Source organism: Caloenas nicobarica, chromosome 4 (genome assembly GCF_036013445.1).
Source record: "Caloenas nicobarica isolate bCalNic1 chromosome 4, bCalNic1.hap1, whole genome shotgun sequence".
NCBI lineage: Eukaryota > Metazoa > Chordata > Aves > Columbiformes > Columbidae > Caloenas > Caloenas nicobarica.
This window is the reverse complement of record NC_088248.1, coordinates 44865378-45153735: the sequence shown is the minus strand read 5'-3', so window position 1 is coordinate 45153735 and position 288358 is coordinate 44865378. Positions and strand designations below refer to the sequence as shown.

The 288358-nt window shown below is 44.3% G+C and overlaps 3 protein-coding genes across 8 annotated transcripts; 2 read left to right on the top strand and 1 right to left on the bottom strand.

Moving 5' to 3' along the window:
- The first annotated feature begins 9131 nt into the window (after window positions 1-9131).
- Window positions 9132-52253, top strand: IRF2 (interferon regulatory factor 2). Of its 4 annotated transcripts, none has more exons than XM_065633936.1 (11): window positions 9132-9384; window positions 15685-15743; window positions 27200-27329; window positions 28278-28385; window positions 33648-33747; window positions 34359-34535; window positions 36835-36881; window positions 40604-40715; window positions 44182-44346; window positions 49441-49487; window positions 50936-52253. In XM_065633936.1, exons 4-11 carry the CDS (start codon window positions 28299-28301, stop codon window positions 51245-51247), a joined length of 1047 nt encoding a protein of 348 aa, XP_065490008.1. In that variant the 5' UTR covers window positions 9132-9384; window positions 15685-15743; window positions 27200-27329; window positions 28278-28298; the 3' UTR covers window positions 51248-52253. The 4 variants fall into 4 exon arrangements, with proteins under 4 accessions (XP_065490008.1, XP_065490010.1, XP_065490011.1 ...); XM_065633937.1 differs by lacking the exon at window positions 9132-9384 and adding an exon at window positions 14073-14118; XM_065633938.1 differs by lacking the exon at window positions 15685-15743.
- Window positions 52254-88286: 36033 nt separating this feature from the next.
- Window positions 88287-119882, top strand: ENPP6 (ectonucleotide pyrophosphatase/phosphodiesterase 6). Its single transcript, XM_065634058.1, has 8 exons — window positions 88287-88542; window positions 98449-98628; window positions 103968-104079; window positions 108930-109071; window positions 110071-110250; window positions 112465-112602; window positions 116094-116217; window positions 116968-119882. The coding sequence occupies exons 1-8, from the start codon at window positions 88287-88289 to the stop codon at window positions 117189-117191; spliced, it is 1356 nt and encodes a 451-aa protein (XP_065490130.1). The 3' UTR covers window positions 117192-119882.
- Window positions 119883-131991: 12109 nt separating this feature from the next.
- STOX2 (storkhead box 2) lies at window positions 131992-276500 on the bottom strand. 3 transcript variants are annotated; one of them, XM_065634086.1, is made up of 4 exons: window positions 276131-276500; window positions 151661-151813; window positions 142163-144428; window positions 131992-137612 (listed from the first exon to the last, which is right to left on the bottom strand). In XM_065634086.1, exons 1-4 carry the CDS (start codon window positions 276498-276500, stop codon window positions 137417-137419), a joined length of 2985 nt encoding a protein of 994 aa, XP_065490158.1. In that variant the 3' UTR covers window positions 131992-137416. The 3 variants fall into 3 exon arrangements, with proteins under 3 accessions (XP_065490158.1, XP_065490159.1, XP_065490160.1); XM_065634087.1 differs by lacking the exon at window positions 276131-276500 and adding an exon at window positions 205728-206871; XM_065634088.1 differs by lacking the exon at window positions 276131-276500 and adding an exon at window positions 171052-171078.
- Between the last annotated feature and the right edge of the window lie 11858 nt (window positions 276501-288358).

Below are 288358 nucleotides of genomic sequence, written 5' to 3'. Positions count from 1 at the left end.
TCTGCCTGGGCCCAGCAGCTCTCTGTCCTCACCTCTGCTTTTGACATCTGCATACTAAACATTTCCTGCAGGGCTACCTGCTGTGTATCAGCCATAACATGCATACCTGTGGAGTACTCCTTTCTTCTTTCATTAGAAGGTGGATTTGCCACCCCACATGTAATTATTTAAAACAAGGTGCAAATAGTAACCACAAGCATCTGCGTTGTGTTTTTCAAAATAGTCCCACTAATTTAATGTACTACTGAAGCCCAGCTGGGTTCATGGGTCCAGCTGCTGTGCTGTCTTACAGAGCTAAGGAAGCAAGCCTTCTCCTAGCTTTAAATCACCTAAATAGCTGCTTCTGATTGTTGTTTTTTATTTCTTTGAGATACTGAAAACTCAAGTACAAATAAATTGCCCTACTGGAGAACCACTGTACAGAGCAATATTATTTCTTGTAGTACCATACAAGAGCAGGGTTCCTGAGAAAGCAAGACACATTTATACCAGGCACTGTAAAACTGAGTGATGAGACAGCTGTTATCTCCAGGAGCATATCATCCACATGTACAGAAAAGACAAAATCAGTGAGAAATAAGAGTAACGGGGAAACCTCATGGCAGGCAGGTAAGGCAACTTAAATTTCCTGAGTCTGAGCTGGCACTGACTCCACTAGCCTACATTCAGAGACCGTCTCTCTGAAGATCAAGGCTGACTGATCTCTGGGTTATTTTTTAATTTGAGTATTTCAGCTCAGCCTATTTATAACTCCCCTGCACGGCAATGTTATTTATCTGTCTGCCTCTCCCTGATCTGTGCTTGGGAAGTTAGCAGGTAGAGTGTGCGGAGAGTCTTGCTTCTGCATTGCATGTCACTAATTAAAGAGGCCATTCAAAACAAAGCTCCTACTCATATTCTCTATTAATAGCCAAGAGCTTTCCTCCTCCCTCCCCTCCCACGAACTCTTTCTTTTAAAGTGATAAGCAACCCTGCCCAGGGTTTTGAGATCCCTTGCACTCAAATACCATCTTGTCTCCTTTGCAGCTGCGTTACAGCAGCATTCCCCAAGGTGGTTTCCTCATAAATATGCCTCATCAATACCCCGGTAGCAATGGCAAATTCTAGGAACAGATGACTTAAAATTTATGTCGCCTTTTACTATGCCATGAAAGGTTTCTTGACACCGTCTTTCTGACACTGATTATCCTCTTGCCTCTGAAAGAGTGTCTCCTCCGTTACATGGGCTTAGCAAACCTGAGAGCAGGGCAACGGTCAGAGTGACAGAAATGACTTGTCAAAGGAGAAGTGCAGCGAGATGGGCTGAAGGAGAGATGAGTCACGGGTGAGCTGTGCTCCAGAAACAGCTCAGCAGGGCCAGCTGCTGCCTTTCAGAAAATGAACTTGCTGGACTCGACCGGCTAGCACCAAAGGTGCAAGAGAGGAGCTCAGCTTCAGATACTTCTGTGCATTCAGAAGACATTGCATCTGCTCTTGCTCTGGGAGGACGGGCAGCTGGGTGTGCAGAGGCCATGGGGAAGCTCTCCAGAGATAGGGGTTGCCAGGCCAAACACACTCAGGCAGTCAGCAGATGGGACTCATTATCCAAAAGTTACTCTTCTGTTAATAATTAAACACTGATTAGGAAAAGCAAAAGAGGCAAAGCTTTAAAGAGGGCACTGATTGGGAAAAGGATCTGTAATTTGCAGTGACCGTTTTAACTTAAGGTAGAAGAGTCTGAAATCAAACATTCACAATTGGGTCCTTCTTTCCTTCTTCTCTTCTTCCCCCTCTTCCCCCCTGCCAGGAGTCACATTGCTCTGTCACCAAAGAGGAAAGGCTTGAGCTATATTTAAGTAGCCTCCCAGACACATAGGGTCAGAGGCTGCTGTGGGGACAGACAGGCTGGGGGCACACAGAGCACTGCTTGTTTTGCCAGCAGGAGACCTTCTGAGCAGGAACCCTCCCTTCTTGGCACCTCTCTGCCACCCTTGAAGGGGTGGGTGAGGTGTCCACATCCCAGCACCTCCTGCCTCTTCTCCTGAGCTGGGCAATGGTCCCTGCTGCTCAGCCACTGCCCAGCACAAGGACATGGTGGCTTGAACCATGGGAGGCAGAGATGGGAGGTGGGATGCTGGTCCACCCACATAGCTGCATCTGCCAGGTGATGCCCAGGGCAGCCTGGGGAAAGTCCCATGAGTGGGTTGGCTCCATCTGTTCTCCCATCCTCCAGCTCTGGAGGGGAGGAAAACACACGTAGTATGGGGTGGGACCTTTCTCCCCACCAAAGCCAGGGACCTTAGTAGGGTACACAGAGAGTGTTGTTTGTTTCAGATAGCGATTGATAAGGGAATATGCTTGGTGAGCGTTTCTGTGACAAGGGTCCCTGGAATGACTTCTTTATATATGAAAATCCACTACAAACAGAAAGTGAAAAGAGAAAAAAGTACCTCTTCTCTCAACAAAGAGAATTGACCTGATTTTAATAAAAAATACATTTTGAATTAATAAATCAAAGCCTGTGTTTACGCATGATATGAAGCAAAGCTCTTAATTTCTCATTATTATCCAGAAGAAAAAGTACCTGCTCTCACTTATCTTTTTATTCTACCTGGGTTTCACGGGGAAAATTGCCATAAAAGCTTCCACTTCAGCGAAACACTCTATTAAAGCACGACTAAGCAGGATCATTTTCAGGTAGGATCTGCTGAAGCAGCCTGGCTCCCATCCAGGTTTTCTCTGCCAAGCTCCACTCCAGCCCTGAAATGTCAAGATGCTGTATATGTTTTTAAAGGACTGCTTTCCTCCCTAGAATTTGCTGCAAGGGCCAAGAGACGTGAGTAACTAAAAACGTCTCACAATGCTGGTGTTGAGCAAATTCCTTGTTCCTTCTCTTCCCTCCTGCTAAAGAAAATGAACTGCGTAAACAGCTGAGCTGGCAGAGCGATGGGGCTGAAGTACTGCAGCCAAATAAAAGCAGTGTCAAGTAAAATGAATAGGCAATCTAGCCCTCAGCATTTTTCTATGTTGTATATATGGCTCAGATGACAGGCTCTCCCCACTTACCCATCCTCCTGGAGCACCTGGGTGCAGCCAGACCAATACCATCGGAAGGTATAAAGATTCCTTAGTAGAAAAGATGTCTATTGTGGGTTATTGCATTGTCTCTTTCTGACCTAATTCCCTAAGGGCTGGATAAAGTAGCACCTTAATGAGCACGCTTGCCTTTACTGAAAGAATACAAGGCTTTGAGTTTGATGGAAAAGTTTTATTTTGCCTGCTTGAGAAGACATTGTTCAGAGTTCTGGTCTGAGTAAATACATTTTTCCATCCCAGAACAGTTTTCTGTAATTATTGCTTTAATTATTACCAATAAAACCAAAGCAACACTTTCACCATCCAAATTCTTAGGAGTCAAAAGATAAGCACAGCTGGAATATGAGATGGCTGAGAAGTACTCACTAATTTAGACACCCTGTTCAGCCTCTCAAGGGCAGGTCTCCCCACTGGTGTAACCCAATCGAAAACAAATTACCCCAGGGCTGGATTTGCTCTTAAATATATTAAGGAAATTATTCCCTTTTTTTTTTTTTTTCTTCCTGTGAATAGCATTGGGTGGTGCTGCTGGCATACAGTATTGCCACTGTTGATGGGTTCCTGCTGGGGCTGGCCACGAGGCTCTCAGGCCGTGCTTCTGTCCCCTGAGACGACACGGCCAAGCCCCACCAGGCACACACAGGAGACCATATCCCATGGGAGCAGCCTCAGCAATCTATATGCCATCCTGCATCTGTTAGAGTGGGAAAGAAAAAGAGGAAAGACCACAAAAACATTGAGTTAAGGAACCTGGGGAAAATGAAGGAAGCAAGAGTGAGCCAGGAGGTTCTCCCCATCCACGGTCCTGCATGCACATGCATCTTCAGGTGTGTGAAGGCTCCCTCTGAACTCGAGAGGAATTGCTCGTGTCCATACATTTAAGCAGATACTCAAGTATTTGCTCAATTGGGACTTAAGTGAGTTAGTTTTCCCCACCCCAGATGTTGAGTAAGGAAGGTGAGACCCAGATGTATCTCCAGGGCTCCACCTGCAACCACTTGCAGATGCTTCCCGATGGCCACTGCTCTGCCCGTCCCCCTCCCCATGCCAAGGCAGGGGTCACAGCAGAAGCAACAAAGCAGAAACACTCTTTAGTTTCTATTAATTATTACACGAGCATAAATACATTTAGAACACTGCAGAAACACGGAAGACCAGACAGTCCTTTTGTTTACAACAGTAAAAACCAAAAGTAAAACAAACAAACAAAAACTCTCCAATGAATAAAACTGATTTCAGAGGAGAAATGAACTACAAAATGTTAAAGCATTAGCCAACATTTTTTCCATTATACCTTGGGGTGATTATTTGTGTTAGAGTAATATGCAAATGCTTTAAATTCTTAACTATACTCAGAAATATTTTTAATAACTCCTATCCAAAAATATCAGTACTACAGATTACATCAGCATCAGAACGTTTTTCACAGAACAAATTAAAATTGAAATATATTTCACTGTGCATCATAAATAAAAATGAGTGTAGGCACTCAGGAAGACACGAGTAGTAATATTGAAGTAAGAATTACAGGACTCTTGCAACTGATTTATTTTCTTTATGAGCACTGAGCTGTAATGCAAATTACCAATATGGTTTCTGCTGGAAAGCTTTCATACTTTAACGTACTAGAAAAAAACACATGTCAGCTGTGGGTGAGTACATAAGCTTGGGGCCCAACTCCATGAGAAAATTCAACTGCTCCAGTTCTACAGATAAAAAGTCACGATGCCTATGACAGTGGTTTTAAGAACCAAAATGATGGTATAGTCAGCTCAACAAAAAGACAGCGGCAAGTCCCACAACAACAAAAAAAGAAAATGTCATAAATACTAGTAAACTTTTCAAAAATATGATTAAACTTTAAAATAGGATGTGTGGCTCATTTACCTTTTGGAACTTAAAGAATCCCCAGTTTCAAGTTTTTCCCTCACATAAATGAAGCCTATGCCAGAACAGTGACTCATTTGTGAAGGAAAGGCGGGACACTAAGGGAAACAACCAATTCCAGTAGCTGGATCCCTAAGGAAGGTGATTAAAAGTGTATGTTGCAAACTTTGGCAATTCTGCAGAGAAAAAGCTGTGGATATTTGATGTTTCTCAGTTAAATTATCTGATTTTAAAGCTTCCAGGTCTTAACTAAAACAGTGAAGTCATGAGAGGTAAAAGTCTCTTTTTGGAGGGAATGAGTCACTGCTGAAAGTTTAGAAAACAAAAGCTGCCCATTCCCATTACCTTTCATCATCAAAAAAAAAAGAATCACAACAGAAGATTTAACTTCTAGTATATCCTGTGAACTTGTGGTCCTAGAAGAGGCAGAGGGAAATGCCTTCATTAAGGCCTTGAATGAGCCCCATGGAGCTCCTTGAACATTGTGCTCCCTCACAATCAGCTGAAAGTGGTGGAAAGAAATGGCAAGAGCGAGTCGTAAATTCGGCTCAAAGTTTGGCTAGTGTTTCTCACGGAAGACAACAGTGTTTTATTTGACCAAAACAAATAAATATAATTCATGGTGTTGCCACTTTGCGAATAAACAGCTCTCGGAGTGTGATATTAAATTATTAATATGATGGTAAGCATTTTTTCCCCATAATATCTGCTGATACATAAACTACAGTCTTTTCACAGCTGGCTCACTCTGTAAACAATTAAAACGCGTAACAGAAACGACAACAGCCACAGAACATTGCAAAAGCCACCTCGAGACACTCTTCCCTTTGCTAGGAGTCAGGGAGGGAGCAGCACTGAGCACCTCCCCTGTCCCGAGCCATTTGCAGGCATTTCCATTGCCAGTCAGGCCTTTTTCAAGGTTTAGGACAAGGTTTAGGACAAGGGCATCCTCCCAACTGCTTCTAAGCCCTATAAACTTGTGGCTTAGGGGGCTGCTTGATGTGGAGTTGGTGTCTTTGCATTTAATAGCACCTCTTTTTTTTTTTTTTTCTTCTATGAATGTGTTGGGATGCTTTTTTTGGATCCCCTGTGGTGAACTTTTGGCACCTCAAAGCAGGATGTCCCACCGTTTAATTACCTGCTCCACCTCCTTCTGTTTGCTTTAAATCTGCCACCTGCTAGTTTCACTTGATGCTCTCTAGATCTCATATTAGAAAAGAACGCAAATAGTCCACCCCTAGTCTTCTGTACACATGATTGTGTATTCTCTCTCGTCTGACCATTTTCTGTTGGTTATCACTTCTCCAGCCTAAGAACCCCTTGTCACTCAGATCCTTGAATCACTCTAATATTGAGGTTGCTCCATATTTTTAGTTATATTTGCTGCTCTTCTCTGGATATTTGCCATTTCTGTTACACATGGGCCAGAGCCACCAGAAGCAGGCACGCCGCAGCCCTCCCCATTATCTCAGTTGAGTTCTGTCCTGGCATGTCCCAACCGCTTTGTGACAGTTTCTGAGCGTCAAACCGATCCTTCCACAGAGTTATTATGACTATAAGATCTTACTTCTGAGTGGGAACAAGTTGGTTAGAAATTTCTTGCTTTCAATCACTTTACTGCTCTCTAATCAAAGCTGGCATAGTAACCTCCTCCACCCTGGTCAGAGTCAGTAATACCATCTTAATACTATTGTTTCCCTAGTTAGACCTTAAGTCTATAAAAACTCAGCTTTAGCTGCTGGAGTTAGATGATTTCACAGCTTCTTTTGGCCTGGAGTTTATAGCCCCTTTCCCTCCAGCCACAGCCCAGTCTGACCCCCCCTGTACAAGCTGTGTCCTGTCACTAGCGTGTCTCACACATCTGTTCAGTCAGCATGCCAGTTCAAAGCCAAGGCATCCCAGGTCCATCATCCTCGTTCCTCTGTGGCTTCATGGAAATGAGTCCCTCTCATCTTCTCTCTTCTGGAAGGACCTGCCATGTGAATCTGGCCTTCTTGCAGCTCCTCGACAGCTGCTCTGGGGACCTGTGTCCCTCCCCATTGGTGTGGACCTTGCCATCCTGCCGTGAGTGGTTCTAGAGAAGTTTTGGAGCAGATGCTTGATTTTACTGTCCTGCCTGTCACCCTGCATCTTGCTTCCAAAACCCCTCCCTTGCCCTCTCCCATTTCACTGGTGTATGCGTGGACCACAGGCACCCGTTAGGCCCCAGTGTTTTCCGGCATGCAGTGGATTCCTGACATTCATGGGTCCCTTCCAATCTAGATTATTTTGTGTTTATGTTTTCCTCTGTGCAAGGAGGGCACTTTCCAAACCAGGAAGACTTGTCACCCACAAAGGCAGACTTCCCACCCCATCACTACTAGCCTGGTGTCCTGGGCATGGCCAGGGCTGCCGCCACAGAGGGTCCTGGCAACCACCTACCTCTCTATTTGCCATCCCGCTGGAGACAAGACCACTCCATAACCACCCACCTCTGCCCCCTCCTGTGCAAACCCCCGTGTCCTGGCATTCCTCCCACCGCTGATGGCCGCGCATACTGTAGCTGCACATGTAGGTATACCATTTGCTTACCTGAATATATGTATGTACACACATATAGATATGTGTGCACGTGAGAGATGTGTACACCTCTCTCTCCAGATACAACATTTTGTAAAGAGTTTGTTTCTTATCTCCCCCAGCCCGCCAGTGCTTGGGGCCTTTCCTTCATCATCTTTGGTTAAGGCCAGGAATGATGTACTGCAATCTCTCCTTGGTCAATTTTATATGCTGTAGTTTGCATCAGGATTATCTAAATTCTGCAGAATACCCTTGGTCGCTGCATAGACTCCATGACCAACGGCAGCTTGCAAAATTTGTTGAAATCCAAGAGCTCTCTCTTGAAGTAACGCTGCTTGAGACTCGCCGGATTCAAATGGCCAGGTCTAAAATTGTCCTCATTGCAAGACTGTGGCATAGTCTGTTTCCAAAGGTAACGTCAGTCCCAGCCTGTGTGTGTACCAGACCTAGACCATGACTCCCACCTCAGCAGAGGGGGAAGAGACACGAGGACTGATGCCATCAGTGCTGGAGGAGCCAAGCTGCAGGGATTCCCTCAGGGTCACAGGGAAAGCCTACTTGGAGCCATGGTCTTGTGCCTCCCGGGATAACGCTCCCTCACCCCCTGCAGCCCCCCGGGGCTGGTGGCTCCAGCTCTCGGGCCAGCTCTGCGTGGGGATGACCCCTCCATACCGCCCCCCCCCCCCCCGCCCCGTATTTGGGGCTGGCTAGGGGTGGGAGTTACAGAATCACAGAATGTTAGGGATTGGAAGGGACCTCAAAAGATCACCCAGTCCAATCCCCCTGCCAGAGCAGGAACACCTACATAAGGTTACACAGGAAGGCGTCCAGGCGGGTTTTGAATGTCTCCAGAGAAGGAGACTCCACAACCTCCCTGGGCAGCCTGTTCCAGTGTCTGTCACCCTCACTGAGAAGAAGTTTCTTCTCAAATTTAAATGGAACCTCCTGTGTTCCAGTTTATACCCATTGCCCCTTGTCTTATCACTGGTTATCACAGAGAAGAGCCTGTCTCCATCCTCGTGACACTCACCCTTTACATATTTATAAACATTAATGAGGTCACCCCTCAGTCTTCTCCAAGCTAAAGAGCCCCAGCTCCCTCAGCCTTTCCTCATAAGGGAGATGCTCCACTCCCTTAAGCATCTTTGTGGCCCTGCGCTGGACTCTCTCCAGCAGTTCCCTGTCCTTCTTGAACTGAGGGGCCCAGAACTGGACACAATATTCCAGATGCGGTCTCACCGGGGCAGAGCAGAGGGGGAGGAGAACCTCTCTCGACCTACTAACCACCCCCCTTAGTTATCTTAGTCACAAGTCAATCTATGAATGAATGTAAGATGTCCACACGCCAGTCAGACCTTGAATTAAAAACATATGAAGATGCTCTAGGAACCGATGGTCCTACAGCTGCCCCCGGGGAAGCTTTAACCCTGAAATCACCCACCGTGGAAACGCTCGGTGGGTTCCCCGGGACGGCCGGGGCGCGGGGGTTCGGCAGGAAGGGGCCGAGCGGCGTGCGCGGCCGCCGCGGCCGGGGCGGGGGCAGCGCCGTGCCGCTCCCTGCCGTGCCGCGGCGGTGCCGGGCGCAGCGCTTCCGCGCCCGCTGCCGCAGCCCTGCCCCCGCCGCCTGCGCGGCCGGCCCGGCCCGGCGGAGAGGCGGGGGGATTTCCAAGCGCCGGCGGCCTCGCCGCTTCCTCTCCTTGTTTTGCTTTCGATCTGGACCTTTCTCCGCCCGGGCGGAGGCAGTTAACTTTTAGTTTTGCTCCCGCGATTATTCAGAGCCTGTTTTCATTTCCATTTCGCGTCCCCTGGCAACGGCGGTAACCTTGAGGAATTATATAAGGGCCGCGAAAACGGGCCGGCAAGGTAATTTTAATTTTTTTTTTTTCTATTTTAAAAAAATTACAAATTTTATTTTTTTTTCCGCATTGCTGGTGTTTTCGCGTGCGGGGCGGCGGGGCTGCCGGGAAGATGCGCGTCGGTTTAAAAACAAAAGGTCGGGCTGCAGCGGCCGGGGCCGAGCGCGGTTCCGCCGCGGCGCGTGGGAAGGGGCGCGGGGCGGCGGGGACAGGAAGCGGCGGGGCTGCGGTGTGTGTGGCGGTACCCGTTCGCCCCCCGGTGCGGGAGCTCCGGCGCGCAGACAAAGGCGGGGGCGTTGGATCTGGAGGGCCAGGGCGCGGCGCGGGCCGGGCCGGGGGGCACTTGTTGCGGGCTCGGAGGCTGCCGGTAGCCCCGGTAGGGCAGCGGGGAGCGGGGCCCGCGGGCGGCCGGAGGGGCTGCGGGCGGGGGTCGGGGCGGGGGGGGGGGGGCGCTGCCCCCGCGGGTGCCTGGAGCCGCGCGGGCGGGGCCTCGCGGGGCGGCCTCGGGGCCCCGCCCCCTCCGCCCCGCCCCGGCCTCGCGCACGGCCCGTTACACAAGCGGCGGGGCGGGGGAAGGCCCTCGATGGCGGCCGAGGCGCCCCGGGGGCTGTGGGGGAAGCCGTGCTGCTGTGAGGGGACGGCAGCGGAGGGGCTGGCGCGGCCAGACGGAGCGGAGCGCCAGGGGCGGTTGGGCCGCCGCGGGCGGGCTGTGCGGGAGCGGCGGAAGGAGGAAGTTGTGCGGAGTGGCGCACGGGGCAGGCGCCGTGCGCGGGGTGTCTGCTCGCTCCTGTGCAGCAGGCCTTTCCGCCTCTGCGCCTTAAAGTAAACACACCTCCACAAGGCAAGCATTTCTGCTTTTTATTCCCCCTGCTGTATGGTCTCAATGAATCCAGCGTTAGCAAGTGCATCATTAGAACACTTAGCAGCCTTGAACTGTGCTCTCCATTCTGGTTTTGGTGGTTTTGGTTTGGTTTTTTTTTTTTTGGTTGTTGTTTTGGTTTGGTTTTTTTGTTTGTTTGCTTTTTGTGGGTGTTTTTGGTTTTTTGGTTTTTTTGGGTTTTTTTTTCGGGAATAGCCTCTTTTCTTGTAGGTACGGGCAGTGCTGCCATGGCGGTTTGCAGAGTGCTGTCCTGCTCCACACCAGCAAGCAGAGGGCCAAGCCCTGGATGTCTTCTCCCTGGAGGAAATTTATGAACGGGGGTTTTGTTTGTGCATAGTGCCGAGGGTCAAATTCCAAGCGTCTCACAACGTCTGAGGTCGAAGTTGCGAGTGCTTGAAGAATCGGATCTCTCAGCTCAGGTTCCTAGAGTAATTTAGGTCTTTACATTCCCATTTTGATTAATGTGAGCACCTGAACAGCAGCATGTTTGAGGCTTATTTATTTAGATACAGAGCTCAGATAAAGGAATTTCAGAGTGCGAAACTTTTCTCCTGGTTAGTGTATGGTTATAATTTATAGTCCAGCTTACCGTGCTGGTAAGATCTTGTACATAGCAGTCTCTTGAGTGTAGGAGCAGTTGTAAACTAGACCTTCAGTTTCCTGAGATGAAATACGGCATGTTTAAATTTATAGTTATTTAGGTCTTAATGGGTTTGCATATAATAACCTTTGCAGAATGCCTGCATTAGTACTATAAAAAGAGATTTGAGTGGAGCAGCAACGTTTAAATCCACCTCAATACAGAAACAGTGACATAATTATAAAAGTAGCAGAATTGATCTGTGAGGCAGATGGTTTCCATCTGAATTGCAATCTGTCCATGCCACCAGACCCTTCAGAGACATCAGTGTCCTTCTCTGGCCCCTGTTGGTAATGTCCCACCGGAGAATTACTTCACGTCCTCCCTGTGTGCAGTGGTTCCTTTTCACTGGTAAATGATGGCGGAAGGTCTGAGAGCACCGACTCCTTTGACACAGCATCACTTTATCACGGTCATGTGCCATGTTGCAGTTCTTCAGCTTGGTACAGGGGTGGCAAGGTGTCGGTCTGCTGACCCTGGTGGTGTCCTCCTGAGGCTGGAGGTCCCAGCTGGTCGGCAGAGGTAGGTATAGAGCGGTCAGACATTATGTTTGACACGTATCTTTGTGGTGCCACCTGGTTACTTGCTGACTACAGAAGTGGCAGGTGAGCCTCGAGCAGAGCTGTTCATCACAGGCCATGTTACATGGGAAGGAGTAGCTTAGAGGTTTGAGAAGTAACATTCAGGCTGTTAGGAATGGGGGTTAAAGACCCTGGTCTCTGTTGCATGGAAATCTTTGATATGTGGCAGCAAGAGGAGTCAGAAAGAGGCAGAGTCTTAATGCACAGTTGAGTAAATTACGAAGAAAAAAAGGAGTTAAGATTCAAGAGGAAACGGAAATATTTGTTTGAATAGGAAGAGTCTACATTAGAATAATGCACATTATTTAGATAAAATTGCAGCCAGGCTATGTACGCCTTAAATTAAAACATATTTATGTAGACTATGTATATATTAATATAACTTTAGTAAAGAAACAGTGGGGAAAAACTGACAGGTGAAGAATGTAAAGTTTGCCATGACACATCCTCTCTTGAAGAGGAGCATCATCCCCATGGCATTAAAACTGGTATTATAACATCTCTGTGATATAACACTTGGAGCATCAGAAACTTTGTGGAAGCTCAGAGATTGTAGAGACAGACTACAGATGGCATAGAGAGAACCAAGTGACTGGCATGTACATGAAACAGGATACTTTCTGTTAAAGAGAAAATAAGTGGTTTTGGAAGTAACGTGGAATCTTGTGAACTGATGTTCTAGGCCTGTATAGGAGGAGTAGAGGTTAGGGCTATATGACTAGATGCCCAAACAAGATGTTGACAACGACTGTCAGATATTAAGAGAGAGTAAAAAAGCTACAAGAGTAGGAAATGCGATGATAGTGAGAAGCTTCAGTTGCCCCTACATAGATTGTCATACTCCAACATGAAATTTGCCCAGGTACTACCTTTTAGATGCTAAAAAATCCTGCTTCTTAGGTGTCGCTTGTAAGGGTACTCTGGGTAGCAGCTCTGGGAAAGATCCTGGCCAGCAAGAATTAAGTTCAGAATTTTACGTTAAAAATGCTGTCCAGCTATGATGTGACTGTGATTATAATGTACTTAGACTCAGTGCTGCTTCAGGAGCAGTAAAGCCAAGGGTTGTTGTGACAGTGTTTAATTTTCAAAAGTTAATCTTCATAAAGCAAGGAAAATAAATAAAATGGTGAAAGGCAGCCAAAAGTGTGAAATACTTGCAGATGGCATGTAATTCTTCAAAGACACTATAGTAAAGGCTCAGGGCAATTGCATGGCATCTGTCAAATACCAAAAAAGTTGAGCAGGCTGAGAAGCAAAGTAAAGGAGCTCAGCAGAAGTAAAAAGACATCTTTCAAAAGTTAAAGCTTTGTCTTTAAGTGGGAAAGGTGGAAAAAACCATAAAATCTATGTTAAAAACAATAAGGTAGGCCAAAAAGAGTCATGGAACAAGTTGCTGAAGGCATGAAAATGATTAGTAAATCCTGTTTGAAATGCATCAAAAGCAGGAAGCCTGCTGATAAGTGATCCATGGGTAGAAGGAGTGCCCAAGGAAGATAAAGTCATAGCAGAAGAGTGAAGCAAATTCTTTGAGCCTTGCTTCACTGATGAAGAGTTTAAGGAGACTGCCCTGCAGGAGGCTTTTTCTTTCTTTTAGGGAGTGAACACATTGGAGGATTTCCCTTAAACTGAAGTGTCTGTAAGAGAGGGTATCACAATCCTGTTGAGGAGAAGGATGAAGTAGATGGCAGGAGGTGATACTTGTTGAAGAATTTTGAAGGAATTTAAAATGTGAAATTGCTGATACATTACTTGTTATGTAGCTCTGCCTTGGTGCTTCAGGAACAGAAGGTGACAAATGAGCTGTCAGTTTTTTGAGGTTTCTGGGGAGACTGAGAACTCCAGTGTAGTCATTTTTGTTTAGTTGTTTGCAAGGAAGTAGTGAATGTGATTGATGAACGTGGGGTATAAATGTGATATGTTGACAAAGACTAGGCCTGACTTTTGTTGAGGAGGAGTTATGTGTCATGAGTCTTCCGAAGTCTTCTGGAGCTCTCTCTAAAGGCATTTCTGAGCTGTTGTTGAGGTCTGGTTGATACAGTCCTTCCTAGAACAGGGCCAATTTCAAAGTGGAATCAGGTTGCTCGGGGTCATATGGTCATGGTCAGTTTGCTCAATGAAAGGAGGTTGCCAGTTGTCCTTCCCAGAGTCTGCCCAAGGTCTGTGCTGTTCAGCAGATGAAGGGATAGGTCGTGATGTGACAAGTTTGCTGGTAGTATTAGCTTGTTTGGAGCAGTAAAATACCAAAGGCCGAACTGCAAAGATTGCAGAAGGATCTCATATTTGAAGTCTGAATGCAAGTGTAATTTAAGTGTAATGCATATGGAAGGGAATGTGATCTTAACTTTCTATACACAAAGATGAAGTTTGAACTGACTTTTTACTCAGGAAAATATCATATAACACAGGTAATCATAAGCTCTGTGCCCAGAATTGGCTAAGAAAGGAGAGGGTAGGTTTGGAATTATTAGGAGTAAAAAAAGAAAACACTGTCATGCCACTATAAACCCATGTTGCTCCCCTCTCCTGAATAGTGTTAACAGGTTTTTTTCCTTCATCTCAAAAAGGATGTAGTGAAAGCTGATAAGCTACAGAGAAGGGCATCAAAGACATTCAAGGATATGAAAGAGCTTTTGTGAAAAAGTAAGTAGCTTGGAAAAGAAGTGACTAAAGAGATTGTGGTGATGTTCTTTAAAGTCATTAGTGTCATGAAGAAAGTGAATAGGTAACAGGACAGACAAACGTGACCCAAATAAAACAGTTGGGAGGCAGCTTCAAAGCAACAGGAGTTGTTTGTCCTGCAATATATACATTGTGGTGTGCGGGACCACTTCAGGTATGTCAGGAGTTTGTGTGAGTTCACAAGTGATTAGGCAGCCTCTTGGAGAGGAATTTGCTGTGCAACTAAGCCATCAGAAGAGTTCAGTATCAAATTTTGGGCACTGGGTGCCCACGAAGAATTACTGCAGATTCTGATAAAGAATTATCGCTGAAAATTGCAAAAGGAAACCTGCTCTGTTGAGAAGCATACGCTACAGTCCATTTGCAGATAACATAGAGAAGCTATGAAACTTCCAGCAGAAAAGTGTTTCTATGATGATCCTGTGCTTGTTAACCTGGCACACGTTGCAGTCAGGTTAAGTGCATCCTGTACACATTTAACGTTGCATAGGAGTGGTACCCCAGCAAAATTCCTCTGATGTCTGCAGGATTAGAACCTCAATTTGTATTTTGTGGGTCTTATGTTGAAAGTCACGGTCCATTTGTAGGTAAAGAAGTAAAACTAATCACGTATTACTCTTTTTGTGGGACTCTCACTTATCTCTGTGACTTGTTCATAAAGATTGCCCTTTTGAAACATGATTCTTCAAAGGCCTACAATGACTGTGATATTGAGGGCATAAACCATAAGGTAGTGTTTACAAAAGTTTTATTATAGTTTATGCTGCAATAAACCATGATTAGTGTAAAACATTTTCTGGTTTGTCCTTTGAGATCACAAGTGTAAAAACCAGACAAAAAATAAGCAAGCGAAAAGATTCTGGGTACAGTGAATGAGAGGAACAGATTTATTAAGTTGCATATTCCTCATGTGTAAATGACTTTGTGGAAAAAATCATTAAGTGTAATTAAATAATTTCCCCTTCTTTTTTTCAGAAGTTTTGCTGGAACTGTATGAAGGTTCTTCCTTGTATTGATTATGTGTGAACTCTTGTGTAAAGATTAAAATAGGTTAAAATATCCAGTAAGAGAAACTGGAATCAACAGTTTACAGTTAGTGGAAGGGAATGCATGTTAGCAGTTAAGAGTTTAATGTTTGCATATATATAAATGCACACCTACATATCTACATATATATTAAAATATAGAAATAGATGCTTTGTATGTAGCATAAATAATACATTGTACAGCACATATTTCTTATTGATAGACTACAAAACAGTTTTAAAACTTGCTCTTCCAGTTAGTGCTGGATATGTTTCCAATTTCTTGGAAGTTGATGAAAAATTACTGTTTTTTTCAATGAGCTAGGGAGCAAATAAAGAAGTGGTAAGCAGTAGAGTAATGTTTGGTTTCTTAATGTGTAATATACTGGAAGCCTGGCTCTGTGTGTGTTGGAAATCTTCTGACCCCTTTGTTTGCTCAGGGGCAGATTGCAACAAATGTACAGCAGTCTTCAGTACAAAGCAGACTTTTATCTTGTTGCAGCTTGGACACAGGAATCCGGGAGAAAATCCAGCTGCACGTGGCATGTTGTTTCACCAAAGGTACAGAACTAAATTCTAACTTTAAATTATTTTAACGTTCAGTTGTTGCTTTACAAGTTGCTGTCTTTCAAAATGAGTTTGGAAGTAATAATTTCCATATTTTTGCCCTTTAAAGAGTAGATCAGATTATGGTTTGATAGTTTCTCAGCTGAGCTTTACAGGATTGACTTGTAGCTCCCAGCATATCTGGTGTTAGGAATGGAGTTAAGGTGCGGCAAAAGCAGAAGTGTTTATATTTGTCCTTTCGTTCGAACTATGTGTGACAGTGGATCTTGTCTATTTAACTTTTGCTGTAAAATTATTTTAAGTACTTGTTCATTTAAAGACTTACACGCTTAAGGTTGATAACAGTACAAAAGAGGGAACTACTGCTTACGGTTTGTTTTAAGAAACTCTGAAAGTGTGGTTAAGTTCTGCTTTTTGATGTGTATGGAGGGATATATGTGACTTGAGGGGCTTCATGAGCACACAGAAGACAAAATCTGCACTGTAATATTCCTATTGGACATTGCTTGACAGCATTACAAGCAAACCTTTTACAGCTTTATGTAAGCAAGATGATGCCTTAATTCTTCAATTAGTTCAAGTAGCAGTTAAATTTAGGTCTTTATGGACATTTCATGCATATATATACATATAACATGCATTTGCTGTGTGATACAGGCTTTTGTGCATTTGGTGCACTAGCTGCTCTTTTAAGGCATTCCATTGAATTGTGTAACTGTGCTTTATATGCAACTGAGAGATGAATCCAGTGGAAAATACTAAACTACTGAATTTAATCGGATGTGGCATGTTAATTTGTAAAATCAAAATTAAACCCCTCCTACCCCCAAACACATTCCAAAATTGTGACAGCATCTTATAAAGTTTATCAAAAATAAAAATAATTCCACATTACCAAAAAAGGCAGGGTAGAAGACTAAGGTTTTTAACTTACTGAAAGCTTTCCTGCAGGATCTGAAATCCCAACAGTGTTACATGAAAAAGATGAAAGCAAAACTTGAGGATAAAATTGAAACCAAATATAAACAAAAGTGAAACCGACTCCATTGGTTTTTCATTTCCCAGTTGGCAAAAATGAAAGAATGAACGCAGAGCAAAGAAGCATGAGAGCTGAACTTGGAAAATTATTACAGTTTTATTAGTTATTTCATCTTTTGGTAAATTTGACTTGGCGTGACAGCACCCTTTTAGCAGACTACGCAGTAGGGGGTAGGAGTTGCTCTCCCTGGTTTATCCGAGTACCACTTTTCACACCCAGTGGTCTGGGTGACAGCCTTGGAGGATGGGAAGCAGCATATTCTTCAGTCGCGGAAGTAACCTTTTGAAATGTTGTGGCAAATTCATACAGAAAGTACAGTGGAGGTGATGACATCCAGTATGATGAAAGTGAGTCATTCAGCTGGTAGTTGTGCTCGAACTTTATTCGCGTTGAGATGTGAATTGCCAATAGAATCAGACATAATGTATGTGGTGGGCTTTTTTTTGTTTTCTGCTCTCCCACCTTTGGGGTGGTCCACTTAGATCGTGGTCAGATCAACAGTAACCAGAAGATGTTATTATCTCCCATGTCAGCTTTGCTAATGACATGAAATGAATGCAAATATTTTCACTCCATTTCCATGAATCAGTCAGCAGCTAGAAGGTCCTTCTTGACCTTGAGAACTAGCTGGTGAATTAGGGAGAAGATGGCCAAACATTGGATGGCTGTGGAAGCTTGAATGAATATCCTTCTCATACGCAGAGACACGTACTCCTGGGCTCTGTGGGCCAAAATGTTGGGTGTTGGGGAGAAGCCTGGACAATCGCTGCCCTGCTAGAGCTGTACTAGGGTATAATGGAAGACTTTACTTCCAGAGGTCTAATTCTCTCACATTTGCAAACATTGCATTCAAGCATATCAGAACTTAATTCTTTGAATGTCAGAACTGTTCTGGAAATTTGAGATTAACGAGAGAAGCTGATGAAGACTAGCTTTGTTTTGTTTAATAATATTTATCTGGCTTAGATGAGAAATGAAGATGAGTGCAGTGGTCTCACTCTAGCTCAGTAGTATTTTAGGAAACTTCCAAGATAGAAATAGCTGCAGATCAGAAATTGAGGCTGTCTCATTGCTGTTGGTCTGTGATCAACATAAAAACTTTAAGAGCACATTTTGTAACCAATCCTATTAACCATTCATATCTCAACAAGCAAATGAGTTAAATTCCTGTGTGTCCTGTGGCTGTGGAAAGAGCATTTTTATAAAAAGGAGAATTACATCATACCGTTAACAACAAGTGTCAGTATTAAGCATTTAATACTTAGCGCTCTTCAAGTGCAAGCCTTTCAAGTGTATGTACAAAAGAAAGACATTTCTCTGTTAAATTTTCCAGTGCCAAGCAATATCTCCGTAATAACTGATTCAATTTATTTTTTTGTGCTCAACACATCTGCTTCTTTCATGGTGCTATTTTTGTAACTGTAAATAAGTGCATGTGACAGACATGTTTCCAGCTCACAGTGGGGGTGATTCAGATGATCCCAGCCCCCAAGTCTGTGCCTGCTGTCATCTGTCTGTAAAGCAAGCAGGAGAGTGTTTTCAACAAATCTGAAGTAGCATATACTTTTCTTTAAGACCATCTTTTGAAAGTAAAGGAGGAACTACTTTCTTCAAGGACCGGTTTTGGTGCTCACTGTGAGGTTAAGCAGAGACAGTTTGTGTCTGCTCTCGGTTCTGGATGCTGTGCTAGTGATTAGAAGTTTGGGTAGCAGCAGTGTAGGTGTGGGTTAGCTATTAACTTCAGTGGCAGAAACTGCCCTTGCCCAGACAATAAAACGAAAGCTTTAAGCAAATATTAAATCACACTTCAGTGCAGTGTGCAAATAGTTTTTGCTGTGTGTTGCAGAACAGTACGTTATACAAACAAAGGTAGCTGTGAGAAACAAACCCAATCCGAGCAAGGTGGATTACATCAGATGCAGGTCATGGCCGGTGAATGTGAAAACTCTTCCTTGAACACATTTCTCTGTATTAGCTATCTGGAATAATTTTTCTGCCTCTCTGAGTGTCTCTGAAGTGTCATTGTCTTCTCTGCAATCTTACCTGAGCCTCACAAGCCACCAGTGTGGGAACACTGAGATTAAGGACTTCTGTGTTATGATGGCTGCTTTTCTTATGTATAGCACCCCATAAACCACCGACCCTGTACTTAGGCAGAAGAATGCTAGACAGGACACAGAGATGAAGTCTGCCCAGGCTTTAAAAAGTATTTTTACAAGTTAAGGTCCTGATCTTGCAGATACTTGTATGTGTGATTTTTCCACTGCTTTCGGAGGGACCTATGTAGGAAACACATTGTGCTCGTTAAAAGTTTTAGGGATGTCTCCTGTAAACTTAGTCAGAGAGCATGTAAGAATGCGTTGATCTACCAGAGCCATGGAGAGACAAGAAATGCTGTTGAGTTGCATCAGTATGGTAAAAGAAGTGATTCTTGATAATTGGTTGAGCCTTAATAGCGTTCTAGTTTTCACCAGGCTGGAAAATTTTTTATGAGTTAGGTGTCAAATGCTGAGTTTTCCTGACAGCTTTCAAGAACGGTTGGGGTTTGGCTTCCGTGGATACCGACGGGCACAGCTAAGCAGCAGCAACTATTACACGTGTATTCAGGAGCGGAGTTGTGTGTAGACACTTAATTCCAAAATAAAATTGATTTTTGGGGGGATGACTGCTCTTCAATGCAAGGAATGAATTATTCCCTCACAACCATGCCAGCAATTTTCTTTTTGTAAACAAGCTCTTCCCAAACTTATCTGAGTGCAGTACAGCTGAACTACTGAAAAGTTACCACCCTGTCTCTCCTAGGCAACATTTTTTGGGAAAAGTAGGTATCCCAGATACTGAAGACAAGTTTTGAGCAACCATCAGGCTTAAAGCTCAAGAAGGAAATAAATCAGGTAGATGTTATGGCTGCTTTTGAGACTCCTGGAGGAGGTGACAGCGGAAGAGTTTTCTCTAATCACATGCTGTTGGCCGTCACTTGCATTGTCATCCTGATGCCACCAGAATCTGGCATCTCCATCTTCACTTCAGGCAAGACCTGGGAAACAAATGACAGAAGCCCCCAGGAAACAAAGTATTCCTTTAAAGCTGAAAGTAAAGCAATAATTTTGTATTGTCACCAGACTTACGAAGATGATCTTTAAGAATCTATTTGTTAGAAGCCTCAGCCAAGTTCCCAGCTGATGTAAGTCACCGCGATGCCAGAAAAGTGAATGGGCTCAGCCACAGACATCGTATTGTTCAAGTGTCATGATAGTGTTCAACACAGGAGACAGCGCAAGGGGAATTTTATTGTAGGTATTGAGAGGCTGAAGCATTGCATAATTCCAGCCAAGTCCAGAAGCAAATAACCAGCCCTCTGGTTCTGTTGTATTAAAATAAGATGGCTTTTCTTCAGTGCACTTCTAGTCTTCAGATCTGAGGGCTACTTTTGATAATGCCTGAGATCACTGCGAAATAACAACTCACATCTTTGCTGCTGAGGGAGAATAAGCTTTGCATGGAAACCAAAGGAAAGAGTCTATTTTGATGTGTAATGTCTGAATCCCAGCCAGGGCATGTTAACACCCTTTGGGTGGAACAGAAATGTTATAGGGCTGATGAAACACACTCTATATACAGTATGAGTTCCCATTGTATGTTTTCCTGGGCATGTTTATCAGGCAGTCTGTAATGCTTATTTCAATACTCCTTTTTTTTTTTTTCCAGGCAGTGTTGGGTTGATAGGAGTGGTTTTTGCCCTCTGTCCCTTGAGGATGCATGGGCTTTTCTTTGGGCTTTTCTTCTACCTTTGTGTGTCTTTCTTGGGTACAGCAGCATAAGAGGGGGGCATGCTGAATACTTCCCTCCTCCTCCATCTGCCTTGCACCTCCCTACAGCCCAAGGTGGGCACAGCCTGGTCCCTACCAAGCAGAGGCTTAGGAAGTTGGGTAGTTGTTGCTAGCTTGAATTCATGACTTAGCAGCCTGGGTTCTCGGGTATTTCACCACCCCACAGAGCTTTCCCCTTACCAACCATGGTCATGTTGTAGCCCTGCCACATTTGGTTTGGGAGTCTAGGGAAACAAGTGAAGTATTGCTCATTGGTTGCCTGTACAGGTTCTTCCTAATGGTCAGGCCATGCCTTATACCAGTCTGCCCAGGACCTGTGCCCTCCCACCTTGCCTGCTCTCCAGTTCTTGGCTTTCTTGATGGAGTTTCCTCCTTCCTGCAGGCACCTGAGCAAATAAGATACCACCTTTCCTGCCTGTGGTGAATTATTTTTCTTGGTGATCGGCAGGAAGGATGTAGCATGCTCTCAGCATCTTTGCTGCTGCCACCAAAGTGTTAGGAAAGAGGGGGAAAAATACTGCCATAGCTGTAGTGTGGGTCTGGAGTACAGCCAGCACAGGAGCTGGGTCTGTGAAGCAGTCAGACATCGGGTATGCTTTAAGGGAGCACAAGGCAAGGGGTGCTTAGTGATAAGCAAATCTACCAGTGAGTTGTGATCTTTCCCCCATCCCTCCCTGTTCAACAGGGGATCACAGACAGAGTATTCCTAGGAAATGAAAGAGGCACTGTAAATACATGCAGTTGAAAGACCAGAGAGGGTAAGTTTTGCTGTCTAGCTATTCATGAATCCAGAAAGTCTTTCGTAGGGTTTTATGTGTCATCTTGCTTCATATCTCTGTTTTCCAATGCCAAGAGCTTCAGGATTTGAAGCCTTAACCCTTCCACCTCTGAGAATGGCAAGGCCCACTTTTCCTTGTTTACTAATGCTACTTTAATTACGTGTTTTGCTGTTGGTTCCAAAAAAGATACAGATGTTTGCATAATTTGGGGTTATGAGAAAGGAGGCATGTTAATTCTGCTTCCACAGCATCGATGGCAAGATTCTCCTCCTCGTGGCAGATGGGAAATGCACAGGGCAGAGGTCTCCCTGTGGGCTGTGGGCAGGAGGATTTCAGGTGTCCAAAATTGGAGCAGCTGGGTAAAGTGCAGTTCAGTTGTCTGTGTTTCAGTGTCAATCTCACATTTCTGACATATTTCAAAGCAGGTGAGACTAGCAGGTTTTCCTAGCCAGGAAAAGTCTCTATCCCTCTGACTAGCTTGACTTCCAAGCAGGCCTTTGCTCAGAGTCCATATGGTTAAACATGTACAGGCATCCGCAGTGGAACAGTTGAAAAAGGTGGTCCTATATGCAAAATCCTATATGAAGGCAGAGTCCAAGCTGTGACCAAGGGACAGAATTTTGCTCCAAGTACTGTTCCTTAAAATAAGATCATGTTTCCGCGTATCCTGGAACAGCCTTGGCATAGGGACAAATACAGAACCCAGTTCTCTGAATCCTAAAATTAGCATATGGCCTCATTTCAGCATATCTGTTTGGTCACACAGGGTGATTGATGGTTTTCTGAACTGCATCAGCATTAGCAAACAAAGGGAATACTTGAGAAGTTTATCAGCAAAGCACAAGTACAAGATAACTTTAGAAAGAAAAAAATACAGTCAGTTCTGTATTTGCAGAGAAGAGAGAAATAGATACCATTCAATATTCTGCGCAAGTGCTCTGGGGTACAGATGTTTTTTTCACAGCTCTGGGGAAAGGTTATGACTTGCTTCACAAATGCACCTCAAAGTATCTTGTCCCACCTTACCTTCTCACAACCATTAATGACATTTCCATATACTGGCAAATCTTTTAGCTGGATGCTTTGTGATTTGGAATGAGGAATTACTTTTTCAGATTATTTTTTCTACTTCCATAGAAATATATTTTAAAAAAAAAATCTGTAGGCCTGGAGCAGCATGTGTTTTGGGGATAACCTTTGTGCCTTTTCAGTTATCCAGATGCTGTCAGAGGGAGGGAAACTGAAGGGAAGAGAACATCTCGTACTGCTCAGATTTAATGCCTGACAGGCTGTTGCTTTCACTTTCTGTCTACAGTTGCTGTAATTCTAGTGAAGATCTCTTTGTTCTCAAAGGTTGCACTTTCTGTATGGCAGGAGTATTATCTTCCGTTGGGGAAAAACCAAAGTCAAACTTACTAGAACGTTTTGGCAGAGAGTGGGGAGGACTATAAGGTGTTTATTGCACATTATGGAGTGAAAAAATATATATGTATATGTAGATTTTAACCCAACCATCACTTACATCTTTTCTCATGTGTCTTTAAAGTTGAGTAGCTCTTGAAAATAACTCATATTTTGCTAATACATCTTTAAAAATAAACAAATGCTCTGAGTTTCCTTCTGAAGAGTCTTGCATAAAGAATCTTAGAAAAATACATCTTGTGAAGTAGGTTAGAGCTGAAATTCAGTATGGTTTGTTGCGTCTTAAGAATGCTGTGGTGGCAGCTACTTGCTCAGTGCCCTTTGTGGGATGACTCGTAAAAACATTGCCATACCCCTGCTCCCCTCCCTTCTGCTGTGGTGACTCCCTTCTTTCAGCCGAGTCTCTCTCAGCAAGTTGGCTTGTGCACTTCATCCCAGGCTGCCGGTATGATTTCTCTACAGAAAGCTCATTTTCCAGAGCACCGTGTGGCAGCCAGAGCAGTGTTATCGATTGATCTCCTCCGGGTCTCCATGTCCCTCGCTGGGTTGTGCTGACCCAGCTCCAGCAGACCCTGCACGCTCTGCCCTCTGCAGCAATCTTCCTCCCAGTCATGTCTGCAGCACTAGGACAGTTTATGGCTTGTCAGGGGTAGCCTCCACCATGTTTTTGCAGCATCTAGTTGCAAAAATAGTCTGGACTAACTGCAGGACTAGCAGGAATAGTGCAATAAATAAAGCTTCAAAGAAGGTAAAAATAATCCATCCATGAATTGTGGCATCAGCGCATCTGTGGGCCATGCTTCTTGCATGGGGCTTGGATCCTCGCAGGCTCCTGGTGACCTGCCCCTCCAGGCAAATGCCACTGAGTTGGGGTTAGTGTCTTGCATGCTCGGTGCTTGTTTGGGAATAATTTTATGGTGTCTGAATGTCTGTCCATAAAGGCAACTGCTCCTGACTGTGGCCCCCTTTAAGAAGGAAGCGGGTGATAAAAATTGAGTGAGAAAAGGGAGCTACCAGCCTTAATACATTTGTAGGAGATATGGTTAAAAATTGTGGTTCTTGAAGAGTGGCTGTCCTGTTAAGGATGGCAAGCGTTCATGAAATGAGTTCCGGGCAGGCAGCCCTGCTTCCATGTCTAAATGAGCTCCTCTTTTCTTGTAGGGTAGAAAAATGCTTTCCTAGGTCCCATCTGCATTAGCAATTGCTTGTGTTTCTTGGCAATTATTTTTCCCTTCCCCCATCATGGGACAGTGATAAACCAGAAGAAAAAATAAACAGGAATTATTTTCAATGTAATGCCAGAAAGTGTGACTCCAACATGGGTCTCTGGGAAGTGTTAAGCATTTTCCTGTGCTCTCCCCAAAGAGATGCTGGAGGTCACAGAGTCTAAGTTGTGAAGCTGTGGTTTCAAAGTACAGGGGCTTCATTAGCAGTTTTGGATTAAGGTGTTCCTCCCTGTTCTCCCCAGCTGCTCCTTCCTGCTCCCATGTTGGAGCACCCTCCTCTCTTGGTTGCACTGTCACATGTGTCTTTGAGCAGGATGAGAGCCATGATCTGTGTTCAAACAGACAAAAAAAGCCTTACAGAAAGAAGTGTTGCTTGGAAGCCTGCTTAAGTTCCCAGGTCTTGGTCACAAAGCTGCTGATGCGAAGAGCAGTGTTAGCGTGAGACAAAATTGAGATGGGACTGAAGGCTATGAGGAGAATGGAGTGAGAGGTGCTCCTTTGCTGCTGGTGGAGCTGGAGCTGCTCTTTCCCCCTGCAGCTCCAGCTGGCTCTGCTCCTCCCTCCTGCCAGCCCGGCCATCTCTGGCCATGATCTCTCTGAGGCAGGGGAAGATGGTGCCAGCTGACCCAAGGCAGGCATTAAGCTATTTTTCTCCCAGTTAACCTGAGTGCAAAGGTTCAGGCTGGCAAATGTAGCCAGGCTTCTGAAGGGGTTTGCTTCAGCCAGCAGTTGGGTATTCACAGCTCAGGAGGTGATGGTGAAGCTGATCGGAACCGGATGCCTTGACAGCTCTGAAAAATACTGGTAGGAGTTCACTTGTCCTAATACAAAAAATACAGTCACCTGCACGTAGCTTCTGCTCTGTAGGTGTAAGTCTGCAGGGGAAGTGCAACGTTGCCATTGACCAAGAGTAGGAGATAGGTGCTCTCGGTTTTACAGCCTGCTTCAGGTTATAATTGTTGACGTTTCGTTCTCTTACAAGGATCGACTGTTTCTGCTTTTTCCTGTTTCTACTTTTTCCTTTCTGCTGGGTAAACACTGGAGCGAAGGAACTTGGCATCCCTGGTGTTTTGTATGGCTCATCTTCGTTTCTGGCTTTGTAGGTTTGCTTTATAATTAATGTATTCTGGTGAAGGATGAAGCTGTCTTGGTGTTAGATGATGACCCCTGAAACTTTACATGCCTTTGCTGCCTATTTTGGAGAATTTCAGAGATCTTTACAAACTTGCATGACTCTTGATGGTGGTTGTCCTGCTGCTCACTGATGGATGGACTTCAGGTTCTTCCCCCTGGAGCCATTGAAATAAGACTCCCAAGTGCACCCGTTAACCCCGCTTAGTGACAGAGAGGCTTCTTTTAAGGCACTGCAGAAATTGATGTTTCTTTCTGTAAAATAAATCATGCATTTAACAGCTCTGGAGGGGAGATGTGGCACCTTCGTTTCCCACAGTCAGTTACTTGGTAGAGTTGACTTGGTATTTTCATCATAAGGATATTGTTGAATTGCAACTGCCAAAAAACCCACTACATTTTAGCACCATTGTGGTCAGTGCTGTCCCGAGGCAGAAAGATCTGGGGGTGTCTTCTGAAGACATCTGGCTTTGTTTTCTGCAGCACGTGCTCTTAGAGGAGCAGGAGATGTGTTTTGATGAGCAGAAGCATGCTGTGCTTGCTCCTCTGTGAAAGACATTCCTTCAGAAAATGCTCACCGTTCCCTCCAGCTGGACATCGTTGCAGGTTATTTTTAGCTGGGTTTGGTTTTACTTTCAGATAAACAGATCTTGGGAGCCACTCCTCCCTTCTCACAAGCCAAACCTCTTTTCTAACTAAGTTGGATTATTTTCTTTGGTGTGAGTGATGCTTGTGAAGATGTGTGCTGCCAGCTGCAAGTGCCAGTCCCAGAGGAGTCCCAGGGTGCTGAAAAGGAGATGAGGACTGCAGCATCTGTCGGGGAGCAGCTGCGGAAGCCCCTGGGGATGTGGAAGGGAAGAGGGAAGAGACAACTGGCTCCACCGTGCAGTTCTGGGCAAGACCGCCTTCCTTGTAGTAGTGATGTTGGCAGCTTTCTCATCTCCTGAAATGCATTGCTTTTGCACAAAGGCAGCTTCTGTTTCTCTCTGTTGCCTGTCCCAAGTGGGATTCGTTGCTGCTGCCTTCAAGATGACTTTTCTGCCTTCTGTCTAATTTGTTCATCCAGATGGGCTTGATATTTGTCTGAAGGGCTCATTACCCAGAAGACGAGTCTTACTGCTGAATGGGAGCACTCATATATTGAATGCTGAAGATGATGCACAGTGTTTCCTGGAATTGTCTCAAGCTGCATGCATACTTAAAAATATCTTACAAAGAAATGCATCTAAGATGATTGTTGCATCTACTTGTTTTTTCCTGGACAGCTGAATACAAATTTGCTTACTTATTTAGAAAATTGCCATTTGCATTTTTCAGCTTTGACCCAATGTGTAGTAGGGGAAGGTGGTACAGACCTCCCGTGCACAGTCTGCAATGTGGATGGGAATTGCCGGTGCCAAGCGGAGCGGGCTGCAGTGGCACAGCCGGCTGCTTGCCACCATCCTGGGGCCGAAAGGGCTGCACTCGTGTTGCGCTTGCCCAGAAAACAGCTTCCCTCTTGCACAGAGAGGGGATTTGCACAAGGGCCTGGCTGCTGTTGAGTCCTGGAGTTGGCTGTTCTTTCATATCTGATGTGAACCTGAAGGGGAGCTGAGCAGTTGCAACTGTTTTCTGAGCTATTTTAGAAATTCGTAGTCAGTGGACAAAGGCTGCAGCTGAACCGTGAGTGACCAGCTCCACACAGTAATAAATAAAATGCCAATATGTTTGCTAAGAGATTGGTGTGAGCATGGCTGCTGGTAAATTCTCTGAACACATCAAAGAGCCTTATTGTTGTACTCAGGTTTTAATTCCTTATTAGTTTCAGGAAATACATGTCCTCAGAGCAATGAGAGGAAACTTTGAACGTTTTTCTTCCTCTTATGCTGGGTGTGGGCTTGGTACTGCCTAATTGTTAGACTGTCTGATGCCTGTAGTCCCATAGGAAGCAAGAACAAACCCATTTACATTTGTGTCATTGTTGTGTGCTTTCAAATACATGGCCTACTCATTTTTTTCCTTTTTTTTTTTTTTTAATTTTAAGATCAAAGGTGACAAGAATAGCAGAGCAGAGAAGTTAAGAATGATGCAGAGAACACAGATGTGAAGAACAAAGGAGAGAGGAAGGAGCTGAGCCTGGTGCAGAGGGGGAAAGGAGAAGCAGCAGCCTAAATGCAAGTACTTGACCATGGCAATAATGGGTTGCAGGCTGCTTAACAGGAGTTTAATGTGGTGCTTTAATCTGCATCTAGTTCCGGCTGGCACTTTCAGAGCGATGCCTGAGATAGGTTAATGTTTTTAAAATTTTCTGCCTCAGGTTCAAGACTTTGGACTCTTATGTCAATAATTTACAGTTCTAAACAGGGAAGTGGCATCAGGTCACGTGTGTGTGTGAGAGAGAGAAAAAGAAGTCAGTTGGAGTCTTAACTGAATAATATAATGTGGTGTGGTGCAGCTGAGGAAGCTGTAAAGCACTCACTTCCTAGCTAAGCAGCGTCAAAATGTAAAATAGCAGCTAAAAAATCAGTGACTGCATTGATCAGAGAAAGCTGGAGGGAGGGCTTCAAATTACTCAGCCAGAACCAAAGTGATCTGATAAATCACTGTGATGTAAAATGTATTTTTCGTCATTTTAGTCAAGTTTATGGGACAGAAACAGCCATTTGAAAACAGTCTCCTTAGCAAGTGCATAATTTTAACTAGTACAGTGATGCCTCCTGCATGTGAATTTTTTGGTTAATCTTTTTTTTCTTTGCAAAAAAAAGTCTTCTGCAAATGCAGGTATGTGGGCCAAAAAAAGGAAAAAGGTCTCTTCAGGAGTGTAATTGTTTTTCTTTGCGGTCTCTGGTATCCTGCCTGTATCAGCAGACAGGCTTTTGCCAATGTGATGAGTCTTCTTCAGGTGAAAGTTTTCCTAATCCAGATGTACAGAAGAGTGTTTTATGCCATAGAGAAGGCTTTATCCTCTCAGTTGCTCTTAGGGCAGGCTCCTGCACAGATCCAAAGTCGCTTTTATATTTATAAGTGTTCAATGCTTGCAAAGTCTGTCCTGTGCAGCGATGGGGAAGCTGCCTGGAAGTTCTGCCTGGACAAAAAGTAACCTTGTCCCTTGTTCCTTGCAGCTCCTTCCCGGGTGGGTGAAAATGCCTGTTGAAAGGATGCGGATGCGCCCCTGGCTGGAAGAGCAAATCAACTCAAACACGATACCGGGGCTGAAATGGCTAAATAAGGTAAGGGAGGTGCACACACGTGCGTGTGTACGTGTGCTGAAGAGGGACTTTAAAGCAGTGCCTGCGGTTTGGATAGGTAAATCAGCTCATTCCTGGTTTTCAAATGGGTGACATGGGGAGGAAGGGCAAAGCTGAATGCTTCCTGCTGAACCTGTTCCTCCGGCCTCGCCTGCCAGATCTGAGGCGCCCTGCTTTGGCCTGGTGGCTTTGTGGCTCCTTTGAAAGCATTTTCCAACTCTTTGTTGTTGGAGTGAGTGTTTTTGGATACTCTGCTAGGTTGTTTTTTTTTTTTTTTTTAAAGCTGGGAACAGATTGCTTACCAAGTAGCATCAGAGGGATGTGAACAAAATGCTTTCCTGAGGTGGAAGACTATACTCTGTGTTAGACTCTGGGTTGAAGCAACGGTCTCCTGTTTCAGACTTATGTGACTTCTCTGATACTTTTCAACCTGGGAGAAAAAGGAGTAACTTTTCCCCTGACAGACCCAAACCTAATATTCCTGGTCCTAAACTCTGACTGAGACCAGTAGACATTTTGAGAGCACAAGCATGGCCTCTAACATGTCAGTGGCCAGTTTGATTTTTTTTTTTTTTTTTTAATTGGCTCAGTAAAACTGAGGAGTGTATTTGAGACTTTGAACAGTACTAAAACCTGGAAATATTGCATGCATTATATGGTATGCAGGAGAGTAATTCGCCACATTGAAAATCATGAAGCAGTTTTGGCTACAGCGGCTATTTTATTATAAAAATGGGCAGAAATGCACAAAATCAGGTGCAGAAACATAGGAGCTGCCACTCTGGTTAAGACATTAACCCATTTAGTCTGGTATCTTCCCTATAGTAGTAGTTGTGGTGCAGAAATGCACAAAATCAGGTGCAGAAACATAGGAGCTGCCACTCTGGTTAAGACATTAACCCATTTAGTCTGGTATCTTCCCTATAGTAGTAGTTGTGGTGCTCAGGTATTCATTTTTAGAGCTGAAGAATGGCAATTAAGATTACTACTTTTTGTTTCAGCTTTCAGAGCTAGAAATGCTCATGACTATAGAATTACCAGAGGCCCTTTAAATTTCAGCTACAAATTTTGTTATCAGGAACTTCCTGCATCAGTGACTCCCACATGCTGTGGCCGGGTAAATAAATATTGCTTTATCCATTCCCTGATTAGCTGCCCTGTGAATTTGAGTGGGTCCCTGTTCTTGCGTAGTGGGGTCACAGCTGAAGAGGAGGAAGAGACCAGTTTTTACTGTCGTCTTTGTAATTGAATCCCATGTTTGGGTCGCTACGGATTCTTCTCCTTGAGCATCTCTACTTCGGTGTCACGTCTCTCCTGCTGACAGTCCATCTCTGCTGCCCGGTGTTGAGCATTCCTGTCCAATCCTGAAATAACTTTTCTGCGCTTAGTAGGGCACAGTATTTCAGATTCAAGCATTTTACTCTTAAATATAATGTAATCTGTAGGTTTTGTTCACGTAAACTTCTTCGGTACATCCCAGCAACATACCTACCTCCTTGCTCTGTAGTGTGAAAATGCTGCCGGTGTGCTAAGGGCTTCATTCTTCCGAGTTCAGCCCACCAGCCCATAAAGGCAGTTTGCAAGGCATGTCACCTTGTTTAATGTTTGCAGCCCCCTGATCGTGTTGTTACAGCAGTTTTTGCCTTGTGCTTCTGGCATGAACTGTTTGCATGCAAGAGTCGGAAGGAGACTTTGTCCTTAGTTTGCATATTCTATATTGACTAAGACTTGCCTTACAAATAAAGTATTTTGAAATTGATTTTTATTTTTGGAAACAAAGCCCTGGCTCCTACCAGAAGGAGGATACCAGGCTAAGTGGCCTGCCTCAAGGTTTATTAAACTGTGACTACTCAATTTCTACCCTCTGATTTGGCATAATTCTGAGTTGCCTTTATTGTGCTCAACAGGCCTGTTGCACTTCTGAGCATTTCCGTTTAAAAATGTTTCAACATTCATTCCAACAATGAATCATTAAACCAAAAATATTTCTATTTTTACTGTAAATCCTGACCATAAACAAAACCATGCATGGAATCAATGATACAGTGCCATGTATATCATAGTCCATTCTGTACCCACAGGATCAACTCGGGAGGCTGTAGGATTTTGGGATTAGTATGTTTTAATCAGAGTTTGACAAAGGATAGTTCACGGTACAGAAAAGAATGTGGGTCAGATTAGCAAGAGAATGGCACTTGTCTGTGTGCACAGCTTTTAAGGAAATAAGATTTAAATACTAAGGAAACAAATGCCATTCTGGGTTTGTCATTGGCTGTCTGTTCTTGGGGATTTTTTCAGGTTGAGAAGGGAATTATACCTCTCTTGGTTAAAAACAACAAATCAGGTACAGCTGATTTACCTAATTCCTTCCCCTACTGTCAGGTGATCACATTATAGCTCCTGCTTTGTGTTCCTTTACAGAATAGACCCTTGCTCTATAGGGCTTAAAAAATAAACACTTGTGTACCTCCCTGGTAAAAATGTTATCCTGCTGAATGGCATGAGGGAGAAAAGAAATTTATTTTCCTTCCTAGAGAGACAAAACCGGGAGCTGTGATGGAAATTATATAGTTCAGTAGAGGGCAGAGGTGGTATGAGGAGGGGGTTAATGAGAGGTCAGTGTCCCTCGTGGATCTGGAAAAGGAGATTAGAGTGGAAACATTCAGAGTAGCTGTAACAGCAGTTGAGAGGCAACCTGTTGCTTTGATGGATGCTTGGAATATTACCCTCCAGACGGATGCCGCTATTTAAAAATTGTCCTGTGACTTTCTAGCTAGTATGTGATCTCATGCTCATTCACCTGCTTGGAGCATTTTGCAATGCTAGGATTGGAAGTGTTTAATACTATTTTCTTGCCTATTTCTAAGAATGAGACACCTTTTCCCTTCCGATGTCCCCACTGGAGTTTGGTAGCAATTCCTGTTACGTGGCAAAAGTTTTGTGGGTTGTGCTTTTGACTTTAGGTGGGGCTATTTTTTTAATAGAAACACAAGACTCCTACACAAATGTCCAGTGATGTGGTGCTGCACCAGAGAGCACATGGTTTTCCAAGTCTAAGAGGAAGCACTCATGAGCCTTTTCCTATTAAGGTCATTATTAGGAAGCATCGACTGAAGAAGGATATAGGTAAATGTTTGATAATGTTTGAAATAAAAAATTAGTATTTAAATAGAAAACATCTAGGTAAGCTAGAGCAGGACACACAAGCACATGGTATTGCTACAATGAGCAGCCTTGCGGGATTTGAGAGATTAGATCTTTGATAGTTGATGAGAAAATCTGTAGTTTCTATATAGGTATGTAAAATTATATATGTATTATAAAGTTTTAATACATGTGGATTCTATGATTTTGTTATTTATATTGTAATTTGCTGTAAGTCCATGTGCTTCCAGACATTTGGGGTTGGGAAGAACTTTCTGTAATGAGCAGAAACACTGTAATGAACACTTAGACTGCTGTTGAGAGTGTCCTTGCACCTTGCTTTGAAGCTGTATGACGATGACAGGATGCTATATCTGGAGTCGTTTGGTCAGCTAGTTCTTATAGAACATTTTGAATTATCATGTGGAATATGAAATCCATGGTATAACCTCTGTAGCGTTGTGTAGCATTGTTCAAACTTCTGCCCACCACGAAGCATGAGAAGACTTTTCAATCCAGCCAGTTCTTAAAGGTCCTGTTGATAGAAATTGTTTTCTATGGAAGTATGATTTTTTTTTCCCATGCTTATTATAGTATATGGGAGAATAAAGGCAAGGAAGTTTATTCTAGCTCTGAATCCAGTAGTGCTGTGAAGCACAGGATAGTGGGGTTGGGACTTTCCTTAGATCACCTCTACTCAGGGAAAGAGGACAGCATTTCTGTAGGATGATTTAACTATATAGAGGGGGAAGAGTAAGGAGTCAAAAGGCACATTAGAGAAGTGATGGGAATAGATTAAGAGGAAGAATGAGAGTGTGAGGGCTTGAAGGGGACTGAGGAACGTGTTAAATCTGTGCTTTGACCAAATTAAAGAAAAGGTGAAGCCAAGCAAGAAGAGAAGAATGCAATTCCAAACAAGTGAATGTAAATGAGAGAAACGATTGAAGAGTTGAAGGACGATACAAAACGCAGGCTCAAAAAAGAAAAGATCACATGGAAAGGAAGGGAAATAAACCTAACCTTGACATTAGTGAAATATTAACCACCAGACAGACAAGGAACAAAACTGGCTGTTGGAGGAAGGGGAAAGGGCAAGGGATTCATCTCACCCAACCACAGTTATCTGCAATGCAGTTTTTTAAATGAGAGCTGCTTGTCTGGAGTTCTTTGTAGTCAATGGAGAAAAAAAGGCTCTTTTAGGATGCACTTCAGTTAACGTAGCTCAGGTGGCCACCTCAGGAGAGGGTGCGTTTTGCCCTGGAAGTGCTTTTCTCTTCACAGACTACGAAATGGATCTAAACCTGTAGTGGCACTGTTTATAGTGCAAGATGGCTGTATGTGAAGCCAGATAAGATGTATTCCCCCCCAACAGGGGAAAAAAAACCAAGTGGCATGGAATAAACTACTTCACAGTTTCACCCCATAAAGCATGCCCTGGTTTAACTACATGTTATGTGTTAAAAAATAACTTTTAAAAAGCGCCTTCCTTTGGATTGCTTTAAATACGCTTCTCTTTGGCCTGAAGTTTTTAAACTAAAGTGTGTTCGACTGTCTTCAATCCCACCCTGTTACATGGATGTCCTGTGGTTTTTATCCCCACTGGAGAGATGTCTACAGTTGATACATTCATATGTCCTGTTTGCTTGGCATATAAGTTTCAGAGATCCCTTTCCTTTACCGTACTAGTTATTTTTCTGGTTGAATTCTAAATTCATTGAATTTACTCTGTTCCTGTGATTGTTTAGTTTCATATCTAATTTCTCTAATCGTAAAAATGTCTGTGCTGCCAAAACTGGCCTTTGTTTTAATGCTTAGAAATGTGTAGCACTGCATGTTTTATCCATGTGTCAGCTTGGGAAGCTGCCAGGCTTCTCGTCCGTGAAGGGGCATCTGAGTATTTCGTATGCTTAGGGCCGTATTCTGCTTTTGGCGATGCCCATGAATGGTTTCCTATTGAGTTCAGTGACAGCAGCATTGGTTTAGAAGAAAGCAAAACTCTTGCAGATGCTGGAACTGTGTTTTTAAATAAGTGACTTAATGTCATCAGAAGATTCTTCAAATCAATCAGTGTTGGCATTTCCTGTTTGTTTTCCCTTCCAGGAGAAGAAGATTTTTCAGATTCCCTGGATGCATGCTGCAAGACATGGGTGGGATGTTGAAAAAGATGCTCCCTTATTTAGAAACTGGGCAATTCATACAGGTATTGGAACTCTCTTTCTGCAGGACAGATTTTCACATTGTTTTCCCTTTTAAAGTTATGTTTTCCTTCTTTCTTGTCTTTGCTTTTACTAACACAGAGACTGAATTTAAGTTTCTAGATTTGTGGGAAGCTAAGTGCTTTTTTCAAGGTCTGTGATACTCTCCAGCTTCATTGAAGCGCCACAACTCATTTGCATTGAGGAACACAGTAAAACTTAATTGATTTAAATGTTAACAAGATTGGGTTCAAAATTGTCGGGAGTAGAGCATGCTCAGCACTTTGTAGACTTGGGCCCTTAGGCTTTTTATGCCTTTGTATGGATTTGAGCCAGACATAATAAAGGTAAGTGCTGTGCAAGCTTTTCCACATGGTTGTGGAGTCACAGCTGAGCTGCAATGCCCTGGGTCTTTCTTGAGCAGAAACTGCTCATCATGTGTTCTAGGACACATGGGAATGAGATCACAACACTCTGTCTTGCAACCTCAGCTATTGTTTGAATGCTTGTCATGGGAACCAAAGGCTGATAGCTTGAAGTTAGCCTACGCTGTTATTAATTCACCTTAAGTTTTCAGTTACACATCATATGTGCCTAACTTTCTTTTCTTGCTTAGGAAAATACCAGTCAGGAGTAGATAAACCAGATCCAAAGACATGGAAGGCAAACTTCCGTTGTGCTATGAACTCTCTGCCTGACATAGAAGAAGTGAAGGACAAAAGTATAAAGAAAGGAAACAATGCCTTCAGGGTGTATCGGATGCTGCCATTGTCTGAAAGACCTTCCAAAAAAGGTAGAGGGGAGAACTTGTCAATGTGAAAATGGTGTTGGGGGCATTGTTATTGAGGCCTGCAAAATGTGCCAGTTCTATTTCTCTTGATGTGAAGCTGGATGTTTCTATCCAGATGTTCCCCAGAACACAAGAACATCTATCTATGTGAAAAATGGGCTACATTCAGTGAAGACTACAAGCTGCTTGGAGAGAGGATCACCAAGATGAGATATCCCTAAGCTGGTGATCCATGTGAATTGTGTTAGATCTGTTAAAGCTGATGGAGTTGTGTTCAGATCCTCATCCCAGGTGCCTTGCTTGTTTAAGTTCTGAGTATGCAAGTAACTCCTGCCAAATGGCCAAAATTTGGTATAGGACAGTGATACAGCATAAATAGCTAAAGACTTGCGGAGTGATGAGCACCCGTGACTTGAATCAGGAAAAAATATTTCCCAAAGGAGGTGTTAATGAGAGTGCTGAGTTAAATACCGTGGAGGAGAGCATGTATACATTTATTTGTGGCACCACCTCTAAAAATCACAATCCCCTTGAGGTATGCTCGTGACCGAAGCCAGCATAAATCCATATCTGCTTATTCCCTACCTGTCACAAGAGAACTGGGTCTCCTTCAGTCAAAGATGATGATGAGGGATATTAGAGATCAGTGCATTTAATTCAGTAGGGCTCATTCAGAATACAGCAGCAGACACTTTACTATCGTTTTTCAAGCAAGAGTAGAAGTAAACTGGCACTCTATTGAGCTGAGTGGTAGCAGTATGCTCTCTGCTTAGAAGATCATGCTGTGAAACCACTTCATTAGTTACTAGCTACATTAGGCCGTCAAAACCCAGTCCCCACAGCATGATAGTGGTGAAATGGGAAGCTTTTTAAATCCCCAGATTTAGGGATTAGGTCTCCCACATGGCAGGAGAGGACATAACCACCAGGTCGGTCTCATGAGTATTTGGTTTCTTATGGAGCAGAAACATTGGCTTCTTTATGGCTTCATTACTGGTTTATGGAGTAGAACAATGGCATCCTTAGTCCTCTGGTATCCTCTGGTATCTAGGATTTTTGGATGAAAAGATAACCTGCAATCCGAATGCACAGTGTTCCTCTAAAATCCAATTTAGTTCACCTGTAGCTCAGTTTGCTATTTTCTTCAGTTGAGAAGTGAAAGGCACATCTTCAGTTTAAGGTCCGTGTGATTCAAAATTATGAACTCTGGCATTTTTGGGACAGAACCATACTGTGAAAAGGAGATCAATCTGCAAAAACTACGACTAGAGCTTTGAAACTGTTTCTGATCTCTTGTCTGTGGTGTATTTTGTACCTTCAGGTGTGTTTTCCTGAAACGTAACCTGTTCCATTGTGGTAGATTCCTCTTGTAGATGTAAGAACTAGAAAAGTTTGTAATGCAAGCTGGGATTCTGGACATGGCGGCTGTAGCAGGAGAGGATTCTGCAGCAAGTCCAGTTACTATAAAACCCTGACATATTTTGGGCCCTGTATATATTCTCACATGCCCTTTCTGTGTGGCACGTGGCTAAATTTATGTATGCGAGCAAAAGAATTTGGCTGCAAACAGTTCTAATGCTCAGTGCTGTCTTGCAGTAGAGATGGAAGAAATTCCTGGGACACATCTGTGCAAACAGTGGGGTAGAGCTGAGCTTGCACCGGCAAGTCTGAGCTTCTACATCATGGTCTCATCAGGTCAGAGCAGTGCAGCAACACTGGGGAATGCCAAGGCACATGAGATTTTGTGAGGATCATGTGCTGACTACGTAAACTGCTTTTGCATGAATTATAATACATATTCCGTCCCCCCCCAAGTTGTGACTATTTACAAAAATATTTATTGAAGTTTATTGTTATCTCACATGTTGAATCAACGAACATTCTCCCTTTTCCTGTAGCTACAGTAAAAGTGTAACAAATGTGATGAGACCTATTTTTTTTTTTTATTTGAGTATTTTCTCCCCCTTCCTTCTTTTTTTAATAAACTTTGTTGCTTAGTTTGTCACTCTTCCATATTTTTCACCTTGATTTTTTTTGACTGCAATTGTTTTCCTCAGTCCCATCACCATTCTTTTCTTGTTGCCCTTTAAAAATAAAACACAAAGTGAAAGTGTTCAAGGTGATTTTTTGACTGCCCATGCTTTAAGGGGGGTTTAAAATCGAGCAAAATGTGTTCTCCCTTTCCTAGGAGGTGTTGCCATTTTGAGGCGTGGTTTGGGTCTATTTCTTACTGAATATAGAAAGTGTGAAGGATAACTCATGGCACACAGGACTTTAAGAAATCTTCCTTCTGTTGTTACAGGAAAAAAAACGAAGTCTGAGAAGGATGACAAGTTCAAACAAATTAAGGTAAGAAGTGGCTGTTTAATAGTGCAAGAGCTTGTGAAAACAATCTGTTGCAATTTTTTTAATAGCCTCAATAATATGTTGCGGTGGGTATTTGCAAGTCTCTCACGCTTGTGGTTTGGTTAAGTAGTTACAGTTACATTGGATGTTTGGGGTTTTTTTTTTAAATATGAAGGCTGTTAGAGCCATGACTGACGTCATCAGTTGACACAGCCCTTGTGTTGCAACGCCTGGAGGTTGGAAAACTGGCAGCCTTGGCAATACATTTGCCATTTGTCTGTGTAAGTAGAAATACAGTAATTACGGAAGGAATGCTTCTGAACAATAGAGCTACCTTTTGGAACAATTAATTTCTGTGTGTAAGGCATTGGAAATACGTTTTCGTTTAGGCAAGGGGGGGAAGTTTTGTCAGAGCTACATTCTGCTTGTGTTTCGTAATTCAGCTGCCTGAAATTTCTGCCTATTCAGAGCATGGACCCAAACTGCTTTTCCCTACCAAGCATGATGTTCCCTGGCTTCCACACCTCTGCCGAGCACCTCTTTGAAGTGGTCAGTACTGCATACCTGCAGGGTTTGGTGCCCTGCTGCTTGCTTGTGGTGGGCTGTGCCACTCACTTCTGGGCACAGGTCCTGCACCCGCTCGCCAGGAGATGCTCTAGGCCAAGTGAACCCAGAGGCCTGGGAAAACTCCTCCATTGAGATCAGGTTTGGAAGGCAGATGCTCTCCCAGCAGTTGTGACTTGAGGAGTTACATGTCAATACTGTGATTTTTAAATTGTCTTAAAGGAACCACATTTTAACCATCCTATCTAGATCACACAGACACGTGTGCTCATTGTAACGTGGCTCTGATGGTAGCCTGTGTTCAGAGGGAGCCAGTAAACTTTTGTCAGAGCGGAGCAGCATGTGACACCTGCCAAAGCTGGCAGCAGCACATTGCCATTCCCCTCCTTCATAATCTTTCTTTTAGTCAGAATATTAAATGTCCGAACAGCTGTAGAGGCGCTTGAACAATCTCGTCCACTCCATTGAGATTAATCTCCCAAGCAGTCATTTCTGAGGGAGTCCCAGTGATGCCTGGGAGTAGGTGCTGGTGGAGTGATGCTCCCAGCTTTTGGGAGCACTTTCCTCCAGCTCAGTTGCCCTGAGCTGCACAAGCGTTAGGCAGTACGGGAGCAGTGAGCTGAGCTGGCGCTGCCTCCAGCACCTAACAGCTCCCTGTCACAACTACTACGAGCACATGCTCGCCAGCCACCAACTGTGGTATGGCCACTTAGTTCTTGCAGGCTTTGAGCTAGGGCCAGGTAGTATTCCTGTCTGTTTCCCCTGACAAATGTGTACACAAGTTGGCTTTCTGATATACCTGGATTTTTAAAAAGATGCTCCTTCCATGCTCAGCTAATGCTAGACTGACTATTGAATGTTGAAGGCAATGATAGCAAAGAAAGATGGTGGATGAATTAATGCAAATGTGCATTTTCGAACGTTGAAAGCTGCTTAAAATTGCTGTGCTCAGTGATGTGGATCCCTGAGATCCCAGTTGTGTGTTTTGCATTGAATGCCTTGCAGTTACCCTGAAAACGTCTCTGTAGTGGAAGTGAGTGGGAGGCTGCTCCATGATCTCCCTGTTGAATCCAGTGGGGTAACATCAGCAGAGGGAGAGCTGAGGAGCCAAGTACAGATCTGCAAAGGGACTTCAGCGGAGCAGTGTCTCATATTGAGCTCCCCCCTGTTGCCACTGCCAGACCCTTTGGGTACCCAAGGTGGCTGTTGGTGGGGGTGAAGAGCCCTGTCACACCTTGCTGAGCTTCAGCAGGGTGCTCAGGGCACTCCCCACTTGTCCTAGTGGATGTGAGAGACCTGGCCCTTAATACATCCCTGCTCTGCATTAGGCAAGGGAGGCTGCGAGCAGGTTTCTCACCGTGCAGGTAGTGCTCCTACCACTGGGCTTTTGGGCAAACGGGGTCTCTCCATTAAAAAATTAATTCTCAGCAATGAGAAGAAGCCCTAAGTGCCTGAGTAGCCCAGATAGAAACAGGCTCTTTCCTTTGAAACAAATGACTGAATTTCCTGCCTGAGGCTTAATTTCTACCTTATTCTAGATACATCCTTTCAGCTACATATGCAGCTCCCCTTTGAGACACTTTTGAAATATGCCACCTTTCCCTGTGCATTTAGCTTAGGCTAGAGGTCCAGACGCTGCAAATTTAGGTGATATAACACAAACTGTTCCAGGGTCCGAGTCCCTTTATAGATCTAGCACCATCAGCCAAGTTCCAAGATGCATATTTGTTTCTGCAGCTCCAAAGGTGCTACTGAATAAACTTCTCAGTAACAAAGCCTCAGTAAAGCTGAGCAAGATGCTGCGTGCTGAGCGTTCCAATGGGGGCTGCTGTGTTTGCTGGGGCATTGCACAACACCAGGGGCTCGGGGCTCCAGTGTGCAGCCCTAACCTGTCTCTGCAGTCACGATCCTCAATGGATCAATAGCAGCTAATTTTATCTTTCCTGGCTCTCCAGGTCTTTGACCTGCGGGTTGACACAACCGATGCAGCTCATCAAAGGCCTGGTTGCCCTTAACACTGACTTTGCACCCTTCTGATGTGCAGAGGGGCCTTGGGACAGGGTGCGTGCTTGCCTTGCTTGATGGCTGGGAAGGTGCAGATTTGTGTCGAAGTGACAGATCTTTTTGAGTGGATCACAATCACAGCACGTGGCGTCTAGGAAAGACCTGTCACGCAGTCCCCAGTTTTGTGTCCCATGGCAACAGTTAATACGGTTAGTACTGTGAAGGGCTGGTTGCACAAGTCTTGAAGCTTACATTTGCCATGCCCTTGCCAAAATGTGTTAGAGCAGTAAAAATGGACATGGCATGGCGTCAGGTGCAGCTGGCAGCTCTGCACCTCTCTGTGGGTGTCTCTGGGTCAGCAGCGAGGCAGAACTTCCCTTGCAGGGCTGGCATGGCCAGCACAGAGTAAGAACAGAAGACTTTAGAGTTTGTAGCTAAGAACCGCCTAAGGGAGCAAATACCAGGGAGAAGGTTGGACCTATAGTTAATCCTTGAAATGTGCTTATAGCATTTTAAAGAAATCCTAAGTTTATGGAATTAAACTTTTTGGTGTCTGTTCTGCAGGGAGTTTTTTAGATTCCCGCTCAAGTGTATCAGACCTAGAGAGATGTGTCTTGTGGAAAGCTCAGTCTGTGTAGAACAGGTGGTGTTTATGATGTGATCTAGAAGACTGTATTTAGTGTAAACACTTTAGTTTGCTTTCAGGCTTGCTGCAGTGAAAAATTAAGTCTAGAATTTAGTAATTGCTATACAGAAGCTAAGGCTTCCTTTCAGAAAGCACTAAGAGATACAGCATGTTTGAAAGGGAATGAGGGTGAATATTAAATAGAGTATGATTTTAAAGCAGTGTTTCTTCCTTGTTTGTTCCAAATGTTAATCTGTTGTAGTAAATAGCACACTAATTTCTTGTTCTCTGAAGGCTCACTCTGAATCTGAAAATTAAAAATAACTTTTGTTTCAAAGCAGAAGATTTAGAAATGGAGTAACCTCTGGCTTCTTCTCAGAGAACCAACATGTTCAGTCTAAGACCGTCTAGCAGGGAGTATATGGCAGGCAGAAGCAATATGATTTATTACCATCTCAGAACAAAGAGATGAACTGAGTCCAGGCTTCTAAAATAGATCAAGTCTGACCCAAATGTACTGTTTTCATTCTAGCAAGAGCCAGTTGAATCATCTTTTGGGATTAATGGGCTAAATGATGTCACTTCTGACTATTTCCTGTCCTCCAGTATAAAAAATGAAGTTGACAGTACAGTGAACTTTGTAGGTAAGTACTCTTATGCTTTTCTTATATGCTAAGCACACACGTGACTTCAAAACTGCTTTTGACACTGCCAAACTCAGCTTTCCATCAGCGCTTTGCACTTTGGAGAACACCGTGGTTACAATTGGGTCAACACCTTTTTCTGTAGCCCAAGCCATGTGAGGTGCTGGTTGCAGGTCAGCCCCACCACCTTGCAGAGACAGCGAGCAGGACTGTGGTGGTTCCCCCGAGGGCAAAACAGAGGTGCTCAGGTGGCTTTTCCTGACAGGAACTTACTCCACAAGGTAGCCCTCATCTATGAGGAGACTGTAGCCAGTGTCACATGGGAGTTGAACTGCAACTGGATGGTGGTTTCCCATGGCTCAAAGCAGGGGTTTGTATAGGCTGCCATTTTATTTGGGAGTTTAAACCTGCAGATGAAATGGAGGAACTTGGTTCAGTAGCAGAGTTAGTTCTTAACATCATCGAGCTAAAAACAAGGATCAGCGAAGACTGCATTTAGAAACTGGTACATTAGAAATTAACTGTCATCTCAGCATGTGAATAATTGGTTGTCGGTAGAATAATTGGGCTGATTTTTGACAGCTCTTTTTTGGCTGAGGTTGTTGCTGCAGTGAAAACTCCTGGAAATGTGACCTATATACCATTTTCTCTAGAATTCCACTTGTATGTATGTCAAAAAAAGCGTTTGAAAAATGTGTTAAGTCTTCTGGTTGGAGAGATGGCAGAAATTATGTGCAATGACTTTTTTTATACCCATGTCTTAGGTTGCAGGACTTTGCATAGTCATTCCACTCAAGTATTTTTGTGGCTGAGGAGTTTGTGAGTAGTTTTCCTCTCTTTATGGCAGATCATTTAATCAGCTGTTGCTTTGTAAGAGCGTTAGAACATGATTGTTGCTCCTATGATCACAGAGGGTTTTGTAACTTGAAGGAATAGCACTGTAGTGCTATTAATGTTAGTGCTTCCTATTTACTGACTGACCCATAAACAAATCTGCAACATGCCAAGGCCAATATGCAGTCACAGGGAAGAAGCTTTGTACACTTTTGCTTTATTTTACAGCCTTAAAGTCAAACAGAGATCAATTAAGAGCAGTCTTTGGAATGTATGTGGTGTTCCCCAAAATGCACTAACATCAGAGAGTCATTTTGCTGCAGACATCTCAGTTTTATACAGTACAGTGTATCCTGAGCTCCTGTTTGGTTTTATAGTGAGATGAACACAGGTTGCACCTTAGAAGATCTTGGTAATTTACACGACAGGACCCATAGTGGCAACCTCGGCATCTAAGAATGGTCAGAGGTCTGTCGTGGAAACCAAGCAAGAGGTTCAGAGGAACAGAACTGAATTTGTACCTTAAGGGCTTTTGTTTTTCTCTGGACTCACAGAATCCATTTTCAGGGTAGGACAGCAAGGCTTGAGTGGGTAACTGTCATCCAGTGTTTAATTAATGGCTTGTGAAGTGTGCTGCTTATTCAGACTGGAGAGAGAAGTCCTTATTTAGGACTGCAAGCAGGATTTTAATGTAAACAGGGGGAAAAGGGTAAAATGAATCTGTTCTGCAGAAAGCAGGAAAGTCAGCTGGAGGGGAGGAAGGACAAACAGCACCTGCGGTGTTTCTGACATACATACAGCTCACAGGAAAGTGATGGCGTATTGCCCAAGTGAGCAGTAATTTTTGCTGTGCAAGTTATCTTTTGGGATGGGTAAGAATTTGTCAGGTATTGAGGGAAGAGATAAAACAGTGCAGATGGCCTGCTCATACCCTGACAGCATTGCACAATATTGGTTTCTCCCAGATAAAATTAACTCTGTGTGTGTGCGCTTTTCCTCCATGCCCCACTCAATAAAAAAATGCGTTGTTGCAGAAACAAGAAATGTGGAAATACAGTGGAAACTAAATATCTGGAAAAAAATTATAATAATTGTAGTGATTCAACTTCTAAAAAACAGACTATCCAGTATTTATGTAATTTTCTTTATGCTGGGATTGTCTCATAAAATACACATCCAGGTTTGGGGGATTTTCCAGTGAATACCTGGCATTTCACAAAGCAAAATGAAGGCAGGAATGGATCGTGTGTATATACATGTGCATTCATGTATATTTATCTTTATTCACCCAGGAACAGATGCTATCTTTTGCCTTTTTAAAAATTAATAATTAGAGTACTTAGGTCACTTAACAGAAGAATTTCAAGATCTACTCTTTCATTGCCTATATTTTTTTCCCGTCATGGTTCTAGAAAAAAATATGCTGTCTGAATTTCTAAAAACACAGCACCATGTTTGTACAGAATTTGTATGAAGATAGTTCCTTTTGAAGCTTTATGTTCCAATGAAAGAATATCTATAGTCCTTCCTTTTCTCTCAGACAGCTGTGGATTCAGGTTAGCCATCCTCTGAGACAGCTCCATCCCTGTGCGCACTTCTGATCCAGCTAGTGGCTTTCAGCTCCATGCTGGATTAATGCGGTTGTCATGTGTTCATACTGCTGGGATCAATAGGGGAGTTGTACAACACAGAGGGAATTGTCTGAAGCAGCTCCAGAGAAGTGAGATTCTGGCTTTCACCGTAGTTCTGCTTTGCTCAATAACTACTTGGTGCCTCTATTTATTCTCCTGTTTCAAGAGAATGTTGTGTAGCACACTTAATGTCTGCATACCATTTCAGGACGCTTGCAAAGCATCCATGGTGCCTTCACTTTGTAGAAATAAATTATGTTCCTGTGTTGTTAAATATCATGTGCCTGGGGGAATAGGAAGACCCTCCGTTAATAACTAATCAGACTGTCACTTTCAGTCATAGACCGTGGGGATTACAGACTACAGGTACAACCGTGCTTTTCTACACACCATCACTGGTGTTCCAAGGATCAGTGAGAATAAGCATCTAATTGGAGGAGAATTTTTTTGCAGATTCATGTCATGTATGAATCAGAGTTCCACTGTGTTCTACATGACCATGTGGCCAGCTTTTTTCAGGCCAGTTCTGGTCTTCTAATGCCTAATTTACATGAGAGCATCCAGAGGCCATGGGATGTTGGCAGCTTGCTGGGTTAAGATGCTTTCCCAAATTAGGAGAGATTGCTGTGGTCCATATGTCCTGGTGAGACTTGTTTCTGGGTGGAGAAGGAGTGTGGTTATGGTCTTCTCTGGGAAGGCCTCCGGACAGCTGGTATGTCAATGGGGGCTCAAGGATGTTATGTATGAGCACCAGGAGTTAGGCATTTTCAGTCATCACAAGCGTGGAAAAAGTGTCTTTGAAGGTGATGGAAACTAAATAAATCGCACAGGTTTCCTTTAGAAGTCCCATGGAAAGTAGGTGGTGGGCATGGAAGAAAGTGCTGAGATAATATTGAAGACTCACTCAAATACCAAGCAAGCTCCAAGGACAGTCTCTTAGAGATCCAGTGGGGTCAGTCGAGGCGTTATGAGTAATCCCTTTTTTATTTCTGACTCCCAAGTTGTAGGACAGCCGCACCTTGATGGCAGCAGCGAGGAGCAGGTGATAGTTGCCAATCCTCCTGATGTGTGCCAGGTAGTAGAGGTGACAACAGAAAGCGACGAACAGCCCCTCAGCATGAGCCAGCTGTACCCCCTACAGATCTCCCCTGTCTCGTCCTATGCAGGTAAGCATCCTGGCATTGCTTTACGCTCTTTTTTTGGAAATGTTTGGAAGACACTGGGGGAAAGGAGGCTCTTCCAGAGTAGCTGGCAATGGTTCAGAAGTGGCTGTTTGACTGTCTTCTGCATTTTTAATGAAACTCAAACACTCACAGTCTTATTCATTTCACCTTGGGAAACAACTCTGCAGATCTGAGGGTGAAAATGCAAGCTGCAGATTTTAGGCTGTGACTAGTGGAAAAAGAACCTTTTCAGATGTAATGCAAAAAGGTCTTTTTATGTTTTATTAGAGGGGTATTTTCAGTGGTAAAAATAATGTGCTGCAGATACAGCGTGTTCCCCTTGCCCCTGACTTACTAAAGATTAAAGGTCTTCTCTGCTGTATGTTTTCTCAGCGCCGAGCACAGTGGGCACAGAGTGCTGAGGGCTGCACTGGTGGTATATAATGCAGACATGAAGTTGAAGGCCCTGGGGGAGTGGATCTGTCTTGTTACAAGTAGTCTGCAGACTAGAACAGCCACGTAGGGACTGATAACAAGTGGTTCTGCAAGCAGCAGAGCTGTAGATGTCTGGCTTCCAACGTCTGCCTCCCATCTGGGTTCTCAGATATCTAAAAAGGGATGAGATAACAAGCTTTTTCCTGAGTCAGGGTGCTAATGGTTTCTCTTTTTTGTCTGGCCCCTCATTATTTGTAAAACTGGTAGAAAGTTAAGAGTCTTTGGCACTCATTTATCTCTTATTAAAGTCTGACAGTGTGTTCAGAGGGCATTAGGGGAGAACAGATGCAAATGCACACATGAGCATGCTGTATAGAGTCACTGCAATCATATAAGCCTTGTTTCCGTAGGAAACAGGGCAAAGCCACCTTTGAAAGCAGAAAAAGTTTCAAATCCAACCTGTCCTTCCTTTTTTAGCATGTTGCTAACGTGCAAACTTCAGGAGACTGGGTAGAAACACAAAAGTCATCTTTTTAGGCAAACTTCAGTATTAATTGTTCCCCACGCAATTTATTATTTTACACATGGCCTGGCCTTTGCCTCATTAGGCTGAAATTACTTCCAGACACATTCTTATAAAACATGTATTTAGTAATTCATATCTTTGGATCCCGATGAATAGTATTATGTTCTTTTGAGTAGATAAACCATTATACTTCCCAATGTATTTAGTTTGTGAGGGCCAAAGCATTTAGAAAGGTTTTGCAAAGCGTAAGGCAGGGCGGTGAGAGTGCTTTAACTTACCAGCAGCTGGGGGATGGGGCCTTTGAAACATTTGTCCTCTTTCCAAATGCTTCTTGCAAAACTTTTCCTGTCTATGTGAACATGACAGTGCTGCTTTCTTTTAACCTCAGCTACAGGATCTAAGTTCTTGGAATGCAAACAGAAGTCAGTGTCTTGGTCTGGAAGTCATGGTGGTTGCTTGGGCTTGGACAATAGGGGAGGGGTGGTCTGGTGACGGGAGCACCATCACATGAGCAAGTCTTGAGCTACCTCTCCCAAAGTCAGTGCAACAAGGCTGCATAAGGAAAATGAGGCATGACTGAAGTACTTCTGCTGTCCCCTTGTGTTGTCTGAGTATTCTGGTGGCCTTCAGCTGTCCTAACCTATATCAGGACCTGCTAGCCCATAACTTGGATAACACAGAGGTGATTTCATGCTGCTGAAGTGCTTTTGAGTGCATCTCAAGGCAGCTCTTGGTGATCCTGGTTACTCTAGGTAGAGACCAATAAGAAGTGGAATACTGCAAGGGTCTGTCCTAGGACGTGTCCTTTTTATGAGCAGAAGAGGTGTTGGAGTACACACTTGGGAAGTTTGCAGATGACACCAAATAGGGGACACCAGTCGATATGCTTGAGGGCAGGGCCACTATCCAGAGAGACCAGGAGATACTGCAGGAACAGGCCAGCAGAGACCTTACCGAATTCAGCAAGGGCAGATGCCAGGTCTTGTGCCTGGAAGAGCCTTTTGCAATGAGAGGCTGGGACTGATGGGATAAGGAGCAGCTCTGCAGAAAGGCAGATGGGCAGTGAGCTGAACGTGAGACAGCAGAGCACCCTGGCCACAGAGAAGGCCACCAGCTTTCAGGAGCGTGGCCAGTAGATCGGGGGAAGTGATTATCCCCCTCTGCTCAGCACTGGTTACACTACTTCTGGAGTATTGTGTCCAGTCTTGAGCCCCCCAGTCCAAGACAGATACAAACAAATGGGAGCAAATGCAGGGAAGGGCTACCAGGATGACCAAGGGCTGGAGCACTCTGCGGAGATAATGAGGGACAGGGGCTTGTTCAGCCTGGAGAAGAAATGGTTTTGAGGACCTTGTAACAGGCTGCCCTTTCCTTCAGGGATGCTATTGAGAAGGCAGAGCCAGGCCCTTCACAGCAGTGCATGGTGGGGGGATGAGAAAGAGCAGGCATAAATTGAAACAAGAGAACTTGGTCTAGCTGGATATAAGAAAAAAATGGCACCTTTTTCACAAGGACAGTCAGGCAGTGGAGCAGGATGCCCAGAAAGGTTGGGCTGCCTCCATCCTCTGAGGTTTTCAAGACCTGACTGGACTAGATAAGGCCCTGAGCAACCTGATCCAGCCCTGTAGCTGGCCCTGCTTTGAGCAAGAGGTTGGGCTACAGACCTCCTGAGGTCACTTCCAGCCTGAATTGTTCTATGAACCTCTTTTTTTTTTTAAAGCGTGTGTTTGCCTTTGAGGCAGGAGTGAAGACAGAGCTCTGTGTTTTGTTAAACCCTGAAACTTGTAGGACACTCTTGTGACTATTTCTGGCTTTGTCTTCTTCCACACAAACCCACACGGGAGAACCACAGGAGCCCTGGCCCTGTGCTCATGGCTGTGCTGGGTAGAGCTGCCTGCTCTGTCAGGTGCTACCGCAGAATGGCAGGAAGGAGTATGACCATAACAGCTGTGCAGGAACAGTTACTTTAGCTCCTGTGAAACAACAACAACAACAAAAAGTAGCCTGAGGTATCAGCTGTCCTACATAAATCTGTTTTATTTCAAAAACACCTCTAGTTCCTTTCTGAGGTTACTCAGGCAAATGATATGACTGGCCTTGGTGAGTTTTCTCATATTTCCACTGACGTCTATGAAATCCATTTTTTTTAGTACCGAGGCTGTTGTCAGCCTCCTCTTGTGTTTGACAATGATTCAAATAACCTTCTTGATTGAAATAACCTCTCTAACTTTCCATGCCCGAGTGGCTAGCTTCCCTGGCTTTGCTAACTATAGTGCTATCTCTTGCTCAGCATTTTGTTATGTATAAACACCAAGGATGAATTCCTTTTCGGCTGCATCACTCTTTTTTTGTTGCCACATGTTTCTTCATGTCAAGGAATATCTGTTTCTTGTCTCTGTGTGGATTCCTCCTATTGATTCTGTGTCCAGAGATATTTCTCCTTTGCACAGATTAATTTCTGCCTCTCCTCCCCACAGTGTGGCTTAATTAGCCAGCTTAATCACATTGGTACATCCCTCTTTATGTGGGCCAGGGAGTGAGAAGCCCTGGAGAGTGTTAACTTCATAGGGCTTCACAGTTAGCTTTAATGTTTTGGACTGCTCCTCTGCTTACTGCACGCTACGGCGGAGACTCTGGGCACAGGGGAGGTGCTGGCTTTGGAAGTAGTGGTCTGGAGTAGCTGAGCTGCCTGCTTCCTTGCTTTGGAAGGACTTGGGGTGCAGTTTAGCTCCTGGTGTCTGAAAGAGCAATTCAGATCGTATTTTTACAGCCCTCTGCCTAAACTTAGCCTCAAGAGAAGGGCAAGGTGCCGCCAGTCCCTCTGGAGACATGCAGGGGCACGATCCATGAGGCACAGCCCGTGCACCCTCAGCACTCATGTCCAGTGCAGAGCATGAGGCTGCTTTCTGGGAAGGCAGGATCATGGTTTATGGTTGCAAGGGTGCAGGGCCTGTGCAAAGGAGTCTGCATGGGCTAAAATGCATGGCACAGAGCAGAAGGTGGAAGTTGGGACTTGAGAGCTCCCTTGCCTGCTACAAGTAACTCATCACATCGTTCCTTCAGCCCTGTAACTTTTGGGCTCCTGTTGGCTCAGGGCATGGATGAACCCTATCTACTTGGCCCTGGTCTGGGGGTTGGAGAAAGACCTCTACCTAATGCCATTGGTAGCCTGATGGATGCGTAAAGTTACCCTCCCAGGAAACAGGAAGGCACAGCCTGGTCCTGAAAAGAGGAGTTTGTGCCACGTCTCAGATGTATCTGAAGTGCACGGCACTCTGAACCAGCCTGTGGGCCAGGAGCCTGACCCTCAGATGCTGAGAGACCCGCATTCAGACACGTGGGCTTGAAAACACAGTCAAAATTCCTGGATTTCGGGTCCTTCTGCAAGCAAGGGTTGCAGCTAAAGGAGAATGGCAATCCTGCTGGAGCTGCACTCCTGTGTTTGCACTCTGGTTGAAGTGACGAGGGTGAGGAAGGCTGCACATGGCGGGGAGAAAGCAGCATTTCTGTGTGCTCGAGTGGTGGATGAAGGGTTGAGAAATAGGCTGGGGCGGAGAGGGCGGGACTGGGCACGGGTGGCAAAAGCAAAATGAGAACAAAGTATAACAGCAGTAATAAAGCACCAGAAGTGACAGCAAGCCCTTGAGGCGGCAGGCTGAGATAACAGTTCATGAAACAAAAACACACTTATCTCCTCTGGGGTGGAGTTGTTGCTGGTTTTGCAGGGAGATAAAAACAAGGATTTGGACGGAACTTTGCTGTTTGCCAGGCCTGGAACTGCCAAGAGAGGGAGAGGCAAAGGGGGCATCCCCCACTTGCAGGAGGCTCTTCCCTCTGCCCAGAAAACACAAATCTTACTTCTTCCCTCTCCGTTGCTGTCTTTTCCAGGGTATAGCCGTGTTAACTGTGGTAACCACATCAATTTATCCCAGTTGTTCAATGCAGCTGTGCTTTCTAGCCTTTGGATTGCTATTGCTGCGGCAGGGGCTCCATGCTGCTCCATTGTTTTCCAGTTGTTTGACTTGACTCTCTTTGCTTCCACTTGTTGGAAGTGTATCCAACCTCTTGAGCTGGATTTTTTGCTACTGTAGATAGAATAGCGTGAGTTTCATTTTTGTTTCTCTTTTGTTTGACAGAAAGTGAAACAACCGACAGCGTTCCAAGCGATGAAGAAAATGCAGAGGTAAGCGTTTTCTGGATTATTAGCACTTTGGAGCAGGGTCTCAAGAGCAATGTCGTGGGGTATTCTTCCCCCTTCTGTGTTTGCAACTCTGTCTACCAGTGGAGTATTCATTTTAATAATAGCTGGGGGAGAAAAACAAACCAGGATGGTTCAAGCTAGGCAGATGTTTGGGTGGATTTTAGCAGAATGGATATCTCTACAAGTTCTTTGTTCCTCATCTGTCCAAACTATAAGGAGATTCATTTGCATGAGAAAATACTCTGGAGAGCCATCAGCGGTGCCAGCTAGTTTGATTTGGAGCAAACCCATGGATTTACGTGAATATAAGTGTGTTTCTGTGTATGTGTGCACTTTATATTGACATTGCTGGATAGTGAATATTTTATCTTGGTTGAAAGCATGCTTGTTTTGTTTTCCTTAAATGGCACCTGAACTCATACAATCGGAGGAAATGCTTACATGTATGATAGAAATGCAACTTGAATGTTTGAGGCATGTGAGGTAGCCAGTTGGGTATTGCTGGAAGGAAGGAATCCCTGGAGGAAGAAGGAAGGAATCCCTGGAGGAAATAGCCACTCCGTTAGTGTTTCCTGAGCTGCACCTATGCAAAACCAGCACTCGCCTTTTCTTTTGGGGCAGCCATCAAGTGGCCAGACCTACCAATCTCCACGAGTACTTAAAAGCCAGGGGAAGCTCACTCAGGGCACTTACATGCCCTATGCTCCAGCTGCATTTTTGCTAGAAGGCCTTTGCAAATCTCTCTCCTGCTGTGCCCCCCAGAAAGCCCTTTGAGTCCTCCTTCTAGGAGAGCTGCAGGTTGTGCAGCTGTATAATGGCACAGCTGACCTGCTTGATTTATTCTCTCATGCCCTGGTTAAGGTGGAGCCCCTGTGTAGACTGCCAGTAATGATTCCCCAAAACTCTCTTTCCAGCATGTGTGATGGGGAAGGGAGTGGATGCTCATCTTCCCTTGGTGAACCTACTCCCTGTGATGAGGGACACACCATCAAGTGACAGTGAATTTCCTGGCAGCCTCACCTCTGTTGACAGCTTGGGCAGTGCTGTTTGAGAGGTGTTGGGTCTCTGCACCTGCCTGTTGGCAAGAGGATGCTCTCTCTTGGTAATGGAGAGACTTCCATTTGAAGCTCTGGGTATTTGGTCCTCTGTGTCCATTTTTGTCTCCGGCTTACTGGGCATAAGGCCTTTATTTTCCATCGAAAGAGTGGGTAGAGCCTCTCGTGTGCAGGAGAGCCACCAAGATTTATACATGTGACTTCAGATAGGGCGAAGTGGCTGAGAACAAAGACGTTCAAAGCCAGCAGCTAGAGGCTCAGGCTTTTAGAGATGGAGGAACTCCTGTGCAGTTCGTGGATGTTTCTGTTGCATCTTGTTGCTCGGAGCACTTTGCAAAGTTGCTTTCGCTCATATAGTCTTTCCTCCTTTTTTAGGGACGACTTCATTGGCAGAAGAAAAACATTGAAGGCAAACAGTATCTCAGCAATCTGGGAATGAGGAACACTTCTCATATGCTTCCCAGCATGGCAACTTTTGTAGCCAACAAGCCTGACCTCCAAGTCACCATCAAAGAGGAAAGCTGCCCACTGCCTTACAACAGCTCCTGGCCCCCTTTCCCAGACATCCCCCTGTCACAAGTAGTGTCCACAGCCTCCACGAGCAGCAGCCGGCCAGACCGCGAGACACGGGCCAGCGTCATCAAGAAAACGTCAGACATCACCCAGTCGAGAGTCAAGAGCTGCTAAGCCTTTGATGGTGTGGTTTTTTTAGCTTTGTTTTGTTTGGTTTTGTATTTTACGTTTCTCTAGGAGAGGTTCATCCCTTGACGCACACGAGACAAATCTAAGGTGAAGCTTTGGCAATATAAAACATTGCTGTGTCCGACTCCAGTGCCGGAGTGTTTTTAACTCAGGACTCCAGCTGTCAGTATGTACACCTGAACCCAGGCGGATTTCCAAGGTTGCAACCTAGGAAAACAAGAACTTTGGCCCCCTCGCAGGTTCCAGTGTTTCATAAGAGGACCAACTGACCACAAGGGAAGTGATGCTGCTGCGCTTCTTGCTGTCAAGGCTGTGATGGAACTGAAAGCCTCAGAATGGAAGAGAAAATGTGAACTAGCTGGAATATTTTTAAATAAAGAAAAATCTATTGTGAATATTGTACATAGTGCAGTACTAGCAACGTTGCAGTCTGCTTCTGCACCTTATTAAGAAAGCACTTACGAAAGGCCTTTTATTACCTTGCTCTACTTAATGGCACATTGAAGGTCCCTCCCCACCTGTATTCTTTTCCAAGGCTATTCTTGCTAAAGTGTCTTTAAAGAATAGAGGAAAGGAAAGGAAGTTAAAACTTCCCATGTGGATTTCATACGTTGTAAGACTGCTTTTCTCATGTTTGTTTCTAATCTGCTATGCTTGAATGCCGCGTGGTACAATAGGAAAAAAAAAAAGAAACCTATTACAGAGATATTATGCAAATTCCCAGATTTAAAAAAGAAGAAAAATACTCTAATTCTAACCAGAGCAAGCTTTTTTATTTTTTATACAGGGGAATATTTTATTCAAAGTAAAATTCTAAAGTGAATATAATTTTTTTTAATCTTTTCTACAGCAAATTTATAATTTTAAGATTCAGTCCTTGGTTATCAGCAGTTATTACATCCTTGTGGCACATTTTTTTTTAATTTTGTAAAGGTGAAATAGCTTTTATGAGCTCATGTAGCAATCAGATTATCCTGTGGATTGATAATAAATATGGTATATAGTTAAATTTTTAATAATCCTCTTGTTTGTCTCTCTTCCTTGATCTTTCAGAAGACTCAGATGGCATGGGTTTGATAGGTGAATGTAACCTCTCGGAGTGAGCAATTAGCATGAGCAGCCTTTGCAATTTCTGGAGTACCTGTCTAAGAGGATGGGAAGTCCTGTGCTTGAGACAGCTTGAGGTGGAAAGAGGAACTAGGGCTTAAAGGTGGCATACTTGAGTTTGGCCTCGTGCAGAAGTTGGGAGTTGTGGCACCTGTTTTGCTGGTATTATGTGGTTGGGCTTTGAGAAGTCACGTCATGGAAGGGATCTTGTGAAAGTCCATCCGCCACCCAACACAGGCTCAACTGTGCTTGCCCCATTCCTGGTAGATCGCTGTTTAGCTTGCAGTTTCCTTGTCAGAAAAATCTCTTTTTGCAGAGTTTCAAGCAATAAGTCCTTATTAGTGGAATGAATCAGAAGTCAAAAAAAACATTCCCCGAGGCTTTCAACATCTACCACATGGTGGCAAGCCGTGATTCCTCTGGGTCTCTGAGGGAAGCTGCTGAGTATCTAAATAAGGGTCTAGAGCATCTTGCAGGGTGGCATGGTGATGGTGGAAAAGAGCCGCGCCATTGACTGAAGTGCTGTACACTTTGGGCTGTCACTGGCATCGGCAGAAGTTGAGAGCACTTACCCCCTTGCAGTTTTTCAAGCTGTTGGAAGTCGAATGGATTGATTCAGGTAAGTAAAATATGTGGACACAGAGTGTCCTTCAGGTATGATTACCAGTTTGATACTAACCTGACAGATGGCAGAGCCGAGCGCCGTGTATATTGGACTGATGAGCAGTAACGGGTACAAAAATGGCTGTGTTGCAGGGAAATGTGCTAGCGGGCTGTTGAAAAGGACAAGCAAACACTAGGGCTTTACTGTGTTCTTAACCTGATGTCATAATTCCAGTTTTCATCACAAGTCCATGTGAAACTTGCACCTTTGTCTTACCAACCCACTGCCCAGGGGCCTGGGAAGACAAGGTTAGAGCTTTGGTTAGGGCTGGGAGGATGAAGCCCAGAGCAGTATTTGAACTCAGGTTGAAAACTTGTAATCGTTAAACTCATCGTATGTAAACTCTGGTCTCTGTCTCTTTGTGCACTTACCCTTCCAGTGGCCCTCTGGGTGCAGAGGCCACAAGGTTTGGTCGTCTTCGGGGAGGTTGTGTCTGTGCACGCGTGTGTGCACGGGGGTGTTACAGTGAGTCTCCAGCACTCAGAGCCTTTGACCAGCAGAGTTATGAGGCTCATGACAGGTTTGGGTTTTTTTTCTTAGTTCTGGGGCTCACTTGGGATTATTTTTATGTTTTCTTAACATGGTCTGCTTTGGTTTTGGAAGTTGTTCCATACTTCCCAGCTAAAGTATGGAAGTTGGTCTGTAGCATCTCCCAGCCCCTTTTAAGATAATGGGCTCTCGTTTGTTAGGGAGGGACCTCACAGGGTCACAGAAGAGCTGGGACTAGAAGGGACCCCTGGGGCACATTGGGTCAAATCCTCTGAAAGCAGGATCTTAGAGTAGGTCATCCAGGGCCCTGTCAAACCAAGTCTTGAATATTGCCAGCAAGGAAATTCTCTTCTGGGCTTCATGAATCTCCCCTTTTCCGGTCTATCTTTGTGTTCCAGGTTCCCTGGCTTGTGGCAGGCTGTCAACGTAGAGTTGTGGTTGGGGTTGGGAGCTGCAGGTGGAGAGTGACTGGAAAGGGGCTGTCTGGGGAGACGTGGGGCTGGGAGAAGAGTCGTCTCCTGATGTATTTTTATGGTGGGGAAGGAGGAGTTCGGTTAGGTAGAAGAGGAAGCCCAGAGCTGCAGTTTTGCTGGGGTTGGGAAGGGGCTGCCAAACTCAATGGAGGGCTGATACTGGATCCTTCTTCTTGGGAACGCTTGTTTTGGGAAAGGAAGGGCTGCAGCACTGAGGCTGAGCCTAAGGTGAAGGTCAGGGCTGAAGGAAAGAGGAAGTCTGGTCATGTGTGGCTGGAAAACTTCACACAATGTAAACTAAGCAGTGGCAGTCCTCTCCTCCGAGGAGTATTTAGTCTGTGCACAGAAAGAGGCTCTTGTCTCTGACTCAGCCTGGGCTTAGCTTTAAGACTTAAGGCTGAGAGAAAGCCCAGAGGTAGGGTTGTGTCAGGGCTGGAAAACATCTTCCAAAGTAAACAGAGCTGAGTGAAGGCTTTTTCTTTTCCGAAAGCGGGGCTGCTGTTTACCTCTGCCGTGGCCTGCTCTCTCCTCACTGTTCAGATTGATGGTGTTAATTGCTGACACGTCTCTGCAGGTCTCCAGGCAAGCAGCCATGTCCTGTGCGCTGTGTGCTGTGAGAGGCAGTGGGCTTTCCTCGTTCATAGCAGCGGTTTGAGCTCCCTGCCCCTCACGCACAGCGTTGAGGAAGCATCTTGGAGGCCTTTACCTTCCTGCAAAACCCCGTTTTATGTCTGGCCTTGTGCAAGTGCTCACTGACCTCAGTCCTGTGTGTCCATCTGAGAGAGGGAACACATTTTCCCTTCATGGCAAAACATTTCGGCTTTCTCAGTCACCGAGGCTCACTCAGGTGCTTACGTGGAGCCTGACCTCCAACAGGACTGCCAAAGAGGAGTGAGAACTGAGCTGCTTTTTTCTGTGCGTCCTGCATGATTTTGGGTGAGAGCCTGCCTTAGCAAGCCTTGCTGGTCTCTGGGGTAAGGAGCTGGTTGCCCAAGGGCTGCCTGATTGTTTCTACGTATGTAAATGTTTGTCTGCAAAGCAAACCTTGACTTTCCAGGAGGTTTCGCTACTCTTAGCATCAGCCATCTGAAACTTAAGAGCAGTCGACAGGGAAAGGCAGGTACCTCCTGTTTAGCCTATGTGTTAACCTTTATGTAGCTTAAAGCAAGTTATGTGGTCGCACCTCACCTCTGGTTGTTGCACTTGAGAGTCGGTGCCAGCAAGCCGATGGCCGATGCCAGCGTGCTGATGGCTGGGTAACTCAGCACATGTTCCGCTTGGTCCTGCGAGGAGGGCAGCTGAGCTGCAAAACCACTAACCCCTACCCTGCACCGGTAGCTGCTCAATAGGAGACACACACACACACCTCCGGGAATGGTGTGCATACTTGGTAAATTCCCCTCTTCCCATGGCTTATATGTTTGAAGCTCTTCCAAGTGGTATCCAAGCAGGGGAGTTACTGTACGTATCCATAACACTGCTCCATCAAAGAGAACATCCACCGTGCAAAGGCGGTGACGCCTCTGCGACTTGCTCAGACCAAAAGCAGTTGGCCAACTGCGAGGTGATGTAAATGCAAAGGAGGATTTCTTTGGGCTGGGACATCAGACGTTTATTCTGAAATGCAGTGTTCGATTCTGTGTGTTATCCATGCTTGCAAAATTACAGAGAGTCATAAAACACCACCCAGCCTTTAATAGCGCAATCCCCAATTTGGTTCTGGAACACTGGAAACCAGATGACCATCCATTAACTCCAAGGGTAATATCGATTTAATCTCATCGTGCCATTTTGTGATGTGGTCAGCAGGTGAGCCTGCAGAAACCTCCCGAGTGGGGCCGGGTGGGAGGTGAGGGGCAGGCCCTCCCCACCAGCACCCACAGTGCTTGCAGCTGGGACACGGCCTGTGCCGCGCTGGCAGCTCTGCCGGGTTTGGCAGTTCTCTCTGGGGGAGCTCAACTAGCGAGGAGCCGTGATACCAAGGTCTCCGGCAAAGTCTGTTCCCCTCAGAAGGGCTATCCACAGGGTTCAGGTAGGAGAAAAGTCTTCTGGGGAGTAGCAGAACTGGAGAAGACCAATTTGCTTGGAATCTGGGTTGTCTTTAGAGGTGTTTCGTGGGATGGGGGATATTTTTGAACTTCTCCTGTTGATGAAGGTGCTCATATAGCCTCTGTCCCACCCACCACCTGGTGTCATTAGGAACTTTCTGGTGAAGGGTTAAATTACACAGCAGCCCCTTCTCTGCGAGGACTCAACGAGAGTTGTTTCTTCTATCCAGGCATCCGTTTTCTCAAACTTATAGGAACTTTTAATCTGTGGGACACACCCCTTCTTTCAGAGCTGATTGACAGTAACTGCAGAGTTGCAGAACAGTTCAGGTCGCAAGGGACCTCTGGAGGTCACCTTGCACAATCCCAGCTCCAAAACTCCAAAGGTAGGTCAGGGTGCTCACAGCCTTGTTTGGTCAAATTTTAAGCATCCTCATGGCTGGAGACTGCTGCATCTCTGGGCCCTTGCTCGGCGGTTTCAAAGTACGAAGGTTGTGGGTAGACACAGTCTGACTGGGTCCACCATGACAGCACACATCTCAGATATTTGGGAAATTAGGGGTTTAGTCCATGGAGCTCCCGTGGTATTTGCCAGGGACTTGGCTGCATGAGATACTGCAGCTGTGCAGATAGCTGCTTAAAAGGCTGACAAAAAGCAAGGAGCATCAGTATTTAACAGAAAGGAGATTATAGAGCACAGGGTCCTCTGGTATTTGCCAGTTCACCACAAGGGGAATCACCATTCTTTACTGTGGGCGCCTTTGCCCTTTGGTTATCACGAACATCCATTGCCTGGGCTTGTGTTTCTTGGGTTTTTCAAAACCAGCTGGAGTCAGCCTACCCTCACTCAGAGAAGGCACCAAGGTGTAAATATTTCTGTAGCACCTGAGGAAAAAAAAAGAGGTCAAGTACAGGGTCTTGGGGGTTTAAAAGGTGCAAGTCTGACACATGCCATGAGGGTGATTTTACACGTTCTTCTGCACCCATCCCAAACATGACTTTATTGAGCAGATGGTATGTCAAGGTACATGACATCTCCATAGGGGGAGTGTACACCTGTGTGTCAGAGATGAATTTTCAGACTAAGCAGTTGAGGGAAGCTGGGTTAGATTGGTTTGGAGGGGGTTTGTTCCTGTGCCTAGGAAAGCTAAGCCTAGGCATGTCCATTTCTCACCCAGTTTTGCAGCAGAGTTAATAAATGAAAGTAAACGATTTTTTTCTTGGGTTTGGAAGGGGCCAAGAGCACTGCTGGAGGACTCATGTGAAGCCAGGATCATCCTGTTAACTCAACTGAAATAATGGAAAAAATAAGGGAGTACGTGAAAAAATGAAAGAATGCCCCAAACATAAATTTATCCAGATGTGCTTATGAGTCACATAATGTTACAACCCAGGTTCCCGCTGGGGTCCAGGGCTGCCACTCCTGGCGTCCTCCCAGAGCCTGGCAAGATGCTCGCACACAAGGATATTCCAGTCCCATTCACAATAAAGAGAGGTGAGTCAGCTCAAAATTCCCCAGGACCAGGCTCTTGTTATTTTTCCCCCAGCGGGCAGCGATAGCGTCGGTCCATGGTTGTGTGTAACTCCTGGCTGTCCCACTCCCTCCCTCTCCCGCATGCATCTGCATCGGGGCAAGCGACAGAGCTCGGTTTGCATCCTGATGCACCCTTGTTGGAAGAACCTGGAAGGCAGTAGTTGTATGTAACCTGCACGCAAAATACATTCACTCTAGACTTGGAAAAATGGAAAAAAGACCCATCTACGGGAAGTGTGAAAACTGTCCGTGCCTGTCCACGCTTTGGGTTTCCTAAGGGCTCTGTGGAGTCACCGGATTTGCTGCAAGGCTTCTGCCTGGGCCAGCAGAACCCGGTTTTGCCTTCAGATTGTCTCCCTTTCGCCCAAAATGCATCTCTTTCCTTTCTCTCCCACCCTGCTGGCAGCCGGGGCTTCCCCCAAAGAGAGAGAACTGGTGTTCCCACACACACTTTGCTCTGGCCTCTTGCTCCTTGTTGCTGGCTCAGCCTGGCAGGGGAGCCGGGAGGTGACAGTGGCACAGGGCTGTGCGGTGGTGGCCTTGGGAGGGTCTGCACAAGGGCAGGAGCCGGGACCCCGAGCCGCATCCTCAGATGCCCAGAGGGAAGCGGTCCCTGCCCCTGCAGCCCTCACGGCAGCATCCCGCCTGGTCATGCAGGCAGCAGGCCCGGTTAGCTTCATCCCCGCTGCCTCACGCTTGTTGTTTTTGCTCTCGCGTCTGTTAATTACTTGTGCTGATTGGGTTTCACGAGGAGGGGCCGGTGGCTGGGAGGTGCTGGCGTGCGTGCAGGCGTCCATCTGGCCAGGGCGGCTGCGCTGCCTCCTTGCTGATGCTGCGGCAGAAGCAACAGCCCGATGACCTTTTCGGCGGGTGCTCGGAGGAGGGTTTCCTCCTCTGCGGTAAGAGCAGCAGGTGCAGGACTTTTCTGTCAACAATAATGAAAACAGTGTTGGGGAGGAAGGAAACCACGGGGGCCAGCAGTGGCTGCTGCTGCTTTGTCCTGGACCCTGGGCTTCCTGAGGAGGGGAACGTGGTTGCAGTGAGGCTTGGTCTGCATGAAGTTCAGCTACTGGATATTACAGCTCCTTAAATGAGCCTTTCTATGTGTGTGACAGCTTTTGAATAAATTGGCTAAGGAAGAGTGAGCCCTGTCTGAGTTCCGTGTGTTATTTTTTGGTGAGAAGCTGGTGATAGGTAGCTGCTTTGGGCCGGTTCTGCTCTCAGTTACACGCCTGTAGACTAAATAATTCATCAGCAGCTAAAAGGTGTGCTGTCGCGCTGCCCGCAGCTGCAGCTCCCAGCACTGCCCGGCCGCCTCGATGGGTTTGTGTTCAGAGCTAATTTCGGACTAGTGTCAGAGAGTGAAACATCAGTGGGGATGGCTCCGTGTTTTATACAGGTAGGGATGGTGAGGAGTGATCACAGCTACTGTTTTTATTTTAATTTTGTAAGGACTACTGCTTTCAGCCCCTACTGCTGTAGCTCCTCTGCAGAGGATACCTGATAGCACTGCCTTCATTCCCTCCGCTCCTTTGATGTACATTTTCTCAGCTGAATTATACCCCTCATCCTGCCCTTTAAACTTAGTACCTTTCCATGTGTTTTTCCAGACTGTTTCTTAGGAGCAGGTGAACTTGTAAGACATTCAAACCCGGGCAGGAAGCTGGGGATTTGTCAGGGTGTTGCGTTATTAACCCCTTGCAGTTTCTGCTGTGAAACCCGGGGGAGCAGCAGGAAACCGGGTGGGTGCTGAGGACATTTGCTTTAGCACTTACATTTTGCATGTGCCCATTTAAAGATGTTATCTGTCACGATGTTGTTAAGTTTCAGTTTTCAGTAGTATTTTTACTCTCAGGCAAATTTGGTTTTGTTTTGTGTGGGTTTGGTTTTTTGTTGTTTTTTTTTTTTTTTTTCCTCTTTTCAAAGAACTAAAAAAAAAAAATAAAGTCAACCAACCCACTGTAACATTTCAAAAGCCACTTTTATTTCCTGTCCTATGTGACAAACAGCCAGAATACCTTTCTGAATGCAGATCTCTTAGGGGCAGGAAAACATGGACACATAAAAGGGCTTGTTTCTGGGGAAGCTGATGGATGTTAAAACCTGTTTAGTGCCTGTGGTCGTGGGGTCAGTCTCCTGTGCTGAGCTGCCCTCGTGGCAGCTTTACCCAGCCTTAGAAACAAATGCAGACAGGAGCCACCATCCAAGCTTGCAGGAGGTAGCGATGTTCAGGTTCGGCTGCCCGCGTGTCTGCAGGGCTGCTGCAGCACCGGCCCCGTCTTCTCCTGCATTCGTTTTTGTTTTCTATTTCCCTTCTCCACTTGCTTTCTTTGGCCGGGTTTTAACCGTTTCACACGTGCACGGTGTGACTCCAGCAGCTGGAGCCTGCTTCACACCCCTTTCGGTCTGGTCCTCTGCTATGCCTTCCTGGTCGCCCTCCCCTGTGTGTCCTCCCATCAGTTTGCATGGCCCCACCAACCCCTGCCACCCCAGCTCCCCATTTTCTCCAGTTAGTAAATGAAATGGCTTCACTGGTGCCTTCACCTTCTCATAAATAGCCTCCAGCAGTGCTGTGGGTGTCTGTAGGCTACACAGTGACTTCGTCCCGTCGCTCTGTCCAAGCCTAGGTGCTTTCACGGGATGCTGCACCTGCCCCCGGGGTGCTGTGGCCTTCCAGTACCTAAAGAGGGCCTACAAGAAAGCTGGAGAGGGACTTTTTACAAGGCATATGTTAATAGGACAAGGGGTAATGGCTTTAAACTGAAACAGGGTAGATTTAGATTAGATATAAGGAAGAAATTATTCACCACGAGGGTGGTGAGGCACAGGAACAGGCTGCCCAGAGAAGCCGTGGATGCCCCATCCCTGGCAGCGTTCAAGGCCAGGCTGGATGGGTCTTTGAGCAACCTGGTCTAGTGCAAGGTGTCCCTGCCCATGGCAGGACGTTGTGACTAGATGATCTCAAAGTTCATTTCCAGCCCAAAGCATTCTATGATTCTATGATAATACTGTTCAAGATGCTTTTCCCTAAAAGCTGTTTCCCTGAAGGTTTTCACTGCCTGGGCACATGCAGCATGACTCATCCTTGTATTTACACTTTTGGAGCTTCCTTTTGCATTTGCTATACTTTGCTGGAGAAAATGAGATTATTCCTGTTTTGCTGGAAGGCTTTACAGTGCCATGGCATGGCACATTTTGGGAGAATATTGCTCTGTCTCCACTGACTGCTGTTTGGAAACACGAGTTTCTTGGTCCTACAGAGAGACTTTTTGAGCATTTTTATTTGGCTGGTGGAGGAAAATTTAAAGGGAAAGTGTAAATGATGGGCATAAGCAAAGCTGATACAAGACCTCTTCATGAGCATTTCAGAGGGCTCTTCTAAAATGAGTCAAATGTCAGTGCAATCTTCCTGAAAAAAATAATCCATTTAGGATCAGTTACCTAGAGATCAACAACCCACTTTGCCATGCCCGGCCCCCTCTGCTCTCCTGGGGAGGCCGCCCGGGCACCCACACACCCCATGCCAGGCCGAGTGCATCCTCCCTTGGGGACTGGGATGCAGCTGAGCATCCCAGCCGCCTCCCACCGCGGCTGGGGAGCGGCAGTGCGGTGCTCCCCGCTGGGACAGCGACTGGGGGCTGACGATGCTGCAACAGCAAATCTTCCTTTGCGTGGCCCCTGTGGTCACCTCTGCCGAAGCTACCATCAACTAGACCCTGTTCATTTTATGGTTTTACACAGTTTCAGGTTCCAGATGGGATGGAAGAGAAGCGAAACCAAAGCAGCAGGAGAGACAGCAAGGGATTGCATTTGTGGCAAGTCCACATTTATTCACAGAAATCTGGTTAACTAGGTTCTAAAGAGTTTTACTTAAATCTGTTGACTTTCCATCTGAATAAGGTCTTTACAAGCAGACAGATGATACTAAATCAAGTTCGCTGTGGGAACGAGTTACCCCATCCCACAGATCCGCTCTGACTGTCTGCAGAAAATGCTAATTTGAGGGAACATAGCCCTGATGAAAGGGAAAAAATGGGAATTAGCTAAAAAAGCATCCGTCCCAGCGGGTCAGAGGGATGATATTTTTATTTAGGTGCTTTAATTAACTGAACACAATCTCCACGTGTAAACAGCTCCTTGCTGTTCCAAGAGATGGAGGGCATTCAGGCACAGGACAGCCGTATCCGTGGCTGCTTCATTAGGATCATTACCCGCCTCGCTCTCTGCGCATGTAAACACTGCAGACTTGCCAAGCTAAAACCACGTCCCAGCTGGGTCACTTCAGGTAAAGCCAACAGGATGTGCAACGACTTCCCTTCCCTCGGCAGCAGCACAAACAGCCCCAGATCCCTGCTGGGAGCAGGTACCTGGGGCCAGAAGCACGCTGTCCATCAGCGGCGGGGCTGGCACCCTCTAAACAAGACTCTTCTTCTTTTTTTTGCCCATGCAATGTAGTACCAGGCTGCTTGATTGCCTTACAAAGGAAAGCCCGGGCTCAGGACAGGGGTGCAGCTGCCTGGTTTATTTTCGTCATCCTTTGGATGTTTCTTCATGTGCTGGCTTCAGGGAGGTTGTTATGAAGATAGGTTTTTAGTTTTAAAGAGCGGTGTGAGGAAAAGCAAGCTGCCGGCCATGAGCCGGGTGCCTCCAGTGGAAAGCAGCCGTCGGGGATGGGGTTGGGCTTTGAAGCCCAGAAGTGGACCTGGACACTGTTGGAGATCAAGAACGGAGGAAAGTGGAGTTGAGGGCTTCTAGAGAAGTGCTACCATGGGGTCAGGGGAAGGACATCCCGCCCAGCACCTCCTCTGCTTTTTTGGATGGCTTTGGTTGGTCTGGAGAAGATCATGGCTTGTCCCATAGAGCTACAACAGCTCTTATAACCCTAAAGACTGAGCTAAGCAACCCCCCTCAAGCTCCTCTTTAGCACGGAGCACTATTCTTCAGGACCGATATCAACAGCAGCTGAGATGCTGCTGCCCGGGGTATCTCTGCATCGAGGGTGGAGGGCCTGCATGGCCGTACCTGATGTCCAGATGGCTGAGGCTGGTGGGAACCGCTGTAGCTCACAAGCCAGTTGCGTTTTTCCCAGACACCTCGCCCTGGGGCAAACCAGCTGTGCTTGGCCAAAGCCTGGGTCTCCTTTCTGAATGCAACGTCTTGGCTTGAAAAGATCAAGGGCTCTTTCTCAGAAGGGTAAATCATGCTCTTGGGTAAAAATCTGTGCCCAATTTATGCCCAGAATTTTATCTGCATGATGATTTTTTTTTCTATATTGGCTGAGGCCAGTTCTTATGGATTATTGGCAGAATCCAAGCTGGTGAAGACCCTACTCTTAGGAGTGTCCTCGGTCCTTCAGCTTAGTCTGAAGGTCATTTACATGTCCCTTATTCTAGCAGCAGCACCTTTCACAAAGCTAAGAGCCATTTGTTTGGTCAGTCCTGTCCTTCATCTGTCAGTCTGCATGTTTCCTTATGCCTTACAAATACTAGTAGGTGTTTTTGCTGCAGCGCTGCCCTGGAAACTGACACTAGGTACTTTCTCCACCAGGAACCCCACACTGTACATCACTGCTGCTTTCCAGGATCCAGGGCAGAGCCTGACCCTCTTGTTTCCAGGCTGTTTACTTTCATGCTTAAAAATAAAATGGTATAAATAATTTATAAACCTCAAAAAAAAATTACAGATCATTCGTCTCTGGCCCCATTTCTATTTAAAATCCTGCTAAACTGTCTCCTGCAAATACAGGAGACTTTACTATCACATGGGCAGCACTGCCTGAGAGCATTGGGCTCAGCTCCTTTTTTGTAGCGACTGGGCAGCAGGTTTTAGGGAGGTCCGACTGCATCTTCCACAGGGGCTGCCTTCTCACTCCACTTTTGTGTCTCTCTAGTAGGTGTTTCTGCACTGCTTGGAGCAAAACTCATTTTCTTGGTGCTTCCTCTGATGGAATAAATACGTGCTCAGCGCTGTGGCATTGTTCTTCGGGTCTGGGCTGTTTCCAGCTGATTAATTATTGCAGCCGCACGGTAGTTTTTACCACAGGAGGACAGGGATGGGCGTCAGATCACTGGCCCGAATGGACCAGTATCCTGTCTCCAGCCATGACTTGGAACAGGTATTTTGGAGAAGATTATTTGAGCCAGGGCAAGTTGAGAGTGATTTTTTTCCTTGGTAAATCCTCCCTTGCAGCATTTACTAATCAGCAGTTGGGAGAATTTATGAGCTGGAGGTTGCATCTAAATGACTGTATTTAATAGTTCTGGTGGAAATGCTTTGCACAAATCTGTCTAATTCATTTTTGACCCTGTTCATGCTTTTAGCCACTCGAATATCCCCTGGCAATGAGTTTCTCCAACCAGCCACATGTGTGAAAAAGCACTGCTCTTCAGCTGCTTCTGAGCAATTGCCTGATAACCATAAAACAAGCATTCCGATTTAATCAGAAACACAGGCTGTGAAAGTGAAAACATGTCATATGTGCTCAGACTTCCCAGAACTGGACTGGAGCAGTATAACCGTACTGAGGGACTAAAACCAGCAGCTAGCTCGTCACTGCTGCACTAAGCGCATGGGGATGTGTAGGACAGGTGCATTGAAGAGGTGCTGCCGATGCTGGGAGACCACTGGCCTGAGCGATGCTTTCAAGCATCAGCAGCTGAGCATGAGCAAGTGCATCACAGGTCCCTGCTGCTGCAGAAAGTGCTCTGGGGCCGCCAGCCGTCCTGCTGCCTGCCTGACCTCAGGGGCACGGCACCCCCAAAAAGGCGGTACATGCAAATGTCTTGCACATCCATACTTCCAACCATGCAAAGAAAAAAAAAAACCTGTTGTGTGCAATGAACTAACCTGTTTTTGAGAGTCTTCTAAAAGCTCTTCCTTCACGCTGTTGTCTGGTTTTCACTGAAGAGCGTTACTTTCTTTCAAAGAGGAAGCAGGTGCTTAGAAAGGACTTGTTTTTTGCAGCAGGGGGAAATGGCAGGACACTTGCCTTAGCTCAGCCTCACTTTGCCTGGTTCCGAAAGCCCTGGTCTTGGCACAGAGCATCCCTCCAAATGTGGGGTGAGCGGCTGCAGCCGGCCCAACCGAGCCGGGGTGCGCACACGCTCATGCCTGCGCACACCTGCGCCCGCACACGCAGGCACAGGCTGTCCCCGCAGCGTGAAGGGCAGCGAGCTGTCTTCACTTTTTCTGCCTGATAAAAAGCAGAGATAAAAGGCAAGTTTCTAAGGTGACAAAACAGAGCTGAAAACAAGCGTTGCTGTCAGTCAGGGGCCATATACGGTACTCTGTACCTTTGGGAGTCTTGCAAACTTCAGCTACAAAGCCTAAAGACGAAAGGGCAGGGGTAGGAGGGAAAGGTGATACTCACTGTTTCTCCTTCCTTCTCTTGGTCTGCAGACTTCTTCTGTCCTTTCTTTCCAACTTGGATGAAAGCGCCTGCCAGGCTGAGAAGTTTTCGAGCAGGATTTACTAGCCGGAGAAGTAGCTGGCACAGCTGCTTCTCCAGAAACCAAGCTGAAACCAAGATTTTTTTTTTTTTTTTTTCTCCTAATTCACAGGCTTTTCAAAGAAATAAACACAGGTAATTAGTTTTAACCAGAGATTTTTATCTTGTTGCTTCACCAATACTTTGACTGTTCTGTAGCAGTTGTGGACGAAATGCTGTTTCACTACGCAGGACTCAGAACCCTGGGGAGAGTTCCCTCTGGCCACCCTCACTTTTCTCCTCTGACAGCGGTTTGCACGAGCACTGAGCCCGGGTGTCTTTCCCGCACACAGCCACGGTGTCTGTGCCCAGACGGATGCTCTGTGCGGCCCAGGGGACCAGCAACGAAACAGAGCACGCTACAGATGGATGGATTTCCTAGTTGTCCAGTGACAGGTGACCCTTGGGGCAAGGCCAGCGCAGAGTTGAGGAGTAGGAGTCGGGTCCCTCTTGACACCCCACATGAGAGCACGTGTCCCCTGTGCAAAGCTGAGCCAGGGGAGAGCCAAGCTTTATGTTATGCTGGGGATGGCATCTCCATACCCTGAGCTATTCCCTTATTTCTGCTTTGCCATGCCATGAAGCCAGAGTTTGTGAGCGTATGCTGACACCTGAATTGATTCATTTTTTTCTAGCAGCACTGAGGCAATTTCCAAATGCATCAGAACACAATATGTTCTGCATGTATCAGATGCCATTCCCACCTTACTGGGACAGTGCTAAGACGGGAGTTTGGCACACAGCAGTATCTAATCCATGTTAAACATACAACAACCTGTTTTTAAGCTGGGCTTACTCATCTTAGGGAGAAGCGTGCACTTTCTTCATGCTTCAGGAGTGGGTAACTGCACCCTGTGAGGGTTTCTCACTTTCCTTAAGCCCCATGCAATGAATAGTCATGCAAGTTCTTGGGCATCTTCCTTGTTCATGCCGGTACAGCTCACTCCATGCGTGGGCAGGAGATGCTCTAGGATGCCGAAATAGGCATCTGGTTTGGTCTGCAAAACCTGTGTATTACTTACGCGTTCAGCAAAAAGCAATCAACCGGCAACATTTCAGTGTGTAATCAGCGAAGACTTTTCTCTTTAAAATCGCCACTGTATTGTGCTAGCTGTTTGTGGCAGCTGCTTCTGTTCCCCCCAGATGTCTGGTATTGCTCAGTGTAGGGGCTGCCTGGGCATGCACAGTGTGGGGGGCAGTGGGCTCGGGCCCCCCCCAGCAGAGCTTGTACGGGCCCTGCAAAACGGAAGGGAGAAAAGAAAAGAAACAAGAAGTTCGTTTTGGAATTGTATCATCCCAAAACTGAGAGAAGAAGCGAAATTTAAATGAAAAGGACTGGTTTTAGTAAATTGGCGTGAACTTGCTAACCTTGCAGTGAGCAGTTCCCGTGCTGCAGTCTATGGAGGAATGGCTGGATTCAGCTCAAGTTTCAGCTGCTTATTTCCAGTCACTAATCTGTATTAAATATCAGCTGGTGTTATATGAAACATTCCCTATGTATCTTACAACGAGCAGGGAAATCTCAGACTACCTCTGGAGTGAAGTTTAGCCAAAGAAAACCACGCAAGCCTCCGTTTATGAGTTATTGGTAAAGCATTACATGAAAGAACGTGCAGCTTTGTACATCCGTTGTGCTTAGTATGACAAATCACGTATTTACCTTAGCCTAAAAATGAATAGCACTTTGACTATTTTTCCATGTCTGCATTAGAGGTCAGAAAAGGAAATGATACCAAAAGAGAAAGAAAGAGGAAAAAAGAATAAATGCCAAACTTATGGCTGTGAAATCACACTTTGCATCTGAAATTTCTCTCAAAAATATCTGACACGATAGAAACATGCGCCTGATTTTCAGATTAGTAGTTCATATGATTTTCACTTACGAAGGCCGACAGCAGCACAGTGGGAACTGGCACCCAGCAGGGCTTTCAGAAGTGGGTGGGTGGTAAGACCAAATGGCAAGTGAGGAAGCTTTTGGCATCAATGGTATGCAAATGAGGCCTGAAATCCTTATTAAGCTCTAGGAGGAGAACCTGCTAGCAGGTACCTGTGGCCTCACAGGTGTTGCTGGGCACTCACTAACTCTGCTCTGGCGGGAAAAGGACCCCGACATTTCCTCTGGTTTCATCACTGCATCTCGCAGGTATGGCCAAAACCAGTTTTGATCAAAAGAGGAAACTGTTTGCAGATTGGAAACGGGAAAAAATCGGATAAACCCAAGTGTTGTTCTGTAGTGTACACGACTAATCCATAAAAGGCTGCACTGAGTTACAATTTCTTTAGGCAAATAAATGAAAACTATGACATGCTCCCCCACAACTTCCATAAGGTAAAACTTTGATGTGATCCAGAGGTCAGCAAGCAGTGTCTCCTCTCAAACACGGGACGAGGCGTTTCTTGAGACATCGGTGAAAAGTGTTGTACTGGGCATTTGATAAGCTTCCCATCCTCAGGATGATATTTGCATCTGTTGCTCTGGGAATAAAAGAACATTTCATATTCCTTAGACAAAACTAGGCTAAGATGGAATTACAGCTGGGAGCAGATTAATAAACTCTGAGTAAAACATATTATAGGACTGTAGCAATTCTCTGTAAAAACCAAGCATGCTAAAACTCTGGAAAAATCAGACTTGCAGGTACATTTAAATGGAAATGTGAGCACATGAATGCAGTGAGACACGGGCAGCCAAGCGTGGCAGGGATAGTGGTGTCTCTGTGAGATCGATGGCAGTCCAGCCCCACTATTTCAGGGCAGCATCTCATGGGATACCCCTCTTCATCTGGTCTGTGTTCAGATGATGGCGCTGGGGCCTTGTTCTTCCACAATTTTCCCCTGTTTAAATGAAAGTACATCTGGAAATTGGTACTAGTTTATTTTGATCAGAACCAGATATTATCCTGGAGCTCTTCCATCTTAGCTAGTATAGACACTAGAGTATGTCCATCCAAATCCTCTAATTTCCGATTAGTTCTCTATCAAGCAAGGTCAACTATAGCAACTTTATACAGGAACTAAAACCAGTTAAATCTTTCCTTCATTTACGTGATCCAATGTAAAAAAAGAAACTGAAAACCAGAGCAAAGCTTTAAAATTATCTACCCACTACCGAAAGTGGTATCAAGCCACAGTACCAGCAGCAATCCCACCTACTTCATATCTAAAAAGCATGGACCACCATCCATTCCCCCAGCTCCAGCTCTGCCTGCTGACTGAGGAATAACCTCTCTCTCCCACACAGGGATTTCTTTAGACCCAAGCTTGTAAATAAACCTACTTTGAGGTTGGAGTTTCGTGTCATTTTTAGGTCAGACTGAAAAATGCTTCTAGCGCAATAAAACAAAAAAAGAAAACCACCCATCCTCCTTTCATTTCAGCTGAAGTTTAAAAGCAATCTCATCCAAGTTGTTCTTCTAAAAAAATGACTTCTCACTCCTTCCCTTGAGGGGTTCGATGGGGTTTTTACACCTCCTTCTGACCTGCAGGCATTTTCCCCCTGTCTATACGTAGTGCCTGCTGTCCCCGGGGCTGGTACACAGCATCGCTGGCTGACTGTCGGGCTTCGCTTCAGCTCACTTCTTAGAAAGTACAAACCACACTGAAAATCTTGCTGAAAAGGCACTGCGTGCCTTAGAAAGCAAAAATCCTGCTCCTGGGCAGGGCCTGAAAGTCTGCGTGTTAGCAGTGGGCTGTGGCAGCTTGGAGGTGATGGAGCTGCCCTGCAGCCCGGGGTGGGTAGTGGGTGGATGAGGGGTGGCAGGGCACCCCGATCCCTCCCCTCTGGCCTCCCATAGCTACACCTTAAGCAATCCCTAAGTAACTACCATGCGGTTTAATCAAATACTGTGTTACGCAGCTGAGCCAGTTTAGGTTTCTAGGTGTGAGCCCAAGCTCCCCATCCCCTGCCACGTGCGTCTGAGCCCGGCTGTGGTGGGTGCCCAGGCAGGAGCATTGCCCTGCAGAACGTGAACTGAGCTACTGTTTCTAACTAGCCACTGCAGATATTTTGAAAGGTGCTAGTGAAGGCTTTCCACCCCCTGCCCAACAGAATGGTTTTACCATTTCTAAGATTTCAGGCTGCGATGTTTGGCCTTTGCAGAAAAGCGAGTTACCATCCCCATAGTCCAAGGACTTCTCACAGTAACCTGGTAGGCTGTGCTTTTTACAGGTGGCTCTTTTTACAGGTCACTCTTACAGTGCTTGATCTCAAGGGAAACTAAACTTCAAGTACTTGTTTTCGCCGTATGAGTGTGAGACTACCCAATGACCCGTTGACATATACCAAAACAAGTATATAGTCGGAAAAAATGCAGATCGAATCGGCTCCTGGCTATCAGACGGTTTAATGAGCTCAACTCACAGACACAGCCCATTCTCTCTACCTTCTGTATTCACCGGCACATAAAGGTTTGCAGATGGTTTATGAGACACTATGGTCCGTGCCCTGACAGGTGCAAGATGTTCAGGTTGTTTATAGAGACCAGGAGAGAATAAGTTCAGCCCTGGACCCTTCCCCACCTACACGCGAAGCTATATCTGGAATCAAGCATCTGATGTTTGCACTGAACCTCATCAACTCACTTCCACTTGCAGAGCTGAAGACAGGAGGAAACAAAAGCAGAAGGCTGCAAGGTCTGAATGCAACAGCAGATGTTCACGTGAGACTTCTTCCAACACCCTGCTCTGGCATATAGCTTCAAACTTTTCACCGTTACTCTGATCAATAGCTCTTTTCAATATGATCTTACTGGGGAGAAAAGGCACTTCATGAGGACACCTACAGCTGTGCATTCAGGACAGATACACCGAAGTCTCTGTAACCTCAACATGACAGAAAAACCTTTTGCCCTGCCAACGCATCACACCAGCCCTTCTTGGGCTTGTCATCACTCGGCAACTTTTGGTGTTCAGACATGCTGCTGACAGCTTTGCGCGAGCTGCTTAAACAGGAGAATCTGTGCTCTGGATAATGCCAGTGAATCATAATGAAACTTTTCTGGGAACAGATTTTCACCAAGGTTAGCCAACAGAGCTGTGAAGTGACCTACCTCAGAGAAAAATAGCACATATCACACAGCAAAGGGTGAACGGTCTTGGCTGAGTGAGGGAAAGGCTTAAGAATCAACATTGCCTTCTGAGGGAAGAGATAACTAACATTTGGCCTTTCATTTGCTGTCAAATAAATTAGACGTAATGGTAAATAGTATTTACAGAGACTTCTGCCTGGCCCTGCAACAGGTATGAAACCCAAAACTATCAGAAAAGCAAAATCTGGAGCTTCTGCTTGGTGTGTGTTGAAAGGACTGTTCCAACCTGCTGTCTCAGACGGGTCAGCCTTGCCCTGCCACAAAGCGAGACAAAAGCTGGCTCTGCATTGTGAAAGTCAGCGTGGTTGAGGAGCTTCGTCTCCAGCTGAGACGATGACCTAGCTGACTGAGGTAAGAGCAGCGACCTCTGAAGGCTTGTGTTTCTGCCTCCCAGAAAAGGTGCTTCAGAGATCAGGAGCCTGATAACAGGCTGCGCTGCTCTGGGTGTGAATAAGGTCCCTCACCTTGCAATGGGAGATGTGACTAGCAGAGGGCCTGGGGAGAATTATCTCTCTTGGATTAAAGGAAATTCCAGGAATTAATGGTGAATGGTAAGATCAGCTGGCTTGATTTTTGTGAACACTATATTACTAACATCTGGGAAGAGCAAAATTTGATTGAAGACCCATCAAAAGAGCAGCTTGCTCAGGATGTTGTAAGTGGTACAGCTTCTCTTGGGAGTCTGAAAACAAAATAAAGATCAGATGTGACACATTTGGAGCCCAGCTGAGTCCAGAGCAACTGAAATATCCACCTGGGTTTTTTGAGCCACAGAGATCAGTGATTGATTTCAGGGCACTTCTTGGCTGATGCCATGAAGAAGTGTTACAATTAAGAGACTGCAGAGCACAATGCCACTATCCAAGTAAGTAGTCAAGGTGCAGAAATCATATATGACACAAAAGGTAATGAACTAAGGTCTAAAGTTTTGCCTCGATGGGTTGTTAACTCAAAACGAGTGCAAGCCCTGGATTCTGGGAAGAGAAGTCAAGTGGAGTGAAGAGGAGAAGGTCTAAAAGCTCACCCATGGAAATTGTATGTACATGTTTTAAGTTAAAAGCGTAAGAAGAAGGGTGCAGTCACTAGAGGCACAAAGATCAATGCATTAATCTTGATGTGATTTGACTGGCGAGGCCTGAAACTTCAGATGTCCTGTTTCTGTGTCATAGTGGATATCACTACGAACCATGAACATTTTGTTCACTTTGGCACTGAACAGATGGCAAGAAACTAGAAGAGATTCAAACAACAGTAGACATGATTTAAAAGACACTGGAAGAACTGGCTTGAGACAGAAGAAAGCAAATGTAAAACTAGGGAAGGGAAAGGTGCTAGAGCTATTTAGAGAGAATAAAACCACCAAGAGAGGGGAAATATTTAGTTTTACAGAACAGAATATAAACAAAATGAACCTACCATGAGTAATCAAAGGCTCTGGAAAATTAATACTAGCTGGTCTTGCTGCACTGATTTAAGTTACCGGTCCTTTGTTTTGCACCTTTGCTGCATCTGGGGCAGCAGCAAGGCAGGGAGTGCAGCCCCCGCTCCGCTGGCAGCCCACTGCGTGGCGGATTTAAATCCTCACAGCTTCCAGGCTAAAAGTGCATACCAAAGCGTGAGCCCGGGTGGCCAGTGCAGGTCTGCTACCATTGCTCTTGCCCCAGAGTCCCCAGCAGCACAGGGATGAAAAAGCAACAGGGGTGGCAACTTCCACAGTTATCTCAGCATGAATTTTTTGTGTATATGAGTAACCCCCAGCAGCAGCTTCTTTGCTGGGGACCTCAATAAATCTGTATGGAGGTGACGTAACATGAACAAGCACCTTGCTCCAGTGGATGTCCCACACCAGAAACCCGCTTTTCGGAACAGGCAGCTCCAGTATGTGCTGTATCCAACTTCCAGCCGCCTGGCCAGCAGCTCCCAGGCATCACTTCCCTGACTGGATATTACCTGCAGCATGCTGACAGACCATGTGAGCCCCAGGGACTTCGTCTGATCTCTCCAGCTCCTTCACAAGCCCTGCACACAACAAGAGATGACACACAGGAATGGTGGGCTGCCCACTCCTCCTGGCATTGCTGGGTGCTCATCACCTTCATGACTTGCATGTGTGCAGACAGCTAGCACCAGCTGAGCATCCTTGCAGCCCCACTCCCTCCCTTTCTAACACTCGTTCCCATTTCCAAAGCAGACATAAAGTAGCAGGTACCCACACTAAGCCCATGCAAAATATTTTACCGCGTTCACATCGGAGCTCTTCTGTGATGCATGGCTTGCTTGTGCCTGGTGGCAGTCTGTGGGATCTTCACACCTGCAAGCGAGCAGAGATAGAGACGCTGGGGCCCTGGTGTGACGCCTGCCTGTGCACCCCCACACCCACGCACTCGTGCACCAGCGCATCCAGGCACCTGCACGCCCGTGCACACACGTACCCGTGCAACAAGAAAGCTGCAGCAGCTCCTGCCAGCGCAGTGGCAATGCTGTTTGCTGCCTCCCCTTTAGTGGCCATGGCAACTGTCATTGTATAATTAAGTGTTGCCAGGATCCGGGCCAGGATCTCCTTTGTAAAGGAGAAAAGAAAAAATCCGCCAAAACCAAACCCAAAAACAAACCAGGGAAAGGCATGATGTCAAGCCATTGAAATCCAAGAACTCCTCCCACCTGGCATCACACGCAGTTTTCAACACTGGACCCCTGTGATCCAGCCTTGTCATGGCTGACCCTGGTCCCAGCCACCCAAGAGTCAGCGCTCGGAGCGGCGCGTGTCCTTGTTTGTGCTGCCGCTTTCTTTCTCCCCTGTGGTAAACAAGAACAAACTGTGTCCACTGCTCATCTAGTTGTTCTTTAAGGAAGCAGCTTGGACAATGAAATATATCGCTGAGTGGCTGAGCTGACAGAACAGGCTACTTATTGCAGGATGCCAGGCTGAAGTGGCTTAAATAATTGTTATTTTGAGCCAAAATCGTTTACATTTGCTTTGCTGAAAATCCCTTCACTGAAAGACAGAGGTATTTTTATTCCAGACCTTGCAGGTCTCTCTGGGTTTGTCTCCACAAAGAGCAAATTCACCGAGGAAGCAGGAGGGCTGGAAGCAGGGATGTCTGAGCCCTTTCTGTGCCAGCCAGCTCAGTCCCAGGAGCCGCATCCCCGCCACGGTGAGCCCCTGTCGGGCCAGGGGTGTCCCAGGCAAGTGCACTGGAAATACGCTGCGCCTTGCAGAGCCACAGCTCGGCTGGGTTTCGGATCTCTGCCTGCCTCTTGGTGCACGGCAAGGCGCGAGGAAAGGCAGCAACTGGGCATGGAAGCTAATGCATTCATTTTTCAAAAACCCGAAAGTGGGAATGCAGGGACAGAGATGTGGGAGCAGGAGCTCACTGCTAACCTTTAATCTTTAATCCTCAGTTTCTGCGAGGGCATCTGGGCTCTGCAGCGTGGAGCCCTTGCCAGACTGGCCTGCCACAGTAGGAATTGGGGAGAACGAGGCGGAAATGGGGAAGGAGGGTTGTTTTCTAAACAAGGGAAGGGGAAATTGCCTCTGTCCCCAGCCAGAGTGGAAATAAGAGGAAACGCTATTTTCTCCCAGGCAGTTTCTGTTGTCTTCGCAGGGCGTTTGGTCAACATAAGCCATGGTTACCAGTGTTTGTGAGCTAAATGCTCTGGGGCAACAGCGCTGCAAGGAGAAAACATGCTAATGGAGCTTTAAGCTAATTGCAAAAAGCACCTTGGTCAGTCCTGTTTCCCTGCCACAGGTTTCACTTCACCATGAAACCAAAAGCCCCTGCTCTGCCCCATCATTTGAGCTCAGGACAGCCCACAGCTCATAGCTTCTTGGAGGTAACAGTTGTGGCTATTTTCTCTTTTAGTAGCAATAAAACCCCCGCAGCTGTCAGTCTTCCCTGGCAGGGTCCACCAGCATGGCCTCAGCTTGCCCAAAAAGCTGCAGCCACAAGTGAGGAGGGGGGGATGCTGCTGCTAATGGTCCCTGTGAGACATTAACCCCCTTCCAGCGTGTTCTGGGACAAGGGCAGGAACTTTGGGTGGGAGGTCTCACCCAGTAAAACATTGATCCTTTCAGCTTGTGTGAAACCATGTCTATTATAAAAGAGATTTTGTGCAAAGATGCCCGCCCCTACCCTTCCTTTGTCCCCTTGCCATTGCAGTGTAGCAACTCCCCTCTCTCCAGGGGGAAACACTGCCAGGGCAGCCCAGGGCTCACCCGGGCAGCTCCTCCCCGGCTTTGCATGAACCCGCTTGCAGTCCAGAGCAGAAGCACTCGTGTGTTTGGGCTGACATCTAGTGTCGGAATGGACGAGGCCAGGGAAACCAGCTGGCTCATTTCTCCACACGCGTTGGTGGTGACCTGCAAGGAAGAAGGAAGGTGGCATTTCTTTGGCTTAGTGCTTCTAATTTGGTTAGAGACCTGACCCATAAGCTCATGAGGAGCTTTATTCCATTAACTACCAAATATAATAATAATAATAATATTAATATTATTAATAATAATAGTAATAATGAGACATTAAAAAATATAAGTGAACGAGTAGTATTAGGCCTGGAAAACACAAAACCAGCTCGAGTTACTTAGGTATGCTGTTGTCTCCTCATTTTGAAGCATCAAAAGGCTAGCAACTGCTCTTGAGCAGGCAGAGGTTGTTTTAGGGAGGAAGACACTTGATGGCGCACTCTTGAATGGTAGGATGTGATCTCAAGGTACTTACCCCATCAAAAGTATTCACGATATTGAGCTTCAGGAAACCACATGCTGCTGCCTTGATGTGTCATTATTTGCTTGCCAGCTGCACCTCATGTGGGCTCATCCTTTTCATCCTCCTCTAACCATTGCAAGCTCTTCCCACAGAAGCCAGCGCACAAGTTCAAGTTGGTTCACCATCATATTGTCTCACTCCTGAGACACTTTCCTTGGAGACCTTCAGCGGTGGTCAGAAGCCATTCATGGACTCAGCCCCTCAATGGATGCGTGGGGTGTGAGAGGGATGGGCATTGCTCAGCTGGCACAAGGAGAAGGAGAGCAGCTGCTCGTAGGGATACTCAATACCTCTCAAAATTGTATATCCAAGGATGAACTGGAAAAAACATGCAGCTCAACTGGAAGTATTTCCTGAAAGATGCTTTGGGTGCTCAAGTTCACTCAAAAGCTCAAGTTCACCAGGGCTGGAGGAATGACTCCAGGAAGAGATATTAACAGAGGATAATTAAGCGCAGAAAGAAGCTCAGATAGTTCCTGAATTGTTGCAGGCTGGGAAAGTATCTGGGAGAGGTATCATCAAGTCCTTGTCCCATTTTGATACTTCCCTGTAGGCATCTGGTCTTGGTCTTTACCTGAAGGAGGGTGCTGGGCTATAGATGACACTTTGGTTGGGCCCAGAAGGGCTGCACTGGTATCACCCTGAGTTACCATTTACTGGTATTTTTTTTTTTTTAACTTAGGTCTGCTCTAACCCTTCCACATGGCACAGGCAGGAACAAGTACTTTTGCAAAACAAAAGCAGTTTGGGCTCTCTCCTAAATATACCCTTCCCTTTCAATTTTGAGCTCAGGAAATTCCCTGCTACTGTTTAACCTTTAAGTACCTGAGCTTTCCTTTCAGATTCCCCATGAAATATGTGTTTCAGACAACCAGGGAATTCATGCTTAAGCTCGGGTGGTGCAGGGCACCTTGTCCAACCAGAAACTATTTGCTTTGTAGACGCACTTGAACTCCAGAAAGCACACGGAGATACTTTATATAACTTCGAACCATTTAAGGACAAAGTATTCCCTCATAGTTATAGTATATTTTACTTCATGCAGTGTTCAGATATATACATATCTACATTTATGGCCACTGTTTATATTTGGTACAGTCCCTCCCTTTTTTTTCATGACCACACTAATAGTATTATTCTTTGCTGCCATCACATGACATGCAATCCCCTTTCCCAGCATAAAGCCAAATAGCAGACAGTTGATCTTGGCATGTAGAAATGACCACTGCACAGAAACCTCTGAAGAGGAATGAGCCAGACACCAGCCACTGCAGTCACCAAAAGCATCACTGGTGACAGACCTCTGCCCACCTCAGCCCCGGTGCTAAGGGGTGCCTTCCTATGACAGTGAATCTCCTGGCGAGAAAAGGATCTGACATAGCACAAACAGTAGACATCAAGGGTAATATCCAGGTTTTGTGGTTTCATTACCCTCTTTCATTATACCAAGGCCATCTTAGCTTTTGAAGAATCAGAGCCTTCTTCCAAAAGTCTTCTTCCTGGGGCAGCTGCTGCTGGACGTGCCCGCTGGGGCAAACACTGCGCCTGCCATGGCAAACCATGGCAGAAGGGGTTGTTCTGAGAGCAAACCTCAACTATAAAACCTGATGCTTTGGCTCAAAAGAAGACAAAACCCACTTCTCTGTTACAATGTATGCTTTTAGAGTGATTGCTATAAAACATTACTGGTTTTTCATAAAACCATATAATACTTTTGTTTTGAGGAAAAGAATAGTAACAGCTGCACAATGGCCATATAAAATACAACTTTGGGTGAGTAATCACAACTTTCTGCTTATGTGTGATCCAGAATGAAACTTGGTTCAGAAACTGCCACTTCTCTTTTTCAGAAGAGTTTTTCTGAGATCTTCTGATCAGTATCCTGTGGACGAAGTTGCTTGGCCCAGTGGTTCAGCTGCTGGCAGATGCTGACTTGGGTCCCAGGGTGCTTTCAACTCTTGCTGTTGGCTGGTGGCAGTGATGCTTTTGTGGGAGGGACCTCCCGCACAGATCGTTTCTAAGGAAACTGTCCCATGCTGGGGTATGGGCAGCATTTCCCTTCCAGTTTCCCATCTTCAGCTTCAAATATGCTCAAAGCTTTGTAACTAGGAAAGTGTTTAATGGCTCGTGCAACGTATCTTTAATTACTATTCATCCAGCTGCAGCAATGAGGAACGATGCATACAGATGCAGACAGATGCACAGACACAGATTTCTTGTTAGCAGTGAGAGCAGAGCCAGGCAGAGCTGAGCAGAGCTGAGCCAGGCTGAGCTGATTTTTATTAACATTTCTCAATTTATAGGTTTACAGATACGGGGCTGGACCAAGAGGTTAGACAGGGTGTTTTTTCAAAAAATGTTATCCCAAACACACCACACTCATGTTGTGGCTGTTTTCAGTCACATTCCCATCCATATCTTGTGGGCAGTATTCCAGCCCACTCATTCACATGCCCAGGCCCAGCATTCACACATCATACATATGGGGGCGGTTTTCCAACCTGAGATATCATTCTCACTGGCCTGGGCTATCACTCCTTACACTCATAAAAAACATACTTCTGTATAACCTGTCCAAGGCTACTTAGCTGGAACCGCACATCCTGCCATTCCCACATCCAGCGTCTTCCTGGCAGATGCTCATGTCATACATTTTAAAATAACACACTTGTAATTCGTCTTTAGGAAGTATTGGTCCGATTTTTCACTTGCAGGTTACTCCTGTGGCATGTTCCACTATGGCAGCAGTGCTGTTGCTTGTGAGGACTGAATGAGCGGGGAGCAGTGCCCAACCCTAACCCCTGTGCAATACTAATTCCCGAGTGAGAACAGAAATTGGAAATCACCTTCCCAGCCTGCCATGAAGGCAGAGCCGTGAACAATGCTGGAGATGCTGGGCATGAGAGTCCACCTGGAGAAAGGTGCAGCAAGGGGCAGCGGGAGCCGCTGGCACATCGGATGGGAAGAGGTGGCATCAGGAAGACCCGAGCTGGTGTCACCCACATGGACACTGACCCTTTCCCCCAGGGAAAGGAGCAGATAACTCCAGTGCTGTGCACAGACCATGGAGAGCTGAGGGGCGTGAGCGATCCTTCCACAGCAGTGCACGGTCTCCTGGATTTGGGCCTCGCACCCAGGTGTGGGGACCATGGTACATCTCCTGTCCATCTGGGGTGGCGGTGGAGGCAGTAACATTGGACGCTGTTTCGGATGCCCCATTAAACCGTCTTGTAAATTCCTTCCTGCAGTACTGAAAATATTCCTGTTTGCCCCGAGACTCTGCTGCCTCTGAGTGGGTGCAGCTGTTTCCAGCAATGTAGAGGAAACTGCAGCTGCGCAGGAGCATAACAAAATAAGCCAAAGTCCAAACAAGTGGAGCAAACAATCTCTTAACCTTATTTCTTGGGGGGAGGAAAGAAAATACCAATTTTCAAATGTTTCTTGCACCTGCTAAATGCGTTAGCAGCAGTGTCATATCTTGAACAGCCAGTAGTGATGAAAGAAAAATAGCTGCTTTGTGGTAATCTGGTATGCTTGTGACAGCCATTCAGGGGATGATTTACTGCTCTGTGCTGAAAGCTGGACAGCCACAGTCAGTGCTCACATGGCATGAGGTTGCCCTCCATCCTTTCCAAACTTCCTTGAAAGACCTAAGTACTTTGCCACCTATTTTCTCTTTTAAAAAACTATCAGAGCCGGGTTTTGCACAAATCGGCTATGCCAAGGAAAATAAGACCTTACTGGGAACCGGAGGCAGTGGGCCATTGGCCCTGGAGCTTATTACAAGGTGTCCAGTTCCAGAAGCTGACAGCACCATAGGAAATTTCGGAGGTTTCTTTTTTCTGCTGTGCAGTGGATTAGCACATCAGCGTAATGTCAGGAGGGAAAACATAGAAAATATGACCCACATGCTATTAAAACAGATTAAGCAGAGAGCTTTTCTGGCGTCGGGCTGCCCCAAGGGACTGGTGCCTTCCACATTGGGGCCACCAGCTGCCTCTGCTCTGCACACGTGGCCTCGGCCACGCTTTTCCACTCCACTTCATGGGGAACAGCTGGGGACGTGCCAAATGGGATGCAGTCCAGAGCCCAGTACCGCAGCCCTGGTCAGCCCTGGCCCGGGGCAAACAAGAAGCCATTTTTTCAAATGGGTTTAGACTTATGGTATCATCAGAGGAGACAGCAGTGGCCTCTAGCACTTGCAAGCGCAGCCCATGCTTCCCTGGAAACAAGGTGAAAATTAAATTGGTGAAGCATGAACTTCTCCGCAAAGTGAAGCCCCTAGCTGTGAAGCCTGGGATCAGACCTTGGTTTTGGTCAGTCAGGCAGCAGGGGTTCTGTATTCAGTGCAGGGCGACCACCACTCTGCCGTGCCTTTCCATGGCGGCTGCTGAGAATGAATGGCACGTCATTTTGTCCAGATGCACGGTTGTTTTGGTGCTAAAAGAGGAATGATGAAAGAGGAAAGCTTTTACTGGTTAGCCTGAGCATGGAAAGGGCACATTTCCACCTCTCACTCTCAGTGGTCAGCATGCCACCTTCTGGCCCGCCACCACTCTTCCCTGCTCTGCGTCTGCCTGAAGTCCCTCAGTGTAGCTATAGGGGACAGTATGAGAAAACAAGGCCCTAAAGTGATTTGCATTCATGACGATGTTTCTTGTCCCCTGAAAGGGTGATTGATCAGGCAGCTGAGGTTGGAGGAATCCCAGAAGAAAAATACCTCCTGAGGGAAGGGTCTTGAAACCAGAAAGAAATCAAAGAACTGTGAGTTCTGGGACCCACTGGCAAGATGGTTACCCGAGAAGGAACAAGCCTTCCCACTGTTTATTTCTCTTCATTTCAGGCAATCAGAGCTTTGTTTAGCTTATTCCCAAAGAGAACCAGCGAGCCATCCAAAACTACCTACCTCCTTAACTCCTCCGAGTCATTCTGGCTAAAGGGAACAACTCCAGAGCAGCACACGGCACTGGCTGACCATTCATGTGAAAGGAGCGACAGTGTACAAGTACAGTCCGACTTTACACGTGCTCTCCCTTGGCTTGCTTGCCAGCATACAGATGGGCCGAGCTGGGGTGGAGGAAAAGCTGTCCCAACAGAAGACGTGCAAACAGCAGCACAGGCAGGATCGTCTCCGCTGGAGGCAGAGAGGTCGCTCTGCAGGCAGGAGATGGCCCCAGCAGTCCAGAGACATCCCCAGAGCAAGGGGAAAAGGAGGACACAGGCTGTCCAGGTGTCCAGCTTCTCCCAGGAGCTTGAAGTGGAGGAGGGAGATCCAGGTATTTCTAGGAAAGGTGGGGTCAATTGCAAACATACTGATTTGAGGATGTCCATAAAAAGAGAAGAGCACTTTTATGTTAGCTAAAGCCAGAGCATTGAAGAGAAGACTCCACGCTGAGGACAGATTTCAGGGAAAATAAAGGTATGATTTCACTCAAGTGTACAATAAGCTGCTTGATCAGAGAGGAGCAGGATGTCAAATGATGCATTGTTGCCAATGCTGGAACTGGAAGATGTGATTATAAATCTGGAACATGGCAGAAGAGCAGTAATCTAAGGCCAGTAAGCTGGGGCAACACAGAAAGGAGATGTGGACATGACACAGTGAATTCAGAGCAGACTACAGTCACTGTGCCATGTTGGCATCCCACTGAAGTCTGCTTTGGGTTGTATTAGGTCAGAGACAAGGGCACCAGGAATCAAGGCAATTTATCTCAGACACAGCCCTTTAAAGTACTTAGATGGGAAAAATCAGATCAGGTCCCCCCAGGGCTGAGAACTGTCCTAGTTGCTGTTCTTAAATAAGTGATTCCTACAGTCACTGAGACAAGCTCGAGCCACAAGCGATATGTTAGGATTTCTTCACCTGAGCACTCAGCTAGTGAAAGTAATGCTGACTCTGATGTAGAGATATGACCTTGCCCTTCTATAGGAAAGGACCTCGCCGATGGTGTTTGGGCAGAGATGGGTACTTATCTGTAAGAAAACCTGACGCAGATCTGGCTTTGTTTGAGAAGTTGTAGCTTGCTGGTGGAGAAACACCCAAAGCTGGGAAACAGATATCACGTAAATATTACTCTACAAAGAGCATAGGTTGGATTGTAAAACAACTATCTCTTCTATGTGGGATCAAATTCTCCAGAGGTGACTCAGTAGTCAGTGAGATGAGAACCAGATGCTCATCTTTGCTGCACCAGCCTTTAATCTGTGTCATCCAGGTGAGGGCTTTAACCTCCAGCATAGCCTTACTGACAAATGAGTTATGGTAACTGAAAGCCAAGACCAATGACATAAAAAATATGAAAGCCAGAATGAACAAAGTGCAGCGGCATGTGACAAAAGCAACACCAACTCGGAAACTCTCTGCAATACAGGGCACAGTCGCTGTAGGCAGCCTGGCAGAGACCAGCCTTCGAGGCCTAATTAGAAATATTCTCAGGTTAGCTTGAATAACTGCTGTCAGAATAAAGGTGTTTTTCTTCGTTAGGTCACACTGCGAGCCCAACTCCCACAGTCCTTAAGCACTGATGTCAGAAGTTAAAGATGAACTCTATATAAACTCCTGGCTATAAAGGGTGCCAAATGCAAAATATGTGGGAGTTTAAAAATTACATTTTATGCTAGCCCTGGAGAGTTTACTTTGTACCTATACTAGGTTCAAGGCAATGTTGGAAGTCTCTTTTGTGCTCCATGTAGAAGTGTATCGGAAAGATCAAACGTAGAATATTATTTTATTCTTGAAAAGTACACATATAGACACTGATTCACCAGTTATTTAGCTTCTCAAATTACCCCTTATTTAAAGGAAAAATCTGAAATCTGAATACTTTGCTGAAATAGGTGCACATTTGGCTAGCACTAGATGACGGCAAGGTCGTGTAAGATTGTTAGACTTCAGGCTCATACTTGCATCATTTAAGGCTGCTGCTCAAATGAGGAAATAAATTGGCAGAAACAGCTATGCAAGGCGCTGGTGGACGTGCAGAATACCCTGTTGCTCTCCTGGAGGAGCCACTGGCGTATGAATGGAGGTGTTGAGCTCAATGTCCTCAGAAACATGTTAGTGTCACAGCACAGCAGGAATAGTAACACCTACTTTATTTTGCTGATTATGCTTTTATATTTTACACAAAATAAATTAAGTAATCTTGATCAACTTGCTTAGCTTGCCAAGTTTCCATCACCACCTGAACAGCCACATGTTGACCCTTGTTTCTAGTGTAGCAGTACAATCCTTCACCACTGTCCCTCACCATACAGGGAAACAACCAGACAGCAGAGATGAAGCAGAGAACACAGTATCCAGTTACTTCGGGCTATCTGATTTTGCCATCTAACAAACTTGACTAGGTGATTTCAACAGAGAAATGCATTGCGCAAGGTTTCCTCAGTGAGGTAAAAACTCCTGCATTACAGGACAGTAGCATCCAGACAAGCACAGTCTTGGGCTAATTAAGTAATAATGTTGCAGGCACATGGGTTCAAAATGTTGGGAAGGTACTGGAGGTGGAGATGGGTTGATATCTAAGCAAAACTCAAATCTTTTGGAAGGAGAGAAGACTGGTTTCAGTCTGAGATGGTGATATGCTCTCCCTGAGCTGGATGGTCCTGTGCTGAGGCCAGCACACCATGGGTGAGGGAGGAGGTGGTCTCCTGCAGGAAGCAACCATGAGATGCCATCGCCTGGTGCGGGCTTCCCAGCCTTTCCTGACCTGAGCTCCTACACATCTCCCAGTGGCAGATGCTCACTGCGTAGCAAGTTTAAGCCCACAGGTGATCAGCTTGTCCTTCTTAATTGCCTTCATGACCACTAGGAAGTAATTCATACACCTCCGTGGCTCTGCGGGGTTCAGGTTAAAACTGTGACTAGCTGTATGAAACATGCTTTTCCATATAGGGGCATCTTTTGGGGTTTTCCTCCGTGTGATGCTTCCTCCTGTCAGCCCTGCAGATGTACAGCCTCTGCTCCTGGGCAGCAGCAGCAGCTGGCAGGTTTAGGGCATCACTGACCATGTCATTCCCTGCTGCCATCCCTCCAGCCCTTTTCTTCTCTCATCTGCTATGAATGTCCACTGCAGCAGTTCAGCTAACTTGTGTGCTTCTGAAGGGGGGAAAATGAGCTGCAATTATTGCCCAAGAAAAAACAGTAAGAGAAGATGCCCTTGGAGGTCTAGGTGCTGGTCATATAACAGCTGGCTTAAGAGAGGTACTAAGCAAAACACTTACTCTTGCTGAATAAATACTCCTGTTCTTCATCCTCCATAAGAACGCAAAATGCTAGGATGGCTGGAGGCAGTGCTTCTTTGTGTTTCCCAGCCCTGGGTGCATGTTTTCCCTGAGAATTTGTCCCGCACGTGCTTTTAACAGTCAAGGTCTTCAGGGACAAGGCGTTGCACACCTGAATGGTGCTTTAATGTAAAGAGCCATCTCCTTTATTCAGTGGGAACACTGGGAAGAAAGGGATGGTGGAAAGCATTCACGGGGAATGGCAGTGCTGGCAAAGATGCACCAAGACCACAGGGCTCCTTGCAAGAAAACTGGGAGCCACTGAGGGGACTCTACTGGTTCATTAAGTTTCCTCATCTCCACTCTATTTTTCTCAAATAGAAGAGTTATTAATATGACTTGCGACATTTGCAGTGAAGGAGGGAGTAAGAGATCTGGAGGTCTGCTCTCCAAACATCACAATTGCCTGGACTGAGACATTTCAAAGAACATTTCACCAGCCCCTGGCTGTCCATCAGGGCCACTACTGTCCCACTTGGATGTACTCATTACCCAGCATGTGGACGCTTCCAGCAAGGCAAGTCTCATACCAGCCAGGTAGGCTAGAGGAAAACTGTGCCTCAAGAAGCTGTGAAATATCACTGCTTTTCTCCAGGGAAGCTGGAGCTTCTAGCTTTGAAATGCCCTGTAACTAACAAGTATGTGACGCCAGACATCTGCACATGACTGACAGCAAGAACTACCTGTTTCCTATCTCTTGAGTTCCTCATGACTGAACTGCTGCACACCAACAGACCTCAGAAATAACTGACTTTATGCTAAATACCATCCAGGAAGATCTAATGGAGCAGCACATGCTTTGCTTAATGCACCACTCCATGCAGAAGCATTGGCGAGAATGTACAGTACAGGAGCAAAGACTCTGATGTTAAACTTCTGCAGCTGGTGACTTCTATCAAGGTAAGACCTTCAGTCAGCTCAGAAGGCAGATACCTGCACTGCCAGAGGTTTTCCGTGGAGGCCAGCAGAGGGGCTGGTACCACCTGTAGTTTTTTTCAGCTTGGATTTGGAGGGGAGAGGAGAAAGAAGGACCATAGTCCAGCAGAGTTCTGACCTTAAAACGTCAGACTGGCACAAATTCTCTTCCTCTTCTTCAAAGAAACACAAGCAACTTATTGTTCTCCTCAAGGCTTTCGAGTCTGGAGGTGACCATGTTTTCTTCTCTCATGTGAGAAAAGAAACAACCAAAAAAGTAAGTCAGGCTGTGTTGGCCAAAGCATTCAACTGCTGTTGTGGGGAAGGAGAACAGGAAATGAAGAAGAATTACAAGCTGACAATGAGTTGTGTTTTGCCTTCTTGTCTTTCTTCCAGAAGAGAAATTACAAGTTTCCCCTTCAGATTCTCTAATTCACGGGGGAAAAGGGAGACCATGTTTTACTTTTAGCAGGTTTTGTTCTTGCGTGTGCTCCTGGACCTAATGGCATAGACAGAGCAGTGCTGCTGGGGAGGCTGGTACATCTGGCAAGCCAGACCGAACCATCGGTGTGAGCCCAGAGAATTGTCATTCATTTTTCTTAGTGTACTTGTTATTTCTGAAGGGGAAAAAAAAAGAAAAAGAAAATGAAAAAGAAAAGGAAAAAGGAAAGAGAAAAAGGAAAAAGGAAAAAAGAAAAAGAAAAAGAAAAAGGGAAAGAGAAAGAAAGAAAAAGAGAAAGAGAAAGAGAAAGAGAAAGAGAAAGAAAACGAAAAAGAAAACTAAAAAGAAAACTAAAAAGAAAAAGAAAGAGAAAAGAGAGATTTAAGGATAGTGGAGGCAGTTTTCTAAAAATGGAAACAGGCTTTTTGCCAAGAGGATTTTCTCATCAATATAAGTCCTTGAGGATCTTGTCTCAAACAAAGTTTGGATCAGTGGGGTATCTACTCATGCACAAACTGTGCTTAGGGATTTTTATTCCTTTATGCATGTCTCTTCCTAAATCTGCTAACTAGTGCTAACACCAGCTCAGGCTCTGATAGCTTTTGTAAGAGCATTTGTATCAAAATATTGTTGTGCTGCAGTCTCCAAGGCCATCTGGGGCTTTGTGCAGACAGGGTGCTTACAAATGAATGTGAACCAAAGCAAATCAACATTGCTTGGCAGGGATGAAATGTATTGCTAGGGTCTGTCTCTGCCAAGCTAGACTGTTTGGCTCCAGTCCAACTCTTCAGGGGGATTGTCTGTCAAAACACAATTTGGTATTGTGCAGTGTCATGGTTACATGGCTCACTACTCCTTTAACCCCTCTCAGGCCTTACACTGTTGTTATTTGTTGAGTGGAAAGCTGTGAATCTCCAACTCTTAAAGCAGACCTCGGGCTCTGATACCTTGCACCAATTGTCCCTCCTGCCACTGTGTTGGTTCATGTAGAACTTTCCCTTAGACACTGTCAACCAGTAGATTGCAACCCTCCTGAAAGGAAGACGTTATTTCTTAACACCATGAAATAATAAGGAGACATATCTTTGTATCATCTCATGATGAAAGCCTGGCTTCTTGGCCTAACCACCTCAAAAACCTGTTCATCCTTTCAAGGTGTGAGTCCAGTTTGGACACTTGATTGTCTCCCCTTGGTAATCCCATTCCTCTGTGAATGGCAGCTGCTGCTTCTGCTGAGACCTGCTGGTGAGCGCAGAGGCCACCCATTAGAGCACAAGCCAAGACATCAGTGTGAATATCCTCATGGGTGTGCCAGGACGTGTATAATCATATTGCCCTCCCCATTTCTTGACATGTTTCTGAGTTCATTCAACATAAATACAGACATAGTAAATCAGAACAGTGCCTTGGCCAAGACATGTCCCTACAGGTAGCTCAAAGTCTGCTACATATGTTTTTCCTGCAGTGGAAATCCTCAGTGAGCACCGGTAGAAGCGCTGTCTCTGAGCACAGGTTCTGCAGGGCCACCTCCTGTCCTGGGCATCCGCGAGGGGCAGCAGGAGGAGGACATGCATATTCCCTTCGGCAGGTGGGTGAAGAGGCAGATCCTCAGCTGAGACCCCATGGAGCCTGGAGACGGCTGAGAACAGCGGTGTCTCTCCGTAGGTAGGACACGCAGCACGTGCCGTCCTGCAGGCAGGCAGCTGGCTGCACCGCTGCCCAGGCTGTCACGTCGCCCGCCAGCCCGGCGTGCAGCTGCAGCCTCGGCCCCGGCGGGCAGGGCAGCGGCAGCCTTGCACAGGCTGGGACGCCGGCGAAACGCAGCCAGCTGCCCGGGTCATGCAGCCTTCCTTGCAGCTTTCCTCTGCAAAAACACAGGCAGAATTGACATTGTCAAGATGATAATAGCTAGCAACGCAAGGCTCCAAGGAGTAAATGCTTTGTGAAAAGGAATAAACCCCTGAAGGGGCTGGTTTGGTGACTATCTTGCTCTAAAGATCCCTGGGCTGGAGCTTAGAGAAATGCCCTTAGTCCTTGGCTTAGGCTTACTTCTGATGTAAGGGTGCATCCCATGCGCTGGGCTCTGAGATAGGGGATGGAAAAAGGGGCACATAAAAAAAAAAAGAAAACGAGTGGCTGGGCAAGTCATAGAGAGGGAGAGGTCCATAAGGAGCACACTTAGTCCACTGGCAGGGAGGCAGTGTGAGGAATTTGACTGGGAAAGTGAACACCAGCATAGCCAGTGGAAGCACCTGAGCAGCCCTGCACCCCTTCCCCTGGCAGGATGTCTTTCTTGAGCTGGAAGCCCCATGAGAGAAAGGCAGGGACAGCACCTCTCTGGTCGTGTCTGGGAGCCGTGATCTGCAACTGCAAACAGCTGCTCTTGCTCACGGGTGCTGGCAGCCAGTACAAAGCCATGCAAAAGGCAGGTCAGGGCATGAGGGGGGTTGCACAGGTGTAAAAAAGCTTTTGGGGCAAGGGAGGCTTGAAGGCTGTCTTGCTGAGCTTGCGTCAGCCGTGTGTTTGGTAAGAGCTGACTAGACACACTGGACGCGGAATTGGGAGCTGTGTGGGGAGCAAACAGAGGTTCGGACATTCCCATTGGGGTGACAGACAGCTATTGCAGCCTTCCCCAGATGTAAACACCTGCAAGGGGCTGTTCCCACGATAAGGGAGACATGGGCTGGGAACACCCCTCCCTGGGGCTATATTCTCTTCCTCACACCAAGAAAGTCAACATTTACCCTTTCCCCATCCCAACTCTGTCCAGCAGATAGTTCCTCCTCACTTGCAGTGTTTCAGAATGAATGAAGCGCTATGAACTTCTTTTACCTGGGAAAAAACAAACACAATTCAAGTAAAGTGAGTTAATATGCAAATACAGTGTACAACAGGTGCTGGCATTGCATTAGAGGTATAGTTGGTCTCCTGTGGCTGGCAGGAGAGGAACCTGGTGGTTACTTGTGACTAAAATGTGAACAATTTTTCATTTTTAGTATGAAATGTAGCATCAGCCATCTCCTACTAATAATGACAATAATATCAACAGCCAGAAAATAAATGTATCATTTGTCCTCTCTAATGCTGAAAACTAGATTGTTCATCTAGTGCATCAGGAGCTGGGTTAGTCCCAGAGCAGCACAGAGTGGAGACGACAGGGTCCCTTCTGGGGACCTGAGTCCAGGCAGAGGTGAACTCACAGGTACAGCTGCGCCATCGAACCACTCCTGTACCCCACCTCCCGAGCTGGGGAACATACTTTGCCTTAATCTCAATCAACGTTTCTATCACAAGCCGCTGCCAGGAAGATAAGAAGAAAGTGCACGTTTGTGTGATTGGAGATGTAGCGCTCTGTTTTAAAGAAAGCGGCCTCTCTCCGTGCCAGCCCGGTGGGAGCGGGCGGGCTCCCCTGGCTGCGGGCGGCGGCGCGATCGCGGCCGGTCCCTGCGGCCCCTCCACCGGGGAGGGTCCTGACAGGCTCCGCGTTTTCCCCGTCGCTGCGAAGTCTTTTTGTTTGTTTTGTTGGTTTGGTTTGGTTTTTTTCCCCTGTAGCTGGGAAGTACCGAGCTCTTCACTCGAAGTTAATCATCTGCTCACAATTAACCTGTGACCTCCCACACCCGCGGGGCCGCGCTGTAGCTTTAAGGCGGGCGGTGGAAGCGGGAGGGGGGACACAGCAGTGCCAGGTCCGGCCCCGAAGCTGCTGCAGATCCCTCGCTCCTGCCTGGCTATGGGGAGTCGCAGCCTCCTGACCACCCTCCTGGCCGCTGCCCTCGCCTCCCTCCTGCCGCCCCCCGCCGCCCCCTCGGCCCACCGCAAGCTCCTGGTGTTCCTGCTCGATGGCTTTCGCTTCGACTACATCGATGACAGCGAGCTGGAGGGTCTGCCGGGCTTTCGGGACATTGTTAACATGGGGGTGAAGGTGGATTACATGACCCCAGACTTCCCCAGCCTTTCCTACCCAAATTACTACACGCTGATGACGGGTGAGTACCTTGCGTTTGCTGTGATGCTCCTTGGAGCTGCCAGGTCCCCGTGACTTTTTCCTCCCAAGACAGTGTAAAAAAACCCCAAACAAACAAAAAAAACCCCCACAAACCCCACACGTTGTGCTTTTTGCTGGTAGTTTAAAAGCACTGAGGCATTACAACTCAGTATTGCTTGTCTGAAAACTGCTCTGAACTTGGAAACACTGCTTGGAGCCGATTTTTGAAGTTCTCCTTTGCTTTTGGGCAGTGCTGTTGGGTCCCTACCTGCTGCCCCTGCAGCAGCACAGCTGTCCCGGGTTCTCCGGTGGGAGAACTGATGGGAGGCTGCTGCATACAGAACATAAAAATGAGTGGGAAATGCATGGAAAATGAATACAAAGCCTGCTCACAGACTTTCTAGTTAGTAAAAATGTGTGTAAACTGAGGGTAGCTAAGAGAGTAACTTATTCTCAACCAGCACATCTGAGTTCAGTGTTAAATTTGGGTTTAAGCTGAACAGACTTTCTGCTTTTACAGATCCCCATGTTAATGTTGCCCCAAGTCCTTATATATGTAAAATAATCTGAAATAGCCAAATAGACATTAAGGATTTTTGCTTTTCCTCCCTTACACTTTCCTTACACTTTATGAGGACAGTCATAATTTTCATGATGCTGATTTCCTTTTAATCTAAACAGAGCAAAACATGATTACAGTGACACTAGGACGGTGCACAGAGTACAGCTGAGCCCTTCACATCAGAGAAAGACACCCTGGAAACAACACTTAAGCTTAAAAAAACCCGAACAAACAACACAGACAAAACCAGAAAAGTTTTTCTGGAGTTTCTGGTTGGTTTTGTTCTGGGTTTTGTTGTGTGGGGGTTTTGTTTGTTTTTTCTCCAGAGTTATTTAACAAACAGGACCTCCCAGCTAGCAAGGAGTGAGAAAATAATCTGTCCTCTCCAAGACATGTGGTATCTTCTGCTATACTTGTAACAATACAATGCCCAGCAGTCCATATACTGCTTGCTGGGAAAGCAAATAGATGCCATTGTAAGACAAAAATCTGACATCAGTTGTGCCCAGCTTGTTTTGAAACCACTTAACCCCTTCCTCCCTACCTTGGGAGAGGGACACCTTTCTTTTGCTCACAGATCATAGAATTGTAGAGTACAAAACCATCACAGGTTTTTTCATGACCTGATGCAAATGGATGAAGGTGGAGCAAATGTCACAACTGGAAATAGAGATGTCACTCCACTGCGGACCTTGTTCTTCAAGTGTATGTAGGCAAACTGGCTTAACAATTCATATGAAAAAGCCTTCAGGTGAAGTTGTTAGAACAGGGAAAGCAAGTGCTTTCTCTCATTACCACATTTAATCACCACTCCTATTACGTATGTAGAGTGTAGAGTGAAGTCTATCATCAGCCTTCTGAAGAGTTTTGAAAACATCCAATTTTGTACTCTCAAAGAAGTTTTGTTTTGGATTATGAAACACCGCTACTAGACTTATCACATTTTTAGGGTACCAGAGTTGCTACATCCCAGCTTGAACCAAAGAGATGATCTATGAGACCAAACTCAACTCTTCTTGAAAATATCCTGGTCTTCATGACGAGGATCTCAATGCAAATACAACTTAATTGCAAATAACAATTCACCTTCATAACACGAGTCACAGCAGTGATAAATAGGTCAGGAGCCAACCAGGGATGAAGCGAAGAATATGCCTAAAAGAGGATCCAAGACTGTACTTGAGCACTGGGGGTGTTAGTGAACCCCATGGCTGTGTCCTGGCATGACAGCAGGGTAAATCCCATGGCTTCATGGTTCTCACCCCCAATACCATGGTGCAGTCTCCACAGAAGGAGATGTCATGTTTTAGGTGATGGTGAAGTTAGGACTGTGGGGCACGTGGCAGACATACCGTTACCTGTGTTTGGTCTGTACACGTTCAATTAGAAAAGCTGGGTCAGATTTTGGAGAAAATGCAGCATGGCAAGGTGACATGAGCATCATGCTGTAGTGACCTGCTTAGGGCTGGCAAGTTACCACCTCACCATCACCGCTCCATGGGCACAGGAAAGCTTACATGACATCTCACCAGTTATGCATCTCCTCTATGGGGAGGGACAAGACCGTTTACTGGTTTTGCTTCTGTTTGCAACTGGGATGTGCAGGACTTAAATGTTGCCACAGTTTCTTATGGAAAATCAGGAATTACAAGGACAAGCTAATCTTCATGTCTGGTCCTACACTGCTGCTTCATGCGCTGTTAAGAAACTCATGGTTTAACCTCCAAATTGCCATCTTTTAGCATGTGTGAACGCCGTTTCATAGGATATTGGCTTTTTTCAGCTAAATCAGGTTAAGAAATTTTGGCCCCCACCTATACATTTCCACCCCTGGCTTGTTCATTATATCCCACGGCTTTTCCAGATAAACACTCCTGTCCCTTCTTTCTCGGCTCATTCACAAGGCCCCACCTCCATCCAGGAGGGTACATGGCTGCCAGGACAGTGTGTGCATGAAAGAACTGTAGTCGGGATGTATTTCTCTCTTGCCTCTATCCATTCCCGTGAGCAAGGCTGCTTCTTTCTCTCTACTGCACTTTACCCCACATCCACGCAACCTGCATAACTCCAGAGAGTTGTAGTTGTTACAGAGATAAGTCGGAGGAGGACAGTGAACTCTGTTCCTCAGACACCATCACTGTTGAGACAGGTCAGTCCCCTCAAACATGAACTCGCCTCCTCCTCCTGTCCAGACCTGCAGATGGAGGTTATGGAGGTCAGCAGCATCTGCCCCACCACGTCTCGGTGCAGATGCCAAACTGCACTTACCAGCCCCGCCAGAAGGCAGCTTTCCCCTGCAATGGGCAACCAGCAAGCAATAGCATGCAGCACAGCTGCCCGATTATCTGCAGGATACTCTAGTCATTATATTTTACTTTACTGATGATTTCAAGAGGGCAGACTCGCTGAATTTAATATTCATGAGAAACAGCAAGCTTACTGAGATTTTCAAAGCTATAACCAAATAGATGCAACCATAATTGATGACTCTATCTAAAAACAACCGACTAATGTGTGCTAATGTGAAGCATACCCTGTTTTGCTGAGACCAGGTGCCGGGCAAAGCACAGACACAGTGGGAGGAATAGGGCCCAACTTAGGTAAACAAAATGGATCAATTTTGGAAGGGAAGCAGAGAGGAGGTGACTCACCTGTGGTCACACAGCGCTGCAGGGCAATGGCAGAGCTCTCCATGGGTCCCCCTCCTACTTAAATCTGCCGCTGCTGTTAACCTCTGAGAAGATATTTGCTGGAGCTTCCTCGGATGACACAGAAAACCCTAGCCCAAAGCCTGGGGCCTGCCTAGAGGTCTTTTCCCTACCTCAACATCTACAGCCATTATGAGAAGTAAAACCAGAGCATAGAAACGAGATGAATGCTAATGGTTTCCCTTCTTCATATAAAGTCACCCAGTGATTCAGAGCTTAGGGAGAAGCTTCAATCTTCCCGCACGCCATGGCATAGCATCGTGACCTGCTATTTGCTTGAGGAGTGCCAAACAACAGCCAAGTCACTGCTGGAACAAAGGATCTCACTGACGTGCAACTGAAGAAGTTGTTTTGTTACAAAAATCTGGTGGTGTGCAAGGTAGCCCAGGGATGTACTGGCTTAAAATCACACTCTTTGAGAAGCAATTTTCTCTAACAATGTAATTCATGTTATATTTCTCGGTTTTGGCTTCCGCAGTGGCATAAAGACTGGTTCTTGGGTGGTTGGGTTGTTTTTTGAGCTACCAGGCTGAAAACCTACCTGGTGTCCTGGCTCTCCGTGCTCCAGGTAGGATGTTGTAGTTGTTGACCTGAAAGGTGTAGCATGACATGATGAACTAGGTAGAGTGAGCTGTTGCTGCTGACGTGTGTTTGAGAGAGCTTTGCAAGGCTTGACATGGGCTTGGCGAGGGGTAGAAGAAGGAGTCCAAATACATGTATCCCAAAAGGCTCACTTAATCACACCGTGTGCTCTTTGTTTTGCAAAGAGAGGAATTAAGACCACAAGCCACCTCGGGTTTTTATCCTGTGGGGAGCTTTTAATGTTTCCTGTTCTTTGCCTCGGCCTGGCTCTGCAGGGAGCTCTCACGCCAAGCTAAATGGAAAGTCTGAGGTCTCCCTGCAAGCACTGCGAGCACGAGTTATTGCTTCAGAGCTCTTCGTGCCATATCTCTTTGGAAAAAAAAGCTGCTCGTGCTGAGGAGTTTGAATCTCCCTTGCTGCCAACCCACAGGTGTTGGGGGGCTGCTGGGGGACCTCCTGCTCCCCTGACCCCTGAGCTCAAGGTGTGCAGGGGCCCCTCACATTTCCAGCCCCAGCCAGCATAAACACAGGTGGATGGTATCACATCTGAGTTGGAAAATCAGGGAGAATTTGTCTTCCAAGATCCTAACGACAAATGAGGTCTTTTCTGGCAGGTCCTCCACGAGGACACGCCAGCACCCAGGCAGCTGTACAGCCCCATGTCCAAGAGCCGTATTTGTCTTGGCCTCCACGGGAAGCAGAGGGAGTCCCTGATCGCAGAGGTGGGTGAGTGGGAGAGGAGCCAGCGAGAGGCCTCTGTGTCCCCCTTTGGACAGGACCCGATCTTAAATACTTGGCAGAGGGGCGTCCTGGCTTACAGCACAGCATCTCCACTCTCCATCCACACAGTACCTGAAGGAAGCCCTGTCTGGTGATGGTTCTAGCAGATGCCTCATTTCTGCTGCCCAATTAACAGTATCCAGACTCCTGCCTGGTCCAGGATGGGATGCTGACAACTTCTGTTTATCAGTTAAGCAAGTTTTTAACTAACATCAACTTTACCTGCATATTGTCTGAGGCATAAAAAATGGAGGGGTAGGAGTACAGCAGGGCAATTGATTATCACTACAAATGAACTGAAACTGTCTTAGTTTTCCAAGCTAAGAAAAAAAAAACAGAAGGACACAAAAAACATGATAAGCAACAAGGCAATTGGGTTTTTTATTTTTGCTCCTCTTTTAACCATCATAGATGTCAGCAGCAGCAAAGATTTTAAAAAAAAATGGTTGTGACATACACTTTTAAAATCAATAGTCTCTTCTTTTTCTTGGACTAAGTAGCTTTCCATTTCTAAAATTGCATGTGGGGAAGAAAAAGAGCATGAAGAGGTCTGTGGTAATCCTACTAACTGGCAGGGAAGGCATACTATCCTAGCAAGGACAGGCTGGAGAAGAGAGTGGGAACCAGGAGGAGTTTTCTTTTTCACATTCTTTATCTCACTTTGTCAGCACCTGCAGAAAGGCTGGAATGCCAAGTGCCAAGATCTTCCTCTTTCACACATACATAAAATGTTGTTAAAAAAAAAAAAAAAATCTGTTTGCTTTTTACCAGTTTGAAAAAATGGAAACACTTTCAAAATGGAGAACAGAAAATTTTCTATAACATAAGTTCATATGCTACAAACTGAAGCACGTTTTTTTCCTTCTTAATAGCCACAGCCTCACAGCTCACCACTTGTATACCTGCTACCAGCTATTAGCAGCAGTAAGTGGATGCTCACCTATCAAGGTATTTCTTTGCTCAGAGCTGTCGTCACAGCTGGTGAACATAAAACTGCCAAAGGCTTGTACCCTCTCTAAGGGTGCAGGCAGCAGCTTGGCCCATCATTTTTGCTTGGAGCTGTGCTGCCCTCGAGCTGTAGCCATCTGTGGGTCATCAGGGGTCCCAGCCTGGTCCCTCAGCCCACTGCTGCCACTCAGTTCAGGAGACTGGCTGGCAGCTCAGAGCATCTGCTCCCCAGAGACACAGGACTTGCCTTCCTGCACAAGCAAGCATCTGCAACTCCTAAGCTGGATGCTTTGCAAGCAATTTTCATGCAACCCAGCCCTGGCTCCATTAGGAAAGCATTGATTTAAGAGTTTCACATTCTTATTAAGTGAATCCCCTTCAGGAAAAAAAAATTGCTGTGCATAGCAGAGATTTTTCTGTGTCTTTTGATGTGATCCTACTTGGAGTGCAAAGTCTTGCCTAACGGAGGCTAAGGTGTTTCTGCCTTGGGTCTGTCTGGTGTTGGAGGTCATAAAAAATTGCAAAGACTTTGCCAGCAAGCTCTTCTGGGAACATACGTTGCCTGTGCACGTCTTGCAGGTACCATTTTTGCCTGGAGGGTGCAGATGACAGGGCTGCTTTGCCCAGACCAGAGCTCCCCTCCCTGACTTCTCATGAGCCCTGGTCTTCTCCAGGCCGCTTAAGTTTTAACACACAGGGTTTGTTTTTTCCCTGAGGTCTTTCTCGTCAAAGCAGGGCAGATGACACCCAGCAGGGGAAGAGCAGAGCAAGGCATATATTGAAATGGGCAGAGCTGACCCCCATCAGGATGTTCTTCTCACAGCAGGCTGGGCTCAGTCCTTGGGAACTGCAACACCACGCACCTGCTCCAGAACAAAAACATAGTGCTGGGGACTTTAAAGTCCTGCTCTCTTCATTCTCCCAGCAAGCGCAGAGCATTTCCCAGAGCAAGTCATCCAGCAGGTCTCCAGGGGGTTTTTCCAGCTTATACAGTCCCATGGCAGCCTGTGCTTGCATCATGCCCTCATGGCCCTTCCTGGGGAGTGGGGACATCATGGTGTGAATGGCCTCACTGTCACAGCAAAGGCACGCATATAACGTTACATACGATGTGCAGGTAAATATGTGTACTTACGTTCATCATCAGGTGGATACCACATGGGTACAGATTATGGTATCTTTGCTGCATTGGCTAGTATAGACACTGCGGGTTCTCTGATAAATCTGATTTGCTCAGTGCAGAGATGATTTACCTCTGTTTTGTTGCCCAATGCACCAGATGTGGCATTGCACAGCTGCCACACGCTGCCTCTCTTATAAAAAGATCATTGAGTGTCTCACAAGAGCATTTTCTCCTGTAGATTTAGACACACGCGGTCCCAGTATGATATATCATGCCTACTGGTGATCCTGCACACTGTCCCTGCAATCAGTGAAAGGCCTCCAAAGGAAGAGGTCATTCCGGTAGCAAACGCTACAGGAGTACACATTCTGGTTTCCAGATCTCACATATGGTCAATGTAGGGTCCACAGCACTCAGCGCTACTGTGCTGTTGTTGTGGGTGGCCAAGTGGCTGCATGTCTTGTTGTGGTGTGTTTTGTGGGTTTTGGCTGCTCGGTTGGTTGATATTTTTTTAATTTTTATTTTGTCTTTGTTTTGCATAGATTCATTTGAATGCTGACAAAAGTGCCTGGAGACACAGGAATGTGCTTTAGACAAAGCCAATGCTGTAAGAAATGTAGTGTACAAGTAAGCTGTAGCACGCAGACTTGCAAATGCTTTTGCTGGCTCTCTTCCAGAAGGATACAGCAGTTATCATATTCCTGGGAACTATACCCTCTTTGTTTTCCTCTACTGCTTGAGGAAGGGGTGCTTTTTACCACAATTGCAGTGAGTTTAAACAATGACATCTGTATGCTGAAATTGCTTTTTGCCGTTTCTACTTTTGAAACTGTTAAGATAAAGTTTGATTACAGAGGAAAGCTGCAGAATGGAAGCAATAAAAGTTCAGTGTGTTATGGTAACTGTCTGACACCAAAGGTCATTTTCTCATGATGGAGAAAATAAGTTACAACAGGGAATGTAAAAAACTGGCATTCTACAGGTGACTGAAAAGAAATTTGGGAAGTGACCTTAATTCTGTGTATGAGTGTCTTTTAGGGGGCAGAAATGCCAGCTATTGCAGGGTTTTTTAATCTAGTGAGCAAGGCACAGAATAGCCATGGTTGAAGATTAACAAAGGTCAAAAATAAAAATAGAGACAAGGCATACTTTTTGAACAGTATTTACTGATAATAGATATTGGGATGAGCAACCCAAGGAAGAGATTGAGTAGTTGGTTATTGATGTCTTCTAAGGAGGTCCGGGGTCTTTCTGGGACACAGGCTTCAGGCAAGCAGACGTGAATGGCTCCAGGTAGCATTAAATGGTCATGTCTTTCGGTCTGTTTGCTCATCCGATCTTCCCATCTGGTCCTGTGAACCAGGGATATCTGCAATGAAAATTGATGCCTTACAGTCTTCTAGGCCTCTTTTCCAACATAAAAAAAAAGAGGGTGATGGAGTCCATAGAAGAATGAACTTGTCTGATGTGGAGATGAGAAGAATATTGTCATCTGTTTCAGTGCACACAGTTAACTAAACTTCCCAACAATGGTACAAAGAACAATCTCCATTCTGTTCCTTACAGAGGTGGGCAAACTGATAGCAGACCTTAAATCCTATAGGGACCTCACATCAGCAGCAGCTGGAGCTCATTGTTTCTATATGAAGACTATACTATACATCGTACAATATGTAACCTAACAGCTTCAGCATTGAGGATTCTTACCAGCTCTTTTAAGACTTACAGCAAAGAAAGCACGTGACATTCTAAAGAGGACAGATTACTGTCCATCCAATCCAGCAGTTCTCCTGTATTAAACCTGTTTGGTTTAATATGGTAACTGGTGATTGCCACAAATTGACACTGCTTTTCTCCACTGAGGAGGAGGAAATGTTTTTCATAATTTAAATACTTTGTAGTAGGGAAAGAGAGTTCAAAATCCATTTCAAGGTCACATGTGCTTGAAGTATACAGAGTCCTCTGCTCAAAATGACACCTTTTCAAAACAAGGATACCAAAGTTATTTCAGTTCTGCTCAGTCTCGCAATAATCTAAGCCTGTTATCTGAATCCTTGCAATGTTGTGACTCACCAGCTAATGATGAAAGTGTCTCACACATGCATCAGTCATTGCTTTTTAAGATGTGGAAATTGTGAACTTCCAGTACAACTTAATCTTCAACATTTCTTTTCCCATTTTTGTTAATTAACTCTTAAAATACAGTAACTTCTGACAGTTATAGGAAGTGGAAAACATCTGTCAGCTATTATATATTACTTTCTTGTAATATAAAGTTGTTCAAGGACCCCAAGGTGCAATAAGAGGGTGAAAAATGTCTGATGAAATGATTGATTGCTGTCCTCACAACCAAGAGCAAAGCTTGTTCATTAATTAAAAAAAAAAAAAGAGCTAATGGTAACAGAAAATACAAGTGGTATGTAAAGGTTTTAGCCTAGTTTTTGCTTGTTTACAGAAAACCAATGTGCCCTATTGATAAAGGAGAGGGAAAATCCAAGTGTCCCAAACTTTGTTCTGTGTTTCCAGATTATGCTCTTATCCCTCATCATTCACAGGCAGCTTCCTGCAGCCTTCTAGGTCTGTGTGCTGGCGGGTACCTTAAAATAGCCTCAGGTTTGGCAGATGTTGCGTGCGTAGGAGCCAGGCATCAGCCAAACATGTGGCACCCGCACGGGCTGCCACTGCCGTGGTCTGTGTGTGCGGACTGGGTACGGCACGCTGAGCAGGCCACGGGGTGTGGGATTTGTTTCTTCTGGCCTCAGCTGTCTACGAGTTGACTGTCTGGAGATAAGCTACTGGTGTGATCTTTCTGTACAATTAATAGAGAGCAATATGCACCTCCAGAGGATAACTCCTCCCAGATACCTTAGATGCCTGTCTTAGGATGGCATGAATTGCTTTCTAGAGGTGCCTCCTCTTCTCCATTGACTGTGACAGCAACATGGGTGGATGACCTAAGCTTCAGCAGCTGACTTTTAAGTGGTGAACTGGGGGATATAAGCTGCTTACCTGGTGGACCTCAATAAAAGGTGACAGAGTCAAGATCGTATGAGCAGTTGCAAGGTAAGAGGTCCCCGAGTTCAAATCTGAGCTTGATGGCTGATTTGCTGGGTGATGCAGTGGTAGCAGCAGTGGTGCTGGTGGCATCCTTCTGCTGGAGAACACCAATCTGATTGTGCTTTTTTTTTTTCTCTACCCCTGAAGGTCGCCACTGCGAGGTCCATCAGATGACTGGAAACTACATGTGGGACCAAAAGACAAATTTATCTTTTGATATTGGTGTGAATAAAGAAAGCCTGCTGCCTCTCTGGTGGAACGGATCGGAGCCTTTGTGGGTCACAATGACGAAAGAAAAAAAGAACGTTTTCATGTACTACTGGCCAGGTTAGTATGTCAAGAATTGCTACCATCTTAATGGTGTGTCTTTATATCTAAGCACTCCATATTCTGTAGGATGGATTTTTAATACAGTGAAATAAAGGGAAGAACTATGAGTGCTTTACTAGCCATGCGTAGAAATGAATTATCTTTCTCTAGGCCATGACAATTTGCTTATGCTTAGAAAGTAATAGACAGAAGTGTCACCGGAGGCAACTTTCCACCAAATGTTACCTTCAGGGGGCACTGACTTGCAGAGCATCCCCTCCTCCACCAGATGCTCGTTACTCTTGCCCACCTGTAGCTTCCACTGTGCTGGATGCTTGCTCCATGAATGGTTCATGGGGCAACTCTGTAGACCACGTCACTGATCAAAGTTAAACAGTAGCCACGCTCCCCCAAAGCTTGTTTGGTTTTAACCTGGAAATTAGTAGCTGAGAGCTGAAGATGATCTACCCTGTAGGGACAGCAAAATCCAGCTGGAAGCAAAGCATCCTTTGGTGAGCTGGAGTGAGCACTCTGCCCTCCATCATCATTAACTCAGCTGAGGTCCCAGTTCTGAGTCTGAGCTTCTCATTTAGAGGGACTTGGCCTTTCTATTCCTCATTTGTTGGGTATTGGACCACTGAAATCACTAGGGAGGTATAATAACGAGAGTTTTTCAAGAAATAGGAGTACACCCTTAGGCTGTCCATTTAGGGACCCACATGGAAATAAATGTTCCAGCTACGCAGCCAGACCAAATCCTTTGCAAGGCACCCAGCTTCTCAGCTTCTTCAGCTTTTAACTCTGCTAACTAAGCAGGATGCAAATAACCTTGTGTGTGGGACTGGAGGCCAGAGGACCACACCTTAGAAGAGCTGTGCTGGATGCAGCCAATACCAGCTTGTCTTCTGCATCCCAACGCACATGTGCCTGGTCACAGCCTTTCCATGCCATGTAGCTAATGGCATCCCAGAAAAGGAGGCCACAGCTTTCAGGAAAAGGAAGAAAGAGCGAACCAAGACAAAACACTTAAGCACATGGTTATTTTAAGGGTGGTCATGGTCTCAAAGGACACATTGGTCATACAGGGTCAGGAAGCAGGGTGAAACAGAACTATTGACCTAAAACACAAGGCAGTTGTGTAGGACTCCAGGTGTAACTGGAGTAAACAGAAGTCACCCCAAATGCAATAGTGTTAATTACATTTTCCCTACATGATTTTTTGAACTGTTTTCTAGTTCCATAGTAACGACGTAACGCTTTCTAAAAAGTCTAGATCTATTATTTTAAAGCTTTAATTCTTAACAAGGCATTTGACTGGGGAGTGATGCCAAGCAAAATTAAAGAAATTAATAACCAACGTGGCTAGAGGTCCCACAGACATTTGCACTGCATATGATTTGCTATTAGTGTTTAAACTTTCCAGCCTGAGGATATACTGCTGCTTAGCAATGACTCTTGCAAATCTGATAAAGATCCGAACAGGAAAAGTTTGGGAAACTCTTAATAGGAACAGCAACACATTGCCACTTTATTCTGGAAGATGCTATTTTCTCTACAGCCAGTGGTGAAGACAAGCAAGACTGATCAAATGTAGCAGAAACACATCATGAATACCAGTGAGCTAATTCCCAGAGTTAACTTGCACCACTGCCATTTCCTCCTCAAAGCCCGTTTCAAACTTTGCAAAGTCTGAAGCCAAAATCTGCTGCTTCGTCTTCTTCCCTATGTTCCTTTCTCATGTGTATTTGGTGCTTAAAGGAAGAAAATCCAGACCCCAGCAAACAGGGACACAGGGCAGGAGGGCTCTTGGATGTGAACACCCATCCATCACAGCTCTGTCTGTGAGCCCGACATAAACACGGCAAAGACAACTCATGGTCAGAATTCATCTGAGCTCTCCTGCCTCTAGAAGTGGAAGAGCCAAAATACCACCGTGCCGGGGGTCCCAACCACCACCTCTGCCAAAACATAAGTGCTTGGCTTGTAGGGACATTTTTCTTCTTTCCTCTTGGTGTTTATTAGGCAGTTTCTGCTCTCTGAGGCATTCCTGGGGAAAAAAGTCATGAAATCCTCCGACTGTTTGATTGCTAAGTAAAACGCAGGAGCTGATGCTGTACATGGGGTAAACTGCACAGCCTCATGCCCAGGTTGCCTGTCTGAAGCACTGCTGCTCCAGTGGATGGAGAAGCCCCAGAGGAGGGCAAGAGCATCCCAGTGGTACCACCAAAGCCAAAGCTTTGTAGTGCTCCTCACAGTCAGCCTGGTGGCTGATGTCACCCCAAATTTCTTCATTTTCTGGCAGCCTATGAAACAGCTTCAGCTGAGGAGCAGTGACATCTTTTCTAAACACTGAAATGAGAGAAAGGGGGCGAAAAAAGACTCTAAACCCAACTTTTTGCCATTTAAACACAACATTTACCAGACTGTGGAGCTAGTCTGGAAAGTTTTCAAAAGCTTGTGTTATGACAGGAAGTATCCGACTGTTAAATCAATGTTTAGAAATGAAATTTAAAGCTGGCAGGGGTTCAAGTCTCCATGTCAGATAGATAAAGAGGAACCTATATATCACTGTGAAAGAAGTCCTTATTCCTGCTCCAGTGGTTCAGGTATCTAACATTACAACTTAGTAAATATGGCTCATCTATTTGTAGTTTAACCAATAAAAACTTAACATTCTCTGAATCTTTTAAAATTTCTTTTCCCATAATATTTAAATGAGAAAACTTATGATCCATCCTGGCCTCTATCAAAATGAAATTTAAATATGAAAGGGTCTTCATGGCCAGTATTTTGGAATTCTAACAAGCCTTACTGTCAAAAATGCAATTTTAAGTTCCGTTCATCACAGAGGCTGAAAAACCAAACCAAAACAAAAACCCCCCACGAAGCTCTTGGTATCTAAGCAGCCTGAATTTTCACTGTTATTGCCACTGAACTGCATACTTGAAGACCCATATTTAGTGGCCAAAATGATTTCTAATTGTTGCTGCCTTTGTAGTCTTTTATGTCATGCTCATCACTTGACAATCTAGAAATAGCAAAGATATCTGAGCAACTAAAATATACCAGATCCCCAAGAGGTTAATGCTTCCAGTTAAAATTATCTTGTGAGTAATTCTGAGGAACATTATCTGCGAAAATTATAATCTGATGTTAGTATCTGAAGAGGAAAAAAGAGGCTAAACCACCATATTAGTCATTGGCTATGAGCAATCATCCACCCGAACTAAAATACTAAGTGTTTCCAAATGCATCGTTAACTTCTTGCCTGGATTCGGATCCAAACTTTTCTCAGATGCAAGTGTCAGAGGAGAAATTTGCTCTGAAGTTCCAGTTCAGTCCTGAAGTACCAGCAAAGCCTCCAGAGGATTACTGCATCACCTCTACATCTGAGGGAGCTGAAACCCCATGTCTCGCTGCTGGTGGCAGCCAGGACATCACATAAAAGCCTGAAGATGCACACCCTCAGGGCAGGGGCAAGGGCTCCTGCTTCCTGGAGATGGCTTCAGGTCATTCATTAAATGCTTGGGGGTTTTTTGATTATTTGGTTAGGGAGGAGCTGGGACACAATGTAATTTCTTGAAGGTGCTGGATACAGACGTATAGAAATTTTACTGTGTCCCACAGTAAAATATGTATGGAGTCAGTTCTTGTCAAGTAATCTGCAGGCTTTTCATCCAGGTTGCAGATTACTTGCATGGTGGAGAGAGAAACACCAATGTATCTCCGTGCAGAATGGGAAGGATTAAGTCAGATGAGTTTGGGGCAACAGGGGAAGAACGAGAAGTGAGCACCATCACATACTTGAACGATTCTTATTAAAACAAATATTAGATAGAGGTTTGAAATGATTTAAATATGTTTTCACAGAAAATTACTTGACTATATGTTCTGTTTATCATTGCAAATAATAAATTCTTACAAATAATGGATTATGATAGATGAGGTCCCTCAAAACACACAAAGAATGTGGAAACCTACTGTGGACCACTGGGTGAAAAGACTGAATCTGTCATGTGTGCTGGGGCTCTTCAACTTTTGGAAAGGGTAAACTCCATCTGACTTTACCGGCTTTGTGAAACTCAGTGAAGATTTTTTTTAAATTTCCTGAGCTCAAACATTTAAGTTTTTCTAACCTTTTGTGGTACTCCTGAGAAGTCACTATCAGAAGTCTTGTAGCCAGCTTAGCCTGCAAGAGTCGTGTTTTTCCCCATGCCCCAGGATTGCACCGCAGTGGTGTGAGTTCTTGCAGGCTGAGATGCAAGACACCGACAAATTGTCTTTACTGAGCGTCCCAGTAAGCAAACCTCTGTCAATCATCTCTGAAAGTAGCTCTGCTCGCTCTAGTGCCCTCTCTGTACTTACACCTCCCATGCAACCTTCCTCCCTGCCGAGCAAGGAGCCAAATTCCAACAGTCCTTAATGCCTATTTCTTTCATCCCAAATGAGAAGCAAAGGGACCCAAATGTAGGCAGATTCAGGCTACTGTTTAGAGTTGCCTTTTTGACCTGACTATTGCTGTACACAGAGGCCATTCTGCAAAATATTTCTTTTTCTTGTGCCCCAGGAATACATCCGAAAATGCCTGTGATGGAAAGACTCTGGGGCTCTCGAAAGCTAATTTGCATGAATCCAGTGTTTCTGAAAGCACACTTCTTTTAAATATTAATGTTATTCTCAGCATAGTGGCTGGAGAGCAACAGGGCAAAAAAACCCCACAAAAACATGTTTTTGTGTGTTCAGGGCCATGTTCTCCTGTAGGATTTGTTGCCATAAATTTCTGGGCCACAAAACAGACTGTATTTTGCAAGGACAGCTGCAAGTTAGCAAGAGAGTTAATTGGTTTATGCTGTTTTAATAAGACCTCCTGGGAAACAGATTTAATAGTGGAGTGTCAGTATCACATAATAAAATACAGTTTATAGAGGATATTACGACGTAAGATACAGTGTGTCTAACTGGAAAGTATTTGCTGAACTTTCAGGGAACAATATCTAAATCTATTTTGTTGGAAGCCTGGAAATGAGGCGTTGTGGCTGCAGCAGTTAGCACGAAAACAAGCTAGTGATTTAGGTGGAAACCATCTGCCATGGGGGAATCAAGAGTTTTATCGTGGGAAGGTCACACAGAGACCTTCCTTTTAGAGAGGGAAATAAAGGGATCCAGTGTACAGTTTGCTACAAGCACTGGTCAAACGGACCTCTCTCCCCTTTCCCTTCCCAGCCACAAGGTTTCCTGCAGGGAAGGTGTGAGGTAAGTAATGTCACAGGGAATTTACAAACCTGAACTTGGACCCCACCGTGTGGGGTCTGTGATCAAGGTGAAACTGCAAAGCTTACCAGATTTTTCACTCGTAGGTTGCGAGGTCGAAATCCTTGGAGTCAGACCAAGTTATTGCCGTGAGTACTTCAGCGTCCCAACAGACAAGAACTTTGCGGATGCCATCAGCGATGCTCTCGAGTCTTTGCGGTAAGTCACTGGCCTTCTGCGGCGTGGGGATTCCTCTCTCAAGTATTTGGGCTTACTGCCAGATTCCCTGTAGGGAGATTTTCAGGATTGGCTCCAAGGAAGACGGAGGCTGAGACTGGTTTATAATACTGTCATAGAAACATAACTGTTACAAAAATAGGCCCTGACATTAAGATTGGAGGGAAAGATGTGCTCCTCTTTTCACCTGTAGGTTACAACACAGCAGAGACATCCTGACTTACTGTTTTTATTTTGCTGTTTCAAACAACTTCAAGGTCAGTCTGTGAGTATTGCTTCACTGCAAGAGGAGACTTTCGAATGCTTGGATTTAGACAGAGCTCCTGGGAATTTGGAAATTCAGAAATTCAGTTCCAGGCACTTGTTTACAAGACCAATGCTTTGTCGCCTTCTGCATTTTAGAACATCTCAGGCACAATGGTTTTGGGGCAGGAATTCATTTTGTGCAAATATGAGAAAGAGGAGAGGAGAGGAGAAGGTGTTCAGCTGGAAGGGACCTGCAATGGTCATCTAGTCCAACTGCTGGGAATGATGGGAATGTATCTCTCATCCAGCTCCTAGGAAAAACATATGCCCCATGCCCAGCTTTCCAGGTCCACCATCTGTCATCCAGATGTTAACAAGGGATAATTCCATGTACCTTGTAGAATCAGGGAAGATTGCACAGCCACGTATGGAGCCAATGCCTTACTTAACTATAACTAAGATTCCTCTTTCAAAACCTTGCTGGTTCCGTAAGTTATCCAATCCTAGGATGCACTTCTAATTTGCTACTTGCAAGCTGCCTGTATGGGAACGTAGCAGAAGATTTGGTGAGGAGGTTAGTTAAATGTAAACATGCTCAAGTGACTCGAACCTGTCTGTAGAAAAAGGACACACATCACACTAATTGTTTTACTGACCTTGTGTGCTTGATGAGTAGAACCTCTGTGTTAGATAACATAGGCCTGTGAGAAACTCTAGGCACCTTACCACTATGTCTGAGATTCCTGTTTTGTTGTGAGAAAGAGCGGGAGGCTGCATCTGCCTGAAGCCTTGAAATAGAGGCGAGCTCAGCAGGCCCAGCGATCTTCTTACCAGGGCTGAACTGCTGCAGCGCCTGCGTCCCCGCTTGTGTTACCTCTGCATGGCAGCTTAGGTGTGACTTCGGAGATCCCCCACTAGAGAGGTAACTAAAATAAAACTTGCTCTTTGCGATGCATTCGTGGCCTCTGGCTCTTCTTGCGACGTGCCTGCGTACATGTACACACTGCCATAGTAATTTGAATTTGAAGAGTTTCATATTCAAATGCTGAGTGTTGTTTGTCCTCGAAATGAAGGCTCCAAAATGACGAGAGCACTGCTGGAGATGTTGCTCCCAGTTGCACACTGGGTCCTGCTGCACAGATGCTCACAAATCACAGTGTAATTTACAGCACAGGGCTTAGAGAAAAGCTGTCTCTGAACATGTGAGACATTTGATCCTGAAATTATTTAGTTTATATTTTAAGAAAGCTACATGTGACATGAGGAGGTCATACATGCCATAGGAGGCTTTCTGGAGCTTCTACAGCACTTTCAATTCAGTGAATAAAGAGGGGAATGGAAAACTGAATACAGGCACCAGCTCTGACTTCTAGTAGAACTCAGAATTACCATGGAAAGCTTTTTGATAGGGCATCATTTGAGGATGGGTCAGGATATGCTTGAAGCTCCCTGTCTGGTTTCTATGAAGCAAGGTGCATAAGGCTGCTCAGGACAGGTTGCAGCTTTGTAATTGTGAACATCACTAAAAGTGAGGCACGACCTGCTAAAAGCCCCAGCCCTTCAAGCTGCTCTTTTGGGTAGCTGGAGCCCACTGAAAACGTTTCCAATAGCCGATTCACCCTGAGCCTCAAGGCTGCTTACTGCTGCCTTCAGTGGAAAAGAAGAAAAGGGCAGGGACACAAGAGTGTTGGTGGGGCAGTTCGTAAGAGGTAAAAGCTGGCGATTCCAAGAAAAGGGCACATCTCTGCCACCATGATATCTGCAGTAAACACGAGCTACAGCCTTCTGCAGAGCCCAAATCCTACAGATCGTGGTGGAGCCGTGGGAGGACCAGTGTCTGGTGTCCATTTACACACCGTCCCCTCTTGAATTTCTTCCTGGGTTCTTTTCCTTTTAACTAAGTGCCCTGTCTGCAGCAAGGCAGAGAAGAGGAAAAAGGAATGATAGTTGATAAACATTAATAATAAATGGTGGGTGTAAATACTTCTGGGACTTACAGTAAGAAAGGAGGGTAGAGAATGAAGAAAGAAAACAGCATTTTTCCTTATGCTTTCTCTCAGTAGTTTTTCCCATCATTCATCCTCTTCATTTGGTCCTTTAAAATTCAGCAAACACATTTCAGTGCTGCTGGGCCAGCCCATAGGAAGGAAAGCCTCTGAAATGCCTTCATTTTAGGTGTATTCGTTTAGTAGGAGTTAGCATCTCTGGGTAGAAGAGTCTTCAGCTGCGTTTTATTGTCATCTACATCTTTTGCAAGAGCGTCAGACTCTTGATGCTGCTCAAAGGCTGGCAAATCCAGCCTGTCTTCCTTTCCACACCCCAACTAATTGAAAAAGCCCATTAGGCTGAGGCTGGCACTAGCTTTATGTGGGAAAACAGCCAGTGGCAAGGGCAGTCTGTTGCCTGGAGCAGTGCCTTGCTCAGCTGCCCTAATGGCAGGTATTAGTAGTTAATGAACTGCGCTTATGCTCCCATCATTAGCAAACCTTACCGGGACTTCAGGGTAGAGAGAGTAAGCCCTTTATTGTGGTGTGGTGCCTAGGGGTTAACTTGAGTTTAGGTGCTGGAAAGTCCTGACCCATCTTCACCAGGGTGGAAGGGAATTTTATCTATGCCCTCTGCAAGGGCAGGAATACAAATCAGGGAGCCACAGAGCTCCTCTTGCAACCGAAGGAAACCATCCTTCAGGAATATTCTCCAGTCTCTTCAAACAGGTGGTTTGAGACCATTGTTTAGAGCAAAATTTTTAAAAACTGAGTTAAGCACGTGGTTTTGACAAGTAACACTAAAACCTCCCGTATGTCTTTTCCATAACTATAATTTAAGGGCCATTGTGATCTCCCTGCCTTGCTGGACAGGTGCCATGAAGTTTGCATGGTACTTGCAAAGTGTGTTGGTAAAATATGAAACTCTTTTTGGTATTGCTTTCTTCAGCAAGCTTTCCTTAGCCATTTCTTTTGAAAGTTACTGGTGACGGGAGAAGATGAGATTAACACACAGAAAGACAGATTACTTTTCCTGTGCAAGCCATGATCAGAGATGCCAAGTTTTCTTAGGAAAACAGGCAAAAAATGGAAACAAAATGAAACTCAGTCTTATAAGCTCTGGATGTGCTGTACCCTATCCTGCAAACTCCTAAGCATGCCTCATAGTAGGAGCTTGTCCCATTAAAGTCGTGTGCAAAGTTGAACATTTATCCTTACAGCACTGAGCCCTCACTGAGAAATCTCACCACTTGTTTTACGCAATAAATCTCTTTCTTAGCTTCTATCTTGATCAAAATGTTCATTTAGTTACAGGTGAGAAGGCACAAAGGAGTTCAAGTAGCAAATTAATACAGGCACTGCAGCAGAAGAAAACTGCTTCAATAGATTCAGTGAGTGTATATGCTATATAGAAATCACAGGGTTAAATTTTAGAAATTAATTTGTGCCTAATACAGATGGGAAGTAATGCTTAAAATGAAATTAGGGGGAGGGAAGGGCTGCTTCATTTGAATGATTTTATAATAATTAAGAGAGAGAAAGTACACTCTTCTGCAGGACCAGCAGTGGAGAAATTCCCACCATGGCAGAGATCTTCAGCTTCATACAGGACTGCTCCTCTGAGGCCTTCAGCAAACTTACAAATGCAAATGACAGACCCTAATTCATTTATTTGGTCCCTCACCTCTGATTTTTTTCTCTTCTCTCTCACTCGTTACACGAGATTACTTGAGGGCCTTTAATCAGAGAAGCTGGACCTGTCAGGACATCACACAAGGTCTTTTTGTAGGGATCTTGATCTGGATGAGGGCATGTATTATGGATGGCACAGCCCATCATATATTAAGTACAGTAGAAAAAGACTGGATTTGAACTCCCTGAGCATAGATTTGTGATTTTATCCACACGGCTACCCTCAGGGAGCTTTACGGTGTACTGTAAAGTGGTGAAGAAAATGTAATTAAGCACTGATGTATGCGCAGTCCCAACTAATTAGGCTGAGGGCATTCAGTGCAGAAACCTGTGATCAGCTAGACTCGTGCAACCCTGAGATTACGTTAGTTTCCCTTTGGTCATATTCCTGAATAAAAGCTCCATCTGAAATCTCACCCCTATTTATACCACTCAGGATTTTGCAAGGCCATGGAAGAGCCTGTCCTGAGTTGACCTTGGTTGTTCGGAAGACCTCACACAGGAGAAAGTCAGAAGTGCCAAACTTTAATTAAAGCACATTTGACTGGTAATTCCCACAATCCTTTTAAGAAGGGCATTCAGCACAGAAATCAGTATTTCTTCCGGGTCTTTGTCATTAAAGGAAAAGCTGCCCTCATAAGTTGAAGAGGTAATAGAGGGCTGCCAGGCCAGCCTGTGCTTGCACGTGACGGTCTCTACCTGGCGTCTCCGATGGGAATCTCAAGCAAACTCAGGAGACTCTGGGCATGAATAACAAGCCCAGCCATGCAACAGTGGGTAGGAAAGCACAGGCTGGAAGCAGAAAACGGGGGTTTGCGGTTCTGTGTGCTGATGAGGACAGTAACGCTGGCAGCCAGGAGGTCCCCGTGTGCGTCAGCTTCTCACTCCTTCCCCTCCCTCCACCTCCAGCAATGGCAGCGCTGACATGGGCGCCGTGTACTACGAGCGCATCGATGTGGAAGGCCACCACTATGGGCCTTCGTCCCAGCAGCGGAAAAGCGCTTTGAAGGAGGTGGACAACGCCTTGAGCAACATGATCGCACTCATCAAGGTGAGTGGCATCCAAAACCCAGCTCCTGGGTGCGTTTGGAAAACAGTTTTAAAACTGCTCTTTGTGGCACTGCCGAAAGCCTATTTAATGCCTGTTAATTGGATGTGTTGGCTGTAAACTTTTATTTCCTGAGAAACAGAGGCTACCAGGATCACGTGGACGTCAAGGCACCATTCCCCTGATTTTTATTTTCGTCTATGACATTATAATTCTCCTAGTGGATTATTATACTGATAGCCCTGGGAAGCCATAAACCAATACACTTGTTGCCCTCTTTATAACTTGTGTTGCCAGCTGGGATTTATAGTAGGCGAACAAATCAAAACCACACGCTTCCTAAGGTTTGTGGAATCAAACAATTTACTTTTATAATGGTTTTTATGGCACCATTCAGTACTCTGTACTTTAAACTTTGTTTTAAAAAATGTTATCTAAATGATTTTGCAGTGAGTAAAGGAGGATACCAAGCTTCTGGGTAAATGTCCATTCTATGAATATTTCTGACAATGATAAATGCACATTAGAGTTTTTCGTGTGTTTCAAATTTCACTAAATTATAAAAGCTCTAATAGTCATTGATTTTGTTTAGATCAAGAAGAGGGAAATACCCCTGCCACAGGTGGTATCATGTCAAAGTTTCTCCTCCGCAGTTGTTTTGACATACAGATGAAGAACATGGGATAAAATCCTGTCTAAGACCAACTGGGACTACTGTTTTGTGGGGCTAGGATGTAGTGTCTGGTTATTTAGCAGGGGGGTGGATTTATTTTGGCAAATTTCTCTTTGGTGTTGACCTCTTCAACTCTTCCAGGGCAGTAAGTGGACGTCCACCATTACGGGCGGTGGCAAAGCACACTGCAGGGCATTTGTGGTCGTGCCCATTCCAGCCAACTTCTGCTAAGTCACTGGAGGTCTAATGGGGTTTAATATTTGTCAGTGGGCACAGACGGTGTGAAATGCTTACCCAGCTGTAGCCACTGTCACATACTCTCTTCACAGAGCAAGGGCCTTCAACATGACATCAACGTCCTCCTCTTCTCCGATCACGGGATGACAGACATCTCTTGGACGGATAAAGTGATTGAGCTGAAAAACTATATCAATATGAGTGACACCATACAAATGAAAGACCGAGGTCCTGTGGTGAGCCTCTGGCCAGCTCCAGAGAAGCACACGGAGGTAAGTACATCTTATTTGTATTTATCTGGTTGTGTGTTTCTGTGGGGTTTTTATGACGATTGCTCATAATATTCAAATTCCCCTTTCAGAGATGTTTGTAAAAATCAGCCTGAGGCTCTTACCAGGATCCTGTGACACTCTTGTGATTCTGGTTTCTGAAGGAAAGTCACATCAGGCAAATTAAAAAGCATGATCTTTCACCATTGTTTGGCAGAAATATGTGCTTTCAAACCCCACCACTATGTGCTTCTGATAAAGAGCTAAAATATTTTAGCTCAAAATCCATGTTTAGGATTTTATATATGTATTAGTCAATTTATTGACACTCTAGTTGGGATTTTCAAATTATCTGGTGGAAGTCAGGCATTCAGTTCCAGTAACCCCCCACAGAGTTTGAGGAATTAACTCCAATAGACTAAAAGTACAAAAAAATACATTTCTTAGGGTATTCTTCTTTGAAGAATTTTGATGAATAAGCATGTTGGATTGAATAAACCTTGAAAGCCCAAGGCTAGAGCTGCAGGATTTTGAGTGACAAATTAAAACAATGCAGAAAAAAAAAATGGAAACAACTTAAAAAGGATTAAAATGCATAATTTGTAACTAATAGACTAGTACATTATAATTTAACCAGAAACCAATGCTTGAGAAGTCATTATTGCTGTCCTCAGAATACGGCTGAGTGAATGTACAAAGTGGGCTATCCATGCTCCAGATGAATAATCTTTTATTTTCTATATTGGTTTTAGCCAGTTCCAGTATATTGTAACTTGTGCAATTTTTTTGAAGAGAGGCATGCACAAGTCTATCATTCAAGGTTCCTGCTGGGGATCATGGCATTCATATATGCACTCCTCAGCCTTAACTCAGAGATCCCTATTTTTGCAGGCCAGACCTTCAAACAAGGACAAGTTGCAACTTTACATAGACATGGGGTTTCATCCAACAAAGCTCTTAAGCACATGCGTCTCTCTCATTAAACAGCTTAATATCCCTGAGGAGAATAAAATACAACGCCTCACACCATGGTTTTGTTTTCTTCCTTCATTTCTTTTTAGGAGTTCTTACTAGAGTGCTGCTTTTTTAAGTGAAATAAAGTCGATTTTCTGTTTCCCGATAGCCAGATTCTTCTATTCGTAATACAATTTAAAGAGCTACGTTTATGAATTAGATTGTATCATAGCATCGTGGCATCACATGTAGGAGTTGCCCCATTTTGAAGCACCAGAAGTACTCGTGAAACACCCGGGCCACTCTCTAGTCCAGGTCACGGTGGGAGGGTCGGGCTGAGTCCTGCATCACACTGTGGTGTCCTCCTTACAGCAACTGCATAGCAGTGCACGTCTCTTACACACGGATACACACATCATGCGTGCAAGGAAGACTTGGCTAAAACACTACTGAAGGACCTTTTGTTCTTGTTGCATTCTTTACTGTGTATTCCTGAAGATTATTTATATTTAAGCAAAAGAGTGATATAAGCTCTGGGGACTCCAATAACTGCCTTCTCTATGACATGTGAACATCATTTTTAGGCATTTAAAATATTTTTCTGAATAATTTGTGGTTTAACCACATTTGTGTGATTATATTCCAGATGGTATGATTAATATTAATAAACCACTTGTACAGCATTATGCAGCCTCAGAGCCACAGGCATTGGCTGATTAATCATCTCACAACATCCTTGTGAAGCAGATAACTAAGCACTGTCAATCCCTTTCGCAGGATTTGACTGGTTAAGTGTAAGAAACAGAGGTGAGGTGACATTACTTGTTCATTCCAGAGCACAAAGAGGGAAATGGTGGCAGAGGCCAAAGGCAATATCTTTTTTCCGCATCTGTACCCAGTCTACTTGGTGCCTTTGAGCATCCTTCATCACTTAGAGCTTACAGTCTCCTGTGATGATTTGCATTCTGCTGGTCTGTCTCCATAGGCTGATATACTCCTCACCTGCACACATTTTTGAGTGTGTGTGTTATAAATATGTGTGATACATTAATTCATGCATTCCTATGTGTTTATGATCAAGTTTTCAGAATCTCCTAAACCATATAAACAGATTTTGCACAGTCATCATCTTTGGACGGGCAAAGCCCAGTTTGAATGTGCTGGGGATTAGCTGTTTCACAAATTCAGGTGTTTCCATGAACCCATAGGTGTGCATATGCTCTTTGCACCCGTATGGTGTTCTAACATTTGTTTTCTTTGCAGATATATCAAAAATTGAAAGCTGTGGAACACATGCATGTTTATAACACACAGGAAATTCCAGACAGGTTTTTCTACAAAAAAGGAAAATTCGTGTCCCCTCTGACTCTTGTGGCTGAGGAAGGATGGTTCATAGTAGAGGTAAGTAGAGAAGCAAAATACTTAGACATGAATGTGAAAAGGTACAATATATCAAAACAATAAGAACAATGTACAGTTCTATGCTGGGCATTGAGTTAAAGTTTTACATCATTTACTTGGGCTGACTACAATACTAATGTCAAATATTGCTGTGTGCTTAAAAGAGCTTAGAGGCACAGTGGCTGTGTTGAAGAGGCAGCCAAAGTTAAATAGTCAAGATGATTCTTTTTTCTCTGTTGTCATAAAGCAGGAGGAGTTTTTATGTTTCCCATTCCAGTTCTGTTGCTTTACTCCTCTTCGCCCTGCCCATGTACCTTCATCTCAGACACAAAAAGAGTGTTTCCATTTCAAGACCTCACTGTCCCTCCATTCGGCAGTACTTTGTGGCAAATCTTCCTCTGCCTAGCTTCCGACCCATCAGACTCTGTCCTAAAAATGCCCTGTTTCTCTCAAGTCCTCCAGTCTCCAAAGGATCAGACTGGGGGTTTGCTCCTCAGAGATACCCAGTGCACACGCTGCAAGTCTGAGAGCTTGATAAGCAGAGAATCAATTAGACTTGCACACGAAGAGATTTTTACATACCAACTCATTTTGTTACTAAATAATAAGAAGAATTTTTATTATTATTATTTTATTACTGTTATTATTTTGTACTTGTATGGCTACTGAGCATCTCCACATTACAGATATTAGCTGCACCCCACCTCAGCTTGGAGGGTGAGGCAACTTACATATCTTATAAGTGAGTAAATCAAGAAGTACTGAGTTATTTGCCCAAGGCCATACATTAACTCAGTAATTTGGCAATGGAATCAAGGAGTCCTGCTTTTTTATAGTGTCCCAGGACTGTCATTAGATCACATTGCCTTGCAGATTATTGTAACTCAGCTGAGCATCTTCTTTCATGACCTTCAGAGATACTAGGCTTTGCTCAAGATGATCCACACCAACACATTTCTCACTAGCCAACCTGACTTGAGGATAATAATTTCTACAGCTGAATAAAAATGCATCTCTACAAAAACACAATTGCTTTTGAGCACAGATGGGTGAGCACCAAGTTTCTGGTTAAAAAAAAAAATAAAAAGCCAGAGTTAAGATTCAGACTCATAAAGTAGGCATCTGAAACATTTGTGCTGAAATGATTTTTAAAATTACAACTAAACTCCTTTGTACAGCAGTTCAACACAGAACATTTTTACATATTCTGTACAAAAAAAGGCACTTTAAAAAAATCATTGAAACTCTGACAAACCTTAATAACAGTGCAGCAAACACTGCTGCTATGGTAATTATTTCTGTCTCTCTGCCCATTCCTTCCCATTGTTTCTGATTTTCCAGAATGTCCTCTCATTAATGCTGTCAGATTTTCCTTCTCCTTGGTACATTTTCATTATCTGTGAATGGGATGTGAAAATGAAAGTTTCCTGTCATGTTTTTAAAGCAATAATTGAGCCTTCTATTATATTTCCTGCCCAAATCACTGAGGATGCTCAGCTCTTCCCTGACATGCTCATGGAGTGTTTTAACTCTCTGTTGGCTAGTGGATAGATATAAGCTATTTGAAAAAAGGGAGGGGTTTTTTTATTTTATTTTTTTTTTTCCTAAGAGAGAAAGTGGATGTATCTGGAAAGTTGTTGTCGGGGTTATTTTTGTTGGTGATGGTTTTGGTTTTGTTTCTGTTGGGGTTTTTTTGTGGTTTCGTTTTTGCTTGTTTGTTTGTTTGTTTTTCCCAGCAAGGAGCATAGGGACAAAAGCCCATGTACATTTTGGTTAAAGCAGGATGAGGAGAGATTTCATGCACCTCCATCTGTATTGAAGCTGGTCTTGTTCCGATGAGTGAGTGGTCCCCATGCTTTGAGCAGAATTTCCCCCAGCTGCTCTGCTGTATGCAACGATGGTGTTAGCCCTCAGGGCTGCGTGCTCACCCTGTACTCATCCTAGTGTACTTTCCCAGCTTTTAGGGGACAGTTGCTGTGCTGCTTCTAACCATGCACATACAGGAAAAAGTCCATCAGCAGCAGTCCCAGACATGCCTGCCTCAGTCATCGCTGAGTAGCTGTGCCAGCCCAAGCTCAGGCTGAGCATGAAAAATTAACATCTCAGTTGTGAAAGAAAGCAATAGGCTTTTCTGAACCAACTAGCAGCAAAAATAATGGCAATGGCTGTGCCTTTCCCTGCACATCTAGCCGCGAGTAGGTATCTCCTGGTGTCTGGGCAGGTGACGGAAAGACACGTACCTCCTGCATTTAGTGCTGCTGGAGAAGCAGCTGAGCCCACGACACCTGACAGGACACGGGAGAGGTTTCGCTTTGGCAAAGTTAGACATGACTTGGCTTGTCTGGAGCTGATGCTAACAAGTGCTGTACAGGTTGGTTAATGGCGAGCAGCCCAGCGACAACCAGTCCCTGGGAACCACGGGAAGCAGAGCCAGAGCATAAGGAGGGGCTGTAGTAAGAAGAGGGGAAGGAGTCTGTTTTCTCCTTGGCTTGCTCTGAGCACTGTCAGTGAAATAGGTGGAGACAAGGAAAGAGATTTAATTTGTCATCTAAAATGGTTTAATTTTCTGGCACATCTGCTGACTATTACATATAAAGAAATGCAAGGGATACTCCAGGGATTCCCCTGGAAAGCAGTGGCAAGAGCCACACTTCATAGCCATAATCATTGCCGTCCTCGGTTCTCCTGCGCACAGTCGGTTTTCTTGGACAGAGGAGGAGAACAAAACTAGACAAAATAAATGGTTGTAAAAAGAAAAGGATCCTTGGTCAATCTGCTTCACCATCTGCAGGGGCTGCAGCACCAGTTGCCCAGGGTGGGAATGCAAGAGACTTTATTGGAGCATCTTCTGTGCTCCTGTGACAGCGTGTGAAGTCCAGACCTGACACTTTAAGGAACCGTAGCTCTTTCCCTTTAACCACTGGAGGAATGAATGCCAGAGCTCTAACAAACTGTCAGCTGATCTTCTTTGTCTAAGCGAAATTCCTGCCATATTTTGGGGATATCTGAAGTGTTGCGTTTGCTGTGATCCCTAACAAGCATGGGACAAGAGAAACTCACGGAGAGGGCTGGCCCAGCATTTTGAGCAGACCTGAGGGACTGCTGCTCTCGGGGATGGAGATAATAAATGGCGCTATTGCAGGTAGTCTGATACGAGCTGTTAATATGGAACTGGAGAAAGTAAGGACGAAATTTAAAAGTATGACCTATTGCAATATGGGCAAGGAAAACCAAGAATTATCATGACAAATTGTTAAAGCATGGATCCATGGAGCAGGGAGAGGGGGACTGTCTTTGGTCCAAGCCTGTGTGCCCTGGAAGGACCCTCATTGCCTTAATACTAAAACAAGCAGGGAGAAGAAATAATAATAGTTAGAAATTATGTAGTAGAGGTGATACTTGTACTGCACACGGTGGTACAGTGTTGCACACCATAGTGCCCCGTGGCACCCCACGCACAGCACTAACCACACTCTGCTGTTGTCACCCAGAGCAGGGACAAGCTGCCCTTCTGGGAGAATGGGACGGGGAGGAAGGAGGCCTGGCAGAACGGCTGGCACGGCTACGACAACGAGCTCATGGACATGAGAGCCTTCTTCCTCGCCTATGGGCCAGGTATGATGCCACCATCCCTGGTGTCCCTCTCCCCTCGCAGCCCCACAGCACCTGCCCCATCCTCCCAGCAGCCCTGGCATGTCAGGACCCCGACGTGGCACTCTGCGATGCCCAAAAATTACAAATAGATGGCAGGATTTGCTCACTACAGCTGGATGCTGGGAAGGTTTCTAGCTCGATATCTGTTTCATAGCTGGAGAAACAGGGCAGAGAGACGTGAAGGGATCTGGTTAGCCCCTCTCTGACATCCAAGCACAGTAACTCTGTCCCTTTGCCCTCTTTTCCAAGACTGGCCTACGTTTTTAATTCTGTTTAAAGCACATGAATTCTCCTTTTGTTGGTGGATCTGGACTCGCTAGCACAGAGCACTTCCTTTGGGGAGGTTGCAGTGTACTTTGCCCACCCATCTGATGGGCAAAACCCTTGATTTCAACTTCATCAGTGGAAAACCCTGCTGAGCACCAGCCTGCGACTGCAGACAGGAGTGAAAGCAAAGCACAATGTGCAATACAATTATTTCAGGCTATTAAATCTACGGAGCATGCACAGTAAAGTAGCTCCTGTACTTAATAACTTAATTAATTTTTCTTTTTTAGTTTTTAGAATAAAATTGGAGTAGAAGCAAAAATAATGAGTTAAAACCTTTAAAATGTTTTTTGCTGAGCTGTTTTCCCCCACAGCGCCCCATGTTTCAGGAGCTGAGCCCAAAGCCATACGACAGTGACTCCTCTTTGCCTGTTCTCCCTGCAGATTTCCGATCCAACTTCCGAGCGCCTCCCATCAGATCCGTGGATGTTTACAACATCATGTGCAGCCTGGCAGGAATACAGCCGCTGCCCAACAATGGCTCCTGGTCCAGGGTGGAGTGCATGCTCCGAAACACAGCCCCCTTGGCACCGCTCCCCCTCCGTGGCAGCTGTGCCCTGGCGCTGGCCCTGCTCGCCCTGTTCGCCAAGCAGATCTCCTTACTGTGACCCCCAAACAATGTCGGTCAGTGTCACCAGCAACTCCATCCTTCTCTTTTTTTTTTTTTTTCCGAGTTCTTCATTTGGATAATAACTTCATTAATAATGTGCTGCCCCCCCACTCTTCCATCGTGCTCCACCAGGCGTGAATCTGACCCATCCTGCTTTCACAGCAGTTATAACATGAGGCCAGGTTTTCTGCTGCTCTAAACACAGCCAGGGAGTTGGTGTTGCTACTCTGGATTCACAGCACCAGTAACGAAAGCAGAACCCTGGCTGGCTATCCGCAACATTTTCTGGTGGGTTCACATTAAGATCTCTGAGCATCAAACACATCTTACCCCAGCATCTTTAATGGAGAGGCTAACCCTGGCTCCCAGTGCTGAGAAGCTCGTGGGTGGAGATGTACATTTGGAGATGTTGTACATTTGTGTTCTTTCTGTTTTACTCCTCCATCTCCAGCAGAGCCCCACCTTCTCCTCACAGTGCCAGCCAAGCCTGGTCCATACCAACACATGCTTCAAAGAGCCAAGCTCTTTGCCAAGTGATCATAGTGCCAAGAGAGGTGGGTCGACAGGAGAGCACTGAGAGCATCCTGCTTCTCCCAGCCTTGCCTTCTTCATTTTTCCCGAAGTGAACCCTGGCCCTGCACACCTCCAGGGCTAGGCTTTCCTCAGGGACAGCTGTGGAGGGAAGGGCTGGGAAACGGCAGAGCAATACAAATCCTCCACTTCAAAAACAGGAGGAAACTGAAAAGGCATCTGGACACACAGGGGTCAGGAGAAAGTAGGATGAGGAAGTCTGGCATTTAACAGCCTCTCTGCTTTTTCTGTTGAAGATAACATCACCTGCTCAGATTTTGGGGTTTTTTGTACTCCGTTGCGTTTCTGAAGGCTTCTCAACACTTGCTGCTTTTCTACCAGCTCCTGTTCTCTCCACCTCTGCCCAGTGAGCAGCACATTCCCCTTTATTCTGCAGCAGGGAGAGGAGTCATGCTGATGGGTCTCCCACCCTCTCAGTTAATCCTAGCTGATATTTCCACCATGGGCTATCAAGCCCAAACAAAGTTGTAACACTAAAGTTAAATAGCAGGAGAGGCTGGGGCTGTTGTTGGAGGTAATGCCTCTGAAGGTTTACTCAAATGGATAATGTATTCCTGAAAACATCAACATGGAAGATATATTAAACCCTTGAAAAACCTGATTTTGCCCTACTCATTCACTCCAGTGCAGCCACAGATCCACCTTGAGGTGATGTTCAACACAGGGCTGGTGGCAAAGCCAGCACCATAGTCTGTTAGACTCAATTCACTTAATTGTTAAATCGTCTAGTTGTCACAGTCCTTGGTGTTACACACTGGGCTGGATGGATGCCATGATGGGTCGTTAGGGAGGCGTTATTTTTACATCATTAAATTTCTGCTGTGAACTAAGCTCATCTAGAACAGGGCTGGAAGGGTCTGATCCCGCAAAGTGTCCTTTCCTCTTCAGGAGGCTGTGGCATTTGCCATGCCCTCAGGAGTGCTCAGCACTTGTTCTGATATACCTCTGAACCAGGAGCCCTCCATTACAAACTGCCTTTGGAGGGATTTAGGTCCTGCCCCATGCAAAGTAAACCTCTAGGACTTATTGTTCCTATGGATCCAGAGCCAAACATGATCCAGGTATGTGTGGTACAGTGAGTTTAAGGGTGAATGATTACGCCGTGGGAAAAAACAAACAAACAAACAACAAACCAAACACCAAATTAAACTTGACAAAAGACTTCTGTAATAGCGGTAAAGATTTATGTAATGTGTTTTTAAAGCTCAAGTGAACCATCAAATCAATTGGGGGAAAAAAGGGAGAAAATCAATCTTTGTTATTAGACTGTTCAGTATAAAAGGCAATTTAGTGCTTTTGAAGCATTTGCAGTAGCTGTAAAACAAGCACCTATTGTTCAGAGTTCCCTGTTGATCTTTAATGGACGAGGCTCAATGAATTCACTGGAGCACATTTTTAAAGTGAAAAAATCATCAGTATACAGGATAACCAAATGTCTAAATTACCAAGTTTTGTTTGAAAATCGACAGAATATATACAGTCAGTGCCTGCTAATCCCTTCACAGCCTGCCATTTTAACTCTTACAGTGAGCAGAACCCTATGTCCTTTTACGGTAGAAAAGATCTTTAAAGTATAATGGCATATTCAGATTCTCAATAATACAAGCAGAAATTGAAAATAATAAATTGCATCCATTGAGTTGTTCCAGAGATGGGCCATGACACACAAAACCAACACTGATCCATGGGAGTACTTTGTGTATCTCATTCTTGTCAGTGTCCACATGCAAATACTACAGAATAAACCTTTTAATTGCAATATGATTTGTTTGACCTTAATACCAGCAATGTGTTTACAGCAATACACCTCAAAACATACTTGAACTGTAAAAGGGAAATTTGATAGTAAACCTGCAAGAAGCTCTTTAGCTTCAGGAGAACTACAGCTGATTATTTTTTAAGAAGTGCACCTTTCTTCCTCAGAAATGTTGTACCTCTGAATCAGTTCACATTCTCATTCAAAAATCAAGTGTCTTGGCTCTAGCTTATTTTTCTGTATACTATGCAATGGAAGTGGGTGTATTTTAAAACCTATTTCTGAGTGACGTTTTTGTACAATGACTGATTGTGAATGAGTGAATAATTCTAAGAATGCTGTTAGAAAAAAAATATGCATCTTTTTGTAAATACTGTGAGATTTTTGAAAAAAATCCACCTCTGTAAAACCTTGCCTTTCTTGTTTGATTGCTGCATCAAAGTGTGGTAAACAGTGTTTGAAGCTTGTGCTGATTAATCATCAGAAAGATGAATGATAACATTGTTTAGAAAGGCAGAGTTGTCAGCATGTAAATTAGGGACATTAAATACATCACACGAGATACTGTAGCTTGTACACGCAGTCCTTTTTTCCAGGGGTATTTCAATATTTAACCTTTTGAACATCCATCCAGGGACATGTAATTCACACTAGCAAATGGACAAAAGGTTTTGCTCTTCTAAGAAGAGAGGTGAGCCTTGGATGGTCTCTTCAGACCCACTTCTCCAAGCCCACCTTGTTACCATCCCATCAGCTGCTTGCACAGAAGTCAGGTTCATCATCACTGATACCAGGGTACGGTTGGTTTGGGCTTTCCGGAGCCCTCAGGGTACACCCCGCTTCCCTGCACAGGGCAGTGCAAATGGCAACGAGACCTCAAAAAAACAGCACCAAGAGCCTCAAGGACAAGAGGCCCTACTCCTGCTTTAAGCTCCGCGAACCAACGATGTTCATGGAACAGGCTGATTTAACAGGTGTCTCCAAACCTGCTCTGGGGAATTTATCTTGTTTTCCTTACATTAACCAACCATAAGGGCAGGGAGAGGATGATGGAGAAGAAGTAAAGCCTGGGAGAGCAGCACAGGTATACTCATGGGTCTTTTAATTCACAGCAAGTCCCTTTGGCCTGGCAGCACCACCAAGGTCTGCCCAGAGATGCTTTCCCCATATCCCATGAACGTGGGTCCTGCAAACCAGGGGGTGCTGAGGGGCTGTCCACACGGGGACAGTGTGGGAGTCAGGCTCAGTCAGCCCATAACGGTGGCAATTTTCCACCTATATAAGCTGGACAATTTTCATCAGTGAGCTTGGTGGCCACGTAAGTGACACAATTGGCCAGGGCTTGGCAGATGAGCCCTCCAGCATCCTTTGGGATGCAGCCCCACGGAGACACTTTCCCACCAGCCTAAACACCAGCCAAGGCCCTCCACAAGTACCAAGCCTTCCCAACCAAGGGATGAATTAAGAGAATTCAAGGTGCTGGCCACCTTGCCTGTCTTCTAACTGCTCAGTAGAAGTTAAAACATCTGTCAGACATTAAACTCCGCACGCTGGTGGCAGATGCAGACCAAATGAGCTCTGGGCCCTGGGAAGTGGAAAAGCTCCGTGTAACTTTCCTCCCCTGGGGCCGTGGCACAGAGGGCAGGTGACTGCAAATCCAATGGGATCTTTTGAAGAAAACATGACCTAATGAAGGGAGAAGTTTGAAACCCTCCGTTTTAGCATAATGAGTATTTAATAGCCATTTTGAAAGACAACTTTCACCTATGCAGAAAAATGGGGGTTTTTTGTGTAGGTACTGAAACACATTTATGTTAAAGGAAGATTATTGCGGAGTGCTCAAAAAATAAGAAGGTTTCAGAATTACAGTTGACTGGACGCTGTAATTCTCAAGCTTTGTACAGATGTTTATAGCTGTATAGGTTATTCTGATAAAATTTGAATTATATGGAAGTTACCACAGACGTGCAAATTGATATTATCCCAAATCTAGCAGCTCCGTACGAATTACATGGTTTCTGCTCTACCAGCCAAATTTCATCAGAAATCCCGGTGGGCTGCCAGCAGACCTGCCCTGGTCTCCCCCCCTAACCCTGCCCGGCCTCTGTTCGACGCCCCCAGCCCCGGTACGAGGCGAGTGCCCCGAAGCCACCGCACCACAAAGCCGCCTTTTCCCACAGCTTCTACCACTTTCCTGGCTGGCTGGGAAGTGTCACCCACTGGGTGCACAGATAAGGTCCCGCTGTGGGGTGGAAGCCATCAATCAGCAGCAGCGCCGAAATAAATAACAGTATTTTTCGGGGGTGTGTTTGGGGGGGTAAAACGCTCTGCAGGACCTGGAAGTGGAGATCTACCCAGATCTTTTAGGGGCCTCGTTTGCCCTTTTTTCGGTGTCGCCGGGCAGCCAGGCGGTGGCCGAGGGGCGCCAGGAGCCGCTGTTTTTGGGGGGCTGTCTGCCCGGCCCGGCAGCGCCCCCTGCCGGCGCCATACGGCACAGGCAGCCGCCGGGTCCGGGCTCCCCCGCCGCCCCCCACAACCCCTCCGCCTCCTGGTAAAGGAGGGGGAAAATCCCACAGCCTTCCTGCAAAAAGATGGGGCGATTTAAGGGCGGGGCGGGGAACTGGGGTGGAAGAAATCAGGAAATTTTAGTCAGGAGGGTTGTGGTAAATAGAGTAAGAACTGGGACTTTTCTTCCATTTTGTGTTTCTCGTTGCAGTTGTTTCTCATTCTACCCGTTAATTCTCTCCCTGTTACCCTCTGCTCTATGGCTGATTCCCCCTCACAAACCTGCTGCCTCCATGCGGTTTCCCGAGTGAGCCTCCTGCCTGCTTCTGCCCGAGGATGAGCAGCCTCTGAGAGATGCGGGTGTTTACGTGGCCCTTAATGATCCTTGACAAGAATCAGCTGGATGTACTTCCAAATACAGAGGACTTGGGCTGCATGTAGAGCTGCTTTTGTTGTTACTAAAGCCTGACCCCACAAGTGGGAAACGAAATATGTCTGCGAAAGAGGGGAGCAGAAAGCGGCAGGGACGGGGGAGGCAGCTCCTTGCTGTTACCCGTTCTCACTCGCAGCTTCACCCCGGGTTAAATGCGGCACCCTCTGGTTAGGCAGTCCCAGCAGTGCTGCTCAGGAGGACTCTGAGCCTTCATCAGCTCAGGGAGACTGATTAAAGCAATAAAAGATGGCGAGGAAACAGGGAGCAGAGTTAAGGAGAGTGGGTTGAGGAGGGGGAGATGCGGTGCCCACCTCCTGTGCCAGCATGGACTGGTGCTTAGCTGAGCTCTGGGGAGCTCATTTCATTCTTCCCTTGGCCACGGCAAACAAGGCTTTTCAATATCAGGATTGTAGCAGCCTTTGGGAGCGAGGGGCACTAGTGTGTGCACAGGAGCTGCCCCTGTGTCCCACACCCAGGGGTCGCAGGCAGCCGGCCCCCAAACCTCAGCATCCTCCGCCCAGACCGCGTGGGCATCTCCTGCATGCTGAATTTTCTGTGACTGTGGGACCGGGCACTGATGGCTCTTGAGCAACCTTCTGTTGTTCTCAAGTAATTAATAATATGTTAAAACGTTACTCAGCACTTACAAATATCGCTTGGTGAATATTAATTAAGCCTCAAAACTGGCTGGAGACACGGGCATTGCTACCTTGCTGGATAGAAAAGGGAGGCTGAGGCAGCACTGGCTGTTGCAAAGGCTGCAGAGTGCAGGCAGGTTTGGGGGGATCAGCCACAACCCCCGCCAAACACCCAGCCCACCTGCTGCTCGCACCACGCTGCCTCCATGGAAGGGCTCTCGGCCACTGCATCGCGCGTAGATGTGTATAACCCAGCCACGTGTCCATCACAGACCGTTTTATCCTTTCTTCAATAGTCCAGTGTGCTGCTCATCCTACCGTGCTAAAACAACCGGTGCATTGCCAATCACTCTTTTGTAATCCCCTATTCAGGTTAGCTTTGCCCCTGCAGGCCACGGCCATACAAAGTGACTCAGGAGGCGCCCGAGTCTGATTTCTGAGCAAAGCCTCCCACTCTCTCTCTACGTGACCCCTGGGCAGAAGGAGGCCCTGTCAAATTCAAAATCAAATTTTTAAAAGTGCTTATTTGCCTGTCCATCCATCCATCCATCCATCCATCCATCCATCCACCTACCTGTAAATCTCTCCCTTGACACTTCTTCCATGCCTTCCCCATATTGGTGGGGCTTTGGGGTGCAAGACTTTTTTTCTGTGTTTGCCAGAGGAGGTAGCACTGCGGTTTTCAGCTTGCAGCTCACTGATTGTCACCGAGGCTCCTGGGGCAGGAGAGGGGTAACCACGGCCGGCCGTGTCCCACAGCCCTCATGTCTCAGCTGAGAAACTGCTGTAAGAGCGACGGAAAACACCCTTGTCCAGCCACGGAGGGCTGCCCCAAGCAAGAATTTAATAAGGAAATCACTTTGGGGTTAAAAAAAAGGTTTCAAAGCAGCCTTCCCATAGCAGCTGTGAAGGAGGACAGAACCAAACAAAACTCTAATGTGTTTTAGGAGCTGGATCACACGGCTTGCTTGCCTACACTGCCACAGGGGCTGCACTGGATGACCTGGAAGGGAAGGTCCTCTTCTGCCCTAATCTCGGATGTTTCCTTATAAGAGCAGTTTTGACAAGGACGAATAACTTAAAAAAAATTCTCTAAACAGATTAAAATAGGGAGAGCCCTGAGCTTTCTCTTCGCATTTCATACAGCCTCTTCCTGCAAGAGTAAATGAGATGAACAATCCAAGTCCCGCTGACAAGAAGATATTTAATAGTCATGATGTGGGAGCTTTCCAGCAAAAGGTCTGTTTTATGCAGAAATAGCTGGATGAAGCCTGTAAAGGCCCAGCAATTAATCACACATTTGAAGAAATACAGCAGTCACAGAGGCTGAATTTTAAATGCTCGTTGCTCCAGTTTGGACAGTGACAAATTAAGGCCCATACAAAAGCAGGTGTGGCTCTTGAGGAAACCCTCTGAGGGCAATTAAAAATGGGAAACCAGCTGGTAAGTGTGCAGATGTGACAGCTAGAGCAGCTTAAGAAATTAATACAAAGGAGGAGGATGGAGGAATTAATGGTGTAGGAGCTGAGGCGAATGAAACAGGACCTGCTCTGTGCAGCGGGTTGCTCTGTGGCCGGTGAAGCGCCTCATCGTGTGGGGCGGAAAAAGCTGTGGCAGCCACGTGTACGCGCTGCCCTGCAGACCTGCCCAGACGGGCTCCCAAGGAAGCCCCCACCGAAGGACCCACCGCCCGCAGGAGCTGCTGCCTCAGGTGTCCCACCCTCAGCTCCGAAGCCGATGGCGTGAGCACCTCCGAAAATGCCCACCGTGCCCCGTGATGGGAAAGGCAAGGGGCTGAGATTGAGGGTGGATTTTTCCCGAATCAGCTCCAAGAAGGGCCAGGTCTGCTCCAATCCAAGAGGCAATCTCTAGCCAGGTTTCACACGCACTGCTTCATCGTTCCCAATCAGGTCACGGTCTCCAGCATTCACTGTTCTGAGTCAGTGAAGAAAATGGTAATTTTTTTTCTATTGAAAACACATAAAAGAATTCAGATACAGGTCAAATTATGAAGGATTCATGATTTGCTGTTAGGGTTACCATTTAGGAAGTGTTAGCAGATTTATAAATAGTGCCACGAAAACAAAATATGAATCCCTCTCAGCTGGAGCTTGTCATCCCATTTGGAAAAGGATGCCGCAATTTCTCCGTGCTGTTCCTCCCACATTTACCCCTACCCTGCCTCTCCTCACACATCCAGCAGGTGTGAGGTGTCACTGGCATAGCAGCATTTTGTAGAAATTACCTTCCAACAAAGTGCAGGCTGGGGGACTTGTCCCATTTTTCTCGTCAGAGTCTGTTCTTCTGAAGTTATTTGTTGATGTAAGGATTTTTTATCAGAAAAAGCTGCCAACACAGATTGCTACAGATGACTTGTTCGTCTTTTCTTTCTCCTTGTCCATAGGAAAGTTTTGCTTCCACTAATATTTAGGTTTGGTATACAATAATCCTTCTGGGAAGCTGAGCACGACAGCATTGCATTCGAAGCTGCTGATAGCATGGAATGGTGGACGAGGTCTTTACCACTTTCAACCTCTAAACAAAAAGAAAAAAACTGTAGCAATGAGCTACTCAGCCTCCCGCCTGTGTCTGTGAAGCTGAGTGTTTAAGCCACTTCTTTCCTGAAAAAATAATCTTATTTTCATTGGTCCTATTTCCAGCACGGTGTTGATGAAGCATGGGAAATTTTCTGTGCAAAAGGAGTTCTCTTTCTGCGTTCACCCCCCCACTGGCCTCGCTGTTTGTCACCAGCGTGGGCAGTGACAGCCCTAACAGTGCCATCCCAGCCAGCATGCCAAATAATAAAGCAGGTGGGCGGCTTCACCATGGGAAATAGCCTTCCAGATCAGAGTGTCTTTACGCTTGGGCACAGGTAGTCATTGCAGCACGGAGACCCTGTTTGGCCTGACAACTTTCCTACAAAAACCCCCACAACCTAAGACTGAATAATTTATCTTATAAGGAGCTCGGCATCCAGGGCCTCGGCCAGCAAGGGCCCCAGCCAGCTGGTAACAAACCCGGCCCCAAAAAGCAGCTCTTGCCAAAAACCCTGTGAGGGTGGGAAGAAGGAGGCAACCAGAGCAAGACACGAATGCAGCCCGAGGCTGGACTGAGCACAGGAACAGCAGCCGCGGGGCAGAGACCGTCTCGGCCAGCGCTCTTCTCCTGTTTGAAGGGACAGAAACGGGCTAATCTGGAGCTGGCAAAGAGATGTAAGATGAATCTTATATAGCCATCTGAAACAATTCTGCACCGCTCCAGTTCCTTGTGACCACCACGGCTAGAAACGGAGACGGCGCTGAGTGACATTAAAAAGGTTTCAGGTACCAGTGTGGTAAATAGAGCCAGAGGCAACACTTTCCTGCCTCCAAAAAGGGGCACGAGGAGAAGCAATTGCTCATTGCTTTTCCATCTCCCTCCCTGTTGTGTCTAGAGACTGCTGCCACGTGCAAACATCTGGGATGCATCACGGGCCTTCTCCTGCTGGAGAGAGGAGATGGGGTTTTGGACACAAACTAAGCTCGGAGACACTCTGCAGCCTTTGCGCGGGAACAAACGGCAAGTTTTTGCACGTACAGCATAAACGGAGGGACGGAACAGAGGTTTTATTGCAAGATCTGTGTGGAAGCCTTGAGGGTGACCAAAACCTTCACGAGTAGAATCCTCCCACGCGCACAGGAGGGAGAAGGCTGACAGGCTGGGATAAGCAATTATGGCTTGCGTTTTAGGGGGCTGCCTGAGCGGAGGGGAATACCGCCACGAGCGCCGAGTACCCTGCTGGTTTTGCAAGCTGTGCCCAGTTCCCACCTCGAAGGTGAAGGATGGCAACTTGTTCTTTAGGCCAGGAGCTGACCAGGAGTAAGGAGGGCCATTGCAATTGGGCGGCAGAGAGGAGGACGCTCGTGGCAGTGCTGCCAGGCAGGCCCTGCTGGGATTCCTCTCCATCCCTTCCCGCAGGGTTTTTTCCAGGATCCCACTCCACCTGCAAATGGGGCACCCCGGGGGACCAGCCCCGGCTCTCGGCAGCTGTGCTGGGTGCCGGTGCCTGGCTGGGCACCGCTCAGGGACACCACAGCCCTGCGGCACAGCCACAGATACGTGCCAGAATATTCCAGTATCAACGGCCCTACATTTTAGGTCTGTACAAACCATGAAGGCAGGCATGTGTAGTTCCCTGCCTCAGCTGGCTTTTAGGACACCAGGATCTTTTGACATCCATGCAACTCGAATATTTTTTTCCTCTGTCTTCGGCTGATATTTTTCTTCTCCAACTCCACGTCCCAAAAGGGACTCCCCTGCTACTGAAGTACACTCTCATATTCCTCTGCCCTCCTTGAGTTTTCCTCTTTGTCTTAGTGAAATCTCTTGAGTTTTTAAGCCCTGATACTCCGATTCCCTCGTTCTCCTTCTGGGGAAATGCATACACCCTCTTTCTCCTTCTCTCCAATTGCACAGGCCTCAATCTGGAAAAAATCTGGCCAGAAACTGATGGCCTGCTGACCTATCTGGTCATGGAGACCCACGCCAGGGTTGCACCACTGTCCGTGCAATCCATGGCACAGGCAGCAGTTGTGAGACACAGAAGTCACACGCTACATGTCTGTATAGTCCAAAGATTATTTTTGTATTTTTTTACCAAAAAATAAATGACAACGGTCTTCCTTTTTAGCCTGACATGTGGAACTAATTCAGTCGCCTTGCTCTCTCATGAGACTGAAGCTGGTGGTCTTGACTGGCTGGACCTGGTGATTAGTTTGCCCTGCTGCTAATCCAGTGTCAAAAAGGCAGCTTCCTCCTCAGCAACATCCCAAGTGGTGCATTTTTAGGAAGACAAACAGTTCTGAAATCTGCAATGGTCTAAATATTTTAAGGCAATAGTCTTTTATTAGTTTCTGGTTCAAGGAAAATCCATTTGTCTCCAGGCAAATGTTTTAAATGCAGTAAAAGAGCTTTTCAAAACTGTTGGTCCCTCTGTAAGGCTTTATTTTTCTGGGTTTGTTTTGTTTTTTACTTCTATAATCAAAAATAAGAGGGTTTCTCCTTTTTTTTTTTTTTCCTCTCTCTCTTCTGTACAAGCTGTGATTTGGTGAAACAGTTACCTGCCGTATAAGAGTGAAGCACGAGAAATACTGTCTCTACATACTGGGTTATAGGTAATAATAAAACCATAACAGGCAAAGGATCTACTTTTAAGGAGGAACAATAAATATATTGGCTGCCTTAGGTCTGACGACTCTTGAGTTTCTTCATGGTGAATGAAAAAATACATCTCTGGGGTCTGCTGGCGACTACTTACAAATAAAACACTAAGGCTGGAAGAGAAAAATGGAGCTGAAGGATGGCACAGCAAGAATGGTCCTGAGGAGCTTTCTGGGATTCCTCTGCTACTGTGTGGGCTGCCCATGTCCTGCCCCTCCATGGGACAAGGCAGGTGGCCTGAACTCTGATCAGGGTCCCCGTGTGGGCTTTGCACCTCTGTTCCTTGGGCTGGGCACCGGGGTGGCCTCATGCATTTGCACCGTGATGGACAAAGCGGCCCCTGCCCCTCTCATCCTCCTGGCGCCTCCACTGACTGATGCTTCTGCCCAGACCTTGGCTGAGGGCAAGACCTCTGCCTCAACCCAATTTTTGCTGGGAAGTTCCAGAAAAGCTGCCTCAGCATAACTTTAGAAGGAAAGAAAAAATATCTACTGCATTGTCTAGGTTCAAAAAAGGGGGAAGAAAAAAAAAAAAAGTGGTTACTGTTTTACTGAGAAGTGCTGCCAGGGCCATGCCTTCGATGAGGGTTACAGCTGGCTCTGTTACAAGCATCTGAAAATCATCAGCAGCCTGTGTCCAGCACAAGTATGTTAAACTGCAGCAGTTGGATGCTAAATAGGACTTTTTGGCAGGTTCACTTTGGGCCCGAGCCAGAGGCAAGCACTAAACTGGACAGAGACAAGCCTCTCCCCCACAGCCCCCCCATGCTGGGGTGAGCGGGAGCAAGGGGCTGGGGCCCCACAGCTCACCAGTGGGGGAGCCGACACCAGGGGTTTGGGTCAGGGCGATTGGAGTGGGCTGGGGAACCAGCTCCAGCATTCACCTGCCATAGCCACCACAGCAAATGCCCTTCCCTGCTGTCCTCGTCCCTGCCCATGACACTGAGGCACACCCAGCCCTGAGGTTTGCACTTCTGAGTCCTCAAGTTTGCAAACTTGTCAGCTGCTCCTGCCGGTCGCTGCCCAGCGGCAGATGTGTAGCGGTGTGCACATGGTGCGGACCACAGCTACGTGGGCTCCAGGTACGTGGGACGGGATATGGTTTGCATCTGAACCCCTTCAGTGTGCAAGCTGCCCTGCAAAATCACCTGCCTAGGTCCTTATTTCCCAAAAACCTGGCTAATAGGACCCAGAAGGATGTTCAGGGATGGGGCTGAGCTGGGTCTGGGAGGAGGGAGGTACTGCCTGTCCACGTTTTGGTGGGCGCAGTGACACAGCAGGCAGGCATGAGTGGGGACATCCCCAAAGCTAAGCTTGGTCTAGGGAGACCAATGGCCCCAGCTTCCACCTACAGGCTGCTCTGAATTGTCCCCTCCAGAAAGTTTGCTCTCCTTCCTAACCACAGTGGTACCCAAGGAGCTTCAATGACTGAAGTTGGACTTTGAGAATGCCCCTGGATAGGTAGTAGCATACGAACAAAGTGTAATCAAGTTAAAAGCTGTCACTCACCAGGGCTTGTTATCTGTACAGCTTCCAGGCCAGAGCTGGCTCAAAAGCCACCCCCGGCGGTGCAGGGCGAGCACATCCAAGGCTCCTGCACCCATGGGTGCGGGCAGACCCAGAGGAGCAGCAGTCCCCACGCTACTTTTGCAGCTCCCTGACAGACCGACCCTCTTTAGCACTTACTAGACAACCAGTCCAATTTTACCAGCGACAAGCAGAGGGACAAAAGGAGAGACGCAAAGAACTCAAAGCAAAAGGCTCCAAGTTTCCCTAAGAAAGACAGAAAGAGGGTACATAACTATTTTAGTGTACGCACAGACATGTACACACTGGTAGATTTATTTACTGTGTTTGCTTACTTTCAAATAGCTGGGAGCATAAGGTTAGGTTCTCTGTGCTTAGACACTATAGGATTGGGACGACATTTTGAGAGGGGAGGCTGAGAAAAGGGGCAGAGGACATCTCATGTCAAGTAATGTGTGGAAAAAAAGCCCAACCTGAAGGAGAAAAAATGTCAAAAAGGAGCAGAAGAAGAGGGAGTTCTGAGCAATGGTAAAAAGATAAAATGCAAAAATTCGTTACAGAAAATAAATTGGAGGAAAAAAACAGACCTCGAAAGAAACAGCTGAGGGGCTGATGGAAAAAGGCAAAGTCTGGAGAGGACAACTTTCAAAAATGTTACCTTACAGATGTAAGATATCTGTAGATACAGAGGGACGGAAATTTGCTGTTTTGACTCGGTGCTCTCAGCAGAAAGGCATGATCCAAGACCGAGAGAATAAACAGTTTGTCAGCCAGGCAGCGGCCCTAGACATTTTAAGTATGTTGTAGGCCATGTTTTATCAAAAAGATGTCACTTGCTTAAGATCTTCAACGTACCTGTCAGCAGAATAAGTATAAAGAGAATTCAAGCCAAGTTTCTAAGCAAGTTTTAACGTGCAAGGTGTGATGGGCTTGGACATGAGCAATTTCTTTCTAGGTAACGACCCGCCTCACCTATCGCCTAAAATATGAGCCCACCATCAGGACCGAAACAGAAACAAAGCTCTCTGTGAGGGAGAGACAGCACTTGTAAGTCCCAGCAATACTGAAAAGGCCTTGAAAGTCCCATTCAGACCGCCACCCAAAATTGGCCCTGCCTGTGCAAGGGCACTAGGTCAGTGCCAGCATAACTCCCTAACCAAACTTCGGCTTTTTTTCTCCCTCTAACTCAAAATTCACAATTTCAAGTAGATGAAGTACAAAGGGAGGAAAGGGATGAAGGGGAACCAGCAAAGACTACAAATAGCGTATTAGCGTCACTAGCAGGTGACAAGCCAAGGCGCTCATGACAGCACCTGCTGCCAGGAGGTGCTGCTCTGCTTTTTATCTTGCAAATACTCGCAGACAGCCTTGGCAAACAGCAGCTCTCAAGGCAAAACTCTGGCAAAGCTCTTGGAGACTAAACCTCCTCAAAACCTTCTTCCAGGTGGTGGTAGAGGGCAGGAAAATGGCACTTGCATGTTACATTGTCCACTTGGGCCTTTCTAATCAGCAGCTGTCACAGTGTGGAAAACAGACTGAATAATTTTTTGAATAATGTGAAAAAAACCCCCTCCCTGCTAGAGCCATTTCTCTTGGCTGTGTGCTCTAGGTCCTCCTTCGTCTCATGAGGATGGAGAGGAGAGGAGAGGAGAGGAGAGGAGAGGAGAGGAGAGGAGAGGAGAGGAGAGGAGAGGAGAGGAGAGGGGGGACCTGCCACTTGTGGCCCTTGGCATCGGGAAGCACTAAGGGACTTGGCGCTCCCTGGAGCTGGGGTGCATCTCGGCGGGGCACCCACACACTCGGTGGGGACCACGCTCCCTCTGCACCCATAGCATCTATGGCCGACCCACTCTGGGGTGTTTCAAAATCAGTGGATTTTCTCCCGTGTGCTGTCTCACTAGAACAGCTCACAGACCTTTTATGATGCATACATGAGTTTGGCGAGCTGTAACGACCCTTGGCTTTCCGAGCTCCCCGGTTTGCCGAGCAAGGTTTCCTAAGCGAGGGAGGGAAACGGCATGTTAAATGCAAATGTCAAGCACTTTCTCTAAAAACCACCGATGGGTGCAAAGAATCCACTTAAAACATATAACCAAATGTTATTTAATATCTTAAAAAGTAACACAATCCAAAATGGATATTTCACACAACACTACATAAACAACATGAACACAATATTACCATATGGAGGGACTTTCAAATATAGACTTACAAAAATCCCTGTCCTTTTTTTTTTTTTCCTTTAAATTATTATACTAAGCATGACAAGTAATCATCATTTACAATATGGTACACTGACACAATAAAAACCATGTTACAAATGTGCTGTTATAAATCAGTAACGTTAGGGAAGACATTTCATGAACTGTAATTATTTCATATGAAATACTATACAATATAAACAGAACATCCATCTTGGATGACCTTTACAGCAACCAGAGACCAAGTAATTTTTTAATTTTTTTTTTTTTTCAGTGCAAACACATTTATACAAGGCAGTCTTGGCTGCAAAACTCCCTTCTAACATACAGTAAGTCCCACTTGCATTTAGTAACTCATTTAAACCTAATGCAACAGCCACATTCAGTCACTCACAGAAAATTACCTGCAGAATTATGATCCCTTTAAACTTAAGTCTCCTCCACATACAAAAGTAACATTTGTGCCAATTACTCCAAGGGCCCTTTCAGACTTTTGGGTGGGTGTCCTTTGGGTGGCTCTAAGGGCTGTAGGACAGGAGGGCCCTGCAAATCGCCCTTGTGAGGCGGGGAACGCGGGGCGGCTACCGCAGCATCGCCGGGCTGCCCGTCCCGAGCCAGCTGCGTGCCGCCGGCCTCCTGCTCCGGATTTAGGGTCTGGGGGCCGGGGGGGAGGAACACGGAAATCCTCAGCTCAGAACTGAGCTTCAATGGAGTTAACGACCCGTTCCCATCTCCGTCAGATCCGCCGGAGATCCGGGGAGTTCTGCCGGGTTTATACCCGACACCGACGTTTAGCGCGCTGCGATAAACGGAGCGTGATGGTCTCGTTTTCTTCTAGCACCAGCTCGGCTTTCGGTGGGGCCACTGCATGCTTCTCATGCAGTAACGATGCACTTTACTTATGCTGGGGGGAACATTTCAGATATATTTTTCTTTTAAAAAGAATTTAGTAAAAAATAGAACTTTTCTCTCTAATACTGTACAGTTTTCTTCAGACGAGCAAAGAGAATCGTAAACTGTGGGTGCGACACCAGATTCGGAGTGCTATTTGCTTCCTCAGCACAGCAATTTGAACAATTGTGTTGGGTAAAGCTCTGCAAAATGTATTTGAAAAACAAATTTTTAATTAAAATAACGGTTCCTAAAACCACTGCTGGCAGTACTCATATGACTGAAAAATTGGTTGGTTTTGGCACCGCTGATCCTAGAGACTCTGCAGGACCACGAAGTAGTTTCTCTTTTACTTAAACTGAATGCATCAAAAGAATAACATCAGAGTATAAACATGGAACACTTTGGTTAACTATCAAACTTATTCCAATGACTTTATGAAAGAAACCGGTTAATAAATTAGCCTGCAGACTCTCAGCCTTTGTTTTTTCCGATGTGCCTGGACACAAAGCGGGTCTGTGGACTCTGCCCACCCGAGAGGCTCCCCGGGCCCCGCTGGTACCAAGCGCTTCAAGGCCCTCGAGCCAAAAGGCGCGATTTAAGTGCAAAGTGTTATCTGTGTTTATGATGGCCTCTGAATGCTGGGTTTGCTTGTTCTCTCTTCTAAAAACCACAACGGCTGGCGAGCACTTAGGCCATGGTTTTCATTAAAATATTTGTTTTCCAATACATTTTACTTTTTAAAGTTGAGTGAACATTGTTTCGCGTATTACGGACGTTTTACAGTGGTGCAAGGAGTAAAATGGCTAATGACTTCTTCTAATTTTTAACTGAAATACTTAAACCGGCAAAATTAGCTCAACTGATGATTGTATATTAACTTCCATCAGGATAATGGTACTAGGTTTGCTGAAACAGGTGTTCATACATCAGGATTTGTATATAAATGTGATCTGCTTAGGTTCAACTGCCACTTTCTTCCTTTGGTTTTGGAAAAATCTTTCTTTCTTTCTTTCTTTCTTCTCTCTTGAAAGGTGGCTTGTTGCAGCTGGCGACTTTTCAAAAGCCAGCTTCATTTTTCTTGGAAACTCGCCCACGTTCTTTGAACAATAGGCACATACCTGGAGTAGGGACCCTAATACCGCTCCCAGCGAAGTCAATTAAAGGCTGTTGGTAATTTCTATAGGAGCAAGCATTTCAGATGCACACAATCTAGAGAACAGAGTGCGTATCATTACAGGAAGAGCTGATTTAACACCCTTGCCAGTTCAGAGAAACTATGACCTGGTACGTTGACGAAGGCAGAATAGGGCCCAAAGTATATGAAGGCTGCCAAGAAAATACCCAGAGTGTCTTCTGTTAAACTCCAAACTGTCAATCACATTTCACAGACTGTACAGATTCCTAATTTGCTAAATTACAAAGACATTTTCAAGTTCTACCAGGCAGAAATTTTAGCAGTAACTGGGGAGAGGATGGAAGGTTTCAGTCTCCCTTGCACTTTCATCCCTATTATGCAGCCTTGTCAAGGTCTTCAAGTGACTCATCTGAAAGCCAGATTTTTAATATTGTAGAAGGACATTGTGGCAATGGAAACATGATGACTTCATACGCAAGCATTGACACACAAGAGAACGCCATGACCTAATGCTTCAAAGTTTTTAACCTTGCTTTGTACAATACACTTTTCATGTTGCTGCATTTCATCAAATTCATGGAGGTAGTTATATGTGTAAAAAAAATTACCATAAAAGTAACATGTTGTATTATAATAATACATATTAAGTGTGCAAAATGCCGACAGATTTGTGTTGACCCTTTACAGTTGAACACAACACAGATTCAACCTAATCTAACTCTGTAAACCTTTAAATTGATACATTAGAAGAATGATAGATAAGCAACCACGTAATACAAGGCTATGATTTCATCAAAGGATTAGGGTGACATAAAGCACTCAAGCTCCACTCTCGTGGTTTTGTTACCAGAACCTCAAGATGGAATTTCCTCATATTCCATTTTTGATTTTAGAAGGAAAAAAAAAAAAAAAAAAGAATTAAAGATTAGAACGTTTCTATTTGAAACTTCTGTTTACATTCCATATTCCAAGAGTCACATTAACATTGGTACAATGCCATGTCAACATTAATATGACATTTACGTTGTCTGCTGGTCTCTGGGAACTTTAGGAAATAACATACTATACAGTTTATAGGTACGTACTATCGTATTCTGTTGGAATTATGTCTTCTGTACAACCAGCTGCCTGCATAAATTCCAATTAGTTTATGACAAACAAATATTTCCCCCAAAGGTGAAATTTGTTCTTGCTGTTCACATTTTAATACTACTGTTAGTACTTCAGATCATGACTGTAATTTTTTTTATCGTTTCGACATTTTTATTTACCGAGTTGATACACACTACCGATGTCAGAGCTCATCTCAGAAACAAAATCACAGTCAGCCACTGCATAGTATATGACAATTCCCCGCAAAAACTCTGACTCTACAGTTCGCATGGAATAAATATGGCTGGAGTTACATACTGAATAATAAGATGCGTCATGCAAAGCATTATATGGTAATTAGAGCACATCTTGGAAGGTATGATAAGGCAGAAGGCTGAAGGCCAAGTGACTTTGATAACCAACCAAAAGCACAATAATTTCCTTTATGTGCACTGAAAGGTCTTATTGCTCCTATGAAATGGAAATTATACACCAAAGCCAAGGAAAACAGACCTGTGCATTGACTGGGTGTTCTCGACAGAACTGGAAACCGACTGTGTCCATAGTTAGAAAGCTGTTTTAGAAGTAAATGAACTATATCCAACTGTGTAACATAAGGCTGCATCTTCATTAAAGACTTCTGATGGCAACAGAGAACACGAGTGAAGCTCAAATGACTTTGTGTACAGAGTAATACACGTCACCAGCACCGGATGAAAACACTGGTTTTTAATAGGTACAGTTGGGTTTCATACCTGTGTACCACAAGAGCTAGACAATGTAAACGTCCCTTTCCTATGCAACAATTTGGGCAGTTGAACATGTTAGTATCTTTGTTATTATTCCATCAAATTGTCTGCTCTGATGAAAAACAGAGTTAAATTTGAAATCAGTTTGTTGCACTACTAGGTTGCATGAGTAACAGAGCAGAATGTGACCCTACACCTAAAAATTACTCTTGGAGTTTAACTATCCCTAGAAGTTACTCTGCAGTAATTAGCATGGTACTAATTTGGAGTAACAGTTTAGGAGAGAGAAATTAGGATATACCATACCTACAGAATTCAGATTTCTACTGCCAACCATGTGGACACATTTAATTTCTAGAAACCAGACATGTCCATAAAATGCTAAATTGCAAATAACATCCACTGAATAAAAAGGCCAGAAGTTTATAGTTCTCTAAATTTTGTTCTCTGATAATCACTACAATGTACGCTATTTTTAATAGCCTAATTTAGGCACTCTATTTAATAAGCTACATAAAATAGATTTTCGTCCTTCCACTAGAAAGAAATCAATTCTTCAGGCCATACTTGTCATTTATATCATAAAGAATATTTTTGTTCCACGAAATTAGTTACTCTGATTCCTACATTAATGGCAAGTTGCAATACCAGAAGTGACACAAGAATTGGATTATCTTTTTTAAATACTTGATTTATACTGAAGACATTTGTTACATTTTGTGTCACTCCACGTTGTGGCTCCATGACAATTATAAGTTTCCCTTCCCTCCCTCTACGCAAAGGCCCAACTCCTCATTTGTGACTATGGAAGGTCAAGTAGCAAGTCTCAGTAAGTAAGCATCTCTCAATACTTTTGAAACACAAAAGGAGAAGCCACCTCCATTCCAACCCTCCATACTTAAAACAAAACAAACCCCAAACCTCTTTTTACTTGCTTTAAACAGGTACTTGCAAAATTGTGTCACAAAAATGCACAGTGAAAATGACTGATTAGTATTAATAATTCACAGACAGAGCTGAGGTCATCACTTGTCATGTTTGGCATCGTTTTTCCTCATGGTGATCCTGGCTGGTTACTTTCAGCAGTGGCTCAGTTTTTGAAGTAAAAAACGATCAACTCTGCAGCAGAGTTTAGCCTCTGACCGGGGGCATCACACATCTGTGGCATTTTTTTAAATGAAGTTGGCAACTGCATGGACATTGAAAATGCAGATTACACTTACAGTGTCTAGACTTTCATATATGTGCTCAGTTACAATTAAGTGAAGCAAAAAGTGTACATATTATCCCTACTGCTATTCTGTTGCTACAGAGCTGCAAATGTGAAAAGCAATACCTTGAAATAAAGATTTGTTGCCCCTAGTCTACATAGCAGCACAGTTTAAGTAAACACTAAAACTGTGGTTGAGATGCTTTTGTTTTTCCCCAAAGATGTAAACATCAGTCCCAGTGTCGTAAACTTTACTGTATATGATGAGACAGGAGATCTGAGGCAGGACGACTCTCAGACGCTAGTGACAGAAGCTTGCAGGCAGTTAGCAGGTTTCTGCAGTTTCTCAGCTTCGCTTGTCGGCGGGTCTGCAGCGGCTCGGAAGTTGAACGTTGGGCCTGCGCCACCGTGCGCGGGGCTCAGAGCGGGGTTCTGACGTCTGTTGCTTTCAACAATACTCGAAGTGTTGGATGCCAGGCTCTCACGAGTACTAGAACGGAAAAGAAATATATATACGCACTCATATATGACATGCCTATATATCTATTGACCAGACAGGAAAGGAGAATCGAGTGTTTTATAATAGGCTTCCTGTGTTTGTATGTAACGTCACATCAATGAACCACCTCATTCTGACAGCACACATATGCTGCTCCAAAGCGGGTTCCAGAGGTCCTGAGCAGTCACCGCACTGTAACGCAGGTACGGCACTAAGCAGAGCCGAAGCTTCACGCAAACTGTAAGGTGAACCAGTATCAAGCATCTGGATTTTTCACCCAAAGAAACAGCCTCCATCTCGCACATGGAACACACTAATTTTCTTGCCTGACTGGTGCGCTTTTGCACAAAGTAACTCCATCAAATCAGCTCTGTGACAAGGCAGAGCTACGAGAGTGACCATGTAACACAGCTTCCTCTGTTGTCTCCTCTTCTACCTATCTTCTTGTCCGCAAAATACTAACCGAAAATGCTACTTTACATCAAATCCACAATGCTTCTGAACACAACATTTCAATTTTGCTTTGCAGCTGAGACAATTGCAACTTATAAGATGCTGAGAAATCTTACCTGCCTGGTCTGCCATCATGCCCAAAACACAAACTAGTGCTGCTCCTTCATTCATCAAATGAACAATGTTCCTTTAGTTCTAACACGCCATTTATCCACGGGAGTGACAGGACACTTAGCACTTTTAAACACTATGCCTTTTAATGATTTATCTAATCATGAACACAGAGGAGCCTGTATTTTAGTCTACAGCTTTTAAAAAACTCAGCCAAGGCATGCTATGGCTAGTTTTACCACTACTGCTCTTTTCGTTCTCTTTCCGCTCTGAATCATTTTTGTATTCCTGTGCAGAGAGAGATTTGGTTTTCAAATAGCCATGTACTCTTTGGTTACGTATCCTTCACCTACATCCCTGCTTTGCAAAATGACATCACCACTCACTGTGGAGATGTTTACAGAATACATTTAGAGGACTGAATGGAACAAAGATGGTAAGGACAGAGTCTCATGCTCAGTTTAAAGTCAACCTAAATTTACCTGCTACTGAAAGGGGCAGCTCTTGCCTGCCTTGCGTGGACCTGACCCTGCCACATGTTCTTGCTGCTTCCCTGATGCTGAGCCGTGCAGCCAGCCGGATCAGGGACCACGCTCAGTTAAATACTAGCCATAAAACAAACAAACAAACACACAAAAAGCGCTAGGGGGAAGAGAAGGAATGGACAGCTTTGGATGTGGCAGGGGAGAAATGTGTCAGTGCATGGCATAAGGGAAGGAAGCAACACCTTGTTCAGTTGTAGGGCAGGTTTAAATCATCTTGAACTGACTGAATCTGGAAAATCAAGGATGCTTTTAGGAAAACTCCTGTAGATCTTTCAAATTGATCAAAATTGTACTGATCATCTTCTGCCAATTATTGCCTTATTGTCAGTAGTCCCAAACAGTTATGATGGGTGACTCACATAGTAAGTGATCTCTGTGAGCTGCAATGATGTATGGTGCACTTCTGTTGCTAATTTTTTGATTCTTCTCCCTCTACTTTTGAATGAAAATAGATGCAACCTTTGTTTTTCAGAGATCATTCAACATTGTATCATTCTTTATGGGACTACCAATTCCAGATCTTCAAGCATTTTCAATTCCGATATTATTATACAAACTGACCATTACAACACGTATACACAAAGACTGCAGTGAGAATTTTGCATGCAGAGTAATGCCAAGATTAGCTCTCTCTTTAGGTGACAAAAGAGCAGCAGTATTATATAAGCTCTAAAAGTAAAGGAAACAAATAATATTGACAGCTAATATTTATAATATAGAACTTGTATAAAAGCACTGAACACTGTGAGGCTGTTTTCCCAATGGTGATGCATTCACGAATTTTGCACACAAAATACTTTTGAAGTCAAGCAACCATTGCAAACCTCTTTTTAACTACATCCTGTTTGGTTTGTTGTTTTTTGTTGTTTTTGGGTTTTTTTAATGCCCTTTTTTTTTTCAATTTGTCACACTTAAAAAATATACTTGTTCTTTCACAGTGCAGAACTGGTCATTTTGATTCCCCAAGCAACACTGCACACTTCAGTTCAAATGAAAAGATACCACCACACCTCAGGAAGTCAAGAGTTAGAACATCGGTGGAGGCTGAAGAGGACAGCTGAGGAACATCACTACATGCACGTCCTGTTCTTACACTCTTCCCTTGGCATTTGCTAATGGACACTGTCAGACCGACGTGAATCTTACCAGATGGATGCTGGATAGGGTTTTTTTTTGTATTTTCCTGTAAAAGGGCTGTGGAGTGCATTTTTTGTTAAAAGGTAGGAAAGTAATAACAACATAGTAATTATAAACAAAGAGCTGAATTTGCCCTCAGCTCAATTTATTTTTATAGACCTATACTGAGGAGTGACCAAAACCCAGCAAAATAATCTAATTTAATCGCCTTGCTGCAAAGCTCATAAAAAAGCCTTTGAAATCTAGAATATATACTGGTTTTACAAAACCCTACAGAATGTTGCTTTAAAAAAAAAACAAAACCAAAAACCAGCACTTAACTTTGTGCGGTCTTGCCAAAAAAAGGACATTTGTTAATAAGTAAACAGTAAAATGTAAAAAAAGGGATGTGTGGAACACAATCATTATTAAAGGCTGCTTATCCGCTTCCGTTTTGATCTAAACAAAGTGGTATAGCAGCACTAAATCCAGTATGCTTGCCATGTGCTGTTCTCTTGCTAAGTTCAACATCAACAGAAATTTTAGCTTTTGTGTAAATAATTAGGGAAGGAAATGTCTGCCTTTGCAGCAACCAGAGATTCAAACTTGATACTCAGCTAGCATACAGCTAGCAAAATAGTAGTCTAAGAACCGATTTTTATCCAGTTGACATCCTGTCCTGGAGGTGAGATGCACTCTGCGGAGTCAGACAGGCTGGGTAAGAAGCAAACCACGATACACTCCACCACAAAAACTGACTGCAAGTATAGCATTTCAACTAAAAGAAGATATTACATTTAAAAATGAGCAGTGCATACATAGCCTCATACAACAGTTGTATGTGAGAAAGATACCAAGCATCTGCAGAACAATCCATAACAGGAACAAATTAAAAACCTTGAGTTTATTTTTTTAAGCTGGACTCAGTGTAAATGGTATCATTTACTCAAATTACTTTTCAAATTTTTTGCTCAGAAAAATTATCCATATGCTAAAAGCCTGCTCTAGTTTGATGATTACTGCATGTTGCAGCAGGCCAAATAATTGCTGCCTTGTCATTAACATCAAGAGAGAGTAGCCAAGGAACCCAAAGGAATTTATTCCAGAGTGACATGACTTTAACTGAAAATGAAATTTAGTCCTATGTAGAAGCAGGAAATCCTTCACATGGCATTCTGACAGCCTTTGCTACAGATTTTAAAAAAATATATATAATTCTGAAGAATAAGAACACCTTTTACAGGAGAGAAAAAAAAAAAAAAGACTAAAAAGCCATTTGCTTTCACCTAATACAAATCCATTCTTGGAGGTTTTATTTTTAAACACAGGCAATAAATAATTTAAGCTTAAGTAAGATGCTGTAAGAGAACTACCATTGTAAATTATTTCTGTGTTCTTAGAGTCATTGTTCTGAACTCTGATGGGTTGCTATCCAGGGCAAACAAAACCAAGACATCTCCATTCCAGCAGGAACCTAGCACTGTCAGAGGCCAGAAAGGGAAAGAAGGTGGCTTGAGTGAAGGATTCTTAACCTGGAAACGAGCTTGTGAACATACCAGCAACTCTCTCCTCCCTACGTCTGTGAGACTCCTGGCACACTGAGACTTCCATGGTGTCTGAGATCCCTGGTATGGAAATGACTAACCAGCAACACCACACACACACGTCTGGACTCTGTTCCTGAGTATCTTAGGCAAGACTCCTCTGTCTCTGCTGTTGCAGCGCTGCGTCACCTCTGAAGTTCAAACAGCCTGAGCACTTTCAGCTGTGGGTGAGGAGCAGCTGTTCCAGTCTCACCAGTTTGGAAAGGTGATAGACACACTTCCAAAATTTTTGAAGAAAACAAACAAAAAAGCCAAAACCCGAACCAATCATCATGTCTGTATTTTCTTGTTGGTGGTGGTTTTTTGTTTGTTTATTTCTGTCTGAGCCAAAGATTATGCCACCTATTCAGGTCTAGTCTTCCAATTTGTCTTGTTGATGTTATCTTAGAGGGAAAGGGAATGGAGGGAGTATGCAGGAGCTCATCCCTTCTATTCTAAATGCAAACACAAGTTTAATACAGAAAAAAAAAAGATACAGGGAGGTTTTCAGCAAACATAAAATAAACTAATACAGAGGCAAAGCCGCAAATGGTCATTGGTGGCTTACGATATGCTGGGAAACCCACACATATGAACAGTAGATTCCAGAGCTGTAGAAAACACCGAAAAATTTTTAATATGGCCCTACATTCTGTCACCAATATCACATACGCATATAACTAAAACCAGAACTTTCTAGTCTGTAAAGCTGCAATGAATGTGACAGTCCTACCGTGGAGAGTTGAACCCGCTGTCCACAGTAATGCTGCTGCTGTCCATGCTGTCCAGGCGGGCTGAGTGGGTGGCTCGCTGGTTGTTGCTATTTTCTGTTTCCTTTGGGGTGAGAAGGGTAAGATTCTTCTCAAACTTTCGCTGCAGATCCCTCTCCTTTTCTCTCTCCAGGAGCCACTGCATGGTGCCAACATCATCCCTGTTCTTTTCTTCCTCAGCATTTTTGTTGTTCCCTTCCTCTGAGTCGTCGTCATCAGATACGTTGTAGTAGTCGAAGGAGGCCTCCTGGTTCCCAGTTGTCTCTTGTTGCCTCTGTGAAACGGGCATGACTTGTGTGACTGAGGTTACTATCGCTTGTTCAAGTTTCTCACATCTGACTGGCAATGTGTCAGAGGGGGTCTTTTGATGGGGCTTGAGCAGGGGTGTGCTAGACTTATGATAACTATTCACAGAAAGAGTGTTGTGCAGAGGTTTAAAGAGTGTATCCTTGCTAAATATTTCTTTCCTTTTATCAAGGCTGCTTGATTCAGTGTTATGGTGTTGAACCAGCCGCCCGTTTGCAATCACCTCTGGAGGTTGGCCAGCAACCGCTGAACCACTGCTCGGGCCCTTTGGGGACTCCTCTTTGTGCACCCCAGGCTCCCTAGCAATATGTTGAGACTGTCTTTCTGCAGGAGTCATTTTTTTGAGCCCATCTGTCCCTGTCAGTGTATCATGGTCCTCTTTATTCTTTCCCAGTGGTGATGGAGCAGTAAGCACAGTCTCACTGGACGTGTTGCACTGAAAATAGTCATCAACTGCAGATTTTGTTGTGCAGGAGTTGAGCTCACTGTACGACGGCAAATTCTCTGTAGGCTTGCTTTGTTCCAACAGGGTACAAGAACTGGGGGTTTCTACACTGCCGCTAGCTATTTCAGGGATGCAAGTCTCTTTGTAGCTTGCAGATGAAATCAGAGCCCTTTGATGACTGAGCGACTGAGACGGCCTTAAGGTACTATCGTCAATGTAAGTTTGGCTTGTTGTTTGGTCATCTGGGCTACAGCCTTCACCTAGATCTTCAGGTGTGCCTAAAGTCGCTGAGCCCAGAGGTCCCTTGGAGTTATCCATGGATCTAGACCTTTCTTTAGCCTTACTGGACCGCTCATTCCTCGATCTTCTGTCCTGTGTATGGCTGTGGCTCCGATGGACCTTGGAGTGGGAGCTTCCCCTGGAAGGTTCAGGGAAAGGCATTTCAGTTCTTCTTTTGGCCAGTTCACCAGACACGTCCCACTCTGGTGTCATGGGAAAGTGAGATTCAATCATGTTAGGATTGCTGTGCATTATAAAATTGTCTCCCTTGTGCTCTATTATAAAACAGCCTTCCCGTGGGGATCGAGTCAAGGGATCGTAGAACTCATACTCCCTTTCAGCAGGTATATCCAAATGAGAGCCATCTGATGGGTCTCCTTTGGATACCCGAGTCTTGCTGTGTGACCTCGATTTCCCATGAGACTTTCTGTGATTCCTGCTCTTCTTACTTCGTCCGCTGTGGTGAGCTGAAGATCCTGCTTTGTTTCGTTGAGCTTTTTCTTCTTCAAGTTTCTTCATTAGTGCAGTGTGCCTCATGACATTTTCCACAGTCAAGTCTGGGTTAATGCGCCTGATAATCTCCATTTCTACCTCTCTAGGAATAGTGGTAGGGGTGTCCTCGTCCCTTAGCGGCCACTCCTCTGGAGGAAACTGGGCAGAGAAATTTGCCAACTGTTTTGTCTTGTCCTTCTTAAAACTTAATCGGAATAATTTGAGTCCAAATTTCTTCGACTGCTTTTCTACATCCTTAGGCTTTGTGAGTGTCTCTGCTTTATAAGAAAAATTGACAGTACTTTTACTTTTCTCAGTAGGTGGGACCTGACCTAATGAAGGAGGACAGTACGAGTCTTTGCAATCTTTTGCTGATTTCCTCTGTAGGGTAGATGCATGCATGCTGTGCATGTCTTCTCTGCAACAATGGCAGGAGTCGCAGTGGTTTTTGGGTAATGTTCGGTCCCTGACGCATCCCGAGGTGGAGGGAGTTATAGTTCCTTGTTGCGGAGAGGTACATTGAGACCTGTCAGGTATCCTCTCATCCAAATGGTACCATTTACTGTTAGTTCTTATGAGAGATGGTGTTATAAAGTAAGTCTGTGGGGTTACAATGAAATAACCATCCGGCGTTGGGTATATTTTCCTCTCCCGTACAAGCATATTCAAGGTATGTCGAAGGATTTCTGGACTGGGTGTAGGAACTCCTAGAAATGACAGTAAACACATATCAGAGAGTGCATAAAACCATGCAGGACCCTCTGGCTCCCTCCTCCCCAACAAAAAGCTGTTTTTTCCAATGTGAAAGCTGGAATTTGCTGAACAAACAATTCCAGTAAAGCACTTTGTTAGGCATTCCCTTGTCTGTTTGTTTTTCCACTTATCTCCTACACTTCAGACATATCAATTATTAATTAAATAGAAAGGAGGCCATTAATGGACTGTAAAAAAAAAAAAAAAAAAAAAAGAAGGGGAGAACTTCTAGTCACTTCCATTGAGCAGGTTACCTTAAGCTACAAGATGGAATCACTGGAAATCAAAGGGTGTCAGGGGAAACATTTCACTTTTATTTTTCTTCCAACTAAATATTTATATCCCAGTTCACCAGAACTATTTATTATAATGCCCAGGCATGTATAAAACAGTGATTACTCGCTACTTTGGATGTCTAAGCTGTTTTTCCACAGAAGAATACTACACAGCAAAAAAAAAAAAAAAGCATTACCTGAAACCACCCCTTTATCACAAACTTGAATGAACTGACTTGTACTCCCACTAAAACATGTTTCAACTACACCAGCTTTTCAAAAAGAACCCAAACACCTTGAATGTAACAGTTCATCTTACCTAAACAGACTTTTCCACTATGCTGGAAGTTACAAATGTAGCCCCTAAAAATTCACTTCTCAGAGTTCCCTGCATTTCACATGACATGTGAGGGACACTACCTAAGTGTACATGTCACATACTGAAATAGGGACAAGTATGACAGCCCTGCATCTATGCCACATTAGCCATGTGGTAGACAAGGCATTGAGCCTGGTCCTTCCCACTACCAGTACTCCTGCTGGGTTCAGTGGTGCACGATCAATACTTTATCAGATAAAATAACAAGTTGGCATGCTGTGCATAGGAATAAGTTCCATCTAGAGCTAAGGAAACAAGTGATTTAGTTCACAAGCTAGTTTAAAAAAAAATCTGTTTATGCTGAATAAGAAATAAAAATCCTTCAAAATTTTCACTGGAAAAAAAACTATCTTCAATCAATACATTTTGTTGAATTAAAATGCATTTTAATTTAATGCTGGGTAATGACTTGGTTTACATTTTTAGAACTAGAGAATTTTTCTTCAAAATTTTGGATGGTCTATATTAAACTAAAATGTTAATATTTGTACTTGGGATCTCGGTCTTCTTTTCAACAAAACTAATTCAGAAAAGCAAACAAAAAACCACACAAACCCCACAGAATCTGAGAGTAACTTAGGTTGGAAAGGACCTCATGAAGACATCTGGTCAACATCTCTACTCCTGTCAGGCCAACTTAGACCAGGTTGGTCAGGGCCTTGTCAAGTCAAACTCCGACTATCTTCAAGAACAGAAATTCCATGAAATCATTAATGCAAAAACATTTCGGCAAAGTATATGCTTTTTACAAAAATACTTCATAGAAAAATCTCAGCCAGGTGTACCTGCCACAAACACAATATCTTCAGTAGCACATAGTGTCTGGTCACCAGCTCTTCTCCCATATGTCAAAGGCTGGAGCCTGCAAGCTCACTGATCTCCTTGTGTTAGCAAACATGAGGATGACAGCAAGGGCTGTGGCACTACAACCAACACCCCGTCAAAAGATTAGTGACAAGAAATAGAGAAGTTGTACTAATTCCTTAACTCACCCTCTTCCTTGCTACAGGGTTGCAGGCAACATAGTAAGTATTCTTATGTCTGGCTTTGAATGTTGTTTGAATTTAGAGACATGACCATACTGCTCACATCCAGTAATATCTGTAACTAAAAATCTTATAATGGAAACAGCAAAGTGTTAGGAATAACATGGACACATGAGTGAAAGCAGTTAAAAAACAGAGAAGGTGCCAGGGAGAAGTACATGGGGGCAGTAAATATATTTCACGCACATTCCACAGAGCTGAGTTATTGGGGTCGATACAGACACAGAAAGTAAAAGAGGTAAAGAAAGGATATAATTTGAGAGAGTAAATGAGACCGAAAATTGGAAAGAATACACAAACAAAATGGAGTACCAGGAGCATGCATTTTCTCCCCTTTTCATGTGAGTGGCCACAATTTTACGTGATAATCCTAGGCAGTGTAACAAAGACCCCCAGAATTGCTGGACGAGCAAACATGCCAGAAATAGCAACAGATGGGTAAAGCTGAAATATAGAGAGCCAGGGGAAAAAGGACTACTCCTCCCTAGCCCAGAGTCCTGAATCTCTCTGTACTGAAGCAAACAATATGCTGAGCCTCCTCTGGATGGTGAGGCAGTGGCAGCTGGAGAGCAGGCTGCCCTCTGCACGAGCTTCCAGTAAAGCACAGGAACACGAAAAGCGATTCCAATTCCCGTAATGACCAGCGGTCATCATCTAACCTCTTCTTTCCTGCGGTGGAGCTGCTGTGTCTGTTTGGGTAACGTGACCCCTTTTAGGTTATGCCCTTGCATCACCACCAGAAGTGGATGACCCCAAAACCAAGCTCACGTGCTTCTCCATCATGTGCTGAAAATGCACTGCAGGGTCCAGCCCCGGTCCAGCCGAGATGCACTTGCTGTGCAGCAGCCAGTCTCTCTGCCTGTCTCTACATAAACCACCTGACTGATCCACTGGATTCTCCAGGAGCTTACACATAAATATCTCAACACATACCCACCTTTGCCTGTAAGAACCTGGTTCTTCATCCTTATTTTACTTAAAGACTTCTTTTAAAGCACTGTTTCAAAAATATCAGAACAAAAATAAAAGACAGGAAAACATTTTCTTGGGAGTTTACAGAAAAGTCAGGGAAAACGGTTGATATGGATCTTCTGCTGTTTTACACTAACTTAAGCAAAAATGCACTGCAAATACATGGTAAAAATAGTAACATGGATTTTTCACTGAGTAAACCATAATGACTACAACGTGTTGAGTAAACGAGTCTCTAAACACTGGATGCACAGTAGTTACACTAATTGACTAAGCCCTGTGAATAGCGAATGTGCAGATAAAAAACCAAGGAAAAAAAGAAAATAGCGTGGCTGGGCGGTCAATGATGCTGGAGACTTGATCGTGTCAGCCTTCTCTCTGGAATTGGAGACTATCACTTTTATCACTCCCAGCACATCGTACATCCCTGTGGTTCACTAAGTGAGGACGGCAGATGCATCTTTGCTGCTCAGCAGTGCCAGCTAATGCCAGCCACGGGTTCTGTTCACATCTCTTTCAGGTACTCACAGAAGCAGAAACAGCCCCAGACTGGAATTAAATTTCCTGTACAACGAACAGGAGAAACGACACTACTCTGGCTCTCATTGTTGCTATTTTAAATACACATTTCCTGGCTTTCTCAAGGCTTTTCTCTTTACAGCAACCTGCCCACAACCTACCCCACTGTATTCAGAAGTCTCCTTATGGTTTCCCTCCATTAAATAGGAACGAGAGGAAAAAAACCAGTAGTTTAGAGACTCTAGCATATAAAATACTGCATGACAGCAGTGGTGTTATTTAAGATTATGTAGTAGTTTAATAATTCAAAAGCAGAAACTGTCTGGACACTGAATCATCAGACATGTACATTTTCTGCATCTCAAGAGAGTCTACTATGCCATCCACTGAGCTTCCAGACAGAAGATTATGTCTTGTTTGCTGCTCACAAAGAACACTGACCTAGAGTGAACTCAGTTAATGTAAGACACTTATTTTAAGTGCTACATATACATTTCACGTATTTAAAGAGTGAACAGTTATGAAGGCGAATGTCAGAGGAATTTGCCAGCTCTCAGAGAACTGTTCGCTTCAGAAGCAATCAAGTCCAATACATAAGTATTTTCTACACTGAAATTTTGAACACCTTAAAGTGATTTTAATAAGTATGTGGACAAATTGAAGAAAAAAAAAAGAAAAGAAAAAAAAATCCTCACTAAAGGCAGCATAGACAAAGGCTTGATGTTTTCTTCAGCCAGGTTCATACAGATAAGAGGGTCTGGCTGCCAAACACAGCAACAGAGGTTACATTCTTAGCTCCTTATATAGGATTTCAAAGATTTACATTTAATGTACAGGATTTAAACCACGGTCAATAAATTATAAAGTAGGGCTGTGCAAACATCTCATTGTTTAATTCTAAGTTAGAATAATGGGAGCATGTGCAGCAGAAGCCCCCTTACTTTTTTAAAAACCTGACAAATAACAAAAGTCACAAATAAGATGTGCATCAAACTTTTTCAATAAAATAAATTACTGAAAAATACATCTGAAGTAGTATTTAAATGGTGTTAAATCTGCTAAAATGATTTTCTCCTGAGCTGATGCTAAGGCTTAACAAGGGATAAAAGAAATACTCTGATTGGCTCATGAAATACTAGTTAAGGATGTGGAGTGGTTGCTATGTGATGTTATAAATAATTAGCATACCTTATTTCAGATAGAGCCATGGCCCAGATTTATGCCTGCACAATGGCTCAGCAAACCAGAGGTCTAGACTGCAAGTGTTAAGATCCTGCACTGAGGAAAGAGGTTTATTATTCTTGGGTAGTTCGAGAATAGCATCTGGGGTCTTAGGAAATTTATACACACCATGGAATGCAAAGAAGCATCTGTTCATTAAAATACAAACAACACAGGCAGACAAGTGCCGCTACGGGGTGAGATACAGAGAGGTTACGTGACAAGGACAGAGACATCTACACTGGTAATACTCTCCTCTCTCTCAGAGCATCAATACCTAATCAAGAAAAATAAACTATCAGAATATGAGAGGACATCAAATATTTTAAAATAGCCACAGTGAATACAAGGACTCAAAAAGACACAACTGATTTATGAGAATTTGGGCAGAAAAGTGAAAAATATCATGGAGCACATGAAGAGGTTCTGTTTAGGAAAGGTCAAAAATTTTGGATAATCCTCATACACTGGGAGCACATGTATGTTTGCTATGTTAAACATGTCATGCCTGGGAGAAAAAGGCATTTCACTAGAGAAGGGAAAAAACTGGACAACAAAGGGTGGATTTTATTTTTTGGCCAAATAATTTTCTTTACGTTTTGGGAAGTGAGGTGGGGAAAACAAGGCTCTCCTTTTTTTAATCTCAGACTTGAGAAGTGCAGATGCACATGGCTAGCGGAAAAAAAGAAAAAGGGGCAGCAAGAGACTGTGTGCTAATTCGCCTCAGGCTGCTTCTGAGCAGAGTCTACAAAATAATCCAGCCTGTTGAATTATTTTTGATGTATGGTTCTGTCTAGCAAGAATATCACGACACACCAAGTCAACTGATAATCATGCTCCCAGGAAACTCGAGGGATGCCACTAGTAAATTATCATTTTGGCCATGCAATAATGTTTATATAAAAAATATTGATAGAATCATTGGAAAAATACTTGCAATCTATGGACCTCCTCTAGTACATAGCTATATAGAAAACATGACTTGGAAAAAAATCATCAAAATGAATTAAACTAGAATTATAATTGTGAACTTTGCCTTCTTTGCATTCCATCCCTTACAACTTTTACCACTATTTTCAAAATCAGCCAAGCATACTGAAAAAAAACCCCTGATAAACAAAACAACAAATTGGGACAGAAAGTCAGTATTTGAAAAATATACTTGCAGTGGTTTTTTTCCCGAAGTGCAATTATTAAATGTCAGACAGAATTGTTTATTCCAAACACAGCTCTCAATCCAGAATTATATTTTAAAATCTCAGAACTTAGTACCACTTATAGAAAAAGCCATGTAACCATCAAGGCTTTATTAAGTAACTCTTGCTCTGAAATGTAAGCAAAAGAACTGAAGACATCAAGACATGGCTATGGTTAGGCTGCCTAGATGAGGCAGATGCATCAGTAGTTTTCCTACTAAAGCATTTTTAATTAGCTGCTTTTTACAGCTGTAAAAGAGGTACGAGAGGTTTCTGAACTAGTTTAGAGAACTGTAAACTCAGGCACAGAATAATTAAGCATCTTACCCAGGATCATACAAAGCACAGCGAAAAAGCTGCGCTTTCTAGAGCAGTAAACCTCTGCCCCATGTTTTTACACCACACTTTTAGATATCTCTACAAGATGCATTTTGCATGATTCACCAACTCCAGATACAGGCTGCCAGCAGGGAAGCAGCATATCCAAGAGTACATTCTTAGTATAGGTTTCCTTTTTTTGATGTTACAGTATCTTTAGTCCGAGACATTTTCATTTTACCATTTGATAAACATTATCAAATGCTGACAAGAATATCTTCTGAACAATACACCAGCATTTATGAATACAGCAGGTGTATGGCTCTCCAAACCTCTAAGTCATGGAGAGAGTTGTCGAGTTAAAAAAAAAAAAATTAAAAGATTTTTCAAGCAGGGGCAGTACAGAAGCAAAAGCCAGAACTGTGCCCAAAAAAGCTCTGAAAACCCCTGGAAGCCAGGCTGACAACCTCCTATCAATTTAAATCTAACCTCTCCCTGAAGCAGGCACGTCATCGTCATTGGACTCTATTACTTGCATCAGGCCACAGTAGTTTAGAGAGCCTGTCCTAGGTGGAGGAAGACATGCAGTATGTGGGAAATCTGCTCTTCAAGAGAATGTTCTACAGAGACCTCCACGAGGTTATCTCTGTGGAGACTGGGCAATGACACTTGAACTGGTTGAATGATGTCCACTGAGCTCTTACGAACTAGCTTACAAGTGGCTTGAAAGCCACGAGGTGGAATAAGTCTGCTGCGGCTAGGATGTGTGCTTCGCTCTCTGTAACTCCTAAAGAAATCCTAAACTCTTTTGACTATGATGGTAAAGTTATTTTGTGAGAAAAATCACAAACAAGCTTATTTCGATATCAGTCTGAAAAAAGAAACAAGCAAAGACAGTTTTCTGTTTAGTACGTCGAGTAATTTTTAATATTTATATAAAGTTAGGAACTAATTCTGTAAAATGCATCTCACCATGAATGGCCCTGTTGAAGAGAATTGAATTCTCTGTATGTTTAAGAATAAATAAAAGGTTATAAGATTAGAATCCTAAAGCTTCCTTTTACTTTTGGGTAGCATCTCAGGATTAATCAATATTCTCATCGAGAAGAGTGAAGCAAAACAGACTGTCGAACACTGAAATTCCCTCTTTTAAGGAAGCCAAAAAGGCAGGCAACCTTTTGGGTACGGATTAGGGGTTCTTTAACTGCCCTGTTACGGACATGCGCCCAACTGACCAATTATTTATTAATGTCCGGTTACCTGGGAAGCAGGTTGTTAGGTGCTCCATTAGTGCTTCATGTGTGACTTGTTTTCGGGCAGAGTTCATTGCTGAGATGGCCAAGCAAAGGATTTCCCCAAGTGGAATAAACTGTGACTGACTGATGGGAGACATGCTGATGGGTGATACATCACCTGTAAAAAGATAACAGATGTGCAATGAAGCGTTTTGTTTAAAAATCTGCTCACAGAACAAGGATGTAGAGATACAAATGGAGAAAATGTGCACAGATCTGTAGCCTTTGTACTGAGCTTGGGATAAAACTCTCACAATGGAGAACCATCCAGCAGCTTATTTCAAAACTTAGGCCTGGTGAATTTTGGAAAATGGGAGACATACAGTATGCAGACATAGTTTTTCAAAGGGTGGAATAGACAGATTCAGAAAAATGTCAACGAATTAGCACTTGTGGTTGCAAAACCTCATGCCTGAATATCCCACTGGCTAACTGCACAAACAAAATAGTTGCATATATTTCTCTGGACATAAAAAGAGAGATTCCATTTCCCTTTCAAAGGCCAGATGCATGGATCACCCACCATTTCTGCTTGATGGAATATTTTTTCTTAATAGTAACAAAGATCAGAAAAAAATGTTGCTAAGTTAATGAATAACATTTCACTCAGCTGATAAAGCTCAGAACACTGTTTAGAGGTACAAAAGCATCATCGAACACCTTAAGACTGATACCCTGAGTAAATCTCTCCCAGACCTACACGTCAAACATCTTTGCACAGACTACATATTTTTAGAAGAGAAGTTTTAATGGTTCCAGGATCGCCTGAAAATTAACTTTGTTATAACTTTTCTCATGTTGTCTTTAAAAATGATTCATTAACCCATACTTTAAAAAATTATTGAAAGATCTTCAAAATGAAAGTTACAGGATAAATTACAATTGATAATACTAGCATGACTACACAAACACACATATAGATGTGCATTTTAACATACTTTATATAAATACAGAAATGCTTTCAGATTCTGTTCTGTACCTCCTCTTGAACTGGTAAAAGTTCCCCGATGATCTCAAACAGAGAGAGCAGCAGGTTAAAAGATCTCCTTTGCCAGTGGAAACCAAATAATATTAATAGAGAGTAACAGAGAGAACAAGGGGTGCTTGACTACAAACCCTTTTCAGATCAGTCAATAGCTAGTAATTAAGTTTTACCTAAATGGCTTTGAAATCTCAGGAAAATCATCCTATTTCTGCTGTCACGGAACAATGTCCTGTGATCAAATCAGGAATCAAATTACTGGAAATTAATTGAAATTCAAACTTTTCTCCACAATTTAAAGGATCTAATATTTGGCCTATTAATTCTATATTCCTATGACATCGAGTAAACAGGAATAGCAATTTCTAAAACTGATTGTCAAAATGCATTTCATCTTGCATTATACTCAGCACTTTGAAAAAAAAAAAAGAATTGGTGGGAGTAGCAAATTGCATAACTGCTTCAGTGAGACTTAGGAGCACTATTTTTCAATACACCAGCTGTACAATCTGTTGTACACATTATCCAAGACACAACAATTATTTAAAATACACATTTGTGCTATGCTGTCTCCTGACTGCTTCTGCTTAATCAGGCCCGACCAGATCAATGCTGCAATCCCAACAGAGCAGCATTCCTCCAGCTCCAGCACAGCGCGGCCCAAGATACTCCTCATTCCTATCTGACCACAGAACGATGAACTTAAAATATAATCTTTTCTGGATGTTTTTTCTTCATATACACCTGAAAAATTCCTGCCATGTGCTTTACAGTCAATGGCAATCAATAAGATTGTAGGCAGCTTACAGGGAAACGTGAGAGATACACTTTCACATGACTTGGGAGCAAACACTATTTGTCCCCTCATCATTTCAGAATGGATAAAGAACATCGCACGTTATGTTACTGTTTACTAATGATTATACCGGTTGTCAGCTTAAAATTGTTCATAGATGAATCCTTACAATCAGTCAGACACTTAAATTTACCAACTTTGATCAACGGTCACCATGCACTTTGTGTAGGGGATCGGTCTTTAAGATTAGTTTCATGTCTAAAAAGCATCAGAATTATGATTAGAATTATGCAGATTTAGCTAAGCAATTTAAGAAATTACTGTCTTTCACGCAAAGATTATCCATGTCACGGGTATCCTTGTGAGCACTACTAAGTTCAGTTCAGTGCAATGTCAGATTGGCATATATTGCCCTCGGTTGAGGTTTACCCTCAACAGGTTCACTGGGCACTGAAATGGGCTCCCTGGGTAGCTTTAAGGGCATCCAGGTGAAGGGCAGTAACTTCCTGAATTATTTTATCTGGATCACCAATAAGAAAAACCAAAGCACCGTGGTACGAGTAGTCCTGCTCCCAGCCAGGCACTCACACTGCTGCTTGAGCAGGAGGATGACCTCTGTTTTTCCCTTACACCAGAACAATCCACTCACCGCTAACCAGAATGATGTTTAGGATATACAGAATGGGCCTTGATACCATAAATCAGCTTCCTAAAGTGGGAAAGGGGCTCGAGGAGGGTTATACATGAAGCCTAGCAAGTGCTGCTAATTTATATAGGTTTGCTCTGCAGCCCCCTGAGTGACGAGGACTCAAACCAGTTACTCTGCTCACCCCCGTGAGCAGCCCATCCCTCTCCCCTGACTGCCAAGAGCCTGCAGAAACCCACCTCGGGGATCACGCCCAGCCAGGACTTGTTAACTTAAAACTGGCTAAGTACGAGTTAAGGAATAATAAAGTTTACCTGGATTTTAGTAACCTTGCACTTTGCACAACCTTTCCTTTCAAAGCAGGCCTCCAGCATGGAAATGCTTTACTAGGTCAGTGTGCAGGAAACATCCAGTCTGAACATTTGACCCCTGCCAGCTGGGATCTTGTCAATAGGAACAAGCCAAGAGTTTCCACCAAAATACTAACTATACTTCACATAACTCACCAATATAAATAATTCAGCATCAGTTCCTTAACGTTGACACAATCTCCAGCAAAGCATGCTATAGTTTGTGTGCCAGGGTAACATACGTCCTGCCTGCAAATATTTGGGAGCTTAACAACTATGAAGCATTTGGACAACACCCTCAGACACATGGTGTGAACTGTGGGGTTGTCATACGCAGGGACAGGACTTGGACTCGATGATCCTTGTGGGTCCCTTCCAACTCAGGACATTCCATGCTTCTATGATTTTATTAACCATTTAATTAACCATAAAGACAACTATAATTGTCTATAAAACCGTAACTTAAATAGCTTTAAATGCAATGGAAATGGCCAACAAATATTGGTTTATGTGAGACTCTTTCTTTCTGTTTTGTAAGGGATGACTGCCAGTTAAGCCTTACTCTTCTCCACTGAGTGCTTTTCAACCTTCTTCATGATGACAAGGGAACCCTTTGTTTCACCTCTGTTGTGCCAGAATTAACCTCCATAGCTTGTTGTGTGTAACTGTCTGCTGGAGATAATTACTGGCTCTTGGTTTAAAAAGGCTAACACACATCCGTAAAACTTTCAGCAGACCTTGTGATAGAAAGCCAAAACCCTCTCGCTCAGGGAGGCTCTAATTCGCCAAGTTTTATCTTAACTATCCTGTGGCTCTGGGAAATTACAAGCAGTCTGTGGTTATAGTTAAGCGAACAAACTTCTTTGATGTACAACAGAAAATATCTTCCATCTACAACTTAATATATTAACAACAATTACGTGCATAAATACTGTTTAGCCTGTTGAACAGAAGGTTTACTACAACTTCTTTAGGGAAGACCTGCTTTTAAAAAAAAATCAAATATGCTTTTCCTAATTTTTTTTTACGACCACATCATTTACATAAAACATTTAGCATATGGCTCCTGTTAGCTCTGACTGATGTTTGTCTCAAGCAGCTTTCTTTTGAAATCAAATTACTATCCTTGACTTTCATATGTTCATGTTCCAAATTAAATGAAAACTGGAACTCAGAAAGCAGTTTTCACCAGCTGACTGCATGTTTTGTTTAAATAAGATATACATATATATATATAGTTTTAGCTCTGCTTCTCCAGCGTCTTTTCAAACTTTTCTCTAAAGAGTTTTAAAAAAAATCTAGACTTCTTGTCTAAAGTGGCACTTAATTTTCAAAAATGTCCAAGCACAGAACAAACAATTAATAGGATTTGTCCTCATTTATATCTTGGGGGGTTGTAGCACTACCCTGTGGGAAAAAAATAATTATCGTTACTTAGAACAAAGGATTATTTAGCACATAAAATAAACATTTAACTCTTATACAGTGGATTTCAAAAAATTTTAAAAAACGGGGTAACCATAACTATCCTTAACATACAGATGAGAAAGTGATGGCCTGTAACAGAACTGGGAATGAAAATTCACACATCCTGAACCAACACCAGTCAGAACCTTTCCTGTCCCAGTTTATCTACTGTCTCTTTCCTCTGAAAGTCTGGGTACCACCATCTCAGGAGAAAATGAGATAGACTATATTCAGCACCATGTATCAGCAATTAAACTATCAACTATATACTGATGACAGAATTTTTATTAGCAATTCTGCTGCTGTAAAGAAGTGACCTGGAAGTCAAACTCCCCGTCTCATGAAGTTTGCATGAAGACTGCTTGAAAAATCACCTCTTGACTTATAAATGGAACCAATTCAGTAAAGCCATTGTGAAGGAAAACTAAGGAAATTACAGTGCAAATCCACACTATATTAGAATTTATACACACTATTTCCCTGAACTGGGGAAGTGACCATCTGATTATACTCTGCACCATTTAAAATATAGGAAGCCAAAACCCAGTTGCTCTTCTCCATCCACCCTCTCAACACCTTTTTAACCTTTTTTTTCCTATGGATCAAGACAGACTTTAAACACGATTTTTAGCATGGTTTCCACAGGAAATGAGGCTTGCACACTCACAATCTGTGTACGTGCATGTGCCAGAGAGGTCAAGCCTCACTAGACAACAGAGATTCCGAAGCAAGTGTTTGCTATGCATGTTCCATCTGCACAGAGCTTCAGGCATACCCATCTCCCACTAGACAGGAGAGAATCCAGTCAAAAAAACACTTGTCAAGGGAAATCTGACTTCATTACTTTTTCTGCTTATAGTACTACGCTATTCATCAGAAAACATCATACTAGAGTACAGTATTTCATGGCACCTCATGATTACAATGGTGGTTGCAACAGAAACCCCTTACAAAAAATTTCTTGCCAACAGCCTGTTCTGGTCAACACTCACCTATGATTTCATTCTGGGACAAACTACGGAAAGGTCCTTTTCAAACAAAAAGGTAGCCCAAAAAACCCCAAAACTACTGGCAATGGGCAAAAAGAGGGCTCTTCAGCCTGGAATATTATCACCTTTTTTCAAGAATACCATAAGTGAAAAGCTGCTTCTGGAAAAAGCAAATTTTCAGATTTTCTTAAAGAAGGGACAGATGCTGAAGAAGTTACATGTCTGGCCTGGGTTGCACATTACACCTTTCCCCCTCCAAGCCCCAATATGACTGAACCACTCTAATTATAGAATACTTACAAAGATGCAGCAAACAAAACCTTTCTTATGTGAACTCACAAGAATGATATGTAATTGCCATTTTAAGCCATACGAGGTTTCCATCTGATTAAACAACAGGAGGGAACAGGAAGAATATGCAGATTTCTGTGGTATTACCCAGCTTACTCTGAAATACCTTGGATCTGCACTAGCACACTAACACAGAAAAGGACACATTTTACTGGCAAAATCTTAAATAAGACAATTAGAAGGTGTGTTGCTTGTGCTGTTCTCAGTCATAGATAAATCATCCTTTTAAACCACATTTCCTGGAGTATTTTATGAAGCATACTGCAAGTTGTGTTTACTAGACAGGTACACACAGCAGAGGACTGATAACAATAAGAAAAAAATACATTAAAGATTTGTCCCTTTATTCCTGTTTAAGAGCAGGTTAAACAAAGGCTCAACAAAAGCAGTAACGCAATCACTAACCAGCAAGCTGCTGCACTTCTGAAATGCATGCACACCAAAACATACCTTCCCTTGCAGATACACATCATGAACGTGACCTGGCAACGTGAACACTCCAATTCTAACCAGCCTGAGGAAAACACAGCAATCTTCGTGATGACCAGTCATATATCAAACACTGGCCTCCGAACAAAGTTCTAGTCCCTTGGCAGTTATTAACTTCAGCCATGTAAATTGATCTTTTTAATCATTCGGACCCAGCTAAAAGCATGATCTCCAGGTTCACCACACAGCACTAACTTTCAGAAACAGGTGCTAAACTGTCCACAGTCAGCAGACCTGTCTTACATGCATTCATCCTCCATATTTCCTGTGATTTAAATTTCCTTTTCTTCGTTGATGTCCTGTGGCCAGCTGCCTCCTGATCCAAAGTGATATCCCAGCACATGTTACAACTACGATCATAAAAAGTTTCTGCTGGAGCACGGAACTTTCCCAGAGGATTCAGTTGAGGAGATTTTGGTGGTGTTGCTTATCCTGGGAAGGAGGAGGGTGGGGCTTTGTTTTTTTAATATATTGTGTGCTTTAGAATGTGTTTCCTCAAACAATATTTTTCAAATGCATCTTTTAATAAATGTCCACATCTATATTCCTGGCACACAATATGTTAAAAAAGGGGGACTTACCTGAACCCCTATGGTCTGGTTCCATGCTCCAGTACGGTATCCAAAGTAGCTGTGATGTAACAACAATGTGCATATTGGGGCTTTATATCACTGTGGGAGCTGGCTGGCTGCAGCATTAGGTCAGCACCACAGGACCTGAAAGAAGAAAAACAAAGCATGCTTTTAGGCAATAATATGCTAAACACCCACCTCTAAAGCAGGAAATACGGGCTTCCAGAAAATAAAAAAGAATGCAGTATCTATGCAGGTCCACTGAAAGGAATGCTATTTTACACAATTCTCACATAAGGACAAGAAATAAATGGTTAAGAAATGACAGGGGAGATGGAGGTAGAGAATCTAAAGGGGACTACAAATATAACTCCCACACAGTGTTTTGAAAACATCTTTCTCCTTTAGCCCTATTTCCACGGAACGGCTGGAATCACATTCTGACACCACCCCCTGTTCTGAAGGCACTCACAGTCTTCGCAAAGCACCTCTCCACTGCAGTGCCTCAGGATTCTGCAGTGTCACTCCTCTTCTCCCTGGCTCTCTGCAAAGTGAAGTCATAGGAATGGATCAGCCAACCTGACTTCTCACTACCCTGCCCAGAATCCTTTGTGAACTGAAATGAGTCATCGCTCTGAAAAAATCCACAGCGCAACGTTCCAGGTTTCTCCCTATGTCTGCGCTGGCTTCTTTGTCTTTGAAATGAAGTGCCTCTGCTTCTGGAACAGTGCCTAGCTGCATTGTACAGGATAACAAGCCAGCCTCCTCATTAAGTGGACAAGAAAGCTATTTACATGCATTAGCAAAGACAAGTTAAAGCTTTAACCCTCTACTCAAGACCAAAAATTTATCCCTAACACACCTGCCTGATGTAATACACAGTCCCCCAATACACACAACCACAAATGCACAGACATACCTGCGTGCACACACACTTACACAGAGCAATATTTTCTTAAATTATTCACTATTTAGCATGGCACTTACCAGTTTTTACTCTATTGATTAAAAAGATTTACTCTCCTTTGTCAGTCCTGAAGAATGCTGCAGACCTGCATGTAACAAACAGCTCTGCTGTACACTGGATCAAAGTTGTGCTGCTGCAAACTGTTTATCAAAAAATTAGAAGCAGTGGACAAGTTCTTCCAAGCTCATTTTTCATCACCCCATTCACCATTTGGGCTCCAAAACACAGTGAGCCCTGAAACCGTGCCAGACAGAAAACGTCGAACTGCTCCAAGTGCTGAGAGCCAGCGGAGCTGCTTCAGCTTCTGCTGCTACTGACAAAGAAGGTAATGCTCAGAACGAGGTCACTGTGTCAGGATCTCACTCCCAGTGCTAGGTTTTCCTCTGCTTGATGAGGGTATGCTACGCTAAAGCATCAGGAAAACACACAAGAGGAGGCAGGAATAGTGTGTGATGAGAGACGGTTGCTGCTGTATCGGAGAAATATTTTTAGTTCTTTGGGGATTTTCGTTTAAGAGAGCAAAACATTTAAAATTGCCTTTACTGCAAAAGAACTATTTCTAGTCGTGATCTAATCATCAAAATGAGAAGACCAATATGCAGAAATGGAGGGACAAACAAAAAAAGGAAAGCTGTCACAGAACACTTATTTAAAGGTCCCTGTATCCTGAGCAGTCTGAAATAGTTTGAAGCACAGTAAGCACATAATCCATAAAATTCTGAAACATAGCACTTCAAGACTCACTTGTGCTGTGCTAGAAGAGGCAATTCTCTTAGATTCTACCCTAAATGAACACACCAGGAGTTTAGGACTGAATTAAATACAAAGGTCACTACCTCCCTATGCTGCAAGACTTAGCCTTACTACTACTTACTGGCAGTGAAGAGTCAAACCCGGCCTAAAATAGGTCTATGTGCTTCAAGAGGATAAGTAAATAGCTGGGTTACACAACTAGCAAATATCACTTTTGTTTACAGGTCTATGGCGACTGTTATGCAGCAAAGCCATATTATAAACGGCTAATTTACAAGTGTAGGGTAAACTGGGTGCTTTCCTACACCTGTAGTTACGCAGTAGCCAAGATCTCAACATTAAAAGCTGTGGTTTTGCTATGCACACAGTCATCACTTTCTGTGTTCCCTGAAAGGCCCCATTTCAGGAAAACTTCAACCTTACAAGAGTTTTGCCTTCCCTGGGGCTGCAGGATCAGCCACAAAGCCTCTAAAGAACCCGGCTTGGCTTTTGCAATGTTTGAGTCCCACAGGATCATCCTGCAGAAACTCCGGTTATTTGACTGCTAAGCTCACACCCACTCCACAGGAACAAAATTCATTGCAAGAAAAAAATTTCTGCAGGCTTAGAAGTGAATTACAACACACACCTCCTGAAAGAAAAAACGAGAGCTCCAATCTGCTTTTCCTCTCTGTCAGACAACATTCATGAAAGCTAAATAGCTGGGCTTGTGCATGCAGTAGTGTTTTCACACACATGGCACAAGTCTTCAGTAGTCATCATGCTACTGTCACCAAGGTTAAAATACCAGCAGAAGAAAGATAAAGGTAATACCACAAACCAAATATCCTTTCTCCCTAACAAATTTCTCTGGCACTTGAATGCCAATTACATACTCAGGAGCAGCTGGACCACTCTGAACAGACTAAATACAACTGCAACCTCTTTGAGTGAGACAATTCCTCTTGTATGTGTGACATCCCAGAGACACCTAGAATGCACTGAGCATGCACACGTACCGAGAGGGCAAATACATCTTGTGTGCACATGCACCTAGGCCTGCCTTTGCCCAAATCTGTCAGCTCACAGCACTATTACATAGCCATTTAATCAGTATTAGGAACTGCAGGAAGTGCCTGATACCTCAAGCATGGCAGAGAGCAAAAGTGAAAGGAGAGACCAGCAGTAAGGAAAATGTAAATGAGAATGTTTCGAAGAGCTGAAGTGGATGGATAAACCAGTGCTGCCATCACCAGTGACGCTACTGCAGCGTGGCCTCTCAGGAGGAAGGCCTAGCCAAAATGCCACATGCACTTCCCAATCAAGGCAGCTACTCTGTTCCTCCATCCTACATCTTCACCCCAGCACATGACAGAAGGTGGTACTGAAACAAAAGCTGCCTTACTGACAGTGCACGGCACAAACAGACAATGTACTTCTCACTACATAATGCCATGCGTCCGAATAGACAGTACAGAATACAGCATAGCCTGAGATCAATCTCCAGATCACACACTGAGAAAGCAGATGAGGTGAGGATCCCATTTTCTTCCTTTGCACATGCATTGTGTTGGAGTTGAAGACAGACTCCTTTCTCAAACTCCACATTCACTTACAGACGTCCTGGAGCCCTCACGAACCAGGGCCCGGGGCTCCCTTCCTTTGCCACAGTCCTTTCACCATCAGCAGAGGAAAACTCATGAAGAGAAAAGGAATGTGCTCAAATGGGGCAGCAGAGAACAAAAAAAGTTAAAAAAAGAACACTACTGCCAAAAGATGCCAATGGTGTTATCAAGAGCATGAGAAAACTCAGACTAGCCTGTGCCAGTTTCAGTGGATCCTGAATTTCAGAAGCTAAAATCAGCCATCAGCACTCAGCATTCATAGTCTGTAGCTGCAGTGACTGTGGTCATGTACCATCATTATCCACCATTTCTTCTACAAGAGCCAACTTCACAAAGCAGGAAGCACTCAAACACCGGACTGGGAACACAACCCATGAACCCTGTGGCCCCAGAAGAGACCAGGCTAAGGAACATCAGAAAGATACAAACTTACACTTGTATTTCTTCAGGAAATCTCTTCATACAAAAAATTTTGACATATTAGTGCTCCACTAATAACAACTTACTTGCGGTATGCTAATAAGTTCCACTTGGCTTACCTGAACAAATCTCCTGGTTCTTTAAGAAATCACTTAAGAAAACACAAGAGGGAACATGATCAGGGTATTAAATTCAGCAATATCCCAACAGGTAATGCCCATCTGGTTTTGTGCTAATGTTGTCTAGGAGCTTAAATAACTCTCTTTTTCCCCTCCTGCTGCTTAGACCCCGATGTATTTTCAGGGAACTTATCTCCCTCTCCTTCAGATCTCACTCCACTGGCTTGAAAAAAAGCATACTCTTTTAGTGTTCTTTGGTATGTCTGCCCCTCTTGCCTCTTTAGTCTTCCTAGGACTCTTCTACATTTACTCTAACTTACGTAACTTTTCTTTAAAGAGCAATAACCAGAACTCTGCACCATACTCTGGTGCTCCAGCTAACCTCTCACCTGTGTCAAGTACAAGGAAACTGGCATTTCCATACTTTCAGTGGAAATACCCTGCCCTATAAATAACAAGAACAAAACTTGCTTTTTCCGTAGCTCTACAACATCAGTGGTTCACTGTCACCCCACAACTGAACAACCGGTGCCAGATATCCTTTTTATGCTGCTGCAACTAACGACTTTGAAACAAATATTCCTGGATTTGACTCCCAAGACCATGATCTTGCCCACTATACTTCCAACACCTTGTTCTGTGGATATGATTAACGATCTTGGACCATCCAATTCTCCTTGTTTGTTACCCATTTTTTAAGCATCTCCACTTCATCACATGCTAACGAGAGTCACAAAAACTAAAATGAAAAACAAACAATACTTTAGGTGTTACCTAATGCAGGACAGAACCATAACGCCCCATGCCACACCTGCTAATACTACAACCCAGTAAACAGCATTTGACTGAACCCATCAAATCCTAGCAGGAAAAACAAGGCAACTCACAAAACTCTCTCCATCAAAAGCCTAGTAAGTAAAACGACTGTCTTTTTAGAATTTGCCTACTACAAGAGGCTTCTTTAAATTACAGCTTACTGGAAAGTATGTGGTATTTTAAACCATCGAAGAATTCCCTAACAGCTTTTGTAGCTAGGACCATGGGATGGGAGGAGAGAAGGGTTTGATGGTTTGGGGTTTTTTTTGCATAGAAATCTGTTACTATTAAATTAATTCAATTAATGCTAAAGCTATATTGTTGCCGACCACACTAACACCTCACCCCCTTGAAAACAAAGCCTGTCTGTTTTCTGGCAGCAAACAGTAAATGCAAGGAAAGATAGAAGCATTAAAAAAATCTGACGCTAGAGGAGATTTGGTAAGAGAGAGTGAGCACATGAGAAACAAAGGAAAAAACAAAACAAAACAAACAATAATAAACAATGATAAACCTTCATGTTTTTCTTTTAGGGTGGAAATTTTATAAAGGCAGAGAAAAATATTGCTTTACAAATGCTCCTGAAAGTGCAGGACATGGCTGTTGAAACATAACAATCAGCCTGTGTTAGCCACATATTCTTCACTATCCTCTTCAGTTTAGCCAGAACACATTTTTGGCATGGCTGGGGATGCTGCAGCAAATAGTCAGCAAGAGTCTAGTCAGCAGCTAAAATTCTTGAAAGGTGAAGGGATGATTAGCAATCCAACCTAATGACATAGTGCACTCTCATTTATATTGACTGCTGCAATCATGGAAGGATTTTCATCCCAAAGATGATACTGGGGTGATTAAAGCTTTCCAAACAAATAGTGACGACTGGCAGATAACTTCGGGTTAAAATAAGAACGTGCAACACTGAACACAGGTCCCATGGTACTGCAGCAGCCTTTAACAGCCCAGTTTTTCCTGGCTAGGAGAGAACTGATGAAAAGGCCAGGCATGGAATCAATTAAAATAGTGCCGAAGTGGTTTTAGAAAGAAAAGGTTAGACACTCCAAAGACTTAGCGGTTGAGAGTTTACTGGGTCATTTTTTTCCCTGTGGTGGAAAGCAGAGTTTTCACCATGGCTTGAGTACATTTAAGATGTACTTAATGCTTACAAAATCAAAATATTTTACACTCTAATACATGAAGTAGCTATGCTGGGATATTCTGCCCCTATGGTCTACCCACGTGGGGTAGATGTAGTGGCCCTTTTCCCACAGTGGGTCAAAATACTTTCAAATTCTGTCCTTTGGTCTCCTCTGTGTGGGGATCAGCTGTGAATATGGCTGCATGGGAAATGCTACAGCACAACAGTTCAGCCACTCACCAAATCTGCTGCCTCTCTCATGATGCCCAAGCATGTCAGAAGCAGCATTAGAAAACCAACTGCACACGCTGCCACTAGTGTGTACTGCATCTTAAAGGGAAATGCCCTTATTCCAGGCAGAAACAGTTCATTTGAGATCCTCAAGGACTGGCAGATTTCCATTTTTTCTCCCAATTAGTACAACTACCAGCAATCATAAACTACCTTCCCAAACAAATGACAGTACCTGGAACAAGGGGTTCCTGCAATTAAACTACTCACTGGATTAAATGTTTCCTCCTGTCCATTTCACCTGGTTTTTGCTTCTTAATTTTATTGAGCACTTGTTTTATTACAGGAAGCAGTAAACCAAAACCTACACCAGGCATTTTACTACTATTACAACAGTAACACCTCCCTACCTCCTGCTCTTTTCAAGTGAAATTTCAGAAATGTGAAAATCTCCTTGTGCATAAACCGTAAAAACAAATGCAGTATCCAAAACAAGGATGAAATTATCAATTCCACAGACAGAGCTCTCTTGCGTGACTTCTTAACGTATCTCCTAATTTACACAGTCTTATGTTTAGATTTTTAATTATCACCCCCCCATCTAATATGTTTGCCACTGACTCCAGCAATGTGCAGACCACGCTCCTAAAAAAGTATGAAATCTAACATATTTGAGTATGATTTTTTCAGTGTTCACTGCAATGCCTTACAGTACATTGCTGATGTCACTATTTTGCGAAATTGCTCAGCTGTCGCTAGTGCCTTCTGAAGTCCTCCTCAGCAGTCTTAATGGACCTGAACAACTGTGATCTGACAGGGTTACCACTTCATTATCCATTCCATCCTTCAGATTTCTAATAGGGCTATTAAAACCCAAACATTTGGTATTGATCCCTGCTACGCAGAACATTGTTAACCCTTTCCAGAGACCAGAACTGGCTGTTCTTTTTTTCTCCCTGGATTCTAAACTGAGCTCAACAAGACTTCTCTCTTGGACTTTCACCAAACATTTAAAAAGCACTAGAGCATGGAAGCGTCCTTGTGCTCCCCAAGTGCCGCTATGACCCAGTTTTCTGAAAGATGAGAGCGCATAAAAATAGTTGTGTCTTTGCCCTCTTATTTAGTATAGAGAGACCTGTGATTCTGTGATTCTGTGACCTGAACTGGGATATCCAGACTAGATTCCTGAGATGATCTCAGGAGCTGCTGATGATCTCAACTTACACTGAACTAAACCAAAGGGCTGGCAGAAGGAGAGATGTGGGAAAATTTCTTGAATAAATCTGGCAAGTAACCACTGGACACAGAAAGAAAATCACATATAACAAAATTCTGAGATCAAAGCATAGGGGATATATAAATCCAACCTTTGAACAATCACATTTTACGCCACAGCAAGATAATATTTTCTTAGCACATATTAGAACAGGGAAAAAAAAAAAACCAACTCATTCCTTATATTGTCATTATGTTGCCATTGCTTATTCTGGACCATTTAAAAAAGGGTTTACAGTTACTGCTATATTCTTTCAATGAGCTACCCTCCCATAGGCAGTACTTCAACTCACCCGGACCTTAAGGGCCCAAGGGCACACGACTCCTATTTAGAAGGGTAAAAAGTGTCTCTGTCAGAGCCAGAGCTTGAGAAAGCTCTCCGCTTCCGAAGCATTTCTGATGATCAGTACACACTGCATTGCACATGGTGAGAGGGATGGGGCATGCCCCTCTCCTCACCCGGCCACCCTCTTTGGGAGGCTGCAACTGCTGTGCAGACCAGCCCTTGGAAACACCTACAGCAGATTAAGTAGTCCTAAAAGCATTTTTTGAAACCTCTGCTGTTCATCCTGCCTGTTTGGTAGCTACAAATTTTAGTCTTAAAGAGCTGATGTAGAACCTACCAAAGAAAAACCTAGGCTATAAAGATGGAATTAGCAGCAGCGGGAGATTGGAGAGAAATACAAGAAATAATATAAGTAAGAAAAAACACAGGAAAGGTTAAAAGGAAATGTGAGGAAAGAGATGATTTTTGTTTGATTCCTAAAGCAGGCAATGCAGCATATGTGATGTTAATGATGAAAGAAGACTTGTTAAAAGAATCCAAATGCTTAGCAGGGCTAAACGGAAGCAGAAATAATAACCAAATGGTAAGAAATAAAATTAGCACCTCCAGCTGTAAGGAGGCTGGGAAAATATAAGGGTCTACAGGATTGCTGGAATAAGCAAAGTGGGAAGGGCTGCGTGTATGAGTGAAGAAAGACGTCAACAAAAGGACAGTTGTTTTGTGAAGGCCGATCCGCATGTGCTCTGCACCCACTTGGTGCTTGCCTTTGCTTTATTTTCTGGGCTGACCTTCACCCCATGCCACGCAAAGGATTCAATGAAAGCCTCCGTTCAAATTCTAAATTAAAAGCCTGAAAGAACAAATATATCTTGCTTTGCAGCCCAAAACCTAAGCCCAAGGGCAAATGACCGAGCAAAGGGAGCACACCCAGCAGCTCAGGGGTGAGCGACAGCACCCGGCTGCACCCAGGAGCACACCCAGCACCTGGCCAAGGGCACCTGCATCCTCCAGTGGCTTTGAACGAGCCCTCCCAGGGCTTGCAACAGGCAGAACAGAGAAAAAGAAACATTTACCTTGCTCTCCAAAGGGTTACTCCTAAGTTTTTATGATGACACATCAAAGCTACAGGAAAGACGGGAGCTTACAGGACAGTAAAGAGAGTTGAGAGTGAATTAGTAGTGTGCGTGCTCGTAAAGCACACATGCAACATTGCTCCACTGAGGGAGCACAGTAATGGTTTGGGCAGTTTGAAACACAACATGTGAACGCAGTTAAGCATGTCATCACCAACGCTGTCTTTAGAAGTGTTCTGCTGCTTTATGAGAAGCTCTTCAAAACGCAAACACATGTAGTTTCATAGAAAGAAGGTGCAATCCACAAGAACTGGAAAATGCAGGCCTTCACAAAGTGCATCCTGCATGTCATGGGAGGCCTGCAAGGCCTCCACACTTGAGGCTTGTGATTTTTCTCATTTAATTGTGGTATTTTATTTTAATTCTGGCACTACATTTAATTGACGTAATGCACCCTAGATTTGTCTGGCAGCACCTAGTTTTATATACTCTCTAAAGACAATTTGGGGAACACCCGTGTAACAGACACAAGATGGAAACTGACCTCACAGTTTTGGTTTAAAAGACTAATTTACTGCCAGAGTTACCTTGGTGTAATTATACGTATGCAAATCCTCATTTATTCTGGAATAAGAACCTATTTTTTAACCTGATTTGGCTTATACAACTTCCAAAAGTTTTATCAATGGGGGCAGCTGTACGTGCATAACCCTCCTGAATTCCTTTGCACGAACTTTTTAATGCGTGATGTGATAGTGAAAATGAAAAAGGGAATAATCTATACTAAAAAGAAAATACTAATTTTCTTAGAGGCAAGAATGTGTCTTCCTGTTATTCAATCACATGCTCCCTAATGTATTAAAAAAGTAAATGTTAAAACAAAGGAATTACTCTTTTCTTTTACTAATATTTTTCCTGGGTTCCAATAGCTTCACACTTGAAGAGTAGATAAAAATTGACATTTAGAGTTGCAAGTACTACTTCTCTAAAAACTTCCTGTTATGGTCAAAGGCAGAGATATTAAATGAGCCAAATATGGTTCCTATTTGCCATATGTTGTTTCTAATAGTCACAGCTTGAGTTTCAAAACTGATGTAGATTTGCACTTCCTTTCTTCATTTCATCTCTATTGAGTGCTGCTGTACACTCAGTACTTCTGAAAATCAGGACAGTTACTCAAGAACCTAATTTTAGGTACTCATTTCTGGAAAATGGAGTAAAAGCTCAGACTTGAACATGAAAAGAATCTATGCATGTAAGCTACTTGGGAATATCTGAAAGTCTTGGACACAATGCCTAAAGTCATGCATCTCCTTCATATTTACATTTATAAATGAGAGCCTAAACGTCTCCTTTAGGGCATAAAGGTTTAAATGTGATTTATGTGACTTTAGTCTTGCTCCTGACAAACTTTATTCGAAGTTTTTATGTAATTAGTGTTTCCAAGAAAAGTTTCGGGTCTGACAAAATTATATTAAGATGATGAAAAAGAAAAGAGAGATACAGAGTGAGGCTTTAGAGAAAATAATTCTGGTATTTAGAGTAATTTGCTCATATCTTTAGAGACTAAGGATGTGAAAGCCTCATGTAACTTCCCACTGACATTCTCCTCCTGATGACATAACTTCTTTCAAGGGCAGGAGTAACCTTGCCAAACATAATCACCACGAATTTTCCCCTCACACGCAGCCCCTGACTGTATCATTCATCACCTACACAGACAGACATTATGCAAGCCTGTCTGCCAAATCCTGCTGCTTAGGAAGTGCTCACAGAACACCAGAAGTACATCAACTCTCCCCCAGGCCTCCCAAAAGCGGGCCATCTCCTTCAACCATGGCCTCCGCCAACAGTGAAGTCACAGTGCTGGCTTTGTGATCTCACAGCACTCTCCATAGCAACAGCCTATGAGGTCACAAATAAAGGATTATCATTTTGCTGCAGGATTAAGGGAGCTAAGAAGCTGGTTTGTCAGGAAGATGGGTTTTAAATAATGGGAATTAGGAGAATGCTGAAAATAAATGGGTTGGAAATTGTCTTTGTCTGGCATGCACCCCTTTTTCGATAATACTATAAAATAAGACATTGCTTTCTTTGACAGCTCCCAAGTAACAGGATGAGCTGCGTGCTGCCTCCTGAGCTATTACATGGGAGATGAAGCCTGAAACAACTTCCATATCTTTTGACTCCTCAGTTATTTGATTTTGCAAGTGCAGGCAGCAGTGAGAGCACTCTCTTCAAATTGTCTGCTTGTTAGTTTATTCACAGATGTGCAAAGCTGGCAATAAATTCCAGAAATTGACCAAAAAAATTAGAAAAGGAAGTCTGAAAACATCTTGCCTTAGCCCACCTTATTGCTTAGGCAAGGATTTATAAACACGATTCTGAACTATGAGTCTGTGTTCCGCAGAAGTATCGAAAAAAATACTCATTGTAAGTTATGGTGCTTTAAATACTTGTTCAAAATGCCAGAAACAGTGATTATTTAGAAGAACCTTCCCTGTAAAATATACTTGCAGTCACAGGAAGCTGTACTGCAAACATTACTGTTAGAACACAATGCTTGTACGAATAATTTTAATTCCACTCCTAGTGGTTTGGGTTTTTTTCTACAATATCTGGTTTACTCCCCAGTGAATACCCTGTTTAAAAGTTTTATAAAATACAAAACTCTAGAACCTGTTTGAAACCATTCCAAAAATCTTTATTTCCCCACTTCCTCATCACGGAGCAAATAAAAAATAGCACAATCACCTGATGAACATTTCCTCACTCCTCACGGAACCACCAAGGCTTCCATACAACTATCCAGAGCACAAACTTCATTTGGTTTCATCTTTTATAGGGAGGTATAAGCCAAATAGAGGAAGGGGAAATGAAAAGAAGAATTATATCAGTTAAGAGCAGACTTACTGCATTATTCACAGAAATCCTATGCCACATGCATGCTTGCACATGAAAACACTTTTCCCATATTTCTGAAGTAATTGCCCACTTTTCCAGATGCCTGGCAACTTAGGCTGCCTGATGCCTGGAAACTAGCTTCTGCATGCATATAGACTCATCTTGCCAGTGCAACAGGTCCAACATATCAGGTGTACTATGCATGCATAATTTATCTGTCAGAGACTGTCCCAGATTTTAAGATCAAGACCTAAATAATCCTAAACCAGCCTGTTTTGTAATTTGCAACCTGAGCTGTGATGCAACCAGAAAGCATTTGTACAGTGTGAGAGCCGCCTGGCCACTTCAGGAAAATTTTGAGTAAGGGCATACTTGCAGCTTTCTGGAGCTGGAAGAAGGCTTCCAGAATAATGAGCAAAGGCACTGATACCAACTTCCATTCTAGGACTGGAAGAAAACATTGGACAGCCTTGCAGTAGCTGACCAAGACTCCACCTGTAGTCTCAACCACGGGTCTGGAAAATTTAGATCTCTGTTTTGCAGTTGGACGACTGTTAAAAGCTTTAAGAAGAGATAACACAGACATCCTGATGTTTCACAGTGGTTTGAATACGCTTTGAAATTCCGTAACCTATTTAAAAACATATTTGTTTCTTTGCCCTCCAGCACAACAATAAAGAATCCCGAAAGGAGTGCTTAGAGACACCAGATTTACTGGTTTTACCACTAAACTCCACAGCCTTCTAGGCCTGTGAACACGGGCTGAATTCAGCTATCAGTCGCTCCCGCCACAGCCGGGTCTGCCCGCCCGCGCCTGCACCTGCACCTGCAGGGGAAGCACACGGCCTGCACTGGAACGGCACTTCCCCGGCGGCCTGCGCCAGCACAACGCGCCTTCAGCCGCCGACACGCCCGCGCTGACCCCGAATACAAAGGCAAGGCCCCGTCCGCCCTTCCCGCCGGCACCACCGACCGGCCCCCGTGCGCCGGCCGGGGGAGCGCGCAGCGCAGCCGCCACCGCCCCGGCGCTGCTGGCGGAGCTTTCGTTGGTGCAGCAAAGCGGGTGGCCGACTCAAACGGGGAAGGAGCGCTTGGCCTGGCCCGGCCCGGCCCAGCCGCGCGGTCCCTCACCGGCCGTCGCTCACCGGCGGCCCCTCCCGGCGGCGCTGAGGCGCGGCCGCCCCGCCCCGTCCCGGCATGCCCCGCGCGGGGGCGCGGCCGCCCGTCGCCATGGCAGCGCGTGGCGGCAAGGCGCGGGGCCCGGCGCCCACAGCCCCCGCCCGCACCCCAGGGCCCCCAGAGCAAGGGAGAAAGGCAATATCCGCCTAGTTCGGAGATGCGACGTTACCCCCAGCTTCGCACTATGCGCTGTCACCTTTCCAACCAAAACCAGCGGCAGCTTTTTCCTTCCAGTGAAGGCCGCCCGTAGCGCCACCATTTGGGCGCCATTTCTCTTTGTGCTGCTGCCTCAGAACTGCCCGGGCCCCAGCCCGCTGGAGCTCGGAAACAAAAATAAACGAGATCTTGTTGATTGGTTTTTCTTTGGGCTTGGGGATGTGGAGTTTCTTTGGGCTTTTGTTTGAGGCTGAGGATTTCACGTGGCGGTAAAGCAGATTTCCAACGCACTCTGCCCTCACAAGAATCCTTCCCACCTCAAGCGAGGGTGCAGCAGGGGCTTGGCACCCCAAAAAGCGGTGAAGGCACAAAACCCCCTTTGCCTCCCCAGGGGCGGTGACGTGACAGGACGTGTGCTGCTGATGCCAGAAGTAAATCTGAGCCGTCGCCGCAAGGAAATCCACCCCCTTCTTCAAAAGGCTAAATGCTTCAAGTATTGTGTGCAACTTTTTAACTCAACGCGGCTTCAAAATTGATCCAAGGTTTTCGTTATTTTGTTTTTAAAGTTTAAGAACGTAAAACGAAGGACCACAGCAAAATAACTCCTCTCTGGCTGCTACTGAGGTAGAGTCTACACTTGTACAGACAGACCAATTTTCCATCTTTTTTAAAAAAACTTATAATCTGAAAAGACAACCATAAAGGAAATGTTTTTGCACAAGAACGGTAAAAAGACCTGCTACCTCTATCTTGAATAGATGCTGGAGTTTCTAAGATCCAAACATGCTTTGTAAAAACAGTGGCCAGAATGCATGCTGAAAACCAAAGCTGTAGGGCAAATCGCACAGCTAAAAAACCCAGCATCAAAAGCAAGTGGGAGAATTAGTTTACAAAGGCAAATCAGGGGGTAATGAAGGTGCCTTGCTGTGAATCCTGAGGATGAATTTTGCTCTGAACTTGGGCCAAAAGCGTTCTTCGCAAGTGTTAGTGAGCATCTTGGCTTTTAGGGCTGGTGTGTCTCATGATTCACAGGCATCAGCGACACATACAGCCTAACCACACCAAGCTTATGGATGTTTAGGGGAAAGCTAAAGCAGTATTTGTGTCACAGTAACTGGGTGTTTGGGATGCAGCTGATGCAAGCCCTGGTAAGACACGGGAGGTCTGCAGCATGCTGCGGTCAAGAATTCAGCACCATGACCTCATCCTCCTCCAGTGCTCAGGCACAAGGGAAGCCGAGATCAGAGTAGCAGCCAATTAACCACTGATTCAGCCTGAATTTCAATGTTCTTCCCTTTATGAGCTCACTCATAGCTTGAATTACTTAAAGAAGCTGCACAAATGCTTTTATTCCAGACTTTGACACGCAACCCATTACTGGAGCTAGAAACTTTCTGCTTGAGCAATGGACGAAAAGATAAGAAGGTAATGTGGCAGAGGAATAGCAATTTTGAAAGGTGACTGCCACCACTCTGAGCAAGACTGAGAACTGGCGCATGGCAGCACAAGTGCTAGATCTCCCCCGCTCTGCAACTGCACACTGAAAATACACAAGAAATCCACAAGAGCATTGGCATAGCCCTTTCATACTAAATAAACAGCCAAAAGAGTGACGAAAACCCCCAAGCCTCTCTATAAATCCTACTTCCCTATGCCAGGCAGTATAAAAAAGCAACAGGAGGCAATTCCTATGGTCATGCAACCTCTGGCATACAGGAAAAAACAGGCCAAAGCTCAGCGTAGAAGCTACAAGACAGGAAGTGCAAAGTTTTTAAAAAAGGCATACCACCATATTGTGTCCAAAGCATTTTCTTGCCAGTACATTGACTTCCCATAGTATTGGTTTGTCTTCTCCATTTGCCATTAACCTTTGAGACCTTTAAATGCTGGCAATTGTCTTTCTTTCACTAATGTCACTGAAACCCATCACTTCCTCTGCAAGTGGGGTATGAGGAAATGGCTCTTTACCAGGCAACATCAGCAGTGTCTGGCATTTTACAAAATCTGGAAGAACACCAGCCCTGCCCCAAGGAGTCCACAGCCTAGTTCAGACAGAGCCAACATGCTTCAGATACAATCTATGAGGCCATGGAAGCATGAGATCACTTCCTCCTTGTGATCTTCAGCTTTACATACGTATCAATTACTTCTATTTAAAAGGTTCCTTTGGAGAAAAAAAAAAAAAAAAAGAAGATGATTTTATCAGGTTTGGTATTTGACTTTGGCACCAGCCATGTACCTTCAGCTATTAAACATTAATGATTCCCTTTTTCCTCAAGTACAGGAGGAGGAACCTGGCAAACAACCAGGGAGGACAAGATGACTGATAATAGCTTACAGCTAAACTAGCAACTGCTCAACCACATTGCACAATCCATAGAAGATGTGCCATGATTACTAGCTTAAGGATGATAAGACTACAATTAAAAGCCATAATTTCTATTGGCATCTCTTTTTTGTATTTAAAGAAAATAAGGAAAAATCTAGTGCTCGTATATTTCTGCAGTATCTGAAACCAATGGATTCCTTAGCTTTCTCCACATAGTTTCTGTTAACTGGAAGCTTGGAATGATCTGTTACCCCCACATAAAGGATTTGCCCAGATACTAAAATTCTGGATTTTTGCTGGAAGCTTACAGGATGTTTTTGCTCTTTTCTCCTTCACTGCTAACAAGGAAGGATTATGGCAAAGATTAAACTAGGCTAAGCGCTCCATTTTTTCCAACTTCCCACCTCTCTCAGATGCAGGTTCAAAAATGTGGACCAGAACTGAACCGACAGATGTTTATCAAGCAAATTAATTACAGCATGAACCAAATTTGAGGCCTGCACTGACCAGTAATAACTCTGGTAGATCTTCAAACAGCAAACCTGGATTCTTCCAGCCACCAGGAAAAGCTCCGGGACAGGTTCAGCACACCTAATTCCTGTGAGCATCAGGATTCCCTCAAAAGCACCAGGGAAACAGCTTTCATTCAACAGTAAGGGGCAGTCGGGATGACATAAAGCTACCTGACATACTTGTGGTGCTTTCAGTGCTGTGACCGTAACTGATAGAAATGTGCCCGGGCCAGCTTTATGCGACCCATGTGGGGTGACTCCCTGACCATCCAAATAGTTTTTGCAGTCTGTGTTGAACACTGTGGTGCAGCAGTTACACCGCTTATGTTAACAGAGCTGACTAGGTTAGAGTTAGCTCTGGCCTGTCTATACAAAATGAAGTCATGCATACAGCCCCTAGTACTCAGCATATCTTAGACATATGTTTGGCCATTTTAGACTTTTTTTTTTTTTAATATAAGCATCTGGAAAACCTTACTGAACAGTTTATGCAAAATGGTCTCTCCCATGCCAGAAATCTTCCATTTGTAAGAGAGAGATAGGGTTTAACAGGCAATTAAAAAGAACCATGCATACCCATAATGCCCTTAAAACACTCATGTCAGACACATACATTAGAAATTATATTGTCTTGTTTGCGCTTAAAACCTTACAAGAAAATCAGGTGCTTTTAATAGGTAAAACATCTAAGCTGGCAGGGAAACCAGAACCTAACACTCGTCAACAGCTCTGGAGAAAACAAAGCTCAGCTGTGTGCTGAAAATCAGCTCACTGCACCCAGCCCTTGTTCAGCTGCACTGCCAATGAGTGCATTTGGGTAAGCCCCAAGAAGACCAAACCATCCCAGCCTGACCTACAGTAGAAAACTGTTGTTAGCCATTGCTATCAACTACTTTCAGCTAGATCCCTCTGGACTAATACTGAAAATGCTGTTGACTGCATGTCAACACTGCTACTTCAGGTGCCATGAAGAATCCATCACCATGCTGGTGATATTTTGTGGTATTTCCCTTTTGTTCACAGGGAACTGGAAGTCATTGTTTGCCAAAGCATTCATTGATGCCTAATTGCACAACAGAGCTAACCAATCAGAAGGCTAACCATCGCGCTCCTCACCCATCGCAGGACAGGCAGCACTGAGGGTTGACTCCTTCACCATGAGTTAGTTTAGGGAGATAACCCAGCAGAAGGCTAGTCCTCAAAAAAAAAAAAATTAAAAACAAACAAACCAAAAACAAACCTAAAAAAACTCAAAAACCTGAATGTTTTATGCCAAACACTGACTGGGTGCCCTGTCAGGACAGAGGAGGCCCCATCTCAGAGCAAAGTAGGAGGCCATAGCCCACAGGCAATGCAGGTATGGAGAAGTAGGTCCTCCTGCTCTTGGGGCCACTTGTTTTATGTAAGAACTGCTCAGTTATCATTAAACTGCATTGTAATATGGCCACTCGCCACAAAAATGACTGGCACAGTCAGCACCCTGACACCAAGTCCACATGACAGATGGATTTTTCAAAGGGCTTTAAAAAGGCTTTCTAAATTCTGTCTGTTTTAATGGCATCCGGGTTCAGGTCTCCTAGCACTGGTTTTACCAACAAAGGGCAAGTTTTGCAAAAGCAAGCAGAGTTTGTCATATCCAATACACCATCGAGACTTGAACAAAGTAAGGACACATTGCTGGAATAAACAAGGATATAAGTGGAAAGCACACATTCCAAGAATGTGTTTAAAAATAGTGCTGTTCTGACAGAGACAGCACGTACCCATTTTCATCAGTAGTTCCAAGGATCTGTTAATAAACCATCACCAGCGATAACTGAGTTTCCCAAGGAATATGGTCTGTCAGACATGAGATACCAACCATTCCAGTGGAAAATAACATGCAGGAGACTGGCGGAGCCCTGCATTTCTCCACCCACTGCAGGACTATCTCCTCAAAACACAGATGACATACAGTCAGAAAGAATGGCTTCACATGAACGACATCCTACCATGTAGAATACAATTCCACTGATGTTAAAATGTATCAGAAAACCATACCGATAATATAAAATATTAATTTTAGAGAGAGGGAGAAATATTTTGACAAATATCAGAACTTCCTGTTACTGCATTCCTGCATGAAATGTTTCTTTCTCTCTCTTCAAATTAGTTTGTTCTGAAAGGCTGCATTAGGTAGAGCAATATTTAAAACATTTAACCAGTCAAATTTGAAACAAAACAGTCTGATCCTGCTAGAATTAAGTATTTCATCTGATCTACAAATACTGGGTTCAGGATTTTCTTCCAAATGAAATCTGACTACTTTGGAGCTCTGTTTCAAATCAGAAAACAATTTCCTTAGAATTCAAAACCTCCACAAAAACTGAGCTTCTGTCTACTAGTCAGCCATATGTAAGCCTCAAGTCTTAAAACGTGAGTTTCAATATATGTCCTTACAAGAATATCCAGTATAATGTATTTCCTCATGTGAAACTGGAGAATCTTAACACATTAGTTTCAAATGAAAAGTTTCATTCAGTCTGAGCAGGATTTGAACTTGAAGCGTTTTTGCCTTGTTCTGCATCTCAATCCCTGTTTTGTTAATTTATCTTGCAAACGCAATACTTGATTGATTTGCATGTGTTTATAAATATGTATGTACAACTCAGAGTAGGAAGGCAGCAACACCATTACATCAGCCTCAACACCTGCACCATGTTGACTGAAGCAGAGAAGACGGTCTATTGTTTCTCTTTCTTATTAACATCTAACTTCCCAGCCTTACAAACTCTTTCCTTCTCTGCCAGTAACAGAAATCATGCTGACTCTATTTGACTTGTAATTTCCACTGTGACTAGAGAGCTAGGTCTTAAAAAAAAAAAGTGAAAATATCTAACAAATATTCTTACAATCTTCATAATGACATTTGCCCCAAGTGCCCATTTGTGTGGAAAATGTTTAAATTGTTCCATTTAAAAAAATCTACAGTCCTAAGGGAGCTTTTAGAGTTATATACAAAACATTTTCATGCAGATTGAGGGCATTAAGCACTTAATGCATTTAAAAAAAAAAAAAAAAGCTTGAAGAAGTGTTTCAAAAAGAAAGCAGGAATATTTTAAGTCTGAGACAGAGAAAACAAACTGAAAAGAAACCAAAAGGAAACAGCTGATAAACTACAGAACAGATTATTTCCAAAGACTTAGTCAGCATCTAATGTAATGACCATCACAATAATTCTTCTTCTAATCTAAAATGTAAACCTTAAAAAAAACCACCTCATTTTGCACGACAGAAGTTTACCACTCGTTATGCCAAGCTATGTTTTTAGGCAGAACAGACAGTAAGGAACCAAGACAGCCAGCGCTAGGGGAGATGCTCACCATGCGTCACCCAGAAAGCAGCTTTGTTTCAGAAAACAGAAAATTCGGACAGGAACCGGACCAAGACTGCCATCCACAACAGCAGTGTGGTACCAGCACAACCTTCTTATAGTGGGGACAAAACCTAGTTTTAAAATGGATCTAGAGCCATTTGGGAAAAGGTTTAATAGTCACCTGCAGCCGTAGCAATAGATGGGACTCCAAGGCCTCAAATGCATGTGTCTTCAGATTCAGGCCCCTACCAGAAGGCAGCTGTGGGAACAGTGTTAGCTGGAAAAGCAGAATACCTAGAAGACAGGCTACAAAGGAGCAAGCATTAAGACAAAACCCTGCAGGGCAGCAGGACTGCTTTGGAAATGTTTATTTTTAATTTCAAATCTTGATTCTGAAGTGGTAGAGAGAGGCCCCAAGCAAAGGAACCAGAACGGCGATGTTGTCTAGAGCATGATTTCATCCTCCCCACCTTGCGAGTTGCTTATCAGCTCAGGACACTGTCAAGCTTAGCAGCCTGGGCTTGCTGCTGGAAGAGCATGATCCCACTGGAAGAATGTGGAGCTAGCAGGGTTTTTCAGGTCAGGCTGGGACCTGGTAAAAGGCTGCAGATTAAGCAACTTGAGTGAGTGAGGCGGGAGTCTTGGGAGCAGACAATTTGCTCCTGGGAATAAGATCCAGAGTGCCTAACCAAGCATTTCTGTAGGAAGGGACTGCTACCCCTCAGTTTGTTCCTACTTTGATGTTCAAGGGATGAGAAAGGGTAACCGTTCTGTAAGTGAACAAATCATACTAAGAAAACATTCCGTGTCACCAATTTCTAATGTATAAAAAATACTCTGGAAAAACAAGTTATGGCTGCTGCATGGCAAAAACTCCAAGACTAGTTTAAAGATCTGCTGTGGTTTTGCCTTAAAGCTCAACACTCCAAGCCCATGAAAAGTTGACATTTTCTTACTGCTAGCAAACATACGAAACAGCAGTAATAAAAAAGCATTGTGAAAAGAGGTTCTAACTGGTGGATGGGTTCTTGAAACCTGGACACAACATTCAGGGATTTGTCTGTTATCTCTATGATCTTCTAGCTGAGCTCTGTGGTCAGGAATATAGACTATTTGCAAGTCTTGCTACTGTCTCTTATTGGAGCCCAGATCCTTAATAGCATCATTTAATATTAATTATCTATTACCAAGATGTAAATGAGAAAGTCCTATGACATTCTTATTGCCTCTCACAAAGATCAGCACCTAACACCAGCTGTTTTAAATGGAAATTCAATGATGGATAGTGTCTCACAAAATGAGGTAGACGTACCACTGGGAATGTCCCCATGCCTCTGTTGTATTGGATGCATCATTCTTGTAACAGTCAGGGCTATCCATTAACCAGCTATTAGTTGAAAAAAAAAAATGTCCATTAAGAAGTTGCACCAACTTTTTGAAAGTGCAGGAAACTAAGACACAGCCAAACTTTAAGAGGCAGAAAGGATTTTAGGTAGAAAATTCATCCTGAACTTCTACTTTATCTAACTGGATCTCATACCTTGTAGATAGCTGCCACAAAAATGCAGGTAGATTCTGACCATGCTGGGCAGTGGGAAATAAATTATGATATTTCAGAAATACCATGGATGAAGCCATACAGACTCTTCAGAAGATAATCCCTCTTCTTTGGTGTTATTTTTGTACCTTCTATTACAAATCCAAAGAATGCACACAAAACTGTATGGGTGAAAGTGATTTAAAATGTGTTTCTAATTATGCTTGAATGAGGAGCTGCTTGCGGAGTTATTCACACAAACAATTTCCGTTTGTTAAAGCCATTATCCCGATTCTCTGACTACTCCTCCTGCATCCCTTTGAAAAAGCAAAGAAACCACCAACCAAAATAAACCCCCAAAAGACAGAGAACAATTTAGATGTTTTGATATGACAAATGCCAGACTCCAAAACACTTAAATATGCTCAAACAATGCACTTTATACCCTCATCCTAGTACCTTCCCTTTTCAAATTAACTTCCACTTTAAACATACAAACATGGAAAGAAGTTCATAGCTCTCATAAGAAGACAGCGAATTGCAAAATTAACTTTTTGCTTTCAAGACAACTTTCAATCATTGCTTCAGTGATTTTGCTCTCAGCCTCACCCTGTCCCGATCCTGGCATGTTCTGCTCCAGAACACACACAGAGATCAGAAAGGCTTTGCTTACAATTCCACAAGAAGATAAAAGTGTGTGTGATTAGAAGTGTACTCGATCCTGCCTGAAAGGATGGGGGGAGGGCTGATGGCAAAGGAGGGGAGCAAAAGAGCACACAGGAGATAATAAGAAAGGGGAAATACTCTTCCAGAATGAGAGGGAAGATGAAGAAAGAGGGGGGCAGAGATCTAAAGATTTATGAAGAAAAAAAGATAAACTGGCAGTTTTTAAATTCCTGAGAGAAAAACACCTACAGTATTAGGGAAATTGATATAATTTTTAAAAACTTAAACCAGAAGATTAAAAAAAAGTGAGAGATACCTATACTGAGGAGATTCCTACCAGATTCTGACACCGTCTGTTATTAAGCCCTGGCATTTGAAGGGGAAGGTGTCTGGAAAATGCTTTTACTCCAAAGAAAAACTGGACAAGTCTATGATCAGGAGAACTTATAAGCAAACATCAGCATGATGGTGCCATCAGCTACCCAGACCAAAGAGACAACACTAACAAGCTCTTGACTTGACCATGGGAAATGAAGGGATGGCCCTTTGGGGGTGACGCATGAAAACCATGGCAGAAGCCCATGGCTGGCCCACACCACTAAACAGGCTGAGCGTCCCGAACGAATTTTTCAAACATCTGTTTGACTGCAGGGCTGGACTGCTGGCCTGGGGGACAGCAGGACGGGAAGTGGGGTAGAACACACGGCCTCTGAATGCTGCTCAGCACTTCCAGCCATGGGACACAACCCAGTGCACGGAGAAAGGATTTCTATCCAGGTGACTGCAGAAGTCGGAATACCTTCCAGGCAGCAGCTCCCCCACTTCATCCCCATGACCTGCTAATCCAAAAATCGATTCCCAAGAGTTGGAGGGGTTTTTTGTTGGTGTTTTGAGGGTTTTTTTTTTTCTTTCTTGGTTCACTCTCCATTCTCAGGATGTAATTAAGGTTCAAAGTGAAGAAAGAAGGCGAACCAGCTCTGTGTCAGTGATTAGCTCATCATCCTGTTAATATCCACCCATAATCTCTCCCAGTCTAGGCATGTATCACCTGAGAACTCTTCATTAAGAAGCAGCTCAAGACAGTTTTCGAGACCCTAGGTAGTAGTAATTTTCCAGTGGTTGCCTCCATGGGTTACCAATCTCCTCCATTTCTTGTTATACATTCAGTTACACAGGCAACAAATAACATCTCCTGTGAATACATAACTAGGTATTACACTTTACTACCATGAACTGTATCCTTCTCATACCAGGGCCTGTATCCCCCACATGAGAATATGCTTAGTTAGAAATGAAAAGCCCTGTTTTCCCATGCACTAGGACATCCTTTATTTTACATATTTAAAGCACAATACAGCTGAGTAAAAGCAGCTAGAGTGACCTCTGAAGTTTTATTAAGGTTTGTTTTGGTTTTTTTTCCCAGTTCTTTTGCTTGTTAACAAATTGGGTTGGTTTCACAGTCTATGGGTGTCAGCGCTCAGAAAAGAAAGTAAAGATCAGCAAGTTATAGTCACAGCTTTTAATGAGTTCTCAAAGTTCCTTAAAAGCCCATAAACCAAGTATCACTTACATCCCCATCACCTAGCACAGTGATCCATATTGAACATGTGCCACAACAGCATATGCACCCCATTTCCCTTACAGCACTGCTCGCAGTTGAGCTGACATGTGAGAATATAGTACCCCACATTTCCATTTTTTCCCTTTTCCCAGACTCGGTGATGACAGGTAGCAGGTCTGTAACCCAGCCGTGTCTTGAGCATCCTCCAGGCAAACATTACTGAGTCTAGCCTGGCAGGCGTCGCTGAGAACTTCACCAGCCACTGTGGTTAAGAAAATGCTGGGTATTCTGGTAGCCACAGCGATTTGGAGGCAGGCAGGCAATTCCCAATTTTGCCTTTTGCTTTCCCAGTGTCTTGGGAGAACAGAGTTTAGCATCAAACCACCAGAGAGAGGAGACCTAAATGCTAAAAAAATGTACTACATCCTTACTGCTGACAGGACTATGCATTTCAGAATGGAGGCGCTCTGTTTGTGTTCCCAGTTTTCTCCATTTATATATATACCCTCTCACACACACACACACAGGTTTTCATCATCAGATAATGGTTGAATGACATATAGTTAGGAATCATGCCTATCTCTTTTTCCTTGTTGATATTTTTTAAACAAAAGTCAATTCAGTTTGTGTGTCATTTATGGAGGTTGTTTTTAACTCAGTTGTTTTGCCCATAACTACAAGGATGGCTCTGCTGCTGAAAAAAAAAAAAGGGAATAAAAGCTCCCACGAGATGATTTATTCTACACTCCCCAAATTCCAAAGTGAGGTCTCTCATGCAAACTATACTTAATAATCTGGATTCTTCTTTGCTGCATTATTATTTCAATGACAAAATTTACTGGCAGCATAAAATGTAGAAGAATATTTTACACTGCATATATTTTGCATCTTCTCCGAGTACATTGTTTAGATCTTAAGGCTTCAAGGCATTTGCAATCCTTTATTTTCTGTGCCCAGCACAATGGGTACTCCTTAAGTACAACTGCAATACAAATAAATAATTACAATAAGAATAAATCAGCATCTTGTCTTCAGCTGCACACCAGGCATGTGAACTTTGGTGAAGTCTCTGTGCTTGCAGAGCCAAGACCTGAATTTCTGGTCATGGGCAAGTCATTGTCAACAGAAAGGGTGAGCAGTGTTGGGTTGGATGGGGACAGAGAAGAAGGGTCAAGTCCAAGACTCACCCAGTAGAGGTCAGGCTAAACCAAAATTTCACCATCATTACGGGTTCTAAGAAATTGTCTCCTTAGGTCCTCCACACCATTTCCCCTCAGAATCTACCAACAAGTGTTTTCACAATGTGACAGATACCTACAAGTTACGTGCAAAGTTATTAACATTCAAAACAGCAAGGGCTCCCATTTGTTGGCCAAAACACTCTTGAAAATGACTGAGACAAATGTATCTGACACAATATTTGAAGACCTCAGTATTATTGTTGAGCAAAAACTTATTCAGTGAAATAAGAATGAAAATCCATTGTAGCAATATCAACAAAACATTATACTTGATCTCCAAGAGTATTTAAACTGAATTTTGCTCAGAGAGATGAAGCACAGTAAATGCTTGTAAAAATGTGTCATAGTATTCACAATGACAGTGTTCACAGGGAAATCACAGAAGGTCTCAGAGTTTGGGAGTCATCTGTCCACAGAACCAAAACAAAAGCATCAAGTAGGTGATTTAACCCATAGCACAAAAAGCAGATGAAAGACAAAAAACACTCAAAGCAAGACTCATGGAGACAGAGTAAGGTAAGCCTGCATAATGTGCTCATATGCATGACAAAGAATCTATATAGGCCCCCAGCAGCTTTCACCTTAAAATGTAAAAACACTACAAAAATCTAACAAAACAGATGCAGACAGTATTCAGTACCACAGAATGCCATGCTGAAATAAACTAAACAGTACAGAACAAAAAAAGCACAGAAAAGTTTTAAGAAGTGCAGAATCAAGTATATCTATGTATTAATTATATATACACGTACATAAAAACATACATTACTTGTTGAATAAAATTCTATTCTACAGACAACAGAAGTGTTGTGGGTGGGAAGTTCAGAGCAGCTGAGAAAGACTTCAGCACAGGTAAGATGTTCAGTACCATTTCTTATAACAACTCATACCAGAATATTGCAGACAAAGCTAAATATACCCTGATCGTTGTTTAAATCAAGGGGATAGGCACACCATTCAACACCAAGTATGGCAAGCTGCAATATTGCATTTCAGAGGGGAATACATCGGAGCTGTTACGCAGCCACTGCCTTAGGTATGTAAGGAAGCAAAGCGCCTTCGTTTTGACTTGGGCAGAGTTGGTGGGCAGGGAGCTGTTTGATTTATGTTCAAAATGTGCAATCCAGGGTGCTTTTCTTGTTGCAGCACAGACACGTAGCACACTAGGTTATGCTCTGGTCTCCTCTCGTTGCTGCCTCCAGGAGAATGCCAAGCCTGGCGAAGGCAACTTTCAATACCCTTTGGGCTTCTCCCCCTTGCCCTGCCCTGTGGGCTCAGCAGGGTTTGATTCCAACCATCTCCCTGAAGCTCCATAGCATGCAGGAGTCTTATCCAGAAATATACCTCCTTTTTTCCCCAACAGTCACCCTACTTAGGGCTCGTGCACTGTCGTCTGAAGGCATCCCTAAAGATTGCTTTCCAGTCTCTGCGCTGAGGACAGTTTTCCTCCAGGCAGATCAGGGGCTTAAAGAGCTGCCCCTCTGTCCCTTTTGCTCCACATTAAGGGGACACGTGCAGTCTGAATGTTCTCAATGACTATATTTAAAGCACACCTAGAACTGGCTTGTAGCCTACCTGTACTGATATTTACACTTTGATGGAGAGTTGCTTTCAAGTCTTGGCTGTGCAGAAAGTTGAAAAGAAAACAACCCACTTCAAGGGAAAATGTATAATGCAATACAGAGTTTCAAAATCACTGCTGCATTATTATAGGGCACAGAAATAGTTTTATCCATATAGCACATGCACAAGCCTTTCAGCTCTGGGAAAGAAAGAAAAACATGGTCATGTAAGAGAGACTGCAGGGATGGTTCATTTCTAAACGGAACCCACACCATACGCTGCTTATTTAGTATGCAACTCCTGCAAGGACGGAAATAACTACATGTGAAATCCTAGAGAAATAACTTACAAACTGTTGTATTTATTAGTGCAAGAGTTTCAACTGAGGATGAAATGAAATACAAAATGCACTGCTGAGTGACTAGTAAATACTGCTGTTAACCTTTAAATACCTTTTCCGCAAAGCAAGAGTCAATTACAGTTATTGCAGAAGTTGGAGCAGTCTCCCTTGTGACCTAAAAACTATCTACTAGAACTTGGGATGAAGTCAAAAGGGAGACACAATTCATGACATGAAAACAAGACAGACACCACCACGGCTCCTCCAGACACAGCCTATTCATCTGGGCATCCGCAGACAATTTTGCTTCTGTGTGCGATGCCTGCCACTCTTGTTCCATCTCCCAGCTAGTGATTAATCACTCTTCAGTGCAGCAATTCATCCAAGGCAAACCTTGGAAACAGAAAGACACTGTGGGAATCTTATGCTTCAATATTTAAGTGCTTTCCCCTACCAGTGAAACTGAAAGTAGCAAAGCCACATGGTATCATAAGATAGTATTTCTGACTGCTGAAAGATATCCAACACCTTGTGGTAAAGAGAAAAACAAAACCAAAACAGCCCATTGTGCATCTTCATATTAACTACTTAGTTGCCACCAAATACTTATTACGTCATATATGTAGTTCAACGAAGGTTTCCTCGACAGAAGTGAAATGCCTTTCAAAACCAACTTTACGACAAAGACGTTGTACAAGCAACACTCTGTTTTGCAACGATGTGTGCCAGTACCCCAGCCTAGCCGAGCTGCGCTTTGCCAGCCACGGAGCTGCCTCCTTATATTCTGCTGTCCCAGTCTGGAATTCATTGCACTGCTGCTATCACCACTCTGTCTTCCTCAGTGCTCTTTTTGACAGCCCGTTACAAACTACCCAAAATGTACGTTTGGTTTAGACAGGCAAATTACCTCACTTGTATGAAGGCAATCACCAAGCCTGTCTCAGTAAATTACATTTACAAAAATAATAAAATAATGAGACTCTTTCTTGTGGGCCCACCTGAAATCTGGTCCTAATTATGAGAAACAGCCCTGGCTAACTCTGGCATAGGTTCACATCAGGAGGCAAAATGCCCAGGATTTGATTAACACTTTTTTTTCCTTCTACTTTATTTATTCTTGATAATGTCACTACATACCTTCTTGGGTTATTCCATCAACTGGGCACAAAACTGCACAAAAAATAATAACACAAGTATTATGTCATCAACAAAACTACTATTTTTGCAAATAAACCAAGAAATGGCATGAAACAGGCCTAGATTAACAAAACATGCTTCTAGGTAAGACAAAAATGACATTAATGACAGAAAATGGGCAGTCCTTGAATTAGGGGTGCAGTTTATTTTAGCATGGGCTTCAATCTTTTGCTTAAGGGCAGTGTGATCTGCATGTACTATTCCCCAACTAAATTAATAGAATTTACTTTTATTTTAAAAGTATTGTTTGTGCACAAATATTCAACTCCACTTGAGATGAATGGCTTGTATTCACAAGGAAGAGGCTGGAATATAACCACGTGAGATCCCTTCCAATCTGAATTTTCCTCTGATCTTGAGCCTCCAGGTGTTCAGTCAGATGCCAATTTGTACAGGCTACTGGGATCACTGGAAGCAGTCTGGAATCCAATACCTGCACACTCCTATTGAAAAGTTCTCATGCTAAACTTCTGATGCGTGTCATGCAAGGGTCAACAGTGACCAGTATCAGGTCTCTAATTTGCAAAATCTTATACACCAGTATCCTGTGACTCATACTACCACCCTGGATGTGTTAGCAAGAACAGTCAAATTAACCAAAAGTGCAGAATCTGGGCCTTAATGCTATCAAATCATGTGTATTTTGAGCAGAATATTTATAATGAAAACTCAACGGTCAAATCTAAGTAGAGTTCTTGTTATGTTTCCTAACGCATCTATAGATTTTGCTGATGATGCTATGGGGTTTGTGCATGTTTGGGATTTTCTCTTTTGTTTTGCCAACAGGACCAGGGAAGTCTCAGGGCTGAGACTGGTGGAGAGGCAGCGTTCCCAAGGACTGTACAATAGAGCAGTGTTTCCTAAAGTAGGTTATGTGAAGGACGAGCAGAAAGGCACAAGAGGGAGGGGTGACTGTGGAAAATATGGATGATGTCATCTTTAGGATGAGCAGATCTTTGAAAATATATGTCAGTGTTTTATTTTCCTAGTGGGAGCTATGCTTCCAGAAGTTGGGAAAAAGGCAGACATCCCAATGTTTCCTTGTTTAACTGAATCCTTTTAACCAACTAGTTCTAGTAATGTGGACAACCTGGTTATAAATGGCCACATGCTTAGCCTTTGTCTTAAGCCTATGCTCAGATGACCCATTTTGCACATTTCAACCAAGAATAAAGTGACCTCATTTTCAAAAGTGCTGAGCACCAGCTGTTCCTATTGTGTTCACAAGCCACACTATAGGTTCTTGTTTTCAAATTCTTGACCTCAAAAGAATTTTGAGGCAGCAGAGTGATGATATGTTCTTCCATTTGCCATATGCCTATTTATTTTAGTTCAAATATAAAAGTCTGACTAAACTGCTTTAAAACCCTGAATGCTCTGAATTGGGACAAGTAGTCTTACCACTGGAACATAAGTGCAACATAAATGAGCCATGTGATATTTAAGAAAAAAATTACTTGCACAGAAGAACAACTAGATTGAAGGTCAGAGTATTCCAACCTTAACTCTTAGTTTCTTTTTTCTTTTCCTTTTTATTTTTAATGAATGGCTTAAGAACGGAGGGGAGGTGGCATCCAAGATCATGTGGCATCTGAATTTATGTTTCTGGGATGAAGTTTCTTTGCTACCTGCTATGTAAAGTTAGTCAACAAATTCAAGATTCTTTTACTAAAGTTGTCAGCTAGTGACTTTTACACAACAAACATGCATTTGCCTCTAAATAGTTTTAAACTATTACTTCAGCATAACACTGTCATCTTGGAAGCCAGAATATCACATAGCTCATACAAAAAATAAACACGATTACCTTAGCTCTCCTCCAAACCTCAACATTTCAGATCAGAAAAAACAAACAAATACACAAAAAAACCCCGAAACACCAGAACAACTTCCCCACAAATAACAAAACAAGCCATGCCAATGATAAGTGCACAACATTTGGTTTTTATCTTGAAATTAAGCTGTTTTTAAATAAAAAAGTAGCAAGAGAAACTCGAAATATATCCAATTTGCTACAACTTCTTGTTGCATCCTTACTGATAAGATGCTCTGATTTGCATTAAGCTTGGCCTGAATGCACAATACAGATCCTAGTAAAGCGTCCTGACTAGGAGTGAGGGAAGTACCACTCCTTTTGGGCACAGGTAAACATATCAATATGGAGACAACACACATATACATATGTCACTTAGTAATAAAAAGTCATAGATATTCTCTCTCCAATTACAATATTTTAATATCTGTAGTAACTTGAAGAGCAATTGCTTGTATCCCAAAATCCAATAGGTCCTGGTACCTTGCTTACATTGATTAGTCAGAGCTCTGTTTTGGTTCCCTTGTAAAAACAAAACTGGTCTTGCTTCTTAAAACCTTCAAAGGCTCGTACTTCAAGCTCTGCCTACATGGTAGAGCAGAAAGCAAAGTTGTGAGAAGGGACATGTACTGAAGGTAGGGTGATTGGCTGGGGACAGAGAGCCCAGAAAAGGTAAGGGTGAAAGGGTAGGGTCTCAGGGTAAAAGCAAGGAGAAAAAATGTCTCTCTGCTGCACAGACAAGATCTCATCTGAGACAACCAGAAGTAAAGTAGATGTGCTGGTAGCTCAGTCAGTGGCTTAATCTGGTTTTCTGCAACTCTCCTCACACTTGCTGATATTTTGCAGGTCAAACTTCCTACAAACGTCACAGGAAACTATCTGAAAGTTGCTGGCAAAATGTACAGAAAGTAGTAAAAGCTTTACTTTGGAAATAACTCAGAATAGAGCCATTCACTGTCAGGACACCAACGGTCCTGAGATATTTAAAGGTATTTTAGAGGACATCTGAAGATATCAATAGAGGAAATAAATAAAAATGCAGTCTCTTGGTGACACAATCTTTGAAATATAACTTATTTCCTCAGTGTGAGGAAGGTTTGTCAGTGACATTTTGAGGGGGGAAAAAAAAAGGGAGGGGCTATAAATCCTGCAAAAAACCACACCTCATAAATTCCTTGACACATCAGTACTTTTGGCTTCAGGGTTCCTGAGCTATTTCTCCACTCTTACTTGTCTGGTTGCTCCTGTAAACACCACAACTCAGCTCCTTCCAGGCAGACTCAACTCCCCTTTAACACTGATGCTAAGCTGTTTCTCTCAAGAGCCAGGGGCATGATCAACATTTCTAAAATGTCATACTGGATCTGAGTTTGATTTGACAAATTCCTGGAGAGGTAAGGCTAGAAGGGCAGTAAAAAAGTGACAACATGGAAGCTGGCAAAGTACTGCTACACGTGGAAGGCGGCATTAAGAAGCTACAAACCAGCACTGAAATACCACCAAGCTGTCAGGTTCCCTGTTTCCTTGGCTACAAAGCAGTACCTGCTTCTTTGGCTTCACTGGTCCCAATATGGAGTAAAATTTAGGAATTCTGACTCTGAGCTTTCTGCTTATTCCCAGCTGTATAACATGGGGAGTGAAAGTGAAGAGCGAATAAAGTGACAAGTAAGGGAAGGGAAAGAAAATTAGCCTTTGCTTAGTCAAGATGAGAAGCATAGGAACTTCAGGAGAGCTAGATTTGAAATGAAAAAGAAACCACTTAAAGCCATGTACACTTACCATTAAAACCATAAAAAACACACCCTCACTTGTTCTGTACTGCCGATGCTTTGAGAACCACCAGGAAGCACATCCCACCGTTGACTTCCAAAGCCAGACCGCAGTATTTCTGAGGTTTGCTCTCCTGGCAAGCCACAGAGCATTTGCTAATGTCACACAAAGAGCTGGCTGGTCTTGTCTACCGAACTATCCTAAGAAAAGCTATAAATCCAATATGAATGTTTTTCCCTAATGCTATTCCTCCACGTAAACTATAGCTGAAATCACGATGGAGACATCACAGCAAACAAGAGATGATACTGTCTTCTATAATCATCAAAGTGAGGACAAGCAACATAAGATCCCAACTTCTGTGGTTCACACACCAAAAGATGAAAATAGCTGCCATTTTAAGCTATACGGCAATCATGAACTTCTTATCTGAACGCAAGTTATGCCGTTTGCTCTTCACAGAACAAAACCAGTACAATGAACCCACATGCACCAAGAAAGATCTGAGCATAACTATGATTTCTAGATCTCTAAAGACAAGCCATGCCTCGATATATTCCCACTGCTGCTCTGAGCTGGTTTCAGGCAACTTTTAGAAGTATACAATGCAGCAGGAGCCGTGAGACATCCAACAAATCCGCTTATGCTATTCCGATCCATTCACAAACGCTTGGTCAGACAGGCTTGGTGGCAGGCCACCGGCTCCTTGTGCAAGGGCTCCGAGTGTCCCTCCACCCTGCCCCTGACCATGGGAACAGCAACCCCACTGTCATCAGAGCCCTTTGCAGCTGTGAAAAAAGTGACAAGAGGGGGCTGTAGGATTTATCCACATACACTACAAATATTTCTATGCAACAGACTTCCAAAAAATTGTGAAGTTGAGATAAAAACGCTAAAAAGAAGGTTTAAATGCAGCTACAAAGATCAGCTCTTTGCAATTAAACTCATTAGACTTTGGCCCTTTCCTTCTAACTACATTATTTTTGTGTCTTCAAAGATAAAAGTAGTCAGGCCAAAAAAAATACCTTAAGTGCTCACACATAAAACCCAGCTGCTTAGCATATTTCATTACCACACTGACTTCAAAAATACTGAGCAATTTAAACCTGCAAGCCACTTGGCTTTAGCTAGAGATAAGTGCCTGAGATAAGAGAGGTGTAATTGTTCAAAGTAATACCGTAGCATGTTTTATATAAACATTTGCTAACCCTGCACTTCATATATTTTGTTTCAGAATTGTGAAATGCTGCTGAATGTTCCAGCTTTATTTGTGGCCCATTCTTTTCATATTTACACATCCAGAGTTCCCCTTGATGCTGAATTAAATAAATTATCTTACCCCATAGTACCAAAGGGGCAGTTGTTATGCTTTGAAACAGAAAGCATAGCCTGCAGGTTTCCAGCAGTCACCCAGTTTATTCCTTTTCACTGCTGAAGAGCCAGGGCAGGAATGTTAAAAGAAATGATTTGTGAAGAGCTCTGAAACTGGGATTAACAAACCTTTTGATTTTAAGAAAATGCTTAGGGTTTACCAAACAGTATTTTTTTCCATAAACTAACTATTAAGTTAATTAAATACTCTGAAGTAAGGGCCCCCATATATTTCCTGGAGACCTGTTTATAGACTTTTTTTTGGTCTGGTTTCAAGTCTCTCTCAGCCCAGCACTATCAGATCCTCTACACCGTAACTCTTGGACTGCATCAAGCAAATTTGACAGAGGGGGAGCAGTCTCAAAGGTCTTATGTCCCCACAAGTTTTGGTGACCCATCACGAGGTCTACTGAGGCAAGTTTGAATCTGAAGCTCAGCCACACAAGTAGACATCAAAGCACCCACAAGGGAGAGAAGCACTATGAAATAAAGCAATGGGCAAACACAGCTCACAAAAACTTCCTGCCTTTCTTCCCTTTGACAGCTATTTGTGAGTAACTACTGGGGGGAGCCCCACAGCCTCCACTCAGAGAAATCTCCCTTTGAACATGTGAGTTTACCTCCTGCTTCACTTAAATATCAGCTTCTGGTCCAACTCTCTGCCCTCCAAAGTACCGGTAAAATCAAGGGGAGAGACTGTCACGTTGCAGTGACAGCAAGGTGCAGCTCAGGATCGCAGGACAGAAAGATAAAGTCTATGTTGTCACACCACGGCACATTTCAGCAAGGCATGGCATCCTACCACAAAATCTGGCACCTTGCCCTGATTTTAGGATTACCTGCAAGTAATACTCAGCAACAACCTCTTTAGGTTCCAGTTCTTTCCTGTCCCTCAACTACATGCTTTTGATGTAAGTGCCCCAGGGTCTTCTCTCTTCGCCCCGACCTGAGCACCAAGAGCTCTAGGACACCTTTCGCCCCTTGTGCAAACAGGGGACCACCAGCCTACATCCGCATGCAAGACCAGAGTGAGCTCACCACTGTCGCAGCAGTAACGCTGTTCTTTCAACAGCACTACTGCAAAGATACAGTATTACTCAATGTGAGTGCGAATATTCCCTTTTATATCAAACAATTAGGAATAAAGCAACATCACAAACAGAAGACTAAAGACTGCTGAATTTCATACTGCAAATGATCCTTGGTCTTCCCTGACTCTCATCAAGGGAAGTCCAGTTTTGTTGCCTGGCTCTCCGTCAAGAAGTTATTCTACTTTTGCCAGCAATGGCCTCGGTTTTGCTCTCACGCTACAATAAACCAGTAACAACTCAGTTAAAAGCCAATAGAATTGCACTGGCATCCTAAGAAGAATCTGACCCCATGGACTATCAGGTCATTTTCAATAATCCTGCAATTAGAGAAGCCAAATTAAACATTTAACATTTGACCTTTGTTGTTGCTTCTAGACTAGCTAATACAGCTTAAAAGTACACACATTTTTCAAGCGTTCACAAAATAAAGGCTTTAGATCCTGTAAGTAACATTCAATATGTTTTTATTGTGCATTACAATTTAAAAGGCTAATTTTTTAAATATGTAATAATAGCTTCAGACTGTAAAATAATCTACTTTGGAGTTACTCTGATTAAGCACCCATTAGACGGTTAGATTAGACCATGGACTGGATTGGAAAAAAAAAAAAAAAAAAAAATCAAAAAAAAAAATCAATAATCTCCTGCGAGAATCTCAGTGCTACAACGGTGGTTAACAACACTTCTGCAGATGAAACAAGAAGTGACAAATTCGAAGACTGCTAAGAGTGAATTCTTAAATTTTTTAAACTGGTCTATTACTAAAATTTCATAATTTTTCTCTCAGTTTTTACTGATTTGTATCCTATGTTTTATACCATTTGCATTGTTTTTTCCAATTTTTATATTTTAGTCTTGCTAGTAAAGACATCTGCAACATCACTTACCATTACTAACAGCATGCACATCTAAATTAAACACCTGTGGATGTACACAAACCGTAAGCAAAATATGCTCACGTTGATATACAATATAGTCTCCCCAAATAGAATATAAAAAATGGATGTGCTCTGATGCTATATTAACAAATATAAAATCTTCAGCAGAAGGGTGGAGATCAAAGAGAGCAGTTTTTAAAAGAACATAAGGTAAAAATATATATATAACCTATATAAATATATTAAACCACTCAGCAGGCACAGTAAAGTTATTCTGCACATACACAGCAAAAAGATGATTCCCATGAGCATCACCAAATCTGCCTACAGCGTCCTTTGGGAGGGCTGGACCACGTGCGGCGCACACACAGATCATCACTGGGAGAACCACCACACGCAGTTGTCTCCAACCACATTTACACAACACGCCTGAAATCTATTTCAGAAAACACATTCCTGTGATGTTGGTCTACAAATTGACGGCTTGGGGACATAAGCTTGATGGGTGCTTGAAGCAGCTCTGTGGAGAGATGATGGCGACTAGACAGGTATTCAGCTCTACGCTCTGTCACTGTTTCCAAAGGCAGCCAGTTTGCTGAGTACATGGGTGGGGGCAGTTCAGGCCCAGATGAAAATCCGGATATGTGGATTTTGAAATGTGCACAGCCCAATTTACCAGCCTTCAGAAATGCTGAACATTTAGCTCCTGCAAAAAACAGTGCTTGCACTGAGACATCCGATATGTCACCCAAGATCCTTCTTGTGAGCCTGGCAACACCTTCAGAATAAGGAAAAAGGATACCTTGGAGACCTGAAACACTAGAATCCACTTCTGCAGTATCTTCTCAGGTCAACTCTGTCTTGAAACAGCAGTTCTGGCTGATTAATAAGTGGAAGACTTGGAAACAAGTAATGTCTTGGCATCAGATCCTGCTTGCGACATGAATCAGGAATTGACATTTTTGGAATGTCAAGAGTTGACATAACAAGAAACTCCTGCTTAATGCAAGCCTTTCATCTAGGCACGTGTCACCTTCGAGATGAGACGGCTCATGATGCCCAGGATTCAGAAGGGAAGGAAAGAGAGGAACTAAAAGAATAAAACTAACTCTAAGAAAGAATAAGTGGAATCACAGAAATAATTAACAAATGCCTCTTCCATGACCTCACAACCTATCTTATGTAAACAGAGAACATGTGAAGACATGAATACCATTTATATCCCAGTCACAGAAATCTGGAATGTGTGTGCTGTATTTGGAGAGAAGGGATAGATGTCACCTCCTGACCTAACGGCAGCTGATCCGCTGCTCTTCCACCACCAAAAATACCAAGAACCTCGAAACCTTCTTCACATGTGTGTATATTCCTCATTACTGAGAAATACTGCAAAAGAGGACAGCATGAGACCCATGAGATTTAAGTTTACTATGATAATGCATGCAACCCAGGGCTGCCACAGGGCAGCTCCCTGTATACAAGGTGAGCAGCTGTCGCTCCCCAAATCCTCCCACAGGTAGCACAGAGCATACCTGCAAGAGACACCTGTTGAGGATTTACTAAACAAACCACATTGCCTGAAACAGCTGGAGGCAGGGAAGCAGGCCAGGAAGTACCACATGCCCTTGCTCTCCTCCTCATCATCTCTAGGCACCTGTCTGTGGTCCCAGCTGGACACAGCAAAGTGGGCAAGATGGACCTGGGTCTTAACTGCAATGGCCACTCTTAGGTACTCACTTGTGGTAAAAAAAAGGAATATGTTTTCCATACTCCTTCCAGCTCTTGCTGGAAAACCATCATCCAAAACAGTCATTGCATGGCAATGTATACCAGAGTGGTTTTGAGATTTTTTTTTTTTTAACCTCCTTGCTAGTCTCCCGTAATAAAATAGTCCTCCTAATGTTATGCACAGCAACCACATATACATCCATTTAGGAGTACACAAAACCCAGGTCAAATACTCTGATTGGAAAAGTTGGGTTTGAAGCTAATTTGCTACTAGAGATAAATGACAATTCTCAATGGCAGCTGCACTGCCAGACAATTTTACTACATCTAGTATTGACAGAGCTTGGTTTGACACCAACCCAACAGTCAACATTACTTTGTATGTGTTAGCATTGCTTGAAATATATCATCCTATTCAACCACCCTATTAACTAGTGAATAAATTACAATGACATAAGCAGGTAAAGCTATTTTCCCCAAATTCCTTAAACTTACCTTTTTTATTATTTAACTCTAAATGCAAGCTAACATGAAAAACTTCATTTTACTTTAGTACATTTCTTGAAGATGTGGAAAAGTGAACCATGAAAAGCTGAGTGCACTGTATTGCTGTGTGCCTGTTGCTCTATTTGAACAATCAGTACTGGGATGAAAACTGAATGAGATTATCATCTAGTAGGTAGAAAAAAGTTTTATCCATTATTAGCCTTTGAAATGAGCTCAGAATCATCAAGTGAAAGGGTGATGGCCCTGATTTAAACCCAGCGAGTTAAATTACTTAAATTGAAACCTAAGGGTGAGCGGGGGAAGCGTACTTCTTGCAGCCAGGATGCAAGAACACAAGTCTGCTCTGGCAGAACAGCAGCTCTGCCCACAAATCCTCTTTTTGTTTGCTGCCATCGCACCCACCCCTGTTTCTGGTGAGCCTGCCCCAGTTTCTCTAGCTGTCCAACTTATGGCCTTATTCAAAGGCAGACTTCAATTAAAAGGGAGCGTTACTCAGCAGTTGCTACAGCTATGCCTTCCTCAGCCTTTCCAATTCGCCAATGTAGGCAAAGAATATGTGCAAGAGAGACAGGTATGTGCATCATTCAAGGAAGCAGTGCTGATGGGCGTGATGGTTTCCCACTTGAACAGTCAAAAAAAATTTGTTCACTTTTCCCACCAAAGGACATAATTAGACCCTTGGGGACTAAGTGTGCATTCTCATGTATAACCATGAGCACACACACACACAGAGCACAGGTTTGCAACATATAAATTTTAATAAACTTACATAAACTATGCTTTACTGTGCTGCACAGGGCAATATAGCATACCACATATCTGATGAAAAGTTATTGCACGTGGCTCTAAAATAAACACCTTACATAGCTATTTCACCATCTTGTGAAAAAGAGGTAGTTAAGAACATGGGGTTTTAAATGAGGTTTCCAAAAGCTGCCTTAATTTTACATTCATGATTACTGAAGAATATTTCTGCAGTTACAATAACTATACAGACTAAACCTAAGATTGACTCAAAGGAAAACGCCTCATGATTTTGGGGGGAGAAAACAAAACAAAACCAACCAACCAAAACCCACCACCACCTGCAAAACGTTTCATTTAGAGATGGCTATATCTCTTTCAAGAGAAATTCTAAGAAGTTGTTCAGAAACAGACTTTGCTATAGCTGGCTAGAAAAAAATGCAGAAAATAATTTTTTTACTTCTGTGTTCTGTGAAAATAATCCAAGCAGATCCATTCTTATGCAGAAATTTCATGCAAATATTACTTCAAGATTTCATTCCTGAAATTCGATGCCTTTAGAAGGACACACGTCCCATACAGAACTCCAAATTATTTTTCACTGTGCCCTGATCTCACAGTACTTCCATACAATTATTCTATTGACTAAGTATATACAAATACACCACTCCCCATAGTTTCCCTAAGATTTTTGGTAATTTCCATCACAAACCAATGTAACAAATGCAGCTGTAAAATATTGGTATCTAAAGAGCAAGATAGTAACTACATCCATCCACAATGTAAGCAGAGACTAAAGATGTAGCAACGTGTTACAAACCCCGAAATATTCTCCAAATATGTATTTCTTTTGTTCATTATTTTGAACTGGACTAGTGCAAAGGGAGGGGAGTCAGTGCGTGGAAAAACAGCGTAGAGCAGTGTTGCTCCCACCTGTGATCCTGTCTCTGCATCAGTAAACCTGCCCTGAAGTTCTCACCAGAGGCTGAGGGACCACTTGGACCTTGGGTGAACCTTCCATGGCCAGTGGTACTTGCCCTCCACCTCTCAAGAGAGATGAGCTGCAGATATGCTCAACCCACATGTGAGGGTTGCAGCTGTTTCAACCTTAAAGACAATAAGCCTTTTCCTCTGAAGTTTTTGTTCCCTCTACTCACCCAGCCAGCCATGCAGCATTTACACCTAAAAGCACACAAATCTTAAGAAAACCTTGTAAAAAATCTTCACATTTCACCCTCTTAAAAAAAATATTTAGTTTAAGGCTTACGTGTAGTAAAACAAGGTCACCGTATGATCCAAGAATGTAAATTCTCAGGAGAGCAGAATTTAGAACACCCTATGAAAACGAAGACTGGTACTTTGCTCTAAAACACTGTGAAAATTTAAGAGGCAAAGTTAAGTACTGCAGTGAAATTTAGTACATCATCTTTACTGGCTTGTAAGATAAACGGTCTGATTTATGGCATTTAAAACGTTATCACACATGGTCAGAAGTTTATCTTCTCAAACTAGGTTACAGGTCACCAACAGGAAATTCATCGGAAATTATGGAGGAAATTAAAAGAACACAAATGGGCAAGAAAACTAGTTTAAATAATCTAGGTTCTCCCAGCTCAGCTTCCTGTGTTATGATGAACTCAGCCTTCTTATTGAACTTTGCCTTTTCCAGGCCACATTAAGTAAGAATTTCTGAATTGTCTATTATACTCTTCAGGCCTCAAAATGTTGAGGTCAGATTCACTACAGTGGGCCATTCACTTTTTATTTAACAGTACAGCTGGGAAAGAAAATAGTAGCTGGAAAAGGCGTTTTGAGATCACTAAATGCAAATTTCTACTCACTATGGGCACCTCAAGAACAGGTGTTTGAGATTCTTCATGGACACACACACCACACTGAGGACAGTACCCGAACTCAATAAAAGATTCTCGTACTGCTTCTGTTCCAGCATCCCAGCCAAACCACAGCTGCACTCTCCATCACCTGTGGGAAGATGGCAACGAGTGTCCAGGAGCCTGTCCTACTCTAATGTCAAATACACTTTTCAAAAGAAAAGCCCTGGTCACTAAGGCATAAGGAAGAGAGAGGGCTACCGTTCATCTAGGCTATCTAGGCAAATTTTGTAAAGAAACACTACTAAACAGAAAGAGTTACTGCTTAATCATTTCAGCTGAAAGCTAAAGCATGCAATGTACTGCCTAGCCCATGCCTGTAATGGATCACGGAGAAACAAAAGTCAGGAGTAACTCTGTAAGACAGATAGAAAATGAAAGACTTGCAAGACGCCTCTGCTGACTCTCTTCTTGTTACTTTCATTAAATCAAAAGACCTAGTATAAATATGATCAACTTCTCATTCATTCTTTTTCACAATACTGGAAATCCATGTGCAATACACAGGCCATCCCTACCCTCAAGAATCACAGGTCCACATACAAGTCCATGCATTAAAAGCAGCTCATCAAATAAATGGTTCATTCTCCTCTTTTGTCTTCTGCTTTCTCAATCTATCAGATCAAATAAACCCATTGACATCTGGTTTTTCAACAGCACAACTTGAAATTTGTGATAAATTGTGCATTTGTAGCTATCTCTTGCAGATAGCATTTCCCACTGAAGTAACAAGAACCATTCCTATACTTCAAAAATTACAGGAATCACATCACCTACAATTTGATGAAAAACAGAACTATCTTTGGGTTGTGAGGAGTTGGTTGACAAGGTAGAAGTGATAACGGTACTGAATAACAATCATTCCACATCATTTACTGCTGCTATTATAAACGGGCTTTCTTTTTCAGCTTGCAGGAAGGCAAGAGAGAAAATTCTTAGGAACATTGTGGCATCCACAAGTTCATCTGAACACAGGATTTCACTTGCAGAACAAGGACTGCTCAGTTCACACAGAATATACCTATTCGTGGATCTTCATTCTTACCCACCATTACCACTTCAAGGCCTGGGTTGAGATAGGACCTTTTTTTTTGTGATTGGCAATATTACAGTACAAAATAAAGGAGACAGTTCTCCTACTGAACAGACTAGAATCTAAATGTGGAGAACTGCGGAAAGAGTTAAAGTTCCCAGGAAAACAAAGACGACCGCTGACACAACTGGGAACACCTCCCTCAACTCTTGACTTTTCAAACCCAGTGACTCCTCTTCAGAGGAAGGAAAAGGGAAACTTGCTATCCTTTTTATAATTAACTCAAGCTTGTTGAAAATCAAGTTTGCTTGGTTTTGTTACCTTTTGCAGACTGGGTAAAAGCTGCCGATAGAGCCCAGGACTCCGTCTAAACTAGATTGCTCTACCCACTCCATCATGCTGCACATCAAAATACGCTTCCTATAAAGCCAAGTCTTGCTCTTTTCTTTCTCACTTTTTTTCACCCCTCCTCTCCTCCAGAGTCTATTTGAGCAAGATAATTCCAGCATCTATATGTCATCCAAGAATGAGATAAAAAACAGCATCAGTAGAGCAGCCAACTCAATAAATGTGCTGAAAAAAAGCAACCAGTAGCTATAAACAACTTTCATACCCCCCTCATAGCTACAGGCAGTTACTTGGGAGCAACAAATGGTGGTTTGGGAAAGTTTTGCAGCTTCAATATTCAAGCGTTTTCCCTAGGACTACTCTGGTTACCATTGGTCTTGGTACCAAAAATTATTACAAGGACGAGTACAGAAAGCACACAGTTTCTTGAGACTTTTAGAGAAGTTTTAACCCTCGTTTCTGCTTCCTGTTCTCATATTTAATCTACTTAGAAAAAAAGACCTATAACTGAGTGTTCTGGTTAAGTTCAGACATTCAGGTCTCAGTTTCAATGGTTCTTTTCCTTTTTCTGGTGCAAATTAAACCAAACAGCTAGAATTGCATGAAGCATTCGTTAGATACTTCTGACAAAGGGAAACCATTATTTCTAGGCTCAGATTTACATCGACTACACCAAAAACACCTAATAGCCAGTTTTGATAATTTAACGGTAGCTTTATTGTTTAAAATAATGTAATGTATCATGCTTTTCTAGGAAAAAAACTCTACAATTAATCTTGTATGACTTAGCAATTCATACACAAGTTCTGAATTAGCTGACAATTTTTGATCACGGCTTTAATACTGTCTGGCCTGTTCCAACCAGATAAAAGCACATTCAGGAGGAGCCAAGAGTAATTGTATCTGATTTTTTTTTCCAACACTGCTTTATTTGAATCAGGGCCCAGAGTTTAGGTGACAGGATGTGGATTTGGTTTTAACGCTGCTCACAGAGATATTCTATAATGTTCTATTGCTTATGACACAGAATCACACTAAAGAAGCTCCCCAGAACACTGAAAAGAAACCCCCAATTTTTGGAGGACTTCCGCAGCGTGGAAGTATTCATACCTACTTATATGACTTCACACATAATTGTACTTATACCTCTTTAAACTGTGCAAAGAACATTACAAAGATGGTAGTTTACTCTGGGATTAACTCTCCCACATACAAATGAAGGCTTACTGTTTCTTACAACTGAGCAGGTCACTGGGCTAAACCAAGGTGATCTAAAGTCCTCACATTTCAGCCTCCTCCAACAAGTAATGCATTTTGCAAAGATGTGGCTGCTATTCAATTCCAAAATGGCAAGATACTCAACACCCTTCAGGTTTATCAAATGTTGCCAACAGACTGTAACTTCTACACCTGTGAAAGACTGGGAGCGATTTGTGATGAATTAGTACTGTGTTCTGAAGGCTTGTTCTTGAAAGACGAGTTTCCTCTATCTGCAGCAGGCTATCATGATGTCTAGCATGCATATAACAAATTACTTCAGTCACAGGACTACTGCAAAACACACCTAGAAATGTATTCAGACTCAGACTGACAGCTCTGCACAAACACCATTGAGATGACACCCTTCGGTGCCCTGATCCTGGAGCACCTCTGTGCACCCTGACCCGGCCAAAGGGCCAGGCGAACCAGCAGAGAGAACATGACAACTTTGAACGCAACCAGTGACAGAGGCTGGGGGGCAAAAATAACTTGAAGCTCAGCCCTGTAGGAATGAGTGCTTTGAAGCAAGACATAAACAGGTCCAGGTAAGACAGGCACACACGCAGACTTCTGTTTCATTCTTATATTCATTCCTTTTTGATTTTACTTCAGAAAAAAACCTGCTCTGGATCAAAGAACAACAGGTACTCAAACCCAGTTTGGTCAGCTGAATGCATAACTAGTACGCGCAACACTGTCCACGACCTGGTTTAGAAGAGTTACATATATGCAGAAAACATCGTAGTATCTGGTGGGAAAGCACCAGGTGTGCAGACAGTGGTGTATAGACAGGTATGGGCCCAGAGCTGTATGCCAGTGTTGGAATTAATACTGCACGGGTAACTGCACGAGTGAAAACCAGGGTTCTACAGAGGAACAAGAGAGAAGACTGTCTTTGATATTCTTTTAGGCAAGAAACCACGGGGAAATCAAAATGAGCTAGCAATGGTCCACAAAGTTGGACCAAGTTTGTGGTCTAAAGACAGAGCACATTTAGACTCTCTCCCCAGAACAGGATGCAGTGAAAGCTGCTATGCTATTTCTCTGCCAAGGTGTGTGGATGCCACAGAGGCCAAAAGGGACTGGAAGGTACAGCAAGCCCAGGAGCAACTTCCCAGGCCATAGAGCAAGCACAGCCCCTGAAGGAATGGAACGGAGTGACCCGCTTGGGGTGCACCAGGTCAGCACAGGCTGAAGCAAAGGAGACCAAGCAGGGGCCAAGCCAGCCCTGCTAGCTACCAACACCTACATTCTCAGTTTTTACTGTCCCGTGAATGGCTCTGGTCTAAGACAATCTGAAACAACTCAGAATTCAGGAAGGCAAAGAGATCACATTACTGACAAACAGATGAACTGGAAGGTGTTTCTTAATACCACACCAAGAGAAAAAGACAGTGATGCAATACTGATTATTCCATTAAATATTAATTGCAAAACAGCCACTTTCAATCTAGAAAACATTGCTTTAGATAATTCAGATTAAGGGACAAGAGAACTGAACCAGCTTCAAGGCTTTGCATGTATCTGACATTTCTCAGTTATGTTAAACTGGGTTCTTCAGATCATGCATGGTTATCTCCAAATATTAATCTTTATTAGAGTTAGAGGTTCAAGCTTAAAAAAAAAAAATTTAGAAAAAAAAGAAGTAACATACTCAGGACTCTCAAGTTTGCTCAAATGACTCCCAAGATCCTTCTTACTGTTCAAGGAGGCTGAAGAGGCAGTCCTAGACCTTCCATCAAACATCCTTGAAAGAGAGAATGAGGATATCTTTCCTTCCTAAAAATTTGAATATGCACACAGATACCATCAGTTGGATAGCAGTGCTAGATACTTCTCTCCTTTCTCTTCTGCTTCAACTTGGTAATCGAACTCCAATAACAGTAGGGCAACACTGAGACTGAATTTTACTCTTCAATGTTGGAGCACTGAAACCTCTGCAAGGAAATTTTATAGCAAAGAGCAATAAAGTAATTGCAAACTTTTCAGAAAGCCACCTTCAAATAAGCATGCTCTGGAATTATTTTTTTACCGTTGTAGAAAGCTCTTCAGACATTCCTTCATGGTGTGTGTGCTAGACTGTTACCCTACCCCCATCTCAAACCGACACATTACCTCCAACACCAAGATCTTCAATTAAAATAGCTCAAGAAAGCCTGCAGAAAAAAATATTTCTTTCCAGAACACTACTCAGTTCTGGTAACATTCAACAGCTGGATCAACCACAGGGTGCAGTTCCTTTCTCCATTAAAACAAAATCCAGGATATGCCTTTGTTATTTAGGAGGGAAAAAAGGAAAAAAGCAAGAAGCTTCCAACATTTCAAAAGCTATACATATTATTTAGTGTGACGTTTTGGAGCCCTCCTAAGTTTCAGTAAGTTTTATCCTGCTTGACAGTTTCATACATACTATTGCTTTATTTTACCTTCAATTAAGCAGCAATCTATCAAAAACTTCAAGTTTATCTCTCCTTTTTCAATAACATGTATGAATTTTATTGGATTCGAACTTTTCAACATCTCTTTTCATGCAAGGTCAAAGCTTTACATTGTTGTAGTTTTCTTTTTCAGTGTTTTTTCTCCAAGTCAGTCCTCCACTGGGAAATTAATATTCCGCATGAACAATGAACTCCTTGCATGGCCTTTGAACCTAGTGGTTGCTAGGAGGCCTAAAGAAACCCTGGAGTACAGCTGATTTAATAGCATGTATCAAGAGATTATTCAGCAGTAAAAATGTGTGATTTTCTAAATTCCCTGCTTTATTTTTTTCCTTACTTCCATCTCTCTTCATCTGTCAAAAAAATCTTTAAATTTCGGGTGAATTGCATCTGCATCAATTTTCTACAATTGTGGGCAGTTTGTTCCCAAAGTATTGAAAATGCAACTCCCAGCCACCGATGCTGCTTCTAATCAAGCAAATTTCAAACTACTCCTTACACAGTTTTACTGAAAAGGCTGCTTAAAATCGGGTGTGCCTCACCACTCTAGCATGAGGTTTGCATTTCCATTATAAACAGGGTTCTGCTTAGAGACTGTATTTTCCCACCACGGCATTCACTGCAACACCATTCCTCAGTATTTGTGTTTGCTGAAAGAAACGTACGTATATATGATTCTCCAGACCCCATTCAGCTATGCTCGAATATTAATGTTTCAAGCCTTTTAGCATCTTACTGAAGGCTGTTTGACTGTCTGCTTTTTCATATTTCCCCAAGCAGAGTAATTGAGGCAAAACCCCAAGGTTTCTTTCCCACCCTCCACCCTCACCTCAAACCAAGCGGCATTTAATTAAAAGAGAACCACAACAATGCTAATGGTGATGAGGTTAAATGGTTGGATAAACAGAATGCAGCCCTCTGAAAAGCCCATGTGTTTCAGGACACTTTCTCCTCTACAGCATTCTGGGTGACAAAGAATGTATTTGTATTCCCGATCCCCACAACTTTCCTGCCAGAAGACTTCCTATAGATTTCCTGTGAGGAAGAGAGTTTCCTTCAAGTAGTGAGAAGTGTTTAACACAGTAGCTATTTCTCCCAAAACTAATATTTGGAAAGGCAGTGGACAAGGATCCTTTAAAAATAAATGAATGTGGAAACTATCCATCAAGAGAGAACAATTGCGTTGCCAGCTAAAAGCCTACTAACAAAACAAAAACACTTGCTGATTTTAATTTTCAGTGTATTCTCCCTCCAACAACTTTAGCAAATTACTCAAACTAAATGTGACATTTGCCTTTCATCTTCACTTATTGCAGTTGAAATCAATGCACTGTGTATTCATAACCATGGTATTCTGGAGGTCTGGAGATTATTTTAAAACATCTATAGCAGATTACAAATCTATGGCCCCCACCCACCCATGCACGACACAGGTATCTGCCAAAAATGCAGGGCGACACATCTGATTCTGCAGACCACTGGTGTTTGGGTGCCTGGTTGGGTTGTACCAATCTTGCCAAGACAAAGCTTTTACAGGGCCAGACTGCTTCCCTAAAGAATTAAAAACAAGCAAAAAAACCCACACCAGTTGGCACAAAACATTCACGTGAGCTCCTACTCTTTTAAATACGGGCTTCCACGCTGAAAGAAAGGCCATGAAGTACCGACTTCAACAGAACTGACAGAGCTTATCTTACAGTGGGAATATCAGGACGTTCATGCAGAACAACAAAAATCTTTGCAGTACAGACAGATTTGGCTTTCCAGCTGCTTTCAGGTCCTGCAGCACCAACAAAACCAAACAACTCCTCCACCACCACCACCATTCTCCTCTTCTTCAGCTGTTCAAGCATAAATTATCCTTGTCATTTCCTCTCAATATGTGGCTTCCCAGAAAAGGGAAAAATCAGAGCAGCTATAGCCAAAACAGCACAATATTCTTACACAGGCAAATTTTTCAATAAAATGCATATCATTTCCCTTGTACTCAAGCGTTAGAGAAAGAACAGTCACAAGACATTTTTAAAAGATAAGAAACCAATTGTGACTGAAGGGATATGTTTATTAAGGCCAGAGATAGGAAAGTGAGCATGTAACTGACAACCACAATCTTTGGCTCAACCTTTGCTGTAGAAACGGGGAGAGGGGGACATGGGGCACAGAGCTGAAAAGGTTTTCAGTAATGTATAATAAATGCCTTCATTTTCTCCCTCTTTTTCTCTTTTAAAGGAATCTACCTACTCAACCTAAATTGAGCCTCAGAGGGAAAACATGCCTTCACGATAAATTGGAATTTGCCATCCTAGTAATGAAATGTTATGTCCAATCATCACAATAAGCAGGCAACAGAACAACAAAGGAGGTTTCCAGGATTTTCTGCCCCCCGGCCCCCTCCCCATCAGCATTTTCCCAAGTCTTCTTTCGGGTGTTTATGAAATGTCTGAATTCCAAGGCCACAAAGATGCATTTCAGGATTGAGCGGCTTCCATTAACAGTACTGAGGCTTTCCGAAATCACACCAGCACTCCGTCATAGGCCAAGCCTCTCCCCAACGCCTGCCTTTCCCTGCGCTGTTTTTTGTTTTGTTTGCACTCTTTCCCATGCACAAACATGTTGGTGCAGTGTCCATTATTTCCCTATGGCCTCCCTTGAAAGCAAGTGACAGACAAATATACATGCACATGTGTGTTCCCCCACATACACAGGTCTAGTCCCCTTCTACACCTCAAATCAGGAATGCAAATGTGTTTACACTCATTTTCACCAAAGCATGCTTTGCCGTTGTAGAAACATGCAGCTGAAACCCAGAGAGCCTGTAACAAGGCAAGAGCGTTTGTAATCACAGGTGATCCTTTTCCTTTCAAAAATGGAAAAACATTAAAGCCCAATGAGTTAACTAGAGCGAACTGCATTAAAAGGGGAACATTTGGGGCAGCAGTAAATATTCGGCACATGCTTTTACACACAAAAGGAGCAAAGGGCTCCATGCTCTGTGCAGCCAGTCATTTTATCTGCCCTTCCACGACACAGAGACGCAACCATTTCTCTCGTGCTTTTATTTCACTCGACTAATAGATTTTAAACACCATATTGCGAGGGCCCTGCTGTGAATCTTGCAGAGGTACAAAATGGTGGATGTATGCTATTTTTTTTTTTTTTTGCATTATTCATAACAACTTGCGCTCCCAGTCACGGGCTCCCCTCCGTACCCACCGACACAGCCTCCCCAGAGCCACGCAGCCATCCCACAACAGCCTCACAATAAAGCTCTCTCGCACCCACAAATTACGTTACAAACCTGATGTCATGTAGCCCCGCGATGCCTGGGAAATAAAAGCCGGTGGGAAGTGTTTGTGCAGCCGGTAGTCCTTCTCGCTGCGGGACCTCATGCGGTCTGAGGCCCGGTCGGAGAAGTCGGAGCTAGGCCAGGCCCGCCGCAAGGTCGTACTCCGCGTCTTCTTCATCCTGAGGATGCCCGAGCCTAATCCTCCCGCCGCAGCATGGGTCAGGCCTTGCGGCTCGCTGGATGCGCGCTGCCTGGCATCAGCCTAGCGCAGGTACCGCCGGGGCTCAACCTGCGCGCATCTCGCCGCTACCTCTTCTAGGGCGCCAGCCGCAGGTCCCTTCCTTTTTTTTTTTTTTTCCCCTCGAATGATCCAATTTTACACACGTCCCACAATGCATTACACTTCATTTGCAATCGGTCCGGCTTACAGCTTCCCAGATTCGCGTGGAGGAAAGGCACCTTATGTGGCTTCTCAGGCAAAAAAAGGGGAAGGGGGGGGGGGGTGGCGGAGGAGGGGAATGGGGACGAGAGATGTGCAGCGTGGGAGCTCGGGGGTCCCGAACAATGGCCCGATTGAGCCCGGCCGTGCTTAGCCAACTGTGAGCCGCCACACAAAAGGCCCAAACAAACGAGGAAAACCCGGCGGCCGCCGGTTGCGACCCCGACCGCGGTGCGCCCGGCGCTGGGGAGGCAGCGGCAGCTCCCGGCTCGGCGGGAGGGGCAGCGGGAGGAGGAAGCGGCAGAGGAGGAGGGGACGAGGAGGAGGGAGGGCCCGCAGGCGCCTCTCCCGGCCGCGGGACGGGCCGAAGCAGCTGCGACCCTCCCGCCGCCCCCCTCAGGCCCGCGGCGCCCGGGCGGCCGGCAGCGGCCCGCGGCCCCCGGCAGCCCTCGCCATGGCGGACCCGGACCCCGCCCCCGCCCGCCTACCCCCGGGGCTCGACCGCCGCCGGCTCGGAGCTAGGGGCGGCCGGCGCGGGGGACGAGGCCGCCGGGAGGCCGCTGGCCGCACCGCCCCTCCGCCCAGCTGCTGCTGGAGCGCCGGGCGCCGCCTGGGCTCATGCTAGTCCCGGCGCGGCCTGCGGGTCCCGCCGGGCTCCGCGCTGCCCCGTGCGGCGCCGGCCGGGGCTCGGACCGGCTCGCAGGCACCCGCGTACAAAGCCCCGTGCACCGCGGGGGTGCGGCCCCCTCCCGCCCGCACCCACTCCGCCTCCTTTCCGTCCTTCCTTCCGCCGCTGGCTCTCGCGGGGCAGCGCCGGCGCCGTGCCGCGGGGGCGAGCGCCGAGCGCGGAGCGCAGCGCCGGACGGCCCGCACCGCCGCGCTCCGGGCGCCGCCCGCGGCAGCCAATGGGAGGGGGCGGCGGCGCGCACCGCCCCGAGCGGCGGGAAGGAGGAGAAGAGCGGGGCCGCCATCGCGGCAGCGCCCGCCCGGGCCCCGCTCCTGCCCCGGGGCAATGGGTACAGCGGAGTAAAGGGCCGGGGGAGACTTGTACCCCGGGGCGCTGCGGCGTGTTCACCCGTGCGTGAACCGTGGGTTCAGCCACACACCCTCCCCTCCCTGGTGCCTTCTTTGCCCCTTGACTCCTGAAGAGCTGCCGCTTCCCGGCTGTCCCCAGGAGGGCCCGGCCAGTCACGCCAACGTGCCCAGCAAGGGGCTGCAGGACCCCCGGCCTACTTGCTGCGCCAGCAGGAGGGAGGTCGCCCACCCTCTCGCCCCAGTGGCGTCTGTGCCCAGGGCGCCATCGTCAGCGGGGCCAAGCCGCCGCTGCAATGCAGGGATTTGAAAACGTTGCCGATAAATTACTCGTATTTACGCTTTTTCTAATTATTTACCCTTGTTTAACCTAATTGTTAAACCTTGCCATATTTCTAAGAGCCTGGAAAATCAGAGAACTGTAATTTTGTGAGGGTTTTTGACCATCAGTGAATGTATTGAACATCAAAAGCCAATGGGCCTGGTGACATTTTCCCTTTGCTGCCTTGCGCAGCTTTGGGTAAATCACTTCTGTGCCCACCTCATCTCACCCACCTCTGCTATTGCGGGCACAACATGCACCGAAGAATCGTTCAGGGTTTCATTTGCAGCCATCCCTTTCACACAGGTAGAAATCACGTGAATGAAACCCAGCAAGAATGTTGAAAATTAAATACTATGGGGTCCTTTCTCATTCAGCCTCATCTCCTTCCAACTGTCTGAACAGCCATCAGGAAGAACTTCTTTCTATTGATACTTTGTATTCCGGTAGCAAAGGGAAAAAGTTACACGAGCAAAAGCAATGGCCTAGAGCTCCACTAATAAAAATGTAAGATATTTTCCATCGTGCAACTTACTCATCTAGCAATTTACTCATCAACCTACGCAAAGCTTATAATAGAGCATGTTTTCACCCTCAGACCAGAAAAACCATAAGAAGAGCTTCTAGAATCGTTCAGCTTTTCCCATCAAGGGTGAGGTTGGGATAGATTGGTTAGCACTACCTATCTAAGTCATACCTAAAAAACGTAGCTGTTTTACAAGATATAAAAGAAAATTAAGTTCTAGCCAGGAGCACAAACTCTCATTCCACCATGTGAAAGATAAACGCACCATGGCTGAGCATTTCTAGCTGTCAAGAAGTGACTGAATATAGCTGGCCAGCTAACTTCAACCTACGGCTGAACTAAACTCAGCTTTTCTCCTAGTCTAGACACAGCCCTAGATATCAATCTGTTCCATTAAAAAAGACATGAGAACAAGAGGCATAATCTGAGACAAGAGACAAATAGGAATAAGCAATGAGGAGGAAAAATGAGGTCAAGAAGTAGAAAGACACAACAAAGCAGAGCAGGAGGAGGGGGAACGAACAAGACCACAGTGATCCTTACACTGGCTTTCTGCATAATTATTCCGAACTAAAAATATTTGAGTCGAGTTTCAGAGCTAGTCTAACAAGTATCAAACCAAAAACCAGGGGATAGCTCTGCAACTGTCAGATAAAGCACACATATCCTAATTCTTTTTGAGCAATTTGCTGTGCACTAATGAAGCGGTGACAGCGCGCAGAAGGCTTTCAAGTAGTTTTAATCAACTTAATTGTACACTCGCAGGAATTGTCATGAGAGCAATACAGTACACATGATTAATACATGGTATCTTCTACTTATTGATTGTAGGAGTCGCACTGGTTTATAGTTTTGAGCACAAGTAACAAGTTGAATTTCATTATGTGATAATTTTGAGTGAATGATAATTTTGAGTGAATAATAATTCACTCCTATAACTATGAGAAGTTATTTTCATGTTAAAATGGGCAGGAAGTGGAAGACAAATAAGCAATCCATCTTGAAAAGTCAGCTTTCCCTTCCCAAATGTGGGAAGATTTGTTTAAAAGCAATTTTGGGGGCCTCCCCTCAGTAATGAGATGTTATTCCTGTGGTCAGCTAGAACTCCTCGCATTCAGTCTTCTCACAGTTATCTTTTTTCGTTTAAGCTGAAAGTTGTCTGACATGGTATCTGAAAGAGTTCTTCCCTTTGAAGAGAGGAATTCAGAGCAAGTTTCCTCCTGCTCTTGCATTGTTTGAAGTCAATTATTGTTACTGGGATGAATCAAATGCGTAATTAAAGACCAAGTTTAAGTTTTGGCTGTTTTCTTTGGTGAGGAGGACCATTTTTCTTTGCCTAAAACCACTGGGGAATTCTGCTTTAACTTACAAATATTTTTGCCTGCCTGTGACACACTAGTAAAGTTTTGCCTAATTCTAAACAGAAGTGTGGAAATAGTCCGATGGAGCTTGCTAGGAATAAGGGAAAATACTTTTTCCAAGCAGGAATTGAACTGATGGGAATCTGATTGCTTGTTATCAGTGATGAAGAGGAAAAAGGTTTCAAAGTTTTTTGCCTTTTTTTTGTTTAAATTCATCCCCAGCTGTTTTTTTAAGCTAAGAGAAAGCATTGATTCAGCAGCTTTTTGTTCAGGATCAGATAAGCATTTGTTTTTATCACTTGGTATTTAAAGTCCGACAGACACCATCTCTTTCTTGAATTACTGGAGGGAGAGGTGAGATTTGGATGAAGAGGCTGTACAGAACTTGGAAAAAAAGTCTGAACTAAACCAAAAATAGCCATCCTGCCTCTCTCTTGGCCTAACAGGTCCTTATCAGGAATTGGCAACATACCTGTAGATGTTTCAAAGGCACTGATTTAATTATGATTTTTTTAAAAGAGGCTTAGGTACATTTAAGACATTGCAAAGGATTCTTATGTGTTCAAGCTTTTAATCACAACCTTACTTCAGTCCAAGTTCATAGGGAGCCTGAAGGCTTTTGGAGAAGCATTTCAAAATGTTAGCTTCTGAAAACCCTCTGTGTTATCTTTTAAAAAGTGAAAAAAACAAATATTACTAAGGATATTTGCTGCATTTGATCTCCATAAATGCTCACTTATTAGTTGCTAAGCAGGTCCATTCCCATTTTCTTGATGGAAAATAGCAAAAAGGACATAACTGTCCCAGAAGAGCATGGGAAATCAGTTGCAAACACACTGTTAAAGCTCAAGGGTCCTGGCTTCCATCTCATAGGTTTATTTTTCCTTAGTTGAAAAATAATAATTACATAGCAAGATACAATATGGTGTCTGGTTTTAAATATATTTTTTATATATATGTGCGTATGTGATCTGTCTATTTTTTTCTCTGCATGTGTGTGTGCATGCGTGCTTGTGCTCCTGTGCATATACAGTAATTGCTCTCATGTAATGTGGTATTTCAAGTTTCAGCCAGGGCTACTTCTTCCCTCCCCGTGACAAATAAGTGTCTCTGGGAGAGAGCAGCAGGCTTAGGTAGCAGGATGGGCTGGTGTTACCGCCTCAGCTTGCCTGGCTTGGGGACGGACTGCATGAGGTTTTCAAATGAAATAAGCGTGTAAGCCGAACACCGAAATAAAAATGGCAAAATAATAGGACACGCAAGGAGGAAAGCAATCCCCCTCTTCACCAAGACAACCTACACCTCTAAAGCCATCGTCTCTCAAGATCTGCATTCAATACCTGGCTTCTCCCTTACCCTATCGCTACCTTGCCTGTTGCACACAGTCACCTGGCAGCCTCGCAGGAGGAAATACAAGCAGCTTCTGTTTATTCCTGTGAGCTGAGCTGGTGTCTAACAGGCACCCAACACCACAAGAAGAACCAACCAACACTGTCAAGATGCCGAGTGCTTGGCACAAAGCCTTGTGGCTTCACTCTATGATAAGGGTCCTTTCCTGGTCCCCAGCTTTAGAATCGAAGATGACAAATAGCATTGGTATTACTGGGACACAGGGGAGGTTTTGCCCTAACAAAGGCCATAGTCACCGGCAGCTGGGTAAAGGAGGGAGCAGAGGGCTGTTTTTGTGGCCTATGAAAAAACCATCAAAGTCTGTAACTTTTTGAAAGGTGGAGATAGGATGCTGCAAGATGCTGGGAAGGAAATGCAGGGCCTATGAAAGTGAGAGCGCAGAAAGGAATAAATGGAAAATAAAGAAGTAAAAAAGCCTGTAGTACAAGCAGTTGAAAAGCACTAAAGCAGAGGCTGGGGAAGGAAAACTGAGTGCAAGAAGAGGTGGAAAAAATGTAATTAAGAACTTGGGAAAAACACCCAACTCACGTATAACATTACAGACCTTGGCAATATATGGTTTTATTAGATGTAGAGCTCTGCATAATAGCCTTCCTAAGAAAATACATGACCTGCGTTTCTAATACTAATAATTCTGTGAAGGGAAAGAATTGTCCACTGCATAAACTCACCATTTTCATTTGAGGATTCTTATGCCTTTGTATTAACAAATGTGCAGAACTCAGACTCTAAAAAAGACAGTTTTGTGCAATCCCTTACTGGTCAAAGAGGTCTGGCAACAGGCTGCAACTGTCCTTGGCTGTAGGAAGCACTAGTTTTACCTTCCAGGTCTTTGTAATCAGGTACGCTAGCAAGAACAAACCAGAAAACTCAAGATGCAGCACATCCTTTTTGACAGCAGCCCTGAGTCTTCTGACACTATTAATTTGTCACCTCTCACTAGTACTTGTTGTTACTCAAATATGCAAGAGGAGCCAAGTACTTGTAATCTGTGCTCGTGGTCCAGATCACAAAATAAGGCAGCCTCTCCTGGTGGATTTATTGGCAAGGGAAAAGCTGGGCTTGCTCAGACAACCCTCTTTCCTCAGAGAGAGCATTTGAGAAACTCCACCAAAAATGGAAAGAAAGAATCCCAAGGGCGAAGGTGTAAGTGAAAAAACTTCCCAACGTAAAAAAGGAATATGTTTCAGAGCTTATCACAAGCAAGTCTTCAGTCTAACTCCAGAACGCTATCAGGTTGTGTTATGCCATGGTAGTAATCCTGGCTTAATTACTGCACCTCTTAAACCAGTTTCAGATCATATTTCTCTCACTGTTACGCTTTGGGAATGTGTGATGACAGGAATGCAGTACTGCTGCTGCACACATGCTGTAGCTCACCAATTCATTTTTCTGTGTGCTGGATTATGCGCTGCGGTATTTATTTTAACTTGCATGACTTTTAAGAAAAACCTGCCTCCGTTATGAGAAGAAAGGCTCCCCTGTTGTTTTTGTTGAGGTTTTTTTTTTTTTCATGCCAGACCTTCTGATTGCACTTGTGCTTCCTCTGCACAGGAGATAATTGATGCAGAAGGGTTTTAAATCTGGGTACCCAAGACTGCCTGAAAACGTACCAGCGTACCAAAAGGCGCGCACACAGGCTGTAGGACACAGCCTTCACCTTGATGCTTTTCCTCTTTTGTTATCCCTGATTCAAAGCTGATTAGTTAAAACGGATGGAAGCTGGGCTTGTAACTCCTTGGTGTACAAAACTAACTAGAGAGGGAGGCAAGCTATGAATGCTACACAGATTTTCACACAGTCAAGCATTTATTAAACCTCTCACATATAATAGAATTCAAAAACTTGGAGAAGTGGAGTTACAGTAGCTCGGTTCATTCACTGGCTGTTCTTCCAATGGATATAGTAGTTAAAGATGTGCCAAAAATGTTGGCCTCGACCTTCTTGTTTTCCACTGGTGTCACATGTCATTAGTACCCTAGGATTTAAGTAACATACTGACAGATGAGGGGCAGCTGTGCTGTAAGTTAGAAAGACACCCTATCCTTCTGCTTTGAGAGCTGAAAAAATAGAGAGCAAAAGTAAGTAGCCAGTGCAGATCCCACCAGCAGTAAAATCCACTACAGATTATGTTTTTAAAAACTAATTCACACACCTCGGTCTCTCTCACTCTTCCCCAGAGCCTGTATTTCTGCTTTATACTCATGTAACACCTCAGGAGACTGGGAAGACGGCACCAAACATGAGCAGGCTCTGGTGAAGCTCTTGGGTACAGCAACACAACCACACAGCAGATTCTGCATGTCAGGTAGGTACCTTCAGAAGGAAAATCCATTGAGAAAGAAAAGAAAGCCCTTGCCTATGGCAGGTGGGCACTGTTTTGCATTTTGCATGGCTATTATTTATCAGTATATTAGTTTTAAATTCTAAATCCTTGTCTAGGAGAATTACTCACCGTACACAAAACTGAACAAAGCACTGCAGGCCTGTTTGCAAATGGGACAATGAACATATTTGATGGGCAGTCCTATAAACCAAAGCAGCATACCAAAGGAACTAAATCCCAGCAGCTGCTAGAACTCCACAGAGCATTTGCTGAACAACCCAATACTAAGCTCCCTCTCCAAATTCTTGCTTATACAGCTGTGCAATATAGTGAGTATATTTTATAGATGTGTATATATATATATAGCATGTATAACAGGCAGAGATCTTAAAAACCTTCGAAAAGTTGGGAGGCCTGAAAATAGGCTACTCCACCCTTTGTAAACAATCTCCTGTCATGAATTTACTTCCATATATGCATGAAGCTCTGCCCTATATTAAACAGGTTTTCAAAACAGTGGTTTAGCACTGAAAATGTATGGTTCCCACCCATAAGTTTGAAGAGAATGCAAGAAAGAGACAAACCCAAGACTGAAAAAGTGCCGATTCATCACCTCACAAAAAAGTAATTCAATAACTTCTTGGATATTTTATTATAGTCTCAGATTCAGAGGCTGTCTCCTTGGCATATACTAGTATTTAGGCAGGAAAAAACTCTAGAGAGGAGTCATAAACATGGACAGAAATTAAGTGACTGACATGCCTGACCCAAAGGCTCCTGGAAAATCAATGCAAAACCATCAGCGTGCCTGTTCTCTGGGCCAGCCTGCAGTGTCACAAGGTCAGTCTGTTCCCAGGAAGGGGGTGCTCTTTAGTCATTGGTTTCCAGTGCGACCCCGCAGCTTCTCTGTTTTCTTCTGATCATCAGCAAGGAAGACTCCACCACTCCTGGGACGGCTACCCTGCCTCCTCCTGGTTACCGCAGCTTGTTGCCACCCTCCACTTGGCTTTTGAAGCTCTGACATTACCCACCTGTGTGCACCCAGAGACAATTTCCCATTGCCCTGGTCAGATTAAGGTTTGTGCAGGCACCACTTGCACTTGCCTCTCTGTAGAAGCAGTTCTGAGCATTTCTCCTGAGTGCAGAGATTTTTGTATTCTAGTAGAGGAACAAGAAAAAACATTTTATAGCACTGGGTCTCAAACTTCTCCCATCACTTCATAAGAAAGTTAAATTCTTCAGCTGGGGACTAGTCCAAAAAATAATTTTGTCTTACTAAGTGACATCTGGTGCAATCTGATAAAGTCAATGTATCAACCACAGGGAGCTCCATGACTTTTTTCTATATATCCTTCTATATTACTGGGTGACTGTCAGTTGCTTTGTTATTATTTAATTTGTTTTTAAATACAAAGAGGGCCTTAAATCCAGCAGAGGGCTGTTACCTCTCAGATTTTCTGAAGGTCAGTGCAAGATCTTTAACTCCTCTGTTGAGCTAAGCAGAAGGGAGCAGCACCCAAAGCCTCACCTGAGCAAAATACTTCTAACATAGCACTTGAGTGTCACACTGGATATAAGAGCAGTCTCTGGTGTGAATTTTTCAACCCACAGCTGTCCTATCAGAGTCAAAGCTGAGAGCAAGTGAAACGTGTAGATGTTATGAAGAAAAACATCCCTTATTACAAAGGAATATAATTGCAATAGCCCCGTTGAAATAGTGAAATTAAGAAAACTAAAATCAAATTAGAAAAATAAAACAATCTCCTCTCTAGATCTGAAAAGTCATGCTCCTCACTCACACCACAAAAGCATATTTACATCCTTTAAAGCATGTGAATGGCACTGGCATAGGATAAGGTTTTTTCAAAATGCCTTTCACATCATAATGATTTTTTTCTAAGGCATAGAGAACCACTTATACTTAATATTTCTGGAAATCTAAAAAGATCTTTTTCAAAAGAAGCAAACATCTTAAGTGAGACAATTTACATGAAAGTGAAAATTCCTAGAATTAGAGTTCTATTTGAAAGAATCATGTACAAAATGAAGAGCTAGAAAAGTCTTTAGTCTTCATTAATACTGATCACTATTGAGCTGAACTCAGTACCTTCACAAGCCAACTGTGGTAAATCATATTAGGTATGGTGCTCATCTCAGAAACTCTTGCAAGGAGTCACCGTGTTTCCGTACATAAAAATTTGGAGTGCTCTTTACCCCTTGCTATTCCAGGAACCAACAAATGCTCAGGACAAACATTTCTTAGGTTCTAACTCCATAGGCAAGTGCTCAGCAACTTGCCTTTGATGTTTTCCTTGATGGGGGAGATGTTTGGTAACCCTTCCATCTCCCAACCAGTGTAAGGTAGATCAGGCAATCTGCCTTCAGAACTGGCAGATTTCAGATTTGTCAGAGCACGATGCTAGTATCAAATAGGTTTTTTCTTCCTTCCTCTACAAAGATGGATCTCACTCTTGTCCCAGCTGATGGAACCAAGACAAAATAAACACAGACATCTAGGACTGAAACAATGACAGGCTATCCGAGAAGGCATTTAAGTGCCCTCAGTCATCCAAGGAGTAAAAAGTTATAAAAACAACTCCTTCTTTTTATTGCCCACATCCCTGTGTCATTACCATGGTGCTTTAAAAAACCACAAACCCTATGGATTTCTACCCGCGACATAGTAATTACTGAAATAACAAAGAATTGGAAAAAGTATTTCCAAAGCCTGATGCTATTACTGAGCTGCCAATGAAAAAACTCTCACTAACACCCCTTAAGTCTATCCTTCTGCACTCCTAATCTGAACACAAAAGGTTGGGTTTAAACAGCCACCCCCCCTTACCCCCTGAGATTAAAAGTGCCTGCAGTTTTCAGCTCCAGGCCAGCAATCACAATACTTTAAATCCTTGGCTACTGGCTTCATGAAGACACAGCCTACAGACAGTTCCCCCAAAGTTCTTTGAAATGTTAAATACAAAGCACAAGGAGGTCATAAAGGAAATATTCCTTATAAAAAGAATGGATATCATATGCAGGCTTTTCAAATACATTTCCAAGTTGCTTTGCTTTCAGCCACCGCATTCTAGTTCTGCGTTGTCTGAAGCTTTTGAAATAAAATTCAGGAATGAAAAGAAACACACAAATTAGACTGTAAACAGCTGCCAATATATGTATCTGTTACCTTTTACCTCTCATAAATCTCTCCAATGTATAGTGTATCTTACTTCTTATCTGCAAAGACTAATTATTTACCTAATAAATGGTCCTACAGCAATTATCAAAAAACCAGCCACTTTAAAGTAACATATAGGTTTTATTGCATAACCTCCTGTATCATCTGCCCAGTTATTTCAACAGAAGCCAGTGTGGCTCCCTGCTGCCCTGGAAATCCAGCTATCTTTCTGCCAAGAGCCTTCCAGCGCATACAAAAGGAACGAGGATTGTGAGACCTGTTTTATCCCCTCTTATTCCATAGACTAACAAGCCTTTTCTCCACTGCAATTTTTCTCAACACATACAGGTAATTACATGGGAGGATGGGATTTTCAGGGTAGGTAAAAAAAAAACCAGTCATTTTAGCATACCAGCTTTGCCAAGAAGTACTGTCAGCTTGAACTTTGAGCGAGCTGCTGGCAGGGTCGGGGAGCCCGCAAACACAGGGGTGCTCTGCCACTGACACAGGCCTCAGCTGGAAGCGATGAGCTCTGTGGTTCAGAACTGCTGGTAGGTGGTCAAGTTTTCCTGTCCACTCACATTCCCCTGGAGGTGAACAGGGTGGCAGGAGTTTTATTTCTGGCCCCTGCCCCACCCTGAATGCTCAGTGCTTCTCCTTCCTCATTTGGGTATCTGAAACTCAACAGAAAATGAGTTTTACGTTCATTTTGAAGAACTTGTGTTTGGTTTGCTTGTCCCGTGAGGTCTCACAAGCCCAGTCCGTACTAGTTTCTGGCTAGATGCTCTACCAGGCATCCACAGAAACATCTCTGTCCAGATTTACAGATTGTGTGGTTGAGGAGGAACATAACTAGTTGCCACAGTGATGTCCATCATCTGAGGAGCCTTCGAACTTTAGTCTCATGAAAAGTACCAAGAGTTAAAACCCCCTTTAATTAGATGAAGCAATTTAATGGAAGCACGCGCTCCAGTCAGCAGCAAACGCATGGTTAAATCACTGGTGATCCTGAAGAACCAGGCTGTGCAGTTTGAAGTTATTTAAACTGCTTAATGTTGAGTTATTTACAAATTAGTGTAGCCCAGCCCACAGAAACTGCCATTACTGCGACTACTTGCATGTTTGACAAGTTGCTATCCTCTGCTTCCAGATATATTACCTGCGTAGCTTGACAGGAGGGAAAGCCCGTTCACAGAAATGTTCCAGCTACAGAAAAGGACTGAAAGATTATAGCAAGCTCAAGAATATCACATGCTTTTGGCAAGGTGGGATGGGGGAGGATGAAAGGCAAAGGAGGGTAAGCAGAATTATTGTTCCTCGATGATTAAACAAGCACAGAAACTATGATTACAGATCACAGATACCTTTTATAACATGCCAAACTAGCACACAGAAGAACATGCCTCAATCATTCAGTTGCACAGGCAGTATTGGCTCTCCACAGCCTGAAAGAAGACAGGGGGCTCCTGAAACAGAGGCCCTGCCCTGACCCCCCTGATTTGGGCAGGTGAAGCGGCACAAAGGCTTTGAAATGCGCTGGAGAACAGGCACTGCTGGGCATGGGCCTGGCACGCAAAAATGCTCCTTGATTCAATCCTCACTCCTTGTGTCAGGGATCAACACAAGACACACAGTGATCTCTGCCTGTCTGTTGGACTCCTTACCCCTTTAAGTAAGAACAAACTCCAGGTAGTTGTAACCTGCAGCGAGGCTTCAGCTAAGAGTGCAGCTAAAAAAGTGTCCCTAGACAGTAGGAAGATAGTTTATTGTTAGAGGGGATCAGGTCCACACAATTTCCTAGGAGTCAGAAACAATGACTCACAGATGCGGTTCAGGCTTGTCCTGACTCACACTGTTTGTGATATCATCTACAGGCAGGCAGCCTGGTTTGTCCAAGAGAAAAAGAAAAAAACTTCTGTATGAAAAAAACCTACTAGTACTCTCTGTCCTCACCTAAAGTAACCAACCACCCATTAGTTGCAAAAGAATGTTGGTGATTCAATAGGAATACATTTTTAAAAATTTTTTTAAATCACATATTTCTGATGAGTAAGACTTCTTGTCAATTTTAATCAGACATATACCACTAATATTATAAAAGTATGATTGTTTTTTTCATAACTGTATGCTATCAACAACTCATTTAAATATGTGGTTCTACTTCTTGTTTCAGTGTAACCAGTTAGAGAAGTTTCCAACACATTTTTTTTTTCCCTATTTACAGAAAAAAAAAACCAACAAGAACACTGATCTCTGAGCACATGGCTACAATAACACAGATTCTTCTTTTAGCAAACTGAGATGTTGAGCAGGCTACTTCAAAAGTGGCAAGATGTTGATTTGGAGGGTGTCTGAACAGATTTCTATCTAGCTGTGCCACTTCAGAAAACTGCATTCTCCCTACACCTTAAAAATCAGTGCAAGGCTTGGTGATTTCAGAACAAAAAGACCATGAGAAGACATGGCTGGAAACACAAATTTCACCATATCCGTCTTCTAATAACAATATTCCACCACCTCTGGAACAATTAGGTAAGAAATTCAAACCTTCTAACTCACATGTTTATTAAAAGAGATCTGAGCTTATCAGTTCTGAGAAAATTCAGACCAAAACCAAGAACAAATTCAGAAAACGTTTGGACTATCTTTGCACCTCTCAGAGAAAAAAAAGGTGACACTACACACCTTTAATGGAAAGAACGGCACAAGTGCTTTCCAAAACAGCATGCAGTGCTTTTGAGTCAGTTATAGAGACATATGCACAATGTAAATACAAATTACTACAGGTACTACAAGCAAGAACATCTCCCAGGTGATAGAGGCAAGTTATCAGGTACTGAATACTCCAGAAGAAGCTTAATTATGTTTACCCATGTTTGAACCTATCCCCGAACAAGCTAGGGTTCCATGTTTACCAAAAAGGATAATTACTGGTTTTAGATGAAAACTAAATAACTAAATAACTCAGATAACAAAATAATTATTCTGACAAACTGGATAAATCATGTATGAGTTCACTGTTTGCCTGGCCTTTTTGGAAGTCAACTTTTTTTTGGATATCGTGATTTTCATGGTCAGAAACTAAACATAATCACCGATCACTCCCAAGTATGACTGTGACAACTGAGTTATCTGAAGATGGCAAGCTGAAGCTCTCTGTGGTACATTTTTATATCCGAAAAGCAGGCAAGGAAAACAATGTCGCAGAGAGAAGCAGATGGCCAGTGAGTTATCACTGTCGGTCTGATGACTTATGTGGGCTGAACTTGTTTATTTACTCACATATTTGCAAAAAAAGAGAAACTTTCCTTATGTTAGCGGCAGCTATGTTATGTATGATGTATATATTATATACACAGTACATACTGCTACCTACACACAGCATGCAAGGGGTCAAGTGTATACCCTCAAGTTACGGTGTGTTCTCCTACCACGACAAAAGTTACAGCTGACCCTTCCTAGGGACAGGGGGTTTAGTGACTTGTATTTCTTACACCACAGCTCAAAAGGGGTTAAAAGGGGATCACAGAGTCACGGCTGCCCTGCGTACTGGCCTGGGGACAGGCAGAAGCAGCTCAGGTCCTCCAGGGCAGGGACAGAAGCCTGTAATTACTGACTATACCCTTTATTTTATCTAAGAACCGCTACCTCTGCCTGTTCACTACCCGCTGTTGATGCAACCCCCGTGCTAACCCTGCGTGATAAAACCGCCGTCATATGGTTGGGAAGAAAAATGCACCGTTTATGCGTCAGCAAGCCCTGTCATATGAACCGTCCTTGAAAATACAGATTCTTCTTAGATCATCTCACCCCCTCTTTAGGATTGTTCTCATTATCTTCTCTTTAATTGTTCTCATTATCTTCTGGGCATAGAAAAAGAATGCAGCCTTTGTGAGCAACATAAAATCCAATTATGTACAAATACAGTGTTGGGAAAACAATTAAAATATTTTAGTTGACAAATTAGCTGCTGAAAATCAGGAAAGAAAGGTCACTGTGTAAACATCTAACCCTCTGAAAATCATTGGAATGTATTTTCTGTCTGCAGTCACAGTAATGCTGCTGCCATCAGCTACGGTTATAATAACAACCAGCCTTACAACTGTAAAGGTGATTGCCAACCACCTCCTAGCCCATGTTTTCTGAACAAAGAGCTGGTACATTATTTTCCCACGAGCAAAAGTTTCACTGTCTTCTTGTACTGCAACTGAAGTGAGTAAAGGATTAAAAGTAGTCAGTGTAATTTTATGTACTAGCAAGAGTTCTGAAAGTGGAGCAAGACATTTTTTGGTAGATTCTTTGAATTACCACGATGCGAATGTGATGCAGGACATGATTATTGGTGCCCTCACAGACTGCTGTGTGAAAACTCCTCTTGCAACAAGTACCCCAGCAGTCCCGAGGACTTCAGCGGGACCATGAATACGGCAGATCCCACAGCAGCAATCCAGAGACTGAAGCCCAAAAGGAAGCGCGTACAGTGTGGGAAAGCGGGGCTCTGAGCAGGAACGCTCACATCTGGCCCATCAACATCTGGTGCAAGACAGCCCGGTGCTGTATCTGGTGCAGCATCTGAGCCTTTGTGCTGGTGTAGAAAAGTCTACCCCATCCCTCCACCCACTCCGTGGCGTAGGAAGTGTTACACAGACACACTCATGAACACCATCTGCTTAACTGTAGCGTTTGACTCCCTCCCTCCAGCATACAATAGTCTGAGATGGTCTAAGAGCACTAATACAATCCTACATTTTCCGTTTATATATGTGGTGAAGAAAAAACAAAGTCAAAATGTACTTTTTATCTCCCACAACGTTGCTCTTAGTTTTCTAACAGAATTTGCTTGCACCGCTTCTTAAAAAAAAATTATGAGTGAGCATGAAGTTTAACTAGAAGAAACTCTAATTTAAAAAAAAATTAACAGGCATAAATATGCACAATACTGGCATCTGTACAGCAACATAAACTCTACAGAGGAAACAACTTTTTTTCTTTTTTGTGGCATCTTTATTCATTCTACTATAAGGAAAGCACACTAAATTTCATACATTAATGCAAATACAATGAAAACTTCAATCCAGACCAGGAAAAAAAACCTTATTTCTAAATATGTGAAGTCACTAGCCATCTTTTCCCTATTCACATGCACATTTTAAAATGAAAAGAAAAAAAAAATAATTCAAAGTACTTGGATTGTCATGTCAGTGGGTTTTATTAACCACATGACAGTGTGATCTGTTAATTAGAGAATATATTACTTACAGCATTTTTGTAGCTTGGAATACAAGTAACTGAATAGCCTCCCAGCATTCCAGGAGATATGACAACTAGTTAGACAGAGGCACACAATCTAGTACTGTCTGTTTCTAAAAGCTGCCCAGCGATTTCACTTTTCTCATCTTTCATAGTGAAAAGGATGATGTTTTAAAATTTATTTTCACAGAAGTCCGAAGTCCCACAACTGGAAATGTGGCCACTTGGCTCTCAATGGGATTCAGCATCCCGGAAAAAATAAAAAAACCAGGAGAAAATCAATTCCCAGCTGGCTCCAACTGAGAGTCCTGATGGAGAACACCCTTGTGCACAATTTGCTCTCCAGAGCGTCCCAAGCACCACACAGAGAGCAGAGTTAGAAACACCACTCGCATCTTCTAGTGCCAACCCTGCATCCTAACAAGAGATCAAAAGATGCTCATGATGCACAGATTATCTGTGGGCTATATGTCAGCTTTCCCTAAAGTGACAGGCACAGACAGAAGGACAGGGTAGTTTTTGAGACACAAAGATGCAAATCTTTCATTTGTTTTCAATATTAAACTATTTGTTCAATGTCCCCTTAAAAGATAATTTTAAAGATTTTTTTTTTCCTCCAGCCTTACGATAAAACAGTTTTGTTACCGTGGGGAAGAAAGGCATAGAAAAAAAGGAACATGCTTTTCGTGTAGCAGTGATTTAAGGTAGGAAGAACAGAGACTGTGCATAGGGCTCATTACCACACCAAAAACCTTTCACCTGTAAGAGGAAACCCCACCAGCCCCAGGCTTATGCTGCGATCAGCTTACATCTGAAAACTTGTTCTGCCCCATCTCAGCCCCATTCGCAGCAGGCATCCTGCGTGCCTCCAGACCATCCCACCAGTCCCACCACTGCCCCTTGCTGCTCAGAGGTAGAAAGAAGGGGAAAGCAGAAGGATTTGAAATACCGATGCTTGTCTGAAACCATATACACAAATAAGCAGAAGGGCCAACTCCAAGCAAGGAGGTTGTTTCTGATGCTCCTAGCATGCAGCAGTTACCAAATGAAGAAAAATATGAAACTGTTAAGTGAAATGCAAAAGGGTGACACAGTTTGACTCTTACTGAGTATTTGCATGTGGACAGGACTGGCATGTTTGGGATGATTAAAGCAATGTAGATCAAACTTTGGAGCATGCACTTCTGAGTGCTCTCCCAAGCCTGGGCAGCCCAGCCAGCCACAGCAAAACCCAGCCGAGGGAAAAGCTGTTCCTCCAGAGGCTGCCAAAACCACAGCATGCACCCTCCGCCAGAACCCGGCACCCGCATGCTCCGCACATCCACAGCGCCTTGGTATCCCCTGGCACTTCCACACCGTGCTCCGCTCCTGCCTTTCCCCAGCCAAGGGGGGAAGACAAGCCCTGCTCAGGCAGGAGAAGGTCCCAGCAGCAGCAAAGCCCTGCACGAGCCGCAGCCACAACGAGGTGGGCTTCCCCTGCTCAGTGAAACCTGTCGGTGCTGGGTTAGGAAGATGATACTCGACTAAGTGAAAGACTCGCTTCAAAGACGTCGAGCAGTGACCTTGATGCCGGCAACACTCTGCTGGATGGAGATGCAGGGAGTGTGGGACATGCAGCCATGATTCCCTGCCAGGACTGGCTGCCTTTCTGCTAGAAGACAAGAGTGGAGTGACTGCTGTGGCCACAGGACTCCTACAATGAACACACATTAATTTAGTCCACAATTCTATGTTTTGGTTGTTTGAATACCAGATGGCATTTGTAACCTGCCCAAATACCTTGACTCTCGGGACAAGACATTAAAGAAAGCAATTATTCAACTTACCATTCTAACATCCTGCAAATTGGAGATTTATTAGTGGAACCAACAGAATACGGGAGGTCGGAGGGGGGGAAATATTGGTATCGCAGTTATTCAGTTCATGCCATTTTAGTAAGCTATTCAACAAAAAAAATGCGAGAAGGTAGCATTTGAAAACATTTAAAGAAATGCATTCTAAAGTGAGGCTTGAAAACCATCTGAATAAATACAGCAGAAATCTTCCACAGTTGTAGGTTTATAACTATGATTTATATTCTGATAGCCAAGCAATGAATGCAGTTTGTCAAGACACCTGAAACTGCTTTACATTTATGATTTATTTGCACAAGAACTGCTTTCAGCAGCTTCTTTTTTTTAAAAGCTGAATTATAAGACCATTAACATAGAAGAAATGCCCCAGCAGTCCCAAATACACATTTACTCCAATATTCAGCCTTCTAAAGAGGCCAGCAGTACACAGCCAGGGACGAATACGGCCGCATTCGTACCTCCCTCTAATGTTCTCTCTGTCTTGCCACATTTTCAGCTCAAGGGATTTGCTATGCCTGCTATGATTCCTCTATTGAGTACTCTCCGTGAGACCTCTCTCCCAAAGGCTTGCCCAGTTCCCCCTCAGCCTACAGAAACTTCTGGCACCTACAGCACTGTCCAGCCAGAAGTCCTGCAGGTTACTTCCTCTGGCACAAAGAATCTCCTCCTCTTTCTTTTGAACCCCAGCTCCCTTCACTTTTATTTCCCTCCAAAATTATTTTGGCCATGACAAGCAGTACCTGGATAAGCAGCAACTTTAAAGTGCATCACATGATGGATTATGGCTAGAAGCTGAAGCATCATGTCATTGCATCTTATGATTTTGTCATCTTTATATACCAGCAAAGATTTATAAGACATTATTGACCTTGCCTGTTTCAATGGGATATTGGCTACTGGGCACTTCAAATAGTTTTATATTTTGAGGATAGCATTGCTCTCAACATAGAAAGAATTCAGCAGTGGCATTATTGAATACCGGAATTAATAACCAAGGTTGCACACACAATCATGCACAACAAAGGCTGACCACAATGTGCTCTTTCTTCAGAGAAGAAACAGTTCACTTTTCTTACCATGAATAACGTTTTCATCCCTGATGTGTTGCATTTAAATATAATGAACTCTTGCCTTATTTTATTTTTGAACCAGGCAAGTTGAATGTACTCAAGAGATGGCAGTGATATAATCTACTTTTTAGTGAAGGTTTATGAAATTTGTAATGAACCATCCCACACACTTTTTATATCAGACAGCTTCCAGAAAAATTATTTTAGTTTATTTTTCTGTTGAAAAGTGGTTACGGCATTGTGCACAATATCCTGCCTGTAGAAATCACTAAAATACTTCAGTCTCCAGTGTTGCAGTGGTTGCTCTAGGTTGGCGAGTTCTTCAAGCTCTAACCCTATTTTTCTAGGAGTTCACCTACATTGTCATTGCAGGATGAAGGATCTGTCTTGGTCTTCCTCAGTTTCATCACTATTGTGTCTGGAAATTTATGAGAAGTCACACTGACAGCAGATGAAACAAGAAAATGTGAAACCAGTGTCAGACTGCCCTTGGATGGGCCATCTCTTTGCATTTTATGAAGACACAACAGAAAGCATCTTACAAGGCACACAAAAAAGTACTAGACAGTAACCGAGAAGACAAGAACTACTCTCAAGCACCTCTATGAGTCATGAAGAAAAAAAAATGCAGAATTTTGCTGTGCTTTAAAAGCTAAGCACCACATAGTGCCCTCTGCTGCATACAGAGGTAATAGGCGAAGCATCACTGAACAATGACATCATTTGATATTAAACAACACGATATGTTGCACGTATGACAAATATTTATTTCCTTAATTACTCTTGTTTTCTGAATATACTAATAAATTATGCACACATCTTCAGTACCAGCTTAGAGCAGATGTTTTTTACACTCTCGCCATCTAACATCCTGCGTTCTGTCTGCGAGCAAGCTGTCAGCTCGCCTCCCACATCTACATAGTGGGAAATTCATGCTGAGAGCGAGCCGAGGGGCTGGGCGGCTGAGTGGGGGGAGCACACAGCACCCTGGGCATGAGATTTAATCATGAGACACTCCTGATGGCCCAACAGCTCAGTGGGACAAGGTCCACACGCTGCCCTTGCTGCTCCTCCTGAACCCAAGGGAGCTGGAAGTGCCTGTTTCTTCCTACTCCCAGCTAAAAGAAACAAAACAAAGACAAACAAACATAAGGGAAGGTCAAACCTCTGATGTAATTTTCAACTTACAAATAAATGTGCATTAACAGTCTATAAAAGGTCATTCACGCACAACATGAAAGAGGTAAACGCAGACTGGAGGAACCACGAGACTGAAGAGGATTTATTGATTGTCAGCCAGAATGGAGGAGGTCTCCTAATGTGGCACACAAATATTTAATCTGATTCTGAAATCTTATCTGCTGCCTTTAAGAAGATTAACAGAAATTCTCTTGCAGCAGACTATTAATTCCGATCCATTTCATGAACATGGAATATTTTCCAGAAGCAAGGCTTCTGCATTTAACTAGTTTATTAGCATTCCACTCAAAATCTAATTCAACAAAGTTGATCATAATTAAAACCTGTTCAGGGACGTTGAGTCACAAAAAAAGGATATTATTTGTATACATACATGCTGCATGAAACAGGCATGTCACATGCATGCAGAGACATGAAAATCTAAGGTCTCATTTTACATGAAAAAACACAAAATGTTCGAGGTCTCCATGCTGTTCTTAAACAAAAAACAGGTATGAAGATGTTATTGTAGAAAAGTTTCTTCTAAAAAAATAAGTCTTCCCAAACTGGTTATTTCTGCTCTAGCCTGGAATGAAAGGAGATATTCTAGAGAAGAGAGAAGAATTTGTACATTTGTCCTTTTTTCTGTCTTAGACTAAGTACAAGGCAGACAGCTAAAATCATCACTGTGCTTGGTTCTGCCCTATGAATCCATGCAACTGGCCAAGTTTTAGGCTTCTCCTTTGCTTCTCCTTTACATAAAGTGGCCAGGAAAGGGAAGCACAGCCAGCCGGCGTGCTGCAGCCAGCTTCCCTCTCCTGAAGGAAAGCGAGGGAGTCGTCCTTTCCATTTCTTTCATTTCTGCCCATAAGCTAGGCTGGCAACGTGCCTACGTTTTCCATATGTTTATTTCCTAGAAATCCACGGGCTCCAGCAGGGTCCATCTGAAGTAAGAAGCACGGGGCAGGCGCTGTGGCGGAGGAGGCGGAAAGCTTCTGCCATCTCCCCCTCCTCATATGGGTACTCTCCTGGGATCCAAAGCAAGACGAGCTGCTGGGGGCTCTGCTCCGTGGTCACGAGCTGCCCCAGCCGGCTCGTCCTGCAGCCCTGCTGAACGCGCGGCAGCTCTGCTGGGCTACGGGAATAACGCGACGGTGATGCCAAATACCCGCTTAAAGAAGAGCCGAGAAGCATCACACGTCAGGCGACCCTCAGGCATTTTGGCAGGTCTGCTTTAGATCTGTGTTGGCTGGTTGAATTCAGCCTGTTCCTGTTCAGAAGGAGCCAACCTGCATTTCAGCACTAAGCAGGGCTTCAGCTGGGAGCGGGCTGCGCGATGAAACCAACCCAGCAGCATATATACCGACACTCCTGCTCTTTTCTCAATACTCGGTTCAAAATGAAGCTACCAGGCATCAGCTGAACATTATCTCTGCGCTATTAGCCCCAAGGCTTTTACATGAGATGTAAAATAAGTCAAATAACCTTGCATTTGTCATGACCAAAGAGTATGCATGCAGTTGCAGCACCTCACCTAACTCAATCTGAGCTTTTAATCTAGACGAGACCTTGATCCAAGGGCAACCCAAATCAGTCCGCAAGTAGAGCGCTGCGTGGGCTTCTGCTTGCTACCCGAGAAGGTCACGTAATGCACCGCCTGTACGTGCGAAAGCCTGCCTCTTTCCTGGAGTCAATGAACAATTTTCATTATATTTTCATGAGGAAAAAGTCCAAAGGACATTGCTCTTTTAAAACTCTGTGATAATTCTCTGTATTATCTAGAGCAGAAGTACCACTCTTTCACACAGAATGATACGGGATCACGACGACATGGGCCCGTTGACTCTTGAGCCCACAGGAACCCCACGCACCAGAACCATCCTCTTCAGCAGGGCACGACGAGTACTTCACAACCATTTTTTTGCACATAACAACTGCAGTCCTGAAATGAGTCTCCCCTACAGCAAAAAGAAAGTGTTTAACAATGATCCTTGCAGCATAATTTCAGGTAAAGCATGTTTCCAGGTCTCCCCGTATCTTCTTATGAAGACAACTACTTGATGAGATGTATGAACACCTGAGGTGATACAATAACATCACAAGTGCATTACCATGGGACATTCTTCCCAGTCTAGCAGCCCAGATTCAAGGGGCCCTCACCGTATTTTCCCTTATACCCCTACTGCATAGCTAGTATGAAGCAGAAATCCTGGGGAAAAAACACAGTATGTGGTCATATATTCTCTGCTGCTCTCAGCTGCAGAATGACAACAGCAACACATCCCTCCCTCAAAGGGCTTCTGTGATCACAGAAACAGAAAAATGTCATACATTTTCTGGTGCGGAGATAGCAAGGTCGTTACACATACCCCAGAAGTGTCTTTGTCCATCATAACCCAGATGCAGGAGAACATTAAAACTTAAGGTTGTACTAGAAGTTATAAATCTGCCATTTCTTAAGCTGTGAGTGCTTGCCTTCAGAGCTTTTAATTTTAGGTTTTAGCACATAAATTCCTAAGGTGTCTTAAGGAAAACAGAAAGCAGCTAGTTACAAGTATATGCATGCCCTACACTATACATATACAACCTTAAATATCTGCTTTCTTACATTGTGGAAAGCCATTATTCCAGAACATACTGCCCTGATGGGCCTCATTACTGAAGGCTAATCTCATGTTGCCTCTACCACTGCTGCACCAAGACTACTTTGTGCCAAGTTTACAGACTTTAAAAGTTATTCTTTCTTCTTTTTTTTCATCTTAAGCCAAAACACTAATTTTCTGTGCAATATACTCAGTAATACATATGCAGAACACTTGGCACCAGCAACTCTTATGTTACACTCATCAAAAACTTAAACTATTCCCCAAAAAAGCCTCCAGATTAGACAGGTTACATTGGACGTTGCCTGTTGAGCTCGATGCTGAACTTCAGCACACATCCTCCTCTTGAGCAGCATCGGATGATAGGGAAAGGCTGTGGTTACTCTGGGAGGAAGGAGGAACAGGGGAACGCTGCATCCCCAGCACTAAAGGCAGGGCCTGGAGTGTGCTCCTGGGCAACTCCCACCTGGAAGATGAGAGACTCCTGCATCACCTGGTGGCCTCCAGCAAGGTCCTCGGGGTATATGCTGGATGCTTCATCTCATCATTTCCTAGGCGATCCCACAGCCACTCTGCTTTGAAGGCTGTATGGTCAGACCGAGTACATATTTTCTGGCACACCTAAAGTTTTCCCAAGGGGTGTAGGCCACTGTATGAAAATTTTCACTTTCTAGCTCTCTCATGGTGAAAGCAGAACTTGCGAGTCAAAGAAAAGATGCTGCCCTAAGCCAAAGGCAATTTATATGCTGCCACAAACAAAACCAGTTTTAGAGCTCCTCTCCCCCACCTCCTGCTTCCCCTAAAAAGAAAAAAAAAAAAAAAAAAGGAGAAAGAAAAAAGTTCTTAACACAGTGCATTTTGTGGCCTAAATATGGGTGTTACCAGATTCCCCACTGACGCAAAGAGGTCAGAATTCGAGAAGGTGAGAAAATGACTTAAGCTTCCACAGGAAAAATTGACCTGGAACAATTAACCTGAGAACAGCAACAGAATGATGTCCCAGAAAAGCTCATTTCCGAGACAAGTTTCTACTGGGAAAAGTTTAGCAGTTCAGGACTGCCGAGAGTAAATTCTCGTATTTACACCTGGCACAATGAATTAATTTGGACATGCAATACTCTCAGAACCCATCTGAAAAAAGAAATGCTTTTTGCTACCATGTTCTTACATAATTTCCTAACCTCCTTATACAGGCGCTAGGAGTAACATGCCACCATATCCAGTATTATTGCCTCTAGTACAGAGAAAGGAGAACTTTGTTATATGCTTGCAAAACCATTGAGCTCCTTTGAGAAACATCCTTATCTTCCAGGATGCTGCCTTCTTCTCACACCGATACCTACACACCACCCCGATCATCTTTACAGGTTTTTGATACACTTAAAAATGCTTTCCTCAACTACAATCAGTGGTTTTTAACACTTTTTTTCTTAAATGTGAGAAGTGAAACACCATACTGTGTTCTGTTCTTCAATAAAATTGCCTACATAGCTACTTTTGACCTATGTGTGCTTGTTCTCCCTCCCAATTTTCTCTACGAACCCACACACACAAGACAAACTTAGATTAGTTGACTTTTTTAAAAAAATTATTAGCCGTCTGCTGGACCTGTATTAGTGCAGATAAACACGAACACACAAAAAAGTTACAAACCGAAGAAAGAGAGGCATATAAATGGGCTTTCACTAACCTTTTGCCAGGGTGGGGGGAGCTGAAATGGCCTGTGAAGGTTGAGACACAGAGGACCAAACCGGGCAGCAAATTTGCTCCTGTCAGCTGGTGAGCAAGTGAGCAAGCAGGGCGAGCTGGTGGCTGGGAGGGGAGGAGGAGCGTACCAGGGCAGGTGCGTGGTTAGCTACCAAATGAGAGAATAAATAGGTAGGAATTGCAAATAACTGTATGCTGTCTGGGAAGCAGAGAGGAGGAGAGATTTTCTGCCAAACTGCCCTGAACTGTCAAACATCCGCGTTTTTCGTTCTGCAAGGGTCTCTGTCGCCTCTCCTCCTCCGGCAGCCTTTCCTTCGTGCCAGAAGGTGGCTTTTCACTGGGAGCACCAGTTGGTTGGCAGCAAAGCGCAGGGAGTGGGCATGTGCGCGCACACCTGAATAGGAGTGCTTGAGAGCCGAAATTGCTCCCAGGCACTACTCGTTCCTGCAAACCTTCCTCTGCAGGGAGTGCTCTCTGCACCAGCTTCAAGTCTTTTTTATGGTCAAGGTAGTTGCAACGTTGCCAAAATGCTGAAATTGCCGAAGCTGCTTTGATGGCCTAAGAAAGTCTACAAAAGCCTGAAGCAAGGCAGATGTGATTAGTTTCCATAATAAAAGTTCCAAATATTCCTCTGGTGAGGAAAAGTCAACAAACAAAAAACAAACCACAACCTCTGACCTACACCTTTGCTACCCAATTTTCTATTAGAACATACCTCTGATGACTGTAACACCCTAAAACTTATAATTATGAAGCTGAATGCGTTTTCATCATGGATGGATAGTTGTGGGTGAAGTAACTTTTAAAAGCAAAATGACTAGAGGCCTTTCACAACCATGATCTCAGATGTCATTTAAAATGCCAAGAGGATTCAGATCCAAACCAAACAGATTGAAACCTGATGAAGATTATGCTGAAGCCAAAACAGCAAAGACCTCAATTTTCCAGTCAACCCTCATATAGGAGAAGAGATCCTGGGGGTTGCCAGTGGAGACAAACTCCTCATAGTTCCCAAAACCTTTGTGGTTTAATGTAATAGAAATCTTGTGAGAATAATACACTAGTATTTATAGCATTTTTAACCAAAATTTTGCAGGATGTGCTCACAAGATTCCAGTGTCACCGAAGCACATTAATCATGGTTTCTGCCTCAGTCCACATTAAAATAATACCTCCTCATATCATCTCTGAGTAGTAGCCTTTACAGTACCCCCTTCTATTTTGACTGCTCTCTTAGTTCACATTTCCACTCACAGAAGTAATACCTAATCCTGTTTTTCAGCAGATTGTTTTTGCCTTGTTTTCTGTAATCATCATTTACCTCAAGAGGTATTACAAGGGAACAGGTCATAGCATCACCATGTCTCACTGCCTTCTCCAGCAACCTCCCCTGCCCTGCATCCTACACAAATCCTCACTTTGTGGTTTGCATTAAGCTTTTATGTTGATGACCAGCCTCTAGCTCTGTGAGTCTTCGGAGCCTTGCCCAGGTTTAGCAAATAATTATGCCTTCAGTGTTTCTGCTTTAGTTGATCCAAAGGCTTGAGTTATTTTCTCCTGGCAGAAATGCAAATACATGAAAGTACATAAAGTAAAAGGCATCTTTTCCATTACAATTTCTAGTTGTGCAATCTTCTACCAGTTGGTTCCACATATTTCTGCTTCCTGGGCTCTTTGTAGCTGATGTTTCTCTATAGATACCTATAGTTCTATAGCACAGGAACACCAAATTTATTTCTATACCCCTCTCAGAGCAATTTTTGATGGCAGAAATGTTGCACACAGTCTGGCACACCTTCAGTATGCATTGCATCTACTCTGTGGATATTAAGGGGGACTTTTCTTTCCAGTCCAGCCAAAACCAACACACTTAAATGAGTAAAGGCAAGGGGAGAAAAAAAAAATTAAAAAAAGAAAGTAGTAATAGTTCTATATCATAATTGCACACTTATAAATAGCATGTTTTCCCTGTGTGTCAGATATCAAATAGCTTAATGACAACTGATAACTGGCTGATTTCTGCAATCTGCCATCAGCTGCTATTTTCAAGAGAACATGAGCTATTCCTAATACCACAGTACAACTCCACTTAGTTGTGTAGGAAGCTTACATTTTTCAACCAGATGGCAGGTATATACTATTTTAACCAAAATCCTGTTTTAAGAACAGTGGTCGATATAATGACAGTGCTTGACAAGCCAAGAGGCATACAAAAGTAGATAACTACATAATACCACTTAGTATTGCCCTTTAAAAAAAATAACATACTTATGAATGTCAACAGATGGGCCAGGCAATCATGCAGCATGACCTCATTTACTGGGGGGGGAAGTGATTTGTTTGTTTTTTTAATTAAACTTCAGCCTTTATTTCCAAAACATACTTCCTAAAACTTGGGTGGGATTTTTCTCATGCAAGTATCAAGACAAAAAGCCTCTGCTCCCTGAGTGGGGCAGGGACAAGAGCTGTTCCACAGCATTACAGTGTGATTAATCCAAACAACTGCATTAACAGCCTCTGATAAGGGGTAAAAGCCATTTCTAGAATATGGGGTTTGATATGTTACAAATAACTTGTTGTTAAAGATCTCTGTCATTAGAGCAATGTCTAGCAATTGGCAAATAAATTATTTACGCTGGCATTTCTGTTGCAGCAGAAGACATTATCCTGTTCTGTTTTGCTGCCGTCTCTTAAATAGCAACAGCAAACAGTAGCTGTGAAATCCAGTTTATATCTCACAGGAGCAAAATATCTCCACATTTTTAATAGGCAGTAATTGAGAACTGCCTTTGTCTGGACACATTATCTCTTCTTTCCTCACTCTGGTAACAAACATCAGCCCCTTTTCAGATCTGACCCACTGCAGACTCGTATTTCTTCCCCTAACATGGGGCACGGTTTGCCCCTCCGTACTTACATTATGTCTGGGGTCCTCTCTTCACATACGAATAAAGAATCAAGAGGAGAAGTAGATTCTGGATGACTGAGCAGCACAACTGAAACAGCCCAGGTGATCACCACGGCTTCTCCTCTCTTCTGTGTCAGAAACTTCTCTTGTATTCAAACCTAATTGGAGTGGAGAAGATGCGATGTCCTACCAGCCAAACACACTGAGCCTTTGGATCCTCTAAAGCCATAACAAAGCATTTAGGAGTAGCTGTCTATATATTTCCTTTTGCATTTTTTTGGATGTATGCCTCTGTGAGAAGGAAGCAAACTATATTTCACACCCGTTCACACCACGTTTTTTGCAGAGTGTTGCTAAAAGAAAAAAAAAATCCCAAGCTAGTTCAGCTCCAAATGGCCAACCACACAAAAATTTATTTTCCTCTAGTTATACTGACTGGGTTATTTTCCCACATGCTCCTGATGTGGTGAATGACTTGTCTGAGCAAGCAAGATAACGCTTTAGGCAGCAGATTAGAAAAGGCAAATGTGCAGTGAGTCCAATAGGCACCTCCTGGGCCGCGTCCTACTTGGTGAGGCTTGGCTTTCCACCATCCCCAGCTGAGGTTCCGGGAGGTGCCCAGTTCTCTGAAGGCTTATGCTGAGGATCTCGGGCACTGAGTGAGGTGCTACAACGTCCCCATACCCCCAACCTGTGTCTGAAGGCAAACGCTAAGAATGACTTCTGCCAAGGGCTCAATCCTGCTATTAACTGTGGTGACAGCTACCATGTCACCAACCCAAGGCAAACTCTTTCAGCCAGGACAAAGGTACAGCTTACCAGGGAGAAAGGAGGCCAGCCAGGAAGCACCAGAGTCCCTGCTCCACCACTTCGATGGCAAAAAGGCCAGGGAAAAACAGGGACAGAAAGGGCTGGACTGCTTCTCACCCTCCTGACTGGCAGGATGGTTTTTCTTGCCCCACTTCTACCCCTAAAAAAGGACAAAGCAGGTCCTCATCCCTCCCACCCCCCTCCTCATGGCAGAGAGCACCATGTAGAAGTGTCACAGGCTTGCGGGGGCATTGCTTACTCTGCCTGCTAAACAAAAAGAGTCTCAGGAACATCTTCTACAGAGCAAGAAAATGACAGCACGTATTTACCTCTGACTGCTCTAAGTGACAGGTGGTAAAGAACAGCAAATTTAGTTACCAAGAGCGTCCTGGAACCGGTTTCCCAGTGGAGCTGTGCTGTTCGTGTCCCTGGAGGCTTTCGAAGACCTGACTGGATCAAGCCCTGAGCAACCTGGTCTGATCTCATAGCTGACCCTGCCCTGGGTGGGAGGTTGGACAGGAGACCTCCCGATGTCCTTTCCTACCCAGCTTCTCCTGGGATCCTCTTCTGTTTGACGTTCTCACTCAAACCAACACGCCGCTGACCATTTAACTCTCCAGGCCAGCAAGTTCTCACAAGCCCAGCACCCTTGCAAGGATATTGGGGCCAATTCATTAGAGTGGCAGAGTGAGCCACCTTCCGTGAACTGGGAAGGCCTCCAGACCAAGGTTGTCCTAATGCATCCCCCACTCAAGAACTCCTAACACAGACAGGGTTGGGAGTCAAGAAGTGCAGAGATAAACAATGTCTCAGCTATAAAAAATTATTTTCTAGATCCCTCTGTAAGCTTTTACTTCTACTTTCTCTGTAAGCTTTTACTGCTTAGTTTACTTTTTTTTTTTTTGCATTGAAAGAAAATCTGTATGGATCTAGCAAGAATAAAGACATAACTTTTTGGTATTTAGAATAACTGAAAATTTGTGTCACATTAAAATCTTAACTAGAATCAGGAGCGAAGAGTACAAGTGGCAACAATAAAACAACGGCTGAGAAGGAGCACCCTGACACCTCTTTTCACAGGCTCTTCACTTGAAATTGCAATTACAATGATCTAAGTACAAAGACAATTCTGACATTTAAAAAAAAAAAAAAATTAAAAGTCGTAATAGAAGAAAATGCTGTTTTCAGTTTGTGGAGAGATCATGAATCACAGGTATGCCTCAACCATGGAGAACACCCGGGCAGCTGGCAGGATGGGTCGGTCAGCTGCACCACACAGTCCTCCCCAGGCTACTGAGGACGGAGACACTCGGGGCCACATCCCACCACTCAACAGCACAGAGTGGTACGATGTCCCCTCCTGGGCAGGAGCACGGTTAGGGGCGATGGTGAGGTAGGAACAAAAGCTAGTCCCACTAGAAAGACATCCCAAGAGTTGCAGCATCTCACAACACGAAGTCAACCTGGTGTCCTTCCATCTGACTCATGCCCACATACCAACACAGCTGGTGCATGGCTGTGCAGGCAGGGAAGCCACGTTTCTCCCCTAAGGCAAAGCTTCATTCATGCTAAAAGCTCTACCCGTCTGGCTCTCAGGAGAGGTATCTGTCTGCTCTTGCTGACACCAAGGCTATTTAGCTTTCTCCCAGTGCCCAACCCAACAGCCTTGACAGTTGGGGCACATCATGCCTGAGCAGCAGCGGTCCCACTAGGCGCACAGGGATTTATGGAGGGAGTGATGTACCTCAGACATTCAGAGTCCCCAGATCCCATTTAAAGTTTCACAGCAGGAAAGGGAAAAAGAGAAGATAAAAAACAATTTTTTTAAAAAAAGTGTCTAGAGAAACCTGCAACGCAGACAGACAGTAGCTCTGTTATCATTGCCGCAGCTCATTTAAAGACAGTACTTTTCCATGCTGTAGTCACATTTCCAGTTCCTTTGCAGACCTACCTGGAGGGACCAAACAATTTGCATCTATCTTTTCCCAACATTCCACATATCATTTGCATTTATCGTGAAAGGGTGGAGAATAATAGTGCTTAGTGCAAGAAATAAACACATTTAAAAAACAAATCAGTCAGTGCTGCCAGTCAGACAGATGCAAAAGTTGACAAAATACAGCCTTTCATTATTTTTTCATTCCAACCAATGCACGAAATACATGAAATATAAAAGAGTGCCTCACATAGATTTTTTCCAGCTGAATGGAGCTTTGACAGTCAAGAACACTGCATTTTTCACATAATAAAATGTGATTTTCCATCAATTGTACCAGTAATGAAAATGTAGCATACAGCACAATCCCTTGAAAGCCAAGAAGTCGAGGCCAAGGGTGAGGCTGAAAGTTGCAAAACTGGGAGCCTCAAAGGAAGAGAAGCGGGGGATAGAGAACTGGTCCTCTGCCATTCATTTACTTTTCTACCAATGTAGCCCCCAAAAAGGGCTCCCCCTCCTCCCACTCCTGGTGCTCAATGGGAGGGGCAGCCAGAGCAAAACCATCCATCTGGTTCCCATCGCAGGAAAGACTGCCTAGGCAAGCTCCTGCCAAAGCCTGTCATTAGCAATCAGTGTAAGAGAGAGCATGAGAAAACCCAGCGCAGCTAAGACAACAAACCTAATACTTTTAATACACTAATCATAACAACAGTACTCAATTTTGTTCTCTATTAAAATATCACAGGAGTCAGATGGGTCATCCTGGTAGCCTCATTTTATCAGAGAAATTAATCTAACAGGCAACGCAAATGTTATTTTCTTCTGTCACAGTATATCCATCAGCACCTATTAGAAGCATCTACAGGAGTGAAATATGGCAAGGAAGGATAATTTGATGAAGCGGGTGCAAAACCTTGCTACCCGTTAATATACTTTGTCTCTTTTTAGCTACAGCAGAATAGACACGGCATTTAAATCCTGATGCAGCCACTATATCCAAGATCTAGTATTTTATGAAAGCTTGGAGATATGACCAAGCTGCCCTTGTTCTCTTGCCACAGAAGTTCAGCACAGCCCTTCCCACCTCCCTTAACATTGCCAGGCAGAGCAACATCAGCATTCCCACAATTTCCACAAAGAAACTGCCCTTCTGGCATATCATCCTTTAAGATCTATTTTATCACTCTTGAAAAACAAATAAACAAACAAAAAAACAACAAAAAAACACCCCACCAACCAGACAAACCTCAGTCCAAGTGGTCTATAGCAATCCCTCCCTCCACAGCTGCTGCCGCGGGGAGTGAAGACCTTGCCGGGGTACTCGGACCTTGGACCACTAGACGCTGCACGCAGATGAAGGTAGCGCTGCCAGCTGGACCTTTCAGCCACAACTTTCCACCCCCCGCCTCGGGAATATAATCACTCACAGCCCTAATTACTGAATAAGAGTGTCTGTTAATTACCTATTTAAAGTAACTAAATCTGACTGGGGTCAAAAGTGATCTGCCAGTAGGGAACAGAGAGAGGCGGCAAACTCTAATCCTTTGCTATTCTCCAGACCTGCCTCAAGTCTCAAACCAGACATGGCAAGAGCTTGCTCTCCTCCCCGTAGGCAACACAGACCCCTTGTTCAGCACGTTTGTTCAGTATGTTTGTCCAGCTCTCTACAAGCTGCTCTTTCCCCCACCACTTTGACAAGAGCTGCCCCTGCTCCACTGGCTCAATCCCACCATCCTGGAAGAGCATATCGGAGCAGGTGAACACTTTGGGATCTCCAGGAGAGCAACCCGAGATTAGCTCTGCGCCATGATACCTCCCTTGAGCTCCTTGCACCACAGCAGCAGCAACATCACGACTGACAGTTGCCCAGCAGCAATCAAAGCTGCCACAATTCTTATCAAAAACTTCCCCTCCCTCCAATCCCCGCTACTGGGAGCAGAGGACAGAGATGAGAAATGGGGAAGAAACCTCCTTCGGAAGAATTACCATGTCTCTGCCTAAGGATGACATGGCTCCAACTCCCTCAGGACTGTCCCCATGCACATCACTGTCACCTGGCTCGCCCCTCTCAAGCTTCCTCCTTTTGTTAGGCTGTTCCCACGCAGATCTAAGAATATCCTGAACAGATGAGTGAATATGAATAACAGCTCTTTCTTCCTCCTTTCAGGAAACGATTTCCCCATTTGTTTCTCTCATCTCCCTGCTGCGGTATTTAGCTCAAAATGTTAATGACCCATTTAAGAAGGGGAAAGCAACTTCTAGGAATGACTTGCCCTGGGCTATTCCACGGGCTGCTCAGAAGTGAAATCTCATTATTTATACCCTCTTCAGTCGAAGGGCAACATTCCCAGGACCAAAGGAAAGCACAGCTAGACATAGAGATGGAAAGAGAGGGGAGATTTTCTTTGTCTTGTTCTCTCTCATATATTTTGCTGTGTTTATTATCCTAGTGCTTTATAAAGTAAACATCATTGGGAGATCACAGCTGAGACCCAGCCCAAGTCTGCTCTGCTTTGCTGTCAGATAATCAATGAGAAACTTTTCAAAACGTCCTTTTTTTCCACCCTTTGTGGGACCCAGACATTTATGTCTCAGGACACTACGCTGAAGCCAGCACAAGCCTCCAAAAGCTCAGACAAGCATCAGTGCCACAGCCCTGGGTGTGACCACAGGACAGGGCAAAGAGGAATCTGCGCAACCTCACTCCTTATCTTTGACCCAGCTGTGCTCCATCACACCTCCTGCCCTTCATTCCTGCTGCCTTGGCTTGACACTGCATGCTCACCTGTGGGCTAGGAAAAGGCTGTGTGCTGGTTTGACTCCTTCAGGTTGCTCACTGGATCGTGGGGATCATTCCTCCTCCCAGTAACGAGGTGCGAAACCATGGGACGCAAGTAGGAACCAGCCACGGGGCACCCCATGTCCAAGAGAGCTGGAGAGTGGGATGAGATGGAGAATGAGGACAGACAGCTCTCTGAAAAGCCAGAGGAGCAGCTTTGAAGGAAGAGATATGGTAGAAACAGAAGGTGGCCCTTAAAAAAGGAAAAAGAACAAAAAGGGCTGCAGAAGAGCAACCCAGCTGCTGAAGACCAAGTTGTTAGGATGGACGAAGAAGCCACCAGGCTACTGCTGATGGATGAGAGTTCAGTGTCTCTGCTAGATCTCCCACCATAAGAAGATGGAAAATGGTGTGTGAAAATCCCCAGGAACCAAAACTAGTGGAAATGTATCTTTCTTTTATCCCTTAAAAGTCATGAATCAAGAAAGCTTTGCCTCTCTTTCACCATTCTTCTCATCTCTGAAACATTTTCTGGCTGTCTTGCCACTCTATAAACTTCTACTTTAAAACAGCAGAAGATACTGTCTATAGGATGGCAGCCTGTTGTTTAGAGAGTCGTTCGAACCTAAACAATATAAAGAGGAAAAAAAAACTGGAGGGGAAGAGACAGGCAGCTGGTGGTGAGCTGTGCAGACAGGCATTGCAGCCTCAGTGTTATAGAAACATGCTGAAGCACGGCTTGCCAGAACTTCTAACGCCCTCATTTTTACAAGCTTAAAAATGCAAACACAAAGTCTCACTGTAAGGCAGAAAGTTGGGAGCTCAAGTTTCAGGCCAAAACTACATTCCTAGTGCTGTTGTACTTAAGATTATAAAAATAATGCATCTATATTTAAAAATCTAATTCGGTGTGCCTCTTAACCAAAAAAAAAAAAAAAAATCATTTTGGAAAGGTAAAAAAGGGAAGAACAGTATAAACCACACTTTTTGTCAGTTGATCACATACGGCTTTTTAAAGTGATTATATATATATCATTTTCACAAAAGTGTTCGCCCAAAATTCAATAAAGCTTCTGAATGTGAAGGAGTACCTGAATACTGTTGGGTTACCCTACATTTGAAAACCAGCTTTGAACAGTTTTTAAATGCATAATGCTTGCTATTATATATACTACATACATTATATATACAGTATACTCAATGGGATAGTGCCCAATGTGGATATTTACATTAGGGAAAAAAAAAAAAAAAGTGTTTCACTTCCCTTCCACTTGATATTACTGCAAGCCCCACTGGGGCAGGCTGCAAAGACAGGGCAAGCGCCCAGCGACACCTTCCCAGGACACACGAGCGTCCAGGCTCCGCTCTCTGCGCCTCCCCAGAGATCCGCTGCCATCCCTGCATCTCAGACCATGTCAGGGCAGCTGAGCTGTGATGAACTATCCTCATTAACAGTGAACTTCTTTGTTTCGATGAGGTAAATGAATAACTGTGTTTGCTCCCTAAGTGGACTATAAATCAGGAAGGCATTTAGCCACTTAGCTTGGTGCTGTCAAACAGATTTTGCAATGGCCAAACACAATCCATATGATAAATTTACGCAGGTGAAGTTTTCAGACCACCAGTAATTTTTGCCTTAAAACCCTCATGACTGAGAGGAAATACAAAAGCAACAGGGCAAAAATGGCAGAAAATACGGAATAAAGGAATATCAGTGACCTAAAGCGGCACAGATTTTCCCAGAGAATGTGACAAGCTGAGGCAAAATAAAATAATCCAGAGCTAAAAATACAGAGATAGCGCTCTCCATTTAGCAGTCCTGCACAACATGGGATCTATTGCGGCCGAGCCGCCGATCAGGTCTGCAAAGGGATTTGCCTTCGTCCCGGACCCGGGCCACACGCACCCACCGCCGCTGGGTCAGCTCAGCCCGACTCGCCCGGCGCTTGTCCGGGAAAGCCCTCCAAGGTCGGCGGGACCGGGCGGGCTGTCGGGGATGGAGCGGCGGCCGCGCCGTCCCCGCGCCTGGAGGGGCCTCTAGCGGCACCCGCCGCTACGCGAACCCGCCCCGCCTCCGGGGATGTATGTCATCCATACGCACCCCAACGAGGAACGCATTCGCGCGGTCCCCATGCACCGCACTGCGCTGGAAACGTCACTGCAAAACCCGTCGGTGCTGGCGAGGACACAGATCAACCCACGGCTCCAGCGGGCATGGAGGACTATCTTATTTTATATAATCTTATTTTTCTTCCAGTTTCCTGCAACTAAATCTGGATTTGCAACACACTGTCAACCTGTCCATGTTCGCCCATCAGTTTGGGAAAGGGGGATAACCGTGAGGCTGAAGGCTAGGATGAATTCAGGGCTGGGTTTGCTTCATCAAGGATAACCACTTCACTCACCCTACCAGTAGTGCTCCCCCGTGGGGATGCAATTAGGCAGGCAAGAGTCGATTGCTTACGGAAAAATTGGCTGCGACAGAATTTCCCGCTACCACCAAGTTCAGCACAATCACAACCGAGTCCCTTTTTTACTCCCATTTAGAAGTGGAATACCAAAGGGAGTGCAAGTTCAGGCCACGCTGCATTTCACTCACCCCCAAAGTCCATGGCTATGGGTAACATCAGTAAATAGGGTTGTTCAGGTGGGAAGGGACCTTGGGAAGTCTCCAGCCTCCTGCTCAAAGCAGAGTCAACTCTGACTTCATGTGAGGTTGTGCAGGGCTTGGTCCAGTTTGGCCTTGAAAACCTCCTAGAGCCCCTCTGCGTGGTTTGTCAGTGCTTAATTATCTTGATGGATATATTATTTTTTAAAATTTTGTCAGAAAATCCCATTTCAGTTTGCAACCATTGTCCCTTGGAGCCTGGCTCCATCTTTTCATTAACTTCCCCATAGGTAAGGGCAGACTGCTATAAGGTTTCCCTCCAAAGCCGTCTGTTCTCCAGGCTGAAGAAGCCCTTGTCCCTCAGCCTCTTCCAAAGCACGTGCTCCAGGCCCCTGGCCATCAGAAAACCCAGCAATTTGTCTGTTTTACATGATGCGCTACTCCTATTTTATAGAAACATAAATGGTAAAATGGATGTATGTGAAGCCACAGGTCAAAGATTAAATAGTTGCCTAATAAAACAGCAACAGGCTTACCAGCTATGCATTCATTTAAACGAAAGACAGACAGTAGGCATCATCCATGGTTTAATAAAAAGGCAAGCCTCCTTCAAGGCAGCAGAGGGAACCTACTTCCCATTTTTTGCATGCCTCACTGTGAAATACACATGAATATACTTAAATCCTTGAAAACCTAATGCCTTCAATATGAGTCATGCTCTGAAATGCTTAGCGTGCCTTATACCAAAAGATTCCTCTGATTCATATAACAAACAGGAGTATAATGATCATTTGATGTAGGCAAATTACTTGTAGCAAGACGGACATCATATTACAAAAGTACACGCAGTGCTCCAACAGAGTGTGCTCAGTGCCTGGTACTTGAAGAAAACTACCTTCGTATACGTTGATAGGAATGGCAATAATTAAATACTATGAGGCCTGAACAAAACTCTCAGGTGAAGGAAGCACAGGAGGCATATCTGGCCAGTCTGGGAGGTCACTCTGGCAGCAGCTCTCGTCCTCTGCGACGGCCACAAGCCACATCCTTGGGCAGAGCTGCCAAAAAGTGTCAGCCGGAGAGAGTACAGCACCCAAGCCCAGCTCGTGTATATGTTCAGGTGCCCTGGCAAGTCATTACTGTATACGTAGGAAATTCAGCCTCTGTGCAAAATGACCTCAGCATACCCAGTGAGTTCACACCATCAAGAGCTGCCACCCAAAAGTAGGGACAAACACGGCACCCTGGCTCAGGGACGCTGAATAAAACTCACAGATTCGGCTGCCTTTCTGCAATCCGGGAAGATGACAGCAAAACCACCCAGCCAGACTGGTTAGCTGGCTACTCTGCTGCTCCACATTGGAATCAGGATTTCCAACTTGCTTCCCAAGTAAGCTGGAAAGATCAGTTGTCACCATGATAGAGCTGCACTGAGACATAACAAAATCACCAACAAGACTCCCGTCGACCTCAGGTAAACTCAACCACATGCTATAACAGGCTCCAAAGAAACCTGACAAAGACAAAAATTAATACCATTGCTTTTTGGGGGGAAAAAGAAAAAAAAAGTTATTTCTTGTTCTTTTTCCTTACATTTCTGGTGACATAATTTGGAAGCTTATCTTCAACTAGCAGCTAATCACTTTTTTTTTTTTCCATTGGTCATGTTTCAAAGGGAAAAACATCACACTAATTTAGAGCAAGCAGGTATCGGAACGGTCAGCAGGCTGTGCAGGCCATCCATGAGCTACAAAGCTATTGATCTGGAAGACATCTTTCTTCTTTCAGCTACAATCAATCGCTGGTTTTGAAGCTAACCCAAGCAGAAAAATCTCCATTACTACTCAAGTATGCCAAAACATACTTGAACTGCTCCGACATGTTACACTGGAATTAAAACAAAGAGTTGATCCATTTGGGGGCTTGCTTGCTGAACAAGATAGGCTCCCCAGGTTTTAAAGGCTGCTTGTTAGCTACTTTCTGCTTGGCTACCCAGTGGGGCATATAGAGATAAATAGCTGCACCGATGGGCAGCAGGTGACTGCCAAACCAGTGTTAACCAACACCTATTAATGCATATCTCTGTTCCCGAGACCCTTACAGGAGAAGTGAGCCAAGCATAAAGCAAGGTTGCAAACAGGGGGTGCACGACATGGATGCTGTCACTGTGTCCTAGGACTGCAGGGGTGAGTCCTCCTCCCTGCGGCTCCTGCTCAGGGGCTTTCTGCACCCCAGCACCACACAGGATGGATGGCAAATACACCTCGCTGATCCGCTGCCAGCCGTGCAGAAGTGCACCTTGGGGTGCTTTGGGAAGGGGGCTGTGAGACATCAATGCCCTGCCAGCCCTATTGGGAATGAGCAAGAGGTAATGAATTCAGTGTCAAGGGCAGCAGCAGGGCTGGGGCGAGCAAAGATGAGTCCCATCCTATCTGCAAGAGGCTGCCCAAAGGCTTTGAAAACAACCCACCGTGCCGTGGCAGGGAGAGGGTCCAGACACGAACACCACAGATGGATGGAGAGATTCCCGCTGGCTCCGGCACGTTCACAGCATGAGAGGTGTCACAGCACCCTGCCAGAGCTGGGACCTGGCTACAAAGGGCTGGCAACCAGGGTGCTAATTCATAATGCATCTGTAAACACCTTTATTTTTCTGGAGCTACATCAAGGTCTGGAAGCAGAAAAAACAGTTACTCCAACCAAAAACTTGGCACAGTGGCCCCGCTTGTGATTATTTAAGAGCCAACAAATTCCCAGGACAGTTCATAGCACTGTGTTCTGCTTAGAAAGGACGACTCCACAGAAACAAAAGTGGAATAAGCAGAGAGGCAGCAGTACCAGTAAAACACCAAAGTTACAGAGGATTGCAAAGGGGTCAGAGGGTCAATGACACGCAGCTTTTGCAAAGACCACCAAAGCACGGACTTGCAGGATATCACAGGAACGGCTTGAGAAGCAGCGACTTCCCTGTGCTCAGCAGCCGTGAGGCTTCAGAGGGAGATTTTGCCCAGCCTGGGAAATAACCATTTCAGAAAAAGTCAGGTACGTTTTGGGATAGAGGCCAAGAAGCAAGCAACATGAGTCAGAAGACATTTGGAAACGTGACCTACAGGTAACAGCTCAGAAGATTAAGAGAAGGTTACAGAGGTGGCGAATACATCCCGAGAATATACAGTCCTGAGACCAGATAATCATACAAAAAGGAGGGTCCTCAGTTGTTCTACTGACCAAAGATAAACAAAACCCTACTCTACATTTAATGAGTTTTGAGGGTATTCTGAAAAATCTTTCTGACTACATGGAGATTAAAGGTGTGGCACGGGCTTTGTTGACGGGTTGTGAAATCACCCTCATCAGAGGTTTTGAAGATAAACATCTATCCTTCTTGGGGGCAAGGAGATGGATTAGAAGATAGCTTGAAGTCCCTTCTGGCCCTGAATTTCTAAAAGTACTCCAATTCCACTGGTATGCCCTTTCTTGTCAGTAGGCTCTGATTATTAACCTTAAAAAAAATAATATTTTTTTTTTAAAAAAAAATATTAAAAAAAAAAAAAAATCTTGTCCTTCATTTAGTTTTGTGATGCCGATTCTCATTTATTCCCATCTTTTTTATTATTTTATTGAGTCATCAGACCACACCTCTGTATCAAACCTCAGTGAACAGAACTTCTTGTGTTCATACACACAATGAACGTGGTGGACACAGAAAACATCAGCCCTGCCAGCTTTACAATGAAATACATTGAATTACTCCATGACAGTGCACCCTTGAGTCTTGCACAATACCCACAGACACAGGTTTATCAAAAATAAACAGAGAATTTCTCTGAGCAGTGGAGAGAAAGTCAGAGGTGAGGGGCAGCAGTGGATAACTGGAAGATTTTAAACAAACATGTAATAGTCAGATCCGTTTCCTGTTTCCAGAGGTAGAGGAATTTCCTGTTTCCAGAACTGGCTATTTAAAGAAAATCCTGACAACAGTGGGTTTGGGGTTGGGTGTTTTGTTGTTTTTTTTTTTTTCTAATAATGCCAAACAAAATAAATTAATAGGGCCAGTGTTCCTGAGCACATTCTTTGGAGAGGAGTGGCCCCTCGTTTGTGAGCTGCCCAGATCACCCACTGCACCCAGCGATGGAGGAGGACGAAGAGGAAGGCTTAGGAAGCACCTGCAGCCTCTGCATGAGGGCTCTGCCATCAGGCTTTTCTTTCAGCCCCTGCCACTGAGGCCAATCCAGACAGACCAGTAGGTACATGGGAGGACGAAAGGGGCCCTACAGCCAGCTCCAAACCTCAGCTGCTGCAGTCACTCCACAAAATACCCAGACTTCTTTGCTCCAAGCATGAAGCTGGATGCTTTTCATTCCAGCTGTTTTTAAAGATTAGTCAGTCAAGGAGGAGAAAAAAAAAAAAAATCCTAGATTGTTCACTTGGAGCACTTCTGTCATCTTGTCATCTTAGTACTTTTCATCTCTGGTCCAGGGCAGTTCAAACAGGTTAAAAAAAGAAGGCGGGGGGCGGGGGGGGGAGACGTCTTTTCACTTCACAATAGTAGTTCATTGTATGCAAACTGCTTTAGTGCAACATTCAGCAAGGCACTATAGAGAGAGAACTGTTGGCTCACTTTCTAAGCAATTCAATAATACAGCCCTGTTGATACCTGCAGGAGAGCTCTGACCTCCTTGCTATAGAAAAAAGGTTTGAAATTGGAAGTACACTTGTGTTGAACACTGTGCATTTTGAAAACTTGAACATTTTATAAGCTTTACATAGTTAGAATTGCTTCCTTTTTTTAAGAAAAAGTTACATTTGGAGGTTTTCAGCACTTAAGAAGCAAAACTCTGTCCAGGTCAGTCCTGCAATTTGTACTGTACCACAGCAGGATTTCATGGTGATTTGCAAAGGAAAACCAAACCAGCTGGGTTGCAGAGGGCTCAGGTGGGCTCAGGACTTTCATGCAGGAGACCACGCAGGTAGAGGGAAGCTGGTGCTACTTTTGTGATGGGACAGAGATGGGTGGTGTGACACCCACCACTCTGCTCAGCTCACACATGTACAGGCTTGTGGCTAGGGATCCTTCCAGGGTGGTAGAAAAAAAAAATACACAATCAAGTATTTCTACTGATACAGCCTGTGACCAGCCTTGACCCTCCTGTCCTCCAGAGGCCTTCTTTGTTCTATACCTAACATGACGCAGGGCTTATAGCTGCACAGCCCTGGCCTTCATTTTGATCAAGGAGCATTGAGCATAAATGTCAGTGCTCTGCAATCATCCTGATCTAGAAGCAGAGAGCAGAGTTTGAGAAGTTCCACTGGTTTTTATAATTCAAGAGTTTCCTGACGCTTCTCTGACACCACAGGAACACATGAATGACTTATCCGTCTGCCATTCACACAAAGCAACTTTAAGCTGGCACAAATTTGGGGGAAAGGAGATGAAGGGAGTTGGACAGGACTGCCACTATGCTTCAGCTTCCTTGCATCACTCCCACGATTAAGGGAACCAGAAAGATTTGTTATGGGGAAACACAAGGGGTGTCCAAACCCGAACAGGGGAGCAGGAAGCAAAGACAAATGCATGAAGGACAGGGGCTAACGCCTTCTCTAGCTACCACTTCACATCCTGCATAGTGCTGGTGTGGCAGTGGTCGGTTTGGATGGGAGCAATATATAAAAAATGTTGCTTCAGATTTTTGCAACATTGAAAATAAATATTATTTTGTGACTGATATTATCTCAACTGTGAAATATTTGGGGCATTTGAGTTAATGCACAGATAAGCGTCAAAAGGATTGAAAGAGCAGATTTCCTGCCATTTTGCACAGAGAAACAGAGGCTGAATGGAAACAGGCCTGCTCACCCCAGCTGCCAAAACGCAAACTGCCTGTTGCAAAAAACTGGTCCATTTTTCCTGGACATTTTGTTCACCTGTTTCCTGGTAGGTAATGACACCCAGCAGCAGGGAAACAGCAGTGTTTAAGGGTCATGATGATAGCACTATCCATACGAATCGGTGCAAAATCTGTACTCCAGATCCATTCCCAGCAGGGATGCTTTTACTCCATCACACTCCTCGTTTGTTTTTCTGTGCACCAACAAAACCCGTCCCCAGCACGAGCAGTCTGCAAGGGACAGCCTTTCCGCGGCAAGCACCAAAGAAGGCTCACATGAAGATCAGCAAAATGGCATCGTGGCAACACTGGCTTGCTGGGCCTGCTCAGAGGTGGCCCATCCATGTGATGGTCTACCTGAGAGGCTGCTCCCGAACATGGAAGTTCTTGGGTTGACTTGAAACCCCCTTTCATCCCCAACAGCCCAATGCTTTTTCTGGGCTGGACCTTCAGAGGGGGCCAGGCATGACCAGGCTAAAGAGACCCAAGAAAGGTCTGCAAGAATTTTTCACAGTGGCATTTGATTTTCTTTCCGCAAGTTAAGAAACCTTCTTGCAGCCAGCAGCTGTCGCAGGGCTTGGCCAGAATTGTCAAGATATGGTGTCCATGCAAACCTGCAGGAGCTGCAGACATTACTGCATGCAATTCACAGAGATGATGATGTTTGCCACGATGCCGTAGGACTCACAGCGTGCAACCACGGCAGCATTGCTGGCATCTCAGGGTCTGAAAAGGTGGCGAGCTTGGGATGTGTTCAAACAGCTCCAAACCATTACAGATGCTAAGAGGCAAATTCTCACGTCCTCACTCACTCTCCCCATAGAGGAATACTGAGCCGGCTGTGTCAAGCCCCTGACAGCATCACCAAGAGCCATGTGCAACGTTTGCTACCAGAGATGGACCAAAGCTGCCTCCTAAACAAGAGTCTCTCCTGAAACAAAGCAGACATTGAAACGAGACTGCAGCATCACACCCAAAGTCAGGATAATACATCAAGAGTAGCAGTAAGTTATTCAGTGATCTGAAGCACCAAACCTCCAAGACCTGCAGTCATTCAGGAAGTCTGGAAGAAGGCAAAATTAGCTCTGATTTCAAAAGCAGCAGAGCAAGTGCAAGCTTGACAGCAAGCACTCTGCAGCTCCTGAACTTTGGAAAATACTGGAATAGATATTAAGCAGGGAAAAAAAAAATAAATTAAAAACCAAACAAACGAACAAAAGAAAAACAAACACGAAAACAGGACATGCCTAGACTGCCTCTACCCTACCATTTTACAGCTGAGCACTTCCCAACATACCTCTCCCATGAGATGGAGGTGGCTGGCAGGGCCAAGAAAGGAGGGTTCCCGAGGACAGTAGTAATGACCTAAGTGACATGACTAATGAAAGCAGGAATCAGTAAACCTCGCTTACACACTCACCCATCACTGCCAACACCAGTGGGAAGCATCTGCGAAGAAAAAAATCTGGTCTAGACAACAGCAAGGCATGGAGCTGCCTACCAGCTGGGGATGCAGCAACCGATGCTTTCAGTTCCATTTCTCACTTACTTCACCAGACTACAATACTTTGTTTCATTGGGAGAAACATATGCAGAGGAACCAGATGTGATGTTTTCTTTTCAGCATCAAAATAATAGACAGGAGCAAGTCTGTCCACTTTCTTGGCATATAAACTGTGTCCCACACAATGCAAATGAGGACATCAGGTATTAAATTTTGCGCCAGCTGAATGGGAGTTTTTAGTCTTGGATGCTGCAGGGTTTTCCTCCCTAGCCATGTACAACTAATGGCCTGGGTCCTGCATATTTCTGGCTTTCTGCACTGTGATTTTATGCTACAGTGACTTCAGTCTGAATTAGTAAGACAGGTTGCACACCAAGAAAATATTTAACTAATATTTAAAAACAAGTTCCGGGTTTGGGTTTTAAGCATAACTGGGAGGGGGTGGGGGAGAAATCACTGCATGTAGGCTAGGTGCTTGAAAAATATTGCAAGATATTCTAACACCATTCCAGCAAAAACTTTATCATCATGAATTACTTTGTGCACAAATAGCTCTCCAAACCTAGGTATCTGCAGACTATACACATTATCAGAATGTAGATCAAAGTTATTCAGGCCATTCAGATAAATAAGCAACTGCTTCTCACATCAAAACCAAGCACAGAGTCACTTTCCTCTTGTCCTTTTACAGCTAAAGCAATTTCATTACACGTACTTAAAAATTTAAGAATTGTTGAGATACCAGTTACATCTAATAACTTCCATTTCACAGAGAAGTTGTGAGGGGACGTCAGCTGGAAGAGACAACAGCAAAATAGCAATGAAACTGGAAAAGGAGAAAAGTGGGGGGGAAAGCAAATAATATGTCAGGTAGCTCACATTATGCAGGAAAATGGCTAGACTGAAACAAGCTCGCAGACATCAGGAATACTCTGAAGCTGAGATTTTTCATATCCATAAATTTATGTTCCATCTACCTAAAAGAGAAATCAGGACTCTCCAATTTTACCTGAAGGTCATAACTTGGTTATTGGAAGATACCACTATTGGCATAAAGTGGATAAGCACAATTAAATAAGAGATGCAAGGCAAGAGGACAAAAACATGAAGAGTGAAGATCTCATCAGTTACTGAATGGCAAAGCACCTTAGGGCTTTTAAAAGGTACATGGACTCTGAAGTATTTTATACTTAATATTCATTTTGCGAAACTGTGCTCTCATTTTTATGTCTATGCAAACCTTTTAGACCACTGTCAGCTCTCCAAACTTTTCATGGAGTAACAGGAAGATCTGCAGCCAGATTTCTCCTTGAAGACACTATAAAAAATACGTGACTTTGAAGATCAGCTCCAAACCCCTTAAAATGGCCCCATTGATTGCCTGCTGCTTTCAGGATGAGCAGCCTTGCAGTCAGGAGACTGAGGAATCACTAATAACAACAGATCTTGCATCTCGAAACTATCTCCTCCTATATGCAGTTTCTTCAGTGAGATCAGGGTATACAGCACATACTCCTTAAATCTAAGGCATAAGCCTTTCCCTATAGGCTTTGTACATTGGTTTGTACACTACAGCACAATACTGAGCTACTGGCTTATTTCTAAGCTACTGGCTTATTTGCAGGGAAGATTTAAAATATATGTATAGCATCTAATATACATACAATATCTATACCTATCCTCAGAAGACCATGACACATCTGGACAGCAAGCACATTACCATCAGCCCTCCAGGGGCTGGTTTAGCCTGGCTCCAAGTTTTCAAAGTCCCTTCCAAAGCGGATTCCTCCTGTGCCAAGTTTAATCCTGTAAAAAGTAGTAGAAACCTGTTAACCATGTTCATAGAATATGCCTTAGGACCCCAAATCTGAGAGGTCATTCATCAGTTCTCCATTAGGGAAAGAGAAATTACTATTCCCATTCCCTGTGACCGTTCCCAGGCCACTCAGGGAAATGGGGGCTCCAATATGCCTTGACCCAACCCCACAAAGCAACTTCTCAGGGCTGACAGACGTGGATTTCACCACGTACATATGACAACGGTTTACACGGATTAGCTGGTTTGACTCATTTTGCTTTTGAAAGACTAGTACAGCTTCAAATTACCCAGGAAGCAGCACTGCCCGTGTATTCAGGCTCCCTGGTCAGAAGAGGAAAAATTGGCTTTATTCAGTTTGGAAGCATGCTTGCTCCCCTGCAAGTTTTTACTCCCTTCTCACCCTCAGCCTCTGAAGTGGCTTGCTGGCTAATGCCAGCTCTATTTGCCAGCACTGTAGGTCCTGTCCCAACTGGGCGAGCCAGCACCACTGCCTGGGTGCTGCCCAGATAGACACGGGAAGCCCAGGTTTCCCAATCACAGGTGTCCCCATTGCACGGTCACACAAATTGAGTACAAACAATAGGCCAAATAATTAAATAGCAGGCTCATATTTGGTGCTTTTCATTCGTACACTCCAAATGCATTACAAGAGCAGCAGCGTGTTATTATTGCCAGTTGCAGTATGGGGAAACTGAGGCATGGAGAGATTAATTTCTTTACTAGGCTCACATAGTGGGTTGAAACAAAGCTTGGAAGGGAACCTGTTAGCACAAGTTTGAACCTAAATAGCAAAGAAAATGAAGTTATTATCTGCATTCCATCGACTGCTGTACCATATGGTTAGACGTGGGCACGAGTCCAAGCTAAGCACCCAAATGACTCTTTCAGCGCTAATGAAACAAACAAAATTCAAAACTCACATCCTCATGTTAATCAGAGTAATCCTTTAAGCTTTGCTTGCATTTCTGCTGACACTATGTTATGAGGATCTATGCTGGAAATTTAACACCAGGTAAACCCAGCAGATGTGAGCACAGTCTCTAACACTACACATACCTGATCCCATCTTCCCAAACCTCTCAGCTTCCAAGAGGATTTTTTTTTTTTATATGACTACAGGCTCTTTCCATTCCTGGTAAGATGGTATTTGAAAGTATTCTTTAACAAAGCTCTTGCTGAAAGCATCTTGGTTCCTGATTACATCTCCAGTGCATGTCAGGAAGATACTGCACACACTAATTACTCTTTAGCAAAATCAGAGATTCTGAGATTTAGTAATTCAGTGTCTGTGATACAAGAACTAGCAAGTCTTTTATTATTATATATCGTAGAGATTACCAAACAGAAAAGAGAGATTAAAAAAAAAAGAAAAAAAAGAAACTGTCTTTATTTCCTTTGAAAACTGCTTTGTTCTGCTGCCCCACTGCTTGAAGTATATGACCTCATGTACACCAAGAAATGGGGAAAATGAACCAGGGGACAAAGGACAAGAGACAGAAACCTTCACCTGGGTGCCCTGTGCTGATAGGTTGGATATGCAGAGATCTTTTGTACATTTAAAATGACACTTCTTGGGATTCTGCTCTCTAATCTAGAACCAAGCCATTCTGGCTTGCAGACTCTGTCCTCTGCCCTTGAAGACCTGCCAGAGGGCCACCAAGGAGAAGCAGAGGGAAAACAAAAGGTGACGCCACGATGACTCTGAAATCAGACAAGCATATCCAAACCAGACTGAAAGCAGCTATGCTACATATCCAGGGACTCTTCCTCCTCTGTATTTTAATAGTTCAAGCATTTAACCCAAGAAACAGCAGTGACAACATTCACTGTGCATCTAGGCAGGAAAAAAAGCAGGTACATAGACAAAAGGCTGTTTCTCCAAGAATGCCTACTTTCTTTTTATGCCCTCCATAAATTCAGAGACATCTCTGCCATTTATTTCCAAAAAGTGCACTTTTTTTCCTACAAAGGTCAGTATAAGAATTTAACCTCACTGACGGGCAATGTCACACTAGGGATGAGTTCACCAGAGTTGTTAATAAATATTTCAATACTGAAAAGGATGCTGTGCACTTCCCAGAACAGATGAAATATGGAAGCACCCTTATCTAGGAGGGTGCCTGCCTGCCTTAGGCCACAGGAGAACTAAGGGGACAGGAAAACCAGAGCAGTTATTGCAGGGCTTGGTGTTAAAAAGAGACGGGTGATGCTGAAGAAAAGGCAGCTCCACACAAAGATTACGAAGGTATTCAAAGGACGCAACAACCAAGGGTACAGGGTGTTTCAAAAAGATGGACCCCATTTGAAATAATTTGTTTGGAAATTGAGTCCATCTTTTTGAAATACCCTGTATTTCAATATGGCAAAAGAAAGGCCTGGCCAACCCAGAAAGATGCTGCAGGCATGCACGAGCAACTCCTTCCTCAGCAGCCTGATGGGGATGTGCAGCGTGGGGGACGATACCTGGCTCAGCAGATGGCAGGAGTATTAGGCAGAGCCTGGAGCGGCTGCAGGAGCTGTGCCAAGAGGCAGCGACAGCAAAGATCCAGCGTGGGCGATCCGATGGTTGCACAGGCTAAAGAGAGCTGGGGGAACGGGGATGCTCTATATGTACGCGTGTGTGCGTGTGCCTGCGCCAGGTAAGCCAGCAGGAAGGAGGTCTCGGCAATGACGGCCAGAGGTAATTACAGCCTGCAAAGGTCTGAGCTCATAAAGTCTGAATTAGATTTCCTCGAAAGTTCATAGCCGAAGATTTTGCACGTACTCTGGACGCATGGGATGAGCAAGAGGCAGAGACTGAGGAACTACTCACTATGTGCCCAAATAGGATGAGGCTGGCAAAAATCAAGGAGGGATTAAGAAAGGGTGTTTAGGAGGGAGGGGAAGGAGGTGGTTCATACCACCAGTAAGCTACGCAAAGAGAAACATCACAAGAAAGGCAATGAAAGGCTAAATGGAAAGAGTTGAACAAGGTGGAGGAGGTGAGCAATATGGGAAGGGCAGCTGAGAACACAGAGCAGGCTGGTGTACAGCAGGAAAGGGGCCTCACTAATAACAGAGCCACGAAGAACGTGCAGGACAGCCCAGAAAGGGGCAGCGAGAGCTGAACCAAGGAGGTGCCAGCAGGACATCCAGAGACGTCAAAGACCATCAGGAGATAAGAAAAGAGGAGAGTTGAAAGCAAAGCTGCCAAACACAGATGGTGAAAGGTACTGACCTGACCAAGAAAGGGTCTTGAGACAGAAAAGACGTGATGGTAAACCAGAGTTTTCAAGGAGAAAAGTTTCTTCATGTCCAGGAAAAAGAAGATAGGAAAGACAGAGGGGAAAAAAACCCCAAACTTTTATATAGCATTAATACCAAAATACTCACAAGCATAAGAAGTCAGGAATTTATAGAGGTGTTTTGCCTTCTGCCTGACCCTGAAATGCTTCAAACCAAACATACACATTTTGCAGGGTACGTGTGAACTCTGGTCACCTTCCCATCTCTCTGCAGAGACAAACCAAAGCCTGCCTAGATCCCTTTTACTTCATTATTTCCTTTCTTGTTGCACCACGAGGCTGAACCAGCGCAGCGAGGAGATTCAGAGAGATCCGTGTTTATTGCCGTACGCCGTGCAGGGCGCAGTCCAGCCAGAACAACGAGAGCAATTGTTTCCTACAATTATTACCAGGTTTCACACCCTTTCCTCTGGGTTATGAGAAGCAGCACCCCTTCCTCGACAACAGCTACAGCAAATTTCCTTCCTCACCAGAGACCTGCAGATGTTTGGCGTCTTTCGGGGTTTGTCGCTACTGTCCCAGCCCCTTCCTCCTCACTAAAGAACCAGGGTTTCATTTTCTACCAGAAACAACTCGGTCCACAATTCCATTTGCAGAAAATAATTCACTTGGCACTTGTTAAAATAATTTACAGAAACATTTTAAAAATCTAATTTACACCATTATTGCCCCCTTCAGAGGCAAACTTTGGTTCTTCTATAAAATGTTAATAATTTCTGGCAGAAGGTCGCATCTTGCCTGTCAGAAGTAATCATAAGGTTGGGCATGCTTCTGCAAAGCACATGGCACTGTTGTGCACACCTTCAGCAAGGAAGGCTCTGGTTTAGCTTACTTATAACTTCAGAATGCTACATTTATCACTTTCTTGATGATGCCACCAGTTACTTTTAAAAGGATGGTCATTTTACCCCTGCAAATAAATCTCCATCATTTCAAATGCACTAATTTAGACAGAAGGGATTTCCCAACCTCTCAATACAATTTAGTGCTTGCTTAGCATCCTCTACCCATAGATCTTTCAGGGATGTATAAACAAGGAGCCAGAGAGCACCAGCCATTTTCCAGAACTCTCCATCAATGCCCCTGTCAAATTCACTCCAAGGGAAAGCCATAACAATAGAAGGACATGCAACAAAAACTTCAATTTTGTTTTCATTTTGTAGATGAAGGAGGTTGAAACAAAGACATGGCTCATTTCCCTGAGGCCTGAAGAGTGGGTCACAACTCACAAGGAAAGCTGTGGATTGTGTGGGATCCTAAAACAAAATACTTCAAGTCAAGCAGACGCACTTTGCAGGTCACATTTAAACTCCACGCACCTTCTCACCTCTCTGTAGGGGAAAATAAATAGTTTTATAGGAGGAAAATGCTTTATCTCAGACAGAAACACGCCATACATTACAGAGGGCTGTGCAGAAGTCTGCACCAAATAGCAAAAAACTTCTTCAAATAACAGTGTAAATTGGATGTTCAGGGACCAGAAATCTTCTTTTTCAGTATAAACGTAGCCTGATAGCTAGAAGACACAGGCACAGTATTTGCCAGACACTTCCCATCCTCAGGCCCAAACACATCCTGCTTGGATCCAGCTCCAGCTTCCTGACCCACCTCCTCTCACTCCCTTCCAGGTAACACACTCTTAATTATAACTGAGATAAAATAGCTAAACGGCCACTAACAGGGTAATAATGACAATGCACCTACATGCCTAATTTAAGAAGATTACATCGAGCTTTCCTCGTTGAGCTGAAACTGCTCACACAACTGCAGGGGGAAGACAGTGGCAAGCTCAGCTCTTAACCAAAAGTTGTGTATTTTGCAGGAGGAAAGAAAAAGCAGGAGGAAGGTCCCATATCACCTTTAAATGAGGTCATGGGAGCAAAATACATCTATTTCTTAGCCTTCTTTGTGTGACATCACTTAACCATTCTGCATTTTTCACTGAGATAATTATGTCCATAATAGCTGAACCTCTGCTCTGCACTGCGTCAAAAGGTTTTACCTTTTGTAACATAAACTCAAGAAATGGCTTAGACCAAAATGAGTCAGGCTTTACCAGCCAGCCAGCAAGATGCACGTATCTTTGCTTCCACAAGGCAACTAATAAGCTGGACAGAGTGAGAGGGCAAAACCATTATGCTTATATGAATTGGTGCAAGTGAAGAAGCACTTTGCCAGACTGCTGCCCTGTAATAAAAAAGCTCACCCAAAGCAAACATAGAGGCCCTATTTTATAAAGCTCTGCCACTATTTTAGAAGTGCAGGGTGAGTACCCATAATGCCAACAGAACCACATAGGGATAAATCCTCCAAAATACTCAGCAGAGCAACCCTACACAATGGCAAGGAAAGCCTCTGGATACCACACTAATACATCTTACCTCATCTGAGCTTTTTTAGTGAGGAAGGAAAGAGGGAAAGCAGACTGGGAATGCAAAATCCAGTGGTAAAACCCAGCTCCTACTCTGTTCAAGTTTTGATCATTAAATACTATATATTCGATATTACATTAAACTTACAAATTATTTCTAAATCTTCAAGACAGAGGGTCTTTTCACCATTCTGTTTACACAAAGGCCAAAGCACTGAAACCCCAGCCACATTGGGGCATATGGCCACCACCACAGCACAATACATACATACATGTACCTGTCCAAGACCCAGAGGGTGATTTACATTAGCTTTCCTCTCCTAATGAATGTAAATCCCAGCTGGCCTTTTCATTTTTACTATTTCTGTCTATTTCCTCTCTTTCCATTCTCTCTCCCCTATTCTCCCTAACACTGTGTTAACAGTAGACTCATCCTATGCAGAGATGCTGCCCCTCTGCCACTGATCTGGCTGGCTGGGCCAGCTGGGTCACGCAAAGGACTAAGCTCTGACATTACAATTTGCTTCTGAAAGTTTTAGTTTTTCTTAAGCTTGAAGGCCTGATTCCCTTGCATGCAGTTATGGCATAAATCCTCTTTAATATACAATCCCATTTAGCTTTTGCAGGTATCTCTGCAATAAATGCTCTGTGAAAAATTAGATTTTGTGCATTGCCCGGCAGACGGAAGCACAAAGGTGTGGTTATCCCAAAGCACTATGACCATTTCATGCAATGTTATGTGCCATGCTGAATTATTTGACCAGGAATATTACAACAACAAAAACATGCAAACAAACAAACAAACTCAAAACCCTAGGTAGGTATATTTTTACTCATCAAATATTTTTCACATTGCATAGGTAGCATTGTTTTTTTTCTTTTACTGTGGGTATTTGTGAACTATTATCTTTGTTCTGTTGGTGCTATTCAAGAGAGGTGGCAAAAGAATTCTCCCCACCTCCCTAGATTACATGTTATCCCAAACATTTGTACTTTATGGTCACGCTATGGAAAATATTCACATGAGTAATCACACTGAAGTCATTATAACTACTCCTATGAAGAAACATTTAATCTCCTCTTCAAGCATTTGCAGAGATCGGGACCCGAAAGCCACTAATGTGCTGCACTCGGTTCCAAGCTCAGCATTTTTAAGTAAAGCAGCTCATTTTTAACTTAATACTGTAGTGAACATCTCCTTTTGTAACGAGTCCCTGACACCAAGAACCCCTAGATCACCACAGGTCCTACAAGCTCTTGGGAGGTCCTCAGGTTTTTCTTTCAGCGACGGGGGCAAATACCACAGACTCACTTTTCTGGTCCTTGAAACAAATTATCAGATGAAGAAAATGATGTGTCTGTAAAAGTAGAAGGGAGATCATACAATAGGCAGCATACCAGTGCGCTGACCCCCTTCAACCCACGATGAGGAATTCAAATGCAGCATTTCCAGGCTCGGATCTTCTGCTCAATGCACCTCGTGCTTCGGCTTTCAGCAAGAAGCCAAACTGCGGATGGCAAACCCTCATGGTTCCGAAACCACAGGCAAGGTATTTCCCCCTGGCCCGTGGCACTGGCTGACCACCAGTGCCACATGGAGCACAAAAGGGAGCATCTCCATGCATGACTCCTCCTGGGAACTATTCTGGGAGCCACCTGTGGCTACAGAAACTGGCTCTGTGTTAGTCACAGGGTGAGCCAGACAAGGTCTGGCAGCACACAAAGTTCTTGTGTATGCCAGGTTTTTCTTCTATGAATGTACCTATTTACTTCTGATAGGTAAACTTGCAAGTTTGGGGGGCAAAAGTTGTTTTGTTGTGGTTTTCTTGTTTTGTTTTTTGTTTGGTTGGTTTTGGTTTTTTAAAGAAATCTTTCATATAAGATATGGAGGATGCTAAAAAATTAAAACATTACTTTCTCATTGTTTTATTAAGTTTTCTGGTTAAGTAGCTCTTTTGTTTGTTTCAGGCTTACCTCCTAATAATGCAATTTCATGCTCCCAAATCCTTACATCAGAAAAGACAGAAAAACATCATTGCTCTGCTCAGCTTCTCCACAAGACTCAGAATTCAAGCAGCTTCTGCAATATAGCTTCTCCATGCTTTGGAGCACCCTTGTTACCTTTCCTTGGATCTGTTGTAGTTCTCTGGCTTTTTTCATGCTGCCTTTTTTGCAGGGGAGAGGGAGGAGAAAGGGATTCCACCTTGGGAAAACAAACTTCACACAGTATCAAACATACTTACACACCACAGTGGTTACATGTTGGTATCCTACCATCTTCAGTTTTATGTTATGTTTCTTAAACCACACATTTGCAAAAGAAAAAAAAATCATACTTTAAGTTCAAAATAAACTGGTAAAACACTAAGAGTTTCAGAAAATCAAGTTCCTGCTTTAGTTTCTGCAATTTTCTATTTACTTTTCTGTTATCAACTTGAGTCTCTTACTGAAATGGTTTCCTATCCTTTAGACTGAAGTGCCTGAGTACTTGGGCTGCTGCCTAAAGAAGGCTGAGCAAAAACCTTTGGTCCAGTTGTCTTCTCAGCCAGAGTAAATATGCAAAAATTCCTCCAATGGAAAAGCAGTGACCTTCCAAAAAAAAAAAACACACCACCAACAACACAAGCGTAGTTAGGAAGGTAATTCACACCCTTGCATTTAAACATACCTAGCAACATATTCTTTAAAGGAACAAAGACATTTTAATTGTGTTTGTTGTGCATCTGCATTCTCAGCGTTGTCCAGTCATCAGCATGAACTCCTGGTCATGAGTGCCGGTGTGGGATGCCCAACACCACCACCGTAAACACAGGCTGACACCCAACACAAACATGGGACGGGGAAGGAAAACAGATTTCATTCAAATGAGTGGCAAATGGACTGAGAGAAGGAAATACGAACTTCACCAACAATAATCCTATTAACACATCATCTGTATTTTTTGCTTCACTGTTCATAATGTACAGTAACAGATTTGAGAAACTTTCAAAGAAACAGGAAAATGCTTTTACTTTCAAGTAGTCAGGAGCGAATAGTGTGAGAAAGCTTGCCCACACACTGCTAGCTAGTCAGAAAGAAAAGAAAAAAAGTAGTTTCAGACTCCTTTCTAATAAAGTCAAAGAATAGATTACTATCTAATAAAGTCGGGCATGCCCCTACCAAAGTATCAGTCAGACAGGCAGCTCTGGATTCTACATTTAGAAAATCTTGTACATAATTGCCTGGGCTTGCAAATGTCACTATATTGTATTTCTAGTGATGCTTTGGGCAGCATGTTTTGTAGGAGTTCTACCATCAGGAAAAGTATATAATCTCGCTCAACTGGCAGTAAAGCTTTGCTTGCACACACTTCTGAACTGCTTAAATGTAAAGCAGAACAACTGGAGCACATGAGCAGAGAATTGCTTGATTTTATCCCACCATATCTTCTACAATTTACCTGAAACCAGCCACTTACAGCACTACAAAGAAAGCTACAGTTTGTCCAGAAGATAATAGAAAAATGCATTTACTCTTGACAGCAACTAAATAACATGAATATTCAACTTTACCAGCAGTCTTCATAGTTAGGCTAGAATAACATTAAAAAGTACGACCTCTCCTCTTCACTGAGTCCCAGGTGAGTTTGGCTTCAGCACTTACAGAACAGTTTGACCCAACTACCATCATTCATGTTCTCTTCACAACCATGAGGAGAGCTGTAAACTGTTTCTGAAACAGCACTCTCATTTCCGAAGACTGAGAAAGTGTTTCCTGACTGGACCCTCAGAAGCTGACCTGTTAATAATTCAACGGCAAAATCTATTTTCTTGGGCAAGAAGAGAGGAAATTGATATTAGAAGAAAGAACAAGACAAATTGCAAAGTCTGTGTTTTCATATATTCGTTCTCTCCTGCGCTCCCCTTAGCTTGTGGCATCTCTATTTCTTATTTCACACAATCTAGGTCCTACTGTCACTGGAAAATTCTCACTGATGCAAATGAAAATTGCATCTTTTATGTAAGATGAGATGGGAAGCCCTATAGCTTGCCTCCTCCAGAAACCCACTAGGGTCTTGGTAACAGCTCCTAAAAAAGCACAAGCATCATCCCTCTAGATGGCTTCTTCCTTTAACTAGTCCCTTTCCAGGTCTGCTGTGGTGCAGTCCCCCAAATCTGCTGACCAGCCACATTGAACACAACCAGTCTAACCCTCCATCGGGAGCAGATTAACAAATCTGTTCTATTAGAAATTGTAGTAGACAATTGTAGTAGACAGGCCAGAAAGCTTGCAAATTTTGTATGTTTTCTGTGGGTTTTAGTGACATCATAATCTACGTTAAAAAAACCAAAAAAACCACACCACACCAAGGTGAGGTTTTATTTAATCATTTTTTCAGAGGATGAATTCTTCATGTCAATGAAGCAGGTATTATCACAGCCCTGAGGTTATCAATGCAGAAACACTGAAACCAGAGTGAATGGTCAATGTCTCCTCCTCCCCTCATTGATGGACACCAACTTCAAGGCCCACAGTCTCTGTTAAGTGCTTTCTGCCAAAAGGCTGAGATAAGAATGAAAGAAAGGAGATAAGAAGGAAATGCTCGCTAACAAGAGTAGTTTGTGAGTCTAAAGCCAGGCTGAAAACATGATTTAATGAGCTGAGTAAAAAGACTGTGGTTGCTCAAGGAGCAGGTCAACTGCAGACAGAAAAGTCACAAAAGAAGTGGAAAAATGAGGTTACTAGAGAAAGGAAGAGCACTTGGTTAATTTGTTTTCTGTAACTTCCATTCACCGAGTCATTACAGTCTAATTCTCAGCATTTAAAATTAAGGAAAGGTCAGGCTTACTGGCCATTTCAAAAGGTCTACCACAATTACTTAAAGCAGCTATGGCTGGGTTTCTCGGGGTGGGAGGGAAGAAAAAATTCAACCATGAAAGAAGCGGCTGACGAAAAATAAGTCTTGCCCAAGAACAAGCAGCATGGTAAGAAGAGATCCTCCTATAAAAAGCTGCCAGCAACTATGGATCTGTCAATCACCTTAAGCATCTGTCAAAACAGACAAATACAGCTGAGGCAGGCCAACATTTCAGGGGAGTGTGCTTTTGTTTTGTTTTGTTTTTTAAAGAACAAGCACATTGCAACCAAAGTCATCAGCTGCCTAATATTGTTCATAGCTGTGCATTCCAGAAGGTCTCCCATTTGTGACAAAAGAGACAGTGTCCAAACAGCACGGGTGGAAGAGCCAGCCAGACACGCTGTGTTCTCCCGGGTCTCCCATTACGCAGAGAAACTGGAAGCAGGAGGACCAGGGGAACCTGTTATGCAGGAGCCAGAGTTACAAAAGGACCTGTCCACAGCAAAACATGCAGGAAAATGGAAACTGTCCATGAGATCCACCAGAGCCGCTGTTAGTTGTTGCCGTGTTCAACCAGGTGCTGTGCGTTAGATGATGTGGGCAACCTTGCCCCATCCCACAGCTGGTCCTGCTGTGAGCAGGAGGTTGGATCAGAGACCTCTGGAAGTCCCTTCCCACCTGAATTACTTTACAATCCCATGAATATCCATTTGCAGACTGTAATGCAAAGAAGGTAAGGCTGTAGGTCCACAACAATTTATCCCCATCTCTCTTTTCCTCCCTTCTCACCCCAGGTTAGGTTTTGAGCTGGCTCACTGTGGACTTCTGTGGGAGATCAAAGGCTGAGAGACCTTCATGGTGCTGACCCACACCAGCTCAAACCACTGTGACAGTACAGGTACAGAAGGAAGTTCAGCCCCTGTAGTCAAACATCTGAAAATGGACCTGCACCTTCCTCAATTAAGAGGAAGCAGGGTTGAAAAAGGCAAGTTAGGGACAACACTGGTAAAGGCTGATTCAGGCACTTTCCATTTCTACCCTATTAGGCCCCAGCAGATGGTTTCTCAGCTCCATTGTTTCCGCAGCTGTCCGGCACCATGTCTTGCCTTAACCATCTCATGTTTTTAAGGATCAAAAGCAAGCAGTTTGCAAAACGTGTGGTCTGACTGACTTCAAAGCAAAATAACACCATCTCCATTCCAAGAACCAACTTTTGGAGGATCAGCCCCAGCTAGCACCAACTGGAACCAAAGGCATTTCTGGAGCCATCAAGAGAGACAAGATGCCTCTGAGGAAGGTGGAGATTGTAGAAGCAGCTAGAGCAGAGCAAACAGAAAAATGAGAGTGCTGCAAGCAGCAGGTAGGCTGGGAAGGGACAGGCCATTATCGACACCTCATCAGGCTGCTGTGATCCTGGCACAAAGCCACCTGTGGAAAGGAAGACGAGCTTGCATGCTGGCGCAAGCTTTTGTGCAGAGAGATAGCACTGAAAAAAGGTCAGTCATGGATAAAGGTACAAGCCACACTTGCTAAGTTCACAAAAAAAGAAATTCAAAAGGCAGGAAGCAAAAAGCCCTGAGGAATTTCACTACAACAGCTCAGTTCGTAAGGGAGTGTTACAGTATCCCAGCACTGCAATGTGGTCTAGATAAACCTGAGCTAGTTTTAATCTAGGGATTTAAGTCACTTATTGCAGCAGCTCATCACAGGCTGCCTGAGCAGCAAAGGGAGTTATCCACTGGTAAAAGACATAATCACTGTTGGAGTTGAAGAATGTAAACCATACATGAGCTGGTTAGCTCAAAACCAGCTCAGATACGTCTATGATCAGCTGCAACACATGCAGGAAAAATCAAGGAACCTAAAGATGAAACAAAGCTTGGTCATCCTGCAAAAGTGCTGAGACCTATGGTTTCAGAAAGGAAAAAGAAAATCCCGCAAGATACCACTTTCTTTTACACCCTTGTTTTTCCAGGATGAGAGCAGGTCAGTTCCCCAAAGGTATTTCTGGGCATTGTCACAGAGGGAAGAGAACCAGACAGTACTGACAAACATGCTTCAACAGAAGACACCACATTGGCTTGAGGTGTAAATCTCATATTTTCTTACCCTAATTAGGAAAGAACAAGTCTGCAACAAGTCATATACAGTACTAAAACCTATAGCTAACATCACACGAGAATCATTATTTTGCAGTTTCATAGAATCATAGAATCATTTCAGTTGGAAGAGACCCTCAGGATCATCGAGTCCAACCATAACTTAAACTATCTCTCGCACTAAAGTTTAGTGCTAGTGAAGAGTAGTGAAGTGCTAGTGAAGACTGCTAGTGAAGAGTTTAGTGAAAGAAACACCATATAAACCACTACAGACTCCGGTTCCCTTCCGCAACACCCTATGCAATCACTGCTGGTGTTTTCATGGCATATCCCCAGAGTGCAAGACCACAGACCAGGACAGCATGACATGTCTATTCTTATGTCTACTGATCTGATGGGCCCTGCGCTCATTTTCTTGGTGAACAACCAGAGTGAAAAAGTAAGGATAGCCATTTATGAAGTATTACATGTTTATGGCTCCAGATTCAAGTCAAACACATACCTAAGTATCTGTGATTGCACACTAACCATAGCTCTACTAAAGCTTTCAAAAGACTTACGCATGAAACTCATTCATGAAGCAGGCTGAGGGGTGACACAGCAAGTAATTACTACAGCTCAAGTGGTAAGAAAACAGGCAAAGCAAATCCAGGCAGGTTTTGAGCAAGAATTCTTTTCCCAGTTGCATATTTACAGGTTACCTCTCGTTCACAAGTAACCTCGGATATGAGCATAATTATATAGGGGTTTGCACCGAGAGAGCACCTACGGACTTCAGCCCCGGGTCAGCACTGCCGTGCCCAGCACAACATCAATCTGACAAAGCCACCAAGTTCTCCACCCCAAAGCACTTGTGCTGTCAACACTTGGACCAAGCTTTCCAGCAGGCAGTCCTCGAAGTGCCAGGCCCATACACGCTTAGGCGGGCTGCCCCAAACGTTACCACCACAGGTGTCCTCGAAGCGAGGAGAAGGGGAAAAGGTGCAGAGTGAGCACTGAGGTTCAGGATAGGGGCTACAGGTGATGGATTGTGAACCATGAAAGGGAAGGTTTGACAAAGTCTGCAGCACAAGCTTCAAGTGCGGAGATATCTGCACACTAGGTGTTAAATGCTGGGCTTGATCAGCTCAGTGGTTTTCAACTTGGTGTCTGCAGAACTCCAAGTGATCTGTGAGCTCCTTTCCAGAAGGTCTACAGAAACACAGAAGTGAAAAGCACCACTTATATTTGCTGTGTTTCCACTGGAAAGTCAGCAAACTGAAGCTGAGGACCATTACACCAGAGAGTTCTTACTGAGTGGGACAAGAGGCAATGTAAATGACTCTAAGCAATGGAAAATCCTCTGGCATTGGAAACGGGTGCACAAGCCACTGAGCAAAAGTGTTCACCAGCATGGAAATAACAAAAAAATTGAAATAGCACATCCCAGTTGTTCAACATTTTCCTAGCTAGTGCAAAAAAAGTTCTGTCAAAATTATTTCCTTTTTACCCCCATCACTCATCACAAAAATAAACTCTGAAGTCCACTTTTCTTCCATCTCACAAGATGACTGGTGCCCAGTGGCTCAGAACAGACAGGTTACATTTTGGGCTCTGTCTCAGCACAAACATTGAAGAGATTGGAAAGACGGCATTGGGATTAATTTAAGTAACCACTGAAACCAGAAGCCCAACAATTATCTGAGAAAAAAAATTTAAAAGGCTGATGTGCTGGCACACAGATAAATCTGCTTTTCCTCTTTAAGATCAAATATGTCACTGAACGAGACTAGTTATTGACAGAGAAAAGCAGCGCAATGATAGATGTAGTGATTCTGACACTAAAACATTTTACAGCCGTACTGCACTTGAAACGCAGCCAAAAAGCAAGTCCCTACAGACCTTCCAACAGCTATTCGGCATCAGCTTCACTGAAGAGCTCTAGCTGTACACCTCTAACAAAGATAAACTAACAATCAGAAAATACCTCGGAAACATAACCAAAGGACTTGAATTAATAAGAAATCTATAAACTGAAGGCTACAAGCTACTGCCATAAATAAAAAATGACAAGATGATAGCCACTAATTCCTGCCCAAGGAAAGAAACCAGAATGATTGTAGGTCAAGTTGCCTAGTTTTTGTGACTTCATCTTTACTGACAAAGTATTAATTAAGACTTCCTCTTCATACTTCTATTGAAGGAGTATTAATTAAGACTTCCTCTTTGTACTTCTTCCGAAGGCATGTACAGACCCTGGATGAACCCTTCTGCTGTTTATTTTTAGAGTATCGTACACATCAAAAAAAAAAAAGCAAAGAATACTAGTCCTGACTTTGCAAGCTTAATTTTCAAAGGGCTCCCGACCTAGACGCAGACGACCCACTCTGAGATTAACCACGAAGAGATTCCTCTGGCGAATCTCTCAACAACAGTTAAGCAAATACAAGAAGATACAACATGCCTGTATTTTAAAATGCAAGTCCTCCCACCGAAGCCAAGACTTGCTATGTGCACATTTGGGCAACAGTGTCTTGTTCAATCAAGACCACTCAAAGCAATGGGAAGCCTCTGTTTATACAACACTTAAAATATTATATACACCCTCACACACATCTCTGCATGAAGGAACTCCAGCTGAAAATTGCCCTAAGCTTCTACTGTGGAATGCTTAAGCACAAAAAATGTCTTTGAGAAATGCTGCAAAGTTTCACAGTCCTACAAGGCTTGTGTTCCTCCATCCCCACCTTGCAGACACCTCTCAATCTTCTGAAAGATGGAGATCACGCCGTGCAGCTAGACCTCCTAAGAAAAGGCATTAAGTACTATTAAAATCTCCGCTTTTGATAAAAACACAGCAGACCTGACACCTATCAGACTTGCTTCCCTACTACATGAGGCACTACATCCAAGATTATCTGTTCATATCACTAAAAACCTGCCTGACCTCTCTTCTCTTTTGGTCTCCCACTCCTTCCAGATGTTCATATTCATAAACAAGCCTTCTCTACAAGGCTGACGTCTGGTCTGAAGATGCCTGTTTGAAAAATATACTTGTTTCTAGAGCACCTAAGATTGCAGAGGCTAGAAATTATTATTTTCCTGCTCCCTATTTACCCATTGTTTACCCCTTCATGACTGTTCTTCTCTGCTTCTTCTCACAAAACTGTTGTTTTCCTCTTTAATTGCATGGGATTTTTTAGTCAGTAACACCAAGAAAGCATGTCCTTTTAACCAAAAGGATAATTGTGACCAATTATCAATTATGGCAGGAAAGCTCAGTGACCGCAAAGCTTTTTTCAGCCCCACTTCAGAAACAGTAGATGAACGTGCCCCTTTAAATTCTTTTTTCTCTAATTAAACTAGGGAGAAAATTCACACCCTTTTATATATATTTTTATTAACCTCTCCTGCTAATAGTGTCTAGTATGTTAGATACTGTCTTTGGTTTAAAATAGACCTTAAAATCCTGTTTTTCAACTGGTTAAACTGCCTTGCGAACATGCAGCTAATTAGGACATCCCTACATCCCAGGCGAGTCACTGGCTTCTCACAGCCAGACCAGGACCACACGCAATGTGACACCAGGCACCTGAGAACCTCCATTCAGGCTCATCCAGCTACCCACAACCTGCTCCTCCTTTGACTTAAACAGCCACCTAAACACCAAGGATGTGACAGTCCACCAGGGCCTCCTTCCTCTACTCTCCTTCCCAGTGCTGTGGACATTCACCCTCCCTTTGGACTCTCCAGGTTGCCCATGTTAATCTGGACCATCCTGCTTGACATTTGCCAGACCTCACCAGGAGGCTCCTGCTGGCAGGCAAGCCAGGCAGGTGGAAATGTCCTGCACAGGTGCTGACCTACACCTGCCTTCAGAAGCCAGAGCATCTCAACAGCACCCTCGGATTAAGCGAGGTGTACGGGTTTCCCTGAGCGGAGACGGTGGAGACAAAGGAGGCCCTGCAGGGAAACCCAAAGAAAACAGCTCAGCTTGTGCTTAATGCGAGCTATTGTTATTTCATCTGTCAATGAAACGGGAACTTGTCTGGGCACTAACCCCGCCATACGTGCAAGCAGGAGAGCAAACACTCAACGCCGGTCTGCCAGGGCGGGAGGCAAGGGCAGAGTCCACTCCCACACGGGCCGAGGAGCGGCTGGAAGGCTCGAGGGCAGGCTGAGCACTACCGGCAGCCAAATAACACATCCAGGATCCTTCTACTAAAACATCCCCCTAAAATAAAAGGGAAAAAGAAAAAATCCCCCCAAACCACCAAACTTCAACATACAGAAGTTCACTGCAGCATCACATGGAGCTTACAGGACTTCGGTTATCACTCTGTAGCATTTGAACACAATCAATTAGCAGAGATTGATAAATCCCATTTATATTGAGTTGATCTCTTTGTGAAGGGACATCAGTAATGAAATGTACGCATTGCCGCCGGCACAATTGTAGGGCTCTATAAGTACATGGACACAAGGATACTGGTGAGACAAGGTAGGCAGATGTGATATATTTATTAGGCTATTAAGTCTTCCTCACAATGACCTGGAGAAAAGCTGATGCATCCAGAAACCTATATGTTTCTTTCATATTCTTTGTATATAGAAAGATATCCATAGATATTATTACCAAAGTGGAAAATACAACTACCGTCTGAAAGAGTGAATATTAATTTGTCTTTATTCTTAAGCTAAAAGTTTCACTAGACTTGGTATAGGTATTCCTTACAGGACAAAAAAGTTCCCATTTTTAAATAAGAAATGCTCAATTTTAAAGCCCCAAGACTATATACACCTAAGACTCTGATGCCCAATCTCAAACACGGTGGCAGCACTCCACTTCTTCTAATGCTATTAGAAGATGCTATTACATCTTGAGTTTTACAGCCCCAGTGTCAACCACTGCTCTTGCAGCCTATCTCCTTCTTGACAACCTCTGAACACCCAGTGAGATCACACGTTGCAGTCCACACAACTTCAAGGCAGAAGATAAGCAGGAGTTACTGAAGCTGCAGTTACTGGTGAGGATGGACACGATGATGCACTGCCCTGCTACCAATGCAAGGGACCAAGCCACTGCTCGGCCACAGTCCAGCCCCAGGTCTTCCCCATCCCCAAACACACCTTTCTTCCTCTTCTGCTGCCACCAGAAGAAGGAATCAGCCTCCTCCCACAACCAGCCTAGTTCCGCTGGCCACTACATTTTAGGCCATGTTATTGGGAAAGCCACTGGGCATTGTCACCCCCCCTCCCCTCTTTCGGTGGGATTCCCTGTGCCAGGACCAGCAATGGGCCCCTCAGCATCTCCACTCTCCTCTGAAGGCAAGCATGAGCTACCCTGTGTACCTTCTGAAGCACTAACAGCTAGAAAAATCTGCTTTCAAAATAAAATTTAACAAAGCTACCCAAACCATGTGCTTGAAATAGAAATTTTTTCACTGTCATAGTGTCTACATCTTGTAAAGAACCAAGTCTGGCATAGTTTCATAGAGTTTAAGTGAATTGGTTTGCCTTTCTAGAAGAGCAATCTTTGATCCACCTGCATATCCCTTCATTAATCATTTGACAGTGGAATTCAAGGTTAAGCTAAAAGGTTGCTGTATTTTACTCCAACTTCTGCTGTTTTGGTGTCTCATCGCGTGTCCCTCCCCTTCAAGGAAGAACAACGAAGTCTCATATTGCAGGGGTTCGTAGTACATCCGGCTCCAGAAAACACACTGCAGAAGTCATTATTCTGTGCATACTTAAGTGCACAGTATAGTAACTTTCTTCCATAAGAAAACCAAAAATAAGCTTAAAAAGTGCAGATGGCAATATTACACCACTACTTTTCTGCTACAGGAAAAAAAAAAAGGCAACTAGAAGAACCACGATTCAGATTCCCTGGATAGTTATCGACCTTTGAATGCACACTCTATTGCTATTGTGGCTCAGAACAGGAACCTGATTGAAAAAGAGCCATGAAGACCTGCTCAAATGTCACTAGGAAAGCACTTTGTTTCGTCAAAATATACGTGTTTGTGCATTCTTAACATGCAGATATTACTCATCACAGGTCTCAGGTGAAATTCCAGGTCATAAACTGAGGGATCAAGTACACCGGACAGAAGAAAGCATGTTTACATATTAGGTAAATGGATTTTATTCCAAGAAGAACATAATACCCTTAAAAACCTTTCCAGACCTGGCCCACCCAGGGAGCAGTTTCGCCAGTGGAAACAGGAGACTGCAATAACATTCAAGCAGTCAACACCATTAGAAAATAATCAAAACATTTATGTTTTTTATTTAAAACAAAGAAACAAAGCTTGGAGAGAGCTTGAATTTTCAGAACGCCATTAAATTTCTGCTACTGCAGAAAATTATTATTAAGAAGTTCCTCCCAGCCTCACGTTTCACAGTCACAGTTTCTGCAGTGGAAACCACCATCTGGTTGCAGCTTTTCTTTTCTCCGACCACTTCAGCCTTTACTTGACTACCAAGAAAAGAGGAGCCTGGCCACCACGTTTGCCGAAGCCAAGGGAAGGAGTGATGTTGCTCAGAAGGCAGCTCTGGATGCCAAGAGTCTTGGAGGACACCCGATCCATCTGGGTTGCATCATTTCTGCTCCTCTCTCTACATGGATGTGTTGAATGCAGACAAGAACATGGCAAAGCTTTGTCACACCCTACCTGGGGGACAACCTGCGATTCTCCTGGCCAGTGGAAAGAAGGGCAGGTTCACCATCTGGATCAATGGCCCGAGGCAACGGCACCAGAAGAGCTGGGAGAGACCATCAACTTCTTTACCATTCCCTTTACAAAGGAGCCAAATCAAAATCCTGCCACTCAAGCCCAGGGAGAGCAGTGTTTACGTACACTGCTGACCCTGTAGCATCTCCGCACTAAACGCGCATCTCTCTAGGAATCAAACCAAACCCATTTCAAGCTAAATTTTCAACTGTCGCAACACGCATAGAAGGTCTGAAATTAGTCCACTAAAATCGTTACAATTTGATGAAAAAAATATTAAGCAACGTGTCTCTAACTAGCAAATTACAAAGGCAGGACAAGGTTGGAAACACACCACTGAGTTTTTGTGCCACCAAACCACGAAGCAGAGCAGGAGAGATGGAGGTGTCTGTGGCTGCAGCCTTGCGGCCATCCCTTGCCACCACCCCCAGGCACCCCATCCACCTCAGCTATTGTAAAACCAAAAATGACTGTGTACCAAACAAGAGTAGAACGGATGAAAATACGATGCTGGCAGCCTGGGAGCCCACCTTAAGTGCTCGGAATAACACCTGACAAGGGCTTCATTCAGTGCACACCCGCCAGGCTGCTCCCCAGCAAAGATAAGGGCCCTTTGAGGAGGAAAGTAAGGAGCATTTTTAATTAAAGACCAGACCCTCACATGCAGACAGAGCTGGAGAGAGTGAGGGCCCTGGTGCCACATCCGCTTGGGCAGAGCCCTGCGGCCAAGGGCTGCTCTCGGGCACCACCGTTCCCTTGCAGCATCACTTCTTTACGCTGAGCATATGCTTAACTTGCAAGGCTGGATGACTTATTTGCCACTGGGAAGGACTCTTTACTACACAATGGTGCTCTTTGTGAGGTGGAAGGAGGTGGGGAGACAGTACTAGCTGGCCATTAACCTTATAAATCCTTCGCTTGAGTTGCACAATGAATACCATGCGTCAGTGCATTTGACTTTGCTTCTTCAAGAGAAGCTGCTTTGATTGAAAAAAAAAAAAAAAAAAAGAAATGTAATAGGTCCTATCTTTCCTTCCTGTGTGTTTTTTATTTTCACAGTACATTTCAGACAACTTGCACTGGTTTTGCAGACCATCCACAGCTTTCTTTAAAGAGCAAAAAGCATTCCTGACTTCAAGATTTGCACTCCCAAAACACAAGCACAAACCACATAGTGAGAAATCAGGCACTTCAGATGCAGTCCGTACTCATTTAGCTCCTCTCTCTCTCCCCAGTCTCTAAAAGCTGCATTTATAAAGTACAGTAAAGACCCAACCCAACACTTCTGAGCAGTGAAATTCTTTGCTCAAAGTTGGGAGTAAATTCATAAGCACCTCAGACAGGTCATCAGCTTTAGTTTATCTGGTTTTGTTTGGGGGGTTTGTTTTGGTTTGGTTTTTTTAGCCTGAAATTACCACTTCACAGATATACAAAGCACTTAGTTGATCTCTAACCAAATCTAAGTTGGAGTGGGAGAGAAGGAGAAAAAAAAATTTAGTTTAAATCCCATGGAGTTCCCATGATAATACCATGAGGCATACAAAAGATGTAGATGAGTGTGCGGTAAACTCCTCCTCAGAGGTTTTATTACTATGAAACCTAATGCTCCCTCACTGAAAAGAAATGTTATATGATATAAAGCAGATAATTGGGAGGAAAAAAGACAATTCATGTTTTATGACTGGCTGTAGATGAGTAACATTTAATGTCCAACAGTCTACACTGCACCGTAATCATCCACTAATGACTGGAAAACTCACTGTGAAAATTACTGGACCTAAACTGGTGGGGTGTTAATTTAATTTTTGGTGGCAAGAAAAAACATGGCAGGGAGACAAAAGAAAGGGAGCACTTAGCTCCAGCTCCCGGCGTGGCAAAAAAAGTTTTTCCCCCCCTACGCCTGATCGAGCAGGAACAATAGACAATAGCCCAGCCTCACCGACTTTGCTGAACTATAACTCCTGCTAGTTAGTTTAATTATTGCACATACGTTTATTGAAACATCAGCTTCTAATCAGAGAAATTGCCCAGGGCATGACCAGAGGGTTGTTATAAAGTTTGGTCACTTCTTTTCAAGCAATTGTTACAGAAGGGCATGGCCCTTCCACGAAGCGTATGAAAACCTCTCAAAGATGCCCATTGTCCAAGACACAGAAATCAAGTGCAATAGATAGAGAAGGAAGTCTCAGCTGGGAACACAAAAGGCGATGAAGATACAAAAACCAGGTGGAGCATCCTGCTACCCCAGCAGCGCCTTACATAGACAAGCTGAAAGGAGGAAAAAAAAAAATCATCTTCCAGGATGACAAATATTAGTGGGTGCAAATGGAAGGTGTGTCAAAGACAGAAATCTTATTAAAATAACAACGCCCATTAAAGACTTAAGTTGCAAAAGCCTTGCAAACTTACAAGAAAGTTTCGAATCAGTCTTACCAAAGACAACTAATTTCATCACAGGACCAATAGGTTTGCAAAAGGTTTCCTTGACCCTCTAAATCAGCAAATTTAGCATATGCTACTTTGAGGGTTTTATTTATTCAAAGTCTGCTTATGTTTCCCAAATCTTCCCCTTCAGCCAACTTTAAAACCTAGATACACCCACCAATTTCCTAATATCCAAGTAAGTCTGGTTGCTACAAAAGCGGATGCTGAGCAAGCTTTGATGGTGTAACCATTTAGTTCAAGAAAATTGCCAGAGAAGTAAGTTTTAAAGTCACACGTGAAACACTTCATTCCCTGTATCCTCAAACCCTAAGCTGAGGTACTAAGGCAACTCTCTGACATGCTTCATATTCCTGCCCTATTTCACAGTTGAATCTAATTTTGCAATGCAAGAGTTGAATCTTCAGACATCAGAATCTCATGTGGATTTTAATCCCTTTACTTTCTGGCTCAGATACACTTGCACCAAGCATACAAGGACTGTCCCTGTTAACTACACATTACACTTTCATGAACGGTGCCAAGTGTTATTTGTTATCAAGCCGGGGTGACTTAGATGTGGAAAAGACTGTTCAGCAACGACAGCGACGAGTCCTCTCCTGGTTTATATTTCACAATCCCAGCAGCAGAAAATGTACTGTGCATATTAGAGGTTTAGTATTCCCTCCTCCTCGCCAGGTACTTTTTCTTCCAGTTACCATCTCTGTGGCCATCACAACCCATTACTCATCAGACCAGTCACGGCTCTGGACCAAAACGAACAAGAACCATCAGCAACACCAGCAGAAATTTGAACGTCAGGCTGCAGTCGTCATTTCTGGGTCATATTAGCCCTTTACGATGCAGGTGAAGGGAAGCGTTGTCCAAGGCTGACCTGTACCTGTGCATGGAGGTTATGCAGCTGGGGAGGCATTTCTGTCCCTTGCCCCCTACCAGGCAGCAGCAGGTCAGGACGCTCTCCCTGCATCACTCTGGGGCAGGCAGCTCATCCTCCAGCCCCTCGTCTCAGCCAGGCTCCGAGGGCAGGGAGGCAAACAGCTGCCCTAAACCTTTCCGCAAGCAGCCAAACAGACGAGAAAAGGCAAGAACCAACCCCATGGCCTGCCAGAGCATTGGCCACGTACCCTCATGGCCCTGGGGTGCAGAGAGAGACCCTCCCGGGCCAGCCCCATGCACCCCCTCACTGCTATGCCTGGCCACAGCAACCCCCTATTCCCCCGACAGCACAGGGGATACCGGCTGGGCCAGAGCAGCAGAAAACAGCAGCTTCACCTTCATCAAAAATACCATGCCACTTTCCCCCTTGACCCCATCAGTTATTTATTAACAGTAGTAAAATATTACTGTTCCACATCTCCCAACAGGCAGGTTTTTCTCTCAGCCTGAGATACCCACCACTTATTTTTAAAAGCTGAATAGCATAGGGACTTTTTATTTGTGTTTGTAGGTGTACTGTTTGCTGCTTTAATGCTACAAAGTGGAGAATAAAGTGTGAGGGAGCTCCTAAATAAGTCACAGCCATTTACACATTAGGCACCTAATTACGTTGAAAATACAATTACACACATTTAAGCAGATGCTCATGCCCACAGGCCAGGCCCATTACTTTGACTCTTCTTTAACCACCTAACTTTATAGTCAGTGCAAGTTGAATCTGCTTAGGTATAAGATCTGAATTATCAGTCTGGGTGTGGAAAGAAAGACAGTGAAAAAATAAACAAATAAATCAGTTGCTCCCATCTCGTTTAGCACAGCTAAGGACACTGCACAACAACAGGCAAAACTCCAGCAGGTCCCTGCTCTTCTTTCATAGCCTTTAATCAAATACGGAGAGGCATTTGCTATTCTGAAAGTCAAAAGAAAACTTTTGGCTCCAGTCTTTTGTAAATTCACATTGAAGATAACCCCTCAAGGAATGCATATTATTTACACACCAGTGAGCTTACTTATTAACACGAACTTCTAGCAAAAGTTGTGTTTCTGTATTTTAAAACAAGCAACAAAAGACCTGTTTACATTCCTGGTCTGACTTCAGTAACGTCAAGGTCAGAGCACACCCTTCCAGAGCCCTCCTGCACAGCAGCCTGAGGAATGTCACCTGTTGGATAGGGTCCAGGGACACCCCAAAAATCAAACACTGACCCTTATACTCCATCAGGCGATGGCACCCATTCAAAAGCTCTTCATCCTCGGTCCCACTGGAACCAAAAAGCCCACACAAGCTGCACTGAGCAGCTAGCACCAGCCACTGCCCGCATCTCTAGGCTCACCACCACACTTTGCTGCAAAAGTAAAGGCGCAAGGATTTAACAGCCTTGGGTGGAAGGCAGTACGTGCAGGTGTTCCCCCCTTGTTTGCTGGACATGAACAGCAACTCCATCCAAGCCTCTGCCACAATGCAAGTCCACTACCCAACTGTTTACCCCCTTCTCAATATTGGTGGAACACAGAAAACTTTTCTATCACCAGAATGGGATTTACCACCTATCCTGCAACACTGTTTTGTCAGGTTCAGAGGAAATTTCACTATAATGAGGGGAAAAAAGGTCCATCAGCTCATTTTTAAACAGGCAGCTTGTTCTGAGCTTCCTCCTCAGCACAGAAGAAATGGTAATATTTGAGTAAGTCTGACGGGGATATGACAACGAAGTGTCTGAGAACTATGCAAGGGACAAAATTGCCAATGAACAGAAGTGATCGGACTCTGCATTGCCTATTCCAGAAGGACAGTGACAGCTAAAAACATTCAAACCCAAGATTTAAAAAAGGAAACAGAGAAACACGAAATATTCATGCTCCATTCTTTGCAGAAACCTTACACAGCTAATTTTTTTAAAAAAATAAATGCATGGGAGCATCCCGTTTGAAGGATCTGAAACTCCCAGTGCAGAGAGAGCATCCCTAACTCTGTGACCTGTTCCAGGCACCCGCTGTGTGAGGCACACATGACAGAAGTTATACCTAAGAAGACAGTTTGCCTCACCGTCACCACTGCAGCAGCTGTGGGAAGCAACGAGACCTTGACAGCAATAAACCAAATCTTCACAATTTGTCTTCTCTCCGTAAGAGAAGCTGTGTGTTTTAAGCTATGAAAGTACCTTAATCCTAAGGAAAACTTCCCTTGTCCTTCACAGCTCCCCAACATATACACCAAATAGCCACATCTTTATTTCTCAGAGGATTTTTTGTTTGTTTGTTTTTTGTGTGCCAAAATAAGTGCTACAAACATTTTTGCTCTCCATGGTAGGATTTTTTTCGTTTGTTTCCTGAAGAAAATTCATGAAGAGATGTGCTCCTTCCTAGGCCACACTGCACACAGGTGAGATTCTATTGAGGGATCACACCATACCTTGAATCTTCAGCCCACCACAGCACTATAGACTTGCCATTTACTGCTCCAAAAGCCACCTGCCTTGCACTGCGAGTAAGCATACATTCCTCATCTTCTACTACTACTTCTTGGCATGGACGACACCTTCACAGCAATACTGCAACACAAGTTCAAGCCACCAAGCAGATCCAACTATAAAGTGAAATACTGGTTTGGCAAGACGAGAAATGCTAAAATTATTTTTTTTTTTTTTTTAGATTTCTAATGCTAGAAATTACTATTTTTTAACGAACCAGTTATAACTCTAAATAAAAACGTGCACTCTTTGTAAGTGTCAGCAGTTACTCCTGAAGTGTGTAAAGACCTCAGAGCTCAGGAGGGTGCGGGATCCCCCTGCGGAGAAACACGTGGGACGGGCACGCCAGAGGAGCCGCAGGACCTGGCCCACAGGACAGCCGGCATTTCACCCTGCAAGGACTATACTCCAAAATTTACGGTTTATGGTTTTAACCTCCCCCGCTGGCAAGGGGGCAACACACCTCTCCCACCCGACCCTACAGCTGCCGCCCGTAGCTCTTCCGGCGAACCCCAATTACTCGCAGCGCATCCCTGTAACGTCGCCGCTCCTGTCCCGCCTCAGCCCTTTCGCGTCCACCCACTTTTGGGGGTGCAAACGCCGCGGCGGGGAGGGCCTCCCTTTTCCACCCCGCAGCCCCTGATCCCGCCGGACACCGGCGGCGAGCGCGGCCGCTCTGGGGCAGCTCCGCGGGGCCGCCGCCGCGCCCCCCGCCCGGGCCGGAGAGACCCCCCGGCTCCCCGCCGGCACCTACCCAGGCACTTGATGTGGAAGCCGCTGGGCGGCTTGAGGGAGCGGCGCGCCCAGCCCTGCCGCAGCACCTCCAGGTGCTCCTCCTTGCCCTGCACCAGCAGCACCTGCTCGTCGATCCAGCCCAGGAAGAAGGTCTCGGCCACCGCCGCCGTGGCCCGCCGGTCCCAGTGGTGCTGCATGTTCTCCCGCTTGAAGTCCGCGAAGATCTCGTAGCCGATGCGGTGGCGGCCCAACTCCGCCGCCGGCCCCGCAGCGCCACCGGCGCCGGCCCCGCCGCCGCCGCCCCCCGGCCGCTCGCCGGCCGCGGCGCCCAGGACGATGGCCAGGGAGTGCGGGGCGATCTGCAGGCACCGCTCCGCCCTGCGCGGCATGGCCGCTCACCGCCCGCCGCCGGGCACGGGCACGGGCACCAACATGCCTCCCGCGGCCGCGCTGCCTCCCGCGGCCGCTGTCCGCGCTCCGCGCCGCTCCGCCCCCGCCACGGCCCGGGCCGGGCCGCTCCGCCCCCGGCACACCCCCGGCACGGCACGGCACGGCACGGCACGGCACGGTCCGGCACCGCGGGAGAGGCGCGGGTGTTATCCCGGGCAGCGGCCGCCGCCTCCCGGCCGGGAAACACGCACCCCACCGCGTCCCATCCTTGCAGGGGAACTGGAGCACCTTTCCCAGAAACGAAACGAGCCCGCTGCGTGTCCCGGCTGGTGGTGTAGACTTTCTCCCTTCACCCGCCGGTTTTGAGAGACCTCACATTTCCCTTCCTCGCATGAAACACAGCGGCAGCTCTGCCCTGGATCCCCCGGTCCCTTCTAGATAAATCTCAGAAAAGTCTCACAGTCCTTATATTTGTGCTTCTTGCAGTGGGTACACAGCTGTTGGTAAAATGCCCGGTGAGCAGCACTGACCCCTCTGTGTCCAGACATCCATTACCTTATGCTTCACCCATAATAACCTTGAGCTGCTTTGTGTCTTAGGGGTACTTAAATTTGATAGTGATGGAGCGAGTGCAAGGTCCACTCCCAACTTCTGTGGCTTTTTTCTAGCAGTTTAATATTTTGCTTCCTCTGTGCCCTGGATCAGTGGCTGACTGTGAGTCTTGAGGGAGAGCTCAGCAAAAACGTGCAAGGGGTGAGCAGAAATGACAGAGCTCCTTCTGGGCAGAGCCTGGCTTGGGGCACACACCAAGGTGACTGCTCAGCCACAGGTGCTGGTGACGGGGTGCCGGTTACACTTTTGAGAAGGCAGATTTAGGGATCTCACTCCCATCTTCTGAAGAAACCCTCAAACTCACAGCGAAACCAAGTCCCTCCTTTCTGAAAATGGGGCTTGGGTTCCTGACTTGGCCAGGGCTGTTGCTCCTGAATTGACTAACATCAACAACCCCTGGCACTTCTGGCCCCCTTAAACTATCACCTGGTTGGTTCTAACCTGATTCAAAACCTGTGGCACGCTCCATCTGTTTTTATCCATTTCCTTTTCTGGGGCACTGTATGTCAGGTTTCTCTGATATTCCCGTTCCCTACTTTTTGGGTTTCATCCAGCGCTGCCTAGTCATTGTACTGAGGAAGGTCAGATCTACCAGCATCCCAAAAAGTTTTACAAGGAGACGAGTTGTATGAAACCAACTTTACCAAAGGGGAAGTCAGAGGTAAAATAAATTAACCGGAGTCACCATGAGTCATTTTGAGCCAAGAGCAGAGCCTATTAACACAGCCTTGCAAGTCTGTAAGCCCTTCCCAAGTATCCACACAATACAAGATTTCAAGTCCCCTCACACCAGCCAGCAGTAGTTTTGATGGTGCTGCTGTCAGTATTTCAAAGGAGCACTTTCACAGCACCATTCAGCCCTAAGCTTTGCAAGAGGACCCCCCAGCACCCTCATTGTCCTTCCCAAAGTTCACCTGAGCCATTGATTGCCTGTTAAAAGAGCTAGTATCAGTACATTGAAACTACTTCATGATCTTGTCATACTCACGTTATTCTTACCTTATGCCTTCCTCCTCTCTGCATTATGTCAGCCTTTTATCTCTCCCATCATACTTTCATTTCAGTTCTCCTGGGCAGGGCTCACCTTTGTGTTGCCTTTGTGTGGGGCACATCACATTGACACCTCCACTGCTGATCGGAGTCACCGGCTAACTTAAGGGCTTGTATGGATTTTCAAATTTTATTCCTACCTGCATGAATAAAGGAGCCAAATTGAGCCTTTTGACTGTTTTTAGATTTCTGCACCGGATACGTGCTGAGCGCTTACGTGTGGGGCCCCACATTTTGCTTGCAGCCCCCAAAACCCAAGTGCCAATCCATGATCCTTCCACTGCCTCTGGAAAAAGACCACATTCAGTGTAGCATGCCTGTCAGCTTTTGGTCATGGCATCAATATTGCTCCCTCATTCAGTGCTAATTTCTTAAGCAATTGGTGTGGCAAAACATGCCATGCAGTCATTTTCCTGCATTTGCACTAACACTTGTGGGCTGTCAACATCTTCCCTGTCCCTGGCTTGTTCTCCTGTAAAGGCTAGTCCTCAGCCTGCTAATCCTCTCCCACCCTGCTTTCATCACCTCTTCCCTCACGCCGCTTCACGCCTCTCCCCTGCGCCTACAGGCTGGTCCTCCCTCCCTCTCTTTATTCCTCCCTCTCTCCCTCCATCAGCACGTAACCCCTCTCCACAGCTTGTACACATGTAATGTCACACACAAGTGTAATGACAAGGTAGCAAAAGAGAGTACGCTATAAATTTGTCCAAAACATGTTGGACGGAGCACACTGATTACGGCACAAATAAAAATACACCATATGCTGGAGCTTAGATGCCATCCCTGTAAAAGCCAGCACCGGGATTGCCTGAGCTGGACCTCAAGGCCCTGGTTAAGGGACTCCTGTTGTTTCAAGGGCCTGGGAAAAGGCTGTGGATGACAAGTATGTACTGAGAAACTTTTCATCATTCATTATTCCCCCTTTTTTCCCATTTCATTACTGATTCAAACTTTTTTTTTTGCCTCAGAATTCTGGGGGGTTTGGTTTATTTTGGTTTATTTACATGATGTTGCTTGCCAGTTTGGGGTTGAACAGCCTCTCTCACTCTCACTTCAGGGATTTCTTCGAAGCAATCAAGATCTATAGCCAAACTAAAGCCAATCTGGTATTTCCCAGTAGAAATAAAACCAAGAAGACAGGCTACAATCTTCTTACGGCCAGGTATTGAAAGCAGGTGAAGTAGAACTCCTAAGTGCCTCTGAAGTGTTTAGAAAGGCAGAAGTTTACCCTGCTAGCAGGGTGAAACCCCTGAAGATTTAGACACATCTATTTGGAATGCATCAGCAATGGCAGGCGGTCCTCAGCGTCGTTTACTCTGGGTGGGAGCAGAAAGCCGAACAAACCAGATGGAGCTGTGTTCTCCGGCTGTCTGCTTCGCCTGATCTGGAGCTCAGGCGTGATACCTCTGTCTGCTGCAAATGTCACCGTATTCAAAACTCTCTGGGAAAAGAGTATTCCCCCAGAATTCATTCAGGCCACAGAAGGGAAAAGGCAGGCCGAGGTGAAATAAGCATATTTAATAGTGGTTGTGTCTCCTTGATTTGTACGTAGTAAGGCAAGTTACACACTTTTGCAGCCTACATAGTATGCCAGCGAGTGATCTGCTTCAGATGCAGTATTCAGGCAAGTGTCTTATTCAGGGTTTTTTCTGTGATGCTTTTTTGAAGAGTATTTCCTATTGGAAAACTTTAAAAAAAATCTTTCTAGTGATTTTATAGAGGAAGAAATGATACCTTCCCTCCTTACTGCTCATCCAGTGTTGTTATCTGGCAAGGGAATCCTGCACGCTTCCCAGGAAGAAGCCGTTCTTACTGTTACATGGGGTTTTGGGTGCCTGAAGTGTTTGTCAAGAAACCGCCAAGCCATTGCAGAATTGCCAGCTACAAGATGCCTGGGCTTTTTTTGAACATATATGCTTCATGTGGAAGGCTGACTGAAGCTGGAGACTCACACCAGCAGCCCAGTGGCGCAGAGCTCGGTGTGACTGCCATTGTCAAATACAGCTCTTACTTCAGCCCTCATGAGATCAGAGCTTACAGACCTCACTAATAAATTTTGAGACGAGTTGCATCCTCCTCCTTCCCCAGCAGAGAGCTATGTGTACCCTACCAGACTTGCTTGGACAAGGTGTCGGTGTAAACTGACTCTGGCTTCTGGCTTTGCGGCTGTGGACGTGCAGGTAGGACGGGGTCCAGGAGCAGGTATGTCCATAACACACAGGCCTGATGCTCTTCTTGTCATACCCTGAGAAAAACCAGGAGCAATCTCAGAAGAATGAATGCTCTAAAACAACAGAGACTGTGAACAGTGGTGGTAACTTGCATCTAAGAAAAGCAAGGTGGTAGAAGGGATGTGCTAGCAGCTGTTTCTTAAAACCATTCCCAGAAGTGTGGCAGCCTTTGTAGGCAAATATAGCTCTTCATTTGCCCAGTTTGCATTACACGAAGACACTGATTTCTCACCAAGAATTCCTAAAACAACACCTTGTTTAGCTTTACTCTTTTGTTTTGGTAACCATTTTTTTTTAATACAGGATAATAACACTTCTCACGTTCGTAAAGTCCCTTGAGTCCTGCAATTAAAAATCACCCTGGGAATGGCTGTTTGACAATCTCTGCTCTGGTAGGAGCCAAGTATTTCTGTTCTCAGTTCTGTCCTACCATACTCCATCAAGAAGCCCTGCTCAGAAGTCCTTGCTCAGGCAGAGTTCCCAGCAAAGTCAATGGGAGTTTCCTGCGTGAGGAGTGATGATCTAGGTCCAAACTAAACACCCAACTAATAAGCAGCGTAGGAGACAGCTGACTGCATCATTTTTAAGCTCTGTGCTTTTACCTGACTCAGACTTGCTGGCATCAAGAAGGATTCCGGGGCAGGATGAGACCCGAGGGAGGAGAGGAGATCGCAGGTTATGGCAGCCGTGCCCATCTTCCTCTTCAGGAAAACCTTTGGCAACGGTGTTAAACCTTTGCAATGAAGTGACTATTGCTTGGATAGGTGAGCCGGTAGGCAGACAATTATCTATTGTGTGCTCAACAATAGCCTACACATACTGGGGAAGTTACACTGACCAGGAGAAAAATCGCCTCCCCAGCAGACATGGAAAACAAGTTCCCACTTTACTCACAGGACATGTATAATACAGGGTGCAAGTTTCTGACACTCGAATTCAGGTGCCTACGTTTAGACAGGTAAATAACACTGCACTAAAACCCTGAGATTGGAAAGCCTTTTAATTTTATTTATTTATGAAATTGCAAAGAGGGAAATAAGACTTACAGATGTTTTGAAGCCAAAAAGCTGGTAAACAGCTCATCACAGTGGGGCAGGTAAACGGAGCCAGAATAGGTTTCCTACATGGGAAACTCTTGACTGTAAATTAATAAGGAGGGAAGAGCATATTTATATCTCAGCTCTCTGAATGTATTTATCTAGAGTAGAAAAATGCCTTCCAACCTGTAATTCTCTCTTATCTGCTATGGTACTGATGGCTGGCCAGGTTACAGTCAGACACTAAGGCACGAGCTTAGACCATGTATTTGACAGACAGGATTTTGCTTCAAACCCTGCAGTTCTGCTTCACTGGAGCTATAAAGGACTAAATACTTGCAGGTTACGTGCAATTTTAATTATGGAAATGGCACACCAGTTTGCCTAAAATGTCTGTTTGCCGCATTGCCTTGCAAGAACCACGGAAAACACATTCAGGCAGCTCAGGCATTGATATACCAAAATAACTGGGTTTCGTTTTTATGATTCCCCTACCAGTAATGGAAAGAAATTGTCAATGAAATGGCCGTTAATTTTCCAGAAGAAAGAGCAATAAAACCTATTTCTCTGTTCTTTTTCATATTTCCTCTCACAGCCCACAGCCTGAAGCTTGGGGGGACTCTGCTGACTCCCAACCCCACCAAGCAATGGCTTGTGACTGATCCCGGGCAGTTCTCACCTCACTGAGTTAATGACTCCAAAGCCAGCCCAAGGGGATCAGAAGGTTTCCACCAGCCTTGGCATTTTAATCTGAAATTTCTCTGCTTTGAATAGGTATGGTTTCCTTCTACTGCCCCTTCTCATGTAGTGCAAGGCAAGTCCTGTGAAGAAATGCTGCAGGCAGTGCAAAGTTGCACTTGAGAATGAAATTACAGTGAAAGACATTTATCCCTAAGACTATGCAAACGTGAATGGCATACACAGGCAAAGCGAAGTAAAGGGAAATCCTTGTTCATGTGACATGCCATAGCCAGGAGATCCAACCTGTCCTGGCTTGATTCTCCTGTAGGGACCCCATTAGACGGTGGACCCGCAAGGAGAGCACAGGGAGCCTGCACTTTCATTCGAGAAGTATATTTTGTACCTAACCAAAAAAGTGAGATAAGCATAGCCAAACACTTCTAAACAAACAATTAAATTAACTCTTCCACCTTCAAGAAGAAAAATTTAAGCAGGGGCTGCTATTGCAATACCCACTGGGGGAAAACAAAAGGAAGGGGGAAAACAAAAAAAGGATTCTGTGCAACAAGCCGCTCTGCAGGCAGGGTGCTCAGCACACGGGGTGCGGGAACCTGAGCTGGGCACGGGCTTGGTGAGCAGCCCTGGCTCTGCCCTGCCAGCAGAGCTGTGGGCGATGAGTGAGCGTCAGTCTCAACCGAACAGCTCTGATGTGGGCTTAAAAAGGGCAGGAATACCATGTCTAACCAAAACTGGAGCTGTAAAACACTGCATTAATGGGAACCATGCAGTCCACCCCTGCAGGTGGGGGTGAGGGACCTTCAGTGGTGCCCCCAAGCATGGGGGGAGCTGGCACGGGGCACTGGAGGACTAGTTGACACATCTTGGCTTCTCACAGACTGCCTCAGTGGCACAGATGTGGGGAGGCTTTCCCAGATCACAGGATGGGGAAGCTCCACAGTCATTTGGCATGCCAGTTTTTGGATGACGACACCTCCTTTCTGACTGGAAAAAGGGAAAGTGACTGGTGTTGCTGGTTTTGGTTATAAAAGTCCTTTCAGATTTTGCATTGCGTTTCAGGCAGGCAGGCACCCATACTGATAAGCAGCAGAGGGACACAGTAAATCAAGATCCAAGGAGGCTCCACCGGTGCCAATAGTTTCTTGCTTTTCCTGCCAGAAAGCCCAGGCTGGCCAGCGGGCTCACTCTCTGTAACCGCCTGGTGACATCTTTCCACTTTCTGTGCACTGATCCACGGAGCACGGCTCAGTTCAGAAAATGTGAGCCAGGCTTACAGCCTTCCTCTGGCCTCCTCTAAACCGAGAACGTCTCTTTCCCACCCCCTGAGCTTTGCAGGAAGATAATTTTTGCACTCAAGCAAGGAAAAATGCCTGTAGGAGGGGGGACCAACCACTATCACCACCTCTGAGCTCAGGGGAAGGTTGGATGTAGCAAGGGATGTTGAATGCCGTGCCTTTTAATTCACTGCTCCCGCTTGCTGCTTCTCCAGCCACTGACATCCTACCAGCATGCATTTAACACATCTGTACCTTTTCTCTATCCAGGATACCGATTTCTGACGTTTCTTTGCTGAAAAAGAAAATCCCATCTTGCGGGTCGGTCTGTTGGTGGTTTGTTGTTTTGTTTTGTGTTTTGTTTGTTTGGGGTTTTTTTACAGAAATTTCTTGCCCAGTTTGCTCTGTTCAATACTCTTCTCTCTTCACTTCAGGCCTTTGGTTTCCTGCCCTCGGTGATCTAGTTCAGTCAAAGCCATGCTTGGCTTACAAATAGGAAAGTAACAGGCACTTTACAGCTGCCTACAACAAGCAATTATCGGTTTTAAAAACAGCCTGAAATTGGTTTTGGTGTGGTGCGAATCCTCCCCTTTTGCTCTTTTAAGTGGCGCGGGTGATGGCGCAGCCCAGCGAATGCCCCTGTGTGCGGGGAGGGAGGTGACAGGCACCGTCTCCCACGGGACCGGCCGCAGCTCTTCCAGCGCTGGTTTTGTACCTGTTGGGCGAGTGCCAAGCACTGGCGCACATGGAGATTACGGTGTCTGTCAGCCATCGGCGAGCTTCTCCGCCCCGTCATCTTCCTTTCAAAGAGAGAACTATAAAGGTTGATGGGCTAGATGCTCACTTTCAGGTCCCCTTTGGCAACACAGAGTCAGTGAAAGGGACAGCGGGCTGGATATAAGAGAGTTCATTCTTTGCTTAGTAGCCCTTCATTCCATCTAAGCCTTTTGCGAAAATGGCAATTTGGCTCCTGTCTCCTGAACGCTGCCCCATTGCCTTAATCTTTTTATAACAGCCATAACTGCAGGTGCAAGCTCTGCTTCTGGGGTCAACCCGCCCCATGTCACAGCCGGCGATCCTCAGGTACAGCCCAAGTCCCTGAGACAGCGTCTCCGAACAGCGGGATTTGGTGCGTGAGTCACAGCAAAGGGCTCCCGGTTCCCTCGCAAGCGCTGGGGACCGATGTCCCTCGCAGGTATTTTCCGCAGCCATCCTGCCGCTCTCCTGCCTCCTCCCTTTGCCTCGGCTTGTCAGGATTAGACAGTTTAACCGATGACCCCAGTTGTCATCAATCTCAATATTGAATGCACCGAGATAATACAGGCAATTCTCTGCTCTGCGGAGACAGGCATTTATGAAGTATTTGTGAAACCATTTTAGCTAAAGAAGACAGACAGCTCTATTTTGTGCCTAATATTGCCTGACAGGTGTGGGCACACCCTGGGATAACTCTTTTGTCATCCCGACTAGAAGGTCAAGAGTCTACATTAGACAGAGAGAATCGCCTTTGGCACTCTGACAGAAAAATGAAAACACAACAGCATCCAGAAAAAGAAAATAGAAAACCTCTGTAAACCAGGTGTGTCAGATTTAACATTTCCCAGAGCTTAATTCCTTCTAAATTTTGTAGTGCCTCTTTGAAGATAATCCAGAGACCCAGCACCAGGCCAAACCAGACAGTTTAGCTTTTGTTCTTCTAACAGCTATTATTGGCTTACTGTTTTAAAAATGTCAGGCATGGTGAGCAGTGGCTCCCTCTCCACTCTGCTCCTCTTTTTTCTTTTCCTCCACATCCAGCACCATCCATCCTCCCCCCTCCTCTCCCTCACTCTTCCCCATGCTTTCCCTGGGGGTATCCATGCAATGCCACCCCCTGTTTCACCACCATCCCCAGCTCAGCCCCAGACGAGGAGAGCAAGGGCTGAGCTTGGTCATGGCAGCAGTTCTGTTTCCACCCCACCGTGGTTCCTGCGGGAAATCCCTGCCCCACTGGGATATGGAGGGCTGGCTCAGATGGAAAGGGCACCGAGAGCTCAGGAGCTGTACCAGGGAATGCTCTGAGCTCTCCTGGGTTATTTTTTTGGGCTGGTGCAACTTTCAGTAGCTAGATCTCAGCCCGCTTTGTTGGCAAATGTCAAACCCAGCAGAAAATATAATTTCTTGTTACAGCAGCAAAAATAACTCTCATAAATAAATTTTCTCTTGATTTTCATGGAAATGAGGTTGTCTATTTTTTTATAAAAAATGAAGACATCACTGTTTCATATTTGTGCAGAAGAGAGTTGCATGAATCAGATAATTTCTTTGCAAAGCAGAGGTAGGGATGAGTATTTTTTACCATGGGTGTTATGGGAAGAGCTTTGCCAGGGTATGTGGTAGATTTAGAAAGAAAACTACTTCGGCTTTTCCTTCTCTTTGCTGTAGGAAATGCTGCATGTTACAGAACTGAACAGCCAGCTTTTGTGGTCCCACTTCTCTGAGCTGAAAGAGCACATTCAGAGATGCTGCAGCTACCAACTATGATCAGCTCGTACTTGACCCTGTGGCCCTTTCTGAGGCCCATCTACTGTTGCTTTCAAAGGATGGATGGCTCCGGGTTGTTCATACTGACACAGGCATGAAGCAGGCACAAGTTTATGGAAAGGAGGGAGGAAGGAGGAAACTTCAGGGTTTCCCTACTTCTCCTTCAGCTCACGCTGCCTCATCACATGAAGTATTCAGGGTGTACCTGGGAAGACCCCGTGGAGATGAGAGCTGGATGTAACCCAGCTCCAACCAGCCAGCAGTTGCGGCAATCCAGCTTCAGCAGGCGCCAGCGGATGGTGCTATACAGAGGGGTTAGGGGCAACTGGGCCGACTGCTGCTAACCCGAGCCTTGATAGCTTCCATTTTCGAACTCACGACCTTTTTGACAAGCAGCACCATGTGCAAGCAGTCTGTGGGCATCCCCAAGGCTCTGGCCCTGCACCTCTAAGCCCTATTGGGGGAAAACCTGCGAGCACAGAGGAGTACCGCTGGTAGCAGGGCAGTCACTGAAAACCAAGGGTGGAAGAACCTGGGCTGATAATGCCAGGGTAACGAGAGACCTGGCAGACCTGCTGCTCCACCAGTGCTGGTTTAGGTGGCCCCTGGAGCTGGACCTCCAGTCCAACATCTTCCCCCTCCCCAAGGCCAGAGGAAGAAGGTGGCACCCAGGCCAGGGTAGAGGGGGGATTGCTGGGTCAACTCTCTTGCTGGGGGACAAAGGCCTGGGTGAGCCTCCCTTGCGCCCCAAAGCGGGCAGTTCACGTTCATACCCTGTTGTGGCTCAGGTTGAGGAGCTGGGACTCATCCCTGCCAGGGGCCTGGGACAGCTCCAGCCTGCCACAGGGGACATGAGGCCATGCGAGCAAACGGCTCAGAGCACACTGGAAACTAAATGTGATGGAGAGCAGAAAAACATAGTTCATGATTTAAGGAAGTTCGGGCAGCTTTTCTTTCTGGAAACAGCTGTACCAGATACATTGCAAAATCAATCCCTGGTGTGCATATACCCTCAGGAGACTTTATAAGACGGAGATCCCTGCAGCACACCCCCTGTTTCTACTAGCAATGCAAACCATAGCACTAGGACAGAGCAAACACGGAGCGCAGGCCACCACGCAGGGCGTCTGGTGTTCACCACACAACCGGTTCCTGCCCTCGGTGCTAGCTGCCTTCCCAAGGCAAAGGCAAGGAAAAGACCCAGCTGATTTTGAAATACCGTGTGGTCACTAAACTGCGATTTTATTATTTTGTGAGTTCTTAGCAGAACATGTGGGGGTCAGTACAACACCTGACCAAAAGCACAAGGTGGGGAGGGAGGTGGGGACATGCCTGAGCTCTGCGGGCTGCAGATTGGTGTGACCTCACAGATCCAGAGCACAGACCAAGTGCAACGGTGCTATTGGGTGAAACACAGTCTACAAGCAAGAAAAGGAAGTTTTAACCAAGTATTTACCGAATGTCATTAGTCAAAGAGAACTGCGAGCTCCCTAGAAAAAAATTTCTCTGAGGCTTAGTGGAGTCCAAGTGGAAAAGCCCATTACCTTTTTTTTTTTTACCATTAAAAAAAAAAAAAAAAAACTATATTTAAGGAAGTGCAGCGTGGGCCACAGCTGCCCCATGAACACGCGCCTGGGGAGCACCCTGCAGCTGACTCCTGAGCGGGCAGGAGCACAGTTTTCCTTCCAGCCTGGGCATACAGGGCAGGAGAAACTCCGGGAGATCCAGGCCCTGGTTCGCAGGAGATGGCCATTGGCTTTATGACCTCAGCAGGCAGATTACTTGCAGTAAAACCATCCAGCAGAGTTCAAACAGCCAGGGTTTGTTGATCTCATATGGAGAAGCTAATAAAACATCTAATTAATTTACCTAGAAATAGGACAGCAATCACAAGCCAAAGTTTACCACAATGATTTGCATTACAGTAACAAACACAAAGCTTAATCATAGCTGTACATCTCTGTTTTCCTATAGAAAATGCTATGCCCTTTCCCGTCATGGATAGCTCATAACTTTTAGTGCTTGTAAGTAACACTGGTTTTCCCCAGCAGTGAAATCCCAGGTAAATCCCACGTGGTCCCACAGCACAGGTTTCATCCCATGGGGTAGCCCTGGCACAAAGAGCATCATGCCAGATTCCCCCAGGTGCAAAGAGGCACAGCTCCATTCAGGTCAGTGGAGCAACATTAGGTTGCTCCTGCAAAGAGCCTCTTAGGGACATGTAACTAACCTAGGAAACAGAAAAACATTTCTGTTAAAATTACCTCTCAGACTCAGTAGTACCTGGCTGAAGGGGATAAGAGCATTCCTCTCTCACTAGCTAAAAGCTCCTTCACTGAATTCATTAATCATTCTTATCGGCGTCCCCTTCATCCCTGGGCTGTAAGTGTATTTGAACTAAAAACTTCTCAAGTCCAAATCCACTCCAAGT

Coding starts and splice junctions, on each gene's coding strand:
- ENPP6 (XM_065634058.1), top strand. CDS start 88,287: ATGGGGAGTCGCAGCCTCCTGACCACCCTCCTGGCCGCTGCCCTCGCC. Junction 110,251..112,464: donor CTCCAGAGAAGCACACGGAG/GTAAGTACATCT, acceptor TTTTCTTTGCAG/ATATATCAAAAATTGAAAGC. Junction 112,603..116,093: donor AAGGATGGTTCATAGTAGAG/GTAAGTAGAGAA, acceptor GTTGTCACCCAG/AGCAGGGACAAGCTGCCCTT.
- STOX2 (XM_065634086.1), bottom strand. CDS start 276,500: ATGCCGCGCAGGGCGGAGCGGTGCCTGCAGATCGCCCCGCACTCCCTG. Junction 151,814..276,130: donor CTTCCACATCAAGTGCCTGG/GTAGGTGCCGGC, acceptor ATCTTTTTACAG/GTGATGTATCACCCATCAGC. Junction 137,613..142,162: donor AGCGGGTTCAACTCTCCACG/GTAGGACTGTCA, acceptor TTTCCGTTCTAG/TACTCGTGAGAGCCTGGCAT.
- IRF2 (XM_065633939.1), top strand. CDS start 28,299: ATGCCTGTTGAAAGGATGCGGATGCGCCCCTGGCTGGAAGAGCAAATC. Junction 28,386..33,647: donor GGCTGAAATGGCTAAATAAG/GTAAGGGAGGTG, acceptor TTTCCCTTCCAG/GAGAAGAAGATTTTTCAGAT. Junction 33,748..34,358: donor AAACTGGGCAATTCATACAG/GTATTGGAACTC, acceptor TTTCTTGCTTAG/GAAAATACCAGTCAGGAGTA.